The sequence below is a fragment of the Ovis aries genome, chromosome 13, assembly GCF_016772045.2.
Source record: "Ovis aries strain OAR_USU_Benz2616 breed Rambouillet chromosome 13, ARS-UI_Ramb_v3.0, whole genome shotgun sequence".
Taxonomy (NCBI): Eukaryota; Metazoa; Chordata; class Mammalia; order Artiodactyla; family Bovidae; genus Ovis; species Ovis aries.
In genome coordinates this window covers 41,556,939-41,839,182 of record NC_056066.1, presented here as the reverse complement: position 1 = coordinate 41,839,182, position 282,244 = coordinate 41,556,939, and the positions used below count along the sequence as shown (strand labels likewise).

At 49.9% G+C, this 282,244-nt stretch overlaps 12 protein-coding genes and 1 long non-coding RNA gene across 19 annotated transcripts; 4 read left to right on the top strand and 9 right to left on the bottom strand.

Annotated features, from left to right (window-relative positions):
- The first annotated feature begins 87,580 nt into the window (after positions 1-87,580).
- Positions 87,581-91,487, top strand: CST3 (cystatin C). Its single transcript, NM_001280713.1, is given in 3 exon segments — positions 87,581-87,881; positions 90,277-90,390; positions 91,179-91,487. Coding segments are annotated over 3 exon segments (441 nt in total). The 5' UTR covers positions 87,581-87,635; the 3' UTR covers positions 91,260-91,487.
- Positions 91,488-93,162: 1,675 nt separating this feature from the next.
- LOC101105269 (14-3-3 protein zeta/delta-like) lies at positions 93,163-94,345 on the bottom strand. Its single transcript, XM_042229646.2, has one exon. It carries the CDS (start codon positions 94,301-94,303, stop codon positions 93,566-93,568), a length of 738 nt encoding a protein of 245 aa, XP_042085580.1. The 5' UTR covers positions 94,304-94,345; the 3' UTR covers positions 93,163-93,565.
- A 6,548-nt stretch (positions 94,346-100,893) lies between these two features.
- Positions 100,894-120,922, top strand: LOC114117505 (uncharacterized). Of its 5 annotated transcripts, none has more exons than XR_006055604.2 (5): positions 100,894-101,033; positions 117,851-118,069; positions 118,374-119,897; positions 120,110-120,348; positions 120,668-120,922. It is a non-coding gene; the product is annotated as an uncharacterized LOC114117505 (long non-coding RNA). The 5 variants fall into 5 exon arrangements; XR_009595933.1 differs by lacking the exon at positions 100,894-101,033 and adding an exon at positions 114,417-117,018; XR_009595932.1 differs by lacking the exon at positions 100,894-101,033 and having other exon boundaries at positions 114,423-118,069; positions 118,374-118,552; positions 119,784-119,897.
- Positions 111,371-114,060, bottom strand: LOC101105017 (cystatin-9-like). The gene is made up of 3 exons (XM_015099678.4): positions 113,769-114,060; positions 112,350-112,466; positions 111,371-111,644 (listed from the first exon to the last, which is right to left on the bottom strand). The coding sequence occupies exons 1-3, from the start codon at positions 114,012-114,014 to the stop codon at positions 111,552-111,554; spliced, it is 456 nt and encodes a 151-aa protein (XP_014955164.1). The 5' UTR covers positions 114,015-114,060; the 3' UTR covers positions 111,371-111,551.
- Positions 120,923-125,377: 4,455 nt separating the features above from the next.
- On the bottom strand, positions 125,378-132,618 carry LOC101104772 (cystatin-13-like). Its single transcript, XM_027976371.1, has 3 exons — positions 132,430-132,618; positions 127,359-127,472; positions 125,378-125,461 (listed from the first exon to the last, which is right to left on the bottom strand). The coding sequence occupies exons 1-3, from the start codon at positions 132,616-132,618 to the stop codon at positions 125,378-125,380; spliced, it is 387 nt and encodes a 128-aa protein (XP_027832172.1).
- Positions 132,619-145,378: 12,760 nt separating this feature from the next.
- Positions 145,379-158,232, bottom strand: CST8 (cystatin 8). Its single transcript, XM_027976370.3, has 3 exons — positions 157,602-158,232; positions 153,659-153,772; positions 145,379-149,911 (listed from the first exon to the last, which is right to left on the bottom strand). The coding sequence occupies exons 1-3, from the start codon at positions 157,839-157,841 to the stop codon at positions 149,828-149,830; spliced, it is 438 nt and encodes a 145-aa protein (XP_027832171.1). The 5' UTR covers positions 157,842-158,232; the 3' UTR covers positions 145,379-149,827.
- Positions 158,233-165,128: 6,896 nt separating this feature from the next.
- On the bottom strand, positions 165,129-169,425 carry LOC114117504 (probable cystatin-15). Its single transcript, XM_027976426.3, has 3 exons — positions 169,202-169,425; positions 166,214-166,324; positions 165,129-165,315 (listed from the first exon to the last, which is right to left on the bottom strand). Exons 1-3 carry the CDS (start codon positions 169,394-169,396, stop codon positions 165,235-165,237), a joined length of 387 nt encoding a protein of 128 aa, XP_027832227.1. The 5' UTR covers positions 169,397-169,425; the 3' UTR covers positions 165,129-165,234.
- A 2,917-nt stretch (positions 169,426-172,342) lies between these two features.
- LOC101103584 (probable cystatin-16) lies at positions 172,343-176,593 on the bottom strand. 2 transcript variants are annotated; one of them, XM_042229645.2, is made up of 3 exons: positions 176,069-176,593; positions 174,865-174,978; positions 172,343-172,529 (listed from the first exon to the last, which is right to left on the bottom strand). In XM_042229645.2, exons 1-3 carry the CDS (start codon positions 176,453-176,455, stop codon positions 172,449-172,451), a joined length of 582 nt encoding a protein of 193 aa, XP_042085579.1. In that variant the 5' UTR covers positions 176,456-176,593; the 3' UTR covers positions 172,343-172,448. The 2 variants fall into 2 exon arrangements, with proteins under 2 accessions (XP_042085579.1, XP_027832225.2); XM_027976424.3 differs by having other exon boundaries at positions 174,865-174,975.
- Positions 176,594-182,945: 6,352 nt separating this feature from the next.
- Positions 182,946-185,497, top strand: CST11 (cystatin 11). Its single transcript, XM_004014705.3, has 3 exons — positions 182,946-183,170; positions 183,735-183,839; positions 185,414-185,497. Exons 1-3 carry the CDS (start codon positions 182,946-182,948, stop codon positions 185,495-185,497), a joined length of 414 nt encoding a protein of 137 aa, XP_004014754.1.
- Positions 185,498-187,941: 2,444 nt separating this feature from the next.
- On the bottom strand, positions 187,942-198,198 carry CSTL1 (cystatin like 1). The gene is made up of 3 exons (XM_027976423.3): positions 193,505-198,198; positions 191,104-191,217; positions 187,942-190,435 (listed from the first exon to the last, which is right to left on the bottom strand). The coding sequence occupies exons 1-3, from the start codon at positions 193,712-193,714 to the stop codon at positions 190,352-190,354; spliced, it is 408 nt and encodes a 135-aa protein (XP_027832224.1). The 5' UTR covers positions 193,715-198,198; the 3' UTR covers positions 187,942-190,351.
- A 5,845-nt stretch (positions 198,199-204,043) lies between these two features.
- On the top strand, positions 204,044-239,759 carry NAPB (NSF attachment protein beta). Its single transcript, XM_004014303.5, has 11 exons — positions 204,044-204,174; positions 219,693-219,772; positions 223,653-223,769; positions 225,482-225,528; positions 225,620-225,697; positions 230,478-230,533; positions 231,120-231,204; positions 234,683-234,787; positions 235,461-235,529; positions 235,843-235,893; positions 236,777-239,759. Exons 1-11 carry the CDS (start codon positions 204,077-204,079, stop codon positions 236,885-236,887), a joined length of 897 nt encoding a protein of 298 aa, XP_004014352.1. The 5' UTR covers positions 204,044-204,076; the 3' UTR covers positions 236,888-239,759.
- Positions 239,760-241,059: 1,300 nt separating this feature from the next.
- On the bottom strand, positions 241,060-249,652 carry GZF1 (GDNF inducible zinc finger protein 1). 2 transcript variants are annotated; one of them, XM_027976775.3, is made up of 6 exons: positions 249,211-249,652; positions 246,679-248,075; positions 245,533-245,627; positions 243,940-244,107; positions 243,304-243,461; positions 241,060-243,045 (listed from the first exon to the last, which is right to left on the bottom strand). In XM_027976775.3, exons 1-6 carry the CDS (start codon positions 249,514-249,516, stop codon positions 242,710-242,712), a joined length of 2,460 nt encoding a protein of 819 aa, XP_027832576.2. In that variant the 5' UTR covers positions 249,517-249,652; the 3' UTR covers positions 241,060-242,709. The 2 variants fall into 2 exon arrangements, with proteins under 2 accessions (XP_027832576.2, XP_042085578.1); XM_042229644.1 differs by having other exon boundaries at positions 249,119-249,266.
- A 6,155-nt stretch (positions 249,653-255,807) lies between these two features.
- Positions 255,808-258,708, bottom strand: NXT1 (nuclear transport factor 2 like export factor 1). The gene is made up of 2 exons (XM_027976774.2): positions 258,404-258,708; positions 255,808-256,456 (listed from the first exon to the last, which is right to left on the bottom strand). Exon 2 carries the CDS (start codon positions 256,415-256,417, stop codon positions 255,995-255,997), a length of 423 nt encoding a protein of 140 aa, XP_027832575.1. The 5' UTR covers positions 256,418-256,456; positions 258,404-258,708; the 3' UTR covers positions 255,808-255,994.
- Between the last annotated feature and the right edge of the window lie 23,536 nt (positions 258,709-282,244).

Here is a 282,244-nt window from a genome sequence, read left to right as displayed (position 1 = left end):
AGTTCCATGGACAGAAGAGCCTGGTGGGCTATAGTCCATGGGGCCACAAAGAGTCAGACACAACTGAGCGACTGAACAACAGCTGCTCCTGGTTGTCAAGAACTCATCAGTCTACTTGGGGAAACAGATCATTAAACAGCCTTGATAAGGGTATTTATGCCATAGAAGGTGCAATGGAAATGCTTCGCAGAGGCAAGAAAATGTCCTGCTGGGAGGTCAGGCAAGGGCTTCCTGAGGAATTATGGGTAAATGCAGCCATTGACTCCCAGGAGACTATTTTGGGGTAAAAGCATTGTAGGTAAAAGACAGGAAAAGGAACTTCCTGGTGGTCCAATGGCTAAGACCCCGTGCTCCCAAAGCAGGGGGGCCGGGTTCCATCCTGGGTCAGGGAACTAGATCCCACATGCCACAGCTAAGATCATGCATGCTGCAAGTAAGACCTGACACAGCTGAGTAAATAATAAACATTAAAACAAGAGCAAAAACAGGAAAGAACAAAGAAGGGGACTGGAGAGAAAAAGGAATCGAATAAGGAGGGTTAGAAGTGGCTCTGCATTCAGAATCTAGGGGTTCAGGTGCTCCTTGGCCAGAGTGGAGTCAGGGGTTGGAGGGGGGAAACGACCTCTGATGCTCCAATAGCAAGTTTACGGCATGTTCTAAAGGCAGTTAGAGCTCCCAAAAGCCTGATCCGCTAAGTGGCCACGTCTAATACTCATATCAGGAGGCTGACTCAGCACAGGGCGTGTGACTGCAGGCCAGATGGGCTGATGGACAGCAAAGGCCTTGAACTCTCACGCGACCATGGGGGTGGGCAGAAGGAACCCAGCCTGAGATGTGCTGGAGCTAGACTGCCTGGCACCTGGTGACTGGAAGGAGGATTCAAGGAGCTCAGCCCTACCAGCCTGGCGTGGCTACAGCCAAAGTGTCCCAGTCTGAGACGTCCACCTTCAGAGACAGTGGGGATGGCCCTCCCCGGCCATGTGCTCATCTTGTGACAGCCATATGGTGGCCTTGCTTCCTTTACTGGAGTCACGTCTTAGGGTCTCTGCCCACACAGACAAGTCTTGCAAACACAGCTGATGGTGGGTTCAGAGATTCAGGAACTGTTCTCCTATCTGTGTTAATTTAGGCATTTCCACCAATGTGTTGTCACAACATGCATCAGAGGTCATGAGATTCGTGAATTAGATAACAGGATTTGCTCAGCCTTGACTGGGACTGGCTCTAACCTGTTTAGGGTCTGGGACCGAAGCTGAATGAGAGCAAGGAAAGGTGCTTCCTGGGCTTCTGTTCACCCTTGAGATGCCCTTGTTGTTATTTGTTGCTATCCCTCCAGTGTCGCTGGTGACACATCTCACAAACACCAAGGTGATGAAAGACTCCGATAGCTGTGGAACATGTGAATTCAAGGACAAAGGAGGAGGCTTTCAGGTTTGTTTGCTTCGGAAGTAGTTAAACCAATCTCTAAATTTTAATTTGCAATAGCTAAGCACACAAGTCTAAAGTACTTTATTGTTGAAATTCCTTCAGGAATGCATCATTCTAACCTTAGAACTTTAGTCCCTTGTGCTATTTTCCCTTTGACATATTTTTTGTTAGAGACAGTCTTTTGGTAATATAAGGACACTCAGTGATGCAATGATGCCATGGTTGCTAGGTCCTCCCAATGGCCTCTACAATGAGGCTGGATCAGCAAAGTTAATTTTCTTCCAAGCCTGGCACACGTGTGCTGACTAAGTGGAACCACAGACCACTGGTTTCTTCAACAAGCGCCCCCCTCCTGCCCAGCACCTCCTCCATGCAGTCTCTGATTTCCCACAGGCCTTTGCCGAGCACTAGTGAGACATCGCACAAGTTTCCCACGTGACTGTGTCCATGTTTCATGGCCTGCCAGAGTTTTAACTCATGTCAGGTGGGTTAGCAATGACACAACTTTTTGCTTGCAAAGTTCATGTTAATTTTACTTAATTGACACATTTATGATTTGAAAGTTCACAGTGACATTCCACAGAAAACTCAACAATAGAGGGAACCAACGAGTGATGCATTTGGATGAGGCTCAAGGAAATTATGTTGGGTGGAAAAAAGCTAATATCAGAAGAACATATACTGCATGATTCTATTTATGTTGTTGTTGTTGTTTAGTAGCTCAGTCATGTCTGACTCTTTTGTGACCCTATGGACTGTAGCCTGCTAGGCTCCTCTGTCCATGGGATTATCCAGTCAAGAATACTAGAGTGGGTTGCCATGCCCTTCTCCAGGGGATCTTCCCGACCCAGGGATTGGACCCAGGTCTCCTGCACTGCAACTGGATTCTTTACCATCTGAGCCACCAGGGAAGCCCCAGGGATAGGTGGTCGTGATTACTAAAATTATAACCTGAGCTGGCAAAGATAGCAACGAGTTGGCATCAACACTGACCTGGTTACTCAACGCATAGTTTTCTTTTCCCCTTCCTTTTTCTGTCATAAAAGTTCTACTTTCATCTGTGAACTCCCCAGAGTTTATGTTTACCTTATGAACCCCACTGCACAACACCTAAGAATAAACTTAAAACTCTTCCCTTGTATTCCCCAGACCCCCTGACTCAGCAGCCCTGGGACGTGTGTCTTCGTTTCTTCCCAGCATCCCTGCAGCCAGGATGGAAACATCCACGTTCTTGCTAATCTGCATTTGAATCCTTTGGGAAGGACCTTGGAGGCACCAGGAAAGTGTGTTGATGTATCTCAAGGAGGTAAATTATTCAACAAATCATTGAACAAAACACTGTCATAAAAATGAATCAAAGAAGTTATTGGTGATGTGCATTTTAAAATCCTTTTTTTTTCTCAATACTTTCATTTCATAAAAGGAGAACCTAAGAGTCAATCAAACACAGGGGCTGGGGAGAAGGGGGTCAAAGTAAAGAACCAGTGGCAGCAGCCAGACCACTGGCAACGACAGAGTCCAGGTCAGGAGTGGAATTAAACGAGGGGCGTGAAGGAGGAGAGGAAATGGAGCGTCAGTGGCCGGGCAAGGAAAGGTCTTCCTGCTGACTTTTCGTAGCACCAGTAGGCACTGGTGGTTCCCACTGGGAACATTAAAGGTGATCCTGTGATGGGCGGTACCAGCCAGGTAGTTTGCTGCCTACCTCTGATTTTCTTGAAACACTTCTATTCTGCAAGTGGGCTTCCCTGATAGCTCAGTTGGTAAAGAATCCGCCTGCAATGCAGGAGATCCTGGTTCTATCCCTGGGTCGGGAAGATCACCTGGAGAAGGGACAGGCTACCCACTCCAGTATTCTGGCCTGGAGAACTCCATGGACTATATAGTCTATGGGGTGACAGAGAGTTAGACATGTCTGAGCAGCTTTCACTTTCACTCTGCAAATACCCTTGCCCTTTTATTTCTTATAATCTGTGAAATATGGTCTCAGAAATATTTTCTACTCTATTGAACAACATGAATTCGATTTGGCTCTTACTGGAGCCTGAAAACATGCCCAGCACACCTTTAAGCAGGTAATGGGTATGAGGTCCTCAGATGCTCACGGTGAAAAGGTATTCTCCCTCCCGGGGGAAAACTGGGCATAGGGCTGGTTTGTGACTTACTGCCTCCCGTCACCCTGATATCTTCATGGCCCCTCTGGCCTCTTGCATAATTCCCAACGTATAGAGACCCAGGACGGGAGCTGCCTTTGTGGCTGGAGTAGGTATCTCCCCACCGCCACACACTGGTTCCCTCAGGCTGCTGCTCCCGCCCCACTGATCTAAGAATCCCCAGGCTCAGCCCCCGCTGGCTGGGAGCAGACTTCTCAGAATCTTCATTACAGTCCTGGTAGAATCACTTTTATCTCAATTACCTGGGCTTCTTCAGGTCCTTAGGGGCCTGCATGTGCTTTGAGGATTCTTGCTATGAGTGATCAGTTTCCTTCCAGGCGGGTGACACTTTCTGATAGGCGTAAATTGATAGGGGTGCATTCCATCAATCCTGACCTCACTTTCACCCCATGCCACATTTTCAGTCTGAACTGGAGGTTCTCGTTAAATGACAGCTCATTTAAAAAACTGATTTATGAGACTTCCTTGGTGGTTCAGTGGTTGGGACTTCGCTTTCCAAGGTGGGGGTGGTTTTAATCCCTGGTCTCAGAGATAGATAGGATCCAACAGGCTTCAAGGCCAAAAGGCCAGAGTGTGAATGGCAGAAACAGTAATGTAACAAATTCAATGAAAACTTTAAAAATGATCGCCATCAAAAAAAATCTTAAAAAAAAAAAAAAAACGATTTAAGAATTAAAACAGGGGCTGGGAAAGGTAGAGGGAGGCAAAGCAGGAAGAAATTCAATGGAAATGAATGGGACAGATGACTTTTCAGAGGTAGTAACTGGCTGTATCCCCGTCTAAGAGGGGATTTGGGGTTGCTTGTCTTCTTAACCAAAAGCACAGAATTTCACCCCGCATACTCAGACAGTGCCTTTCGATGAGTCACCAGGCTTCACTTCTCAGTTTGATGCAGCAACAGTGAACCAACAAGCCTACTGATTATCAGTCCTAAATCAGGGAGAACATTTGAGCAGCCATCAACTGTCATGGCCTGTCTTAAAGACACACTTATTTCAGCAGGATCAATGGAAAGGGGAGGGCATTTCAGTTACTGCCTTGCAGAATGTCCAGGCTGAAAGGGAACTCAGTCATCATTTTTCTACCCTGTTTGAAAATTATCCTCACCAAGGGTTTGAATGATGAAGAATCCTCATCAAGTTACAAGGCCTTGAAATAACTTGCCACAAAATGTGCAATCATTTCAAAACCAAAATGTAGGTGAGTGCCAGTTGAGAGGAAGCAGAATAGGGGCTGGTGTCCCTTTGCGGCTTCCTGGCCACCAAAGCAGGGGTGATGCTCCGTGTCTAAAACAGAGTGTGGACTGGCCCTTCCCAGGGGCAGTGGAAGGAGTCTTCTCACTGAGTCTTTGAGCCTTTGCTTCCTGCCCATCTTCTCTGGAGGGTGGAGGATGACTCAGTGGGGTCTGGTTTTGGAGGCCCGAGTCTGAGTCTGGGTTCTCCTTGGAAACAGCTGATGGCAGCGCACAGAAGCATAGCTCAGGGAGGGAAATTTGGCAAGCACAGAAGAGAGAGCCTAATGGCCCAACCCAGTTCACACTGAGGCTTAGAATCCTTGGACTGGGCAGCTTTTAAATTGCCCTTGAAGAATGGCTTTTGAGTCAGGCTCTGCTAATGTACCATCAACCAACAATTTGAAGTTAACCTCTTGGGAAAAGAGGGACTTGCTCTGAGAGCTGGGATCTGATTCACAGGTTTTGGAAACAGGAGACAAGAGGGGAAGCCTCAGTTCCTTCATGAGAGGGACTGCTCTAGGTGGAGTATTTTTAGCATTTATTTTATTTATTTACTCATTTAGCTGTGCTGGGTCTTAGTTGCAGCACACCGGGGCTCCAGTCTTTGTTGCAGTATGCGGATCTTTAGTTGCGGCATGTGGAAACTAGTTCCCTGACCAGGGATTGAACCCGGTCTCCCTGCACACGGAATCTTAGCCACTGGACCACCTGGGATTGTTCCTGGATGAAGATTTCAAGTGACCTCAGAATGGCGGGGTGTCACAGAAAAGAGACCGTTTCCTCAAAAAGTTGTTCTCTGCTTTATTCATCTGCACACAGCATCATCAATTAAACTCCATGCAGTGGGAATGTGATTCTTATGGCCTAGAAAATTTTCAAGGTATGTATTTCCGTGTGCCAGAAAGGGAAGAACCGTACAGTGCTTCTCCTGAAGGTCTAATTTTGAGAGATGTTATTTCCTGCCAGAATGAATTCATGGCCGAACATGTACCTGCAACCAAATCAGCTTGCATTTTGGAGCCAGTGGACAAAGACCAGTTGGATTTGGGAGGAGAGTTCTGCTTCTAGTTTGGAATCTCTGGATCTGGCCTCTTTTGTGTCATGCGTTGGATGGCAGACTCTCTTACTGATAACAAGCCCGTATTTCTGACATGCAAACCCAAATGATCTTTGGGAGGGTCATCCACAGAATATTCCAGATTTTTAAGATATTCCTGATAAAAGAAGGAGGGGTCCCAGCCCCTCCTGTCTGTGTCAGGGCGTGAAAGGACCCATCGTAGCACACAGTCAGGCTGCCCTGAATCCTGAGTCAGTCTTTGTAGAAGCAGCAATTTCCAGGAAACTCTAATTGTTCAGTTTAACCCAGACTCAGAATCAAAGGGCACAGGAGGGTCAAGTAAAGCTACAAAAAAATGTGTCCTCAGTAGTAACAGATTTTACAGGAAGGTGTTGGGGAACCCAACACCCACCAAACTTGGCAGGTCTCTGCTGGGTCTCATACCTGAGACCAGCCAACTGCACAGGGTTGAACTGGGAGGACTCTCGATGGGATGAGCGCCACTGACTGTAGAAGAGGAATCAGCCCCTTCAGGAAAGGGGAAGGCTCAGGAATTTTCGGGTTGATACCCCAAGGTTAGGACAGGTGCTAAGGTTATAATGATGAAGGTTAGACCAGTGTGATTTGGGATGAGGCCGGGACCAGCTGAGGATGCAGGGTTGGCACAGTAGTGACTGGTAATGTTCTAATTCAGACTGGCCCCTCGGCATAAGGAATCTCCCTGGAGACCAGAGGGAGAGGAGACCCATCATGGATGATCCCTGCAGGAAACATGTTCCAGACACAGGAAGGCTAGACCCGAAGCAGCCAGGAACTTGGAGTGCAGCACAGGGGATGTTGGACTGGCTGGAGCTTGGTGAGAGGGCTAGGGGAAGAGGAGGCCAGCAGATCCTGGACCTTGGAGACCAGCAAGGGATGAGCATCTCCTCTAAGGACAGTGGGAACCTGCAGAGGATTTCAAGTGGGCAAACAACTGTTCACATATTTTTAAAAAAGAGTGTCTTGCTGCTGGTGAAGAATGGATAAGGAGAGGGTTGGGTCTTCAGAGTGTTTGTTTTGAGCATTTTTTTTTTCTCAAACAAATTACACAGGAGTTGCCCTCAGGTCCCAGAATGACAGGTATTTAGGTTTTTATAAAATTCAAGGCTGCTTTATTAAGATGAAGATGGGGGAAGTATCCCAGGGGTCGCTTAGGGATAAGAATATATCAGAGTCATCGTATCAGTGACTTTCCTCCCAAAGACTTCCTCCTTCTGGATCAGCAGGCTCCTTTCTGGGGTTCAGCTGGATGCTGAGGGCTGAGCCACATTCACTGGAGAGGGGAGAGAGGAGGCTGGTGGTCAGAGTAGAGAAGTGACCACCAAACCTACCGGGACTAGGGGTGGAGAGGGAGCAGGGCTGAGGGCCAAATACCAGAGAAAAGCTTGCTATCACAGAGCATGGATGGGTCCCTGCCAAACCCATGGACTAGGTTCTTACTCCCAGCTGAAACCATAGGGTGCCTGGAATGCCTACAGAGTTCCAGGCCAGAGCATAAATGGAGAAACTCAGTCCAGGTACTAAAACGTTTAAAAGTCATAAATCCAAATATCAATAATCTGCTCAAAAATAGGCTCCATTTCACCTCTAACCTCATCAGACACATCACAGTCTCTGGGATAAAGAAAATCCCCAAGGTGGCCCTCAAACACCCAAATTCCCGAGGAAACAAACAAGGAAAACAAACACCCAAGGAAAATGCAGATGTTCTTATTCGGAGAACTGTGTTTACGAATAGGACATGTTTGTCTATAACAAACAATAGAGAGCAGTTCCTCCAGCTCATCCCATCACATATTGATTGTATCGATGCTTTGGCTTCTCTTAAAGAGTTCTCAGGCGGGAAAGTAAACTTTAATACTTTCCCACAGTTGTGATCTTTCCACTATTTCTGCTTCTTTCCAGCAAAACCACTATTAAACTATGATCATCAAGGCCCTCACCCCTCGACCCAGAAGATGGAGGTTTTTTGTGCTGCGGTTGGGATGTACCCACAAGGCACCCTGACCCCACACTCTCCCTCACAGGACTTACCTCACAGCAGTTATGACGCAGCATGAAGTCATTCCTTGCCAGCCTCATGTTTTACAAGAAAAATATTCGGCAGCGGGATGTATTTCCTGAATAAACACTAATGTAGAACATTCTCTAGTCAAGCTGCTCTAATCATTAAAAAAGATTAAGTTATTTGTGGTCTTCCCTGTGTCTCAGCTGGTAAAGAATCTGCCTGCAATGTGGGAGACCTGGGTTTGATCCCTGGGTTGGGAAGATCCCCTGGAGAAGGGAAAGGCTACCCACTCCAGTATTCTAGTCCAGTATTCCATGGACTATACAGTCCATGGAATTGGTTACTTCCGACCACCTTCTGAGACTCAGAGAGGCTAATCAATTCACCCAAAGTCAAGGCTGCTGGAGAGAGTGGCCCTGAGTCTGCACCCTTTAACACCATGTCATCGACGCTCTGTGTCATAAATACTCTGATGGTGATGGATGCACCAGGTGGCTTTTCTATCCACGAGGAGGGGGAGACACCAAAAGAGGGAAAGCAAAGGGGAAAGGGATCTAAGAGCAGGGCAGTGTGCTCCCCCGAAGTCTGCTGTGAAGGGTGGATGAGATCCCCTTAAAGAAGGGGATCCCCTTAAAGAAGGGGATCCACTCATGGATCCCCTTAAAGAAGGGGCTGGAAGCCAGAGGTTCAAAACTTGACCTATTTTCTAAAAAACCATGCCGGTCATGAACCTCACTTTCCTTTTCTGTAAAATTACATTAAATTCTTTCTAAAGTCCTCCCATTCTAAAGCCTCGACTCTCATGATTAACCTAATCTTTGTTTCCTAAGAATTCTTTCCATTTATCTTTATCCTCGCCTTTGTGCTGTTCTATAAAAAATGAATTGCAGGCACATTTCAGGAATATTAATCTCTCTTTGATAATTCAGAAGGCACTTCAGAGTTTCACCGTCCTCAGGGTTATCATTTAAACATCCATTACCTTTGCTTGGTTGCTAAGCAGAAGACTTCATTAATAGAAACCTCTGCTTAATAGATGCCAGACAACAGTGAGTTTCCTATAATTGGATGGGCCACAGTTAGCAGTTTCTGAAACTCTGTGCTTCTTGTGTTGATTTAGCTAATACCTTGTGGTCAGGGCCTGGGAAGGCCAGGAAGGAGTGCCAGGGAGATGGACAGAGAGGATCAAGTCACGGGTTTTGGGGGGGAGGCAATGTTGCTCCCTCCCCCTGGAGGAGGGCATGGCAACCCGCTCCAGTATTCTTGTCTGAAGAATCCCCTGGACAGAGGAGCCTGACGGGTTGCAGTCCATGGGGTCGCACAGAGTCAGAAGCGATTAAGCATGTGTGCACACAGGCTGCACCCACAGAAGTCTTGCTCATCCCTAGACACAGAGTGCGCGCAATGTCCAAGGTCTTCCCAACCTCACCCATGGGTCAGGAGAGCACACAGCAGTGCCTGGCGTCCCCCAGGGTGAGCCGCGTCTCTTGGTATGGGCAACGAAGTTTTGCGAGTACAAACGTGCACATTTGGTAGTCGAGGGAGGTGGAGGCAGGGTCAACAGGCTGAAGAAATGTGTGTGTTTCACCTACAAATCAAGTCGAGCAGGTCCCTTGGCTGAGGGAAGGTTGTTTCTATAGCGGGCGCTTTGGGCCAAGTGTCAGGAGCCCTGGGCATGTGCAGCGGAGCCGAAGCTGGAAAAGGACACTAGTTGCCAAGCACCCTGGTGCACACGACTGGCCAGGATTCAAGCACCATGCAGCCCAGGTCCTAACGCCAGTGCAGAGGAAGCTAGACACAATGCTCTGGATGGAGAGACGAAGCAGCGAGGGAAACAGGTGATCTTGGACATGGGAGTGGTGTTACTCCTTGTCCTGCTTAATAGGAATACCTTAACTTACCAAGAGCAGGAATATTCGCAGACCTGAAGTCTCTGGGGAAAATTACCAAGTATGTGCTGCAATCCCTTTCAATTGAGAGGAAGAAGCATCAGGCAGGAGTCCTGATGCGAGTCCTTCCCCGAGCCCTGGAAAGAGATAGCTCTCTGCCTGAGAGCCTGTTGAAAGCTCCGCCTAGCAGCCCCTCACCTGTCTGAGAGCGACCTGATGGGACCTCGGGCTGACAATGCTCATGGCCTAGACGACTCTGAGTACTTTTTCTTCCTCCAACCCGAAGAAAGGCCTTGCTGAGGTTCATTGTTTTCATTTCATGTGGCTTATTAATCAAGTCTTCCTCCCTGTTATGCAGGCATTTCATAGATAATGATAATATATTCTCTAGAGCAGGAATCACAGAAAGAAGCCATCAATATTTCTGCAGGCGTCTCTTCTCTCTGAGGAGCCAGGTCGCCTGCTCCTGGGGGTCCACGTTTGCAAATCCGTCACCTGCCCGTTTGGTCGGCCATAGTGATGCGCCAGCTTCACATGTGTACCTGGGGCTACACTGGTCATAAAGGTGGGGACTTAGCAAAGATGTAAAATAATATTAAGGAAAAAAGAATGGTGTATATATGTGTGTGAGTGTGTGTGTGTGTGTGTAACGGAATCACTCTGCTGTACAGTAGAAATTAATACAACATTGTAAACCAACTATACTTCAATTAAAAACATACTGTTTAAAAAGAAAGAAGCAGATTCATGGGTATGTGTGTTACCAGCGGGCACTGCACTGGATGTACCTGCACAGCCTGGTTCTCCAAGGCGTGAGAAGCCCAATGAGGGGGAGATGGAAAAATATAAACAGTGTCCCCAACCCCAGCCAAGGAAAGGACCTCAGTAAACAGACAAACTTACATCCAGGGAAAAACTCAGGGGCAAGTGCAGAACACTGTCAGGGGCTGCAGAAGAATTAGCATTTGGAGTGGACGACTCGGTTCAGCTGTGAGAGGGGAGGGGTTTGAATGCCTTGCTGGGCTTGCAGGACCCCCAGTTGTCGGTCTGTGAAGGCTGGGACCTGCTGCCGGGAGTGCCAGCGGCCGATGGCCTTCCGGGGCTGCCCTTCAGGAAGGACCCGGCCAGCCTGGGGCCACAGCTGATGATGAGAGCCTGGTTGCTCAGGCTTGACCCCACATGACCCTGAAGGACTGACGGCCTTTCTGGCTCCGGGGCCCCCATGGGGTCAGCCCACGTCACCAGCACACTTCTGCCCTGCCCAGCTGGTCTCTCTTCCAGCTTTTCCATAGTAGCCAACGCTCAGGGTCCATCCCAGAGTCCGTCCACCTGAAAACCCCATCTGCAGCAAAGGCAGTGGGGAGGGGTTGGGGTAGAACCTTGGTCTCCCCCATCAGATCCACCATTGGCATAACCTAGGGTGGCTTCTGTGATGGTGTGACCTGCTGCAAACACACGTCTCTCTCTTCCTTCCAGCGTAGCTGTGGCCCGGTTTGCAGGGCACTTCTATGGGACCCACTCTTCTCCCCCAAGGGCAGCCCCCATAACGGGCCCACTATGATCTGCCATTTCTCTCTACTTGGGTTCTGCCTGTGGTCTCCACCCAGCGTTCTGAGAGCCAGTGTGGTTTCCCAAAGCTGCAGCCCTCACGGCCAACTTGGTTGCAGCTAACACTTTCATAAGCCAGTTTCTTCCTACTGTTTAGACCTGTCACGATGAGGCTGCCCTGGAAACACTGGCGAGGAAAACCCATGTGATGCAGAGGCTCGACAGGTATTATCTCCATGGGGTCTAGGGGCTCCATGCAACTTTGAGTCCCATTCTTGCTGGCTGATTCCAAACTTTTCTCAGAATTTTAATAACCTGCTATCTGGTTGATTGAATTACACCTGCCATCAGTCTCAAAATATTTCTCTGGACAAATGTAACTTAAAAAAAATCGTAGAGAAAATTAAATTAATATTCACCTAAAATGTTAATGACACTCCCTTAGACAAATTAGTATGGCCTCTGTTTCCTGACCCAAGATTGAAAATTGTTGGTGAAGACCTCATTTAAAAGAAAATATGTTACATCTGTGGGCTTTAGCCTCCTTGCCTCCCTCTCCTTTGACAACGGCTCACACCAACAAACTCACACAAACCATGCAGCTGTGTCCCCGCATCCCTGGGGACACAGACCGCTACCTATGAGACAGAATCAGAACCACAGATGTGGAGAACAGACTGGCGGCTGTCGAGGAGGAGGGGGTGAAGGCTGGGGTAGGAAATTGGAGTTAGCACATGTAGGCTTTGGATATCCATCCACATGGAACAGATAAGCAGCAAGGTCCTACTCCATGGCACAGATACTGATGTTCAATCAGTTCAGTTCAGTCGCTCAGTTGTGTCCGACTCTTTGTGACCCCATGAATTGCAGCATGCCAGGCCTCCCTGTCCATCACCAACTCTCAGAGTTCACTCAGATTCACGTCCATCGAGTCCGTGATGCCATCCAGCCATCTCATCCTCTGTCGTCCCCTTCTCCTCCTGCCCCCAATCCCTCCCAGCATCAGAGTCTTTCCCAATGAGTCAACTCTTCACATGAGATGGCCAAAGTACTGGAGTTTCAGCTTTAGCATCATTCCTTCCAAAGAAATCCCAGGGCTGATCTCCTTCAGAATGGACTGGTTGGATCTCCTTGCAGTCCAAGGGACTGTCAAGAGTCTTCTCCAACACCACAGTTTAAAAGCATCGATTCTTCAGTGCTCTGCCTTCTTCACAGTCCAACTCTCACTTCCATACATGACTACTGGAATCCTCTAATAAATCAAAATGGAAAAAATGTGTATCTATCTATCTATATACACATATACATCCTGTGCTTAGTTGCTCAGCCGTGTCCAACTCTTTGTGACCTCATGGACTGCACCCTGCCAGGACCCCGCCAGGCTCCTCTGTCCATGGGATTCTCCAGGCAAGAATACTAGAGCGGGTTGCCATGCCCTCCTCTAGGGGATCTTCCCAACCCAGGGATTAAACCCAGGTCTCCCACATCATGGGCAGGTTCTTTACCATCTGAGCCACTAGGGAAGCATGTGTATATATATATATATATATATATATACCACATACCAAGCTAATGGCAGAAAGTGAAGAGGAACTAAAGAACCTCTTGATGACGGTGACGGAGGAGAGTGAAACAGTCAGCTTAAAACTAAATATTAGAAAAACTAAGATCATGGCATTGTTCTTAGTGGATCCCAGAAAAGTGCCCTGCAAACTGGGCCACATCGCTTCATGGCAAATAGATGGAGAAACAATGGAAATGGTGACTGATTTCCTCTTTTTGAGTTCTTAAATCACTGCAGATGGTGACAGCCACATGAAATTAAATGATTTCTTCTTGGCAGGAAAGCTCTAACAAACATAGATAGTGTGTTAAAAAGCAGAGATATCATTTTGCCAACAAAGATCCAAAAAGTCACAGCTATAGGAGATCCAACCAGTCCATCCTAAAGGAAATCAATGCTGAATATTCATTGGAAGGACTGATGCTGAAGCTGAAACTCCAATACTTTGGCCACCTGATGTGAAGAACTGACTCATTTGAAAAGACCCTGATTCTGGGAAAGATTGAAAGCAGGAGGAGAAGGGGACAATAGAGGATGAGATGGTTGGATAGCATCACTGACTCAATGGACATGAGTTTGAGTAAACTCAGAGAGTTGGTGACGGACAGGGAAGCCTGGTGTGCTGCAGTCCATGGGGTCGCAAAAAGTTAGACACGACTGAGTGACGGAGCTGAACTGAACTGATAGTCTTTCCAGTAGTCACATGCAGTTGTGAGAGCTGGACCATAAAGAAAGCTGAGCACAGAAGAATTGATGCTTTTGAACTGTGGTGATGGAGAAGACTCTTGAGAGTCCCTAGGACAACAATGAGACCAAACCAGTCAGTCTTAAAGGAAACCAATCCTGAATTCTCATTGGAAAGACTGATGCTGAAGCTGAAGCTCCAATACTTTGGCCACCTGATGCAAACAGCCCACTCACTGGAAAATACCCTGATGCTGGGAAGGACTGAAGGCAGAAGGAGAAGAGGGTGACAGAGGATGAGATGGATGGATGGCATCACTGACTCAATGGACATGAACTTGGGCAAACTCCAGGAGATGCTGTAGGACAGAGAAGCCTGGCGTGCTGCAGTCTATGGGGTCACAAAGAGTTGGACACAACTGAGCGACTGAACAACAGCTACAAATACATATATAGAACAGCATCACTTTTCCATAGAGCAGTAATTAGCACAACACTGTAAATCAACTATACTCCAATTAAAAATAGCATGTAGAAAAAATAAAATGACCTACAAAAGACACCTATTGTCTCTTCTCACATATATGTAAAGTATGTTATATACACATACATATATATTCTAAGTATTTGATGCTCCTATTCAATGACATGGCCGAGTGTATTCCTACTGGGGAGAATAGACAAGAGAGTCTTCTTTAAGTTCTTGAGAAATTTTATTGTCATAAAGAGTGATATTAATTAGCCACCAATTTTTCTTTCTTATGTTGTCAAACAGGATGACCTCAGATCAATTGTACTAAAACTAAAATCAATGATTTTGAAACATGACCCTCAAAATTTACTTTATAATCAATAATGACATAGAAAGGTAATTTCTTTAGTTTCTTTGAATACATTTTACAACTGATCCATCCTGGCATTTCACCAGGAAGCTACATGGTTCAAAACAAGACCACCTGGAGGATTTTAAAACATTGAGAATTTTTGTTGGCTGGTGTAAGGGACTGGAATCCCTGCTTTGAAACATTTCCCAGTCCTAACCAGTTTCAGGCCTGCTCTGTGTTTATGAATTAACTTCTCATTTGTTCACATGGTGAATGTGTCAGATTAAAATATTTGCAACATTGCATAGAGGGGTTTCCCCTCTATTGTACAGAGCTGAGAGAACCATGACTCGGAAGAGTTTCAGTTGGGCTGTTCATTTTCCAAAAGAAAAACACAGACCCAGCAAGATGGGTTTTACCTTAAAGACCACAGAGCTCTTCCTGCAGCCCAGAGCCCCGCCTCCTATTCCACCAGGTAGAGAGGCTAGGACCCGACAGGTGATGTCTGGTGATGATGCCAGGCAAGATGCTGGTGAAGCAATGCAGAGGTCATGTCCTTGGGAGAGAGGTGAGAAACATCACCTCATTCTGAAGGTGAGAGATGTCTCTATCTGCCAGCCCCCAATTGCTGGGTTGAATGGACCCATGGCAGAGGAGAACTCACAGTGCTGTTTTAACACTGAATTCATTTCCCCTGCTCTGAGTGATGAGTGGCCCTGCCCAGCACAAAGATCCCTAAAGCCAGTCTCCTCTACCATCTGTCAGAGGTGGGATGGATGAAGACTTTCCACCTATTGTCCTTGAAGCTGTGGTTCTGGGCCCAGACCTAAGCCACAGACTTCCAAGTCAGAGCAATTAAGTGCCCTGTTGCAGTCCTTCTTACTCTAAGCACACTGTCTCTAACGGGAAAAGACCATTCTTGGCATTTGCTAAAACCAAAGGTTGTAGAGTGCACATTCTTTTGCAATCCAACCCCCAAAGGAGGCTCAAAACAGAAAGACAAAGTTAGGAATGCACATGTCCACCCCCGACACATGTCCTGTCTTGTTCAGTACCAAGGCCAGCACCCCTCCTGCATTGCCTTGGCAACAAGACAATGGCCAAGCCCTCTAGCTGCTGCTGCTGCTGTCACTTCAGTCGTATCCAACTCTGTGCGACCCCATAGACGGCAGCCCACCAGGTTCCCCGTCCCTGGGATTCTCAAGGCAAGAATATTGGAGTGGGTTGCCATTTCCTTCTCCAGTGCATGAAAGTGAAAAGTGAAAGTGAAGTCGCTCAGTCGTGTCTGACTCTCTCTCTCTAGAAGCAAGAGTAAATCAGGACTAGCCCCTGTGCCTTGGCTGGGCCCAGACATGGGGGTAGCAGCCTCCTGGGTCTCACATGGGAAAGTGAGAGTCGCTCAGTTGTGTCCGACTCTTTGCGACACCAAAGACTATACAGTCCATGGAATTCTCCTGGCCAGAATACTGGAATGAGTAGTCATTCCCTTCTTCAGGGGATCTTCCCAACCCAGGGATCAACCCCACGTCTCCTGCATTGCAGACAGATTCTTTACCAGCTGAGCCACAAGGCCTTGCACAGGCTTGGCCAAAAACACAGACCCTGCACATCATGGTAAGCAAACTGCTCTTTACTGGGGGGATTGTAAGTGCCATGAAAGAAGTCAGGAAGATCTTGAGGATTTCCCAAACAGACTCAGTTGAGTTTAAAGAACTTTAATACATAAGAATTTACAGTGGAGCTTTCCTGAGAATTTTCCCATATTCTATTTTCTCCAGAAACAGGACATGATTTTCTCCAGGTCACATTCAGGCGAGGGATGAGGTGGCAGTTCCATTGCTGAAATTTTGCTTTGTCACTAGCTGTTTTCTCTGGTTGAAATTTCTCCTTCTGCCGAAAGATTCTGGCCAAAGAACTGACTTTATAACTTTCTGTTTGAATAATGCTCACTGGTAAGAGTTGTTTAAGTAACTCATGAATCACACTGGGCTTCCCTGGTGGCTCAGCAGTAAAGAATCTGCCTGCAATGCGGGAGACTTGGGTTCAGTCGCTGGGGTGGGAAGATCTTCTGGAGGAGGGCATGACAACTCACTCCCGTATTCTTGCCTGGAGAATCCCATGGACAGAGGAGCCTGGTGGGCTACAGTGCACGGGGTTGCAAAGAATTGGACACGACTGAAGTGACTGAGCACGAATCACACAAACTTTCTAAATAATTAAAATATTTCAACCACAGGATGAATTTGATTCAGATCAAGGATTCATAAACGTGAAACAAAACCACTAGGAATACACAGAATAATCAGGCTTCATGGACCTGCATCAAAAGTGATTATAGCAGTGCCCACATGAGGGAGAATGGATCTCAATGTACCAGATACCAAATTGTGCCAAAAGCACGTGTTTAGATTAGTAGAATTTAGCAAACTAGGATTATCCTCACTGGGTTTTACAAGGGGCACCAGGTGCTTGCTTGAGCAACCTCAGAACCTTATCGTTGCAGATGGCTCAAGGAGACAGAAAACATGGGCCAGGGGAAGAGGAAGGTGGCCAATCACAGAGGCTTCTGCTCATGTGGAAACTGTCTAATCTGTCTTCCTTTATTAGAAACACACTATCATCACCATAATCTAATATCGTTCTTTCAGGGGAGAGGGAAATATAGAATGTAAATGCACAATAATTCCTGCAAGAAAAAAGGCATATGAGTGAACTCACAAATCCTGCCTCAACCGACAGGGAGAGAGACGGAGAGATGGACAGAGAGATAGACAAGAGGGAGAGAGAGGGGCTGAGAGGGTCCCTCTGTGTGAGACCTGGACACTCTCATCTACCCTGGTGGACACTCTGGTTCTCATGAAATTCATGCACGTCCTTCCACATCCCAGGTCTTTTCTCGTCATTGAATGGCATGCAGCTGTTCTATCAAGCTGACCCCCAGATGCCCGCAGGGACTAGTAAAGCTGTTGTGCTCCATCCTTTCTGCCCTAACAGCGCAGGGCACTATCCTGTTGGGAGCTGCTGCCCCAGGCTGGGGCTGCAAGCAGATGCTGATAGAATGGGATGCGAGTGCAGGCTGTGAGCTAGGAGCCACTGACACACCGGGTAAGGGACCAGGATGAGATGCGTCCACACTGAGTGGGGCCCTGGGAGATGGTGTGGGCTTCCATGCCACCCTAGCTGAAGGTCAGGAGAAGCATCTTTATCCACTAAATCATGGACTGATGGCTGCTCCCAGGACACTGGCTCCTTGCCATCCTAGCCTGCCCCTACTGGGACCAGGAGTCCTGTACCTGCCCTCAACTGAACAGTAGCAGGGTATGAACAGCAAAGGCCAGAGGCTGATGGCTGCAACAGGGAATCCATCAGTTGATGTCCACAGTAAGCATTCCTCTGGTGCATAGAACAATATTTTGGAAGCCTAGCTGGAGTCCATAGAACATCCATCAGCCTGGACAGGGCCTTTGGAAATACTGCCCTATTGGCTGCATTTTTATCCTGCTAATATTTCTTTGCAATAGATACTACCAACCAGGTATAGGGTCAGGGAAGGAAAACATCAGAAATACTTGGGCTGACATAGGTGATGGGGCCAAGCAGCTCTGGCATAGGGACCTGACTCAACTCCTTGCCAGCCGTGACTTTGGGCAAGTCAAGGCCTTCATGTTCGTATCTAAGTGTCACACATTTTACAGGGTTAATTTGATGATTAATCAAGGTACCACATGTAACCAGCACTGAACATGTTACGTCCCATTAGATATCAGTGCATTCGCTCCCCAGGGTATCCATGGAAACAGAAAGGAGGGGACCAGACTGTGCAAAGACATGAGTGTCCACGGGGACATTTTCTCCATCCCCAAAGTCCCTGATGGATGTTACAGAACTCCTTAGGGTCTGTCCAGAGCTGAGGGGCGTGCAGGAGGGCAGGACCCCAGGACCAGGTGTCACCAGGGGACATCCGAGGTGACACCTGAGTGTCATTGTCCTAGGAGGAGAGGCAGATAATCAGGGGAGGTGTCAAGAAAGATAGAAGATGAGAGGGGTTTGGGTTGAAATCTCAGAATGTGCCTCAACACCTCAGTCAGCAGAGAGTGAGTGTGTTGGGGGCGGGGTGCAGGGGTTTGCGTGTCCGTGTGTCCGTCTGTGGCAGCACAGGGAGCAGGAGGAGCCCTGGGTGGACGACGCTGGAGGAAACGCTTGATGTCATCACTAAGTGGCTGCATGTGGAAGGAGGTTCCTTTCAAGGAAAAGGGTCAACCAGCCTGTCGCTTTCCAATCACAGTGATGGTGCAAATAGCAACGGGGCAGTCCGGGGTGGGGGTGGGGATGGGGTAGGGGAGGTGGGAGGAAGCAACAGGACCAGGAACCTGCTTTTCAGTGGAGCTGAAACAGGCAGAATTCAGTTAATCCAGACTCCTTGAGATTAGAGTATAAAGGGTCCCAGCGAGGGTAGCCCCAGACGAGGATCCACCCCCAAGCCCGTGGAGCCCCGAGTGGCTGCCAAACACCAGCGATCACAGGTTCCTCCATGAAGTGCTCGCCTGCTGGCCCTGTCTTACTGGGATCCTTGCCTTCAGGTGTTGGGGCATTTCTTTCTCAATCTGCTCGGTGTTTACAGTGCTTCAGAGAAAAAAAGCTATCATGTGTAAGTGTTTAAATTGCTTGGGAATGTGTTCCAAAATGAAATCTAAAATCCTCAGGCTAAGTTAGAAATAGACAAAGCACCAACTTCAGCAAGGAAACAGTCTGAAAAAGTGACGTGAGGACTCCATTTGGGTCCGTGTTTGTTGGTCTGTGAAGAATGTGAAACCACAGGGACCAGGACGGAGACCTGGTGTTTGTGCTATTCTCCTGACCGGAGGGGAGTGCCTCCTGGGAGCCAGGGCGTAGGGACAGTGGGCAGGGGGCGGGGGACAGGAGGTAGGGGACAGGGGATGGGGGGCAGGGGACAGGGGATGGGGGCAAGGGACAGGGGATGGGGGCAGGGGACAGGGGATGGGGAACAGGGGCCAAGGGACGGGGGATGGGGTACAGGGGGCAAGGGACAGGGGACAGGGTGAAAGGGACAGGGGGCAGGGTGGAGTCACGGAAGAGACAGCCCCAAATAGCCTGTGAAACACACACAGCTCACGACGGGGCTGCTGATGGTGAGGTCAGGGGGCAGCAGGACTAGGCGGCCGCTGTGATTCTGATGGAAGCCATTCCCTTCTCTAGGGGATCTTCCCAACCCAGGGATCGAACCCAGGTCTCCCACATTGCAGGCAGATTCTTTACCTGCTGAGCCACCAGGGAAGCCCAATGTTTTACAAGGTTCTTGGTTTTCCCAGGACTTCAGAGACAGTGCTTCTAAGGGTCTAGTGTTCAAACTATGGGATCTGCACCACTGGGGTTTTGACCTGAAGTCTAACTGTGAAGAAAAAGCTCTTGGCATAATTATTCAGCAGAACTGAAGATTGTGGATGGTTTAGCTGACAGGCGGAAGCGTTGGGCCCCAGGAGGAAGCTGCTTCACTTTCCTCTAACTTCCACCTCCGAGCACACTTGGTCAGATTCCCTTCTTATTCCTGGACTAACATTCAGAGAAATTTTCCATGAGTTTCCTGTTACTTTCAGTTACTGCCTCAGGCTCGTTTTTAGGTACCAGAAAGTTCATACTTGCGTGTGTGTGCTAAGGCGCTTCAGGCGTGTCTGACTGTGCAGCCCCAAGGGCTGTATGTGGCCCACCAGGCTCTTCTGTCCATGGGATTCTCCAGGCAAGAATACTGGGGTGGGTTGCCATGCCCTACTGCAGGGCATCTTCCCTACCCAGGGATCGAACCCGGGTCTCCTGCATTGGCAGGCGGGTACTTTAGCACTCGCTCCACCTGGGAAGCCCACAAGACCATTCATCCCTAACTAACACACATGCAGTCTCTCATCCAACCACGGCTCCTCTCCCTAGCTCAAGATGGGAGGGGGCACTCCCAGCCTACCCTGTCCCCAGAGGGCTTGTGGGCCTTCTGCGGCAGATGAAGCCTGGCCGTCCCACCAGCTTCCGGCACTGACGGGCTTCTGTCACTAAAAGGAACAGCTTGACGGTCACCCGGCTGTCAGCGTGTGCTCCAGGAAGATTCAACATACTCTACCCACCTCTTCAGGTGGAGCCAGTTTTCTGATGATGAGTCACAAAGAAACTGCTGCTGCTAAGTCACTTCAGTCGTGTCCGACTCTGTGCGACCCCATAGACGGCATCCCACCAGGCTCCCCCGTCCCTGGGATTCTCCAGGCAAGAACACTGGAGTGGGTTGCCATTTCCTTCAGTGAAAAGTGAAAATGAAGTTGCTCAGTCACTCTTCGTGACCCCATGGACTGCAGCCTACCAGGCTCCTCTGTCCATGGGATTCTCCAGGCAAGAGTACTGGAGTGGGTTGCCATTGCCTTCTCCACAAAGAAGCTACTTACTCCATTTTTAAAGATTTACTTTTTATTGGAGTGTAGTTGACTAACAACGTTGTGTTAGTTTCAGGCGTACAGCAAAGTGATTCGGTCATACATATACATGTATCTACTCCTTTTCAATTTCTCTTCCCACTTAGGCTCTTACAGAAGACTGAGCAAAGTTCCCTGTGCTCTCCAACAGGTCCTTGTTGGTTGTCTATTTTAAATATAGCTGAATGTATATGTCAGTTCCAAGCTCCCAATTTATCCCTCCCCTTCGGTAACTGTAAGTTTGTTCTCTAAGCTTGTGAATCCATTTCCGGTTTGTAAATAAGTCTCTTGAAGAGCACTCATCATACAGAGAGGCACTGTGAGATGAATATTGGAAAAACTGCTTTGCCATATAATTTTGTTGTTAGGAATGAAGGAAGTGTGTTACCTCAATGTCACTCTTACCTACACATTATTCAGATTTAAAAAAAAAACACTTCCAAATGAAAAGACTTCATGTGTTATGAAGTTATTCATTAAAATCAATACGAAGGAGGGTAACTTAAAAGTAGGAAGGATCAAAAATGGATTTTAAGATTGAGAGTATATAAGCAATGTTTTACACATGTGAGATATTTTTGTCTGCTCTGACAGCCTTTGAAACTAAATATAAAAATAAATCAATATAAAATATACTCTCAAATTGCTATATTACAGAAGGTTAAATTTTGCTTTCAAAATTTCTGAAGCATACTTGATTCTATTGCTCTCATTAAAATATTATCATCATTACTAAAAGATGTTGTACTGCTGGTAAATAAATTAAATGTTTTAAAGTGTTCTTCATGTCATAGTCATCACCTATTCCAGCATGTTTTAAACATAGATAAAATGTTAACATTAGTAAAGTGTACCTATACACATATGTACGTGATGTGTAAATACATATCTAGACACATACACATATTTATCACTGTTATCTGTAGGGTTAGCTGATCAGACAAGTTGAGAGACCCTAGAATTTTCAAACTGAAAGTCAGACTTGCACACCCATCAGATCCAGGCAGTGCAGTGTCTGCCTACAATGCAGGAGACCTGGGTTCAATCCCCGGGTCAGGAAGATCCTCTGGAGAAGGCAATGGCAACCCACTCCAGTACTCTTGCCTGGAAAATCCCATGGACGGAGGAGCCTGGTAGGCTACAGTCCAAGGGGTCAAAAAGAGTCGGACATGACTGAGCGACTTCACTCTACTCACTTTGGAGTCAGGACACCTGCCGTGTGAATCTGCATCTGGTCCAGATTGGCAGATGGTTTCAGACACAGCAGGGCCTCCAGGCTCCAGACCTCTGCATCCTCCACCAGCTGCCGCATCCCAGGTTTCATGGTAAAAAAGACAGGACGCTGGGATTAAGACTGTTCTTTGGGGGTTGCTTAGATAAAATGAAGCAAAACAGATGATCCTGTGCTTTGAATGAAAGCGGGGATTCTACTCCTGCAGGTAATCATCTGCTCGCCTCCTGTCTGAAGTCAGGGTTCCCCCAGAGCAGACACTAGGCAGTGATTGGTTAGTGTCAGACACTATGCATTAGGGAAGAGTCCCTGAGGATCGAGGGGGTTGGGGGGAAGCAGAATGAAGGCAGAATGCTTGCAATTCTGGGCAGAGTCTCAGGCTCAGTCTGACCCGAAGGGATGGATCCTCTCCTGGGGAAAGGGGCTGGGCTGTCTTATTTCTGCACAGCCAGGCAGCTCCACTGTGACACGGGGAGTGAAACTCAGGGCACTTGTGCCCTGCACCCTGGGGATGCCATCACCTGCTGGCTGCCCTGAAAGAAGCTGCAGGGGCAGCTGTTGGATGAGGAGATCCAGGGGGACATGGCCAAGGAGCCACCATGCTCGACTGGAGAATCATTCCTCCGCTGCATCACAGCCAGCCCCAGACCTACATTCCAAGGGTCGGGGCAGGTTCAGCATCTCTGGTCCACCTTCTTAGGAGCTTGCTCCAGTCACAGTCGGACTGAAGCATGGAGACCTGGTGTCCTCAGCACAGCTTTTGTTATTTTAATAGTGAAACCAAAGATGAAAATGTGCATCCAGCATCAGCCAGGAACTAAATGTTCTAGATGATATAAACTTACTTTAAAGCCAAAACTGCATTTAAACATTTGCATGGAAATCTTTCTAAAATATATAATTCTGTTTCCTGCCTACTTAACTGAGTTCTCTGAGTACAATCAGTGTTTTCCTAACATGCTGGGTATCGGGTATTATTCAGGAGGGTCACATTGCATGGATAACTGGCATCAGGGACACTGCATCTTGGGCTCAGAGGCCCTTTAGGGTCCTGGGGACAGTTTCTGGAGCTTCTGTCTACACATTCTGTGCTCTTTCAGCACCCCTTTGCCTGCAGCTTCTGGTGTGGGCTCTAAGATAAGGGATAAATGGGCCCCTTAGCTCCATCTCTGGACCAGAAGTGACCCTGCCCTGGGTTAGGCCCTGAGGAACATTTCTGAGCTTTAAGTACAACAGCATCAGTCACGGGATCCAGGTTACTTTTTACCTCTGCCCAGACCCTTGATGTCCTTGTTCTGGCCACTGCTTCATATTTTGAATTCTAGGTCGCTTAGTCACGTCCGACTCTTTGAGACCCCATGGACTGCAGCCCTTCAGGATCTTCTGTCCAAGGAATTCTGCAGGCAAGAATCCTGGAGTGGGTTGCTGTTCCCTTCTCAGAGAATCTTCCCGACCCAGGGATTGAACCTGGGTCTCCTGCATTGCAGGCAGATTCTTTACCATCTAAGCCACCAAGTAAGCCCTTCAGTCACTCCTGGACTGGGCTGACTACAGAGTTTCTTCTCTGAGGGGCTTTCCTGTCTCTACCTTTGCAGACTTCTTTAAATGTGCATTTTCCCCTGATTTCATATTTATCCTGTCAGGTTCCTCCCTCATACTGGCATTAAATTAGGCCCAAAGCATCTTTAAATTTAAAAAAAAAAAAAAAGTTGTTCCCTAGAGTGTAACTGCTTGGCAATGTTGTGTTAGTTTCTGCTGTACAAGGAAGTGAATCAGCTGTATGTACACACACATCCCCTCCCTCTTGGACCTTCCTCCACCATCCCCCATCGCACCCATCTAGTTCATCACGGAGCACCGAGTTAATCCTTCTGAAACAGTGGTTCTCAAGCTCATGAGACCTGTGCACCCCTTTAATATGAATACAGCACAGTGCCCATATCTCTATCCTGAAATGAAATCAATAGATGATATATCTACCCATATGTGCAGTTTTTCAAAAGCTATGCCCGTAACGATAATACAAAGATAAATAACAGTTGTCTGTATTTCAAACCAGAACTGTTTAGGCCTAAGGAATCAGTTTCTTGCACCCATGTGCAGCATTACCCATGGACACACAGAAAAAGACAAAAGCTGAGTGTTTATTCACAAAGCAAATATTAGCAGGTTTCTCACCGGTGCCATAGTTTTCCAAGCTGGTGACCAGCTTCTGAGAAAGTTTCAAAACACAGTGTCACCTCTCCTCAAGTTACCTGGTTTTCCAATTCCTGCCTCGGTGTTTGTTAAAACTGGGCTAGAATTAACTTGTGTTTCCACATGAAGTATGGTACAGTTTTAGCCTACGGGTGATTGGAAGGCTTTTCCAGGCTTTGGGTCTCAGGCAAGAGAGTGGATATCTGGAGGGATATGAACAACCCTTCTGTGGAGACATCAGCATAAGTGGGCTCCCTGAAACTTCCTGTGCCCCCTGAGTCTCCCTCTTCCCTGGCAGGCACGCTGTGGGCATGTGATTGCTTCCGGCCCCAGGACTGGAGGCAGAAGTGATCTGTGGTCATGTGTCCTGGGCATGTGATCCAGAGGGGCCTGGGAGCCAGGATGAAGGAGCCCCCAGACTCTCATGGAATTCCTGAAAGCAGGAAATAACCGTGTATTGGCTGAAGCCCCTGAGAATTTGGGGTTTTCTGATGTGACAGCTGATGTTTGTTATTCTGCTGAATGCGCACCTGTCCTGTGCATCACAAGGTATTCAGTGTCACTGAGCTGTACCCACTGAACAGTAACAGGGCTCCAGAAATCACTGGAGAATCAGAGATGCCTTCATGCGTTCTCAGAGTGCCCAGAAGAACCACATCCTTAGATTCATGATGAACTAAACATTTCAGACCACAGAGAAGGACCACAAGGATGGCTTTCCTGATGTTTTTCTTGTTAAGTTCCCCATACCCTGCTTCTCTGCCTTGAGTCAAGCTTGTTATCCAAACACGTGTGAAATGTTTCTTCCCCTTGCTGGCTCTTAGCCTCAGGTTTCCATGCACCTGGCCGGATGTCATAGGAGCACTCCCATCACAGCCTGCCCTGCCCTGCTGTGCCTGGTGGGAGGGATATTGTTGGACTGTCTTCTCCTGGTGAGTCAGGCTCTTTCTTTGAAGCCCCAAGAGTGCAGTGCTGGCCAGCCTTGCTGTTAGACTCAATCTACACCCGGGCCCCCCACCTTCTCCTGAACAGTAAACTCATGATCCCTGAAAGATCCCCAACAGTTCAACTTTTCCTTCTGGTCGAACCTGATTTTTTCTCAGGCAAAGGTGAAGAACGGGTGTATACACCACAAATTAAAATTTTCGGAAGATCTTGCCTGATTCTAAATAATTCAGCAAAACAGACTTTGTCTACAGTAAGATTGGACAGACTTTAAAAAAGCCCAAATCTAATCCCTCAGGAGCCGGTGGGGTTCTTTGCAGCAAGAGGATGAAAGTGGAAGTGTTCAGAAAGCCCATCTCGCTCCCCTGGTTCATGCAGGTGCTGTGTGAACCCTGGATTGGGACAGGTCCGAGTTCCCCTTCCAGGCGTCTCCTGGCGGCCTGGTCCGAGACAGCTATCACAGACCGAGTCCATGAGCCTCATCCTGCCCCCAGGAGCCGGAACCCCTTACTGGGCTCTGAGGGTCTCCTTGGTCACATCTCAGGGGTCAGATGTGTTTCCTGCCTCTAAAGCACATGTCTGCCCCAGTCAGTGCCCGCTTCAAGCATCCGAATGGGGTGCTCCCAACGTCTTCCTGGGTCCTCGGTGTCCTCAGCCTGGAGGGCATAGACTTGGTGCCAGAGATTGACTTTAGGGACTCAGATGTTTTCACAATAGAGAACATGAACTGGAAGAAGAGTTTCCCTTGTTAAGTCATTCGGGCCATTCAGCCTCATGGTGACTCACACCATGAGAAGATGAGGGCTTGGAACATGGGGCAGCCTGCGGGGATTCCGGTCGCTTCTAGTCAATATCCGTAGAGCTTTTTACACACACTCTTCAAAACAGGGGACAACCCTGCTATCGCCAGACCCAGAATCACTTCTAAGTAAAAATAAAGACAGTTTGACCCTTATGTTTCTCCCTTCTTCTCCTTTTCTCTCACACATAAACCCTTTGGATAAATTACTGTAGAAAAACCTAAATGAAGGATACAATTCAAAGGATGCATTTCATATATTCCAGCTTGATTACACCTGCAGATTCCAATAATGTCCACCCCAAAAGTAAATTACAGTTCTGGGGATCAGAAGTCTGTCACTGGCCTCCCTGGGCCGCATGGAGGAGCTGGAAGGGCTGGTTCCCTCCTCCACAGGCAAACCTGGTCCTTGCCTTTCCAGCTTCCAGAGGTGTCCGTGGCTCTTCATCACAAGACCCCAACCTTTGATTATATGGTCTCATCGGCCTCTCTGCCTCCGACCCTCCTGCCTCCCTCCTATGAGGAGTTTATGTTGATGTCAGGCCACCTGCCTAAGTCCAGGGTCATCTCCCAAATCAACACTTAAGCACGCCTGCTAGGTCCCCCTGTCATGGAAGGTGACATTCACGGATGCAGGATTAGGACACGGGCACCTGTGGACACATTCCTCTGCTTTTTGCAATCTTTTCCCTTTTTCGGCTACCTCGCACAGCATGTAGGGATCTCAGTTCCCCGACCAGGGCTGGAACACATGCCCCTTGCAGTACAAGTGTGATGTTTTAACGACTGGACCAGCAGGGAAGGCCCGGGAGACATTATTCTTCCCCTAGCACTCATTGCTAACTCCCCTCCTCCATCGTGGAAGGCTATGGTGGGGAAGAAACCAACCTACTCCTCGGGACACCCACTCCTCCACCAAGGCTGAGGTGATCCAAGGCGGATGTGTCTCTGGCTCATCCAGGTAAGCCTCCCTCTGAGGTGTGAGTAGGGACAGAGGTACTATCATTTGTGCAGACCTGAGCTCAACACTTGCTTGACTCAGGCTGTGGACGCTGGGGTCACAGGAAAGCACCGGTCAGCGTGTGGCAGAGGCAGTCTGCAGAGAAAGGTAAAGCAGGTGTGTTGAGACAGGAGGGCATGACCAAGAATGCCAGGCAGAGGGGATGGGTGACCTCCTGTTGCTCCCAGCCCTGTCAACTTCTCACCCACCATGTCTCAGGTCAATAGAACCAATCCTCTTAATCTGCAGATCCTTGGGACTTCCCTGGCAGTCCAATAGATAGGACTTCACCTTCCAGTAAATAAAGTGGGTGCAAGTTTGATCCCTGGTCAGGGGGCTAAGATCCCACATGCATCATCACTTAAAGAAAAAAAACAACAAAGCACAAAGCATAAAACAGAAGCAATATTGTAACGAATACAATAAAGTCTTTACGAATGGTGCACGCCCCAATTTTTGTAAGGTGTAGATCCTTCACTGGGTTTCTGTTATGCACCCCAAGGGTCACACAGCCATGACGACATTGCCAAGAAAAAGTCTGTGTATTAAACCAGAGCCCTTGTCTTGTCTCTTGATTCTATATGGCGTTTGCCACTTTTCACATCCTTTGCAAAACCATGTGATTCAAGATCATCGGCAAACTGTGCCTGTGGTTAGTAGAACTTCTGCATTAGTAGAAAGAATCTGGTCTGTGGAAAAGAGGGAAAATGAAATTACATGAGATCACATCCCCTAGACTGGGGAGCAGGAAAAGCAGGGCCTTTTATTCATTCAGAAGGAAGAAAGTTCTTTGTGTTGCCACATCTCACATTTGTGAGTGTGGGGAGCCTGGACTGGTTACATAAACTGAAAAATCTCATCAAGGCACCATCAACAACTCTGCAAAATAGTGCTCCAAACACTAAAGCTTAATAACAAACAGAAGCTTTGTGTTGGAACTGAGTCAGACTCCCCATCTCCAGGGAAATTTAATGGAATTAAGTCTCCTCTGTTCCCACTTAGAAGTTCATACATAATCATAGCAGGTTATCACACAGACAGAATGTGCAGGACTGCAAAGACAGAGCTGGCATATAATGCAATTTATTTCTGCCACTGATAAATCTCCCCTTCAGTTATGGGGAAACGATCTGATGACAGAGACCCACCAAGAGTGAAGTCCCTTCTCTTGACACTGTGGCAGCTGCACCCTCCTCGGAGGTTCTGAGAACTGACAGCATTGCCAGGTCCTCATTTCTCCAGGAGGGAAGATCTCCAGCCTCTGCTGATGTAAGGACCAGCTGCCAAACTGGCCCTTGGACATACGTTTCTGCAAAGTTATTAACTTTGTATCAGCCTAAGCAGGACCTTAAGTAGCTCAGAGGGTAAAGCGTCTGTCTGCAATGCAAGAGACCTGGGTTCAATCCCTGGGTCAGGAAGATCCCCTGGAGAAGGAAATGGCAACCCACTCCAGTATTATTGCCTGGAAAATCCCATGGACGGAGGGGCCTGGTAGGCTACAGTCCATAGAGTCACAAAGAGTCAGACACGACTGAGTGACTTCACTTTAAGCAGGACGTTATTCTAGATTTTATTTGTAATGATCATAGATGTGAAAGAAAATTTCATCCCAGAAAATGTCAGTTCATAAATCTGCAAGGAGATCAAGCCAGTCAATCCTAAAGAAATTGGATTCCTTTATTCCTTTTATTTATTCCTTTATAATCCTCTGAATATCCGTTGGAAGGACTGATGCTAATGCTCCGATACTCTGGCCACCTGACTATAAGGGCTGGCTTGTTGGAAAAGACCCTGATTCTTGGAAAGATTGAAGGCAGGAGGAGCGGGGGACGACAGAGGATGAGATGGTTGGATGGCATCACTGACTCAATGGACATGAGTTTGAGCAAACTTCAGGACATGGTGAAGGACAGGGATGGTTGAGGACCAGGGGTAGCCAAGAGTCAGACACGACTGAGCGACTGAGCAACAAAAGCTGAAAGAAGTCAGGCAATGCTTCCAAATTCAACTGGCTCATGGTAATTTATTGGATGAGTTCTGGCTTGCAGTCAGAGCGGCCTTGCAGTCCAGCTCCTGCTCTGTCGCTTTGTTCTCGTGTGAACTCTGAGAGTTTGCTAAGCATGTCTCTCCGCTGCTTTCATGGAAAACCTACCACATACTCAAAAGGGGTTTAGCAGGAATAGACCAAGGTGCCACACACATCACAGCCAACCGGGCATCAGATGGCACAGCGCAGGGACCCAGGGTTCTGTCCTCTCCCTGCCCCCTTCTCTCCCTGTGTTCTGCTTTTATGGACCTGGGTGTGCGTGTGCGTGCTCAGCTGCTTCAGTTGGGTCCAACTCTTTGCAATCCTATAGACCGTAGCCCACCAGGCTCTTCTGTCCATGGGATTCTCCAGGAAAGAATACTGGAGTGGGTTGCCATGCCCTCCTCCAAGGGATCTTCCCAACCCAGAGATTGAACCCACATGTCTTGTGTCTCCTGCATCAGCAGGGGGTGCTTTACCACCACCTGGGAAGCCTGAAAATTATTTTAAGATGCATGAAATAGCAGAATAGGCTGTGAGCATTTCGGTGGTAACCACCAGAATGCATAACAGAAGGAGTTGAAGAGTAGGGGACAGAATTGAGGTGTGCAGGGACTATGTCTCTTACTGTGTATCCATGGACCTTTCTATTTTAATTTTTTTGCTGTGTATTACTTTGATAGCTATTAACACATTATGAAAAACATGTACCTCAAACTAAAAAATATGAAATTTAAATTATATCTAAAAATGCTCGTGTTTCTACTCTACTCTCAGTTCTCAGTGCCTTAGCTTGCCGATCCCACACATGACACCATCAAGTTGCTGCACCAAGTGGGCTCCTTGCATGGCAATAATTCCAATTTCTCCTGACCTTTAACCCCTTTCTAGCTGAAAACAAGCATGCTGACCTCTCAGCTCCTGGAAAGAAGGCGAGAGCCACCACCTGTCTGTCCTTTTTTGAAATAATAATCTCTGCTCGGCTAATGGTTTCCAAAATTATCAGTGACAGCAAGAATGGCACTACCACTCATTGGGAGGCAAGAGCCAGCTCCACTGTTGGGTTAATAATGAGGTTATTTTGCTTTACTTTGGTGCGGATCAGCGTCCCTGTGGCTGAACGATATATCCTAAGTGTCTCAGGCTCATTCAAGCCATTTACACAGACCACTCTTTCACCAGCGATAATCAATTACAGCAGCATCGCCAAGGTTGTGGCTGGGTGTTTATCTGCCACAACTCAGCCTGAGTCAGAGCAATTTCCAAGCAGCTGTCAAGATGGTCAGAGCTCCTGTAAGCTAAGTCAAATTCAAAATCAGAACTTGCCACCTCCAATTATTTAAATAGACACAAGGGAGACAAAACACAGTTCATTGACTGGAATTAATTTGCACCATTATAAAAGCCTGGTCCTCTGGATGAAGAGATAGGTATGAATCGAGACATGTTTGGAGGCAGCCTTATGTCGTATATCTGAAAGTAGAAGTAATTTGAGCCAAAGAGGTCCAGATTGGGTTTCCTTGATGGCTCAGATGGTAAAGAATCTGCCTGCAATGTGGGGGACCTGCGTTTGATCCCTGGGTTGGGAAGATCCCCTGGAGAAGGGCATGGCAACCTACTCCAGGATACTTGCCTGGAGAATCCCACAGACAGAGGAGCCTGGAGGGCTACAGCCACGGGGTCGCAAAGAGTCGGACACGACTGAGCAGCTAAGCATAACACAACACAACACAGGTCCAGACTGGGGTGAATACGGTGATGACTGGTGAGTGTGAGAGGGCTGACTTGGGGGACAGTTAATTAGGCTTCCCTCTGTGCCCCCAAGGGCAGAACTGGACCAAAGGGAAAGCAACCTGGGAGTCAGTAGGAAACTACATTTGCCAATAGTTAGAGAACTTATGACAATCTTGGAGCGTCCCAAGTCCTGGTGGCTTTGAAGGAGAGAACTGGGGTGAAGCAGAGTCGGAGAACGATGCTTTGGGACCCTGGGCAGCTCCATCTGCCACCCTTCTTCACTTCTTGGGAGCTAACCAGGGCTACGGCCTGCTTGTGTTGTGGGGGAGGACCTGCCTGGAACACCAGAGGTGGCAGAACTCGGAAGAACCTTGCCCTTTCCTCCCTCTTTGGCTGCTCAGACAAAACCCCCAGCTAGTAGCTGTCTTTTTTTCGAGTCCCCTCCTCACCCCCATCTCAGCACACTAGGCAGGCATACTGAGATGCAGGCAAACTTTACAGGATTAAGCTCAGATTTCACCTTCTCGGAGAAGGCTTTCCTGAAACACTCTTCCAGGAAAAATTGGCAATTCTCAGTGGGCTCGCAGGTTTGCAGTTTGGGCTTCATTTGCTGGGCTGTGAGCCCCTTGAAGGCAGGATCTACATATTCCCACTGCTACATCACACCAGCCACATACATGCCCACTTGCAGCACTTACCTTAATAAGGAAGAATGTGAGAAGTGTACAGCTGGTTCTACAAGGACGTGCACTTGTGGCTGCCCATGCTCATCAGTGGGGCTAGGGCTGGTGTGAAGGGCTGCGCCTGGGCCACTGTCTGTGCTGGCTTCTTGGCCAGGACCAGATGCCAGCCATGCAACTTCTGTCTGAGATGAGCGTTTCCTTCTTGAGGCATGTAAGGCAGAGGAGAGGCAGTCCTGAGTCGCTCCATGTCTAGCCCTCACTTCCATGCATGCAGACACAGAATCCCTTCCCCTTCCGCTCCCCCATTCACCATCCCTGGTTTCTTCCCGCCACTCAACAGAAGATGCATTAATTAATAGTCCATGCGAGGAAGGTACCTAAATGTTAACCTACTTAAAAACACAGAGCTTCAGCCCCATGGTGGGACGTCGTGTGGTGTGTGTGTGTGTGTGCGCGCGCGCACGCGTTTTAATGTATTCATTTATATATTTGGCTGTGCTTGGTCTTAGTCGTGATGTGTGGGATCTATTTCCCTGACCAGGAATCAATCTTGGGCCCCCTGCATTGGGAGCACAGAGTCTTAGCCATTGGACCACCAGGGAAGAGCCCCCATCCTGTGTGCTTTGCTCCTCAAGATTCAGACTTTTGTAGAGCAGAGAAGTACCTGGGATCCTAGTCCTCGGACAGAACTGGCCTGGGGCCATCTCTTGGTGATTATAAAATAGAGTCCCATGTGATTGCTGCTCCTGCTATTGGGAAGTGGGGTCTGTGGAGCTCTTCCTTGAATCTGTCATGAACAGAAAGCACCGGACACTGGAGAAAGGGACTCAGCGGGGGTGGAAGAAGGGCACGCACCTACCACCTGCTCTCCTGGGATGTGTGCTCTGGGGAAGGGGGGTTCCCGATGCCCTGTAACACGTCCAACTGCCCCAGGGGTTGCTGGAGAGGCCGGGAGGGCTGTCTGCTGTGAGTCTGCAGAGGACTGCAGCTCCAGCCGGGGAGAGAATCACACAGCCCAGCCTTCCCTGAGCACCCACCCCCCAGCCCTGGGAGCAGCATTAGTGATGTTCTAAGCTGCTGAGTTTGGGGCTCCTCATCGGATACCTCTTAGCCCCTAAGAGCGTCACCCGGAGGCATTCTCTTGTTCGGATGAGGGTGGACTCCACCCTGCAGTTTTCATATAACCCAGCTTCCTGGGGGCCCACAATGTGGCTCATTCTGTACCCGAAAACAGTAAGATACCATCGCAAGTATGTCGTAGTGAATGAAGCACTGCACTGAGTCAAGCTGTCACTGTTACCATAATTATAGGATTTTTCAAAGAGCAAACTTAGAAAAGTATGCTTTGTTTGACGTCAAGGTAACAGTAAAGCTGGTAGAGAGAGAGGGGAAGTGTGCTCGTCCTGGGCAGCGTGATGAGCACAGCCTGTGTCCCTCCCCCTCCTCCTCCCTGTCCTCCTCCCCCTCCACCCTCTCTCCCCCTCCTTCTTCCCTCTCTCTCCCTCCTCCCCCTCCCCTGCCTCCTCTTTCTCCTCCCCTTCCTCCTTTTTTGTTCCTGTGTCTGGGATGGTCCTCTTTTCTCTTCTCACTCAGCTCTGCTTCTCCCACAGACAACCCATCTTCATGCCCCATTTCCTCATCCCCTTTGTCTCCCGCGGGGAAGAGAAAGTGAGCCGAGGACCTGTGCTTGGACATGACCTGAGCTGAGATGGGTGAGCAGAGAGGACTGGGAGGAACCTGGCTCTCCTTCTGAGGAGGCTTCTGTTGGGGTCATTCCCAAGTGGCCAGGGGTTATCACTCAGTTTGCAGGCTTACTGCTTATAATTCGTGTCTCAGAGCATCCGGCATGGAGGAACAATCAGGACTTAATTGCGTCGATGAATTCTAAAGACTAAGGAAGCAAGTGAAGGGAGAGCCAACCCCCTCATTATTTCAACCTTCCCTGCACTGCGGTCCATGACGCGGGAAGTCACCCTGGTACATGGCTGCTGCCGGGACACCCACGTGGGCCTTGGAGTCACCTAATTTCAAGCTACCTTTAAAATCAGCTCCTCTGAGAAACAGACATTTGCTCCATGCCACTGTGATTAAAGAAGCTGGTCTCCATTTCCAAGCACTCAGGGTGTGTGCAGGTGAACAGCTTTGCAGTGTTGGGCTTGTTGTTCTAATAACCTGTGGGACAAAGCTGAGCATGTATGGAAATTGGAAACCTTGCTCTTAACTGATGTTTTTAGGCAATCACCTCCTAATAGCTGGATGCCTGTCTCAAATCCTGCAGTGTTCAAATGCCTTTTGTTTGATCTGCATCTGGCTGGCATTTTTATTTAGGGACCATAAAGGGAAAATGCAGTAGAAAAGGCGCCCTGTGGGGCAGTCTTACGAGATGGAAACCCCATGCCCCCCAAGCACGCAGCTCTGACTGCCCTGATCCCCAGGCAGCTCTCAATGTCGGGTGCTCAGCCCCCAGCAAGCATGGGAATTCCTCTGCAGTGATTCAGTCTCTCATGATTTCCAAGTGGGCCTGCTCCTCTGGAGGGTCTTCTGAAACTCACCTTGCAAGACTGTGACATCTAATGAGGGGGCCTGAGAGCCCTGGGCACAACTTGGCCAGGTTCCCTGTGACACCCGCTCCTGACACCCGCCCAGGGCTCCATGCATCCCCAGAGAGTGACAGAGTGTCTGGGAAGACAACCCCTGCCATGGTCCTGTGGCCAATGACAGTTCTCCTTCAGCTCTGCCCCTTTATCTATTCGACCGACATGTTACCAGGGCCCTCCCTGCAAATAACCTCAACTTGGGTGGAAATGGAGTTAGCTCATGGTAGCACAAACCACTGTGGAAAAGAGCATCGGAGATGGATGCAAATCTCAGGTCCTCTCTCACCAGAAGCATGACATCGCAGCCCGGCTGACCCTTTCTCGTCAGAGGTGTGGGGTCTGCACGGCAGAGTCCTTGCTCTGCCCAACCTGCTTCTTCCCCTCATTGCTCTTTACAGCCATTGCCCCCAAGAAACTGCAGGAAGTGCTACCTTGCTCCCAGTGTCTGCTACCTGGGGGACCCTGATCATGTGCGGGAAACTGACAGAGAAGGTCACCATCATGGGCAGCTCACGTAAGATCCTAGAGGTCCCAGGGATAATGTGGCATGTGTCCCAGACCTGCCTGAAAGGCTGAAGGGAAGGGTTTTACTCTGCACCGGCATCCAGCAGCCTACCGTCCCTCCTGGCTGAAGGGTGCTCCAGGGTGTGAGGATGCGCCAGGATGTGCACCAGGTCAGGAGGGGCTCCTGACCATCGGGCAGCTTGGGGAGCAAGCTCTCTGAGGAGCCAGAGGTGTTCAGAGAAGGACTCATGGGAGAGTTTGAGGACAGCAAGTGGGCATCCAGGTATGTGGGCAGGCTTTTGAGAACATCTACAAAGGTTCACCCTTTGGTCACTCGTGCTCTGCTCCGTGTCAGAGTGGAAAAACCAGAAGGCGGTAGAGCCTAGGGTAATGCCACTTCTGAGGGAATAAAGGAGTTACCGCTTCATGGATTCAGAGCACAGTTTGGGAAGATAAAAACATTCTTGAAATGGAAATGAGTGGTTACACTACATTGGAAATGGACAATGCCTCTGTCCTTTGCACTTAAAAGTTGTTACAATGATCATTGTACAACGATATTTTACTACAATAAACAAACCAAAAAAAAAAAGGAATCACCGTCTAAATCAGAAGGAGATGTCCTGTTAAATAAGAAACAATGACTGCTAGTTCAGGAGTGAAGGGAGAGGACCAGCTGGGGAGATGGTTTCATGCACATAACAAAAGGCCATCCAAAATAACAGACACCAGCCATCGGGAAAATGAGGTGCTTTCCTGGACTCTCGCCATGTAAATGGGCCGCTTCAGCTGCCCCACTGGGGCAGGGAATGGATTTGATTTTAGTGGTTATGCTAATTTCTGTAAAATAAATCAGACTCCTGAAATAGCAAGCTTGGCCGCCCTTTGCATGAGTTTAGAATATAAATGAAACCTATTTGTCTCCAAGATGATCTAGGTTAAAAAGCAATAACCCACAGGAAATATATGAGCCCGTCATGAAATGGCATTCCGAGATCTCATACTCTAAACGTATTAACAGGACAGCCGGTCTGCAATTTTTTAAAGATATTTTTGTGGTGTGTGTGTGGACCATTTTTTAACGCATGTAAGAATTAAAGATTTTAAAATTAAAAAAATAAAAAACTAAAAAAAAAGTCTTTATTAAATTTTTAGCAATATTGCTTCTGTTTTGCAGCTTGGCTCTTTGACCACAATGCATGTGGGATCTTAGCTCCCTGACCAGAAATTGAACTGGCACCCCTTGCATTGGAAGGTAAAATCTTAATCCCTGGACTACCAGGGAAGTCCCTCTGCCCTGCATTTGAGCATCATCATGATACTCAGTGATGTGCCCAGGCAAGGCAAGTAGCCACGGCTGGTGGTGCCTCTGTGGGAGAAGCAGGAAGCATGATAACCAGGAGGGGAAGGATTTTGGAGTGTTTCTGATAACAGCTAAGGGGCCTTTAGTAAACAAGGGTTCCTTGGGGTCTTTCTTGTCTCATCAGCCCGCATCCTTGTATATTTAAAGGAGTTTCCAAAATGGAGCACATAGAAAGCATGAAAAGATCTCTTTGTTTCGCTTGCCCTTGACCCTCAGAGTTTGCAGCCTGCTGGGAACTTAGCACATTTTCTCTCTCAAGCCCACAGCAAAGCCCAAGGAAGAAGGTTCAGAGAAGAAGCCCCCTATCAAACCTGGAAAGCCTGGCTTTCCATTCCCCTAGTGAGAAGAGACTGAACTGGTTTCTCCTCTACCCAGAGAAGTGACTGAGGAATCAACGGTGACCTTAATAAAATTCCGTTAAGGAAATTTTGTTTGATGGGACCCAAAGGCAATGGTAATGAAGACGACATTCATTGCTAGATTTATTTTAAATTCTGTGCATGTATAGGTTTTAAAAAGATAGAAACTCTAGAAGTTTTTGGCTGGAGGGGAACGTGGTTTATCTACTTCAAACAGCTCACAATTTGAAAATGGATGACTTCTCCAAACTATTTTGAACTAAAGGAAGCAATTCGGAACAACCTCTGTTGATCTTGACAAGATGTGAGGCTCATAGCTGGGGCTGGGCTGTCAGTATCGTGGTGAGAGGTCGCAGGTCGTACCTCTAGCCCACAGCCCAGTGCTCCCCAGCATGGCCCTTCAGCAGCCCTGGGACGGGATCTGCAGCTTGTAGTTATTCCACAGCTGGTGATCCCACCTGAGAAAGGTGCTAAGGTGAGGCACTGGACCCACTCCTGCGTGTTGGCACTGGAGCAGCGGCTCAGACCATGGCTGAGCCTGAGGACCCCAGCCCAGCCAAGAGATGTGTTGTCACGTCAGATGAGGGGATGAACACTTCCTGCTTGAGTAGAGAGAACCTGGATGCTCTAGTTTCCCACCCGATTGAGGAAGCAGGGTTCCGATCACATGCCTGCTCTGCTGGTACCCTTGCCCAGAAGAACCCAGCCCTGCAGCATCCGAGCTGAGCCCCCTGACTGCTGCCCCTGTCCTGTAGGTGGGGCTCCCACACAGTCCCCACCCAGAGCAGGAAAGGATTTTAGGCCACCTCCGCAGAGATAGTTCTAAAGCAGGTTTGCAGGTGCTCTGCAAGGTGGAAAAGCCCAGATGCTATTGGCCTATCAGACTGTCTATGCTCCGACACCACTTCTAGAATAGTCTTCAGCCAACTGGACTGTCCAGCGGGGCCCCGTCAATGGCTTGTGTTCCCCGGTGCTTTCCTTCCAGTACGACTTGTCACCTCTCCTGTGTAGAGACCAGGGCTGTGTGGGTACCACTCCTCTGTGTCCAGTATAGATGCCGAGGGTGGGGGCTGCCGGGGTGACATCTGCTGTGTGTACCTACAGGCCACCCTGTATCCGTTGTCCACTGCTGCATGACTAGCAGCACAAAGCTTGGTCACTTAAAAACAGGAATTTATCTAACACATGACTCTGTAGGTCTGCAATTTTGTCTGAACCTACCTGGGTCATTCTGTTCATCTCGGCAGGAGGATTTTGAGGTTGCTCAGTGGTCTGGGATGGCTTCCAACATGTTTGCAAGCTGCCTGACTGTGGGCTGGAGGGGGGGTGGTGCTGGCTTGCATCTTCCACTGTTCAAGAGGTTGGTCTGGACTTGGTACCCATGAACCCTGGGGGGCCAGAGCAGTGATGCCCAGGTACTTTTTAAGCCTTGGTGAACATCACATTTGTTAAGATCTCATTGGCCAAAGCAATTCACACAGCTATCAGCTATTAGATATCAGCTATTAGAGAGATAGGCTCCATCTCTGGATGGGAGACTGTTTAACGTCACCATTCAACAGTGAGGATACATGTAGCCATGGACTCACGGTCATTAGTTCAATCTATCCTAAGGACCTAATGAAGATCCTGGATCATTCTAGCTCAGCAAAAAACTATTTTGATGTCATAAAGACCTCAGTACTCTTGAAGTAAGAGCTGAACTTCCTTGAGTGTGGGTAGGGAGCATGTTCAGTGTGGTCAGTGCTCGGTGTGGGAAGGGCGGGTGGAAGGGTGTCCCAGCAACACCAGCTCTACCAGTCAGTGCCCCGTTGTTGTGCTTAGTGACTCAGTCGTGCCCGGCTCCTTGCAACACCATGGACTGCAGCCCGCCAGGCTTCTCTGTCCATGGGGATTCTCCAGGCAAGAATACTGGAGTGGGGTGCCATGCCCTCCTCCAGGGGATCTTCCCAACCCAGGGATCGAACACAGGTCTCCCGCATTGCAGACAGATTCTTTACCAGCTGAGCCACCAGGGAAGTCCAAGAATACTGGAGTGTGTAGCTTATCCATTCTCCAGGGGATCTTCCCAATCCAGAAATTGAACCAGAGTCTCCTGCATTGCAGGCAGATTCTTTACCAGCTGAGCTGCCAGGGAAGCCCTGAGCCCGAGCATGTGGCCCGTTGGGAACTGACCAGTGATCATCAGCCCAGAAATACCCACACAGAGAGGACTCCTCCACGTGCATGAGAGACACCAGCTCCATAATGACCACCCATGGGCTAGCAGAGTGCTTTTAAACATCTCATGGCTCACTCTACTTTTTAAAATTTTATTCAACTATTGCTAGCTTACAACGTGTTAATTTCTGTTGTATAGCAAAGCGATTCAGTCATGCATATGTGTATACTTTTTCATATTCTTTTCCATTATGGTTTATCCCAGGATATTGAATATGGATCCCTGTGTCATACAGTAGGACCTTGTTGTTTTGGTTTGGTTTCTTTGTTGTTGTTGTTTTGCTTTTAATTTTATTATAAATATTTTTAGATTGGAGTATAATTGCCTTATAATGTTGTGTTAGTTTCTGCTGTACAACAAGGTGAATCAACCACATATATACTGCATATATACATGTACCCCCTCCCTCTTGTGCCTCCCTGTCCCCTAATCCACCCCTCTAAGTCATCTCAGAGCACCAAGCTAAACCTACAGTCTGTCATAGAGAGTGAAGTAAGTCAGAAACAGAACAACTATTGTATACTAAAGCATATATGAGGACTTGCTTGTCCATCCTACATGTTATATATTAGTTTGCTAATCCCAAGCTCCCGCTCCACCCTTCCCCTCCCCCTCCCCCTTGGCAACCACAAGTTTGTTTTCTGGGTCTGGAGTCTGCTTCTGTTTTGTAGACATGCTCACGGCTTGCTCTGAATCTTTCAGTATTACTTTCCTTGCACCCATTGCTTTTGGTTGGTTGGTTGTTAGTTTGCTATAGACTATCGCTCATATATTGGGTATCCGGAATTTGGCCCCCAGGCCTTTGCTCTTTCCCCCTGAGGCTTCCATACCTCTGAGTGTGCGTGTGTGTGTGTGTGTGTGTGTGTTCTCCGTGCTACAGACTGTCTCCACTGCTTGTTCTCCAGCTCTGTAATTCAATTGTCTGCTGTAATCGTCTCCCTCTCTCTCTCACTTCATCTGTTACACGTTTTAATTGAAAACTCAATTGTTTCGCCTACTTTTAGTTCCTGAGAGTAATTTGGTGCCCTGACGACATCTCCTAAAGCTTCTCATTACTGTTTCCTATTAAATTTTCTTGTCGTTCTTCTTCGAGTTCAACAGCAGCCGAGCGTTTTGTTATTCACTTTGGGCCTCCTCTCTCACAGCCTTGAATGTCCTGAGTTGAAATATTTTTTCCACTCATTCTAGAGGGCCCCCCCATCACCCAGACCTGCCAGGCTTTTGCAGCCTCTGGAGCAGGGATAAGCCCCACCGCAAGGGAAAGCACACCACTCTCTGTCCTCCGGGATGCGTGAGAAACAGGCTGGCAGAGGGTTCTCCCTCTGGGATGACCTTGGTCTTCCTTGGTCAGAAGGGCCCCAGGGAACTCCTGTGGCTCCTTTCTGGAGAGACTGACAAGCTGCCCTCCTTTGGGAAATGAGGAGAGACCTCCCATCCCCTGGCAGGGCCACAGTTGTAGACTGGATGAGTGTCTCTCGCAGAACCATGCCTTGAGGCACACACCCTCATGTATGGGTCAGGGCTGGCCCTGTGAAGCCTTATAAGCAATAAAATCAGAGGCAGCGATGTGGTACCAGTTCTAGGCTTACGCTTCCAGAAGATGGCTTGTACTTTGGGGAGCCCTGAGTTATCACATAAGATGCTTGGGTACCTGACTGGAGAGACCACATGGACATGACCTTGACACTAGCAGAAAATGACAGAGGTCATCCCAGCATCTCAGCATCCCAGTATCTCCTCAGCAGGTCTGTCGGCTTGATCAGCAGCAGGATCAGGAGAACTGGCCAGCTGGCCCAGATTTGTTTACGATTCTGTTTACTGCAAACTTGTAAACAAATCTCCAATGCCAAGATGAAGGGGCTTTCCTCTGATTCTTGCTCAGGAAGCAGATGGTCACTACTCTCATGGGATAACAGCAATATTCCTGGTCTTTCCAGACCCAGGAGGTCAGTGATGATTCCACTGATTCTCATCTCTTCAAAAAGACTTTTTTTTCTTGACCGAATTTATCAGCTATAAATGGGCTCTAGAACTCAATAATACCAACTCAAGTCATGAAACTAAATTCTTATATCTTGCTTTATATGGTTTGTTGCTGGAGAGACAAAGATGCCACGCCACCTGGAATGGCTTCCTCTTGGTAAAGGAGGGTTCTCTCTGTTACAAGCCAAATAAAGTAAGATGTACACTCTGAAAGACAAGCCACATTCTCTGGAATTTCCCAAGAGAACCTCGCTGTGCATTTCCGCCTGTATATAAGTCTGCTGTGACTCTTAACATCTCCTTAAATGATTCTCACAAGCCAGTTCTGATACATTTTTATGTATGCCCAAGTGAGATCTTTCTATATACAAAATCCAATTTGAACTTGGGAAGGAAAAATTGAAACACCTTAATTACAGAGATTTATTATTTTTTTAACCTAAGAAAGATTAACTTTTTCTATCATTTATAATTTCACTCCCTAGCAACCTCATTTACAAGCTGGATCCATGTTCCTTTATGAAACCTTGCTCAATTTTACAACAGCATGAAAAATCATCTGGGCAGAGAGTATTAGCTTGGATAAAAATGTATCTTCCATGCAGGGGTTCAGACTCAATCCTGTGATGAAGACATTACCTTTGCTCATTAATTCTTATAAGGAGAAATGAGCTGACTCTTTGTTGAAGCAGGAAAGAGTCTCATTTAATCTCAGGGTTGGCAACCACACGAATTATAGCCCCTGCTATAGATACACAAAGGTCAATCTGGGTAAGTATCCTAAAGAAGAAGGGCTGCAAAGGAGAGGCAGAAACTGGAAATACCAATGCTCTAACATGGCCACCAAGGGGTGGGATTGCTTGTGTTAATAATTCAGGAGGGAAATTTGAGAACAATGTGCAGTGATCACTTTTTAATTACATTAATTTTCCCTTTAATATTACAAACAGGGAATGAAGTTCATTTTTCAATGCTCGTGCCAGCTGAAAGTTTCAATTAAAATTAAAAGGGGAAATTGATTTTGCTTTGGGTTCAGTTAGATATTTTCTTTGGTTGGTCAGAGCCGAGGGCAGAAACTGGGCTCCTATAGAATTCTGTTGACCAAGGGAGGGTTGGAACCGGCTTCCAGCTATTCCTGGGTTCTAGGTCCTGATCTCTGGCTACACTGTGATTCTAGAAATGTTTCTTACATCAGGAAGAGTCCAGCTTCAACCTGACAAATAACACCAGACATGGTTTCTCCACTAAGGTCTTTGTCATTTTATCTGGTCTATTTTCTGAAAAATATGATAACAAAAAGGAATTAATAAAATATCTCAAAAGAGACAGCTTGTACAGTAGCACAATGTGTGGAGATCAGACAGTAACCATGTGTGCCGGGCTTCCTGGCTTGCAGTGTAGGCCCCTGCCCCTACAGGACCCCTAGCTCTGGTCCCTCCACCTGCTGCCCCAACCACTCACTGCCCCTGTCAAGCAGCTCCTGTTTTGGGAAAGTAGTCTCATCATACTCCTCCCCGACTTAGAATTGTTCTCACCTCCCATTTGCCTTCAAGACAGTTGAGAAATTGGAATGGACACATACACAATAGATAACTAATAAGGCCCTACTGTATAGCACAGGGAACTCTACTCAGTACTCTGCTGTGACCTACATGAGAAAAGAATCTAAGAAAAAAGTCAGTCAGTTCAGTGGCTCAGTCTTGTCCAACTTTTTTTGACCCCGTGGACTGCAGCACACCAGGCTTCCCTGTCCATTACCAACTCCCAGAGCTTGCTCAGACTCATGTCCATCAAGTCAGTGACGCCCTCCAACCATCTTATCCTCTGGCGTCCCCTTCTCCTCCTGCCTTCAATCTTTCCCGGCATCAGGGTCTTTTCCAATAAGTCAGTTCTTCACATCAGGTGTCCAAAGTACTGGAGCTTCAGCTTCAGCGTCAGTCCTTCCAATGAATATTCAGGACTGATCTTCAGGATGGACTGGTTGGATCTCCTTGCAGTCCAAGGGACTCTCAAGAGTCTTCTCCAACACCATAGTACAAATGCATCAATTCTTCGGTGGTCAGCTTTCTTTATGGTCCAATTCTCACATCCATACATGACCACTGGCAAAACCATAGCTTTGACTAGATGGCAAAGTCATGTCTCTGCTTTTAATGTGCTGTCTAGGTTGGTCATGACTTCCCTGGTGGCTCAGATGGTAAGGAGTCTGCCTGCAATGTGGGAGACCTGGGTTCAATCCCTGGGTTGGGAAGAACCACTGGAGAAGGAAAGGGCAAGCCACTCCAATATTCTTGCTTGGAAAATCCCATGAACAGAGGAGCATGGCAGGCTACAGTCCACGGTGTTGCAAAGAGTCAGACACAACTGAGAGACTTCACCTTCTTTTAGGTTTGTCATAGCTTTTATTCCAAGGAACAAGCGTCTTTTAATTTCATGGCTGCAGTCTCCATCTGCAATGATTTTGGAGCCCAAGAAAATGAAGTCTGTCACTGTTACCACTGTTTTCCCATCTATTTGTCATGAAGTGATGGGACCGGATGCCATGATCTTCACTTTTTGAATGCTGAGTTTTAAGCCAGCTTTTTCACTCCTGTTTCCCTTTCATTAAGAGGGTCTTTAGTTCCTCTTCACTTTCTGCCATAAGGGTGGTGTCATCTGCATATCTGAGGTTATTGATATTTTTCCTTAGAATTCTAAAAGAGAAAAAAAGAGTGAATATATGTATATGTATAACTGATTGACTATGCTGTACTGCTGAAACTTATACAGTGTTTTAAACCAATTATACTCCACTTACAGAGAAGGCAATGGCACCCCACTCTGGTACTCTTGCCAGGAAAATCCCAATGGATGGAGAAACCTGGTAGGCTGCGGTCCATGGGATCGCTAAGAGTTGGACACAACTGAGCGACTTCACTTTCACGTTTCACTTTCATGCATTGGAGTGTTCTTGCCTGGAGAATCCCCCTGGGACGGGGGAGCGTGGTGGGCTGCCGTCTATGGGGTTGCGCAGAGTAGGACACGACTGAAGCAACTTAGCAGCAGCAGCATACTCCACTGAAAATTTAAAAAAAAAAAAAAGACAGTTGAGAATCTTGGCCCTCAGGGGCCTCACCTCTCCGTCTCAGCTCCCCAAGGCCCCTGCGTGTGGACACATGCTCTGGGCACACTGCTTCCCACAGCCTCTCAGCCTCTTCTTGTCTGACTAGCTGCCATCTGTCACTCAGGCAGGGGTCTCAGCCTCAGCGCTATGGACAAGTGAGGCCAGATCATTCTTGTCACGGGCTGTCATGCCCATTGTAGGATAAGGCTGCCACACTAGCTAATGGCACCTCTGTCATGACAGATAATATGCCTCCAGGTACTGCCAAATATCCTAGGACGCAGATCGCCTGAGCTTGAAAGGCTTTCTCTTTGCTCCCCACCTGTGTGCCCTCTACCTGCAATGCTGTATCATGTGGGTCCCTACCCATCCCCACCCAGAGGAGCAGCCCAGCAGATATCATGCTGGGTCCCTACCCATCCCCACCCAGAGGAGCAGCCCAGCAGAGCTCATGGCTGCAGTAGATACACAACTATGGTCATTGGATGGGTGGATGGATGGGTGGATGGGTGGATGGATGCATGGACGGATGGGTGGGTGGATGGGTGGATGGGTGGATGGATGGGTGGGTGGGTGGATGGATGGGTGGATGGATGGGTGGATGGATGGGTGGGTGGATGGGTGGGTGGATGGATGGGTGGATGGATGGATGGATGGATGGGTGGGTGGATGGATGGGTGGATGGATGGATGGATGGATGGGTGGATGGATGGATGGGTGGGTAGATAGATGGGTGGATGGATGGGTGGATGGATGGATGGGTGGGTAGATAGATGGGTGGATGGGTGGATGGATGGGTGGATGGGTGGATGGATCCATGACTGGGTGAATAAATGAGCTCAGTTCTAGACGATTGATCTAAATTGCTACACTTCTATCAGGACCATCTTGTCTTAATTCTGTAGATTTGTAGTAAGTTTCAAAATTGGAAAGTGTTAGTCCTCCAATTTTCCCCATCTTTTTCATAGATTTGTTTTGGACATTCTAGTTCTAGTAAGGTTTTTTATAGGCTCAGACAAACATTTTAAAATCTGTATGCAATATCACAGTCCCGGGAATAAGACAATTTTGAAAAAAATATTAAAGTGAGCAAAGTCACTCTACCCAGTATGAAGGTCTAGTTTATATCTAAGGTATTAAAGGCAAGTATTAGCTGATTGACTGACTTGGATTGGAACATGGTAGAGAACCCAGAAAGAGACCCACTCCATACATCCAACCGATTTCTGACAAAGGTGCAAAAGCAACTCGATGGAGGAAAGAGATTTTCAAGAGAGTATATATAGATGGCAAAAAAGCTCATGAAAAAAATTTCAGCATTCTTAACCATAGGAAAATGCCAGTTAAAACCACAGTGAGATATTATGACACACCTATCAGAGCAATTAAAATAAAAGATAATGACAGTATCAAGTGCTGACAAGGATGCATAAAAACTGGGTCCCTGGGGCACTGCTATTGGAAATGTATGATAATGCAGCCACTCCAGCAAGCAGTGTGGCACGTCCTGTAAGACCAAACATACAACTTACATGGGATCCAACAAATGCACTCTTGGGCTTTTATCCCAGAAAGATGAAAATTTATGTTCACAGAAAAATCTGTGCAGGAATATTGATAGCAGCCTTCCTTCATTCACAGTCCCTCCAACTAGAAACAACCAGCTGTGAGTCATTCAACTTCTGAATGTTTACGCAGAGTGTGGAACCTCCACTCTGTTGCTACCTGCTCAGTAGTGAAAAGGAGCAGCTATTGATACAGTTTGGTTGAATTCTCAGGGGAATTATACAGCACAAAAATATCTAATCCCAGAAGATTACATACTACATGTAGCATCATGATTCCATTGCTGTCACCTTCTTGAAATGATAAAATTATAGAAATAGAAGAGTTTCACATTTATCAGGGATGAAGGAGGAGGTCGGGGGCATCCCAGATGGTGCTAGTGGTAAAGAACCCACCTGCCAGTGTAGGATAGATAAGAGACAGGGGTTAGATCCCGGGGTTGGGAAGATCCCCTGGAGGAGGGCATGGCAACCCACTCTAGTATTCTTTCCTGGAGAATCCCCATGGACAGAGGAGCCTCATGGGCTATAGTTATGGGTCACAGAGAGTTGGACTTTCCTGAGCAACTGAGCAACAGCAGCAGCAAGGAGGAGGTGGGGCCAGAGGGAAGTCAGTGCTGTTGTAAAAAGCCGACAAGAGGGATCTGTGTGATGGTGCAAATGCCCTGCATCCTGGCAGTACCAGGGTCAGCATCCGAGGTGGGACCATGCGCTGTAAGTTCGGTGAGGTCATGAGATACGAATGGGCTGCTTTGATGGGAGTTACGCATCAGTGCTGTCCTTGAGGTCATTACTGGCCACGTGCTGGCTTAAACCCTGCTGTGGGAAGCGTTGCCTTCCTGTTACTTTTCTGTTGTTGACACAAGCTTGAGAACACGGTGTCTTCCTTCCTGAGTTGACGTTGGTGGCAGGCCCAGCACACACGGCAGAGCCCTCCCCTCACCAGTCAAGTCCTTACTCTGTCCCTTGCTGGCACGGGTCCTTGGTTCCCATTCTTCCTCCCTGCCTTGGGATACTTCCCTTGTGAGCCAGTTTGCTGGGCTCCAAAGTGAGGAGAGTGACTATGGGATGCTATCAGGAGGGCTCATGTTTAGTGCTGAGAATGGGCCCAGAGGAGGCACCCCGGGAAGCCAGCCATGCCATCACTGTTGTCTGGCTGTCACTGGACAATGCCACAACCTGCCTCTGCTCCTGGTCTGCTCTGTCCATCCGTGCTCCATACCTAGAACATCCTCGAAACTTACTGAGGACAGAGCTGATGTCTTTCCTGCAGAGGCTGCTCACCTGCCGGGGGGCCAGCATGTACTTCTTGATGCAATTTTGTTTTAATTCCCACAGTTCCAGAAAAGCATCCATTTTACTGAGGCTATAGTTTTTGGTTCCATGTTTCATGGCCCGTGTATAATTGACTGGATGGGGAAATGCTCTATTTTTCTGAGTAAACACCATGCTGCTGTCTACTCTATGCAAATATGTATTTTAAATTGTTCAAGTGGAAAATGAACTACATGAAAGCCTGGTGCGGAACTTGACATATTACAGGCACGCAGTAAATATAAGTTGATTTGGGGGAAAAAAGAGAAATATCTTATTAAAAAGAACATAGTAAACTGTGCAGGTGGCCTTCTACAGTGTGGCAGACAGGCGTCTGTGATGTAGGGCCTCCACCACTGACAGAGGGACGTCCGTTTAAGGTGGGATGGGGTAAGTTATGATGTTTGTTGTTCTTGTTGTTCAGTAACTCCGTTGTGTCCGACTCTTTGCAACTTCATGGACTGCAGCACGGCAGGCCTTCCCGTCCCTCACTGTCTCCTGGCATTTGCCCAAGTTCATGTTCATTGTATCAATGTTTATGTTAGGTATATTAAATGCATATGCAACTGCTAATATTTTCAACTTAAGACAGATTTATGGGGAGGTATCTTCCTTGTGGGGCTTCCCAGGTGGCTCAGAGGTAAAGCATTTGCCTCCCAGTGCAGGAGACATAGATTTGATCCCTGGGTCAGGAATATTCCTTGGAGAAGGAAATGGCAACTGACTCCAGTACTCTTGCCTGGAAAATCTCATGGACAGAGGAGCCTGGCAGGGTCCAGTCCATGGGGTCCCAAGAACCAGACACATGACTTAGCGACTAAACCACCACCACCACCACCACTGGCTGGAAGTTTAAAAGTCAAACAGCTGAATCTGAGTCTAAGCCTGGACAGTCCAGGGAACGGTCTTTATGAAAAATACCACATTGGTATTACCAATACCAAACTAAGCACAAAAGCTGTCTTATTTAGAAAGAGAAAATAAATCAGAGCTTACTACAAATTCTAAAATGCTGATAAATATCCAGGCATTTACAAAATCGAGAAAAATAACATATGTCATGGTGCAGTCAGTGCTCCAAGAACAGATCTGGAGCCACCAGTCACTATTACTGGCTCCCTGCAGCCAGGGAGATGGGTGAGTCACCAAATGGAGGAAGAGGGTTATGATAGGCTTTGGGGAAGGGGTTTGAAAACCGTATTTAAATAGACTCAGAATGAAGTGGGGCCACGGGGCCAAGAGTCGCTGCAAAGTGAACCCAGTCCATATGCTTGGAAACCATGACATGCAGCCAGATTGGGGGGAGGGGGCGGTGTCCTGTCCAGAACCCCTTCTCCAAAGTCTTCTCTGCACCTCTGAGCGCACAGTGTTTTTCTGGGTCGAGGTGACCTTGGTCCTTGGGGCAGTGGAATGTTTCTTCTCTTGATGAGCGAAGTCTCTGACAGCCCTTGAATGTAGACAACAAAGTCTCTCATTGAGTGAGAAGGCCAAGGTTTGTCAAAGAAGATGGGTTTTGATCTTCCAAAGCGGAAGATAGGAGAATCTCTGTTTCCTGGTTTTGTTGCCTTAGGCTCTGTCATCTTCCCCCTATCCTTCCTGTGGATAACAGATGGCCAGTTTTTTTCTTCCATGATCCATGTTATTTTTACTTTTTCACATACTATTTTTACTAATGAATTTCTTGACACAACTTTGTCATGATATCTGCTTGTATGTTCATCTTCAGCCAATCAATGATGATTGCCTTGCCTCATTTTAGGATATTGATTTTGTAACACCATTTTCTATAAAGGAAAGATAAACCAGTCTTTCTACTAACAGTGCTGATCACTTTTAAGTTGATGGCATATAACATTTTCTTTCTGATTCAAAATTCAGAGTTGGTAATAGCATGCAAATTTTTCAAATTATTACCAAGTTTGGGCAAGCTTTGTCAGTTTTCTTTCAAAGATGAGCTCTAAGATTTTAGCAATTCCTAAGTTTCCTTGATCTGACATTGGTAAATCTGAAAGACTCTGTATTCACAATGCTCACCCACCACAGCATTTTTAAATTGTCACTATGTTGTCTTGAGCTTCAAAATTGTGTTGCCTTACAATTGTAAGCTACATTGATTAGTGTGGTGAATCCGCATATGAATTTCTTACTGAAACAATAATTTCCTCATGACATCTTGTGGCCCAGGTCATAATTTTACTTCTAGCTTGTCTGGAACTGCTGGACTTCACCCGGATCCCACACACTGGAAAAGCCATCAAGGTGAATGACCCAATTAACCTACTTTTGAAGGTATTCAAATGTATGAGAGTGTCAAAGAATTGATGCTTTCGAAATGTGGTGCTGGAGAAGACTTTTTTTTTTAATTTTTATTTTTTACTTTATTTTACTTTACAATACTGTATTGGTTTTGCCATACATTGACATGAATCCACCACGGGTGTACATGCGTTCCCAAACATGAACCCCCTCCACCTCCCTCCCCATAACATCTCTCTGGGTCATCACCGTGCAACAGCCCCAAGCATGCTGTATCCTGCGTCGGACATAGACTGGCAATTCGATTCTTACATGATAGTATACATGTTACAATGCCATTTGGAGAAGACTCTTGAGAGTCCCTTAGACAGCAAGGAGATCCAATCAGCCAATCCTTAAGGAAATCAACCCTGAATATTCATTGGAAGGGCTGAAGCTGAAGCTCCAATACTTTGGCCATGTGATGAGAAGAGCCATCTCATTGGAAAAGACCCTGATGCTGGGAAGGATTGAGGGCAAAAGAAGGAGACGACAGAGGATGAGATGGTTGGATGGCATCATCAACTCCATGAACATGAATTTGAGCAAACTCCAGGAGACAGGGCGTCCTGCAGTCCATGGGGTCACAAAGAGTCAAACATGACTTAGTGACTGAACAGCAACATATAAAAAAATAAAAAAGGATGGAAATTCTGACACAGGCTATGACATGGATGATCCTTGAATACATTGTGCTAACTGGAAATAAGTCAGGCACAAAAGGAGAAATACTGCACAGTTCCACTTACATGAGGTTACTGGAGGAGTAATGTTAAGGAAAGTAGAAGGGTGGGGCTGGTTAGCGTTTCATGGGTGTAGAGTTTCAGTTTGGGGAGATGAAAATATCTGGAAATGGATGATGGTGATTGTTGTACAACAATATGAATGTACTTAATACCATTAAACTATACACTTAAATGGCAAATTTTATGTCATGCATATTTTATAATAATATAAAAATGTTTAAGGAAACAAGTTCTTTATGAAGAATAAAAAGAATTTATTATATTCCTTATGAAGGATAAGACAAGATAAAATGACCTATCTCAAGCTTTATTATTTTATGTTCAGTTCAGTTCAGTCGCTCAGTCATGTCCGACTCTTTGCGACCCCATGAATCGCAGCACACCAGGCCTCCCTGTCCATCACCATCTCCCGGAGTTCACTCAGACTCAAGTCCATCGAGTCCGTGATGCCATCCAGCCATCTCATCCTCGGTCGTCCCCTTCTCCTCCTGCCCTCAATCCCTCCCAGCATCAGAGTCTTTTCCAATGAGTCAACTCTTCGCATGAGGTGGCCAAAGTACTGGAGTTTCAGCTTTAGCATCATTCCTTCCAAAGAAATCCCAGGGTTGATCTCCTTCAGAATGGACTGGTTGGATCTCCTTGCAGTCCAAGGGACTCTCAAGAGTCTTCTCCAACACCACAGTTCAAAAGCATCAATTCTTTGGCTCTCAGCCTTCTTCACAGTCCAACTCTCACATCCATACATGACCACAGAAAAAAACCATAGCCTTGACTAGATGGACCTTAGTCGGCAAAGTAATGTCTCTGCTTTTGAATATACTATCTAGGTTGGTCATAACTTTTCTTCCAAGGAGTAAGCGTCTTTTAATTTCATGGCTGCAGTCACCATCTGCAGTGATTTTGGAGCCCAAAATAATAAATTCTGCCACTGTTTCCACTGTTTCCCAATCTATCTGCCATGAAGTGATGGGACCGGATGCCATGATCTTCGTTTTCTGAATGTTGAGCTTTAAGCCAACATTTTCACTCTCCTCTTTCACTTTCATCAAGAGGCTTTTTAGTTCCTCTTCACTTTCTGCCATAAGGGTGGTGTCATCTGCATATCTGAGGTTATTGATATTTCTCCCGGCAGTCTTGATTCCAGCTTGTGTTTCTTCCAGTCCAGCATTTCTCATGATGTACTCTGCATATAAGTTAAAAAAGCAGGGTGACAATATACAGCCTTGACGTACTCCTTTTCCTATTTGGAACCAGTCTGTTGTTCCATTTCCAGTTCTAACTGTTGCTTCCTGACCTGCATACAGATTTCTCAAGAGGCAGGTGAGGTGGTCTGGTATTCCCATCTCTTTCAGAATTTGCCACAGTTTATTGTGATCCACACAGTCAAAGGCTTTGGCATAGCCAATAAAGCAGAAATAGATGTTTTTCTGGAAATCTCTTGCTTTTTCCATGATCCAGCGGATGTTGGCAATTTGATCTCTGGGTCCTCTGCCTTTGCTAAAACCAGCTTGAACATCAGGGAGTTCACGGTTCATGTATTGCTGAAGCCTGGCTTGGAGAATTTTGAGCATTACTTTACTAGCATGTGAGATGAGTGCAATTGTGCGGTAGTTTGAGCATTCTTTGGCATTGCCTTTCTTAGGGATTGGAATGAAAACTGACCTTTTCCAGTCCTGTGGCCACTGCTGAGTTTTCCAAATTTGCTGGCATATTGAGTGCAGCACTTTCACAGCATCATTTCTCAGGATTTGAAACAGCTCCACTGGAATTCCATCACCTCCACTAGCTTTGTTTGTAGTGATGCTTTCTAAGGCCCACTTGACTTCACATTCCAAGATGTCTGGCTCTAGATTAGTGATCACATCATCATGATTATCTGGGTCGTGAAGATCTTTTTTGTACAGTTCTTCCGTGTATTCTTGCCACCTCTTCTTAATATCTTCTGCTTCTGTTATGTCCATACCATTTCTGTCCTTTATCAAGCCCATCTTTGCATGAAAGGCAAGAGAAACCCAAGTAAGATGGTAGGTGTTGCAAGGGGGCATCAGAGGGCAGACACACTGAAACCATAGTCACAGAAAACTAGTCAATCTAATCACACTAGGACCACAGCCTTGTCTATCTCAATGAAACCAAGCCATGCCTGCGGGGTAACCCAAGACGGGTGGGTCATGGTGGAGAGATCTGACAGAATGTGGTCCACTGGAGAAGGGAATGGCAAGCCACTTCAGTATTCTTGCCTTGAGAACCCCATGAACAGTATGAAAAGGCAAAATGATAGGATACTGAAAGAGGAACTCCCCAGGTCATTAGGTGCCCAATATGCTACTGGAGATCAGTGGAGAAATAACTCCAGAAAGAGTGAAGGGATGGAGCCAAAGCAAAAACAATACCCAGTTGTGGATGTGACTGGTGATAGACACAAGATCCGACGCTATAAAGAGCAATATTGCATAGGAACCTGGAATGTTACATCCATGAATCAAGGCAAATTGGAAGTGGTCAAACAAGAGATGGCAAGGGTGAACGTCAACATTCTAGGAATCAGCAAACTAAAATGGACTCGAATGGGTGAATTTAACTCAGATGACCATTATATCTACTACTGCGGGCAGGAATCCCTTAGACGAAATGGAGTAGCCATCATGGTCAACAAGAGTCCAAAATGCAGTACTTGAATGCAGTCTCAAAAACAACAAAATGATCTCTGTTCGTCTCCAAGGCAAACCATTCAATATCACAGTAATCCAAGTCTATGCCCCAACCAGTAACAATGAAGAAACTGAAGTTGAACGGTTTTATGAAGACCTACAAGACCTTTTAGAACTAACACCCAAAAAAGATGTCCTTTTCACTATAGGGGACTGGAATGCAAAAGTAGGAAGTCAAGAAACACCTGGAGTAACAGGAAAATTTGGCCTTGGAATACAGAATGAAGCAGGGAAAAGACTAATAGAGTTTTGTCAAGAAAATGCAGTGGTTATAGCAAACACCCTCTTCCAACAACGTAAGAGAAGACTCTAAGCATGGACATCACCAGATGGTCAACACCAAAATCAGATTGATTATATTCTTTGCAGCCAAAGATGGAGAAGCTCTATACAGTCAACAAAAACAAGACCAGGAGCTAACCGTGGCTCAGATCATGAACTCCTTATTACCAAATTCAGACTCAAATGAAGAAAGTAGGGAAAACCGCTAGACCATTCAGGTATGACCTAAATCAAATCCCTTATGATTATACAGTGGAAGTGAGAAATAGATTTAAGGGCCTAGATCTGATAGATAGAGTGCCTGATGAACTATGGAATGAGGTTTGTGACATTGTACAGGAGACAGGGATCAAGACCATCCCCATAGAAAAGAAATGCAAAAAAGCAAAATGGCTGTCTGGGGAGGCTTTACAAATAGCTGTGAAAAGAAGAGAAATGAAAAGCAAAGGAGAAAAGGAAAGATATAAGCATCTGAATGCAGAGTTCCAAAGAATAGCAAGGAGAGATAAGAAAGTCTTCTTCAGCGATCAATGCAAAGAAATAGAGGAAAACAACAGAATGGGAAGACTAGAGATCTCTTTAAGAAAAATTATTTTATGTATGAGAGGATAAATATAATAAAGACATTCAGTTCAGTTCAGTCACTCAGTTGTGTTCAACTCTTTGCGACCCAATGAACTGCAGCACACCAGGCCTCCCTGTCCATCACCAACTCCCGGAGCTTACTCAGATTTATGTCCATTGAGTCAGTGATGCCATCCAACCACCTCATCCTCTGTCATCCTTTTCTCCTCCCACCTTTGATCTTTCCCAGAATCAGGGTCTTTCCCAGTGAGTCAGTTCTTCACATCAGATGGCCAAAGTATTGGAGTTTCAGCTTCAGCATCAGTTCTTCCAATGAATATTCAGGACTGATTTCCTTTAGGATGGACTGGTTGGATCTCTCCTTGCAGTCCAGGGAACTCTCAAGTGTCTTCTCCAGCACCACAGTTCAAAAGCATCAATTCTTCAGCACTCAGCTTTCTTTATAGTACAACTCTCACATTCATACATGACTACTAGAAAAACCATAGCCTTGACTAGACAGACATTTGTTGGCAAAGTAATGTCTCTGTTTTTAATATGTTGTCTAGGTTGGTCATAGATTTTCTTCCAAGGAGTAGGTGTCTTTTAATTTCATGGCCGCAATCACCATCTGCAGTGATTTTGGAGCCCCCCAAAATAAAGTCTGACACTGTTTCTACTGTTTCTCCATCTATTTGCCATGGAGTGATGGGACCAGATGCCATGATCTTACTTTTCTGAATGTTGAGTTTTAAGCCAACTTTTTCACTCTCCTCTTTCACTTTCATCAAGAGGCTTTTAGTTCCTCTTCACTTTCTGCCATAAGGATGGCATCATCTGCATATCTGAGGTTATTGATATCTCTCTCAGCAATCTTGATTCCAGCTTGTGCTTCATCCAGCCCAGTGTTTCTCATGATGTACTCTGCATATAAGTTAAATAAGCAGGGTGACAATACACAGCCTTGACGTACTCCTTTCCCGATTTGGAGGCAGTCTGTTTTTCCTTGTCCAGTTCTGACTGTTGCTTCCTGACGTGTACACAGATTTCTCAAGAGGCAGGTCAGGCGGTCTGGTATTCCCATCTCTTTCAGAATTTTCCACAGTTTGTGGTGATCCACAAGTCAAAGGCTTTGGCATAGTCAATAAAGCAGAAGTAGATGTTTTTCTGGAACTCTTTTACTTTTTCAATGATCCAACAGATGTTGGCAATTTGATCTCTGGCTCCTCTGCCTTTTCTAAATCCAGCTTGAAGATCTGGAAGTTCTCTGTTCACGTATTGTTGAAGCCTGGCTTGGAGAATTTTGAGCATACTTCACTAGTGTGTACGATGAGTGCAACTGTGGGGTAGTCTGAGCATTCTTTGGCATTGCCTTTTTTGGGATTGGAATGAAAACTGACGTTTTCCAGTCCTGTGGCCTGGAAAACACTGCTGTGTTTTCCAAATTTGCTGGCATATTGAGTGCAGCACTTTCACAGCATCATCCTTTAGGATTTGAAATAGCTCAACTGGAATTCCATCACTTCCACTAGCTTTGTTCATAGTGATGCTTCCTAAAGCCCACTTGGCTTCACATTCCAGAATGTCTGGCTCTAGGTGAGTGATCACACCATCGTGATCATCTTGGTCATGAAGATCTTTTTGTACAGTTCTTCTGTGTATTCTTGCCACCTCTTCTTAATATCTTCTGCCTCTGTTAGATCCATACCATTTCTGTCCTTTATTTTGCCCATCTTTGCATGAAATTTTCCCTTGGGATCTCTAATTTTCTTGAAGAGAGCTCTAGTCTTTCCCATTCTGTTGTTTTCCTCTATTTCTTTGCATTGATTGCTGAGGAAGGCTTTCTTATCTCTCCTTGCTATTCTTTGGAACTCTGCATTCAAATGGGTATATCTTTCCTTTTCTCCTTTGCTTTTCACTCCTATTCTTTTCACAGCTTTGTAAAGCCTCCTCAGACAGCCATTTTGCTTTTTTGCATTTCTTTTTCTTGGGGATGGTCTTGTTCCCTGTCTCCTGTACAGTATCACGAACCTCTGTCCATAGCTCATCAGGCACTTAGTCTATCAGATCTAGGCCTTTAAATCTATTTCTCACTTTCACTGTATAATTGTAAGGGATTTGATTTAGGTCATACGTGAATGGTCTAGTGGTTTTCCCTACTTTCTTCAATTTATTTCAGATTTCAATTTCAGTCTGAATTTGGCAATAAGGAGTTCATCGTCTCAGCTACAGTCAGCTCCTGGTCTTGTTTTTGCTGACTCTAAAGCTTCTCCATCTTTGGCTGCAAAGAATATAATCAATCTGATTTTGGTGTTGACCATCTGGTGATGTCCATGTGTAGAGTCTTCTCTTATGTTGTTGGAAGAGGGTGTTTGCTACGACTAGTGTGTTCTCTTGGCAAAACTCTATTAGCCTTTGCCCTGCTTCATTCTATACTCCAAGGATAAATTTGCCTGTTTCTCCAGGTATTTCTTGACTTCCTACTTTTGCATTCCAGTCCGCTATTATGAAAAGGACATCTTTTTTGGGTGTTAGTTCTAGAAGGTCTTGTAGGTCTTCACAGAACCGTTCAACTTCAGCTTCCTCAGCATTACTGGCCGGAGTGTAGACTTGGATTACTGTGATATTGAATGGTTTGCCTTGGAAATGAAAAGAGATCATTCTGTCGTTTTTGAGACTGCATTCAAGTACTGCATTTCAGACTCTTTTGTTGACCATGATGGCTACTCCATTTCTTCTAAGGGATTCTTGCCCACAGTAGTAGATATAATTGTCATTTGAATTAAATTCACCCATTCCAGTCCATTTTAGTTCGCTGATTCCTAAAATGTCGATGTTCACTCTTACCATCTCCTGTTTGACCACTTCCAATTTGCCTTGATTCATGGATGTAACATTCCAGGTTCCTATGCAATATTGCTCTTTATAGCGTCGGATCTTGTGTCTATCACCAGTCACATCCACAACTGGGTATTGTTTTTGCTTTGGCTCCATCCCTTCACTCTTTCTGGAGTTATTTCTCCACTGATCTCCAGTAGCATATTGGGCACCTACCGACCTGGGGAGTTCATCTTTCAGTGTCCTATCTTTTTGCCTTTTCATACTGTTCTTAGGGTTCATTCTTTTCAATGCAGGAATATTGAAGTGGTTTGCCATTCCCTTCTCCAGTGGACCACATTTTATCAGAATGCTCCACCCTGACCCGTCCATCTTGGGTGGCCCTACACAGCATGGCTCATAGTTTCATTGAGTTAGACAAGGCTGTGGTCCATGTGATTAGATTGGTTAGTTGTTTGTGATTGTGGTTTTCAGTCTGTCTGCCCTCTGATGGAGAAGGATAAGAGGCTTATGGAAGCTTCCTGATGGGAGAGACTGACTGAGGGGGAAACTGGGTCTTGTTCTGATGGGCAGGGCTGTGCTCTATAAATATTTAATCCAATTTTCTGTTGATGAGTGGAGCTGTGTTCCCTCCCTGCTATTTACCTGGGGCCAAACTATGGTGGCTCAGAGAGTAAAGCGTCTGCCTACAATGTAGGAGACCTGGGTTCAATCCCTGGGTTGGAAAGATCCCTTGGAGAAGGAAATGGCAACCCATTCTAGTACTCTTTCCTGGAAAATCCCATTGACTGAGAAGCCTGGCAGGCTATACAGTCCATGGGGTCACAAAGAGTCGGACACAACTAAGCGACTTCACTTTCACTTTCAAACTATGGTGGAGGTAATGAAGACAATGGCAGCCTCCTTCTAAAGATCCCATCATGTACTGCTACACTCAGTGCCCCTATCCCTGCAGCAGGCCACCACCGACCCACGCCTCCACTGGAGACTCCTGGACACTCATAGGCAAGTCTGGGTCGGTCTCTTGCTCCTTTCTCCTGGGTCCTGGTGCACACAAGGTTCTGTTTGTGCCCTCCAAGAGTCTGTTTCCCAGCGCTGGGTAAGGTCTGGCAGCTCTATGGTGGAGTTAATGGCGACCTCCTCCAAGAGGGTTAATGCCACACCCAGGTCTGCTGCACCCAGAGCCCCTGCCCCTGTGGCAGTCCACTTCTGACCCGTACCTCCACAGAAGATGCTCAAACACAGTTCTGTCTCAGTATCTGTGGGGTCCCTGGGCCCTGGTGCACATGAGGTTTGTTTGAGCCCTCTGAGCGTCTCTGGTGGGAATGGGGTTTGAGTCTAAAACATGAATTCTCCCCTCCCACCAATTTGTTTCAAATTAATCTATAGATTTGGATTTCATTCGATGAATATATTTTCAGTCATTTTTAAGCTGCTAAGAGTCATTTGAAAGAATAAACAGAAATGCCTAAGAACATTTAGTACTTGCCTGTTATGCATTATATTAAAGTATACTACAGGATTAAAGCAATGTAGTATTGATACAAAGTAAACTCTGAACACAGTCCTGTTTTTGTCCAGGATCTTGGCAGTCAGTTCATACCCTGTTCGGAAAAATCCAACATGCAGTGTTCCAGGCTTGGCTCTGGGAAGGCTGAAGACACAGGAACCATCACAAGGCCCCATGCCAGCCCTGGGGGACCACCTGCTTGCACGTGATTATACCTGTGTTGTGATGACAGGCCAGGGGAGGTGATGGGGAAGGGGAGCAGGACCAGAAAGAAGGCGGGGAGAACTGCATCTTGGAACCTTCCTTTGGGGGAAGTGGCAGGCTGGAGCTGGGCAGGTGGGCAATGCATGGTGACAGCGGGCCCAAGAGCCACATAACTGAGGTCATAGGCGGTGGCGGCCCACAAAGTTTAAGCAGAGAAGCAAATAGTTTAAAGATGAGTTGAGAGCGGTGAGCAAGAGGAGGGGCAGTGACGGATTATCAGACTCAAAGACCTCCCTTCCTGCTCAGCGCCACCAGCCACTTCCCTGAGTGTCATCACCATGGGAACATCAAAATTCATCAAAATTTCTCATGTAACAGGAGGGGGTGGGGTTCGTCCTCAGAAGAGCACCGGCCACCATGGAACCGTGTGAGTGTAGCCAGGCTGCTGGGGCCAGTGTGTGGGGCCAAAGTCCCCTCTCCTTGCAGGAGACTCCGCCTGTGAAACATACTGCTGAATTTTACAGAGGTGTCATCACCCGGGTTTGTGTGCAACAGACCCTTAGAGCTGAAGCAGATATCTCTTCCTGGCAGTCCTACTGATGAGTGTGGGCAGAGTTGGGGTGGTCCTCCGTGAGACCCTCTATCTTCGCTATGGACTTCCTTCCCTGACTCACCAGCATGGGGCAGACAGTTCTTGCACATGGTATGGAACCTCCTTAAACCAGACGCACATGACCATTGCAACCATTACAGGCAGACGGTTGACATTTCAAGGTACTATAAGAAAATTTTATTTCCTTTGTAGCCTAAAGGATCCTTTAGAAAGGGGCTCCTGCAGGTTTTCAGTGGCCATGTCATCCAAATACAACAAAGCAGGCAGGCTCTAGAAATGCTTTTTACTCTACAGCTAAATTGACCTGGCACTTTACATCATGTAACTTAGCATGAGCAATCCTTTCCTAATGAAAGGGAGAGCCCCATCCTCTCCTTATAATGGACAAAACAGGAGGACATTTCAGGGAAGGGGTTGCAAGGATCCCATGCCTTTGTTTCTTCTTCGTCGCTTTCTTCTTCCTCCCCGTCTCTCGGTTAATACAATTTTCAAAACAGAGAGAACAGCTCCTGGGGCCTGTGTGCACCTTGCCCAGGGCCAGTCAGGAGTTTCTTGCTCCCCTGAGTGCTGCGGTGGTCAGGATAGTCTGCTGCTGCTGCTGCTGCTGCTGCTGCCAAAAAAAAAAAAAAAGGAACCTCATCTACAAGACAGGAACATGACTCACAGCTATATATCCTGCTTGTTCCAAGAGGCACCGAGAGCCCAAGGGGGGCTCTGCCCTGGGCTGTGCTTACCCTGGATCCCAAATAGAGAGGCCTCAGACACCACCCCCTGAAGTGTCGACAGATGGCACATGTCATCTCTTCTGCTCTGTTGGCCAAAGCCAGTCTCATGACTATGCCTGGTGCACAAGAAGGGGCAGCATGATGCCCTCTGGTTCTCGTGGGAAGATGCAGGAGCATCCAGAGGGCAGCCCTAATAGCCAGTGGGATGCCCACCTAAATGTCCCTGGTGGTATCCCCAGCCACAAAGGCAGGGCAGGGCCTCAAAGCCACTTTGCCCTGATCATCGATCCCCCATCCCCAGTCAATATTGACATCAAAACCCCGTGCTTGGGGTCTGATGCTATTCAGGATTCTAAAAATTCCTTAAATAGAAAGAAAAGCATGCTACCCCATCTGTGTGATGATTGAGGGCAATGTGGACAGAGCACCCAGATGACTGCTCACACTTTCCCTCCAGCTCAGCCAAGCTCACCGGGAGAACCACAGGGCCGCCTGTCCAAGCCCCACCTGGTGCAGCCTTTTGCTGCATTGAGCTCTGGCCTGAATCCTTGTTTATCCAGAAAGAGAATAAGTGTCCCACCACCTGTGATTCATTTTCATTTTTTACCTTATTTTCCTTCTGGGCCTTCAGTCTGCTCATTACCTTTTCTTTCGCCTCCACTTCCCTGTTATGCATTTTAATTTTTCTGGGTGATTTTTTAAATTGCACAAAGCAATTTTGCTTTTTGTTCTTGCAGCTTCTATAAAGCATTTCTCTCTTTTAATTATTCAAGCACATTCCTCCATAAATTACAGTTTCTGAGTTTCTGGATGTTTCATGCCTGTCATAACAGGTCTGTACTAGATACACGATCGGGTGGTGGAGATATTAATCAAGGAGAAGAGTCTTCAGCCCTCCGCGAGCCTTTGGCCTTGATGGAAGATGAGTGCTGAGTGAGCAAATGGAAATCAGAGATAAGATGGGTGCTGGCAAGCAAGCGGGGGGCACTAAACCCACACAGAAGGTAGGGGAAGGACGGGTGCCATGCAGCGGTGGCAGACGCTGCCCACTCACCCTTGGTCTTCCTGCCTTAGCGCCTCCTGCGTACCTCCCAGCTGCCAGCCTCCTCTATACTTCGCCTCTGCTGGTGTCCAGGAGATTAACCAGGAGACTAACACCCCAGAGGGACCCCTCAGTACCATCTCCCAGAAATTCCTGACAGTCCACACTCTCCTCTTCCCTGACGCTTCCCCACCCTCCCAAAAAATGTTTCCTGGGATTGTTGCTCAGTTGCTAAATCATGTCTGACTCTCCATGACCCCATGGACTGCAGCACACCAGGCCTCCCTGTCCTTTACTATCTTCTGGGGTTTACTCAAATTCATGTTCATTGAGTCTGTGATGCCATCCAACCATCTCATCCTCTGTCACCCCCTTCTCCTCCTGACTTCAATCTTTCCTGAGGTTGCCCCCCCACCAGAAACCACCTACAGTTACTCATCTGCTTCTTGGCAGCCCAACCTGGATGGTCGCTTTCACAAAAAAAGGAAAACTGCTGAATCACCAAAGGTGGGGAGACATCAGTGAGGCAGCTTAAGGGGAAGGGAGCTCCCAGCAGAAGGAGGGTCTGGGCCCAGACACATTCATGGAAGGGTCTATCACCCTGGAGTTGCAAAGGGAAGCACCCACTGAGCTGCAGCTCGAAAGCAGCTTAGCTATGGCCCATGTGTGCATGTGAGCTCAGTGGCTTCAGTCCTGTCTGACTCTTTGCGACCCTGTGAACTGTAGCCCGCCAGGCTCCTCTGTCTATGGGATTCTCCAAGCAAGAATACTGGAGTGCGTTGCCATGCCCTCCTCCAGGGGATCTTCCTGACCCAGGGATTGAACCCGTGTCTCTTACGTCTTCTGCAGGGGCAGGAGGGTTCTTTACCACTGGCGCACTATGGGAAGCCCAGAATCTGTCAAACACCCAAAGGACTTCGAGACTGCAGACAGCTCCCTTCAGAGCACAAGCATGGACTTGGATTCATAAAAGTGACAGTTACCCAGTCTCGTCTGACTCTTTGCAACCCCATGGACTATATAGTCTATGGACTTCTCCAGGCCAGAACACTGGAGTGGGTAGCCTTTCCCTTCTCCAGGGCATCTTCCCAACCCAGGGATCTAACCCAGGTCTCCCACATTGCAGGTGGATTCTTTACCAACTGAGCCACAAGGGAAGCCCCTTGGATCCAGAACCCGTGGGCTAAAAATACCGGTTCTGCCGTTCACAAGCTGCGTGACCCTGAGATACTCTTCTAACCTCTCTGTGCCTCGGCTTCCTCATCCATAAGGTGGAAAGAGTCCCACTACCTACTGAATGGCTTTGGTGAGGCTAAAGGGAATTGCTGAGCGTCATGATCCCCGTTGGTGGGTGGTGGTGGTACGAGTAGCAGCTATTTTCTGTTTGTGATGATTTCAGTGGCCTCTGAGATTCAAATTGCATAGGGAAGGAGACTCAATGCCTGCTCTCCAGGAGCCCATGGCCACATGAGGCAGAAATACATGTACAGGTAGAAATGACCCACGAGGAGGATGGGGAACGCCCTAGTGACTCAGAAGGGCTGGAGGGCTAGAGAGAGGACGCACAACTCTGGCCGGTGGACCATGTGGACCCAAACTTGAAGGACAACTTACTCACCATGGCCTGCTCCCGTGAGCAGGACCCCTGGTCTGTTCGGGGTGGTTGCCCTGCAGACGTCTGCACGGGCCGCAGAGCAGGACGGTGGGGGCCTGCTGCCCCCTACTGGCAATTGCTCTGCTCAGTACAATCCACCAACCTTTCCAGATCCTGGTGGCTCAGCGAGCGCAGAACCCAGGAGGCGGGTCTCCAGAAGCCAAGGTAGCAATCTTGGGGGGTCGGGGCGGCAGGGGGCGGGGTGGAAATCAGCTTGCAAAGCTCTCCCCCAGGTCGGACCCTCAGTCACCCTGGAGACACCCTCAGAGTGTTCTGCATGCGGTGACGCTGGAATAAGAAGCAGAAGGGGAAGGATGACTCATCGGCGGGTGAAGGGCCCCCTCTAGTGGTCACTGTGGTCCAGGGGCGGATGCGATCTGAACCTCAGACTCTGCCAGCTCAGGGGTCAGCAGGACTCACGGGGTAGGTGGCCGAGGCCCTGAGCCTGCGCTGAGGTGCTCCCGGAGAAGGAGGGTCCTCTTTCTGGCGTCTCAGCAGATCATCCTCGTCACTGTGGGTGGGGTTGCCTCACCCCTCCCGCGTGCCCCCCAGGCACCCTCCCTCTCTCTGAGCCCTGAAGGGCCACCCTCCCTGGCCGCCCTCCATGAAGCCCTGAGTGCCCCCAGACTCCCTCCATGCCACGGTTCCTGTAACCAACGCCTTGGTAAATACACAGCTCCTAAGCCACCGCCTGAAGAAGGTTGGGACCAGCTAGGGATGAGGGATAAGTCCCGCCAGCTTCCAAACCCATGATGGTCTCCCGTGGAGCCGGGGGTGGGGCTGGTGGGGGCAAGGCTGTGACCGCAGAGAAGGTTCAGGGCAGGGGACTGAGAAGGGGAGGGTCCCCAGCTTCTGCCTCACCCCATCCTGCACCTCCCTCTGCCAGGGGATGGAGATGGGCTTGCTGTCTCCCATCTCTGTTCTTCTGTGTCCTCCTGGGTTTTTGCCACAAGACTCACACCCGGGATGTGGCTGACTTCCAGAGCACAGAGCTTCATGGCCCAGGGTCGACTGGGGGCAGAGCAGGAAGCTAGGTGAAGAACTTGGTAATTAATGAATCACAAAATTGAGGGTTGCAGGGACTTTCCTAGACCATGCCCTTTAGTCTCTCCATTTCTGAGAGAAGGAAGCTGGGGCCCTGGGGAGAGAAGTTGCCACCTTGGAGAGGCCCATTTAGGAGCTGTGACTTCCCAGACCCGCTGGGGTCAGGCAGAGAGGGGGGTGGGGAGGAAAACAGCCTGTTAATATTAATAGACGTTCAGCTTCTGTGAGGTCATAGCTTCTTGGGAACATGCGTGCACTGACACACCCATTCTAGGGAAAGGCTTTCTCCAGGATGCAGTGGGGGTGAATAGGATTAATGGACAGTTGCCTCCCTGGCTGAAATACACATCCACGCCCTCTGCCCAGAGTAAGCCCCTCCCTCTAGACAATGCAGACATAAGCCCCACGCCATTGCCTTTGGGCCAACTGAATGTGAGCGGCTGAGACAGGTGCATGTGTGATGTGACTGGTCCTCCTGCCTGACTCAAAGCCCCAATAAGAAGAGGCTGAACCCAACAGCTCCTGCCCCCTGTGCTCGGCCACACCATGAAAACATGAGCCCCTCAGGCTGCAAACGCAAGAGCCTGCAAGGAAGCGTGTGGCTGTAAACCCCTGAGCTGTGAGGTTGTGTACATGCTAAGTCGCTTCAGTCCTGTCCAGTTTTTTGTGACCCTGTGAACTGTAGCCCACCAGGCTTCTCTGTCCATGGGATTCTCTAGGCAAGAATACCAGAGCGGGTTGCCGTGCCCTCCTCCAAGGGATCTTACCAACCCAGGGGTCAAACCGATGTCTCCTGCATTGTAGGTGGATTCTTTACCACTGAGCCATGACGGAAACCCTGAGATGTGAGGCCTTTGCTGTGCAAAACACTATACATGATTCAGCCCACATTCTACATTGCGTCATCTATGAGCTTTTCTTTTCCTGGCCCCCATAACAACTCACATTCCACAATAAGTAATCAGGATGGTTACATTAAAGGCTGGAAACAGAGCTTTAAATGCTTCCTGACTGATGTCCTTATCTTCTTGGATCCTGGATAAAGTGATCCTAATGGTGTGTGCAAAGCACAGCAAGTGACTGCCAGGGACTACTCCCTCCAAAACAAGGCAAGCCCCAACATTGCTTTGTGACAGCACATCGGCCAGGTAAAGAGAGGAACCCCAGCTCTCACGCTGAAACGCCTTAAACCTAAAACTAAATACCGAGAAATAAAGGCCAAGGGCAGGCAGTCACTGAATGTTTCTTTTCAATATTTATTTATTTATTTGGCTGCACCGAGTCTTAGCTGCAGCATGTGGGATCTTTAGTCATGGCATGTGGGATCTAGTCCCCTGACCAGAGATCGAACCTGGGCCCCCTGCATTGGGAGGGCAGAGTCTTAGCCATTGGACCACCAGGGAAGTCCAAACAATTATTTTTTTAGGTAAGAAAACACAGAAGACTTGAAGAAGGTGTGTAGCCTGGTGCAGGGGAGACACAGGGCTGGTGAGGTTCCCAGCTGGCTCATCCCAACTCTGCTTGTCTGTCTCCTTTCCAATCCACTGGGGCTGGAGCAGTTTGACCAGATCGTGTGATGAGGAAGGGTAGACACAGGCTGCACTTAGACCCCCTGACTATTGGGTTCCACTTTTTCCTCTGCACCCTGACTCTGTGGTCAAGGACACCGTACCTATCAGGGGAATCCTGCTGCTGCTGCTGCTAAGTTGCTTCAGTTGTGTCCGACTCTGTGCGACCCCATAGACGGCAGCCCACCAGGCTCCCCCATCCCTGGGATTCTCCAGGCAAGAACACTGGAGTGGGTTGCCATTTCCTTCTCCAATGCATGAAAGTGAAAAGTCAAAGTGAAGTCCCTCAGTCATGTCCAACTCTTAGCTCCCCCATGGACTGCAGCCTATCAGGCTTCTCTGTCCATGGGATTTTCCAGGCAAGAGTATTGGAGTGGGGTGCCATTAATTTCACCCAAATAACAGCATTTAAAACGGCAACCAGAGGCTCAGGGTTCAAGACTCTGGATTCCATGTAGGGTGGCAGGTTGTTGTCACCTGCCACCTGAATGGTCCCCAAGGCATCAGGCCTGGGGGTGCGCACACCCTTAGAGCCCCGCCCACCCTGACCCTGGGCTGGGCCACATGACCTGCTTCAGCCAATGAGACATCAGGGAACATGTGCTCCGGGGCTGGAGCCAGGCTTGCCCACTGGAGCTTGTGCTCTGAGGATGCTTCCTGATGTGGAGACGAACGGTCCGTCCTCCTTGAGGATGAGAGAATTCATGGAAAGACAGGCCCAGCTATTGCTGCCAGGCCCACCCTCCACTCTACCCCCCAGCTCAGCAGTCACACCAGTGGACCCAGGGGTGTGGCAGAGGGACTGCTCCACAACTGCAGATGCAGAAAAAAGGCCTTGTGTTGTTTTAGGCCCCTAAGCCGTGGGGTGGCTCTGTATGCAGCAATAGGGAAGTGGCTGGACACTTAGGCTGTCCTGAACATCCCCTGGAGCAAAGGTCCACTCCCCCCAACCCACACTGGATCCAAAGAAGGTGAGCCCCTCAGCCCACAGGCTGTGAGCTTCCTTCTGGTGCCTGTGATGGTCACGCTGCACCTGGCTCCAGTTCTTCCCTTCTGAGTCGTCTCTGTCATGGCCCAGCAGTTTCCTCCCTCTAGCTTCCAATCTCTTTCCAAAGCACTACTATATTCAGAACCTATCAAGAGAAACCACAGGAAGTCTGCCTCCCAAAGGACCAAAAAGAGACCCAGGACAGGTACACGCAGAATGGCAACACGACTCCAGGTGGAGTGCAGCCCAGACTCTCTCCCCAGAGGCCAGGCCAGAGCCCATGACCTGCAGGGAGCATCAGGGGAAAGGCCACAGAGTTACGTGTCATGTCATCTACTAACTGGAGGCCAGTTAGGGACCAGCGAGAGCTCTACGTGGAGAATCACCATCTGCTTTGCTGCAGTGGGTTGGAGGGAAAAGGACAGGAAGCATGGAGTCTGGTCAGAGCAGAACAGTAATTCAAAGGTAATTCAGGCATTAGAAACCCAGAGGTTTCCTTATAGCTATAGCAGTGAGGTGAGGGAGACGCGTTAAAGATATTTAAGAGAATTTTGCAGGTCTTCCTTTTTTTTTCTTTACTGGTTGTAGATAGATGAAGAAAAAATGGAAATGTTAGAGATAGTTAGATAGATAGGCAATAGGAAGAAGGAGAGGAGAAACAGAAGGTAGGAAGGAAAGAAGAAAGAGAGGAGAGAGAGCAAAAGAGAAAGGCCAGGTACAGGTCTAAGCACTTTACAAATCCTGTCCCATCTAATTCTGCCAGCACCCCAGGAGGGAGGAAGCAACACTACTGTGACAATTGTTCAAGAGTATTCACCACCATAGCTACCCCACTCCTCCACCCCGGCCACTCCATGGCGGCCTGTCACTCTCCAGCACCTCACTGTGGGCTGGGCCCTGCCACTTGCTTTACACAAGGCAATGTCAGCAGGTGTGCCCTAACTAAAGGCTAAACAAGAATGCGTGGGTTCAGCACGGTTGCCTCTTTCTCAATGTAAGTAGAGTTCCAACACATACTTTCTTCATTTATTCCTGGCATTTGACAAACAGCAGCTGGGACACAACTCTTAGCTCCATGTGCCCTTGGTAAACCTGTTGATTGTGGAATCAGGCTGTACCCTGTCTTCACTGAGGCCCGCGCTATCTGCCGTCCTAGGGAGGAATTGCGGGGTGCTGTGCCCTCCCCTGCCTGGTTTACGGTGGTCTTGGATCTGGGTCTCTAGAGGTGAAGCTGAGATGGGATCCCAGGATGCTGGTTTCCTGAAAGGGGATTCCCGGGGGAAATTCACAGAGCCTGGAGGGCAGAGAAAGCCATGGACAGAATGGGTTTCAGGTGAGCTCCAGCCTTGAGGGGACCCCAGGGTCCCTGGAGCTTAAGTGGCACCACAGCTTTGTCCCTCTGGAGGCATGGCATACAGGATCCAGATGGTCACTGACCAAGAGCAGGGGGCCAGTTGCCCAGGCCTTCAGCCAAGGACATCTGTCCGGAGATAAATTTGTAGGGGATAGGGACGAATCAGCCTGGTGGGGTGCTGGGGGCGCTGCCCTGCCACAGGGGTGTCCTGGGCTCCACTCAGAAATGTCACATGTGGGGCTGGGGACCCAGTATCCTGAACATTGACACAAGGTTCCAGGTGAGGCCTGAGGAGGGAGTGTGGCTATGAGGCTGGACAGCATCCCAAAGGCAAGGAGAATGACCTCCTGGACTGATGTTGACACCACAGGTCCCCTGTCCCCTTAACCTGCAGCTGCGTTACTGACCACGTGGGCAGGGGCTTAGAAAACCCTGACAGCTTCCTCGGCCTGTGACCTCCTCCTTGAGTTCAGAGACTCGGCCCACCTGAAGACAGTATCTTATTCCCTAAGCATCTCACGGCTTGCTCATTTCAGGAGAAGAAGCCCAGGTTCCGCTTGCCTCCTGGGACTGAGTTCCGACTCCTCTGGTCCTCGTCATCTGTGTAACCCCCAGCTTTGCTGCCCTGCGCCCCAAAACAGCCCTGCTATCTCTCCTCCTTGGATGAGCTGAGCATCCAGGGAAGAGAAGTAAAAGGGAAGCAAGATGAGTTCAGAGAAATGAAACCTGGAACATAAGGTTACTTTTGCCTCGAGACCAAAGAGTGAGACAACAGCAGGGCTGTGATGAGTGTAAAGTCACCGTTTCAAACCTCATGGCATCCAGGATCCAGGTGGTCACTGACCAAGGGTAGGGGGCCAGGTCCCAGGTCCCAGGTCCCAGGCCTCACCTGCACTCCTTCCTCTAGACCCCCTGTTGCCATGGTTTCTGGAGTGGTCCCCCTGGCAACAGCAGCTTGCTGGAATGAAGGAAGAAGCGGGTGGGCCAGGAGTCTGACTGCTGGGCTCACCTTCCCATGGTATCAATATCTGACATACTCCCATGTCCCAGCGAATCTGAAGGTCTGAGTTTTCTACCTTCTGTCTCTGCTTCTACCCCTGGAGCTGTTTTCCTCACTCACCTGAGTTAGAAGGGGCTGAGCCACCCCTGGGGTCCAACTAGGGAGCAGGAAGTGTCAAGTTCAAGGTTTGGGTTAGAAATTAGAGGCAGCCGGCTATAGCAAGCCCCGAAGTACAGACACCGTGTGAAACCCAGCTTTCATCAGGGACAAATCTCAAGGCTTCTGTAATTTTTCTAAGCCTCTATCTTGTTAAGTTTCTGCTGGAGCTAACAGAAGGTGCCAGGATTGCCCAAGCCTCAAATTCACCATGTAGCCAGACGGGAAGGTAGCTACCAGGTGGGAAGCCAGATGTCAGGGAAGTAAAGTGGACAGGCCACATGGAAAAGGCCATGTAAGGTGGCACGCCTCCTGGATGGGCGCTCACCCTGTGCCAAGAAGTCCCAGCTGCCATCTGTGTGTGTGAGTGTGAGTGTGTGTTCATGTAACTTTCACTTGGTGCCTAACTGGCATTTCCTTCAGTACCCTCATCCAGGAACAGAGGAATTCAGTGATGGATTCTGGCTTTCAACACGTTAGCCTCTTAATCTTTACTTTCACTCAAGTAAGTCCCATTAGTGGAGGTTAGCCGTTCACCTTCATGGTTGGAAGAATAACCTGACATTTGTGATTCAACAGTTCTGATTCAAGGTGGTTTGTCTTGGATTCCACGCCTGAAAGCTCAAGAGAACAGGTTACATTTCCCCTTCTCAGAGGGACCAGGGAGAGCAAGGAGGAGGGGGGCCTTCCACCTGACCTTGGCACTGCAGCCAGGCTGCTCACACTGTCACTTCCACCCTTGTACCAAGGTGAGCGGCTGGAAAGAGAAGATACACGATGATTTCCTACACCCCCTTTCATTTGCTAGCGCTGATATCCCTGGACATTTTCATGGCAGCTCTTTGAGGATGTCATTGCTAATTAAGCTTCACTGGAGGGTGGCTGATCACACCTCAGAGAATATTATAGCAGTCCGAAGTCATGTGCTCACCACTGTTGACCGGTGGACTTCTGAACACCCAATGGCTAGCCTGGGGAGCTTTATCTTCTCTTAGTCAGTGTTAGATAGCAGCCCAAGGAGTGAAAGGACACTGGGACCACACCTCAAGGACGTTGGTGCAGTCCCTCCATGACACCGTCTTGGACTCAGTGCACCTGGATCTCAGCCAGGTGGAGCAATGCCCTGCCCATCGCACACTGCCAGCACATCAACACTTAGTAGCTGGAGGAGACACTTAATTTTTAAAAGATTGTTTTGATGCCGACTATTTATAAAGTCTTTATTGAATTTGTTACAAGCAAAGTGTTAGTCGCTCAGTCGTGTCCGACTCTCTGCAACCCCATGGACTGTAGCCCGTCAGGCTCCTCCTCTGTCCATGGGATTCTCCAGGCAAGAATACTGGAGTGGGTTGCCATTTCTTTCTCCAAGGGATCTTCCTGACCCAGGAATTGAACCCAGATCTCCGGCCTTGTGGGCAGGTTCTTTACCATCTGAGCCACCAGGGAAGCCCTGTATTGCTTTTGTTTTACCTTTTTTTTTTTGGCCTCGAGGCATGTGGGATCTTAGTTCCCCAACCAGGGATTGAACCCACACCTCCTACGTTGGAAGATGAGGTCTTAACCGCTGGACCTCCTGGGCAGTTCCAGAGAAGATACTTATTAAATTACTTAACACACGCTTACAAATCGTGCTCCAGAAACTACAGCCAATGACACGTTAGCTGTGTTCTAATTTATCTTAACATGGCTACACTGCCTTTTAAATGAAAAGTATGGGAAATCCCAGAAGATCCAGAATCAGCAGCTAGTGGTGGAAAAAGTGAGGAAATTAGTGAGTCTTTTATATCAATTCTCTGAAGAAAAGGAGCACAGTGCAGTGCAAGGAACTGAAACCAAGTCCAATGACTTCAGAGAGAAAAGCTCATTTGAGAGGAAATGAGATGGTTCACAAAGGTGGGGGTGGGGCTGAGGGTGGCTGGAGAGCCCGGCTTGGAAACCAGCACAGACTGAGGGGTGCTGGGTGGCCTGGTCACCGTCATGGACACACTGGTCACGGCTGCAGCTCCTGCTTTTCTCAGCAATGGATGTGGCCTTCAGCATCGTGGCCTGAAGGGCAGTGTGCAGCCCACCAGCACTGCCACAGGGGACAGGGACACTTCCTCACCAAAGGTTCCGGTCTCTCTGTACGTGTGTGTGCTAAGTTGCTCAGTCGTGTCCCACTCTGTGTGACCCTATGGAGTGTAGCCCGCCAGGCTCCTCTGTCCATGGGATTCTCCAGGCGAGAATACTGGAGTGAGCTGCCATTTCCTCCTCCAGTTTTCCCAACCTAGGGATTGAACCTGTGTCTCCTGCATTGGAGTCTTCACCACTGAGCTCAAATTGAAATCCTCAAATTAAAATCCAGAATGGCAGCATCTGATGGGCACCATGCTCCCCGGTCCAGGGGGTGGGAGGAGGGTCATGTACTGAGATTGGAACTCTGGCTTCCCCCAGGAGCCACAAAAGTGGTCACCCCAGAGACAAAGCCAGTTCAGACACTCAGCAGCACCCCCCAAAATAAAACATTAAAGCTGCAAGCGTCTAGCACAGGAACCTAAAATCTTAGATTTGACTAAGCAGCTAAATCATTAAGATGGCTTCAGCAGCATCCGTCAGCCCGAATTTCACAGGCTGCTCTGCAAAGGTTTTATCCTAAGAGCGCTTCTGAGAGAGAACCAGGGTCGCTGGAGTTACAGTGACGGGAGCCTTCAGAGTCATAAGTAATTAAAGCCATGGCTTTTACCGTGTGATATGAAACGTATGTCCATGTGCTTCATGCTGGGTGACTGCTCTTGAGGACATGGGCTCGATGCTGGACACGTGTGTTGACCTGCAGCCACGTGGTCCTGCTCACTTCTACTCCCAGCAGGAGGTTATCCAAACAAACGAGCCAGCGAATCACCTGACAGGAAGCAAGGATAGAGGGCAAGAGCTGACCCGACACCCCCAGGACCGTGCTTGCAGCTCAGCCCTGGGTCTGCACCCCCTGCTCCAAGTTTCGCTGTGTCACCCAGGAGCAGCACAGAAATGCAGGGTCTCAGGTCCATCCCAGAACAGACGAGTCAGAGCTGGCGTTTCAGGGGCACGTTCAAGTTTGGGAAGCCCTGCTCTGCAGCCCCCAGACAGGGATGATCTGCCTGGCCTCCAGACCACCTGTTCTGCCCACTTCGTTTCCAGAATCGCTGTCCTGTTGTCGGCAGGTGAACCCAGTCCAGGAATGCTTTCCCACTGGGCTCCCTGTCTCAGACCCACGCCCTGCATGGCAGATAGCCTCTGACCGAGGTCGTCTATCACCTTGTGACTCAAGCCTGTGTCCACTTGGCAGATGGTGAGTATTAGGGACTCACACCATCCCTCGTCTTCTGTCCCCAGAGGTGCAGAGGAAACAGCCATGAGGTCAGAGCAGTGCCAGCCCCACTTCCCAGCACCTTGTAGGAGACTTTCTGGTGAGTTGCAGACCCCACACAGCCGCCCACCCCCTCCACCCACCCACTTGGTAAACAACAGTAGGAGGAGGGTAGGGGGGTCGGGTGGGGCCTCAGGTCAGTCCTTTGCAGGGAGCTCAGCTCAGCAGAAGTGAAAGGGGGATGGAGAAGGACCGAGTTCCTCTTGTGCTGGGGAGAGATTCCACTCTTTATTCCAGACCTTTGGGGAGGAAGTGAAAGAGGAAGTGGGAAACAGGTCGCTGTGGCCCAAAGTGCGGGAACTAAGGAAACCCCCTCTTGAGCAGGAGCCCCTGCCCCACTCCTTTGGATCACCGGCAGAGAGAGGGCAGAGCCAGCAGGCAAACGAGTGCACTCTGTCAACTACAAATTGGCACTTGCCATTGCCGTCTTCCTCTACAAGGATTAAATTATATGTTGCTGTAGCTGCTGAATTTCAACAACAGCCTGAAAGGAGATCAGTGTCCCAGGTGGCACTAGTGGTAAAGAATCTGCCAATTCAGAAGACTTAAGAGACCTGGGTTCAGTCTCTGGGTTGGGAAGATCCCCTGGAGAAGGGCATGGCAACCCACTCCAGTATTCTTGCCTGGAGAATACCATGGACAGATGAGCCTGATGGGCTACAGTCTGTGGGGTTGCAAAGAGTCAGACATGACTGAAGTGACTTAACACACATTCACTGCAAGGAAATCAGGGTGGAGAGCAGAAATGAGGCACTCTATGCTCTGGGGGGAAAAATGGCATAACAGGTCTCCAAATAGATATATTCATGAGCCCAATTCTTGTATCTCCTCATATCTAGAAAAGCATTAAAATCCTGCATGCTGATGACTGCTCCTCATGATTACAGAAACATTTTGCAAAAAATATGTGCTTGATTGCAAGTTCTCCCCCTTCACCAAAATCACATTTATACTGACCCCTGCCTCTTTGGAGCACTTTCTTGGAGCTGAGTTGCTGTCTCCTGGGCTGTATTCCTCATTTTGCCTCAAATAAAACCTGATCACGACTCTCACATTGTGCATTTGTTAAAAGCTGACAACACAGGGAGCCCGCTCAAAGCAGCAGAGACACAACAGCCCATGTCCTGACACAGCTGGGCCAAAGGCTGTGGGTTTAGCCGGGTCCCAGCTCCCCAACACAGAAACGCTCTTTCCCACGCGGTTCAGACGCTGCTCCCACCCCATCCAGGCAAGTCGGGCCAGCCTGAGACGGTGGCCTCTCAGTCTGAGTGCAGAGCATTGGCTGACAGTAGAGTCCTTTATTCTATCCATTCTGTTCTCACCAGGGGAAATTCAAATTCCTGAAAGGACAAAGCTCACATTTATCCAGACCAGCTAATGAAGGAATGCCGGACCGAATGCTGAGAATTCACACAGCTTAGGAAGTCAGCCTTGAACCCAGAAGATCCACAATTGAGCCCGGAAAGAGCTTTTTTACCCCACCAATCACTTCTTGGTTTTTACAAACCCCTTCAGCTATGCATGCCCACCAGTGATTTTATCCTTAATAGACATATTCTTGGCACTCACTTCTCCCTTCTTAAACCATCACCACCGAGCCCCCTCTGCATGTGGCTGGTCATGTATTTAGGTCTGCAGACCTTTGGGGCTTGGCTGAATCTCACTAAGAAGCAAGGGTAAAAGCCTTGGTAACATAAGCACCAGGAGACCCTTTGGGTGCTAACCAATAACACAGCCCCATGGTGTTCAGGGAATCTGCACCCAGGTTGGCAGAGCAACCTGCCTGCCTGGCTCTCCACAGCTCGGGCCCTGGGGCTCTGCCTGTGGGGCGCCAGCCTCACCCTCCCACTCCCTTCTGGTCCCTGCTGGGCTGATCCATCGCTTTCCACACCCTGTCGTTGCACACCAGCCTGCTTCCGCGTCCATGGGGAAGAAGCACACTTGGTTCCCGTCCCCTTTCTGACCGTGTGAGTGTGAGGATGTGCTAGTCACCAATTCTTGGTGGATTTCAATATCTACAAATCACGGGAAGGGCCTCGCGGATTGGCGGAAAGTGAGGAAGCACGTAGAAAAGGACACGGCAGCACCTTCATGTCCCTGCCGCTCCCCCCTTTCCCACGCTTGCCCCTCCAGGTCGTCCCCATTTCTCATCACCATCTTCAACAGCCTCAGGGAGAGAGGGAGTGACATTCCCTAAGCACTGTGATGGGGATTTGAGGAAGAAACCCACACATGCATAGTCTGGCCCTTTCTGCCGCGGATCCTCGGCCTAGCATCACCATACACCGCCCGGACCCCTACCCAGCCAAGGGGATTGGAGTCAGCATGCCCAAGGACCAGAATGTGGACTCCAACTAGTAACATACCGAGTCCAGACTCTACTGCTTACCGTACAACAGGACGATCAATTGAGATCCGAGTGGCTGGGGACGGAATAGTGAACGGAAAGGAATAGGAAAGCCCGCAGACTGAGACGCGGGTGGACGAATGTTCCTAAGGACTACTTTGGGTCTGTATGCTGGTTTCTTCTATAGAACAAAGAAAGGGGCAGGTGAGGAGGTGAATAAAAAAGACCACGTGTCTGTGCGCTCAGTTCCTGCGGACCATAGCCTGCCAGGCTCCTCTATCCACGGAAATCTCCAGGCAAGAAACACTGGAGTGGGTTGCCATTTCCTCCTCCAGGGGAATCTTCCCCAACCTGGGATCAAATCTGCATCCCCTGCAGCTCCTGTGTTGCAGGCAGATTCTTTTACTGCCGAGTCACTGGGGAAGCCCCTAAAAAAGGCCATGTGTGTTTGTTGCTCAGTCGTGTCTGACTCTTTGTGACGCCATGGACTGTAATCTGCTAGGCTCCCAGGCAAGACTACTGGAGTGGGTTGCCATTTCCTTCTCCGAAAAAAAAGGCCATAAGTTGTTGCAAATGTTTCCTGGTCTAGCTGTTGGTCTGGTCAGGAGGTCTCCTGACAGCTAAAAAAAAATGGGTGTTTTAGCTTAATGTTCAGGCCAGTGATGCAGGGTTCCAGGAGATGGACTGTTGTGTATACTTTAAGCTATAGGCAACCTCCCTTTAGTGATTAATTTGTAGCGACCTATATTGGAAAAGAATCTAAAAAAGAGTGGATATATGTATATGTATAACTGACTCACTTTGCTGAAAGTAACACAGCATTGTAAATCAACTATACTCCACTAAAAATTTCTTAAACTAATAATAATAATAGGCCTACACAGAGCCATTCTACCTTACTCTTGCATTCTTAGGGGTAAAACATTGCAATTTTAAAATGATTTAGTAGTGACTAAAAAATTAAATGTTTTGAAACATTTCTTAGAAAATTTCAGGATTGTTTTTAATCAATTCAATTTTGGTAGTTTTATGCAATTCCATTTTTACAGTCTATTTGAAGGAAACTTGCAGTGATTCTTTGCCTAAAGAACAGAAGACTTGAAAACCTTACACCTGCTTTTCCACACGTTAACTTGCTTAGACAATCATGTTGGATTTTAGTTTCTAAGTGTGCAGTTCAGCCAAGTCTGGGAAGGTCGGAGAAGGACTCCATTTCCAGGAAGAAGGCAGGATGGGGTGGGACCAACCTCCCACTAGAAACAACAAAAACTACTGACTCAAAATCTTAATTTCTTAAAGCACCAAATTATTTGGTAAGACAACAAGAAACAAAAGTCCAAAATCGAAGAGGAGATGAAATCTCTGAAAGTTAAGTGGTGCCTTTAGAGGTGTTTTGGGACTAAGGGCATTTGCCAACTTGGACAAACTTGAACTTTTAATTTTATAGGTGTGTGTTTATGTGTGGGTACGAATCAGGCAAAAGCTCACAAGTGATACAGGTGTGTGCATTGGCAGGGCTCAGGCAGAGAAGCAGAGCCAGGAGATGGCCACAAGGTTTGAGGTGATACTCTGGCGGCTACAAGACCAGGGGAGAAAGGCCTATTGGGACGGCTGGGCTGGAGCTGTGGCCCCAGGACCCCCCACCCATCCCCAGGCAGTTCCTTTCGACTCAAGGAAGCTCAGTATTGCTCTCACGTCTTTGGACCTGTTGCAGGAAGCTCACCCAGGTCACCCAGAATACCTGCCCCTCCTTCAAGCAAACCTACCTGGACTGTTATCACATCCACAAGGAACCTTCACAACAGCTTCAAATTAGGACTTGATTAACTGGGGATGCACAGAAGGTCACACAGAAGACCCACCATCTATCTTTACAAACTTTCTCCTAATTCTGAAATCTTTCTAAATAAAAAGTCTCACGCACTGAGCTGTGAGTTCCTCACCCAGACCTAAGGGTCCAAGCGCCCAGCCTGCTGGCCTGGCTGCACAATTTCATTCCCACGTGTTCCCGAGTCCCTCGAGGACCCGACCTGCCAACCCCTGAGCAAATCAGTGTGCAGTCTCTCCGACGGGGCGCCAGGCCTCAGCCATGGAGCTTCTAACCACTGAAAAATGAATCACTCTTTCTTTGGGAAGAGGGAAAACAGTGCAGGCAGAAACTCAGGTCCACATAAAGAAGGGAAGCGAAGGAGTCATCGAGGGAAAAATTCTTTTCCCGTTTTTCTTTTTATTTTATTTCGCTCTCATCTTCCACACACTAACCTAACCAGAGGAGCACGCTGGACAGATTATGATACAGTCTCCTCCCAAAGTAAAAGCCGGTGCTTTACTTTTAGACTGCTGTTTGGTCATGTTTGGGGCCTGTATCCCAAACTTCCCAAATAGCCTGGTTTTCTCTGCATTTCTTCTGCATCTTGCAAGCTGACCTGAGTCTTTCACACACAGGCACGAGGCCACAGTGGCCATTTTTCCGGTCTTTGTGGTCATGGTGAACGAGCTGGTGCCCCACTGTACTGGCCCAGGGTGCTTGGAACCCCTGCCTCCCCGCCTCCGCCCCATGACCCTCACAGGCAGGCAGAGTCTCGTCTGGCAGGCGGCTGGCTAACTCTTGTCCGTCTTTGCAAAGACTCCCTCTCCTTGGACAAGTTGGGTGTGCTCAATCAGCGCCCCTCACCTTGGAGGCCGTGTGGGGAGGCGGGGAGGGCACCCCCTGGCCCCGCTTCATGTCACTGTCTCTGCCAGCTTCCATCCGTTGGCAGCCTCCCAGCCTGCCTCTTGCACTGACCAAGAACAGCTCAGGGAGAAGCAGCTTTATTCTGTGAAGGTCCTCGGGTGCAGAAAGCGTGCTTCTGGAGGGCCAATAAGAAGCAGAGGGGGATGGGATTATGCTTTAACCAGCAGCTGTGTTCAGATGAGTGTGTCTAGACCTGACCTCCTTGGCAGCCTTCCTTGTGCCTCAACCACAGAACCTGACCTCACTGTAGGTTTCATTTCCCCAAATTCCTGAGACATGAAAAACAAGTGATCCCAGGGACTGTTTTCAGTTTTACTTCTTTTTCCCAAGTCCCTGAAGGGTTTTCCTTTCACTGTCTTATTGAAAAGAATTAACTTCAATTCTATAAGACTTAAGCTATAGGGACTTCCCTGGTAGATCCAGTGATTAAGACTCCATGCTGATGGAGTTCACTCCTGGTCAGGGAACTAGATCCCACGTGCCACAGCTAAGAGTTGGCATGCCAAAGCAAAGACTGAAGATCCCGAATGGCACAACTAAGACGAGGCGCAGCCAAATAAATAAAAATAAACACTGGAAAAAAAGACAAACTGTAGTGGGAGGAAACGGTGACATCATTTTCACAAAAACAACAAAAATCAGTTTTTTTTTTAAGACAACTAATGCAGTTCATTCATTATTTTAGGTAGCACTCATATTATTATGGTAATGGGCCAGGCAAGGGGAAAAGCAGTGAACAAAACAGGAAAACCAAGCTTGCCTTCTGTGGGTAGAGACAGAAAAGAAGGAGACTATATACCCACACATTCAGAAGGCACGATGGGAAAAATAAAGTAGGGAAGGAAGCTAGGAGCGTGGAGAAGGGGGAGGGAGCCACAATTTTAAACTGTGTGGTCGCGGAAGGTGCCCCCGAGGGGCTGATCCTGAAGTCACAGCCCCGACCACAGTGGGGAACTCTTTGAGGGCAGGAAGGAGAGAGGCAAAGCTGCTCACAGTCTGGTGATGGGCAGTGTTGAGGGGCCTCGGGCCACCAAGAGGAAAGGCAATCAGATGGATTTGGAGGTAGGCTTCTGGTACCAGTGACTGATGCTGGTCACCAGCTCAGAGGTGCGAACCTTTCCCACAGTTATCAGTGTCCTGACACCAGCTGGGTGTCCTTTAATTCTACTCAGTCCTGACACTGTCTCCATGAAGTGTAAACTCCTACCAGCTGACTCCCCCACCCACTTCAGGAGCCAGTTCCAAGATTGATTCAGCCTCCAGCCCCTCTTCCTGCCCACCCCCAGGGTCGAGGGTGAGTGGTGGATCTGAAAGTTCCCACCCTCTAACCAGATGGTTGGATCCTCTGGAAAATAGCCCCCAGCCTTGGGTGGGGGGTCCAAACGTCCCCTCAGTTGCATAACAAAAGATACCTTTATGTTTCTTTCCTTAGGAAACTGTAAGAGTTTCAGAAGTTCTGTGCCAAGAACAGGATGGAGACCAAATATATGTTTCTTATTAGAGGTTCCCCCCAATATCCAAAAGTAGAGTGTCCTGGGAAAACTTTCATGGAAGAATCGGCCTAGGGGGAGGAAGCAGCTACCTTAAGACACATCTTGCTAACAGATGCACACAACACTTGGAGATCAGGCCCACATGCTCACAGACACAGCTCACGACTCTGATGGCTGAGGCTGAGACAATGATCGTAGTTCCAGGGAAGGAGCTGGTGGAGCCATTCCTGCTCCTGGGGTGCACTGACCCCATAAAGGCTTGATGGGAACAGAGGCTGAATGCAATTTTCACTTCTAGCCCCTTTATTTTGTAGAAATGAAAATCCTTTCAGATTCTCTTCCATTAGTGAAAGCAGGTCTTTCATAAAAGCGAGATGGCCTTAAGGAAACTTTGGAAGGTGGGGCTCGCCATGCAAATCACACCATCAGGGGGTGAGGTGGCAGGTCTGTGCAGGAGACACGGTGTGGGAGTCGTGGGCATGGAGGATATTACAGCTGCGAACGACCAGGCCTCGAGGGAAGGTGCGCTCAAGGGGGCTGCGAGTATAGGGCCCTGGCTGAGGCTGGCAAGGAGCCTGGACCATGGAATTCTCCAGACTTAGACCAGGAAAAATAGGCCACCCTCCAGCTTTCTTGGGGTTCACAAGCGAATCAAGACCACACTGCTCCTTCTGCAGCCGGGCCATGTGCCTGGCGAGAGGCCCAGGCAGAACCCAGAGCACAGCCTCTGGGCCTTCCCAAACCGTGATGGTTCGCCTCATTCAGTGTTGAAACGCCTGTTTACAAGCCTTTCTCCTTAGGCCAGGACTTCTGCAGGGCCGGAGCCGAGCTTTTCCATCTTTCAGTCAGTCTCTGACATCTTGTGTTCTACAAAGTTTCTCTAAGTCGATGAAACAGCATAAATACGGAACTGGTCACATTTTTCTTGGAAGGTAACTAGTCCAAGATGGGACCACCACAATGTGATCCAGGTAGAATTGCCAGACAGGTGGCACCACCAAGAGTCTCAACCCAGGGAAGTGGCATCAAGGCCACCTGGGCTTGTAAATAGCCCCAAACCAAGTAAAACACAGAATGCTGCTTCTGATCTGACTTGACTACCATTACTTTCTCTTTGCTCTTTGGACCCGACTGAGTCAGGCACAGCTTTCCGGAGAACTCCTTGGCAATCTGTAGCCACCCCTCCACCCCCACCCCGCCGCCGGAAAAAAAATCTTTGTAGCCTCTGACCTAATAATTCAAATTCCAGGAAGAAAATAATCCACACCAAGGAAGGGACTTCCCTGGCAGTCCAGTGGTTAAGACTTCGCCTTCCAATGCATCGGGTGCAGGTTCAATCCCTGATCAGGGAGCTAAGATTCCATGTGTCTCGTGGCCCCAAAAGCAAAACATGAAACAGAAGCAGTATTGTAAGAAAGTCATTAAAGACTTTAAACAAACAAGCAAAAAATCAAAATACACACTAAGACTTTTTCCTATCACAATCTGTATCACAGTATTTTTCATTACAGAAAAAAAAAGGGGGGGAACCTAAACATCTCGCATTAGAGAAAAATAATTAAAGTATGGAATGGCAAGTTGAATACGGAGCATAGCAGAGCTTCTGAAGATGATTAACTTCATGAAAAATAATCATGATGTAATGACAGGGAGAAACGTGCCAGGAATAAGTCATCACATGACCTCAGTGAGGCAAACAGCCACTACCTGTACACATGTCCACACAGGTACAACCACGGGTAACTTATCCCCTCTACACTTTTCTTTGTTTTTATAACAAACGTATTTTACTAATTTGATTTAAAAAAAAAAGAACAAGAAATTTTATTTTCAGATACAGGGAAGCATTAGGAACATCAACTCTTGGTCTTTTACAATCAGGTTTCCTCTAGTGATGGTGGCATCTTTTTTTTTTTTTCCAGAATTAAAGCCAGTTTTGGGGATAGGGCAAGGAAGGGAAGCAGGGAGTGAGCAGGGAGGAAAAGGGAAAGAGGTTGTCTCAGGTTGCAAAGAGAAGCTGCAGCAAACATTCTGGGTAACCAAAAGCTGGTGTCCTGGTCATTGTGGCTGTGCCTGCAATCGGGGGCCTGAGACCCTCCTGAGACTCTTCTGGAGGGTTCTGGTGGTAGTCAAGAGGTGACTTATAAATATACAACTTAAACAGCAAGTCATGATCTCAGAAACTGAGTGAAAAAAAAGCCACATTGGTAAGTCCACATATTGTAGAAGTCCAGTCAATAAACTGCCAGAATAGACAAAATTAATCTATAGTTAAGTGTTGCTCAGTCATGTCTGACTCTTTGCGATTTTATGGACTGTAGCCCACCAGGCTTCTCTGTCCATGGGATTCTCCAGTAGCAAGAATACTGGAGTGGGTAGCCATTCACTTCTCCAAGGGATCTTTCCGGCCCAGGGATTGAACCTGGACCTTTTGCATTGCAGGCAGATTCTTCACCATCTGAGCCACCAGGGAAGCCTTAATTTTTATATACTTAGTTTCTATATAAAATTAATCTATATACTTAAAAAAAATCAGTCAGTGAAGCATTGTCTCTGAGGGTGGGGGCCCAAAGTGCCTGGTAAGTGGGGTGAGGTGACTTTCTGGGGTGATGGTCATCTTTCTTAGCTGCTAGGGGTGAGGGTTACACACACCTTTCAAAATCAAGTGAATGTTCACTTTGGATTTGTACATTTCACAATCAGTAAATTTTACAACAAATGAAGAAGCTATGAGCAAACATCAAGGTCTAGTTAATGCTCTGCATGTGTAAGTATTTGGCTGTGGAATGCACTGATGCCGACAGCTCTTTCTGAAATACATTTAAAAGGATGGGCTGATGGGTGTAGAGAAAGAGGGACAGGTAGAGAGATGTGATAAAATAACTAAAGTACTGGACGAGCGGCACAGTCTAGGTGGTGAGAGTACAGGTGCTTCGATAAGATCCTTCTAACTTGGTTGCCTGTTTGAAAATTTCCACAATGAAATGTCAGGGGAAATGTATTCCCCTCCTCCTTCCTGCACCCACCCTTCTCTGCCTCTCTCTTTCATCATCTCCCTTCTCTGGTTCTCCCTCATCTCACAAGCCCCAACTTGGCAAGAGTATTTTCACCGTGTTCCAGGCAAAACCTGCGATTGGACCGAGCACCGGCCTGCCTGGCTTCTAGTGTGAAAGAAATTATTCTAACACTTGTCCTCTGGGGCAGGGAGTGCCAGGTCCAACATCCAGGGATCCAGCTTTAACAGGGCCACCCCACTGCAGATGGCTGAAGGAATGAGATTTCAAGGCAGCACAAACACCCAGAGGAAGTCAAGCAGTGATTACATTGTGGATCTGGAAAGGAAATGCTTACCCCCCAGAGGTACCAAGGGGATTGCTCAATCAGGCTTGGAGCCATGCTGTTTTCCTCGGAGCTGGACTGAGGCCCAGAGAGATGAAAGAGTAGGAGGGAGGGGGGCAGACGATATGCACAAGCTGCCGCTCCCCCATCCTTGGACCTCCTCTCCCAGCCCCTAACACCCTAGCTGTGCTGCTTCACACACACACACACACACACACACACACACACACACGCTCAGGAGCAGCCCTGGTAAATGTGCAGCTTGAAAGGATAAATGGTAACTGACAACACAAGGCAAGGAGGGCCATTTACATGTGGACCTGAGCACAAGTTTTGAAAGGACTCTCTTCTCCCACATTAAGGACAGGTCAGCCTCAGGCTGCTGGGCTTGCTCTGGCTCTTCTATGGGGGCTGTTGGCAGCCTTCAACCTGAGCATCCTGGTGCCCTATTGCTGTGGCATCAATCCCTAGCAGAGCCCTAAATACTTTGCCCACGTTGGCACATGTTTAGAAGCATCCCTGAGTCTCCCGGAGCCTGAGGGTGGAAGGGGGCACTGTGGGGAGGTGTGTGTAAGGGACGCCAGAGCTCCACCCCAGAGAACCCTGTGCCTCCCATAAGAGAGGTTCCCAATCTTTCCATGATAAGATGCCACAAAACCCAGGCCTTGCTCAGTCCACGCTACCTCTGTGGTGGTGGTGGTGGTTTTAGTTGCTAAATCATGTCTGACTCTTTGTGACCCCATGAACTGTAGCCTGCCAGGCTTCTCTGTCCATGGAATTTTTCAGGCAATTTTTCAGGAGGTTGCCGTTTCCTCCTCCAGGGGATCTTACCAACCCAGGAATCTAACCCGGGTTTTCTACTTGGAAGGCAGATTCTTTACCACTGAGCCACCTGGCAAGCCCAGGCAAGCCCACTCTTTGGACACCAAGTTTTAATTATTCAAAGCCCCAGTACTGAGAATCTCAACTCTTAGCTACTTGATGTGGTCACTTACACTTTGGGGGAAAGTTTTATGCACTTGGTCATTTATTTATTAAAGTATTACTTTGTATCCACTTATGATTTCTTACTGATTTCAGAGAATTTCTGCCACTCCCTCGCCTTAATTCCTCACTCTGCTAACTCAGATCATGAGATCAGCTGTCACACACACAGCTTTGTGGAAACACGACTGGTTTGTTCTTCACCCAGCAGAAGGACACACACTCATCTCCTGTGCAGACGTGCGCCCCTCTACGCTGCACTTGATGGTTGGGTGCCAGAATCCCCTACCTCAACTTCAGTTTTCTCTTTCTCTCTGGGTTCTTACAATGTTGTGTTAGTTTCTGCTGTACAACAAGATGAATCTTCTATATGCATACACATGTCCCCTCTCTCTTGGACTTCCCTCCACTCCTCCTATCCCACCCCTCTAGGTCATCCAGAGCACTGCTGTTTCCTCCTCCAGGGGATCTTACCAACCCAGGAATCTAACCCAGGTTTTCTACTTGGAAGGCAGATTCTTTACCACTGAGCCACCTGGCAAGCCCAGGTGGCTGCTATACAGCAGCTTCCCACTAGCTATCTAATCTACACTTGGTAGTGTATATATCTCAATGCTACTCTCTCAGTTCATCCCACCCTCCCCTTTGGCCTCTGTGCCCACAAGTCCGTTTTCTACATCTGGGTCTCTATTCCTGCCCTGGAACTAGGTTCATCTGTACCATTTTTCTAGATTCCGTAAGTATGTTGGTTGCTCAGTCATGTCTGACTCTTTGTGACCCTATGGACTGTAGCCTGCCAGGCTCTTCTGTCCATGGAATTCTCCAGGCAAGAATATTGGAGTAGGTAACCAGTCCCTTCTCGAGAGGATCTTCCTGACCCAGGGATCAAACCCAGGTCTCCTGCATTGCAGGCAGATTCTTTATCACTGAGCCACCAGGGAAGACCTAGGTTCTATATGCATGAGTTAGTATATTTGTTTTTCTCTTTCTGACTTACTTCATTCTATGTGACAGACCCTAGGTCCATCTAAGACTCTACAAATGACCCAATTTCCTTCCTTTTTATGGCTGAGTAGTATTCCACTGTATATATGTACCACATCTACTTTATCCACTGAGCTGCTGGATGCTTAGGTTGTTTCTGTGTCCCAGCTATGGTAAATAGTGCTGCAAGGAACACTGGGATTGGGATCCATGTGTCCTTTTAATTATAGTTTTCTCAGGATATATGCCCAGTAGTGGGATTGTTAGGTCATACTGCAGTTCTAATTTTAGTTTTTTATGGAAACTTCATCCTGTTTTCCACAGTTGTCATTTCAATTTACATTCCCACCAACACTGTAAGAGCGACGGGTGCTCTGTCATCTTTACCCATGCTTTCACATCCCACCCAAGCCTGCCCATGTCTGTGTTCCTGACCCCAGTCCCTACGGTTAACAAAGTGGCTGACAAAGACTTCTGACATTTTCCAAGGTCACCCTTACAGGTAGAGGAGAAGCCCAGCCTTCTCTGCCTCATCAGACTGTCCTGCAGGCCACTCTGGCAGTTCTGTGGGCATCCATTCCTGGGATAAGAGATGTCTCTGTATCAAAATGCCTATCACCAGTGTAACTGACCTCCAGCCACACAGGTCAGCATTCATGCTGCCCCAACACATCCACACCCACCACCGTGCTCCCATATTCTCTGCTGCCCTGTACCTCCTCCCTGACTACGACACAGATGGGAGGACCCTGCCCGTCTCTACCCAGCACACCTCCTGAGCTGCAGCCCCACTGCCTGCGAGGTGGGAAACCCTGGTGAGGACCAGTTCCTGCCCTTCAAAGACAGTCACGCCACTCAGAAGCGTGGGCCACAGCGGCCCACTCTTCCCTTGGTGGAGTTCCCCTCTCTTCTAGCTCACTGAGAAAGCACTTCCTCTGTCTTACTGTACTGCAGAGACAACCCTGCTTCACTTAGTGGGCGCCATAACTTTTCCAGAGCCTCCTGGGCTTCCCAGGTGGTGCAGGGATAAAGAATCTGCCTGCAATGCGGGAGATTGGGTTTGATCCCTGGGTCAGGAAGATCCCCTGGAGAAGGGAACGGCAAGCAGCTTTGGTATTCTTGCCTGGAAAATTCCATGGACAGAGGAGCCTGGCGGACTACAGTCCATGGAGTTGCAGAGTCAGACACAACTGAGCACACACACACACACACACACCCCTGAGTCAGAGCAGGGAGAGATGGGGAGGGGGCAGAAGATGCCACCCCTAAACGTGCCACCATGTCAGGTGGGGGATTTTGAACTGAAGGAATCAAGATCCAGCAGCCTCAGGAAAAGCTTTTACCTCCTCTGAATTGCCAAAAGGAATTTAGATACCAGAGAGACACTACCAGAGAGACATATTTATCTGAAAGAGCAATCTGTGCCGTAGGGCTGTCATCTGATCCCCAAGCACCTGCTCATCTCATCTTCCCATGAGTCACCCCTGCTCTGCTTGAAGTCCCAGCCCCCTATTCCTTTCCTTAGGTCAGGGTGGCTTGTAAGCTTCAACTACCTGACTGCTTTTGTGTCTTTCCTTTATGGGGTTTCTAAATGTATACAGTTAAATATATTTTTCTCAGTTAAATATATTTTAATCTGTCTTTTGGCAATTTAATTATTAGACCAGCCAAAGAACCTAGAAAGGTATAAGGAAAAATTTACCGCCCCCTACAGTTATAACTGGGCCTCAAGGCAACAGGGTCTCAGAAATACTGAACATTGTTAATATCATTCTAGATTTCATGCCAGACTCCTGCTGGTCCAGCCCTAAGGCCACAGTGGCTGTGGGCTGACGCTCACTGACCATTGCCTTGACCGCTCCCGGGAGAGTCCTCCTCTGGATGCGCACCACAGGCCCAGAGGCCACCTGGTATTTCTGCCAGCATCTCTTTGGGTCATTGGTCACTGGGTCACCTTCGGGCACACAGGATAGAGGTTAGAGAACAGCCTTTCCCTCCACTCCCAGGGCCATTCTCCAGCCTGGATCTCCACAGTCCTGGACTAAAGGATCTGGCAGCTCAATCAATACCCAACTGACCACATCCTCTCAGTCTGGGAAGAAAAAGAACCAACAACCAGGTTAACATAGTAGAGGAGGCTCAAAAATTGCTTGTATATGTTGAGATAATATTTTAGACATATTGGGTTAAATAAAAAGTATTGTTTTATAAGTCTGTATGCTCAAAACCCAGAGGAACACACTGCATGAGGCCATTTGTGGAAAGTTCAAGAACAAGCAAGGCCTCAGTCCACAGAGACAGGGGTGTGCATCATCCAAGCCCAGGGATGAGCAAGAGATTGACCACAGAGAGGAAGGAGGAAAATTTCAGGCTAATGGAAGTGTTCTAGAGCTTGGAGGGGAGGTAATACCAATGTATGTATTTGCTAAAATTCCTGTCTGGACACATAAAATAAGGCATTTATTGTGTGTGCGTCATACCTCATTAAAGTTGATTTTTTAAGAATCAAGCAAGTTTTCTAAGCAGTGGACAGAGGACCAGAGCCAGTGATGTGCCTTTCTGAGGAGAGGAGCAAGATCAGTCCCAGGCTTCCATCCATTCCCTCAGGGACTATCCCTCCCACACCCACAAGGTAGGGGTTCCCCCACCCACAGTTTAGGGTGCACCCAGCTGTCAGGGTGAAATTCCGGGTCATACCCCTTCCCTGCCTAAACACCAGCATTCTCTTGTCCCTAGAGCAGGGTGGCCCAGCCTCACCCCAGGGCCTTTGCACTGGCTCTTCCTTTGCCTGAAGTGCTCTTCCTCTGTGTCGGCAGGACTTCTTGCCCTTTAGGTAGGTTTCAGCCCAAATGTCTGTCCTCTCAGAGGCCTCCTGACCAGCATCCAGAGGCACCCATGTCTATTTCACCCTTCACTTCCAACACAAGCCCCCATCACCCCTTGATCTTAATCACTGATCACTGACCCCATCCCCACCCCACCCCTCTAAAGCTGGGCCCTACTGGCCTTGACATCTGCTCCAAGGGTAAAAGGTACACACACAGAAGAGTGTAAAAGTTGTCATTCACAATTGCTTGTATATGCTGAAATAACATTTTGGATATACTGACTTAAATAAAAAGCAATATTATACATTTTTTCTTTTTACATTTAAAAAATGTGTTCATTTATAATTGGAGGCTAATTACAATGTTGTAGTGATTTTTGCCATACACTGACATGAATCAGCCATGGAAGTACATGTGTCCCCCATCCTGAACCCCCCTCCCACCTCCCTCCCCATCCCATCCCTCACAGTTGTCCCAGTGCACCGGCTCTGAGCGCCCTGTTTCACGCATCAAACTTGGACTGGCGATCTATTTCACATATGGTAATATACCTGTTTCAATGCTATTCTCTCAAATCATCCCACCCTCTCCTTCTGCTACAGAGTCCAAAAGTCTGTTCTTCATATCTGTGTCTCTTTTGCTGTCTCGCATATAGGGTCGTCCGTTACCATCTTACACTTTTTAATGTGTCTCCTAGAAAATGTAGTTATGCACGGGTTCGCATTACCCCTCGGTCAAGCGGGGGCTCTACCGCCTCAAGAGTCCCCCGCCCCCAGCTACAGGCCCCAGACACCCTGGCCAGGGAGAAGCCCCAGAAAGGTGTGCGGTTGAATAAGTAAACGAGTTGTGAGAAAAAGAACCCGATGAGCTTCTATGGGGAAGAACTTCCCGGGACAGGGCGCAACCAAGGTCTTCCTCCCGCTGCCTCGGAAACCTCCGCCGTGCTCTCTGTGGACTCCCAGACGCGGAGCAGGCGCCCGGACGGCCAGGAGGCCGAGACGCCCTCTCAGGCCAGGAGACAGAGTTCGGGTGCATAAGCTTCGCCGGCCCGGAGCGGGGACACCCTCTGAAAGACCGCGGTGAGCCGGCTCGAGGAGCGCCGGGGAACAAGATCAGGACTCTGGGACAGACTAGGGGAGGATGGGGAGCCACGGGAGGAGGGCAGGGCTGGGGAGGAGCGGGCTCGGTCGGGCGGACCGAGAACCCGGGGCGGGGGTGGGGTGGGGGGGTAGGGCTAGGGTGGAGGCCGTGGGCGGGGCAACTGGGCGGAAGAGGTGGGCCAAGTGGGAGGGGGCAGCGCGGGTGGGGACCACGGGAGGAGGACGGGACTGGGGGAGTGGGCGGGGTCGGGCGGACCGAGCATCCCGGGGGGGGCAACGGGGCGGAAGAGGCGGGGCCAAGCGGGAGCTGGCGAGGCTGTCCCCCACAGCCCAGGCGTAAAGGCCCTGCGGCCGGCGGGGAGGCTGGGGACCAAGGGAGGAGAGTGGGACTGGGAGAGAGTGGGCGGGGTCAGGAGGACGGTGACTCCGGGAGGGGCGGGGCTAGGGCGAAGGACATGGGCCGGGCAACGGGGCGGAAGAGGCGAGGCCAAGTGGAAGGGGGCGGGGCGGTCCACCACGGCCGGGTCATAAAGGCGCCGGGGCCCGCCGGGCGATGCTAGCATCCACGGATCGCCCCTCGACTGCAGTCTGTTTGCATCTGAGAGACCATGGTGGGCTCCCCGCGCGCCCCGCTGCTCCTGCTGGCCGCCCTGATCGTCTCCCTGGCCCTGGCCTTGAGCCCTGTGGCCGCGCAGGGCCCTAGAAAGGGTCGCCTACTGGGCGGCCTGATGGAGGCGGACGTCAACGAGGAGGGCGTGCAGGAGGCGCTGTCCTTTGCGGTCAGCGAGTTCAACAAGCGAAGCAACGACGCTTACCAGAGCCGCGCGATGCGCGTGGTGCGCGCCCGCAAGCAGGTGCGTCCGACGGGGCAGGGTGCGGAGATCAGGGGCCCCAGGTCAGGCCTCAGGGTAGGGGCGCGGGGACTCTGCCCAAGCCCGGTCCCCGGAGGGCGAGGCCTGCGCGCAGTCCCCAGCCCCGCCCGAGGGCCCCCCGAGCTCGCTCGGGAGGGCAGCCCCCAGCCCCTAGAGGCCCCGGGAATCGGCAAGGATGCAATTGCGCTTCTCACCCGGGCGTGGCCCCCGGCCTTTCCCGGCGCCTGCAGCCCTTCGCGGGACTGGCCAGCTTGCTAGGTAAGCTCTGGGGTCACTGGGTCCCGAGGCTCATCGTGAGCTGTCAATTAAATGACCACAGACGAAGGAAACTCACACCTGACTGCCCACTGAGTGATTCTTTAAGCACCTTTTCCTTTTAGCTGTTTATTTTGACGCAATTTCAGACTTACAGAGCAGTTTCAGAAACAGTACCTAGCATAGAATCACTGTAGATTCTTCACCCAGATGCCCTGTTGAAAGTTGCCATATTTGCGTGATCCATCTCTTCCCTACGTACCTGTGTGTAGGGATGTACCTATATGCATTTATTTTATGAAGTTTTTGAAAGTGAACACTTCTGTGTATATTTCGTAAAAGCAAGCCTTTTCTTCCGTAACCACAATACAATTTTGAAAATCAGATATCAACCCTGACGCTTTGATACACAGGTCTTATTCAGATGTCACTGACACCCCACTATGTCCGTTACAGCCAGGGATATTCCTGGGCCCCCCACCTCAGCCTCTGTCCTGTGATCTCCTTTACTCTGGGGCAGCTGCCGGTCTGTCTCATGACCTTGGCGTTGCTTCTGGCCAGTCACGGCTCCTGGGTTTGGCTTGATGTTTCCTCGAACTGAGCCTTGAGTCACACAGAAGAGGCGAGTTCCTCTGAGCTTCCTCTCCGCAGGTGCCACTGAACACACCTGGCCTCCCGTGGTCCTCTCATCATCACGCAGTGACCTGGGGGTCAGACACACCAAACAGCCTCCTTGCAGGGGGCCTGGCTGCTCTCCAGAGAACCTGGAGGTTATCAGCAAACAGACAAGTTCATGAGTGGGCCCTGTGGTCTCAGGTGTGTCCCACGGCAGGGGGCCTGGCCTAAGGAAACAGGCTCGTGGACTGTGGTTCATCCACATGTCATGTCCATAGGAGCAGCCTCTGGGCTGTGACGTCACACCCCCACCCTGAGATGGGCACACCGTTGCTGACAGCCTGACCTCTGCCTGGCTTTCTGGCCAGAGAGGAGCCTGTTGTCAGAGTTGGGAAGAGGGCTGGAGGGAGAATCAGGAAGGGCTACAGGGCTTTGCACTGGTCCTTGAAAGAAGGCTAGAGTTGAGACCATCTGGCCTGTGTCCCCTTGGAGAGTGGGATGCAGCCACACAAGCAGCAGCAGTGTCGTCCTGCCTGCCAGCCTCAGGGCTTCCTGCTCCCTTCTCCCGAAACCACAGGAGATGAGTCAGGGCCACAGCCATCTCTCCTCCCGTGGCAGTGGGCTGGTGCCGTTCCCTTTGAATGGGACTGCTCTCCTCACTTGCCAGGTCCCTGCCCCCCAGCCTGCTCCTCTCCAGGGTGACACTAGCTCCTTGGCCATATGGGAAAGTGACAGCAGAAAGGGATTGTGGTTCCACCAGGTGGGACTTGGAGCCGGGTCCCTGCCCCTCATGCTTCTGCAAGTTCTAACCAGGCACGTCTCGAGTGCCCTTGTGAGGCTAGAGTTCACATCTCTCCTGTAACCTCAAGTGTAAAAGACCCAGAGGATGTGCCACACTGTCAGAAGTCACACTTAAGAGGAAGGCATGCCAGGCAGTCTTCTGTTGGCCTGAACATCTGTGAATGTGAAGCTCTTGGTTTCCCCTCTCCGAGAGGGAGTGAATAAACCTGGACTACATACAGGGAATGGGATGCCATGGGCTCCACGGTGGGGACTGAAGTTCCACTAAAGTGGAGTCACTGGCAGCAGCCTTCCTGTGGGTGCGGCGTGGGCTATGGCCGCGGCGTGGGCTATGGCCGCACCTTGTGCTCAGGCCCCGCCCTGGCCCGGGGCGCTGGTCGGTTGCTTGTCCGCACCCTGGCTGCCTCCTCAAAGCTGTGCCTTCTGTTCCTGGACCTGGTCAGCATATTGGCCTGTGGATTCCCCTTTCTGGGTCCCTGTGGGAGACGCCTGGTTGGAGCAGCTGGTAAAGAAGTTCCAGGGAGGGCCTGGGATACAGGGGCTGTCAAGAAGCCACTGTGCTTCCAGGGTGCGGCCCTGGCAACTTGTGACCGTGGACTTGGGGTGTGTTGGGAGGAAGGTAACCATGTGTGTGTGTGTGTACGCGTGCGTGCACATGTTCACGGTCACAGAGTGTGCTAACTGTGTCTGCTCTCTGCATGTCCAGGTTGTGTCGGGGATGAACTACTTCTTGGACGTGAAGCTTGGCCGGACTACATGTACCAAGTCCCAGACCAACTTAGACAGCTGTCCCTTCCATGACCAGCCGCACCTGAAGAGGGTATGTGCCTGCTGGTAGCAGGGTTGGGGGTACCCTTGGGGACACGTCACAGCTGTGGCTGGGGATGTGATGGGGAAGGGTGCATGTGTGCACATGACTGCTGTGTGTCTATAGGGGGTTTCCACCGGGGAATTGGGGCACCACATGCTTTAGGGGTTGTTGCCTGCCAGATGGAGGACACAGCTGGGGGTATTTGCTGGGGAGCAAGAAAGGGCCCTTTAATCCCATCCTTGTCCCCCACCCCTACCCCAGATTAGTAGGCTTTAGAGGATTGTAAGGGCCTCCCAGGTGGCACCAGTGGAAAAGAACCCACCTGCCAATGCAGGAGACATAAAAGATGGGGGTTCGGTCCATGGGTCAGGAAGATGCCCTGGAGGAGACCATGGCCACCAGTATTCTTGCCTGGAGAATCCCGGGACAGGAGAGCCTGACAGGCTATAATCCATAGGGTCACAAGGAGTTGGACACAACTGACGCAGCTTAACACGTATGCACACAGAGGCCTGAACCGTGCTGAAACCCTAAGATGCTGCCCACTCACCAAAGCCCAGGCTCTCCCGGGGGCTTGGCTGGTTCTCGGGGGTCTTGGCCTCAGGGAGGGCTGCACTCCTTGGTCACCCTTCCCAGGCCCCACCTCTGCAGGGGTTTCCTGGACCTGTATCCCGGCCCCTGGGTCCTCCCTCTGGACCTGTCTCAGTGCCAGTGCTCTGGGGAGGGGGGCTGGAGGGGCGTGCACCTCAGTCTTTAACTGTAACCCTGACCCACTGTTCCCCTCTTTCCTTTCACAGGAAAAGCTGTGCTCCTTCCAGGTTTACGTCGTCCCGTGGATGAACACCATCAACCTGGTGAAGTTTAGCTGCCAGGATTAATAGGGGACTGGGTGTCAGGCAGGCCACTGACCGCCTCTCACTCACGCCCCTGCAGAGCGCCCACACCTGCGGTGGGTGACTGCCTACTGGTCGTGCCCTCCCCATGCTGCCCCCGCAGACACAGGCTCCTTGGGCATTTTCTGATCTGCCAGGGGTCTCTAACTTGTGTCTTTCTTCTAATTGCTTTCCAAGTGCACGGTGCTCTGCTATTTTACTCAATAAAAAAGTTAACAGCAGCTACTCATTGAGTTGCTCACTGTCTCAGAAGGTTGAGAAGGAAGGGTCGATGCTGTTACTTTACTCCTCTCACTGGCTCTGAGGGCAGGCAGGGGGCGGGGAGCGGACGCGGCTGGGAGCTGGACCTTCAGCTTTGGTGACTTCTGATGGTCAGACGGGAGCGCAGAGGACCTGAGCTGCTGACCCCAGAAACTTGGCTGCTGTGTCTGCACAATGTCGGACCATCCGCCGGGGCTGGACAGGAGGGCAGGCAGTGTGATGGAGTCCGAGGCATGGGACGCCCTCTGAGGAGCTGCACGCGTGCTGAGCTGATCAGACGGCTGGGATGACTCACTGGTCATGTTCCCTGGAAGCGAAATTAGGAACGGCTTATGTCATCCTCTTTCCACAAACAACTCTGGGCACCTACCAAAAGACAAAAACTAAAAATATGTGTAACTGATGCAAACGGGGTAGGGGGAGTACCCATCAGAATCCAGGTCAGTCAAGGTCGGAATTGAGAGGGAACTAGGAGAGCTTCCAGGATACGTTTCAGGAGCTGTGGCATCTATAGGGATTTTACTCATTCACACCCCTCCCGCCCTTCTCTGGGCTTCCAGGTGAAATGAGTCTTAGCACAGCTTGCCACGGAAGGCGTACAGAACTTAAGACGCACAGTGGACTTTCTTTTCCTAAGGAGTGTTTAATCAGTAGGAGATGGCACCTGTCAGTGTCACCATCACTGGGCAGCAGAATGGATATTTAGTGCCCCCAGCTGGGAATGGCCCAGTCCTGCTCCCCGCCCCCGGCACTGCCCTCGTGTTGACCATTCACCCCAAGGGTGACGCTTCACAGGCTGCTCTCCCAGAGGCTGTTTCCAGACACTCGCCACACTCAGGGCAGCATTGACCAGCCCTCCTGTTGTGCCGTGGTGTCCACAGAAGGCAAAGTGACAAACAGGACTCACACAGGTGGCTCTGAGGCCAGCACCCTAGATGCCATGGTGCACCTGCAGAACTTGAACTGGGATGCCAGGAAAAGGGTGGGAACTGTGCCCTCCCACCTGCTGCTCCCTGACTCACAGGGCCCCGAGGGCCTCCCCTGTCTCTATCTTCATGCAGTGCATAGCAGAGCTTTCTCACCCCAGATGGGACTTAACAAAAGGGCTTTGGAATTCGAGGAGTGAGAGGTTGCCCACAGGCCTTGCACTGGCTGGATCTGGACCTGGGGCTGGCCCCTACAGGGAGCTGCGGGACTTGTGGACACAGAAGTGAAGGCTGGGGCAGCCTCCCTGCAGAGGCTCTCCTGGGTGGAAAATCTTGACTTTCCACAAGTCAGCCAGCATCCAGGCTGACTTTCCATAAAGTCATCCCTTTGTGATGCCTCCAGTGCCCTGTTCCTGTGGAAGTCAGGGCGGTCGGGTCAGGGTGTGCTTCGCTTGGCTCACCTGTCTTCACCCAGCCCCCTGTTGCGCAGCCCACACCTCAGGGTTCAGGTTAGCACCACCCCAAGTCCCCAGGGAGTAGGTGGGACTGGGGGTGGGGTGGGGTGACCCAGAAGGCTCGCTGATCAGGAGGCCACCCAGACCAGTGTGTCTAGGGAGGAAACGTAGCTCCTGCCACATTCATCTTCATGGTAGTACTTTTAGGCTTATTTATTTTATTTTATTTTATTTTATTTATTTATTTATTTATTTTTTTATTGGAACCAATTATCCCTTTTATTCCCCACCAGGACATACCAATATGCAGGCAATTTTCTTTGCTTAGACATGGAAGCAGTTTTAACACTGGCCCTCGTGAAGCCACAATGTACCAGAAGTACTATGCCAAACATTTATAACTCGTATAAAAATCCCACATCCCCATATTGGCCCCCTCAGGATGAAAACAGACAACTCCCTAAATGTTAACTGGCTCTACTCCCCTAATATTAAACATAAAAGCCACATGGGAAATACAGAAATTCAAATAGAAGTAACATAAACCTGTCATAAATCGTAAACAAAAAACTATTTGTGGGACAGCATGGATGACAAATGGTCTACTGTGTAAATTTTACAATGAGGCAGACAAAAGGTGGAAGGCAGGTTAATTTTCCCCTCCTTCTCCTGCTTCAGCTTCGTCTCCTTGGGTGTCCGATGTCCACAATGTCAAGTTATCTCTCAGTAACTGCATTATTAGCGTGCTGTCTTTGTATGACTCTTCACTTAATGTATCAAGTTCAGCAATGGCTTCATCAAATGCTGTCTTTGCAAGAGAGCAGGCTTTCTCAGGGGAGTTCAGAATGTCATAATAGAACACAGAGAAGTTAAGGGCCAGACCCAGTCTGATAGGATGCGTTGGTTGCATTTCCTTTTTGCTGATTTCAAAAGCTTCTTGGTATGCTTGCTGTGACTGATCCACAATCCCTTTCTTGTCATCACCAGCTGCAACCTCAGCCAAGTAGCGATAGTAGTCTCCTTTCATTTTCAAATAGAAGACTTTGCTCTCTGCTTGTGAAGCGTTTGGGATCAAGAACTTTTCCAAAAGAGACAGTACATTATTGCAGATATCTCTTAGCTCGGTCTCTATTTTCTCTCTGTATTCTCGAGCCATCTGCTGTTTTTTCTCAGCACCTTCCGTCTTTTGCTCAATACTGGAGACGACCCTCCAAGATGACCTACGGGCTCCTACAACATTTTTATAAGCAACTGAGAGAAGATTCCTCTCCTCATTGGATAATTCAGCTCCTTGCTCAGTTACAGACTTCATGCAGGCTGCCATGTCATCATATCGCTCAGCCTGCTCGGCCAGTTTGGCCTTCTGTACCAGCTCGTTTTTATCCATGACTGGATGTTCTGTGTCCGGAGTAGGTGGCGACGGACGGATGGGGCTCAGCAGTCTCTCAGGCTTATTTATTTTAAACAGAAATAAAAGTGTGGCTAAAAAGCAGGATTCAACTGAGTAAATTTGAAAGTCTTGATTCCACCCAAGGGCTCATGAATCTGGTAGCATTTCATAGCAGGACACGAGGGCATGCAGAGGAGTCCTAGAACATGGAAGCTTCTATAGAGAGGAGGATGGGCGAGGAAGTCAGCAAAAAATAGTGTGTGGGGGGGCATATTTTGGGCCCAGATGCCAGGAAAGGGAGCAGGGAGGACATACATTTTACCATGTGGGTTGCCTCTTCTTCCTCTGGACCTCCCACACGACAGGTGACTTCATGGTGCTGAGCAGAAAACCCCATGTGGTTGATTAAGGTGACATTTCTGAGGAAGGTGAGACTACAATTACGTGAGGCGTTAAGTCTAAATTTTGTATCCTGAGGTTTAGCACACGTGACACCATCTGGGGACTGTGGGTTTTCTCTTTGTGTGTAATTTAAGTCATCATATAAATAGATTTAGCCCAGTGCCTGGCTCTGGACAAATGCTCATTGATCTGTCTATATTTTGCAGTCGTTTGACAGGCTGACACTCTTTGCATTGACAGGTGCGTCTAGAAACCATCTCTTGACTCTGGGTGGGCTTGTGGGCTTCCTTCCACCAAAAACTGCAAAGGAAGTGGCCCCGTGACCTCTGGGCTGCAGAGAAAGCTTCCTTCTCTGAGTTCCCTTGGACACTTGCCCTGGGTGAAGCCATGAGGAGATGCTCAGAGGAGCTCACAGCCAAAGCTGACATCACCTGCTGCCAGGTGCCTGGGCCACCATGGATGTCCAGCCTGTCTGGACTCACCGGGGGCTGCAGCCCTGCTTGTCACCTGACTGCAGTCCCATGAGAGCCCCAAGCAAGAGAAAATGGCTGGACTGCACCTCCCAGTGTTTGAGGGATTTGTCACATGCAGTGGGTCTGGGGCTTGTGCCTGTGGGCACTGGCACAGAAGGGGTGATGCCCAGGGAAGCTGGGTGAATATTCCACTGGCCATGTGACCTCCCAGCTCCCTGCTGTGCTGAGCTGCAGGTGCTCGGGGTGGTGGGGAGGGACCAGGGAGCTCCTTCCTTGTGGGGTCACGGGAATCCTGTGTGTTCATGTCTGTAAACACTTAGAATGGCACACAACATATGAAGCCACTGAAGTTTGTCACATAAATGCATCTCACGTCTCCAGTCAGAATGTCAACAGGTTTTAGTTTTAGATGGTGTCTTTGAAGAGTCTAACATAACTTTTTCAAATGAGATGATTAGGCTTTTTTTTTCCACCCTGTGGATTTTCCAAGAACTTCTTCAAAAGACAAAGCTTATCATCATTCCTACAGCATCAGGGGTTGCTTTCTGCATGTCAGTGGTGACTCTAGCTGGGTTCATTTTTCTGTGCCAACTACTCCATTTGAAATATCATGTTTTCATACCTGTTAGGTAAGAGTCATCCTCTCTGTTCTTTCCTAAATTTTATTTTAAATATGTTATATTTATTCTTATGGATGAAATTCCTTTTCATGTCCGAACAGATATTCTCTCTCGTGGCTCCAGGCGGCAACTGACACTCCCCATCAGCACTCAACACAAGGGTGAACACTGACACACTCCAACTGTTCTGGACCCACACAACCACTCTGTTTCACTTTCGGTACAGTATTCAATAAATTACATGAGAAAGTCAACATCTTATTATAAAATGGGGTTTGCGTTAGATGGTTTTGCCCAACTGCAGGATAATGTAAGTGTTCTGAACACACTTGAGGTGGTTTCCCTGGTGGCTCAGATGGTAAAGAAACCGCCTGCAGTGCGGGAGACCTAGGTTCGATCCCTGGGTGGGGAAGATCCCCTGGAGAAGGGAATGGTAATCTGCTCCAGTATTCTTGCTTGGAGAATTCCACAAACAGAGTAGCCTGGTCGGCTGTAGTCCACGGGGTGACAAAGAGTCGGACACAACTGAGCGACTTTCACTTTCTTTTCAGGCTGAGTTTCTATGTTTGGTAGGTTAGGTGTATTAGATGCATGTTTGACTTATGATATTTTCAGCTTATAATGGGTTTGCCAGGCTGTAAGCACATTGTAAGTCGAGTATCTCCTTCTTGTGGATCATTTCTTGATTTATTTGAGTTTAGCTGGTTCATGGGGATGCCCACTCAGGAGTGTTCAAACCATGGACATTGTCTCGTTGTTAAAAATTGTCTTCATAACACATGCATTCTCTCAAAAGCTTTAAGTGCATGTGGGCAGCCGTTGCCTAGGCAATGGTCAGTCTCTCGTGGCCTAGGATGATGGAAGAGACCAGAGGACATAGTCAACTCCTAGAATTTGAACTTGATGTGTTCTCCTGTGAACACCACACTGGGACCCAAAGATGTAATGATAACTGACTCATACTAAGGCCAATGGTTTTCATCAAACCGCTAGAGTGGCCAAGAGGCTGACCAAAAGGGTGGACTGCGGAAATAAATGTCTAGGCCCAAGACGGGGCTGCTCTGTTGAAGGTGCCGTGTCAGCAAACTGACCTTTCACATTCTCATAAATGCTTCCTTGGACCAGAAATGCAATATCCAATCAGTCCAGCTCTAAGCACCAAACCACCTCTGGCTCCATGCTTATTTCCTTGTTCCTTGATCTTTCTAAATAAAGTTAGATACGCAAGCCCAATCAGTTATGCCCTGTCTCTACATTGCTGCTTCTAATGCTCCAGAAACTCGCTCTTGACCAAAATCCCTTGAGAGGGTGTACCACTGTAACCCCCAACCCAAGGATAGCTTCCCCTTGAGTAAAGGGTATAAACTTGCTCCTAAATTGTTTTAATTTTGTCATTTGACAATCCTGTCAAGATAGAGGGAAGACAACCCACAGAATGGAAGAAAACATCTGGGAATCATCTATCTGATATGGAACATGTAGCCAGAATTTATAAAGAACTCTTACAACCAGTAAGAAGACAACTAATCCATTTAAATAAATAAATAGGCTCCAATTTTAAAAATTTTAAAATAACCCAATTAAATTTTTAAAAAGAAAAAATAATTCAATTTAAGGATATCAAAGAATATGAACAGACATGTCTCCAGGAATGACATGCAAATGACCAATAGGCACATGAAGAGAGCTCATCATTAGCCACTAGGGAAACACAAATCAAAATCAAACTGAGGTACCACTGCACACCCACCACATGATTATAATAAGAAAGACAGACAATAAATTAGAATCTTCTTACATTGCTTGTGGGGATATAAAAAGGTACACCTGCAAAAGGTTAAAGGTAGAGTTTCATCATCCAGCAACTCTACTCCTGTGTAAATGGTGATATAAATGAAAATGTGACCATAAAAAAAAAATACATAAATTCTTATAGCAGTATTATTCATAGTATCAAAAAATAGGAAAAAAAACCCCACCCAATGTCTGTCAATTGATGAACAAGTAGACAAAATGTAGTATATCTATACAATGACATATAATCAGACAATAAAAAGAATGAAGTATTGATTTATGCTACCATGTGGGTGAACCCTGAAAACATTATGCTTTCAAAAAAGTCAGCAACAAAACCACCACATATTGTATAATTCTGTTTATGTTAAATGGCCAAAAGAGACAAATTCATGGAGACAGAATGGAGACTAGTGGTTGCCCAGGGCTGGGGGTGGCAGAGAGGCAGGAAGTGACTGTAATGGGTAGGGGATTGTCTTGGAGGATAATGAAAATGTTCTAAAAGTAGATAGCGGGAATAGTTGCGCAATTCTATGAATATACTAAGAACCAGTGAATTGTACGCATGAAATGGTTGAATCATGATGTTTGTGAATTATATCTGAATAAAGTGGTTTTTGTAAAAATTCACCCTAAAGTTACAATTTACCCAAACCAAATGTTTACTGTGTATTCTCTTTCCCATCCCAAATAACTTCCGGCCACATTTCCAAGCCTCAACAAAATTAAACAAGCACAGTCAAACAATTGTACTCTAATATGACAAGTCAGGCTAGAAATTTCCACCCTAACTGGGCCTCTATTATCTCATTCCCAGGAAAAAATCAAATTTAAGATTTCAAGGTTAACTCCTCTTACAAAATGAAGTCCTAAGAAATTGAAGTCCAAAGGAATTAAACCCCAAATAGAGTGCTCTTGTTCTCCTGTGAGTTAAAAATCCAAAGTCTTAAAGTTCACAATACTCCCTAAATTCTTATTCAGCTCAGGCTCAGTCAGAATCTCAGCACTGGATGCCTGGGTCTGACTGCTGCCTGGGTGAAGTCCAATCTCCTGCAGCAGCTGGAGGCTGTTTCCCACTGAGATTGGACGAACAGGTTTTATTTCCCACTGTGATTGGACGAAGGGGGTTTAAAAACAGCAACTCCCAAAATGTGGTCTTTGGACCAGCAGCAGCAACACCGGCCAGGAATTATTTAGGAGTGAACATTCTCTGGCTCCGGCCCTTGCCTGCTGAATGATAAAGTCTGGGTGGAGCGACATAATCCATGCTAATTAACTGGCAGGCGGCACCCTGGCTGGTCTCCCTGACCTCCATCTCCTGAGATTCTTGCCTTCATGTAATTCCTTTCCTCTGAGTATGGGCTGGACTTGGTGACTAATTTTTGTTTCTTCGGTTTAAAAAATAATTTTCTTTCATCCAGTTAGTTTTAAAAAGACATAAAATCACATTACACAGGATAATGCATTCAGTGGAACCAGAGCCCGCCTTTATAAACAAATGGAGAAATAGACAAAGAAGGCCTAAGCTTCAGAAAACAGGAAGAGCAGTCTGCAAAGTTAGGGCAAATCACTGATTTCCATCAGAACACTTACAGCAATGTACCTCGGTGGCTCAGTGGTAAAGAATCCGCCTGCTAATGCAGGAGACTCAGGGTCTATCCCTGGGTCGGGCAGATCTGCTGGAGAGGAAATGGCAAGGCACTGCAGTATTCTGACCTGGGAAATACTGCAGCCCTCCAGGCTCCTCTGTCCATGGAGTTGCAAAAGAGTCAGGCACAACTTAGTACTAATCAACAATAACAACAATATACAGGATGGCAGTGTCAGATTTTAGAGAAAACAGATCATCATTACAATTGCATCTGATTTCTTGGAGAATAAAGATGTCTTTTTAAAAAGCCATTTGGTTTTTAGAACAGAAAGTGTTTTTCTCTTATGTTTAGGTCATCTGCTACTCCAGTGAAAACACCCCACATAACAACATTTTGAATTTTAAAACTTAAATCTTGATCCCAATATTCCTGACCTGTCTCTTGTTTGTGTGAAAGAAATATTTTTTTTTGTAAGTCTCAATTCAGAATGTGTACAGTTGGTGACTAGTTTTGAATGAAAGGACGACAGCAGAAGTGATGACCATCACTACCCAATCTACCCAAAATGTTTGTGGACTGCGGCTTCCAACCTCAGACACTAGCTGGCTCAGTGTGACCACAAGGACGCTTAGGTAGCCTCTGGAGAGATGCACAGATGAGGAACCAAGGCGGGCCAGGAGGTACATGGGGCATTTGGAAGCAGTCAGTCTCCCACCAGCCAGCACCGTCAAGTTTGGCCAGCGCACTCAGTTTGGCTGTACCTGAATTCCTGGGGCACAGAAACTGTGAGATAATCAATGCTCACTGTTTGAAGTTGTTAGTTTATTTCGCGTGCCCGCAAGCTCAGTGAAGTCCAACTCTTTGCAACCCTATGGACTTCAGCCCACCAGGCTCCTCTGTCCATGGGATTCTCCAGGCAAGAATACTGGAGTGGGTTGTGATGCCCTCCTCCAGGGGATCTTCCCAACCCAGGGATAGAGCTTGTGTCTCCTGCATTGCAAGTGGATTCTTTACCACTGAGCCTCCTGGGAAGCCTAATTTGTTTCACAGCAATGGGTAACTGGGCTTCCCTGGTGGCTCAGTGATAGAAAATCTGCCTGCAGTACAGCAGATGAAGGTTCGATCCCTAGGTTGGGAAGGTTCTCTGGGGTAGGAAATGGCAACACACTCCAGTATTCCTGCCTGGAGAATTCCATGGACAGAGGAGTTTGGCGGACTACAGTCCATGGAGGGGCAAAAGGGTCGGCTATGACTGAGTTACTAAGTCCGGCACAATGGGAAAGGAATTCCCCTCCCCTTAGGGGCTTGTGCTGCACGTTAATGTTGAGAACTGTGGCTTCACTGCTGGAACGGTCAGTCTCCAACCGAATCAGGTTTCTCACTCCTCCTGTAGGGAACAAGATATAAGGAAGGTTGAGAAGTGCTTGCAAACAAGACTGTCAACCAGGGCTGAACATTCTTGCAAACGAGATGTTCAGCTAAGAATCCTCTGTTTGTTCCCGTGGGAAAAGAACATTTCTTGCACACAAGGATGTTTCTCTGATTCCGCAAAAGGAACAGACCCAGGGACAAAATGGATTCTAAGTTGATAAGGAAGTTCCCCAAAACAAAGTCTTAGCTGCAGTAAATAAGTTAAGGTAAAGCTTATCTCGCCCTGCGCCTGCGCACTGTATAGTCACTAAATCATAGTGCTTGGCAACTTGCCCTGTAGATTGTTGTGCAAAAGGATATAAAATAAAGCAGCTGTAAGAAGCAAAGAGTTAAAAGTAAAAAGATTCAAACCACTCTGCAGTGTTGGTGTTTCATTCCGTCGCCAGCACCTCCCGCTGCCCTGCATCAGGATCAGGTAAGGTTTTGATGGTCTCCTGCCCTTTCATTAAGGAGTCCTTTGGTGTCTTCTGGTTTTTTATTCAGTTGCTTGGGTTTGCTAGTGCCAGAATAAGTCAACGTTGCTGTGAATTCAGTTTTTTTCTGAAGCAAACCTTGCTATCTCTTGAAATGCAAGCTCAGAGGAGGGAGAAGCACAGAGACCCGGGGAGGTGGGGACCCTGAGGGCAGAGCAGCCTCCTTAGGATTTGAGCTCTGGGACAGGTGGTAGTGAGTAGAGCCCGGCCCCCTTGGGTATCTTAAACTTTTAGATAGAAAGTCTATAGAACAAGCGCTACAGACGACTCCTCGAGTGAGCCCTGGCTATCACCAGCACCATCCTTTCTTCCTGTCCCGCTTCTCACCTGGACACCCTGTGGAGGACACCCCCAAAGAGGAAGGCCTCCCCCATCCAGTCCTCCTGCCCATGCCCCTTCCCCCACATCACTCTGAGGGGGGCTCACAGCTTCTCTTCGCATTCACAGGGAAGCAAAAAGCTGGAAACCATTATTTCCTTTGTTCTCAAATTCGAATCAACACATGCCAAAAGTACAGAAGAGCAGCCCCTTCATGGCTCCAAGCTGCCGACCAGGCCCCAGGAGCAAGTCGCTACGTCCCAGGTCCCCCAGGGCCTCCCTGTGGCTGGTCTGGCCCTGAACTGGCTGGTGTCAGACTACCTGTGTGATCGCTGATATGGAAGGGGTGGTGGACCCACACAGGATGGCCCCCCTCCAGTGTCTGGTGGTCACGTATCGGTACTGCTATGGGTCACCTTTGACTGGAGCCTCTGTGTGTGAGCACTGTGGAGGTAGATTCAAGTCTGACTGGCCTGAGTTCATGTGGGTGGTGGGAGGCTTCAGAAAGTTTTGCTTGGGGGAGAACAGCTGAGGTGCCTGAAAAAATAAAGAAGGGAGAACATGGATGGATCAGTCTTTGGATCCCTGAAAGGGAGTGTCATCTCCACACCAAGTCTGATGTGTGATGTTTCTAAAATAAGCACCCGTGTAGGGCCTGACTCCCAGACAATGTGAATTGAAGAAGTGGAAATTTGGCCGAATTGACGGAGACTGTGGCAGGAGACCCCAAACCAACTCTGAATGAAGTCGTTTCAAGGGAAAGCAGCCAGCATCTGCGTAGGAGTAGCCGTGAAGGCGACAGGGACAAGCTTGTCAGACTGGCAGGATCTAAAGAACCGTTTTGAAAAGAGCATTGGTAAACGCTGCCCAGAGTTGTCAGAATGAAACGTCTGGAGGGCTCCACATGGCGTGAGAAAGTGGCTCTGCCAGGACAGCCCCAAAGGCACCATGGGAGGAGCTCTGGCCAGGATGGGTGGAGGGAGGCACTTGACTGGGGGGAGGTCGTGCGATCCTTGGCCTGATTTCATCCCAGGAGAGAACAAGAGTCCTACACTGCTGATTTGGGGGTGGTGTTGCAGTGAAAAGGAGGAAAAAGAGAGGAATGGGTTTTTATTTTTCCCTTTCCTGAGAATAAAGACGATAAAAAGAATAGTGAGCAGGCCTGAACATTCCTAGTTTTTTTTTACTTTAACTCTGCATGTCTGTAACTAAGTTTGGTTTTCTGCCACCTAACTCTGCAGGAGCTAGAGTTCACATTTTTCCCTTTGACTCCATGCTAAATACATCCCCTATCTGGTGTTCACCCTTACAACACCCTTCCCCTAGTAGTTACATATCAGAAAGAAGGCCGCAGCGCCACCCACCTACCAGACTCAATTACCGATTACTGACTCAAGTCAACGACTGTCTTCAAAACGATGCAAGAGGGAGAAATCAAGATCCTATCACCTCTGTTCCTCATCACCAATGACTGCGAGCCCCTTGTCTTATATAAACCCCCAGACTCCTCAAGGAAGGGGGCACAGTTCTTGAGGTCTGAGCCTACTCTGTCCCTCTCTCCCCCACCTTTCTATTTCCTCCAAACTCCGTCTCTGAAAATTCGGTTCGGTGGGCAAAGAAGGCCAAGATTTTGGCCAGCAGCACTGGGGGCAGGGACGGCAGGGTTCAGCCAGACTGAGATCCCAGCGTAGCTGCCCACGCCCGTCGTGAACTTTGTCATGGCAATCCGAGCTCGGGTTGGAGAAGAATTTCCAGACAGAGCATTTCAGAAGGGAGTGAGTTTATTAAAAGCAAACAGTAGAGATGATAAAGGCACTGCAAATGCAGCGGGTCAACCTCCTGACAGGCCGGGGAGAGCCGGCAATTTTCCAGCCAATTTTTATAGTCTCAAGACAAAGAAGCTCAGTTGGTAAAGAATCCGCCTGCGATGCAGGAGACCCCAGTTCAATTCCTGGGTTGGGAAGATCCCCTGGAGAAGGGATAGGCTCCCTGCTCCAGTTTTCTTGGGGTTCCCTGGTGGCTCAGCCACTAAAGAATAGGCCTGCCATGCTGGAGACCTGGGTTTGATCCCCGGGTTGGGGAGATACTCTGGAGCAGGGAAAAGCTACCCACTTCAGTATTCTGGCCTGGAGAATTCCATGGACTGTATAGTCCATGGGGTCACAAAGAGTTGGACACGACTGAGCAACTTGTACTTGTACTTTCAACACAAAGAAAATTCCTGCCGGCAGCCTGGCATTAGGTGACGGGGTAGGGCGCTATAGCATGAGCAGAGGGTGGGCATTTTTGCCTAGTTTGGGGTCAGGCTGATGATGATGGGGGAGGGGCGGGGCTTTTGGCAATGGTCACCAAGGGTCTCAGTCAGTTCCCGACAAGACCTTGTTTCTGGACTCCATGTCTGTGCCCTGGTGCAAGGCCTTGCACCTGTGGCCTTGGGGTAGGGCTCCACAAACTGGACCCCAGGCCATGTCCAGGAAGAAGGAAGAGGCTGGGAAGGCTGAGTACCTGCTGGGGTCACAGCTGCTGTGGGGTCAGAACACAGGGACTGACCCCCAGGCTCCCCAGCGTGTGGAATTGGAAGCTGGGCAGGCAAGTTTGGCTGTCAGAGCCTTTCACCCCACTTGATTCTCCAGGAAGAGCTTTCTGTAGCTCTGGTCCTGGCATGAATCAGACCAAGGCCAGGTAGCAAGGCCCACCCCGTGTCTGCATCTGCCCCCACCTCTGGGACCTGCCAGGCACCAATGGAGCCCACGAGGCCCTCCTTTGCTGTCCCCACTCGCCATGCTACAGAACCTGAGTCTCACTGCTGGTGCCCAGGGTGTCCGGACCAGGCCTTGCTCCTCAGAGACTATGCCCCATGATGAGGGAGGGGCATGGACGGTGGAGAATCGCTTGTCAGTGCCCAGCTGGGCCGAGGTCTCCATGATGCTGTCCATACACTGCCTCGTTCGTCTTATCACCACCCTCCAGGCAGATGCCTGTGACTCTCTTCCTGTGGTTGTGGAGACAGAAGCTGATGGAAAGTAGAAATGTGTCCCTGGAACTGCAAGTAAGAAGAACTGGAAACCAGACCCCAGCTCAGAGGCGTCCGCCCTGAGGGCCTCCCCGGTGGCCCTGGGCGTGGCCCATCAGTGGACCCCTGGAGGATGAGAAGGTGCACCTGCGTCTTTAGATGGATTAAGGCCTCACCTATTTGGTGGTAACATTTCTGTCACTTGCAGATTCTATTGTAGGGCTTCTTTTTCAGTTTAAATTTGCTGGAAACCTAAAGGGGCTTCCTGAAGTCACTGGAGACAGAAGTGAGGGGCCTCCGGTAGGAGGAGAGGTGGGGCGGCTGCAGTGGAGGCCTGCAGGGGCGCAGACCCAGCTCTGCCCCAGCTGATTCCCCCGGCCAACAAAGGTCACACAGCTCCATCCTGAGGCGTTCTCTGCCTGTTCCTTTTTCTGCCAAGCACATCCTTGTTTCCCAGCTCCTGGGAAGTCTGGGAGATCTCTGGCTATTTGGATGGGGCCCCGAGGGGAGTGTCAAGCAGGAGGTGTTCTGGAAGCCCAGTGTGCGATCCCAGCAAGGAGACTCGAGATCGGGGAGGGAGCAGCCAGTCAGGCTAGGCCGTGAGGACAGGGCACCAGGCCTTCCTGGAAGGAAGGCGTGGAGTTGTGAGGTGGGTGGCAGGGAATAGGGGGGGAGGTGCTGGGGAGGAATGTCCTCCATCCTGTGTAGAGATGATCGACTGCTCACCCCAGCTCTCCAGGGAAGGGCTGGGGGTTGGTCCTGGCCCTTGCTCTCACTCTCTGACCATTAAAATCAATGCCTCTGAGGTAGGAGGGTAGGCTTCATGGGTTCAGTCTCACTGCAGGGAGCACTTGCAGGGGGCTCCCTGTGAGACCCCTGGGGGAGCTGGGTGCCAGCAGCATGAACATGGGCATGACAGAAGCCCTGTGTCTCCCGGGAAACGGGGCCACCTGGCACCTACGATCCCACCTGGGGAGACAGAGTTCTTCCACAGGGCATCAGGGCAGCTTTGCAAAAGAGGGGACATCTAGTCCAGACAAGAAGGATGCATAGGCGTCTTGAGAGAAAAGGCAGTCAGTCCAGTCCGGGTGCAGGCGGTGTTGGGCACAGAGCTATGACCAGAGACCAAGGGACCCCTCCAGGATGGCACACCGTCTGGGTTTCCCAGGCCCCGGGCCTGTCTGTACCTACATCTCGGGTTCTTTCAGCCTAAGGTCCACATTCACCCTCTTTTTCTGGGTTCTGGTCTCGATGGTGCCTGTCACTCAGTCTATGAAGGGGGCCTCCCCCAGACCACTACGGATCCAGGGGCTCTGCACCACTTGTCAGGTCCGGCTGTGTCCACACGCCATGACCTGGGCCAGCTGTGGCCAACTCAACCTGTTCTCCCCTGGACTGCATGGTGAGGACGCACGCTGGGCATGGGGTTCCAACCCGTGTGAAGGTAAGGGTGTCTGTGGACACCCACTCCAAACGCACGTGGCTGCTTGCCTTCAGGACGTGACAAGACAGGCCCTTGTTTTTCAGGCTTCTCCGATGACAAACTCTGAGTGGCAGCTGTGGGCATTCCTGGACTCTTTACCTATCTAGGTATATCAGGACTCTATTCATACATGTCTCCACAGGCTCTTCCCCCTCAAACCCACTGAGATATCGCTAAAATTGCTGCCAAATCCATCCCAACTCCATTCCTGAACACTCATTCTTGGGCGAAAAAGCACACTGACGTTCCCTTCGCAGTTTCAGTGAACTTACAGCCATCCGAGAAAAGGGACAGCCTGTTGTGGAGTTTTTGATTTCATGACTTTGTGAAAATTTGATTGAGAGACAGAAGCCACACGCATCCAATGTCTACACTTAAGAGTTTGGAGTTTGGGATCCGTGTGAGAAAGCTTGCACATTCCAGGCCACGAACAGAAGACCGGCTCCCAAAGAGCCCTCCTGTACCTTCATTTTTAAATGCTGTTCATTTCTGGTATGGAAAGCACTCCACCTCTACCCTCTCAGCCCAGATGCACATCTGCGGCAGTGTCTCCAGGCCCTGAGTTGGACAGCACATGTCCAGAAATGATCCATCTTGTAACTGAAATGTGTGTCCTCTGACAGCCTCCTCCACTCCCCTCCTTCCAGCCCTGGGAGGCCCTGCTCCACTTTGCACCTCTGTGAGTCTGCCTACTTTGGTTTCCTCACGAAAGTAGAAGCATGCCTCATGTTGCCCTCTGTCTGCCTTCTGTCACCATAATTTCCTCTTGGTCCATCCATCTTGGTGCAACTTTCCTCTGTTTTGAGGTTGAAAGACGGCCCAGCGAGACGACCTCTTGGGAGTTTCCCCCCTAGATCTGGTTGCTTCTCATACTTGATCACATGGCCCTACTTAACTGTTGCAAATACTAAATGGCAAAAGGACATCTTCCGGGTAGGACTGAGTGCTGTGCTTGGAGATCAGGGAACAGTGACTATGGAATCTGCTTGAAAAGCGAAGTCAGAGGGAATTTCCTGCTGGCTCACTGGTTAGGACTCTGTGCTTTCATTGCCAAGGGCTCAGATTCTATCATTGGTCAGGGAGCTAGCATCCTGAAAGTCATGCAGCTGGCAAAAAGCAAAAAGAATGATCACAAGGACTCTCTTTCTTTGAAGAGGCTGAGGTGCTCAGCCTCTACAGAAACTAGGCAACGACATCTTGGGGTGAGGAGATGAGCTGTAAGCAGTCTTGTGAATGTGCACACCCTGAGGAGAGAGAGGCCCTGGGTGGAGTTCAGAGCTCCCACCCCCTGCAAAGACCCCACCTCTTCCTCTCTCCACTCAGGCGCCATCTGCTCACGGAGGCCAGGCTTCTGAAAACCCACTTTTTTCTCTGTCCCCAGGCATGTTATTCTGACTCTTCCTTGATCAGTGTGGCCCCCAGAAACCAGTCTCAAGCCCGCAGCTCCAGCCTACACAAGTGCCTGACTGCTCAATGTGACTTTGCCCCATCTACTCCCAGGGGACTCTGAACTGGGCCACCCAGAGTGTGGTCCAGAGACAAAGTCGGCACCTTCCGCTGGGAGCCGGCTAAGATGCACCTTCTCTGGGCCTGCCCAGACCTCCAGGGTCAGGATCCCAGGGATGGGCAAGGCCCAGGGTCCAGGGCGACCACAGGCCTCCATGGGTGCTGGGCCCCTCTGAAGTTCTCAAGTAGCTGTGGATGGAGCCTAAATGTCTGTTGTGGGAGCACAGGGCCAAAGTCTTGTCTGGAAAGAGTGCGCTGTGTCATGGTCCCAGGGCTACTTTGTGCCCCAGCTGGAGTCAGTGAGGATCTCTTCTGTGAAACGGCCCCTCCCTGCTCACAGGGAGTTGTGCGCCACTGAGCTAAGGTCTGGCTTCCCTGGTGTCTCAGCTACTAAAGAATCCACCTGCAGAGATTCAAGGGATTAGATCTAACAGATAGCATGCCTGAAGAGCTATGGACAGAGGTTCATAGCATTGTACAGGAGGCAGCGATCAAAACTATCTCCAAGAAGAAATGCAAAAAGGCAAAATGGTTGTCTGAGAAGGCCTTACAAATAGCTGAGAAAAGAAGAGAAGTGAAAGGCAAAGGAGAAAAGGAAAGATATGCCCATCTGAATGCAGAGTTCCAAAGAATAGCAAAGAGAGATAAGAAAGCCTTCTAAGAGATCAGTGCAAAGAAACAGAGGAAAACATCAGAATGGGAAAGACTAGAGAGTTCTTCAAGAAAATTAGAGACACCAAGGGAAAATTAGAGACACCAAGGGAAAATCTTTATTGTGCAAAGATGGGCACAATAAAGGGCAGAAATGTTATGGACCTAACAGAAGCAGAAGATACTAAGAAGAGGTGGCAACAATACACAGAACTATACAAAAAAGATATTCATGGCCCAGAAAACCACGATGGTGTGATCACTCACCTAAAGCCAGACATCCTGGAATGAGAAGTCCAGTGGGCTTTAGGAAGCATCACTACGAACAAAGCTTGGAGATAATGCAATTCCAGTTGAGCTATTTCAAGTCCTAAGAGGTGATGCTGTTAAAGTGCTGCATTCAATATGCCAGCAAATTTGGAGAACTCAGCAGAGGCCACAGGACTGGAAAAGGTCAGTTTTTACTCTAATCTCAAAGAAATGCTATGCCAAAGAATGCTTAAACTACCACACAATTGCACTCATCTCACACACTAGCAAAGTAATGCTCAAAATTCTCCAAGCTAGGCTTCAACAGCAGGTGAAATGAGAACTTCCAGATGTTCAAGCTGGTTTTAGAAAAGGCAGAGGAACCAGAGATCAAATTGCCAACATCCATTGGATCATAGAAAAGGCAAGAAAGTTCCAGGAAAACATCTACTTCTGCCTCACTGACTACGCCAAAGCCTTGGACTGTGTGGGTCACAACAAACTGTGGAAAATTCTTCAAGAGATGGGAATACCAGACCACCTTACCTGTCTCCTAAGAAATCTTATAGGCAGGTCAAGAAACAACAGTTAGACTGGATATGGAACAATGGACTAGTTCCAAATTGGGAAAGAAGTATGTCAAGGCTGTATATTGTCACCCTTCTTATTTAACTTCTATTCAGAGTATATCATTCGCTGGATGAAGCACAAACTGGAATCAAGATTGCCATGAGAAATATCATTAACCTCAGATATGCAGATGACACCACTCTTATGGCAGAAAGTGAAGAACTACAGAGCCTCTTGATGAAAGTGAGAGGAGAGTGAAAAAGATGACTTAAAACTCAACATTCAAAAAATGAAGATCATGGCATCTGGTCCCATCACTCCATGGCAAATAGATGGGGAAACAGTGGAAACAGTGACAGACTTTATTTTAGGAGCTCCAAAATCACTGCAGCCATGAAATTAAAAGATGCTTACTCCTTAGAAGAAAAGCTGTGACCAACCTAGACACCATATTAAAAAGCAGAGACATTACTTTGCCAAGAAAGGTCCATCTAGTCAAAGCTATGTTTTTCCAGTAGTCATGTATGGATGTGAGAGTTGGACTAAAAAGAAAGCTGAGCACCAAAGAATTGACGCTTTTGAACTGAGGAGTGGGAGAGGACTCTTGAGAGTCTCTTGGACTGCAAGGAGATCCAACCAGTCCATCCTAAAGGAAATCAGTCCTGAATATGTGTCGGAAGGACTGATGCTGAAGCTGATACCCCAATACTTTGGCTACCTGATGCAAAGAACTGCCTCATTGGAAAAAAATCCTGATGCTGGGAAAGATTGAAGGTAGGAGGAGAAGGGGAAGACAGAGGATGAGATGGTTGGATGGCATCATCGACTCGATGGACCTGAATTTGAGTTCGCTCCCAGAGTTGGTGATGGACAGGGAGGCCTGGCATACTGCAGTCCATGGGGTTGCAAACAGTCAGTCGATAGGACTGAACTAAACTGAGCTGTGACCGTGAGGCCCCCAGAGGGCGCCAGCGTCCCCTGAGGACACAGCTCAGCTCCTGAGCACATGGGCTTCCCTGCTCTCTGCTTCCCCTTCACCCCTCCCCCTCCTCTGGGGACAGCCCCCAACAAAGGGGACAGTGACAAAGGGGACAGCGAGGGCCCGCTGAGTGTCGTGGCCACCCCACCTAGGACACCTCTGACGGAGGGTGTCTCCATCAGCCGGCCAGGCGCCAGGCTGAGAACCCAGGAGCTGAGGGGTCCTGTCAAGGGAGACTCAGGGATTCTGCGGGAAGCTCCTGGGTCCAGGACCTGCAAACCCTGCCCCCACCCCACCCCAGCACCCGCCCAGGGGCCTGGGAGCCTGTGTTCCAGAACCAGAGGGCGCTGGGGGCCACGGGGTTGGGGGCACATCTGCACCTGAAAGACCCCAGCCCTCTGCTGCTTTCACGGTGGGAAGACACTTCACCTCCAGGCAGGCCGCCTGCCGTCACCCACAGCCTGACTCCGGGCCACTCATCCTCTTTGGTTCCGTCCCTCCTTGTGTCTCCGACCCTCACCAACTGCTGCGTCCGGGACCTCCTTCCACTCACTCTCCTTGCAACTGTGCCCTTGATTCAGCATCCAAGTCTGGGGCACTCCATAAGTCTCTGATCCCCCTGAGATGCCAAGGGGGGCATGTGGCTGGGCTTCCTCCATGGTTGGTCCTTCCCAACCCACCCTGCCTGGGTCTCGCTCTCTCTCCTGGACAGGAGGCAATGATATCAGCTCGGGATGGAGGAGGCAGGGTCATGAGAGGGAAGGGACAGGGTGTCAGACCAGAGGGGCGGACCAGGGGAGGAGTATGTCCTGGAGCAGATAGATGGGACCCGTGCCCAGGGAGGCCGGGTGGGAACTGGAGATGGGAAGGGTGAAGCCTGGGTGCCTGGGGGCAGCAGCCATGATGGGCCGACAGCAGAGATGCAGGTGGGCTCAGCCCTGGACCCTGCTCCTGCTTCTTCCCTGACAGAGGGGCCTGCTTAGTCCTGTTCTGGGAGACCCTTCCAGAGTCTCCACAGCATCAGCAGCCATTCTCAGCTCTGAGTGTCCCAGGGGCCCTGGGCATAGAGGAGACGCACCTGCTGCTCCAAAGGTCCAGAGACCCTGGGAAGCTGCATATTTTTAAGAGGCTCCAGGAGCCGCTACAGCTTGTGGTAGGTGGGCCCATCTGAGTGGAGGCTGGAGCCCCTCCTACATTCCCCCCTCCTGTAGCTTCCCAGATCAGTGGATGTGTGTGAGCAAGCCCCTGGGATGTGCTGAGGGGCCCAAGACCCTGTCTGGTCCACCCTGCCCTGAGGGTTGCCTGTCTGGCCATGCCAACATCCCTCTAAGGATCATGCTCATCCCATGAGACCGAGACACAGCTCAGACGCACCTGTGCTCCTAGGTTGTGCCACCGGCAGCTGGCTCTAAGGGGGAGACACGCATCCCCAGGGCTCAGCCAGTTGCCCTGCTGGGAGGACGGCCCCAGTTGCCCAGCCCCCACCCTCTGGAACCAGGCTGCACAAGGCTGCTTGCAATGCTGACGTTTAATGGCCAGTTCTATGGGGTGACATGAACAGGGAGGCGTGTCCGTATGGCCCGGGTGCGACACCCACACAGGTGCTCATCCAGAGAACAGAACCAGAGCCGCTTGGACACTGAAGGGACACGACAGGGCGGCAGGGGTGCCCCCCAGGCTGGGGTGTGGTCTCACACAGCGGAGCCCTCCAAGCAGGTGTCGTTCAGAAGTTGGAACTCTGTCTTCCAGGGTTCAGCGTCAACAGTGAAGAAGCAGGTGACGGTCTGTGGGAACAAGCACAGGGACAGAGTAGGGGGGAGGGACTTGTGATACTAGCGTCTCCAGCCCTAAAGCTGGCATCCAGCAAACCCTACCTTCTCGGGTGGGCAGGTCACTCTGCCCTGCGAGACCTGTGATCTCCAGGGACTCCTCCCCATGACACCAGAATGTCCCACATGACCCATGCCCCCAGTGTCCCAGCAGGGCCTCTGACCTGTATCAGTCTTATCCAGGGGTGGGGCTCACCCCTTTGTCACCTGGGGCAGGAGCAGCAGGGTAGGGCCTGAGAGGGAGGGCAGGGGGGCTCAGCTTCTATCCATCCAGCTCTGGGCAGGAGGACCACTCGGCCACAGAGATGCTGCTCCTCCCTCACACACTCCTTCTCCCGAAGGCGGGGTGGGGTGGGGGTGACGACCAGGGAGGGGACATCTCGCCTTCCACCCAGGGGCCTGGACCACGTGGACCACGTGGTCAGGAACAGTCTAACCCCAGGGGGACCTGGGATGCAGCAGCAGAAATGGGACCAGTGAGCAGACAGGCCAGGGGCGTACGAGTGACCAGTGACCCCTGGGCTGGCCTGCCTGGCTGGCCTCCATCCTGCAGACGACCCCTCAGTGTCCTTTGGAATGTCGTCACCATCACTGCCCACGCTGCCTGCCCTGATGCAGTGTCCGTGGCCCTGTAACCTGAGGGCGGCTGGTGTGTCTTACATTGTTCATGTCTGGAGTTGCTTGAAAAGGACAGTTGTCGATGTCTTCATCAAATTTTCCACACCTGGTTCGGGCAAACTGCAGCTCCATGGAGAACACCAGGCCTTTTTCTTCTCTCTGTTCAGAATGTGAAGTGGATGCTTTCTCCTCCCATACACACGTATCCACACACACAGGCACACACACATCCATACTCACACATCCACACACAGACACATGCATATCCATACACACAGCCACACACATCCACGCATACATACACACAGACACACACTCACACACACATCCACATCCACACACACAGAAACACATCCACACACTCACACACACACACATGCAAACACACATCCACACACATGCACACATACAAACACACGCACATATCAACACACACAGACACAAGGACACAAGCATGCAGGCACATTCACAGGACTGGGACAATGACTTCAAGAAGCATCCTCCCTCTCACAAAGTGATCTGTCTTCTCCACTGCCTGGACTTTAGGCCTCGCAGTGCCCCCCGACTCTAGCCTGGCCTTTATTCTCAACACTGAGTCAGTCTTGCGTTCCAGGCCAGAGACTGCAGGCAGAGACCCAGCTGGGGGCAGCAGGGCAGCAGGGCCAGGCGGGACCCGCTCCTGTCCCTGGAGGGAAGCTGGGGCCGTGTAGAGAGCCCTCTGCCTTCCTTCTGTCACTCAGTCCAGAGGTGCAGAGGGGGTGTTGCCCCAGCATGTTCCCCCCACCCAGGCACTCACACAAAGCACAGGTACACATCCGCACGTGGCCACACACAGGACCGGAAGTGTTCCTTCTGCAGAATGCTCTTGGCCTTTCTGTCTGCAGTGCATGTGAAAATCGCACCCCTGGTCGTGTTCTGCAGATTCCATTGCCATGAGAACATTTTAGGATTCAGAACTTGGTCTGGGAAGAGTGTAAATCATGCTCGATCCACGGAGGAGCCCGGAGCACATGGGGTCAGAGGAGAGGCTGAACGCCCAGAGGCTCCTCAGGACGAGGGGCCTCCAGCTGCTTTCCCTTCTCTCTCTCTCTCTCTCTGATTTTCCTAAATGAGCCTAGTTTAATGTTATTTCCATGAAGTCGATTCTAAATCTCTAATCCAGGGTTTTCTGTCTGGCTCTTTTAAAAAAAAAAATAAATAGTTTCATCCCCTCATACTTCATATTTTGCTTATTCTTCATAAAACAAGGTGAAAAATGACAAAACTGAAAACACACCTCCCAGAGTTTGAAAAATTCCCATTATTATTATCTTTTTTCAATAAAAACTGAAACTAACCCAATAGGCTGTATTTCCCTCTATTTTATGGTTGTCAAATGATGATTGAAATCCTCTGATGACACCCTCTCCCGACCCGAGTCACAGCGGACGAGGCCAGCAGTGGGGAAAATATGGTACCTACCCACTCCCGCCACGACCGCAGTACACGCAGCACTTTGTAGGCATTCCTATCCTGGCTCTTCAGGTTGTACATATGTGAGGCGTACTCCACGACGGCAGGAAAGTAAAGCTTCAAGGTATCTCTGTTTTCACTATTCTCGTTCCCTTGGGGACGCCAGCCATGAGTCACCAGCAGCTGTGGACCTAAGAGAAGCAGGAGCAGGGTCCAGGGCTGAGCCCACCTGCACCTCCGCTGTCGGCCCATCATGACTGCTGCGCCCAGGCTTCACCCTTCCCGTCTCCGGCTCCCACCCGGCCTCCCTGGGCACGGGTCCCATCTATCTGCTCCAGGACATACTCCTCCCCTGGTCCGCCCCTCTGGTCTGACACCCTGTCCCTTCCCTCTCATGACCCTGCCTCCTCCATCCTGAGCTGATATCATTGCCTCCTGTCTAGGAGAGAGAGTGAGACCCAGGCAGGGTGGGTTGGGAAGGACCAACCATGGAGGAAGCCCACGCCCCCCTTGGCATCTCAGGGGGATCAGAGACTTATGGAGTGCCCCAGACTTGGATGCTGAATCAAGGGCACAGTTGCAAGGAGAGTGAGTGGAAGGAGGTCCCGGACGCAGCAGTTGGTGAGGGTTGGAGACACAAGGAGGGACGGAACCAAAGAGGATGAGTGGCCCGGAGTCAGGCTGTGGGTGACGGCAGGCGGCCTGCCTGGAGGTGAAGTGTCTTTCCACCGAGAAAGCAGCAGAGGGCTGGGGTCTTTCAGGTGCAGATGTGCCCCCATCCCCGTGGCCCCCAGCGCCCTCGGGTTCTGGAACACAGGCTCCCAGGCCCCTGGGCGGGTGCTGGGGTGGGGTGGGGGCAGGGTTTGCAGGTCCTGGACCCAGGAGCTTCCCGCAGAATCCCTGAGTCTCCCTTGACAGGACCCCTCAGCTCCTGGGTTCTCAGCCTGGCGCCTGGCCAGCTGATGGAGACACCCTCCGTCAGAGGTGTCCCAGGTGGGGTGGCCACGACACTCAGCGGGCCCTCGCTGTCCCCTTTGTCACTGTCCCCTTTGTTGGGGGCTGTCCCCAGAGGAGGGGGAGGGGTGAAGGGGAAGCAGAGAGCAGGGAAGCCCATGTGCTCAGGAGCTGAGCTGTGTCCTCAGGGGACGCTGGCGCCCTCTGGGGGCCTCGCGGTCACAGCTCAGGGACACACAACTCCCTGTGAGCAGGGAGGGGCCATTTCACAGAAGAGACCCTCACTGCCTCCAGCTGGGGCACAAAGCAGCCCTGGGACCACAACACAGCGCACTCTTTCCAGACAAGACTTCGGCCCTGTGCCTCTGCAACAGACATTTAGGCTCCGTCCACAGCTACTTGAGAATTCCAGAGGGGCCCAGCACCCGTGGAGGTCTGTGGACGCCCCAGACCCTGGGCCTTGTCCATCCCTGGGATCCTGACCCTTGAGGATCTTAGCTGGCTCCCAGGGGATAGTGCTCACCTGACTAGGTAGCCCCGTTCAAAGTCCCCCAGGAGTGGTTGGGGCAGAGTCACATTGAGCAGTCAGGCACTTGTGTGGGCTGGGGGCTGCGGGCTTGAGACTGGCTTCTGGGGGCCACGCTGATCAGGGAAGGGTCAAACTACCTTGCCTAGGGACAGAGAAAAAAGTGGGTTTCCACAAGCCCAGCCTCCATGAGTAGGTGGTACCTGTGTGAGGAGAGGAGGGGCTTTGATCCTGCCAGCCTGTCCCCTTCCTGCCCCTGGCACAGACAGTCTCAGAGCTGGTGTCTTCCTAACACTCAAAACTCATTCTCTTATTTAGTCAATGCCTAAGAATTGAAAAGTTTCTAATTACAGCTATTACAAGGAATTTTAGGGTGACAATTTTTCTATACATTTTTTATTGAATCATAGTTGATTTAATATTAGCAGTGGGACAGGACTGAGCAACTAACACACACACACAGAGGTGTATATACATTGTTGCTATTGTTGTTGTTCAGTCACTAAGTCATGTCCAGCTCTTTGCAACCCTATGGAGTCCAACCAGCCAGGCTTACCTGTTCTTCACATTTGTTCAAACTCATGTCCAATGAGTTGGTGATGCCATCCAATCATCTCATCCTCTGTCTCCCCTTTCTCGTCCTGCCCTCAGTCTTTCCTAGCATCAGGGTCTTTTCCAATGGTGGCCAAAGTATTGGAGCTTCAGCTTCAGCATCAGTCCTTCCAATGAATATTCAGGGTTGATTTCCCTTAGGTTGGACTGGTTTGATCTCCTTACTGTCCAAGGGACTCTCAAGATTCTTCTCCAGCACTACAGTTTGAAAGCATCAGTTCTCTGGTGCTCAGCCTTCTTTATGATCCAACTCTCACATCTGTACATGACTACTGAAAAAACCATAGCTTTGTTCATATGGAACATTTGTCAGCAAAGCGAGGTCTCTGCTTTTTAGTATGCTGTCTGGATTTGTCAAAGCTCTCCTTCCAAGAAGCAAGCATCTTTTAATTTCATGGTTGTAGTTTTTGTCTGCAATGATTTTGGAGCTCACGAAAATAAAATTGGACACTATTTCCACTTTTTACCCGTCTATTTGCCAGAAAGTGATGGGACTAGATGCCATGATCTTAGTTTTTTTGAATGTTGAATTTTAAGCCAGCTTTTTCACTCTCCTCGTTCACCCTCATCAAGAGTACTCCACTCAAAGTTATTACAAGAGAACGGATGTACTTCCCTGTGTTATTCCATACGTCTTTGTAGCTTATCTGTTGTATAATGTGTGTGCTTCGTCTGTCTTAATCCCTTACCTCTAATTTGCCCCTCCTCCTTCTTCTCTGCACTGGTAACCACTAGTTTCTTCCCGTATCAGTGAATCTGCTTCTGTTTTTCATACAGATTTGTTTGAATTAATACTGGGGCTTCCACATGTAGGTTGGCACAGAGCATGTTTCTTTTTCTCTCACTTATGTCTCTCAGCATAATATTCTCCATGTCCGTTGACATTGCTGTGTTAGAAGAACCGTGTCCTTTTTCACGGCTGAGTAATATTCCATGTGTATTCATACCACATTATCTTTATCCTTTGGAGCATTACAGCTTGTGATGGACAAGGTCTCTTTTGCCCATCCCAAGGCTCAGTTGCTATGGCGGCCACAGCACTCCATCCTGTCGTGAGCTGGACCAGTGCCGTGGATTTCTTCAAGATGCCATTTGACTAGTGATGGAAGTGGGGAAATTGGTCCGCAGGAAGAGGCTTCTGTGGATTTCTACACTTAGTGGGGACAGGTTTGCATGCGTGTCCTAACGTGAGCAGGAACCTGGCTTGGCTACCCCCATGGTTCTGAGGTCCAGAAGAGACAGTGGCAGCAGCTCCCGCATGGGGGGAGCCCACTCCGTGTGGGGTGGGGAGGGGGATCCATCTGGTCCCCAGGGAGTGAGGGGAGGGCGTTGGGGTGACCCAGGTGGACAGGCTGGAGGAGGGGGGATCTGTCCTTCATTTCCATCCGGGGCTCCCAGCAACCCCCTGTGCGAGTCTTGTGCCCCACCCTCTCTTGCTGGCCTTCTCCCCGGACGACACTCGGGGATCCTTGATAATTATGGGGCTGAAATCACTGCTGGGGTCTGCACGTGGCTGTCCTGATGAGCCCATGGGGGTGTCACGGACCTGGACGTGGCTTCTTCACACCCCTCCTCACCCCTTTGTCAGAGCTCCGTCACTGGTAGCACTCGTACCTGGCTGTGTTCATGATAAAATGACCAGGCACTGATGATGTGATGTCTTTCGGATCCCCTAGCTCCCTCCTCTGTCACTGACTCCCCTGGCATTTGATTCCCAGTCCGATGCCCAGTTTTGCCAACCCCCACTCCTCTTCGAGGCTGCTACCACGGGCGCCCTTCCCTGGCCTGTGGCCGACGGCCGCTGTCATCACCTCCTTTCTTCCTCGTGTCTCTGTCACAAGGCCAGTCTGCCTGCAGCGGGGAGAAGCACCAAGAAAGTAGAAGCCCAGGGAAGCCTGTTCCCACAGAGCCAAAGCCCCCACGTTCCAGGCCAGTGATTCTCAGGCAGGCCTTTTAGAGTCCTTCCCAGCCATTGCAGACCACCTTCTGTCACCCACAGAGCTGACTCCGGGCCACTCATCCTCTTTGGCTCTGTCCGTCCTGGTCTCTCCGACCCTCACCTGCTGCTGCGTCCCAGGACCGCCTTCTACTCACACCCCTTGCAACTGTGCCCTTGATTCAGCATCCAAGTCTGGGGTACCCCATAAGCCTCTGACCCTCATGAGATGCCAAGATGGGCGTGCGGCTAGAGTTCAGCAGCAGCAGACCTTTCTCCACGGTTGGTCCTTCCCAATCCACCCTGCCTGGGTCTCGCTCTCTCTCCTGGACAGGAGGCAATGTTATCAGCTCGGGATGGAGGAGGCAGGGTCACGAGAGGGAAGGGACAGGGTGTCAGACCAGAGGGGCGGACCAGGGGAGGAGTATGTCCTGGAGCAGGTAGACGGGACCCGCGCCCAGGGAGGCCGGGTGGGAGCCGGAGATGGGAAGGGTGAAGCCTGGGTGCCTGGGGGCAGCAGCCATGATGGGCCGGCAGTGGAGGTGCAGGTGGGCTCAGCCCTGGACCCTGCTCCTGCTTCTCTTAGGTCCCCAGCCCCTGGGGAGTCACATCTGGGGTCCCGCAGAGAAAGAGGGAGATGATGAAGAGAGACTCTTGAACTACCTCCCTGCCACCGTGGAGTACGCCTTGCACATGTACAACCTGACGAACCAGGGCAGGAACGCCTACAAAGTGGTGCGTGTACTGCGATCGTGGAAGGATCCTGTAGGTACCCTCCCCTGCTGCTGGTGCACACCTGCTGTTAATGAGTGTCTGGCAGGGGTGGGCGGGTGCTTAACAAGGGGTCTCGATCATCATCTGAAGCCCATAAAATAGAGGGAAATACAACCTGTTGGGTTAGTTTCAGTTTTTAGAAAAGAAATAACGGGAGTGTTTTAAATCTCCATCAGTCTATCCACATGTAAAATGTATTTTCAGTTTTCATTATATTTGAGCTTGTTTAAAGAAGAATGACCAAAATATAGACTGTAAGGGGATAAAGCTACTTACATTTTTGTTTTTTTTTTTTTAAAGAGGCAGACAGAAAATACTAAAGAGATTCAGAAAAGATTTCAAGGAAATAACATTAAAAAAGGTTAATTTACAAAACACACAGAGAGAGACAGAGACGTAGGAATAGCAGGAGGGGGAAAGCGCCTGGAGCGACAGGAGCCATGGCCCCCTGGTTCTGAGGGGCCTCTGGGAGCTCACAGCCTCTCCTCGGAGTCCATGTGCTGTGGGCTCCTTCTGGGCCTCCATCTATATGGATCCAGTGTGATTTTTTAAAGTTAATGTATTTATTTTAATTGAAGGATAGTTGCTTTATAATATCGCGATGGTCTTTATCATACATCAACATGAATCAGCCACGGGTATACATGTATCCCCCTCATCGTGACCTCCCCACCTCGCTCCCCACCCCCTCCCTCTGGGTTGTCCCAGAGCCCCAGCTATGGGCGCCCTGCTGCATACAGCGAACATGCCCTGGTCATCTAATTTACATACGGTGACGTCCATGTTTCAGTGATCCAGTGTGATTTATACTCATCCCAGATGGCATTCTTCATCCTAAAACGTTCTCCTAGCAATGGAATCTGTACAGAATGTAACCAGGGGTGTGTGGTTTTCACGTGGGCTGCAGACGAAAACGCCAAGAACATTCTTCAGAAGGAGCAATCCCGGTCCTGTGTGTGTTTGTGTGTGCCTGAGTGTGCATGTGTGTGTGAGAGCATACTGCAGCTCCATGGGGCTCCTTCCTCACTGTAGGACAGGTGAAAGTAGTGACAACAGGGTGCAAAAGGGAATATCCATTTCTCAGCCCAGATTTATCCAGTAAACTGGCAGTCAAGCCCCTCCTGCAAAGACCCCTGTCCTGCCTCCACTGTGTCGATCTACCTGCCAGGTATGTAAGGGGGGCAGGAGGGCTATGTCCACTTCAGTGTCTGTCCAAACGCAGGTGGACGTTGGCCTGGTGTTCTCCATGGAGCTGGAGTTCACCTGAACCAGGTGCGGGAAATTTGACGAAGACATCAACAACTGTCCTTTTCAAGCAACTCCAGACGTGAACAATGTAAGACATACCAGCCACCCTCAGGTTACAGGGCCACGGACACTGCATCAGGGCAGGCGGTGTGGGGAGTGATGACGACGGCATTCCAAAGGACACTGTGGGGTTGTCTGAAGGATGGAGGCCAGCCAGGCAGGCCAGCCCAGGGGTCACTGGTCACTCGTACGCCCCTGGCCTGTCTGCTCACTGGTCCCATTTCTGCTGCTGCATTCCAGGTCCCCCTGGGGTTAGACTGTTCCTGACCACGTGGTCCAGGTCCCTGGGTGGAAGGCGAGATGTCCCCTCCCTGGTCGTCACCCCTGCCCCGCCCCACCTTCAGGAGAAGGAGTGTGTGAGGGAGCGGCAGCATCTCCGTGGCTGAGTGGTCCTCCTGCCCAGAGCTGGACGGATGGAGGCTGAGTCCCCTGCTCTCCCTCCTAGGCCTTACCCTGCTGCTCCTGCTCCAGGTGACAAGGTGGGTGAGCCTCGCCCCTGAACAAGCCTGGGTCGGGTCAGAGGATCCGGTGGGACACTGGGGGCATGGGTCGTGTGGGACATCCTAGTTAGTGTTGGGGGGAGGAGTCCCTGGAGATTACAGGCCTGGCAGGGCAGAGTGGCCCAGGTGCCTCTGGGGTCAGCAGAGGGTCCCAGGTCGGGAACATCTAGGATGAGCTTGGGGCTGCTCCCAGGGGCCACCTGGGGCAGGCAGGTAGGGTGGATGCAGCTTTAGAGCTGGAGATACCAGCTTCCCGAGGCCGCCTCCCCACACTCTGTCCCTGTGCTTGTTCCCACAGACGGACACTGTATGATCGCCGCTGACCCATGGAGAACAAAGTTTAAAGTCCTGAATGACACCTGCTTGGAGGGCTCCGCTGAGTGAGACCACACCCCCAACTGGGGGTCATCCTTGCCACCGTGTTGTGTCCCTTCGGTGTCCGAGCAGCTCTGGTTCTGTTCTCTGGTCTGGGTGTCACACCCAGGCCATGTGAACACGCCTCTTGTCCATGTCACCCCATAGAACTGGCCATTAAACATCAGCATTGCAAACATCCTTGTGCAGCCTGGTTCCAGAGGATGAGGGCTGGGCAGCTGGGGCTGTCCTTCCAGCAGAGCAGCCGGCTGGGCCTGAGGATGGGTCTCTCCCCTTCACACACCCGAGCCACCACAGGTGGAACAGCCTGCACAGGTGCATCTGGGCTGTGCCTCTGGCTTCAGCATCCCAGCCCCAGGCAGCCCTTCAGAGGTAGGTTTGCTGGAGAAGCCTGTGGTTGCCTTGGGACTCTAGGTAGCAGTCGTGTGGTCCTTCTCCCTCCCTCCCTTCCTCCCTATGTGGCCTGAGTGGACATGCGTGCTCAGTCACTTCAATTGTGTCTAACTGTGTGTGACCCCATGGACTGTAGCCCACCAGGCTCCTCTGTCCTTGGGATTCACCAGGTAAGAATCCTGGAGTGGGTTGCCATGCCCTCCTTCAGGGAATCTTCCTGACCCAGGGATCAAACCCGTGTCACCCGTGGCTCCTGGCATGGCAGACAGAATCTTTCCCGCTGAGCCCCAGGGAAAGCCCCATGTTACCTGCTCCCGTGTGTGTGGCAGACTTTCCTGGGGAAGGGGCCAGTCTTGCTGTGTGAGAACTCTTCAGCATGTAAGGGTCCTCCACCCAGGGCTGGCTGGCTTTCCAGCCCGGGACTCAGGCAGGGCCGAGGGGAGCCCGGCTGCAGGCATCCTCACTGTTGGCGGGCACTGCTCAGCGTAGGCACAGCTGTGTGCTTGTCCCCCTGCTACCTGGTCACAGACCCCGCTGGTTCTTCTCCACGACCCGCCCTGACCGCTCCTTCTGCTCCTTCCAAGGCCTTTCCTGACTCCTGGCTCTTCCATCAAAGGAAGCTTTCAGGGTCCTTTAGGCACTGTGATCCCCATCATGTTTCCAAGGAATCGACCTCACTGTTCCCCTCAAGCAGCTCCTGGGAAGGGTCTCCCTGGGGTTGCTCCAAAGTGGGGAAGCTGCCGGCCCTGCATGAGCTCACCCCCTGGGGCAGTGGCAGGGGGTACCTGTTGCCCTAAAGGTCTGGGAGCGAGCAACGAGATGGGAACCAGAGCATGAAATCTGTCGCAGTGTCAGGGGACCTGCTGCCTCTATGGGACTGAGGTGCAGAGTCCACTCGGAGTCCAGCTTTTATTCCCAATTGCTGACTACAGACTTTCTTTGATCTCTCTTTCCTAAGACACTACATTGACATAGTCCATATCTCCTTGTTTTTACCCTGGGCCTTTCCCTTCTGGGAAATTTTTGGAAACAATTAGCAAGTGCATAGGCAGTGTTCATGCCTGACGCTGACCCAGTGTTCCAAGGTCCATGCTTTCATGATCCCAGTCATACTCCCTTCTGCATCTGCCCTTGGGGCCTGTAACAAGGCTATTATTTTAAGAAAAACATGGAAAATAATCATCAACACAGTTTCTTGATATATGCTGTTTTTCCAGGTGCTATTTCTATGAAATTTCTCAAGGCTGTGAAAGTACATTATTAGAAATTCCCACTATAAGTACTGAGGGCTTCGGTGTTTCCACCTGGATGACACTGCTGCTGTCAGCCCATGGGAGTGGGGCTGTGTCAGTTGTCCTGCCTCCACAGGTGGCTGCAAGGCCTGGCTTTGCCTGGCCCCACTGGGCCCACTTGTCCAGAAGGGAGGACCTCTGCGGGTGCTTAGCTTCGTGAGCCCAGGTGTGGGTGGAGGGACCCGTCGTGGCGGGAGGAGCTCCCTCCCTGGCCCTGTGCACCTCGCCTGGGATGGCACGACCTGGCCCCTTCCTCTCTCTGGAATCTGTGTGCTGAGGAATCATGGGAGTGGGGCCCAGCTGTCCCTCCCTGGGCAACAACCCCATCCCCCCAGTAGAGGCGAGGTCGCTGGGCCCCAAGCCTCACCCACAGCTCAGATACAAGACTATAGCGTGGTCTCTGCCTTCCCAGCTGCTAACCTGCTGGCCCGAGGCACCATCACCAAGGCTGACGGCTGGGCCCTGAGAGGGCCATGGAGGGAAATACAGCATCAGTGGCCAACGCGCTACCTCCGGATCCTGTGCTTTGCTCTGTGGCCACTTTCTCATCTGCCAGGAAACATTTCGACACTTTCCTCAGCTTTCCCAGGTGTCAGGGTCCAGCCAGAGCCCTTGCTGTAGTTCAGTCGCTCAGTGTCATGTCCGAATCTTTGTCACCCCATGGACTGCAGCATGCCACGCTTCCTTGACCTGTCTCCCGGAGTTTGCTCAAACTCATCTCCACTGAATCGGTGATGCCATCCAACCATCTCATCGTCTGTTGCCTCTCTTCTCTTCCTGCCCTCAATCTTCCCCAGCATCAGGGTCTTTTCCAATGAGTCAGCTCTCTGCATCAGGTGGCCAAAATATTGGAGCATCAGGCTCAGCACCAGTCCTTCCAATGAATATTCAGGATAGAATAAATAAGGATTGAACACAAAGGAACAAGCAAGTGGAGACCTTACCTCTGCAGATTCTCTGGACCTCACCCATGGAAACAGAGGTGGGGGCGGGGCTGTCAAGTGATGGGCAGGACCAGCTGTGGGGCCTCCTTGGCCTCAGTCTGCTCCCCAGGCTGCATCTCCCCTTCTGGTCCCCAGACCCCCAGGGGCCTAGAGTCACCCTGGGATTTGGACTCTGGGTTCCTCTTGCTGTAGTCAGCCCTGGAAAGCAACATGTTCTGCTGGGAAATGCGTTTGTGAGTCTTTCTCCCCCCTCCACCCCCAAATCCTAATGACATATGCTGACGAGCAGTGAAATGGGTATGACAGATGAAGAGGGACAACCTTCTAGGTATGAATGAGTCACGAAGCTGAACCGTCCAGCATGGAAACACAGTCAATAATGTTGTTAACACCTTTGGAGGATAACAGATGGTAACTAGAGTTATGGTGGCTATCACTTTGCAACATAGAGAAATATTATATCACTATAAGTTCTACACTTGGAACTAACAGTGTTGTATGTCAGTTACACTGTACTTTACTAAAAAAAGAACTAAGGTGTTTCTCTCCCAAGCCCTGCAATGGCTGCAGGCTCCTCTCAGGAGCTTCAGATCCCCCACCGGCCAGTCTGCCCCACACAAGTGCCCACCACGGGTTCTGCAGGAGAAGTCCCAGGAGATTCATCCGGCAGTCAGGTAGGTACCCGCTTGCTCCTGTGTGCTTGCTCACACTTACCTGGCTGGCCCTGACCTGCCCTCCAGGGCTGTCGTGTCCACCACTATGTTCTGGAAAGTGCTTCTTTTTCATTTGTTAATTCACTTCACCACCTCAGCCCAGCCCTATGCACAGATACACAGACACAGAGACAGACAAACACACACACACACACACACACACACACACACATACGGCGGGAGCCTCCCCTGATTGGCGTCTCCCGGTGGCCACACCTTGCAGCCCTCTCTCCCACACTGAACTGAAGTTAATCAAGGTGGCCAACAACCCAGAGAGGTGATGGTGTATTGCCTCCGACGCTGGGCCACCGAGAGTGCCATGGCTTCCAACCCGGACTTTCGGACACTCTGTCTGGGGGAAGATGTCCGCCTCACCCAGCACACAGCGGCTGTGCAGACAGACCCCCACAGAGGACAGCAGAGACCACGTGCCCACAGCCAACACCAGCCAGTAGCCACAAGGGCAAGCCGTCTGGGGAGCGGGCTCCCTGGAGCCAGGCTCACCTTCAGACCAGGGCAGTGCCATGAGAGCCTGAGAGTGACCTCAGGAGCGGTGATACCAACCAAACCACCCCAGACCCCTGACCCACAGACGCCACAGCGAAACAGATGAGCTGCTTGAAGCACCGAGGGTAGGTGATCAGTCATAAGGCATTAGATCATAGCCCCACTCTGAGAGCCCACACACGAGCACGCACGCACATGCGCAGGCACATGCCCGAACGCAGCTTTCTCTTCCTGCACCATCACTCGCATTTCCCTGCCTCGATTCAGAACCGAAAGCAAAACACAAGTCTCCCAATCACCCAACTACCTCCCAGGCTGGATCGGGAGGGGTTAAAACTGCATCTGAAGCCAAGACGCTGTGCCTTCTGCATCCCTGGGAGGGGGCTTTCCGTGGAAATCCGTGGACAGACATTCTCAATGCATCCTCAGGGCCTTGCAGAAAGTCCCCACCTGAAGCAATGGAGGAGTGGGGCTTCCTGTTAGTTCCACACAAAGAGCTGTCAGTGGAAAGTAATTTGTGCCCAGAGCTCGGTGAAATATGGTAACAGGTTCACATTCTCTTCCATTCACTGGGAGCAGACTGTCCCTGCAGGTAAATGCACTGACTAAGCGGAAGATACTACCCTACCAGAACCGCGTCCATAGCCTTCGTGCCTGGAGAATGCACAAAAAGAAAGCAGACTACAAAAGGGAAGTCGAGAGGTCAGATGTCTTATTAAAGTGTTTTACAAGTATCTTCACTTCTTGAAATGCACACGAGAGCAGCAGAGTGGCTAGCTGACCATTAGATAGGACTGCATTCTTTCTTTAGCATCTTGAGTTCAAATTTCCAGGGTTTGGATGCCACAATAAAGGTGCAATAAAATGCCTGGAAGAGATAAAAAGAATAATAACTCATAAGCAAGAAAAAAAAAAAAAAAAGAAAACCAGAAGCTCCTATTTCCGGGTGTCAAGATTTGGCTCAAGAAGGGGCCAGTCATGCCCCTACAGGCCCCTGAACAGTTGACCTGATGGCTGAGGAGACAGGTTTGCAACTGAGATGAGTGCCACTTCAGTTCATGTCCCTGTGATATGAGGGCATCATAGTCAGGGCTCCATTTGCTCCAAGAGAGCAAGTGTTGGAGCCCAGGATGAATTAGCCTGGAGAAATCCTCCTGTCCAGCTCTAGACTCCCCCTCACCACCACCCACGCAGACTTCCTGCAGGCCCTGGAGACCCAGCAGGTCCTTCCCATGGGAGGCAGAACCAATACTCGGGGTCCTACAGGCTTTGGAAAGGGGATCAGAATCTGGCCAGGTCCCACCAGGAAAAGCTTGCAGCTGGGGAGCTGGGAGGAGACACAGGGCCTGCAGAAGGAGCGGTGCTCCCAGCTTCTGACCTGGGTGAGATCACTCTGTCCCTCTTCTTGCCTAAAATCTTTATTCAATCAGAATAAAAATATGAAGTGAGAAAACCTCCATTACATCAACGTGGCACTCAGTAGAACTGAAGTTGTGTAAGATACAAAGACTAAGGGGCCAGGTTGAGGGGGACAAAGGACCAAGCAACCAGGAACCCAAACTGGCCATGGAGGAACTGAGTCCAGACTGGCGGGGCATCCAGGTTGCGGGGGATCAGGATGAATTGAGCTGGTTTCTGGCAGTGTTGGGGAACATGTTAGTTGTTCCAGTTGTTTAGTCTCTAATTTGTGCCCGACTCTTTGTGACCCCATAGACTGCAACGTCCTAGGCTTCTCTGTCCTTCACTATCTCCCAGAGCTTGCTCAGACTCATGTCCTTTGAGTCAGTGATGCCATCCAACCATCTCATCCTCTGTCATCCCCTTCTCCTCCCCCCTTCAATCTTTCCCAGTGTCAAGGTCTTTTCCAATAAGTCAGCTCTTCACTTCAGGCAGTCAAAGTATTGGATCTTCAGCTTCAGCATCAGTCCTTCCAATGAATAGTCAGAATTGATTTCCTTTAGGATGGACTGGTTGGATCTCCTTGCAGTTCAAGGGACTCTCAAGAGTCTTCTGCAGTACCACAGTTAGAAAGCATCATTTTTTTCAGCCTTCTTTATGGTCCAGCTCTCAAATCTGTACATGACTACTGGGAAAACCATAGCTCTGACTAGACGGACCTTTGTCAGCAGAGTGATCTGCTTTTTAATACGCTAAGTTTGTCATCGCTTTTCTCCCAAGAAGAAAGCATCTTTTAATTTCATGGCTGCAGTCTCTGTCTGCGGTGATACTGCCCTCAAATAACTATACAGTTTCAGAAATTCTTAGACTTTATTATTAAGTAAAAATCTAAATTATGGAACAGTATGCAGTGCAATTCCCTACTACACAAAAACACAAATATAAAATATAGAAAAAACTAGGAAATATAACAATAAGTTGACAGCAGTTAATTTTCCATAAGGGTAGTTGTAGCTGATTTTCTTTTTTTCTTCTGTAGTTGATTTTCAGCTACTTAATACTTTGGAAAATTTTTAAATTTCCTACCTCCCGTGAACCAGGCCTATAACTATTTAAGATAATATCAGGTTTTAAAACTTTTCCCCGAGGAGATCAGATAGTTACCCTTTCTTCCTTTCTAAGACTCAATAAAGAAAACAGATAAGTTCAAAACCTATAGGAGATCTGAAATGGGGAATCTCTAAGAGCTGCATGAGCCCTGTAAGGGCAGAGATAAGAAGAAGATAAGAGATAAGAAGAATCTGGAGGCTAATGAGTGATTTCAAGCAAGATAATTCAAGATTGCTGAAGGCTGTCTCAGCACCTACCTTCTGCATTTGGGGATCCTCTTGTGCTAAACAGTTTTCAGTTGTCCCTGAAGTTTTCTTGCACTTTGTCCGTTCAATTTCGACTTCAAGAAGGTAATCCAAACTATCTGTGATCTGTCCGTGAATCATTTCAAGTTAGAGATCATCAAAGAATATGTGGTATCAGTTGTCATTTCTGACAAACAAACATGTCATTGACTGCTTGGGGCAAAGGATGTCTCCCCACATCCCTCCCTCCTATAGTTTCTTTTGACAGAGTTTTGGGGTAACACAGAAGTGGTCCTTACTCTGTCTCTCTGTTTCTCAATTTTTTTCATTATGATTTTTAATCTTAAAGCAATGACAGCTCTCATTGAGATAAATCAAGGAATCTATTTCCTAAAGACCATTTTCCTGGGAAAACTAATGGTTTGTTCACTGGAGCTTGGGAAAGAATCAACATTTTCAGTGAAATCCACTTAGAATATATTGCTTCCCTTTGGCAGTTTTAGTTATCTACACATTATTCCATGTCATACACCCTCCCAAATCCCTGACTTTCCAGGCATCTCCCCTCACTGCCCCCACCCTGTCCAGAGCCCACCATAGCCCTGTACTCAAGGAGGCCTAACAAAGAAACCCAGATGAGCAACGGTAAATGTCCACTCCCATGATTGAAGAATGAAAATATGCTCGACCTTACTATTCATTAGAGAAATGCAAATCAAAACTACAATGAAGTATCATCTCACACAGGTCAGAACAGCCATCATCAAAAAATCTACAAACAAAAGTCCTAGAAAGGGTGTGGAGAAAAGGGAACCCCTCTACACTATTGGTGAGAATGTAAGTTGATACAACCACTATGGAGATTAGTATGGAGATGCCTTTAAAAAAACTAAGCATAGAGTTCCCACATGATCCAGAAATCCTACTCCTGGGCAAAACCCTGAGAAAACCATCATTCAGAAAGACACATGTACCCCAATGTTCCATTGCAGCGCTATGTAAGATAGCCAGAACATAGAAACAATCTGAAAAGGAAAACAAAGTTTATAAGACGTTAAGGAAAGAATATTTAAAGAGAATGATCAGGTTAGTTAGATTCTGTACCTGAGCGCACAAGAATAAGAGATAATTCAGAAAACAGAGTAAACATTTTGGAAATTCTGGAAAAGTCACCTGGGCATTGAACAAAATGGGTGTAGGCAGAAATCTAAGTACGGTTTCACGAGTATAAAACATACTTTAAAATTTTCGGCTATGCACTAAGTGTCTGAAAGGACACCTGCAGGGGTGCCCACCAGGACTGATGTCTGTGGGGGATGTAAAGAAATCAGTGGTCACTTTCAAAACTACTTCCAAATGTACCCCAAGCACATTTTCCAGGACTGGATATCAAGTTTTCCAGTACTGTTGGCATTTGGGGCTGTTGGCATTTGAATTTCTTGGCTGTGGGGGCCCTGCTATGCCTGAGGCATGATGACCCACATTACTGGACTCCATTCCTCAAATCTCAGTAGCAGCCCCTTCAGTTGTGATGATCAGAAACATCTCAGGCTATGGCCAAAAATGCCCTGAAGAGCAAAATCTATGCTCAGTTGAGAATGAGTGCTTTGTATTTGAGTAAATTTCCAAGTGAAAATTACCAAAAAAACAGACTTCCCTAAGTCATCCTCAACAACCACTGACAGACCCCTGGCCCCACCTTTGCCCCTGATTGCCCAGGAAAGGGAGGCAAGTGAGGGTCCAGCTGTGGATTCAGCCCCTCACTCCTGCCATAGCCAGGCCTCTCGGACTCCGCTGGCCTCCTGTGACACCGTGCCCTCCTGGCTGGCTGCACTGTCGTATCTTTGGCCCAGCTGGCGTCATTCAGAGGCAGTAGCATCAGTGGATTAAGAGAAGACAGCCTGGGTTTAAATCTTGGCTCTTCTCTTAGTAGCTGTGTGACCCTGGGCAGGTTTCTAAATTTCTCTCTGCCTGTTGCCTCCTCTGTGAACCGGAGCATGTAGCTACACGCTTTTTCTTTAAGGGCCAGAGAGGAAATATTCCAGGCTTTGCGGCACAGACACAGCCCAGACGGCATTCAAAGAGTGTGCCTGGCAGTGTCCTAATAAAATTGTATTTATGGACATAAGTTTCAGTATAATTTTCATATGTCACAAAATAGTCTCCTTTTGTTTCTTATATTCATTCATATCTCATGGGATGTACTAAGAAGGGTCATGGGCCAGATTTGGCTGCAGGCTGTGAGTGACAACTGCTGATAAATATCTTCATAGTTTTAACTTAAGTCACTCAGTGGAAAAGAGCAATTTTCCATCTACAGGGCCTGTGGGTATTTTGTTAAGTTTCATCTGAATTGTCACCCAGTATTTTTCTGTTCGCTTTTGTTTGGGGATAGTATATTCTTCCTTACTCCTTTCTTCAATATGTTTTCAAGTGAATTTAAAACACCTCTCTCCTAGCCTCTTTTTTAACCTGTTTCCACTTGATATTTTTGTATCCTTACCTGAATTCTAGAGCTGACTGAACTAAGAAATAAAATGGACATTCATGAAAAGAACCAGTGAACAGTATGAAATGATATGTAAGTCTTGAGATATGTGGGTCTTTGGTTTATTTTATTATTAAATGGTGATTTAGTCTCTAAGTTGTGTCTGACTCTTTGCGACCCTATGGACTGTAGCCCACCAGGCTCCACTGTTCATGGGGATTCTCCAGACGAGAATACTGGAGTGGGTTGCCATGCCCTCCTCCAGGGAACCCCAACCTAGGGATCTAACCCTGGCCTCTTGCATTGCAGGAGGATTCTTACTGACTGAGCTACCAGAGAAGCCCAGGAGATTAAATATCAGCCTATAAAGCAGAGCCATCTATTTCTATTTATATAAACAGAGAGCACAGATTAAGAAAAATGGACTAGTCTCAGGAAAGGCAGGAACTTCGTTAAGAGCAGCTATTAAATCTGAGCCCCCAGGGATGTGGGGTTTTAATTCAGCCACCCATTGGTGAATGCACATCCTGGCCCAGGTGTTGCTTCCTAAAAACACAAAGCACACAACTGGGGCCACAGAGAGAACCAGAGGGAGCCCAGGACCCACAGCCTGTGCAGATGGACAAGGTGCCAGATATTCCAACCTCTTAGGGGGTCAGGACACTGAGTGAAACTTCTGCCCATGTAAGGAAGCTGGAAAAGGAGGCAGGTTGGCGGTGGCTGGAAGGTGGGTAGTACAGGTTGGAGGGAAGATGGGGTGAGTGGAGGAGAGGTGTGGGTCAGGCCAGCGTCATCCATGGCACATCACCTTCTGTGCCCGTGACTACTGCTTCCTGCACCCCAACAACCCCATCTTGGGCTCCTGCATAGACAGCAGGACAACACTCTTTCTTAGGAAACACAGTGCTGGTTCCTCCAAGACACAGTCCATATTCCAACCTCCAGCTGCCCTAAGAGCATCCTTTATGGCCTTATTTTACTGTTTGTTTGTTTATTTAGCTGTACCAGGTCTTGGTTGTGGCATGTGAAATCTAGTACCCCGACCAGGATATGAACCCAGGTTCCCTGCAGTGGGAGTATGGAGTCTTAGCCACTGAACCACCAGGGAAGTCCCTGGTATTATTTTAAATCCAAGAGACAACACAGAAACACATCTTGCCTTTATCATCATGCTTCCTAAATTTCCTTTCATGAGAACCATTTCCTGCTCTACCCCATTTTTCACAGCACTGATATTTAAATTTTTATCAATTTTTAAATTGGAGTATAATTGCTTTGCAATGTTGTGTTAGGTTCTGCTGTACAACAAGATGCACAGCAGCGTAAACTGGCTATATGTGTACATATATCCCCTCCCTCTTGAACCTCCCTCTGACCCCATCCCACCCCTCTGTTGTCACAGAGCTCCAAGCTGAGCTCCCTGTGCCATATAGCGCCTTCCCACTAGCGACCTACGTTTCACATGGCAGTGTGTATACATCAGCGCCACTCTCTCAATCTGTCCCACCCTCTCCTTCCCTCTCTTTGTCCACAAGTGCATTCTTGACGTCTGTGTCTTTATTCCTGCCCTGCAAATAGGTTCCTCAGTATTATTTTCCTTGAAATCTACAGCACTGATATTTTGAAGTGGTCTTAGAGAATGCCCCGTAATATGCTTGTGTGTGTGCTCAGCCAGTTCAGTTGTGTCCGACTCTTTGTGACCCCATGGACTGTAGCCCGCCAGGCTCCTCTGTCCATGCGGGTTCTCCAGGCAAGAATACTGGAATGGGTTGCCATGCCCTCCTCCAGGGGATCTTCCTGACTCAGGGATTGAACTCTCGTCTTTTACGTCTCCTGCATTGGCAGAGGGGTTCTTTACCACGAACATCACTGGGAAGCAGCACCCCGTAACATGGACTTGTCTAACTGTCCCTCACGAACACTTCACACATTTGGGGCGGGAACACGGTGTTCAAGGGGTACCGTGTCCTTGCAGTGAGGTCGCATCAGAGGCACGTGGTGTCAGTTTGTCCCGTGTGTTCTGGTTGTAATTAATTAACAAGCAATCCCTGTAGCTATGGCCCCTTCCCCTTACTTCTCTCCATCTTGGGTGGCAGATTCATCGCTGATCTTTGCCTGAGTTTGTTATCACTATGGTGGTTGCAAAAGGCGACTTTCTAGTTTCCTATTCTTTCGCATTTCTAAGTAGCCATTTTTTTGTAAAGAGGAATCTTCCCTTCTGCCTTGGTTCCTACTTACAATGAAACTGGGTGTGGAGTTTGTTTGCTTGTTCACTGTTATAACGCATCCTCATCAACACTCGGGCGGATGATATCTGCTCACACTGTCCCAAACATGGCTCTTTTAAGAGCCCCTCTGTGCTCTTACCTATGTTTTCTGATGCAACTATAACTACTTTTAAGTTATTTGAATGGATATATTATGTTTTACCCCCAGAATTATAAAAGAGAAAACTTAATTAACTTTCTTCCCCAAAACCCTAAATTAAAGTTTATAAATTTTGGCTCCAGGTATCTCTCAGCTGCTCTCAGCTGACAACGGCCCTCCCACAAAGGTGGGCATGGGGACAAAGGATGGGGAGCGAGAGCCACTAACCTGCTCCTGGGACCTCAGAATGTTCGTCACCTTGTAGACATATGTGTCCTTGCTGGCCTTGTTGTACTCCTTCATGGCAAACCACAGTGCCTGCTGCACATACACGTAGGATGCTGAGATGTCTTGGAATTCCCTTGTCACCTTCTTCGAACCCCAGGCTTGGATACCTCTGGACGCGAGGGCCGCCATGGTCATCCAAAGCAGCAGGCCAGGGCAGATCCTGGCCATGGCTCCTCAACCGGGGGTTCAGGCCGAGTCCCTCCTGTCCTGCCGAGGCTTAGTGGGCCCTGCTGCCTCCACACCGGCCCCTCCCAGCGCTGCTGCAGGTGGAAAGTGAACAACTGTTAACATCGTCTGCCCAAAAAGAAGCCACCCGCAAGAGGTCTAATTCAGTCCATTTGCCCACCACGGATGCTTCCTTTTTGGAAGGACACACACCTCTGTGTATACACACACACACACACACACACACCCCTGATCTTCCTGATAGCTGCCTAGGACCTGTCTGTGCATGGACCTGGCTGCTGAGTGGGGGTGAGTCTCTCCAGCCCGTGGAAGGCCCTGCACATGCTGTGTCCCCATCTCTCCGAGCCCCGCGGAGATGCCCTTTACACTCAGGAGGCAAGAGTCCCAGGACTGAGAGTCTGCTTTAGCCCAGGGCTGTCCGGCTCAGTCTCGCCCACATGTACAAGGGATGGCATGCCACTTGTGAAGCGCCTTTGCTTTGGAGGAAGCCCTCCAGCTGACAAGGACCCACAGGACGTAGCTCACAAGGCTAATGCAGCGGTTCAGGTGTAGAGGGCAGACCAGGAGCTAGCAGCCTGAGCCAAAGCTGGATCCATGGGGGTGTGCTTGCCCAGAGAGGTAAGGACAGAGTGTCCGGGCTGAACAGAGGATGTGGTGTCTAAACCAAGAGACTCCTGGGGTTTAGATATAGACACCCAGTACCAAATACTCCCAGGGTCTTAGTTCAGCTGCCCATCTGGGATTGCCACGTGCCCTCTGCCAGGAATCACCAGCCAAACCTGTGCCTCCCAGAGACTGACCTGTGGGGAGGCTGACACATACGGACACTGGGTTCTCCTGCCCACCCTCCCGGCTGGCAGTAGCCTATCCCTTCCCGCCTTGCCTCTGCTCCACGGCAGCTTCGACATGACACACGATGGGGAGGAGTGACTCTCTCCTGCTCCATGTGCCTGGGCACACGGGCCAGCCACCCAGGGCCATCTCCTGCCCACCAGGGCTACCCCCAGACCCACCTGAGCACCAAGGCCCTTTCCACAATGGTGTGGCCAAGCCCTGAGCTGGCCACTGGCCGCAGGCAGCCTCTCTCCCTCCCCAAGACCTGAGCACGGTGGTTCTCGCCTGTGGCCAGCTCGTTTCTGGCCCACTCAGTTCCCAGCCATGTGCCTGCTCGGGGTGTCTGTCAGGGCCAAGGTCAGGTGCTTCTGCCCCCAGCTGCCCTCCCTACCAGTGGTCACCTCTGTGGCCCCTTTATGACCTAAGCCCTGCCCCACAGCTGCGGCCCAAGTGACCAGCCCCTCTGATGAGGGACCCTCTGCCTTCAAGCCCATAGACTCACTGGGGAGCCCACAGCATCTGCTGCCAGCACTGAGTTCCCATCCTGTCCCATGCCTCTGGACTTTCTAAATCTCTGTGCTTTGGATGGGCAGCTGGAAGTGAAGCCACCTCCAGCGAGTCTCTGTCGGAGTCCCATTGTGGGACCCCTTGGTCTTAGAGGCAGGAGGAGGCGCCAAACAGCTGGGCTCAGGGGCCCTGGGCCTCCTTGCTCAGGAGGGGAGCCCAGGGCTAGTGCTGAGGACACGAAGCCGAAGGCTGGCGATGGCCACGGGTGTGTGACCCTCTGTGGGAGGGACAGATGGCAGCCTTCTCTCCGCATCTCCAGGCCTGTCCCAGATGGGCTCCCTTGGTCCAGGTTCCTCCCCTGTGCGTGCTTCTCCTCCTGAGTCAGGCTCCCCTGACGGTCACAACTCCGTCTCGCTCAGCACAGGGGCCTGGTTCTGCCATGGTGAGGGACTTCCACGAACTCAGACACTGGGAAATCACTGTTTCTCTTTCCAGGATAACATACAGCCCAACGAGGATCACACCTGAGACCTGTAAGATGAGATCCAGACAGGGCCTGTGAGACCTGAAAGTCACCTGCTGAAGGGTCAGATGTCTGAGATGGAATCCTGGGCTGGAATTCAGGAGCCCTTACTAAGCTCATCTCACGTATTAGCAAAGTAATGCCCCAAATTCTCCAAGCCAGGCTTCAACAGCAAGTGAACAGTGCACTTCTGGATGTTCAAGCTGGATTTAAAAACGGCAGAGGAACCAGAGATCAAATTGCCAGCATCCACTGGATCATCGAAAAAGCAAGAGAGTTCCAGAAAAACACCTACTTCTGTTTTATTGATTATGCCAAAGCCTTTGACTGTCTGGATCACAACTGTAGAAAATTCTGAAAGAGATGGGAATACCAGATCACCTGACCTGCCTCCTGAGAAATCTGTATGCAGGTCAAGAAGCAAAAGTTAGAACTGGACATGGAACAACAGACTGGTTCCAAATCGGGAAAGAGTACATCAAGGCTGTATATTGTCACCTTGCTTATTTAATTTATATGCAGAGTACATATAACTTATATGCAGAAACAGTGACAGACTTAATTTGGGGGGCTCCCAAATCACTGCAGATAGTGACTGCAGCCATGAAATTAAAAGATGCTTGCTCCTTGGAAGAAAAGCTATGACCAACCTAGACAGCATATTAAAAAGCAGAGACGTTGCTTTGCCAAAAAAGGTCCGTCTAGTCAAAGCTATGGTTTTTCCAGTAGTCATGTGAGAGTTGGACTAAAAAGAAAGCTGAGCACCGAAGAACAGATGCTTTTGAACGGTGGAGTTGGAGAAGACTCTTGAGAATCCCTTGGACTGCAAGGAGATCCAACCAGTCCATCCTAAAGGAAATCAGTGCTGAATATTCACTGGAAGGACTGATGCTGAAGCTGAAACTCCAATACTTTGGCCACCTGATCTGAAGAACTGACTCATTTGAAAAGACCTTGATGCTGGGAAAGATTGAGGGCAGGAAGAGAAGGGGACAACAGAGGATGAGATGGTTGAATGACATTACCGACTCAATGGACATGAATTTGAGTAAGCTCTGGAAGTTGGTGAAGGACAGGGAAGCCTGGGATGCTGCAATCCATGGGGCCACAAACAGTCAGACACGACTGAACGGCTGAACTGAGCTGAACTTCTAAGGTTGTAGGAAACACAGAAGCCGGATGGAGAACAATCAATTGACCCACACATTTTGTACAATACACACTCACACATGCAGGCTCACACATCACGTGCTCACACAGATTCCTTGGCACAAAGTCACCAGGTGAATGGGAACACAATAAATTATTTGGAAGATAATTGGCAAAGGGCTAAGTTCTCTTTTATGGGAAAAGCTCTTTCAAAATGCAAAGCACAAAGACAATTTCCTCAGTTGTCTTAGTTCGGTGGGGCTAAGATGATTTGAGCAGATGGTATGGTCCAAAAGGAGTCCATTTCCCCAACTTGACCACACGAATTGTTTGAAAACAGTGATCTAGGCTGAAGTCTATCTCCAGATGCCCTGGTTGATCCATCTTCCCCTGGCACCTTGCTCAGCAAGGGGCAGGGGGAGCCCATAATCCTTGGGAACCTGCTGGAGCCTACCCAGGTGGCCTTGTGAAAGTCAAAGAGCAAGGGTTTGAGGTGTTGACACTGTGATGGATGTGGACCCGCAGGACTGAGTTCTTGGCTGGTCCTTGGGCTTCCAGTGACAGAGAGGGGAGGGGTTTGTATCCTCTCAGCATGGCCCCACTCCCCCTCCCCCACACCCCTGCACAGGACTCACTCATTTGCTTTGGGGTCATAGGCCATGGCAGATACTGATTGTTCCAGAAGCTATTGCCAAGTATGAAGCATCTCATTCTGCCCTGACTATGGGAATCAGGATTCTTGGACCACCCACTGGTGCTCCTCACCCTGCTTGCCTCAGGGGGTGCAGCCAGTGGGCAGCTAAGAGGCAGGCTCGCCGCTCGGGGGCAATGTGGTTTTTTAAGCGCCTTTTGTTGTTGCTGTTCTGTTGCTTGGTCATGAATGACTCTTTGTGACCCCATGGACTGTAGCCACCATAGGATTCTCCAGGCAAGAATACTAGAGTGGGTAGCATTTCCCTTCTCCAAGTGATCATCCCAACCCAAGGATGGAACCCAAGTCTCTTGCATTACCAGGCAGATTCTTTACCACTGAACCATCAGGGACGACCTTAAACAACTTTACTAAAATATAATTCTCACAGCATACAATCCAACCATTTAAGTGCGTGATTCAATGGCTTTTTGTGTCTTCAAGAGTTTTATATCCAAAACCATAATCAGCTTTCCCAGAAAGCCTAAACCAGTACCAGCCAGGTTCCCCGCCTCCTTCAACCATAGGCAGTCTCTCATCTACTTTACAGATTTGTCTCTTCTGGCATTTCCTATAAATGGATTCATACTCTGTATAGTCTTGTAGTGCATGGCTTTGTCTTAGCATATTTTCAAGTTTCATCCTTGTTATAGCAAGAATTGCTACTTCATTCCTTTTTATCACTGAATAACATTTCCCTGCATATGTGCGTACTGTGTTATATCTATCCACTCCCCAATGAGTGGACATGACGGTTGTGTCTGCTTCTTGGCTATTATGACTAGTATTGCTCCAAACATCCTTATTCAGGCTTTTGTGTGGACATATGCTTTCATTGACTCATTGGAAAAGACTCTGATGCTGGGAGGGATTGGGGGCAGGAGGAAAAGGAGACGACAGAGGATGAGGTGGCTGGATGGCATCACCGACTCGATGGACGTGAGTCTGAGTGAATTCTGGGAGTTGGTGATAGACAGGGAGGCCTGGCGTGCTGCGGTTCATGGGGTCACAAAGAGTCGGACACGACTGAGCAACTGAAGTGAACTGAACTGATGCTTTTATTTCTCTTGGGTATACACTGAGTTACTGAGTTACCTGAATGCTATATTTAACTTTCTGAGAACCTACTAGATGATTTCACAAAATGGCTACAGCATTTTGCACTCCCATGGGCAGTGTCTAGGGGTTCCAATTTTACTGCATATATGCCAGCACTGGTTATGACCTCTGTTTTTGATGATCACCATTTTAGAGTCCCTTGGACTGCAAGGAGATCCAACCAGTCCATCCTAAAGGAGATCAGTCCTGGCTGTTCATTGGAAGGACTAATGTTGAAGCTGAAACTCCAATACTTTGGCCACATGATGTGAAGAGCTGACTCATTGGAAAAGACTCTGATGCTGGGAAAGATTGAGGGCAGGTGGAGAAGGGGAGGCCAGAGGATGAAATGGTTGGATGGCATCACCGGCTCAATGGACATGGGTTTGAGTAGACTCCGGGAGTTGGTGATGGACAGGGAGGCCTGGTGTGCTGCAGTTCACGGGGTCTCAAAGAGTTGGACACGACTGAGTGACTGAACTGAACTGAAATTTTAGTGGGCATGAAGGGAAACAAGTGGTAAGAACTTGACAAGTATGATGCAGAACATCTCAATTTTCATCATATCAAGGAGTTTTGGGAAGTAATCTTTAAAAAGACAAGAATCTAATAGGAAACTTGGAGAAAACACAGAAAAAGAAATATAAATATCTCTAAAACACACTTGAAAACATGCTTAGCATCTTTAACAGAAATTCGGATTAATCCAGATCAATGAAGTATCACCATTCCCTTACTCTTTGGAAAAAGGTTGAATGCAATGACAGTGTCTAGTTGATAATAAGCCACCTTCATCAGCATTGGTACATGGGGATCCAACAGTCTTTGTTCACAGTGATTTAGCAATCTCTGTCAAACATTTAAAAGTTACACAGTCCCCAACACATCTGAATCCAGGAATTTGTCCTACAGACATTTTTGTCTATGTGCACAATAGAGCATGGGCACCCTTGTTTTTCTTGTCTGGAATAGAACAGTTATTACCTAATTCTTCTGCTTTGATAGACTGCCCCTATCCTGGACTTTTGGCTCCAAAGAGCAGGCTTGCGTTGAAATGAGAAAAAACACAACTGTTTACAAAACAGCATCTTCACCAGCATTGTCAGCACAGACCATTTTCGAGGTCCTAGGCTGGGCTTAGGGCTTCCCAGGTGGTGCTAGTGGTAAAGAGCTCACCTGCCAAAGCAGGAGACATGAGGCGCAGGTTCAGTCCCTGGGTTGGGAATATTCCCTGGAGGAGGACATGGCAACCCCTTCTAGTATTCTTGCCTGTGTGGAGAATCCCATGGGCTATAGTCCATAGGATCGAAACGAGTTGGACACGACTGAAGTGACTTAGCACAGCACAGCACAGGCTGGGCTTGGGTGGAGGGGAGGGATGCCCAGTGGGTCCTTGGTGAGGAGGGAGCTTCACAGCCTGCATCAGAGGCTGTGTTTCTGGGGCTCAAACTGACACCGGTCCCAGTCTGAGGCCTGCGGGCCGGGGGGGGGCTGGAGGGTTTCGCTGAGGGCCTCAGCCCATCTCACTCCATGTTTCCAAACATCACGACCTTCTCCACTTCTTCCTATGGATGATTGAGTCTTTCCAGCACTTGTATAAACCTGGGAGATTCTCTCCCACCTGGATCAATGTGGGTGAGCCCTCCTAAGCAGGATCTCTGGACTCACTTGGGCTATAGGGCCAGAGAACGTTACTGAAATAAGTTGTTTGGAGATTTAGTCTTTCTTTCTCTAGGCCTCTGTCCCTCCACTCTGAACCACTCCCCAAAAAGTTCTCCACCACCCACCTAAAGCCATTGGCCGCCTGCAGGACTGAGGGTCTGCTTGGAGGTGGGGAGGGTGAGCTCTCAGCCAGACAGAGGCCACCATGAAAGGCTGTGCTGCTGAGGCCCAAACTCCAAACTCAGCCTCAAAAGCAAAGAGCCTGGGAGGAAAAAGGCCGAATCACCTTCCTCCCTAGTCACATTTGCTGGCTGCTTGCCAAGGCAGAGGCTGAGCAAGACACACAGGAGACACTGCCCAGGGCTGGACAGTTCAGTTCAGTTCAGTTGCTCAGTCGTGTCCAACTCTTTGCGACCCCATGAACTGAAGCACACCAGGCCTCCCTATCCATCACCAACTCCTGGAGTTCACCCAAACTCATGTCCATTGAGCCGGTGATGCCATCCAACCATCTCATCCTCTGTCGTCCCCTTCTCCTTCTGCCCTCAATCTTTCCCAGCTGACTCTTTTCCAATGAGTCAGCTCTTCACATCAGGTGGCCAAAGTATTGGAGTTTCAGCTTCAACATCAGTCCTTCCAATGAACACCCAGGACTGATCTTTAGGATGGACTGGTTGGATCTCCTTTCAGTCCAAGAGACTCTCAAGAGTCTTCTCCAACACCACAGTTCAAAAGCATCAATTCTTTGGCACTCAGCTTTCTTTTAGTCCAACTCTCACATCCATACATGACTACTGGAAAACCATAGCCTTGACTAGATGGACCTTTGCTGAAAAAGTAATGTCTCTGCTTTTTAATATCTAGATATTAAATATTTAATATCTAGATATTTAATATCTAGATAGATATTTTTAATATCTATCTAGGTTAGTCATAGCTTTCCTTCCAAGAAGTAAGTGTCTTTTAATTTCATGGCTGCAATCACCATCTGCAGTGATTTTGGAGCCCCCCAAAAATAAAGTCAGCCACTGTTTCCACTGTTTCCCCATTTATTTGCCATGAAGTGATGGGACCGGATGCCATGATTTAGTTTTCTGAATGTTGAGCTTTAAGCCAACTTTTTCACTCTCCTCTTTCACTTTCATCAAGAGGCTCTTTAGTTCTTTACTTTCTGCCATAACGGTGGTGTCATCTGCATAGCCGAAGTTATTGATATTTCTCCCAGTAATCTTGATTCTAGCTTGTGGTTCATCCAGCCCAGTGTTTCTCTTGATGTACTCTGCATATAAGATAAATAAGCAGGGTGACAATATACAGCCTTGACGTACTCCTTTTCCTATTTGGAACCGGTCTGTTGTTTCATGTCCAGTTTTAACTGTTGCTTCCTGACCTGCATATAGGTTTCTCAAGAGGCAGGTTAGGTGGTCTGGTATTCCCATCTCTTTCAGAATTTTTCACAGTTTATTGTGATCCACACGGTCAAAGGCTTTGGCATAGTCAATAAAGCAGAAATAGATGTTTTTCTGGAAATCTCTTACTTTTTCGATGATCCGACGGATGTTGGCAATTTGATCTCTGGGTCCTCTGCCTTTTCTAAATCCAGCTTGAAGATCTGGAAGCTCATGGTTCATGTATTGCTGAAGCCTGGCTTGGAGAATTTTGAGCATTACTTTACTAGCGTGTGAGATGAGTGCAATTGTGCAGTAGTTTGAGCATTCTTTGGCATTGCCTTTCTTAGGGACTGGAATGAAAACTGACCTTTTCCAGTCCTGTGGCCACTGCTGAGATTCCCAAATTTACTGACATATTGAGTGCAGCACTTTCACAGCATCATCTTTTAGGATTTCAAATAGCTCAACTGGCATCCCATCACCCCCACTAGCTTTGTTCATAGTGATGCTTCCTAAGGCCCACTTGACTTCACATTCCAAGATGTCTGACTCTAGGTGAGTGATCACACCATCGTGATCTGGGTCGTGAAGATCTTTTTTATGCAGTTCTTCTGTGTATTCTTGCCACCTCTTCTTGACATCTGCTAGGTCGGACATCGGGCTCCAGTCCTAGTTTGGGAAGGTTGCCCATTGCCCTTCACCAGGCTGTCATACATAATTCCAGCTTGGTTCGTCTCATCTGGTGACTCTTCTTTTCAGCAATGCCTTTTGTTTAGTCTTGCCCCAAGGGTGGCCTAATTGGGCGAGATCCTACAGAAATCACCCTCACTTTATTACAAATCTCCTTTTGTCTGAAGGGAGGATGGGGTCCAGCCCCCGGCACTTTGGAGCAATCCTCTGCTCTGTAGCCTTGCCCTGGCCCTGGGCCTCTCTCGTGGGTGAAGTTTGCTGTGACACTGAGAGGGTGAGGCTAAGTCCTTCCCGCAGCAAGCTCTCCATCTTGGCAATGGGCACAGTCCCACCTTCCTGCTTTTTGCACAGACAAGCTGAAGGGGAGACAGTGATTGCAGAAGGGCTTTCTCTGTGGGGGGGCTGGGTGCTGTTCTGAGACAGAGTTCTGGAAGCAGGGCCCTGGGCATGTGTACACCTCGGGCTGAGCCCACCAAGTCAGACAGCTCAGGGGCCCGTCCCTGCAGTATCCATGGTGGGGCACCACGTGGGGCCGGAGAGCAGGTCATTGCCACTGATAATTCTTTTCCTAGGTCAGTCCCCAGAGTCACATTCCTGTTTGCGGGGGTGGAAGGCTGTACCCTGCAGGCGCCTGGTGTTCAGATAAGAGCTGGGGGCTCCTCAACCCAAGCCCTCCCACCCTCTATTCCCAGGGCTCTCTGTTCTCTGGGGAAGTGCCTTGCAGTCTGTCTTATCCCTGACCTACTTAGAAGTGGAAACAGTCAATCTGTGTCAGCTCAAGAACAAAGGTGACCTTCGAAATAATGCTTTTCAACTGTGGATGGGATGCGATTGACAGTAAGAAGTGGGAGGAACCTGCAGAGATAAGGCTCAGGCCTCTACTGCCCACTGTCCCCAAGGCCACCGTCCAACCCAGCCTCTGCAGAGACCCGCAGATCCAAGTGTCCCAGCCTGATAGCTGAGCCGGAATGGTCAGGCTCCCCGGCCGGGATGTGCAGAGCAGCTGACCCAGCCCATCCCTTGTCTCTATGGACCTGCTCACAGAGGTGGGCATGCGGTCCTCCAAGGTGAAGGCAAGCAGCCCCAGGACCCAGTTATACAGGAAGGACTGATCTAGACGGCAACAGCGTTGAGATAAGAACTTCATCTTCCGAGCTGGCCTGTGACTACACCCCAGCCCCCACAGAGGCCCTAGCTCAGGAGTGCTGGTGTCTGGGAGGTGGTCACACAGCCGACCCTGCTCCTGGCTTCACTCCCCTGACTGGGGGGCTCTGTGGGCCAGCCAGGACTTGGGACTCATTTACTTGTGCTCAGATACATTTATGTCTGAGAATGGAGGCCATTAGCTGGGACTGGTCCCCAGGTAGCCAGGCTCTGCTCGTAGGGTCAGTAAAACACTGTGGTGAGAGGGCCTCCCCTGGCCTCGCCTGATCGTGAGCTCCAGGTGCCCACTTGCCCTGGGCACCCCCACCTCTGTTTGCCGTGGCTTCCTGAGCTTCCATCCTTTCCCGTCAAAGGCTGAACCTGTGTGCAGCCAGGAGTGGGGAGGCTGTCCATCATAGGGGTCGGTCCCACCGAGGGTGGGGACATGGTGTGTGAGTGCTGAAAGCTGGGGGTGGGGAGCACCCCAGCGTGGGCATGCCACCTGTGCGGCCAAACCATGGGTGGGGAATAGCAGGAAGGAAGTTTTAAAAATGCCCTGGGCACTGTAGACAAAGTGGGCACACAAGGGCATGTCTGGTGCCCACTGGCATCATCACTGGGCTGTAGAGTGGCCATCCAGGCCCTTCAAGTCACCTGTGCTTCCACTCTGGTCAGTCCACAGAAGATGGCTCCTCGGGGAGGAGTTGAGGAGCCTCTGGCCGGCCCTGGGTGACATCGATGGCTGCATTGACCTGGTGCCACACGTCCAGGAGAAACCTGGTGATGGGGACAGAGACTGTGGGAGGAAGTGAGTGTCCCGTCCAGTCTATTTCGTGATGACTCTCATGGGGTGGCCCTGGCTGAGACTGCGGATGCCTGAAGGCAGATGGTGGCCTGCTTCTGTCCAAGGTCGCCAGGGAATCTGGGCACCCCCATGGTGGACCTGAGGGGGGTGGGCTTCACCAAGGAAAGCAGCCAGGCTGGCCAGGGACCCTCAGCCACAGAAGGGCCATCTCACTCTCTGGGCCTCCCCTCTGGCTGCAGCACCCTCCTCCTGCTTGCCCCTCCTCTGCCCTGGCCATGTCCATCCATCTCGAGAGAGGACCCAAATCTTTATCCCGTAAAACAAAATGGCCTTGTATTTTGATCCCGGGGTTGGAGTGAGGCGCCCTTGTATTTGCCAGCCTGGGTCCATCCCAGAGCTTGCATGTGGCCCTCCCACCCAGCCCCCTGCACAGGGTGGACAGTGGTGGCTGTTCCACAGGCTTCCAGTGTCTGGGTCTTCACCCTTTGTCTCTGACTCCATTGGAGACCCTAGAAATGCACCCACCAAGTCTACACGTACCAACCAAGTAGAAAGGGGGACTCTCCCAAGAGGCATATGGAAGCTGAGTCTGTGTACCCACATGGCTTCCCAGTCAAGCAGGACCCTGGAGCCAGGCAGTCCCCAGGCAGCCCGGCTCAAGGCAAGCAGACCTGCAGTGCCTCAGGGATAAAGGTGCCACAGGGGACTCGGCAGAGCTGGTGCAGCGCTCGTGTCCCTGAGACCAACACTGGGCCGCATTCTCCCCACCACCCCCCCCCAGGCCATTTCCCAGGCTGCAAGCCCAGCATCCCCTGCCACTGCACCCCAAGTGGTCCCTGGGGTGCCTACATGTCCTGAGAGCTCTGGCTCCTTCCCAGCTCCACACAGGCCTGGGTTGAATGGATTCCTTGTTCGCAGTTTGAATGGCCATGACTGGTCACTGGGTGGAAAGACCTCAACCCCCGTTGAGCTCTGGACAGGTCTTGAGAATGGGCAGCCTCCGAGTCTACGTGGGCTGCCTGGTTGGGCCCTCGTCTCCATGACTTCCTGGGACCCCATGCTCCGGGGTCCCAGAACAAAGTTCAGGATGCAGGGGGGCTTCAGCAGGATGAAGTAGAGGCTGCAGATCAGATCTTGGGGGCTCTTTCCCTCCTCTCCCCCTCAGTGGAAGTAAGTACGTGTGTGTGTGTGTGTGAGAGAGAGAGAGAGAGAGAGAGAGAGAAAGAAACTCCAGGAACATCTTACAGAAATGACATGAAACCCAGCAAGGAAAAGCGAGGCCTGCTTGGCATCATTTTTCATGTGAAGAGAGAGAAAACAAAGAGCCTTGGAGGGGCAGGTTGGAAAGAGATGAGGTTAGATTAAATTTTCTTGTTAGTTAACACACACTTAGAAATAGGCCTGTATGAGGCATCTCTCAGCAAGGCACACCTGTAGCACTCCCGTGGTGGTTGCCCTGCCCTGGAATGTCTGGCTGGCCCCACACTGTCCCCAGGCCTGCGGTGAACACTGGATTCCCGTGGTTCCCACCCAACAGGCCTGAAGGCAGGGCCATCCCAAGGGGCTGGTCCCAAAAGGCCCTTCCTAGGGCACCCACGTGTTCCTCTGGATCCGGGGGAACAGGCAGGTGGCTGTGGGCTGACCTGGGCACCCGGGCTGGGTGGGGGCTCTGCTGCTCCTCTGGGGGACGTCCCACTGGGGTGTCAGGGGGCACTTTTAGATGGAGCCCCCTGGCTGGTGAGAAAGAGTAGTTTTCAATCAGGGTATGAGTATTAGGTTGATGTAGAGCCTGTTTCAGGTCTAAATCCTGGGCCCTTGTTTGGGGGAGGCTCCTGGTGGGGAGGGGGGCAGAGCAGGGGCTGTCTGAGGAAAGGGGGGGCGCAAGGCTGGGCCTGGAAGAGAGACCGTGGGGACTGATGGGGGTCGGGGGAAGGGACAGTGGAAGGACAGGCAAGGGCTCTGCCTGGTAAGTGCCTGGTGTCACCTCGGGTAGCGTGATGGTCCCAACCGAGACCTCCATGTTCCCACTTGAGGCCTCAGTTCAGAGGAACCAGAGAGGAAAGCAATGGCCTGGGGGTCTCGTGGCCTCCTTCTATCGGGGCAGCAACGCTGCTCCCCCATCACCCACCAGACCCTGAGGAGAAACCCTGACCTTTGGGAACACAGTTGTCATCCTGATTTGTACCCAACGCCACCTTTAAAACAGGCTAGTTACTTAAAAACATTTTAATTGTGGTAAATATATCTATATACAATCTCCCGTCTTAACCATTTTCAAACGGACATTCGGTAGCACTGAGTATATCCACGCTGTTGTGCCCCTGATCTCCACAAGGTTTTCACCCTGCGAAACTAAAAACTGTATCCCTCAGAGAATCCTCCCGCTGCTGCTGCTGCTAAAACTGTATCCATCAGAGAATCCTCCCACAGACACACCGAGTTATTTATCACTGGGCTGGGTCTTCACTGGGTGCTAGTTCTAAAAGGTCTTGTAGGTCTTCATAAAACCGTTCAATTTCAGCTTCTTCAGAGTTACTGGTTGGGGCATAGACTTGGATTACTGTGATATTGAATGGTTTGCCTTGGAGATGAACAGAGATCATTCTGTCGTTTCTGAGATTGCATCCAAGTACTGTATTTCCGACTCTTTTGTTGACCATGATGGCTACTCCATTTCTTCTAAGGGATTCCTGCCCACAGTAGTAGATATAATGGCCATCTGAGTTAAATTCACCCATTCCAGTCCATTTTAGTTCGCTGATTCCTAGAATGTCGACGTTCACCCTTGCCATCTCTTGTTTGACCACTTCTAATTTGCTTGATTCATGGATGTAACATTCCAGGTTCCTATGCAATATTGCTCTTTACAGCATCGGATCTTGCTTCTATCACCAGTCACATCCACAACTGGGTATTGTTTTTGCTTTGGCTCCATCCCTTCATTCTTTCTGGAGTTATTTCTCCACTGATCGCCAGCAGCATATTGGGCACCTAATGACCTGGGGAGTTCCTTTTTTGATATCCTACCATTTTGCCTTTTCATACTGTTCATGGGGTTCTCAAGGCAAGAATACTGAAGTGGCTTGTCATTCCCTTCTTCAGTGGACCACATTCTGTCAGAACTTTTAGAACTAACACCCAAAAAAGATGTTCTTTTCATTATAGGGGACTGGAATGCAAAAGTAGGAAGTCAAGAAACACCTGGAGTAACAGGCAAATTTGGCCTTGGAATGCGGAATTAAGCAGGGCACAGACTAATAGAGTTTTGCCAAGAAAATGCACTGGTCATAGCAAACACCCTCTTCGAACAACGCAAGAGAAGACTCTACACATGGACATCACCAGATGGTCAACACCGAAATCAGATTGATTATATTCTCTGCAGCCAAAGATGAAGAAGCTCTATACAGTCAACAAAAACAAGACCAGGAGCTGACTGTGGCTCAGATCATGAACTCCTTATTACCAAATTCAGACTCAAATTGAAGAAAGTAGGGAAAACCGCTAGACCATTCAGGTATGACCTAAATCAAATCCCTTATGATTATACAGTGGAAGTGAGAAATAGATTTAAGGGCCTAGATCTGATAGATAGAGTGCCTGATGAACTATGGACTGAGGTTCGTGACATTGTACAGGAGACAGGGATCAAGATCATCCCCATGGAAAAGAAATGCAAAAAGCAAAACGGCTGTCTGGGGAGGCCTTACAAATAGCTGTGAAAAGAAGAGAGGCTAAAAGCCAAGGAGAAAAGGAAAGATATAAGCATCTGAATGCAGAGTTCCAAAGAATAGCAAGAAGAGATAAGAAAGCCTTCAGCGATCAGTGCAAAGAAACAGAGGAAAAGAAAAGAATGGGAAAGACTAGAGATCTCTTCAAGAAAATTAGAGATACCAAGGGAGAATTTCATGCAAAGATGGGCTCGATGAAGGACAGAAATGGTATGGACCTAACAGAAGCAGAAGATATTAATAAGACGTGGCAAGAATACACGGAAGAACTGTACAAAAAAGATCTTCATGACCCAGATAATCATGATGATGTGATCACTAATCTAGAGCCAGACATCTTGGAATGTGAAGTCAAGTGGGCCTTAGAAAGCATCACTACGAGCAAAGCTAGTAGAGGTGATGGAATTCCAGTTGAGCTGTTTCAAATCCTGAAAGATGATGCTGTGAGAGTGCTGCACTCAATATGCCAGCAAATTTGGAAAACTCAGCAGTGGCCACAGGACTGGAAAAGGTCAGTTTTCATTCCAATTCCAAAGAAAGGCAATGCCAAAGAATGCTCAAACTACTGCACAATTGCACTCATCTCACATGCTAGTAAAGTAAGGCTCAAAATTCTCCAAGCCAGGCTTTAGTAATATTTGAACCGTGAACTCCCTGATGTTCAAGCTGGTTTTAGAAAAGGCAGAGGACCCAGAGATCAAATTGCCAACATCCGCTGGATCATGGAAAAGCAAGAGATTTCCAGAAAAACATCTATTTCTGCTTTATTGACTATGCCAAAGCCTTTGACTGTGTGGATCACAATAAACTGTGGAAAATTCTGAAAGAGATGGGAATTACAGACCACCTGACCTGCCTCTTGAGAAACCTATATGCAGGTCAGGAAGCAACAGTTAGAACTGAACATAGAACTACAGACAGGTTCCGAATAGGAAAAGGATTACATCAAGGCTGTATATTGTCACCCTGCTTATTTATCTTATATGCAGAGTACATCATGAGAAATGCTGGACTGGAAGAAACATAAGCTGGAATCAAGACTGCCGGGAAAAATATCAATAACCTCAGATATGCAGATGACACCATCCTTATGGCAGAAAGTGAAGAGGAATTAAAAAGCCTCTTGATGAAAGTGAAAGAGGAGAGTGAAAATGTTGGCTTAAAGCTCAACATTCAGAAAACAAAGATCATGGCATCCGGTCCCAACACTTCATGGGAAATAGATGGGGAAACAGTGGAAACAGTGTCAGACTTTATTTTTTGGGGGCTCCAAAATCACTGCAGATGGTGATTGCAGCCATGAAATTAAAAGACACTTACTCCTTGGAAGAAGAGTTATGACCAACCTAGATAGCATATTCAAAAGCAGAGACATTACTTTGCCGACTAAGGTCCATCTAGTCAAGGCTATGGTTTTTCCAGTGGTCATGTATGGATGTGAGAGTTGGACTGTGAAGAAGGCTGAGTGCTGAAGAATTGATCCTTTTGAACTGTGGTGTTGGAGAAGACCCTTGGACTGCAAGGAGATCCAACCAGTCCATTCTGAAGGAGATCAACCCTGGGATTTCTTTGGAAGGAATGATGCTAAAGCTGAAGCTCCAGTATTTTGGCCACCTCATGCAAAGAGTTGACTCACTGGAAAAGACTCTGATGCTGGGAGGGATTGGGGGCAGGAGGAGAAGGGGACGACAGAGGATGAGATGGCTGGAGGGCATCACGGACTTGATGGACGTGAGTCTGAGTGAACTCCGGGAGATGGTGATGGACAGGGAGGCCTGGCGTGCTGCGATTCATGAGGTCACAAACAGTTGGACACGACTGAGTGACTGAAATGAACTGAACTGAACTGGGTCTTCATTGCTGCGCAGGCTTTCTCTAGCTGAGGCAAGCCAGGGCTACTTTCTAGCTGCTGTGCATGGCCTTCGCATGGTGGTGACTTCTCTTCTGGCGGAGCACGGGCTCTGGGGCATGCAGGCCTCAGTAGTTGAGTCACATGGACTCGGTAGTTGTAGCTCCCGGGCTCAGGAGCGCAGGCTCAGTAGCTGTGGTGCATAAGCTTAGTTGCTCCATGGCAGGTGGGATCTTCCCAGGTCAGGGATCAAACCTGTGCCTCCTGCATTGGCAGGTGGACTCTGTATCACTGAGCCACCAGCGAAGCCCAGCCGCACCTTTTTAATGACTGCTTTCTTTGAGGGAGTTTTATCTCCTACTATCATCCCTATACTTCTTTCACAGACCCCCACGTCCTCTGTGTCTCTTTGCACATACACAACTGCATACCCACACCAATACATACCTGCACACATTGTATAACCTGCACACATATGCACACTTGTGAACACATGTGTGCACACACGCACCCCAGACACACGAGAACTTCAGCTTCCCCTGAATCTTTACTGCCCTCTTTATTACCTGTCTCCATCTGTGACCGCTGTTGACATTTACATAAACAGAAGAACAAATTCTCCCAATTCTCAGAGACCCTGCAGGGGAGGACTGACGCTTCTGCCAGGGGGTTTCCCAGCCCCCTGGTGACCCACCCACTCAGGACCCAGGGAGGGAGGAGTCTGAAGCCAGATGAGGCTCCCAGAAGGAACCTGTGAGTTGGCACCCACTGTATTCAGCCCTCTGTGTGTGTATGTCTGCATGTGTGTGTGTGAGGGGTGTTATCCAATCAACAAGTGATTCCTTCCCAAGTGTGCAGTGGAAAATGGAATCAGCCCTCACTCCACCCTTTGTGCTCAGGGACAAACGTTGCCATCAGCCAAAGGCAAGTGGCCTTGCCCACCTTTTAATACCACATAGTAAGAAACTAGAAAGTAGAACAGCAAGCAGGGACACACGTGTGAGGGAAGCGTGTTGGTACCAGCTCACGGGCCATCACTTCTTCGCAAAGGGAGGGGTGGTGGCGGGGCTCCAGAGCCTCTAGACGTCCACACACTGCTTCTTCATCACGGTGAAATAGCCATGCCATGGGAGTGCGCCCACCCAGAAGGTGCACATTTTTCTCTGGAAAAGACCACCACCACAGCAAAAGTCAGCAGTGTGCCAAGAGCAAGACAAAAAGCGGTTCCATTACCGAGTGCCAGTGCAGGAGCTAGGTGCCAGCTTTGCAGCTAGGTGCCAGCGTAGGAACAGGCCCGAAGACGGGTCGTCACCTGTCAAGAAACACCCCACAGTATTTGCCGGCTGGAGGCTGCAGATCCTTATAGCCACCTGAAGTTACATGGAGGAGTGTTTGTCCCCATCCCATCCATGGATAGAGAGCAAATACTAATCATCGTATTTTTGGTGGGAGATCAGACATAAATTTGATTTTGTTTTTATAAAATAAAATATTAATATTTTCTATAATGTAAATGTGGTAGTTCTGTGCCAGGTATAAACTAATATGTGTCATCTTAATAATCAAATAATGCCTTTTGCTCTGACGACAAATATATCAGGTAAGAGCAATGTAGAGGATTCTAGGACCTAACAAATTTTATTCCAAAGCTCCTTATTCTCCCTTTCAAAATGTCATTGAAATGACAAATGAAAACTTCTATGTGTGGGTAATAGATGGACGAATGGGTGGAAAGAGGCTTAGGCAGATGGACGGGCAGGTAGACATCCTAGAAAAACAGCAATGGCCATCTTCAGTAACTGACTGGAAACACAGGGGCATTTCAGGAGTGAGGGACAAACAGTGTCAGAGAGAAAGACGTTAGGTTTTGGCTGAATTCTGACACACACAAAGGAGGATTATGGGGTCTCCATCCCCTCAAACCCACAAGATACCAAGTCAAGATGATTTATGGGCAAATTACATCAAACCTTGGGAATCCAAAGTTCTTTTGGTTTTTAAACTGATCTAATTGCATGGCACCCCACGCCAGTACTCTTGCCTGGAAAATCCCATGGGCGGAGGAGCCTGGTGGGCTGCAGTCCATGGGGTCGCTAAGGGTAGGGCACGACTGAGCGACTTCACTTTCACTTTTCACTTTCATGCACTGGAGAAGGAAATGGCAACCCACTCCAGTGTTCTTGCCTAGAGAATCCCAGGGACGGGGGAGCCTGGTGGGCTGCCGTCTATGGGGTCACACAGAGTCGGACACGACTGAAGCGACTTAGCAGTAGCAATTGCAGAAAAAAGTTGAAAAGCCCCTGTTCTCCTTACACCAGACCAGAGAAACCCTGAAGCGAAAACACAACGAAGAAATAAACTGTAACTCAGACTTACCTAGTAAAATAGAATATAATATCCTTTAAAAAGTCAGCAAATTAAAGGCAGCATATAGAACAATTGCTGGCCTTTGTGCAGTGCTTTTCAGAGTTCCCTTGACATGAAGTGTGTACAGTGTCTGTACCTGGACATTCTGATTCAGTAGGTTTGGGAATGGAAGCTCTGTGTGTGTGTGTGTGTGCGCGTGTGTGTGTGTGTGTGTGTGTGTGTGTACCCCACACTCCAAGTCATTCTTTGGGGAGTTTGAATGTACTTAATACTGATATATAGAAAAGCAAAATTCATAATCAAAAAGTGGCACACTAAGTCACCAGGCTTCCCTGGTGGCTCAGACGGTAAAGTGTCTGCCTGGAATTAGGGAGACCTGGGTTTGATCCCTGGGTCGGGAAGATCCCCAGGAGAAGGGAACGGCAACCCACTTCAGTACTCTTGCCTGGAAAATCCCATGGACAGAGGAACCATGGTAGACCACAGTCCACGGGGTCACAAAGAATCGGACAAGACTGAGTGACTTCATTTCACTAAGCCCTCTATATTCTAGGAGATGAGGGCAGACCCACCCACGCTACTGCTCCTTCCAGCCTGGACCCGGCAGGATGGCTCCCACAAAGGGAGTGATAAGAAAAAGAGGCCGTCCTGTCAACGACAAAGCAGTGGCCGGAGACTAGCCACCCACATGCACAAGCACCTCCACGGGGTGACCTTCAGGAATTGCACCCTTGCAGTCAGACAGAACTAGAAATTTGCCATAAAGGAGAGGAGGATGCCAGATGTGTGTGTCCACAGCAAGCTCCACAAAGCTGATCGGGTCAGCTGACCATCCACAAGGACGGTCATCCCCTGCCATGTCCAGGTCCAGTTGTCCAGAAACCCTGCCAAAGATGCGGCTTTGCCCAGAAAGTCTGCACACCCTGACCTGTGTGCCTGCCACCATTCTCAGTGCAGATGAGCCAACCACAACACTCAGTTATGGAACAACCGAGAAAGACACGTACTTCCTATTCCAGACACATAAGGATGACTCAATATTAGGGGATCTATTATTTGAATTTATTTTAGTAATGGGTCAAAGAAGAAAAATTATTCGATATACTTGGTAGATGTTGAAAGAATAATTAATAGAAGAAAACATCCTTAATTAAAAAAAATTACTCTTGGTAAAGAGGGAGTTGGAAGAACTTTGGAAATCAGCACCTGATATAGTATTTACTAATAAGGCATAAATACTGAAAAGAATCCCATTAAATCCTCCAGGAATGAGACACCACCCAGCATGACTCCTCTTCAGCATTATTCCAAACACTTGGAAAAAAAGGAACAAAGGTTTCTTTGTTCTAAAACCGAGATGGGCCATGGAAACTTTACAAAGAATAAAAGAGCTTCCTGGAGACAAGTTTCCTAATTAATTTTTATTAATTCTTTAATATTTTCTACAAACAGGTAAAAAGTAACAACTCTCCTTTATGCTCAATGCACACAGCAGAAAATATTGCCCATGATATTTCTACTACCAGGAAAAGATACACAAAACTAAAATAAAAGATCAGATGGTATCCCACATGCTCCCTGCTTGAATATTTGTCCTGAGGAGCCTCTGCTCTACTGGAAGTGATGGATTTGTTCACAGTAAGCCCACAGAGGAAGTTTTAGGTTCTGGTCAACGGACTTTTGTGTTTCCCACTGTGACTGCATGCCACAGCAGTTCTGAGCACAGTCCCAAGGACCCCCCACTGCAGGAGCTCATTAGCCATGCCAGTTCTTAGATTCCTCTCCAGACCTACTGTCTGATTCTGCAGGGAGAACCCTGCCATCCAGGTGTGTCAAGGCTGCTAGGTGATTCTGACATCTCATGTGAAGGACCATGGGTGTGAAGGAAGGGGCTCACCACCTCTTCAGAGAGGTGAGAGGGGGAGAGAGCCCAGGGGGCTTCACCAACATCAGAGGAAGCCCTCAGGTCAACCCTGGATACTCCCACCCCAGTCAGAAATACAGGCTTGAGGCCAAAAGCCCCTGGGCCACATCAGCCCTCTGCTTTGAGCCTGGGGCTCTTCCCATGGCTGAGCCTGGGAGGCTGGGGACACGCCTGACCTGGTCATTGCTTAATTTCCAGCACTCAGCATAGCACCTGGGGCCAGGTAAGCTTTGATGAGCAGCTGAGTGAATGAATGGACTTCCCTTTGTGCTTTCACAAGGATGGGCAACCTCGGGTCAGGCCACAGCAGAGTGGTACCTCCAGGTCCAAGAGGGTGAATTCCCAGTGAATGTCTGTGAACAAGTTTCCCTGCACCAGGAACCCAGAGGGATGGAGTCCTTACACTGAGAGTGATCTTGACAGCACCCTGTCCCGAGGATGAGGTTTCCTCCGCAGTCTGCTGTCCTGCACCGTCTGCTACGAGGGCCGCAGGACTGACCACTTGGGGCTCTGCCCCGGGAGTGGTGCCGACCACTCAAAGACAAGGTCTGGGTACCACAAGTTCTGCCTGGGGCTCAGAGTAGCCAAGACCACCACAGACAGTTGGTGTGTCCCCTACCTTTTCCAGTTTGGAGGTGTTCTTAACCACACAATTCTTGTTACCGTTTGGAAGCTTTCTGCAGTTGGTGCGGGAGATTTCAGCGTCAATAAAGTATTCCAGACGATCCGTGACCTGTTGATTAGCAGTCATGCAATTTTGTTCAAAAAAGCCTTCTTCTCCTTTTTAATGTTTTTAACAAACCCTGAAAAAACTGCTCTTCCTTTCATTCCCTCTCCTTGTCTCCTCCTCCTCCCCGCTCCAAACGTATCTTTAGGAGGGGGCCTGTGGAGCCACCACACAAAGATACCCCTACCTGGAGCCGGATTCCCTGGGGCGGAGGCTCCATCCAGTGTGGGGCCTTCCTGAAGGCAAGACCTTCTACTTAAGAACAACCGGCTTCTGCGCCCGGAGTGTTACCAGTTCACCTGGGCCCCATGGGAACAGGACCCTCAGCCACATGGGATCCCCTCCTTGAGCCCCTTCCCATTACACACACAAACACACACCCACACCCTTCAGGTTTTGTCACCTGAGATCCCCTGCCCATTGAGGTTCCCCTACCCAAGACCCATAACCCCACCCCAGGGCCCCGTGTAGCCAGGTTTGTCTTCCTGTTCTCTGAGCACTTAGGAAGCAGAAGAGGAGCGGTTGACAGAATTCATGAATGAGTGAGGTGAAGGCTGCTCTATGTCAATTCATTAATAAATCTGCTCCCATCTGGTTTTAAAAGATTACAGCAGGGTTTAGAGACGGCCAAGCCCGCCATGCAGAAAATACTTCTCCCATCAGCTCTTAGAGTGAGAGCAGGAGTAGATAAGGGCTGTCCTTCAACAGAGGTGCCCCAGACCTTTGTAGGTGGGGTCCCCGGATCAACAGCATCAGCATCACCAGGGAAGTGGATGGAAATGCAGGTTTTGAACCACTGAATCAGAAACTGCTGAGGGGGTGGGGTATGCACATTCAGTGTCTGAACAAGCCTCCTGGTGATTCTGATGACCAGGGGAAGCAAAATTAAGCAAAGCGGAAGAAGACAGCAAGAGACAGGAGTGTGTCTGCAGCTTGGGTCCACGTTCCCCTGGATTCAACTTTCGATACCAGGCTTTCCCACACTGCCTCTCCAGCCTTAAGCAAGGAGATCCTACCAGTCCATCCTAAAGGAAATCAACCCTGAATATTCACTGGAAGGACTGATGCTGAAGCTGAAACTCCAATATTTTGGCCACCTAATGCAAAGAGCAGACTCATTGGAAAATACCCTGAGGCTGGGAAAGATTGAAGGCGGGAGGAGAAAGGGATGACAGAAGATAAGATGGTTGGATGGCACCACTGACTCAATGGACATGCATTTGAGCAGACTCTGGGAGATAGTGAAGGACAGGGAAGCCTGGCATGCTGCAGTCCATGGGGTTGCAAAGAATCAGACGTGACTTAGCGACTGAACAACAATGACAACAAGTGACGTCTTAGTTTTGTTCCATAGAGCTAACAGGGAGACTGGGCTGTCGTGGGAGAAGCCGGTTGGCCAGCTGGCGGCCGACCCAGGACTGAGACAGAGGCATCGGACGTGGAACACACTCTCCCCCTGCGGTCCTGGCCTCAGCTCCTCCGGCCACAGGAAGGCAGAGGACGACCTGATTCCAAGGAAGTGGGGACCTGAATGCACACGCCCCTTTCCGGAAGTGAGGAAACCAGAATGGCAGATTGAAAGACCACATCTGGTCATGGGGATCCCACGAACTCCCTGACCTGATGCCCCTCTGGCTTTCAGTCTTCCTAAGACAGCCTGAACATCTCACCCACAGTCTGGGAGGCCCGGCCTGGCCTGGTCACAGCCCACCCATCTGGCCGCTCACACAGTTCCTTAGGGCTAGGAGTAAAACTTCTTCTCTCCCCGCCCCCGCACCCCTAAACTCTCCCTGTTCACCTCCTGTAGCAGAGACCGTTGGCGGGGGCCCAGGCACCCACCTACTCTGCTGCTTCCCGGGGCTTCCTGCCGCCAGACGGAGCCAAGGGCCCTGGGAACAGCTCCCAGCCAGTGACTGGCGAGCGCTGGTGGGAGAAGAGCCCAGCTGCCCTCCTGCAGGCGGCCCAGCCCTGCTCAGGTGTTGCACCATCTCCTTAGGGCCCAAGGGACACGGAGTCCAGACGCCCTCAACAGTCAATGTGCTCAGTGACTCCCCTGCACTGGCCACTTCCCTGCCCCCTCTCAATCCCCTCTGACCACCAGGTGCTTCCTGAATGGCCTCTCAAATAAACCACTTCACTGAAACACTAGTGCTAGAAGCTGCTTCTGAGAAACCCGCAAAAATACCCACCGCCCACCAGCCTCCTTTCCCTGTAGCCCGTCTGCCCTTGGGCGTCACCTTCATCTTTTCTTGGGAAGGCAGGGCTCAGTCATGACTACTATGCAGGGGATGCAGGTCCCACCCAGAGATCCTCACTTAATTGGTGAGGATGTGGCTGGTGCAGGAGGGGACTCACCAACTCTCTAAGAAAGCCCCATAAGCAACGTGCCATAGGCGGCGTCCCAGCTCTCCAGCTAGGCTCAGGATTTTGTTTTCTTTTTAATTTTTTTTCATCGTCTTTGGCTTCCCTGGTGGCTCAGATAGTAAAGAGTCTGCCTGTAATGCAGGAAACCTTGGTTTAATCCCTGAGTCGGGAAGATCCCCTCGAGGAGGAAATGGCAACCCACTCCAGTATTCTTGCCTGGAGAATCCCATGGTCAGAGGAGCCTGGAGGGCTAGAGTCCATGGGGTCACAGAGAGTCAGAAACGAATGAGCCACTAACTCTCTTTGATCAACATGTCTTGGCTGAGAGTAGAACCTGATTTCCAGTGAAAGACAGCTCTTTATTTAATTAATTAATTTATTTTTGTTCACACTGTGCGGCATGTGGGGTCCTAGTTCCCCAACCAGAGATCGAACCTATGCCCCCTAAAGCAGGGAAGCTCAGTCTTAACCACTGGACGGCCAGGGAAGTCTTGCAAATTGTCTTCTAATTGGTCCCCTGGCTTCCTAAAGGCCGTGATCATTTGTTTCCATTTCAGCCTCATCTACAGCGTCTGGTACTGCTTGTTGCCCAAGCTACTTGGGTCTCAAAGGAGAAAACCGTGAAGGGCTTTTCTTCCTGTGCGGAAGTCACAGGACTCAGGAGCCTTTACTTTGAAGGGTGATGGCGGTGCCCCTGAGGGAGCGTGCAGTCATCAGCACCGTGTGTTGGGGACACCGGGCTGATGGCACACGTGTTCCTGGAGACAGGGTCACATGTAGACTGGCCCTGCTCCTGCCACCAGAGAGCCTGGAGTCCAACACCTGGGGTAAGCCTGTCACAACGGCCTGTCTGCTGAATGTCTTTGCAACACATCCTTGCAAATCTCCTGTGCACTTACACTCCAACCACACCCCAAACACCCGACTGAGGCTAGAAGTCAGCCGAATTCCAACACCAAGGACCCCTGCTTGGGCAGCAGGTGGGGATGGAGCGTCCCCCACGTGGATATCAGGTGATCGACGACTCCCAGCACTGGGTCACCTGAGGCCCTGTAGGGAGGGATTCCATGGACAGAACCACTGCTGCTAGAAAGATGTAGGACTGAGAGAATGAAGGCATCTGGGAGGAGGCACTTGATGAGCCTTCCTATGCCATGTCAACCCACATTCCACGGGATATGGGGAGACTGAATGTCACTCAGGGTAGCATTGTTGTAAAAATATTCATGGTGCTCAGTTGTTTCCCAACCTTACCAAACACGGATCACAGATGTGTGATTTGCCATTTGGGGTCCATAGATTGGGGCCCCTAGGACAGCCGTCATGGCACTTAAGAAAGGGAGCTGGCCGTGGGGCTCAGCACCACTGGGTCCCAGTGCTGCTCACGCACCCTCCCTCTCATTCTGGTTTCAGTCTGTGCTGCCAGGGGCAAGCAGGAGCAAGAATGCAAACTGGGAGGAAGCGCCCTTACCTGCATCTGCACCTGCCACACCTTGACCACCTGGAAGAGGAATTTGTCCCTGCTGTCCTTGTTGTACTCCTGCATGGCGAACCACAGGCACTGCTTCATGTTGCCGCTTGAGCCGCTGATGTTCCTTAATGCCCACAAGACCTTGTCCGTGTCCTTGTATACAAGCGTGCTGCCCCCCAGGGCCACCAGGGCCACCAGGAGGGCAAGCCGGAGCTGGTAGGTCCCCCAGAGTCTCGTCATGGTCCCTTCTTCTGGGGACACAGGTGAACGTCTCTGTCCTCCCAGGGATGGAGCTGCGAGTGGTATGGGGTGGCCGCTGCTGGCACGACAGTTTCCAGAGATCTTACCCAGAGACAATCAGCTTGGATCAAGACAGAAGCATCAGGGTCAGCTGGTGGGACTAGCCCTGTCCTCCAAGGAGCCCCACCCATGAGAAGCCAGGTCAGAGTCCCCACCGGCCTGCTGCCCTGCTCCTCCTGGGTGGCTCCTCCAGGGAGCTCACTTAGAGCCCCGGGTCCACACCTACCCTGTGCGCCTCACGGCCCACTCCTGTTTCTGCGTCTCTGGCTTGTAAGAGGTGGCTGTAAAGGGTGTGGCAGCCCTGAGATTTCCTACTCTGGCTCCCTTTCCGGCCGGCTCCCCGTCCTAGGGAGTTGGACTCTGACCTAGTTCCAGCCCAGAGTTCTCCTATGAACCCAGCACTCTCAGCTGTATCAGCGCCCTAGTCTGGGGCCTCCTTGCTCCTGCTCTCTGGTCTGTGGTCACCTGCGACCTCCATGCCCCAGAGGGCAGTCCCACTTTGTGATGTAATTCCACACCTGTGACCCTGTCTCAGAGGGCGCCTCGCCCCTGCTGGCCCCTGGTCCCTGGTCCTGGCGGTTCACATGGCCTGCGAGCCGCTCCTGCTTTTGCCCTCAGAGTGGAAGCCAGAGCACGCTATGACCTCGGCTTCCTAAGCGACTGGCCTCTGACCCCCTCTGCTGGGCACCTTTCCAACATCTTTGTGAAATTATGCAAGTATTTCTGCATAATAAAAGACCAGAGAGAGAATCAATGCAAAGCGTTACATGAATTTAAATTTAGTGAAAGTAAGTGAAAGGTACTCAGTCATGTCTGACTCTTTGCAAACCCATGGACTATACAGGTCCATGGAATTCTCCAGGCCAGAATACTGGAATGGGTAGTGATTCTCTTCTCCAGGGTGTCTTCCCAACCCAGGGATTGAACCCAGGTCTTCTACATTGCAGGCAGATTCTTTACCAGCTGAGTCACCAGGGAAAGGCCTATTGCTGGTCACTTATTGGTACAGTTGACTCTTGAGCAATGCAGAGGTGAGGGGCACCTACCCCCAGTACAGTCAAAAATCCACATAGACCATCTGATTGCCCAAAACTTAACTACTAATAGCCTATGGTTGAAATTTGTTTACAGTCCACATATGCATTTTTTTAAAAATTTCCATTTATAAGTGTACCTACCTACTTTAAGCCGGTGTTGTTCTGAGGTCAACTCTAATGCATCCATGATTTTTAAATTTTGCTACATACTAAAAGTACCAGGGGTATTTTAAGAGTTCCCTGCCTTTAGTAAATATATATGTTAGTCGCTCAGTTGTGTCCAACTTTTTGAGCCCATGAACTGTAGCCCAAGAGGCTCCTCTGTCCATGGGATTCTCCAGGCAAGAATACTGGAGTGGGTTGCCATTTCCTTCTCCAGGGGATCTTCCCAACATAGGGACCAAACCTGGGTCTCCTTCATTGCAGGCAGATTCTTTACCATCTGAGCCACCAGGGATACAAATGCATTATGATTTGAATGAAAGGAGCCTCTTCAGTTCAGTTCAGTCTCTCAGTCATGTCCAACTCTTTGTGATCCCATGGACTGCAGCATGCCAGGCTTCCCTGTCCTTCACCAACTGTGTGAGCACGTGATGCGTGTGCATGTGTGAATGTGTACTGTACAAAATGTGTGGGCCAGTTGATTGTCGTTCCCCATCTGGCTTCCGTGTTTCCTACGACCTTAGAAGTTCAGTTCAGTTGCTCAGTCATGTTCGACTCTTTGTGACCCCATGGATTGCAGCATCCCAGGCTTCCCTGTCCTTCACCAACTTCCAGAGCTTACTCAAATTCATGGCCATTGAGTCGGTGATGCCATCCAACCATCTCATCCTCTGTTGTCCCCTTTTCTTCCTGCCCTCAATCTTTCCCAGCATCAGGGTCTTTTCAAATGAGTCAGTTCTTTGCACTAGGTGGCCAAAGTATTGGAGTTTCAGCTTCAGCATCAGTCCTTCCAATGAATATTCAGCACTGATTTCCTTTAGTATGGACTGGTTGGATCTCCTTGCAGTCCAAGGGACTCAAGAGTCTTCTCCAGCTCCACAGTTCAAAAGCATAGTCCAACTCTCACATCCATACATGACTATTGGAAAAACCATAGTTTTGACTAGACGGACCTTTGTTGGCAAAGTAATGTCTCTGCTTTTTAATATGCTGTTTAGGTTGGTCATAGCTTTTCTTCCAAGGAGCAAGTATCTTTTAATTTCATGGCTGCAGTCACCATCTGCAGTGATTTTGGAGCCCCCCACAATAAAGTCTGTCACTGTTTCCATTGTTTCCCCATCTATTTGCCATGAAGTAATGAGATTGGATGCCATGATCTTAGTTTTCTGAATGCTGAGTTTTAAGCCAACTTTTTCACTCTCTGTTACAGTAACTTAAAAAATGTATTTAAAGAATTGTCGACAGTGCTGGAAAATGCTTATTGAAAAAGTGGTGCACAAGGTGCAGAACACTAAATATGATTCACTTCTTCATAAATAAAAAATATGTTGTTTAAAAAAAGCAGAGAATCTTGTTATTAACCTTTTAGGAGAGTCTTGATCACTCTTCAGTTGTGGGTGCCGCCTCTTCACCCTTGACCCTGGGAGGCTCTCCCATTACACCAAGCCTGAGGCCAGCGCCTTGCCTGCCCCACGGGGCACAGCCCCCTCTCGGGGTCCGGGGGTCCCTCCCTCACCTCCACTAGCCCCTCATCCCGGCTTATCCCCCTGCCAGTCTCCATACAGACTCCCCCCAAGTCTCATGTGCCTCTCCTGGCTCCTGTTTTCATTTTCACCACCCTCTTTCTTCTTCCATGTCATCCATCATAACCTACAGTTAGTTACCCGTGAATATCTTGATGGCCCGTCTCTCCCCATGAGAAATAAAATGGACTTTCTAACAGCAGGGAATCCTTCCTGTCACCCAACACGTCTCCACCAGAGCCAGGCTAGGCGTGGAGAATGTGTGAATATTTGAGGAGTCGGTGAGCAATGCTTTTGCTTTGGTGGAAAAACACTCATTTCTGATTTTTCTTTATAATGTTTCAAGTGTTCTATATTATAGATGAATCAATTATATACTATATATTATAAAATTGTATTATATTTATATATTATATAAGTATATAATATAATTATAATAAATATATAATAGAAATATAATTATATAATATAATTATAATAAATACAATTATATAAATATGCATATAATTTATATAATGTTATATATAATTAAAATTATGTTGAATTATAATTTAATAATTATAATCATCAAAGAATATATTTTTATGTATTCTTCAATAATTAGGAAGAAAAAGAGAGTAGATAAGCTTAGCAGGGGTATGATGGTTAGACCAGAGTGCAATTCCTGTGCTCACAGCAGAAGACCAAGGAGGAGCAGGACTTGAGGGCTGACAATCTGTCACCCTGAGGGAGTCAGCCACACCTGCCCCTCCGCCCCTGGGCTCAGGAGGCCTCAGGCACCATAGCTCAAGGTCTGAGCCTGGGAAGACCCCACTCTGGGGGCAGATTAAGCACCAGAGACCACAAAGCCTCTTCCTTGGGCCTCCGCGTCCCTCCCTCCTGGGACACCTGGGCCCCCTCCCAGTTCTGTCATGGCCAAGAGTATAAAGGAGACAGGTCTTCTCCTGTGCGCGACAGTTCCCACAACCCAGGGACTCGGGTGAGCAAGGGCCCTCGGGAGGGAAGCCCAAGCAGGTTGGGAGGCACCCAAGGCCCGGCTGAGCCCCTCAGGCTGGGGGGTGGGTCATAAAGGGCAAAACCCAAGGCCCAGCCCAGCAAATGTGGAGCCCACGTCAAGGGTCTTCAGTGGATGGGGGTGGAGTCCCCCCACCCCTAGGTCCTCAGAGGCTGGGCTGATGGAGTAACCCCAACCCTCAGCCCTTGTCCAATCAACTACCAAGTTCTAAGCACATGCTGGACTTTTCTCTGACACCAGGGTGCATTTGAGGTTTCTCTTGGCTTGTCTTTCTTATGAACCCTAGCTGCCCAGAGCCAGCTTAAACGTCATCTGTCTCAGTTCACGGCACTCCTGACATTGGTACAACACGCTGGACACCCATGCACCCATCACCCAGACCGGGAGCTGGAGTGTCATAGGTCTCTCCCACGTGCTCCTCAGCTGTCCTGTGACCTCACCCTGGACACTGTGTTTCTCATCCCTACCTCTCCTCAGCACTTAGTCACTGATGTCTGTGCCCCTGCCATGCCCATTTCTGCTGGATTTCCTACTTTGGGGAAGGACAGATGTCTATCACCACACATGCAACCCTGGGACCTGGGTTGTCTGATCCAGGTAATGGTACCAAGACTTGCGCAGAGAAGCATCGCTGTGGTCCTTGTCCCTTCACCAAGATTAAGACCAGCTCATTTGCGCCCTTCGCCCCGACCACTCAGCCTCCTGCAGTGGTGGGCTGGCACGTGGCTGCTGTCTGCTTATGCAATGGAGGCAGGGTTGACAACATCAGGATGAGATGTGAAGACTCCTCCTGCTCTCTGGTGGTCTCCCAAGGTGAGGGGGCCCTGGGAGACCCTAGTCTTCTAGGGTGAGGCACCTGGTCTGGACCCCAGAATATGTAGACTCCACCCCAGGGTGAGCCCAGCTGTGCTGACCTAAAGGAAAGCCACACAGGCGTGACTCTCGGCCAGTCTCAGACCCTGACCTAATTATGGACTCCTGCTACAACTCACTGCTGAGGTCAAGGTGAGGTCAAGGTGAGGGGAAGGGGCGGGTTGTCAGGCAGTATTCCTGTGCCAAGACCTGACCAGCACACTAAAATTCACCCAACTGAAGCAATGTTTCCGGGGTTCAGATATTTTGTAGAAAGAAGTGGTTACTGTTGTCTACTTTGTAAAAGAACCAAATCCTATGCCCCCTAACACTCTCATAATCCTTTGAATTTCATAAGCACGTGCATATACACACATACACCATCAGCATGTTAATATTACCTAGAAGAGTTTGCTTCCCAGGTGGCTCAGTGATAAAGGATCCACCTGGCAAGCAGGAGACATAAGCTTGATCCCTGGGTCGGGAATCCCCTGGAGAAGGAAATGGCAACCTACTTTAGCATTCTTTCCTTTTACTCCAATATTTTGACTTGGGAAATCCCATGGACAGGGGAGCCTGGTGGGCTACAATTCATGGGGTTGCAAAGAATAAGACACAGAAAAGTTTAATCCTGGGTGGCCCTGAATGTAATCAGAGACGGTCCCCCTATTTGGCATACTTGTCAGGAAGGATGAATGCTTCCTACTATGTGTGATAGTTTGAGGGTGCTTCTTTTGCAGCTAGAGCTAACTGATAAAAAAATCTTTTCATTGTGTCTTCCTTTAATTCTGGAAAATATATCTTCATTATTTCTTATAATATTTCTCTCTTTTTACTTTTCTCTTCTAGGGTTTGTAGGTTGGCAGTTCTACAGATAATTGTACTCTGTCCTTAAAGCATCCAAGTTTCTCTTCTCATCCTTTCCTGCTGCCTCTGCATCCCTTCCCCCATGATGAGATGGATTAACAAGGAGCTCAGCACATATAACCCAAAGGGCCCTGCTTCTCCAAACCAGATAATCTGAGAGAACATTCTGGGTTTCATGGAAATCAAGGATTTTTAACGCATCCATTTTTCTACTGTGTGCTTGTACTCTGTATATTTTCCCTCCCTATTGATTTCAGACTGGGCTGAATCTGGAGAGGTCCCTCCAGGACACAGTGACATGGGACAGGCCATGGTTGTGACTGACCCAAGGAAGTAAGTCATCACCCACACCCTGCTAATGTGGTTTCACTGATGACAACGGCGGTGGGCGTGAAATTTACCAGTCCCCTCCGCAGGCCCTCTCAGAGCCTGTGACCATGAGCTTCAGCTCAGCGGATGGGCCACAGTTTTGGGCCCATCCCAAGGGCTCTGAGCCAAGGGTGGGCAACAGGCTGGCTTAGCTGACCACAGACTTACCCTGTCAATGTGTGCATGCCCCTGCCAGCCCGTGAGGAGGCTACAGGACCTACACACAGGCTGGACAAGGAGCCAAAGCAGAGCAGGCCACTGTCTTTGTGATGTGGCTGGTAGAGTTGTCCTCGGTAGTCTTGGGAAAAGCAGTCTCACCAGGGCTGATGACCCTTCAGGGGAACCAATTGGCCAGGAAAGAGACAAGCTAATGACCACGGACAAGAAAATCAGATCCCCAAACACAAAAGGCAGAGGGAAGACCCCTCAGCCCCTCCTAAAGTCGTCCTCCAGACAGCGTCCCATGACCTCTCTGTCCCAGTTGGGCCCCCACACCCTCGGACCCTCCAGGGCAGCCCCCACCAGGACCCAGGGAGAGAGACGTGCTTGTGAGGAGTTCTGTCACCCCAGGGACGTCCCAGGGCTAGTGATCTACGTTGACAGCCTTGGAAGACAGGCTGAGCTCCAAAGGGGAAACACAAGGGTCAGGGAGTGGGAGGGGACGGGGGGACTGGAGCTGCCGTCTTCTGAGCCGTCCCCAGAGACCCTGAGAAGACATTCTCATCCATCACTGAGCTCTGGGGCAGGTGCCCTATGGGGCTCCACAGGGGACAGAGCCTTCCATCGTTTCAGTCACCCACTTCCCACCCCTGTGCCTGGGCACCCTCCCCCCACCCCACCCCAGAAGGACCATCCACTGTGAGTCTGGCCCCAGAGATGGACAGGGAAAGGACACAACTGGCTGTCACCTGCAGAACTGTCTGGATTCTTTTCGAGTGGAATGGATGGAGGGTGGAGAGATTGGAACATGAATAGAAAAAAGAATGGAAGAATGGATAATGGAAGGAAGGAAGGATGGATGGATGGATGAAAACATGGATGATGCAAGGCTGGATGAGTGCATGACTGGATAGATGCACGGAAGGATGGCTGGGTGAGTGAACAGATGAGTGGGTAGGTGAATGGAAGGATGAATAAATGGGTGGATGGAAGCGTGCATGAAGGGACAGGTGATAGGCAAGTGAAGCATATATGAATCAATGAATATACAACACCAATCCCCAGGGCCCTGTAGGACCCATGAAGGACAGCCTTCCATGAGTAGAGGAGTTTGATTAACTCAGTACCTGCTCCTGCAACCAAGGTGAAACCAGTGATAAATTCTCCATCGCTCAACATTGGCAATAACATCCATGGAAATAAATCATCAGAGAGAAGGAAAAACTGACAGGGACCCAGAACGTGCTCTGAGATGCCTTTAATTGCCCTGGTGCCATGCAGACCTAGGACTCCAGACCCTCACTCTTCAGGGGAAGAGGACCTGCCATGGGAGTCCGGAGCTCATTCCCCTATATCTGCTGGCAGGTGCTGCTCAGGAGGGTGAACTGGGTAAATGAGGGCCGTGAGTCCACAGTGAAAGTGCAGTTCACCTGAAAAAAAAAATTCTATGTAAGACATAAAATAAGAACAATATAACAATGAGGGTGCAGGAAGGACTTAACAGGAGCTCAAGGTACATTAAAAACTAAAGAGAAAAGAAAAGCAGAATCAAACAGTAGCCTGGGGCTGGGCTCTGGAGCTCAGCTCTCCATGATCAAGGCTGGGAGCTCCTGAGAGGGTGCCAGGCGGTACCATGACCTGCCCCTCAGGGTCCTCTCCCCCAGGGCATGTGATGCCTGAAGGGCTCTGCCCAGTGAGCTCCTGGGGAGCCCGCAGCCTGCCCAGGAGATGGTTCAGGTGACACCCACTCATCCAGCAGTGGCTGCAAACCCACCCAGGGGAGGCAGTTCCAAGGCTGGGTCCAGAGAGACTGCAGCCCCACTGAGGCCCATATCCAAGGTCTCAGTCCAACCGACCAGATGCCAGCCCATGGGGTGAGGACACAAGGACTGGTTGACCGAGTCTTGTCCTTGCTGCCCAGGAGACCAGGAGGAGGGTGGAAGCGACCAGCAAACGAATCAATCCTCCCATCCAGAAGGATCGGAGCAGAGGAAGGGGAGGCCCACAGGGAGAACTGCATCTGCCTAGACCCAAGTTCATAGGAAGCTGGAGGCTGGGGCGCCTCCATCCTGGAGGTGAGGGCCCAAGGCGGTCTGTGGGGGTCTCTGGTGGGCCAGCCAGGCTGTGAGCACAGGGCCCAGCTTGCTGCTGAGCTGGGAGCATCTCTGTGCAGGGGGAGCCCTGGGACCTGGCGGGGAAGGGCCTGGACCCTGCATTCTGTCCCAGGGTCAACACTGATGCCTTCTAAGCCTCCTCACACACCCTCCTTGACATTCTTTTTCATTCTCTGAAGATTTGTGATGCTTTGGGTTGATTTTACTCTCAAACCTTTTTCCCTTCAGGGCCTTCTTGCAAGGGGCAGTTGTCGATGTCTTCGTCGTGTTTTTTGCAGATTGTGCGGCCCAGGTCCAGGTCCATTAAGTATGTCAAAGAGTACTTCTGTCAAAGGGAGATTGTAGAAACTTCTGTGAGTACATACTTTGCAGTAATGAGAAAAGCACAGAGATTCAGACAGAAAATGGGCAAACGGTGTGAATGTGCACATATGTATCAACTGGGACAAACCTAGGTGCATTTTCTTATTTTTTTATTATCAGTTTATATATTATTTTTCTTTTTCATCCTAAATCTCCACTTTATTACAAAAAGATGCCACAGCCCTGGAATTTCCCCTGCCTTACACCTCCTGATGGTTGGCACCCAGGAGCTGCATCACCAGCACATGGCATTGGGGAGGGGGGGTTGGTTCCAGGACGAAGGGCCCTGGCATTGACAGTACACGCACAGCACAGCTGGCATCACCCAGCTCTCAATCACATTATCCAGACACCCGGAGGGCATCACACGGCTCCTTCTAGGGAGGGGGCCAAAAATGCTCATCCGCTGAGCCTCTGTCAAAGCCATGCTGTCCCTTTAGGGGCAACATCCAGACCAGGATGGGGGCCTGGGGGGCTGGACGTTCCTTCTCTCCTGGGGCAGCTGTGACACCCAGGGCTCACCTGGCAAACCTTCATCCAGATGGATGTTTGCGACCCGGGTGCTGCTCTGTGTATTCATCGTCTTCTCTAAGAAGGCATCATGAGTCAGAATCTCATCTCTTATGGAGAGGTGGTGAGAACTCAGAAGAACTCAAACATGGAGAGGGATGTAGCCAGAAACCTCCCCAGGGAGGAATATGCCTCTGGGGCACTGACCTGGAAATGCCTAGAAAACTGGCTTCCTTAGAGGTACAGGAATGCCTGCAGCTGATGCAGCCCACCCCCCAACACACACACACACACACACACACACACACACACACACACACACACACACACACACACACATACCCAGTCTCTTGCACTGCGGCTGGACCCCGGGCAAGGACAGGTTTAGGATGGATCGGGGGCAGCGGCGGCCACACGGATGCTTGAGGGGCTCTTGACCTTGCCAAGTCCAGGGCTGGGACTCAAGCCAGGGAAGGACCAGCTGGTCAGGAAAGGAGGGCATGTGAGGGAAGCCAGGGCTGTCTGTGTAGGAGAAGACCCTCCCATCAGAGCCCTGCTGACTCAGGCCGACTCGGGGCTGGCCATCCAGCATCAGGCTTGGGTCTGGGCTCAGAATGGCTGGACAACAGTTAATCCAGACAAAGCGTATGGGCGGGGGAGCAATGCGCATCAGTGGGAAAGTGCTGCCTGGCCAAGTGCTCAGGACAACACGCTCCCCTCTTTCCCACCACGATGCTCTGTAATCACAGCCTTCCTGACCTTCCCAGGCTGCCTCGGGGATACCCGACCTTCTTCCTGTTTCCCCCGCCCCTCTCTATGCTGTCTGCCCATCTGCTGAGCCCAAGGACCCGGGGTCCACGCCTGACAACCCACCCATATCCCACATCAATTTCCAAGCAGACTCAGAAGCCAGCTCTTCTCTGCTACCCGGAGACCAGTGAAGGGCTCCTGTACCCTGGTCTCAGCTTGCACCCAGGCTGAGACACCCACTGCTCCTACAGCGTCCAGAGAGATGCTGGACAAAGCTGAACAACCTCGTCTCCTGAGTCCCTGATACTCTGAGGGGAATATCCTGACCGGCCACCAACACACCCACACCCTGCATGCCACCGCCTCTCCCCACCCTGCACCCCTTCTCTGCAACACAGACCCACAGACTGCAGCCTGGCCCTGCAGGCACTCACAACTCCTCCTGGTCCAAGGCCCTCTCTGGGCTTCCCCATCCTTCTTATCCCCAAACCTTCATGTGGGTCCTCCCAGGAGTGCCAGTCTTCAGAAAGGCTCTTCTGCCCCTGACACCACCCTCCCCACAGCCCTGTGGTCCTGCAATGACTGCTCTTGTCCGCCTTTCAACTGTCTCATCCAAGAACTTGGGGCTTGATTGCTCTCATCACCAGGGTAACAGCCCTAGGAGAGCAGGCCCTGCTATCTCCACTGCCTCCTTCAGGCCTGGAGGGGGCTTAGGGAGGGGGAGAGACTCCCTATGGCCCCCCCTTTACCCTGAAGTCAGGCCTCGGGGTGAGGGTGACGGATCTGTGGTCTGGATGAAAGGACAAGAGATCCTTCATTTGGTCAGTGCTAGTGGCTCACTTGTGCCCGGCTCTTTGCAACCCCATGGACTATAGTCCGCCAGGCTCCTCTGTCCATGGGATTCTCCAGGCAAGAGCACTGGAGTGGGTCACCATGCCCTCCTCCAGGGGATCTTCCTGACCCAGGACCCATGGTGGTCTGCTCTACAAGGCGCCTTAGCCCAGCAGCTGGGCCATGAGCCCAGAGACGTAGGCCCGCTGTTGACTCTGCAAAGCTGCTCCATCCTGGACTTTGAAATTGGGGTGCTGCCCCCCATTCATCTCCCTCCTCGCCTAGCCTTCTGCTTCCCTCTCCTTCTCTCCCCTGCTCCAAGCATTCAGCAAATGTACTGGAACCTTGGAGCCCTTCTAGTGGAAGTTTGTATTTTCACACATCCTTGACCAAATGAGGGCTTCCCTGGTGGCTCAGACGGTAAAGAATCTGCCTGCAACATGGGAGACCTGGGTCAGGAAGATCCCCTGGAGGAGGGCATGGCAACCCACTCCAGTATTCTTGCCTGGAGAATCCCCTGAACAGGAGACCCTAGTGGGCTACATTCCATGGGATCACAAAGAATCGGACACAGCTGAGTGACTAACACTGACCAAACACTTACCCTTTCATGCAGACCACGGACCCGCCACCCCCACCCCGGGGCCTGACTTCAGGGAAAAGGTGGGGCCACAGGGAGGGTCTCTCCCCCTCCCCAAACCTCCTCCCCTCCCACCTCCATGCCTTCCACTACTCCCCTCGCCCTCACCTTGCGCTGACTCCGTCTGACCCACAGCAGCTTGTATGCATTCTCGTCTGGTTGGTGCTCATTGAAGTGGTGCAAGGCAAACTCCACACACAAGCTGAACTCTTTCCCTGTCTTCCCGACGTCCTCAAACATCCAGCTGCAGACGTGAGGCCCCAAAGCAAGAAGCCCCAGGAGCAGAGGCAGCTTCCAGAACATGTTGTCCAGCGTTGTCCTGGAGGCCGAGTGCTCGGCAAGCTGTCCTCCTCAGCTCCCCACCCAGCACCGCCCTGCCCCGCACAGCGCTTTGCTGCCCACCGGGCCCTCTGCCCAGTTCCTCCTCTCTGACCCTCCCATCGTCACCAGAGGGAAATAGAGCTGGGGGTAGGGCGGGGGGATGTCCCAGTTTCCATCCCTTGTCAAATAAGCCTTGGGCACTAGGGACCCGCAAGCTCTGTTCCCCCTTATCTCTAGCGCAGCTTCAGACCAACCTCAGTAGGGTCTGGGTGAGGGCCTCGAGCCCTCTGGGATTCCCCTCATGGTATTGCCCCCCAGGACGGGCAGAGTCATAGGAGCGCTTACAGATACTGGTGGGTCCTGAGCCCTGGGCAGCTGAGGGTCAAACCGGATCTTGGCTGCAGCCCACGACCTAAGGAAGCGTCTGGAATGTACAGTGATGGGCAGTGTGTGGGCTGGGGTAGCGTCCTCTCCACCTCCCACATCTGCGGACCTCCTTGCCCTGGGGCCTAGCCGTGCTGGGCACTGGGGAGAGGGCTTCTAATGTCTGTGAGCAACGGGGAAGCCAGCCAAGGCAGGGGCCCTCCTGGAAAGGACGTGAATGGCAGCCGGAGGGGGTCAGGGGGTGCGAAACATCAAGATTAGGATACGCTGAATTTGGATAAATGTCTTATCAGCTCAAAAAGAGCATGTGCTCTGCAGCCACTGGTGGATAGTCTGTGCAACTGTTATTCATTTGTCAAATCAACACTGAGGTGCAGCCCAGGGTGCTTGGCAGCCACCCATGACTCCGAAGAGACCACAGAGAAACTGAAACAGAGATGTTTCCTGCTCTCAAGCTCTGGACGAGGTACCAGCAGGGCCCACGCTGTTGGTCGGGGGGAAGGGTCATGACTGGGGGCACACACACAGAGCAAGATGTGCACGCCTTCACTGGAGGCCCTGGACTCCCGGCTCAGGCCGGATTGGTCATCTCAAACCAAGAGAGCAGGTTCCGGAAAGCTCTGCAGGGATCTTGTCTAAGGCAGCTACAGGGGAAGAGAAGCCTTCGGGGGAAGTTGCACTGGGTCTTTCATTTGTCCTCTTGGGCCTGTGCTCGTATTGGGGGCTCATGTCAGGGCAAGGTCCCCGCAGGCTGCCTGGCCACACAAACTGGATGGCCCATGTTGTAGCTTCAAGTCTCCACAATACTCCAAATCAAATTTGTTAAATGATTTCTTACACTTTTGTAAATATCATCTGGCTTTCACCTTGTGGGCTGTCTGTCAACCATTGAGACAGTGCTTTCACTCTTCCCTGTACCAGGAATCTGGCTGTTCTCCCTCTGGTTCTGTCCCTTGTGGCTTCTCCAGAGACTGGGAGAAGGAATGACCCCTACACCGGGGAGACCTCTTGTAACTTCCCTAACCAAGCAAAGCTGTGACATTGGTTTCCCAAAGGCTGTGTTTCTGATCCCATATGTGTTGAGAGCTACAACCAGCAGACGGAGGCTGCAGTTGACATTAGTCACCTTCACTGAACCCTGGTGTACCCCCCAGAGGCTCGAGGTGGGCTTACAGTCACCTTGCAGCTGGGTCTGAATGCTAAGCGCCATGACACAAAGACAGGGACAAGTGCAAAGCCCCCTGGTGTAGTCAGGTGTATCTGAGCTCAGACCACAGCACAGCTGAAAAGAGCAGGACAAAGAACCTCTGATGGGAAACGGGAGGTAAGGCTAGACTTGTCCAGCCCCGGGCCCGCAAACAATGGCTCCATCCCTCTGAGCCCAAGTGCTCTCAAAGGAAGCTTGGATGACCACATCCCCACTCCTATCAGTTTGTACTTGCCCTTATCAAATTGTGGGGAGATGTAGAAATCCCAAACACAGGTACCAAAGGACCAAGGCTGACTCTGGCCAGCTGTGCTCATGGAGTTGCCCAGAGCTGGGGGACAGGGCAGAGGGGGATCTGTCTCACCAGTGCTTACAGCCTCATCATGGGTATCGGCCAGCCAGGAAAGGGACCAACGACCATGGACATGCAAACCAGATCCCCAAACTCAACAGGCAGAGGGAAGACCCCTGGAGCCTCTTCCTCTGAAGTCCTCCTCCAGATGGCATCCCATGGCCTCTCTGTCCCAGTCGGGCCCCCACGCCCCCATCCCTTGGAGCCTCCAGGCCTGTCTCAGGGGTAGTGACTCTGTGTTGATAGGCTTGGATGACAGCCTGGGCTCCAATGGGGGAACACAAGGGTCAGGCAGTGGGAGGGGAGGGGGGACTGGAGCTGCCATCTTCTGAGCAGTCCCCAGAGACCCTGAGAAGACTTTCTCATCTGTCAGTGAGCTCCAGGGCAGATGCCCTGATGGGGGTTCACTAAGAGCCCCACTTCCCACCCCTGTGCCTGGGCATCCTCGCCGACTCCACCCCAGAAGGACCATCCACTGTAAGTCTGGCCTCAGAGATGGACATAGAAGGGACACAGGTGGCTGTCACCTGGAAAAACTGTCTGCTGGCAAAACTGTCTGGATTCCTTTTGAGTGGAGTGGATAGAAGCTGGAGGGATTGGAGGGTGAATGGACAGAAGAGTGGATGATGGGAGGATGGATGTATGCCTGGATGGATGGATAGATGGATGCATGGATGATGGAAAGATGAATGGATGCCTGACTATATGGATGAGTGAAGGGATAGATGCATAGATACATGGATGGACAGATGATAGACAAACAAGGAATATATGAATTAATGAGTGGATATACACACTAACCATGAGGGCACTGGAGGAACCAGGAAGGGCAACCTCTCATGATCAGAGAAGTTTGGTTAACTCAGTACCTGCTCCTGCAACCAAGGTGAGACCAGTGATAAATTCTCCATCGCTCAACATTGGCAACAACATCCATGGAAATAAATCATCAGAGAGAAGGAAAAACTGACAGGGACCCAGAATGTGCTCTGAGATGCCTTTAATTGCCCTGGTGCCATGCAGACCTAGGACTCCAGACCCTCACTCTTCAGGGGAAGAGGACCTGCCATGGGAGTCCGGAGCTCATTCCCCTATATCTGCTGGCAGGTGCTGCTCAGGAGGGTGAACTGGGTAAACCAGGGCCGTGAGTCCACAATGAAAGTGCAGTTCAGCTGAAAAAAAAAATTCTATGTAAGACATAAAATAAGAACAATATAACAATGAGGGTGCAGGAAGGACTTAACAGGAGCTCAAGGTACATTAAAAACTAAAGAGAAAAGAAAAGCAGAATCAAACAGTAGCCTGGGGCTGGGCTCTGGAGCTCAGCTCTCCATGGTCAAGGCTGGGAGCTCCTGAGATGGTGCCTGGCAGTACCATGACCTGCCCCTCAGGGTCCTCTCCCCCAGGGCATGTGATGCCTGAAGGGCTCTGCCCAGTGAGCTCCTGGGGAGCCCGCAGCCTGCCCAGGAGATGGTTCAGGTGACACCCACTCATCCAGCAGTGGCTGCAAACCCACCCAGGGGAGGCAGTTCCAAGGCTGGGTCCAGAGAGACTGCAGCCCCACTGAGGCCCATATCCAAGGTCTCAGTCCAACCGACCAGACGCCAGCCCATGGGGTGAGGACATGAGGACTGGTTGACCGAGTCTTGTCCTTGCCGCCCAGGAGACCAGGAGGAGGGTGGGAGTGACCAGCAAACTAATTGGTCCTCCCGTCCAGAAGAATCGGAGCAGAGGAAGGAGAGGCCCACAGGGAGAACTGCATCTGCCTGGACCCAAGTTCGTAGGAAGCTTGAGGCTGGGGAGGCTCCATCCTGGAGGTGAGGGCCCAAGGCGGTCTGTGGGGGTCTCTGGTGGGCCAGCCAGGCTGTGAGCACAGGGCCCAGCTTGCTGCTGAACTGGAAGCATCTCTGTGCAGGGGAAGCCCTAGGACCAGGAGAGGAGGGGTCTGGACTCATCGTTCTGTCCCTGGGTCAACCCTGATGACTTTCTTAAGCTCCCTCCTTGAAGCCTTCTGTGAGGTAAAGAAAACAGATATAGTGGTCTCTGTCCAGATTCTTGGCACACAGCATCTGAATCCCTTGTAAATTTCTAAATGATAAGAACTCCAGGAGCATGTTCAGTTCTACTGAGGTGCCTCTGGTGGGCTCCTGGATGGGGACTGGTCACTAGAAAAACCCACCGATGGAGCTGGAGATAGTCATGCCTACGGAGGAAGTCTCCTTCCAAATCCTGAATTGAGATTCAGAGCACCCATGTGGGTGACCACGTTCTTGTACTGGGGGGTGACGCACCTCAATCCTCCAAAGCCCCTGTGCTCAGGACCCTCCCTCACCTCGTCCTGGGTATCCGTGTGTCTGGCTGCTCACCTGTGTCCTTTCACTGTATCTTTCAATAAGACAGGAAAGCTAATTATTCCCTGAGTTCTTTAGGTCACTCCAGCAAATTAGTCAGGGCTCAGAGGTTAAAAGAATCTGCCTCTAATGCGGGAGACCTGAGTTTGATCCCCGTGTCAGGAAGATCCTCTGGAGAAGGAAACAGCAACCCACTCCAGTGTTCATGCCTGGAGAATCCCAAGGATGGAGGAGCCTGGTGGGCTACAGTCCATGGGGTCGCAAAGAGTCAGACAAAACTGAGCGACTTAACTTTAACTTTCAAAGAGGGGGAGATGGGAACCCCTGATGTGTGGTCAAATTGGACAGAACCTGTGAGCAGCTGGCATCTGAATGGGGGACAGGTGTCTCAGGGGCTTCAATCTTTAACTTGTGAGACCTGATGCCACCTTCAGGTAGGTGGCTGGTGTCCTAGAAGGATTTCTTGGTCACCAGAAGGATCAGTAGCAAGGTGCTCTGTGTGGGGAATAAAGGAGTTGCGAAAGGCAGTGAAAGTGTTAGCTGCTCAGTCGTGTCTGACTCTGCTACCCCATGGACTAGCCCACCAGGTTCTTCTGTCCATGGGATTCTCCAGGCAAGAATACTGGAGTGGGTAGCTATTCCCTTCTCTAGGGGATCTTTCTGTCTTGGGGATCAAATCCAGGTCTCTGGCATTGCAGGCACATTCTTTACCATCTGAGCCACCGGGGAAGCCTGAAGGGCAGGACTGTTGCTAATCAAAAGAGAGGCAGCACCGAAACCCCCCGAGGCAGAGGCTCATGGAGGTTAGGAGATGACCGCCTGGGATGCTGCACACACCCTGACCTTGACAGCAAGCCCTCCCTTTGGAAACTGCAGAAGAAAGAATACAAGACTGTCACTTCCTTCATCCTCATCACGCAGTCCTGCTTGACTGTATAACCTTTCCCTACTCACCAGGGAGAGGGCGCACAGTTTTTGAGGTGCTAGCCTTCTGTGTTCCCCCATTGCCTGGCAAGGTAATAAAGCCACTCTTTCTTTCTCCATAATTCTGCTTGGCACTGGGGCACAGAAAGCCAGGATTTTGGCAGTACACCCTCCTTGATGTGATTTTTCTGTCTCAGGTTTGTGACACTTTGGGTTGTTTTCATTCTCAAACCTTTCTCTCTCCTGGGCTTTCTTGCAGGGGGCATTTGTCAATGTCTTCGTCGTGCTTCTTACAAACTGTGCGGCCCAGGTCCAGTTCCATTAAATATATCATTGTCCAGCTCTGCTGAGGAGAAATTAGAAAACAGAAACGTAGAGAATCCAGTAGATAAGTGGGCAAAAGACTAGACTATGCATATGAATAGGACACGTACCTCTGTGCAGTTTCTCTACAAGCACATACCAACCAAAAGATGCCCCGGAGTGTGGCTCCAGCAGCCCTGGACACTTCCCTGTCTTGCTCCTCCTGACGACTGGGACCTGGGAGGCATGTCACCAGTCCATAGCAGTGGCGGGGGGTGGGGGGTGTCGTGGGACAGAGGACCTGGGGCTGACAGTACACGCACAGCAACCTGACATCCCTTAGCTCTCAGTCGTATCAGCCACACACACGGAGGGCATTGCACGCCTCCTTCTAGGGAGGGGGCCGGAAATGCACGTCCACGGAGCCTTTGTCAGAGCCATGCTGTCCCTCGGGGGAAACATCCAGACCAGGACAGAGGCCTGGGGGCTGGACCCTTCATCTCTCCTGGGGCACCCAGGGGCTCAGCACCCAAGGGCAAACCTTCATCCAGGTGGATGTTTTTGACCTGGGTGCTGCTCTGTGTGTCCATCAACTTCTCTAAGAAGTCATCATGAGATAGAATCTTGTCCCCTACAGAGAGGTAGTGAGAACTTGAAAGAATTCAAACACAAAGAGGGATGTAGCCAGCAATCTCACCAGGGAGGAACACACCTCCAGGGCACTGACCTGGAATTGTCTAGAAAGCTGACTTCCTTAAGGGTTCAGAAATGCCTATAGCTGAAGCCACCAGCCAGAAACACACACACACACACACACATGCCCAGCACCTTGCACCTCAGCTAGACCCCAGGCGAGGACAGGATTAGGAGAGATCAGGGCCAGCAGTGGCCACAGTGATGCTCAAGGGGCCCTTGGCCTCCCCGAGTCCAGGCCTTGGACTCAACCCAGGGAAGGGCTGGCCAGTCAGGAAATGAAGGCACATGAAGGAAGCCAGGGTCATCTGTGCAGGAAGGGGGCCCCTCCAGTCCCTTCAGGAGTGTGTGCGGCAGGGGACCCTCCGATCAGAGCCCTGCTCACCCAGGCCAGCTTGGGGTGAGCCATTCCACAGCCCAGGCCCATGACGGCCACTCACCTTTTGTTGGGCTCGCCTCACCTCTAGCAGCTTGTAGGCTTGCTCCTCGGTATTGCCACTGTTGAACCAAGCCACAGCGAACTCCACAGACACCGCAAAATATTCGAGGTCCTTACTAATGTCTACGAATTCCATTTCAATGGCCCAGACATGAATGCCCAGGACAGCAAGCCCCAGAAGCAGAGTTGCCTTCAGAAACATGCTGCTCGACCTCAGCCCAAAAGACAGCTGACAGGGGCGTGGGAGTGGTCTCCGGCCAGGGATGCCCCCCTGCAGCCCTGAGCTGCTGGCCTTCTGCTTTGAGGGGGCCTCTGCCCAGCCCTTCCGCAGCATCCCTGGCCAGTCTCTCCTGTGGGCACCAAACAGAGGCCAAGTGGGGAGTCGCATTCCCTCTTCGGTCACATAAACCTCGAAGGTAGGGACTTGTACCCAGCAGGCTCTGTCTCCCTCATTTCCAAGGCTTCATCCTGTGAGTGTCCCATTCTTGCTGGGTCCTGAGTCTCCCGTTTGCCCTCAGGGCCGTATAAGCAGGGACTGCCGGAGTCACGTGAAGTCCTGGGAGCACCAGGAAGCCCATTCCTGGGCAGCGGCCAAGGCTGCCTATGACCTTGGCTGGAAGCAACAGCCCCCAGACGAGCCCAGGGGAGTATGGGGTATGCAGCCAGCCGCAGGGGTGTCTAAGTGACGCTGTCCTCCCCACTGCCCTGATAGCAGCTCCTAACCATAGCTGATCTCCTAGCCATCTTCTCTCATTGACTATCAGCTCACGTCCACTACAGTCAGAGAACAGCTTTCCTATTATGTCTCTTCTTGAAACTTGCTGAGGTTTGTTTTACAACCAATATTCCACAGGTTCTTGAAACGACTGTATGCTCTGCATTTTTCAGGTGCAGCGTTAGGTATTGACGCATCCACCGCCAGCAGGCTCTAGCAGATATTGATGCATCTCAGGTCACCTGTGTGACCAAACTTTTCTCATATGGACTCTCTTTACTTTATTTTTTTGTTTGGTTTAGGTTTGTGTCTGGGTCTGTTTTTCTGCCCGTTACTGAGAGCGGTGTTAAAATCTCTCACTGTGATGATAATTGTGGGTGTGTCTAGTCTCCTTTTCTCATAACTGTGTACATTTGAGACTGTCATTAACTGCTTGTACAAACAGAGCTGTGGGGCCATTTCAATCTCATCAATGATCCCTTTACATCCCAGTGATGCTCTCGCTGTGGAGTCAGCCTTGTCTGACATCAGAGTAGCCACCCCAGCAATGCTTTCACTAGCATTTCCATGATGTATCTTTATCCATCTTTTTACTTGCAGATAGTGCCTTAATAATTAAGTATGTGTCTTGGTAAACAGCATGGAGGTTTTAAAATCAGTTTAACATTCTTTTATTTAGAGGATTTATCCCATTTGTGATGACTCCTATTACTTATGTTGCGTATCACTTGGCTGTATGTTCATGACTTCCCAGGTGGTGCTACTGGTAAAGAATCTGCCTCCCAGTGCAGGAGACACAAGAGATATGGGTTCGATCCTTGGGTGGGGAAGATCCCCTAGAGTAGGATATGGCAACCCACGCCAGTCTTCTTGCCTGGAAAATTCCATGGACAGAGGAGCCTGGCAGGTTACAGTCCATGGAGTCTCAGAGCCAGACACGACTGAGTGACTAAGCACAGCACAACATGGAGGTTGTCACGTTAAGCTTTTATTGCAGTTTACTATGAACAGAAAACGTACTCTGAACCGTGTCAATCTTTTGAAATTTTTGAGATTTCTTTTCTCTTTGGCTGGCTGAAATGTTTTTATTTTGTCTTCATTTTTGAGCAATATTTTTGCTGACTGTAGAATTCTAGGTTGTCACCTTTTTGATCTCTTTACACTTTCAAAGTAGGGCTTCTGAGAACGATGTATTTCCAGTTGACTTTCACTCTTAGGATGCAGTTCTTCATGGTCTCCACTGAAATCCTGGGATATTCATCACAGTCCTCTTTGGCAGATACCGCACTCTAGGTTTTTGTTCCCCGAGTGGAGACAGAGAAGATGCCTTTTCTTCAGGGGCATTTCTCCCCAGCATCTGGCAAAAATACCACTGTGGGTGTCATAGGGAACCTTGATGAAAGGGAACCTGGAGACTGGAGAAGACAGGGATTCTGGTGAAGGCCATATGAAAGTCCAAGGAGCAGACCAAGGTCAGCAGGCCTCCTCCTCACCCACACCTCTGACCTTGACCCTGGGATGATAGATCCATAGCTAAACATGCACCTACAGGACATGACTACTCCTTAACCCTTAGCAGGTCTGACTGTTGCTATTCCAGAAGTAGAGAGGGATCAGGATGGCTGGCCTGGCACCTGCTGGGAGAACAGAACTGCCATTTCTCAGGGCAGTGGGGTGGGGTGGGGGGGCCTACAGCAATGTTGGGGGTGGTGGGCACAGGCAGGAGGGAGGCCCAGACTGCCCTCTGCCCCCAGAAGGACACGTGCCATGTGGCCAGGCTGCCGTGCATGTCAGGCAAACACAAATTTAAGGAAGCTCTGCAAAATAGTTACCCTGCAGAAAGGTCATGGTCATGAGGTCAGTGAGAGTCTGAGGAGTGGCCCCGAAGGAAGGAGTGAAGACGCCCCTTTCTCCAGGAGCTCCTGGCAGGACAGGTACTTCCATGTCCTGGTGCCCAGTTACTGGCGAAGCGGGGTGTGTGCCTGTCCCTGACCCCTGATGGGTCTGAGCACCAACAGGGGACACCTCTGCATTCTATCCCGGACTCCTTGGTTGCACCGTGGTTGGAGAGGAGGACCCACCTGCGTGTGGGGGTCGCTCACTCACACGCTGAGGGTGATGGGCATCACATTGGCAAACTCCTCTCCAATGCCTCAGGGGAAACACTTCTTTGCATTGTAATTACAGCATTTCCCTAAATTGGAGATTCTTTGAGATGAAAACTACTTTTGAAAACACAATAAAATTGGGGCACAGCAGCCTCAGCAAGTGAAGACGGGTCTGAAGAGGGGAGGTGAGCCCAGCATGGTGGGCCTGGTGCAGCACCAGGGGACCCCAACTGCACCGGGGGAGGGTGGGGTGTACCCTGGAAGTCCTGGGCCAGCGCTCCCAATCCGGCAATAGGAACAAGCCTTGGTGACTGTGACACGGAATCGCACGTTGTCGCGGCTGGAGATGGCTTAAATGCTGCCTAGCAGCACCACCTGGAAAGAGGGGCAGAGCTCCACGTGGGCATTTCTGGCTGAAATGCCCAGGCCATCAGAGGGAGCCCCACAGTGCTGGTGGTGTCCAGGGCACGCAGCGCTGTGGGGAAGGGTAGGCAGTCCAGGGATGCTGGTGAGCAGGTGATACTGACCAACGGGGCTCCATTTCACTGGGATGCCTGGAAGACAGTGTGGAGCTTGTGCCTTGGGGTGAGGGGTCCCCTGAGCAGGGCATCAAGTCCCCAGCTCCCATCTATCTTGTGTGGGAATTTCTCCCTCTCCCCACTGCTTCGGCCTGTCCCAGTGGTGGCCAAATGTGCCTGTGGCCAGGGAAGTGCAGGCCAGCTCAGGGCTCCATGGTGGGAGGCCTGGGGAGCAGGTTGAGCCCCTCTGCTGCTCTGTCCCCCGGGGGGGTGGGCCCTGTCCCTCACCTGGCAGTGCCTTGGGGCAGGATGGCTGCACTGGCCCGGTCTCATGCCCTGGCTCCAGCCCCTGCGAGTGGAGAGTGGGGAGGATGGGGGCTTTCTGGGAGGGTTCTGGGGAGGGCTGCCAGCACACACCTCCCACTCCCCCATCGCTGCCGGGAGCCGGGCAGGGGTGCCCATCCCTGTGTATGTAGCCGGGTCTGAACTGACAGCTCTGGGAGAAGCCCTCCAGGGGCAAGACAGGGAACTTGAAAGCCAGGGGTCTGGGGAGTGGGAGGGTTGGAGGCACAAATCCTGTCTCTTCCTTCCTCGGTCCTCTTCTGGTCCAGCTCCCAGATGGTCTATGGCAGCAGAATGGACAGCAGAGCAGGGATGGCTGATCTTCAGCCACATAAATATTGAGGGAGTGGAGCGTTCCCGTCCTATCAGAGCTGCTGTGGGTCTAAGGTGGTGAGACAGACCTCCATTAATTTTTCCTGTCTCTGTCCTCCTGCTCCGTGACCCCAGCATTGGGTGTAGATGTGGGTTTGCAAAGCCGAGCAAGAAAGGGAAGATCCAGGGAACCAGAAAGGACCAGATGGATCATAGGAGCTCAAGAAAGTGGACCTGAATGGGACGAGTGTGGTTCTAACCCTAATGGCACAAGGAAGATGTGAATGGAAGAAAGGGACAGACCACCACCCAGCCAGCCTGGCTCCTGCAAAACACACATGCACAGACCCACAGCCCTGCAGGACTGACACAGAGCTGACCTGATCCTGAAACCACAACCCACAGAACGCTGGTCAGAATTTGTGCCCTGAATGCAGCTGGGTGAATCGCCCACTGAAACAAAAATACCAACATTCCCCAGAGAGCGCAAATAAGATACAGACTCTCATAATACAACTTTCAGAACATCCAGGATATGACCCAAGATTACTCAGTATACAGAGAACCAAGAAAATTACAGCTCTCCTGGGGGGTGGGGGGGACCAGTCAGCAGATGCCAGTGCTGAGATAACTCAGGTATTGGAAATATCTGACAGACTTTAAAGAAGGTATTACCCAAAAATTCCAGGCACTTCCTTGGCAGTCCAATGGTTAAGACTCTGTGCTTCCAATGCAGGGGGACCAGGTTCAATCCCTGATTGGGAAACTAAGATCCCACATGCTCTGTGGCCAAAAGGAAAAATGAAAGTTCCAAGTGGGAGTAAGCACTTTTCAAAGATTGGAAAGGTAGAAACTATTAGTAAGAAATAGAAGATAGCCTTAAAAACCAAAAGGGAATTTTACTGATATCCTGGAAAATTAAAAAAAAAAAAACAAAATAAAAATCTCATTAGTGAACTCAAGAGCAGACTGAAGATGTCGGCAAAAAGGGCTTATGAACTTGAGGACAGATTAACAGAAGTTATCCATTACAAACACTAAAGAGGAAGAAAATGTTTAAAAGCATGAATAGAGCTTCAGCAGTCTATGGGACAATTTAAAAAGGTCTTTCATGTCATTGGACTCTCAGAGGGAAATGAAAAGTGTTACAGAAAAAGAAGAAGAAAGGGGGAGCCGAAGGAAGAAAGAGAAGCGATAACGGCTGAGACTTTCCCAAATTTGTCAAAGACTCAGGTTTATGAAACTTACTGAACCCCAAAACAAGTAAATTTTAAGAAATCCACATCAAGGTACTGCTAAAAAAACTAAAGACAAAGGAAAAAAACCCTGAGAGCCTTTAGACAAAAGACATAATTTACAGAAGAACAAAAATTTGAACAACTGCAAATTTCTCATCAGGAACAGAGAAGCTAGAAGGGAGTAGAATAAGACTTTGAATTCTGAGAGATAAGAACTGCCAAACCAGAACCCCATAATCAGGGGAAATATATTTAGGGATAATCATGATATGAAGATGTAATCAGCTGAGGACAGGTTTAAGATATCTCATTGCCAGGAGATTTGCTCTGGAAGAAGGGCTAAGAGAATTCTTCAACAAGGAGAAATTTTCTGAGTTCTTCATGGGCTGAGTAACCTTGGATTGCATTCTGGGCATATGAAAATTGTATAATGAGACTGTGTCTTACTTATCTCTATGGGAATGTTGGTATTTTTGTTTGGGAGGATGGAGGAAAGTGTTGCATGTGAGTGAGGCAGGAGCTTCTGGAAGGACAGCAGCCCAGCCCACACCTCCGATGTCCAGAGCTGTGAGATAATAAATGTGTGTCGTCTTAAGCCGTTGTTGGTGTTAGCTTGTCACCGCAGCCCCCAGAAGCTAACCAGCTGCCCAGAGAGGAGAGGTCACTGCCGTGGAGGATGAGGGAGAGCCTGAAGGGACCTGCTGGGGCTGGAGCCCTGCAGCGGGGGCTTCTTGGTCTCTCCCCTTACTCTCTTCCTCCAGACCAGGAAAGTCCAGGACATGTGATGAGACAGGAGGCAGGGCAGACTGAGGGCCATGGGAGAAAGAAGACATCTCTCCCTCCCACAGGCAGGCCTCTGCGTTGGAGAACCGCATCTCCAAACACCTTCTAAGCTCTGGGCATCTGAAGACCCTGCCCAGATGCTGGTACCGGATGGAGGCTATGTGTGTACTGTCCGAGTGCCACAGAGGGTCGCAGGGACAGGAAACATCACTGGTTCATCCACAGGGATAGCAGGACATGAACACAGAGCCACGTCAAGGCCACACCTGCAAGTTTCCTTATGGGGCACAGCCTCCATTTTCTGGGGAACCTCAGCTTTTCCGGGGAGTCCCAGACACCTCTCACAGCTAATAAATAGCAGGAGGAAGATGCCAAGGTTTGGGCTCATGGGCAAACTTGCATCCCGGCCAGCCTGGGAAGTGGAGAGGGGACCAACCGGGAGAAAGTCTAAGGATGATCACAGAGACAGAACATGGTGTTCAGGGCTCCACCTCACTCCACTGCCCTGGGACCCAGCGCCCCCGTGTCCCTATCGCTTCCTGCCCCTCCAGGCCTCCCATGGCCTGGCTGGGCTGAACTCAGTGGACGGCAACCACAGGCTGGCTCCCACTCAGAGACACTAGGCTAGCAGGAGGGTCTAGCCTGCCCAGAGAGCAGCCCCCTAGAGAAGGGGGGTGGGGGGGGGTTTGGTGGGTGTGTGTATTTCAGATGAGGAGGCCTGGGAGGAGGACGCAAGTCTGCCCAGCTCCCCCAGCGGGCCCTCACCTGCAAGATCAAGAGGAGAAGAGCGGCCGTGGGTGTGGGTGGCACCCAGCTGCCTTGAGGCCACTGGGCAGAGCAGCCCCAGGCAGGGCAAGCCACAATGACCAGACCCTGGCAGGGCCCCCGGCTGCTGCTGGCCGTTGTGGGGGCTCTGGTGGCCCTCAGCTGTCAGTCAAAGCGGAGGACCTTCATTCTTGTCTACGAGGTGCCTGTGTCAGACCCCGTGGTGGTGACCACCATGGAATTTTTGACTGAGGACTTCAACAAGAAGAACGAGGACCTGTACAACTTCAGGATCGTGCGTGTCCTGAAGGCCATGAAGAGGGTCTGTGTGCCTCCCCTCCCCTCGTGCCCTTCTCTGGGGATCTGTGGGTTCAGGGCAGCCATGCAAGTGAACTCAGTCTCGTTTAGTCCAAAGTGGGTGTTTCAAGAGACGCAGAAATCTCCTGGAGCGGATGAAGTGGAGTCGCTTAAATGATACCCAAGACCAGGGCGGTACATCCTGGTTCAAGGGCCTGAGCTGTGGGAAGGGGACTCCTGGGCACTGGGAGACCATGTGTGTGCACGTCGGGGGCTGTCTCCATGAGGGCAGCAGCACCCAGCACCCATGGCTGAGGCGGGCTGGCCCTCAGAGTCTAGCCTGCTGCTCTCTGCCCTTTACATCAGCAACACATGGGTCACCAAGGGTGACTTTGCCCATGGAGTGGCTTCTGGGGAATTCTGCTCAAATGGCAGAGGGGCCAGGGGAGGCAACCAGGAAGGGGAGAGGGGAACCCATGGGTATGTCCAAGGAGGGCCTTCAACCTGGGTGCCCCATGAGGAGCTCCCACCCCCGGAAGTGACAGAGATGGGAGAGGGGTCCTTTATCCTTCGTCTTTGCCTCCCACAGCTGACTGACCACCTGGAGTATCAGGTCAACCTGGAGATGCGGCGGACTACCTGCCTCAAGTCGGAGCTGACCAACTGCTCCTTCCAGGAAGGGAAACTCTACAAGGTACTGGGCATGTCACCAAGAAAGGGCTCACCTCCCGGGGCTCTGCTTCTCAGCTGTTGGAAGAACGATGGGGAGACAGGGGGCCCAGGTGGAGGAGCAGAAGTGGCTGAACTGCAGGGTTGGGGCGGAGCGCTCTGGCCCCAGGCAAATAGCTGGTTGTAATAATATTTTAGCGGCTGCAGGACTTTGCTGGCGCACCCACTGAATATCTGAACATCAGCCTGTTGTGAACGCGCAATCACTGGGCTGTAGGCTCTGTTCCTTTACCAGCAGTGTTGAAGCGAACAGGAGGAAGCGATAGGAAAATGGGTCAGGAATAGTTCAATCAGGGGTGGAGTGGGTCAGGGTGGGGAGAAGCCTGCAGGCACGTGACCTGGTGAGGAGCCACCTCCCCAAAAATGGCTTCATCCCCACCCAGTGTTCTCATACTGGGAAGGTCAGCTGGGCCATCATCACTCAGGAGGTGTACCATCACACACACACACACACACACACACACACACACACGTCAGAAGGGCCCATGTGCTCAGGGGCCTTGAAGATTTCAAGTCCTACAGGCCCTGCAAACCACAGCTCTTTACCCAAAGGGACTATGTGAGGGTGATCACATAGTAATCTTGCCTAGGGCAGTCCTGTTTGCTGTCTGACTTCCTAGTGTCATTGTTAACACCATCCTTATTTGCTTACAACATGTCCTGGTTTGGTTCCTAGATTTCTGGCCATCCTAGTTCTAGTGGCCTGTGTGATAAACGTGTCCATCCACAGGCTCCTCCTTCCATGGAAAAGTCTTCAAAATCTAGCAAGTTAGACTTGTTGGTGGAGAAGATCATGAAGTCTATGAAAAGAGTAATTGATGATTACAGTAAACTTAGTCTTGTCACTGTGAGAGACTGAATTGTCAGTGAATTCTATCTTAGGAGAAATGTCAATGTTTAAGCCTCCAACCCCACCGTGTCCTTGCCCTGGGATTTCTAAGAGAGCAGGAAAGCAAAATCACACTATGAAATGCTAATAATGTACAAAATCTGTTGATTGAGCTTTCACTGTTGGAAAAGAAATGGGATCTTGGGAGAGAACCAGGAAGGAAGGCGAAGGTGTGGTGACAGGCGGATGGACAGATGGAAGGAAGGAAGGAGAGAAGGAGAGGGAATGGGTCGCATGGGAGGAAGGTGAAGGGAGGCGTGAAGGGGTGAGGTAGGAGAGCAGGTGGAGGGAGAGAGGGCGGGGAGCAAGCAAGGGCAAGTGTGACAGGAACAGTACATGCATAGAAAGGAAGAGGGAGAAAGTCAGTTGTTCCCACAGTGATGTGGGTGGGAAGACACTTTATCTCCAGTCTCCAATTCCAACCAGGGGCAGAAGGCGGTTTTGTGGGGGTGGTTTCAGCAGAGACACTATCAAATCCTTAAAATCAAAATAAAGACAGACCCACACGTTGCCCGGAGGTGGATTGGGGTGGGGCAGGGTTGGGGGGAGCCTGTCATTTCCCCATCCACATGTCTAACACCTTCTTTCCCCTTTAAAATGTTTACCTTGTGTGTTGATCTTTTCTACATTTTGTTTTGTGTTTATTTTAGAAAATCGATTGCTACTTCTCAGTATTTGTTATTCCCTGGTTTGAAAAGTATAAAGTTCTGGCTCAAAACTGCACAAATGTCTAGGTGTCTCAGAGTGCAGACGACAGATACTGTGCATCAAGTTACCCTGCACCCAACAGGAACTCTCAGTGGAGAAAATAAATGTTGGTCAACCTGTGCTCTTCATGCTCTGAATGTTTATGATTCCACTCTTTTCCCCCCAGATTCTTTAACTTATAATAAAATGATCTGAAGTTCTTCTGGGCTAGGGCAGTTTGGGGGTCTAAGTGAGATGACATGTATAATTCTTGTCCTTATAGTTTATACACCTTCATGATAGCAGAACTTCAACCTCATCTTTATATCAAGTAGGATTGTTTAGATTTTAAAATAAGTTGAGAAAAGGGGGAAGGATAACAAAGGAAGATGCTCTAATTACTTAATTAAACACTAAGATACTGGCAAGAATGCCTGTGATGACATCTCTGAGATGCCCAGTCTTTCTTGTCTAAAGTGTGAAACAAGAAGAAACAAGGACAAACAATGCAAGTAATTGAAAAGAGGAGGGCACATGCCTTATTTTTGCAGGCACGAGCACTTTCTGATACCAGACTTCAGAATTAGACTCATACCCCAGCATCAGCTGCATTGGACCAGAGCAGGTCTCTTTTTGGAAGGATTTCTCTCCCACAATTTGCAAACCAACCACAATGATGTTTGGTTTCTTGTTTTCCTTCCTGTGAGAGGAGGAGGATGTGGGCTATCATGCCCCATTTATTCTTCCCAACAAACCCATCAGATGAATTCCTCCGGGAAGGCAGTGTTTGAGGGCAGAGAGAAACCAGGAATGCTGCATTAAAGGGGGTGCCCTTTCACGGATGTCACATTAGCAGTGAGAAATAAGCACCCCCACCCACCAGCTTGATTCAGGATGTCAAGTAATGTCACCAGGCTTAGCTCCCCACTCAACTTCCCCTGTGTGGTCTCAAGATGGCACCTGTGGTTCACAGAGTCACATTCACCCTGGTTCGCACAAGGTAGGGAAAGGATGAGCCTCCCCAAGAGTTTGAGCAAAAGCCTTGAGGTTTAATGTCTCCGGGGGATTCTAGGGACTCTGTGGGAGACTCACAGGCCCACACAGCAGCCATCGGCTGGCAGAGAGGTAGCTGGGGCGTTTATCTCCTTTTGCAGGGTGCCGGGCATTACTTCCCTGGAACCTCTAGCTCATGATGGCTCAAGGGCAGAGCAAGCAGCCAGAGGTGATGGGAACAGGTGTTGGCATTTGGAGTCTGTGTGCACAGAAGGATGAGAAGTGAGAGACACGGCAGACACTGAGGGGACAGGGCATGGGTGATCTGTGAGCTGGCAGCAGCCACCGCGTCCCCAACAGCTAGCGAAGGCTGCAGCTTTCAAAGAACAATTTGTTTTTTTCAACTTCTACTCTCCCATCAAAAGTTCTGGAGTCCTCAGGACTCCATTTCAGGTGGGGCCCAAGTGAGAGTCCCCTCTACCAACCGTCTGGGAAAATGTTAACCTATAGTCTCCTTATCCTTAAACAAGAATGACAGTACCTACTTCTCGGAATCGTTGTAAAGATTAATGATGATAAATGCATCTAAGTCACTCAATACAATGCCTAACACAAAGCCAATATTCAAACAAACAGCCATTTGTAAGAACACCGGCAGTAGCAGCGTAATCTAATTAATCAGCTGTCAACTGTCTTCTGGCATTTTGACTGCTTTGTCTGGAGCTGGGGGCTGGGATGGGGGTGGGTTGGAGAATAAAGGAAAGGCAGGACATGTGTGCTCATTGACCTTGGACTTCCCAGCCCAGTGGATTTTTGAAATTTCTTATTTTGAAATCACTGTAGATTCAGAGGAAGTTACAAAGAATGCAGAATGGTCCCTTTACCTTTCATTTAGTTCCTCCCCCAACCATGGTTACATCTTTGGTAATTATGGAAAACTATCACAGGCAGGAAACTGACACCATACAGTGTGTGTGTGTCCTTTCATCACATATGTAGATTTGTGTGGCCACCTCCACGAAGACCTTCTGCCCGAACGCCACGGCAATCACACCCTTCCTTCACCCTCTCATGCTTCCAGAAATCACTAATTTCTTCATCTCTATCACTGTACCAATTAACACATATTATATAAATGGAATCATACAGGGCTCTTTGGGGACTGGTAACAATGCCCTTGGGATCCATCCAAATCATTTCATGCATCAGCAGTAAGTGCCTTTTAACTCCTGAGTGGCATTCCATGGCGTACTCAGTACCAGAGTTAACTACTTACTTGTTGCGGGTGTGTTAGTTGTTCAAGCTTTGGGCTATTACAAAAGAAGCTTTTATGGACAATCATGTGAGACAGTGGTCCCCAATCTTTTTGGCTCCAGGAACCAGTTTCATGGAAAACAATTTTTCCATGGGCTGAGGAGGGGTGGGGGATATTTCAGGATGATTCAAGGGCATTACAGTTATTGTACACTTTATTTTTATTTTATTACATCAGCTCCACCTCAGATCATCAGGCATTAGATCCCGGAGGTTAGGGACCGTTGATGTAAGATTTATGTGTGGAACTAAATTTTCATTTCTCTAAGTTAAATGTCCAGGAGCGCAATTGCTGAGTTATGTGGCAAAGCATATTTTAAGATTAAAAAAGAAAAAAACTGCCAAGCTTTTCCAGAGTGGATGTATTATAATGTTCCTCTGTCTCTGGACACGGGCTTCTCTGTGGCCCAGTGGTAAATACTTTCCCCGCCAGTGCAGAAGACACAGGAGACGCGGGTTCGATCCTTGGGTTGAGAAGATCCCCTGGAGGAGGAAATGGCAACCCACTCCAGTATTCCTGCCTGGGAAATCCCATGGGCAGAGGAGCCTGGTGGGCTACAGATCACAGGGGTGCAAAAGAGTCAGATACAACTTAGAGGCTATATAGCAATATCTTCTCTGGTGACGATCCATGCTCTGAGGTCATCTTCATCTGATACTAATGTAGGCTCTCATGCTTTCAATGAATGCTTGCATAATAAAACTTTTTTCACCCTTTTATTTTCAACCTACCTATATCATTATGTTTAAGGAAAGCTTCTTGTAGACAGCCTACAGTGGGGTCATTTTCTAAATCCACTCTATCAATCTCTGTCTTTTGATTGGCTTATTGAGACAATTTACACATGACTTGTATGTACCATGCATATAATTATTAATATGTCAGTGACTATGTCTATTTTGCTATTTGTTCTCTGTTCTCTCTGCTTTTTATTTGTTTTATTTTTCCTGTGAGTTTCTTGAACATTTTTAAAAAGAATTCCACTTGTATGTATCTATACTGTTTTTGTTTTTTTCCATGTATTTTTATACTGTTTTTGCTATGTTTCTCCACATACACTTTTTAGTGGTTACTCTAGGTATTATATTACGTATATATAATTTGGTTTACTCGCATCAATATTCTACCAGTTTGAGAGATGTGTAGACAGTTTATCTCCATTTATATTCCATTTCTAGAAGTCAGCCACTAGGCCGAACTCGGCTGGGATGTTAGGATCTGGACAGAGAGGTTTCCTGGAGGCTCTTGGCCTGTGGCAGGGTGATAAGATGCCATTTCATAAGACTCTCACTCTGATCAATGAGGGAGCAAGGGTAGCAGGCAGTGCCAGGTCCCCAGGCAGCCCTCTAGGACATCAGATTTGCAAAACTGGACATCCCTCTTTTTTTGCACAACAATTTCCCCACCTTTAACCCTTTACCTCCATTCTCTCTTCTGACTTAGGACCTTCTGGCAAATGTGAGGTTCTTGCTCGTGTGTTTACTTTTCCCCTTTGGAAACACTCTCTCCTGCTACCATTATGACTGCTGGTGAGACCCAGTCCCCAGGGAAGAGGCCAGCTGGTCTTGGGGCAGCGCTCAGCCCACAGCCGATCCACTAGTGGTTAAGGGCGCATCTTTTCTGCTCGACTTGTGAGTTGCATGAGGGAAGACACCATGGGTCTCACTCCCCCAGCCGTGAGCCCGAGAGAGGCTCAAAAACCCTCTGTCAAGAAAAGCTCCCACAGCCAGCCCAAGATAGGGTCCTTGGAAAGGCCTGCTGGCAAGCCTGGCCTTGGCTGGAGCCTGGGAACTTGGATGACAAACCATTCCGATGCTGATATAAAACTTTCTTTCAGCGATAAGAGGGCCTCACTATGTCTACAATGTTTATACAAACAATGGGGTTTATGCTGAGCACCTGTTTTCTTTCCGCAAATCCGCGATTTCGGTACATACTGGGCAGAGGCTGCCCATGTGAACAGCACCAAGTCCCCAGGGAGATTCCCTGGCACATGTCCCATTGAATTCCTAGAGGAATGAGGGGTGTCCCATGTGGTGGCCCTGAGAAGGGATGCTGGAATCCTGAGCCTGATGTCTGTGATGTCTCCCCCAGAGCTTCTTCCCTGTGCTGATTTTGTCCTGTATCCATCACTGCAATAATCACATCCCTGAGCACACTGAGAGTCCTCCCAGTGAATTCCTGAGCCTGGAGGTGGGCATTGGGACCCCTGACGTACTCACAGAGACTAGTGTCAGTCATAGAGTTATCAATGCATGGGGCAGAAACTGGGCCCTCCAAGCTCAGGCCAGAGTCAGAAGGTACCTGAACTAAAAAAGCTCAGAGATGTGACTGAGGGTGGGAACTAAGTTAGTTATAACTAAGGCAGTTATTAACCGCCTTCTGCTCAAATGGCATCAGCTGCCTAAAGACCACTGACTCCGTGCATGAGTGTGAGTGCACATGGGAGAGCTTTGGGTGGCCATGAGTGTGCACGTGTATGTGAGTGTGGACGAGATCTCGATGAGGGATATGAGGATCTGGCGGATTCTACAGCACAAAGCACCCAGCACAGCGGACCCAGCGTCCATCAAGGATCTTTGCACACATGCATCTATACATCCAGGCATGAGTTGTTCCAGAGCTGGTAATGATTCATCCAAGGTAGAGTGTACACCAAAAAGTCGCAAATGAAACTCTGTGAGAGAAGAGAGAAAACAGTCAGCTTTCAGGAAAATGGTTCTTAAAGATGACAAGAAGTTTCTGCCCCTGACCTCTGCCCCTGCTTGGGGAGTCTGGACCCTGCGCTGAGGCCTGACCACATGGGCGAGGTGGGTTTTGCTCGCTGGCACATGCTGGGGGTGAAGGGGGTGTCCATGTCAGCAGAGGAATGTCATCCTGGGCTCCCCCACCCAGTCCTCCTGCACTTCCCTCCCGGGCATAGAGAGACCCTCAGGCCTGCCAACTTGCAGGAGGGACCAGGAGGAGGTCAGAGGTAGGGAGACAAGGAGGTGACTGGACAATCCAGAGGGACCCGGGGATGCGGACCAAGACAGAACAAGGTCCCCAAGGAAAGTAAAGCCACTTCAACCTGAGGTCCAGGGAGTGGACCAGGTGGGCAAGGGGTCCGGCAGCCCAGAGACCTGGGGCTGGGGCAGTGCCAGCCCAGGGTGCAGAGATGCCCAGTTACAGCGCTTCCCTTTTCTCCTCCCCGCCCCGGGTGCCACCCGTGGCATCAGGCAGCCCTGCGGCCGAGTCCTGGCTCTGCCCCAGCCACAGGGCCCCTGACACGGATCCACGTTTCCTTGTGCAATGTTTACTGCCCCCTTGACTGGAGCCCCTCGTCAGCTGCTTGTCAGCACACACCTTCTTCAGATTCTTCTTGGTCTGAATGGGGCACGAGCGGTTTTTCGTGCTGTTCCTCTTGCACTTGGTCCGGCTAATCTTCACAGTAATCAGGTACTCCAAGCCCGTTGTCAGCTACCAAGAAGCAAAGGCTGTTAGCTTTGACTCCCAGCATGGCTGGTGCTCTCCCGGAGGAGCTGGCACAGGAGAAGAGCTTCAGGAGCCTCCGTCCCTGGTCCAATCCTGGGGCTCAGCCTCCTCCCTACCTGCCAGAGGATGCCCAGTGCCCCCTGATCACCACCTGGGATGTGCGATGCCCAGTCCTTGCTCTGTACCCGCTCTACTATTGCAGCCACAGGTGGCTTCTTACCTGTCTCCCTCACATCCTTGGGACCAGGGAGGCAACCTGGCTACAGTCCCATCATGCACCCAAGTCTGCACTGTGGTCCTCAGAACACGTGGATGGAGCCATATGGGCTAGTCTAGTTCCTGGGCTCTGCCCCTGTCCTCATCTTCCCTCCCTGCTGCCTTGTCTCAAAGTTAGTGGTCAAAGCGGTGAGAAGGCTGGGCACTCTGTGGGGTGGCTCCTGGGAGGACAGGCCCCAGAAAACCTCAGGGCAGAGAGGCGGGGGAAGGGAACTGGGATAGGACCACCATCCTGATCCCGGAGACCCCTGGAAGGATGTCAGGACATGGGCCCGGTCCGACATCAGGATTCAGGGCTCCTGGCTGTTCATCTAAGGATCGCTCCAACCAGCTAGCGAGACTGGTGCCAAGAGTTTTGTCACTGACAATTCAGCACACCCTGCATGTGTGAAGAATCTAGAAGGCTAGCTTAAAGTTAACCAACCTTTTAGTGTGCTTGGGCTCGCCTGCTCAGTCGCTCAGTCGTGTCCAACTCTTTGTGACCCCATGGACTATAACCCCTCGGGCTCCTCTGGCCACAGATTCTCCAGGCAAGAGTACTGGAGTGCATTGCCATTTCCTTCTCCAGGGTATCTTCTTGACCCAAGGATCGAAGTCAGGTCTCCTGTATTGCAGGCAGATTCTCTTTTTGTGTGTGCAAGCAGATTCTTTGCCATCTGAGCCACCAGGGAAGCTTGAGTGTGCTCCATGTTTTCTCATTGTTAGACTTATTTGTGAAATCGTAATAGGAATGATTGTGATGATACAAATGTTTTCACAGGTGCTACTTCACTCTTATTCAGCCCACTTCGAAGGTCAGGAAGCTGAGGCCTGGAGAGTCTGGATGGTGCTTGACCAAGACCCCACAATTAGGAGGAGCATGGTGTCAAAACCAGAAGGGGCACTGGGAGCCCAGCAAAGACGGCCACTGTGTCCCGTCCCTGCCCACTGTGAGGCACAGATGGAAGCAGTCAATGGGCAGCGCACAGGCCTGCCCAGGGGCCTGGCCCCAGGTCACGCAGCCCCTCAGGGGCACACTCTCTGTCCACTAACCTGGCTGAGTGATATCAGAAGTTCGCTTGTAAACAATTACTTGAGTTAACTGTTAGTGATAGAGGACCAACAGTCCATGGGGTCGCAAAGAGTCGGACACGACTGAGCGACTTTCGCTTTCACTTCACTTTCACCAACTCTGTTACTGGCCTCCTGGAGTTCCACTTTATCCCAGGGACCAACAGGGGGAAGAAAAGGCCCCCTTGAGCAGAATGTGGTGAGTGGCCGCCACCTAGTGGCCACATCAGCTCAGTGTCCTCGGGCCTGTATGCTGCCGTCGCGCAGCAGGAGTGATTCAGGTGGACCGGCTGCTGTCCACGCCCGGGAGGCCCTTTGGGTCATACCAGCACTTCCTGATGGCCCGCCCCACCCTGGGCTCCATTCCTGCCGCCCCTCTCTCTAACTGGAGCCTTGATCTCCAAGTCAGTCATTCCCCAAATCCAGCAAATTGAACCAAGGTGTATTACTGTCGCCATCCTAATTCATAGAATTTACTCTCTAACCTTGAGGGCAGGCTGGACCAACAGAAGTGTTTTTTAAAACAGCTTTGCTTTCCTCTATTATCCTTCAACTGATGTATTTCAGAGAAACTTTATATGTTAAACAAAATGAGAGAGGATGGGTAATTCCAGGCTCGGAAAGGGACCCAACTAGAGGCCCTCTGTATCATTCTGGGTTTCTCAAGGACACAGCTACAATCTCCAGATCTAGATTTTCAAGCTGCGGACATGAATGCTTATATTTTGCCAAAAGAGAGGAATAATAAAGGCAATGAAACCATCCTCGGTTGCTGTCCCTCTGGCCAATTTCTGAATGAAACCAATTCTTCCCCCCAGAAGAGTAGCTAAGAAGCTCAGAGGATACTCAAGGGGCTCGGGGTCTGAAGGACCCTGCAGGGCCGGCTCCCAGGAAGCCGCCGCCCACCCCAGCCCTCTCTGAAGCCACACATGTGCCGCTGTCTCACCTGCACCTGGCTGCGGAGCAGCTTGTCTACGCCGAACAGGTAGGAGTCATTGCTCTTGTTGTTGTAGTTCTCCAAGAAGAAGGTGAGCGTGGCGTTCACGTTCTTTGGGCTCTCGGAATCCTGGAAGCCCAGCCACTGCTGATGCCGACCCAGCACGAGGGCCAGGGCCGCCAGCAGCAGCAGTGGGTTCCCCCAGCGTCCGGCTCCCATCTCTGTGGTCTCTTCTCCACGGGGCTTTGCAGGTAGGAGGGTGCAGCCACGTCCACTCACTTGCTCTCCCTGCTGCCCTCACCAATGCAGGTTTCCACGGGAGATGCCTGCCTGCGTGAAACCAAGGACCGAGACCTTGACCCCTTCTTTCCAGGGCTTGCCCATGACTTGACCGGAGGACCCGCCAGGGACCTGCAGAGGGTCATTCACTTTTCTCACCCCCTGGGTTTCTCAGTAACTGAGGCAAGTATGATTTCTAAATGCCTCTCTCCCCCTTCATACCCTACTAGGAGGAAAGCCCCCAGGATAGACCCCGCAGGCAAGAAGAGGTGATGTATCAGACAGAGAAGGGGTTTCCCTGGTGGCTCAGACGGTAAAGAATGCGCCTGCAATGCAGGAGACCTGGGTTGGATCCATGGCTTGGGAAGAGCCCCTGGAGAAGGGAGTAGCTACTCACTCCAGTATTCTTGCCTAGAGAATTCTATGGACAGAGGAGCCTGGCAGGCTATAGTCCACGGGGTCACAAAGACTCAGACGTGACCAATTCCTTTCACTTTCTTTCATCAGATGGAAAAGAGTCTGTCTGTGGGACTGGGGGAAGGTTACAGAGAAGGTGATGCTTGAACTGGGATGCAAGGGATGAGGGCCTGATACCTTCCAATTACCTACAGTGAGTTCCAGCCGTCCAGGCCAGCGATCCACTATTTCCTGTGCTTCCCTTTTGGCGCTGGCTCTCTGCCATCCACTGACCACAGAGTTCTGCTGCTGGATCCAAGTGTGCCTGCAGGCCCCAGTGCTAGCCCTTACCATCTTGGTGTGACCCCAGCAGAGCTTTGTGAGGTAACTGTGGCCTTTCTATGAGGGAGCAATGAGCTGTGAGCCTTGTTTAGAAATTAAATCCTGCAGTCCCCCGGAGGTTAGGTGTTACCTGTGCAGGAGGGGAAATTTCCTCTCCACTCTTTGGGTTTCTGTCTGGGCCTAAGAATTAAATTGACAGAAGCCAGATTAACAGGAGAAAGGCAACCAACTTTCTGGGCCTTCATGAGTACCTGGGAGCCTCCACAAGAAAGCGAAGATCCAGAGAAGTGACCAGAGCAGGGAGCTTTCACTTGTAGACACAGTAAAACTGTGAAGTAACCAAGATGAAGGGGTTGAGTTCAGGGTACCCTATGGTGCAGGGGTAACAGGTTAGTTTATGCAGACTCCTTGGCTCTGTGTTCCGGTCTCCAGCTACAGACAACCTCTGTCCTCATGTGCAGGGAGGGGATGGTTTCACTTGGTACATTTATCTCCTGCTTCAGGAAGGAAGGACTAGTGGAGAGGTCAGAGTGACCTTCCTGCTTCTGCCATTTTTTCAGACTCCTCTGGCTTAAGACCATCTTTGGGCCAAGGTGCCATATTTGGGGATAGCTTGTCCTAAACCCCATCACCAGCACCCATAAGCCCATAAGAGCTCCCTGTGCTTAAAACACTCACCAAAGTGGGATCCTGAATGGCATTCTGCCCCAGACAAAGAACTCTAGTGGGACAATTATGAAATGTGGATAAGGTCTGTAGATTAATAGCGTAAAACTGTTGACATGAATAACCAATAACCCATCTATAATGGGGATAGAAAAGGGCTCTGTTTGAGATAAACTGAGGAGTATATCCAGAGACACAACACCTCACATGACTCTGAGGAACTTCTGGGAAGAAGCATGGCTGTCAGTAGTTCTGTGTCGTATTAGAACAAAGAACATCAAACCAGTCAGGGATACATGCCTGCAGGGTTTCAAAAAAACTGGATCAGCAAGTATACAGAGAGTCAGTTCAGCTGCGGCCCTGGGAGGAGTCTTATCATCAAGGAGTCTCAACATCAGTATCCTAGGAAGGCAGGCATTTATCTCTTATCTTCAGATGTTATAAACTTCTGGACAGTCTGCCCTTTTCTTTAGCGATTAAAGCAGATATACAGTGTATGTCTGATGGGTCACAAACAGGCTGTTTTAATTAGCATAAAATTCAACACAACTCATATATAAGCCTGGGGATTCCCTGGTGGCTCAGACAGTAAAGCGTCTGCCTACAATGCAGGAGACCTGGGTTTGATCCCTGGGTTGGGACGATCCCCTGGAGAAGGCAGTACTCCAGTACTCTTGCCTAGAAAATTCCATGGATGGAGAAGCCTGGTGGGTTACAGTCCATGGGGTCGCAAAGAGTCGGACACAACTGAGCGATGTCACTTCACTTCACTTCATATATAAGCCAGAATGACTAACACCTACTTAAATATGTGAACATTTCTTCTGTGAATACAAATGTTAACTCTTTGGTTTCCACCATCGTCCTAGAATTAACACAGGATATTAGCATGCAGGGATGGGAGAACTTGATGCTATTGTTGTAACCTTTTTGTAAGTCTAAACTGACTTCAAAATAAAGATTAAAATGTTCAAAAATAAATACATAGGATCTTAGTCACTGAGAAGCAGCTTGATATGGTGAGGGAGACCCAGGTTTGTAATTGGCTGTGCTGGGGTCTTTGCTGGGTTCTAGGGGAGCTGGTTCATCTCCTTAGCTTCAGATTCTTCATCTATAAGATGAAAACGGGGAAAAAGACTCATCTCAGATTACGGTGGAGACAATGAAGGGAGGAACCTGTTCTCAAGCCAGAACACCCTCCCCCATGATTCTGCCATGACTCTGAACACACACACCCATGGCCCGTTGGACCCCAAGTGTCCTGGAACCTAGACCACTCTCCAGTGTGAAAGTCTTACTATACTTGGCAGGGTGTCCTCCCAGACCCCATGGCTTCATGATTTGTCCAGCTCAGGGAGGCGGCAACCTCAACAATACTTGAGCCCGGATGGCAGGTGTGCAATCATGAAGCAGATACAGAAGGATTCTGAGTGATGTACGAGAGTGCTTGGGTCTGGACCAGCTCAGCCCGCCCCAGACGTCTAGATGTACAGCCACCCTGGATACACCACCAGTCTGTGGACCTGGGAAGGGGAAGGTGATATCCAAGGGCCGTGTTAGGAAACCCACAAACATACCAAATAGTTTTGCTTAAGAAATGTGGGCTGATTATATGCATGGAATAAGGGGAGAACAGGGGCCCTGGTCAAATGGCAGGAAAAGGAAAAGGAGAATGAACATATCCAAGGAAAAGGAGGAAGTGGGAAGAAGTAGGAGGCCTCATCAAGTCTATGCCTAAGGGGAAAAAAAAGAGCCTTGGTCACATCTGTGAAATGAGGAAGTAGCAGTGCTCTAGTCCTTTCCAAGAGTAAGGATGAAACAGGGCAAGATCGTGGACCAATGGGAACACAGCATCCTGGTCCTGTCCACGGAAAGTGAGGAACAGGGACTGGACGACATCCCTGGGGCAAGACGAGTCAGGCAGCAGTGTTCCATTCACAAATCAGAGGGCTGAGATGGGTTGTTTCCACAGTTAAGGGAGAAGTTGAGGGCTTAGTCATGTCCATGTGATAAGTGGAAAGCAGAGGTGGTCCTGTCCATGGTAAAAGGGGGAACCAGGGCTTGGTGAAGACCATGGAATGGGGGGAAGGTGGAACATGCTGCCGGGAAAAGCAACAACTTACTGTCCGTAAAATAAGGGCAAATGGGGGCTCATCATGTCCATGAAACATGGTACAACTAGCAGAAGAAGAACACTCATAAAACTCACAGAAAGGGAAAGCCTGAGGCCCAGTTGCTGTGTGTGGTTATGGGACAGTTGGGTGAAAACTGGAAAGATACGGCGTGGCAGGGGAGTAAGGGGGATCTGAAGCCTGGGCAAGTCTACAAGGTCAGAGGAAGGGGCCTGATCACATCCAGTGACAGAGCCTGAATAGACCACGCTGGGCAAAACCACTGCTCATCGCGCTATGGTCTGACTGGACATCTGAAGTGGGGGTGCCTTTGGTCCCCGAAGTGGAGCAGGTCCTGGGGCAGGGGGAGTCACATGGCTGGTGAGAGCCGAAGCGCTAGGGTGTCCGGCAGGTTCCAGGACAGGCTGTTCGGGAGCAGGCAGCCAGGTAGAGAGCACTCCCGCCTGGCCAGGCTGGGTGCAGACATCCTATGGGGTGGCTGTTGGTCTGATCTCACCATGGGGCCTGGGCCACTGTGAGGGGGACACCGCCCAGCAGGAGCTGAGTGTTGAGGTGGGGAGGCCTCGCCACTGTTGCTTGGCTGAGCTTCACCTTCTGAGTATGTAAAGTCAGTGTCACAGTAAAACAGCCTGTGCATGTTGAATCATAAAAGGTACAGAAGTGCCGGCCCAGTGCCTGGGGCTGTTTGCACAAGAAGGAGCAGGCAGGTGGAACGGCCCTGGGCTGCCGGCCATTCCTTTCCTCCATTGCTCTGGAACGACTGGCCTGGGGCTGGGACATGGGTCAAGGTGTTGCACTCTCCTAGCGACCTGCTTGCTCCTGAGCCTCCCCTCCTCACTTTGGGGGAACAAATGAGCCCCTCCAAGCAACAGGCTGGCCCCTCTGGGTTCTGCTTTCCACCATCTTCTTGTTTGGTTTGTGTTTGACAAGCTCCTCCTTGTCCTCTGAACAGTCCTGCTCTGGCCTGGCTGCTGACCTGGATAGAATCCAGGCAGGAAGCCAATCGATTTGTGGTTCATCCTACTGCCAGAAGCCCTTCAAAGCAAGCCCAGCAGGGAGCAGCCTGAGCTGGATGAATGCCTGCCCAGAACGCTCCCAATGGAGGCTATAGAAGGCACTGCCGGCCGCCAGCGGATGCCCTGGTCCCTGGGCTGAGGCAGAAGGATGTGGCTGACCCTGGCCAGAGGCTTGCTGGTCCCCCATGTGCAGGCCAGCAGCAGACTGCCAGCGGTGGCAAGGCACCACCCTGAAAGCCCCAGGGGACGTTTGCTCTTTCCAGACTAAGACACCTAAGAAACCACGGGGCTCAGGAGGTCAGAGGTCACAGGGCCAGGCATTTTGTCTCCATGGGACTTCTGCCTGGGGTGGTGGGTTTTTCACATGCCTTTGTCCTCATGCAAGCCTTCTACAGATGGTGTTCATAATCCTGTGATGTTGGTTTATCAGCTCCTAAGCAGGCAGGCTATAGTGAAGGATAAGGACGCGTGCTGCAGTTCACGGAAGTCATTTGTAAAAGAATGAAACTAGAACACTTTCTAACACCATACACAAAAATAAACTCAAAATGGATTAAAGATCTAAACGTAAGACCAGAAACTATAAAACTCCTAGAGGAGAACATAGGTAAAACACTCTCCAACATAAATCACAGCAGGGTCCTCTATGACCCACCTCCCAAAATACTGGAAATAAAAGCAAAAATAAACAAATGGGACCTAATTAAAATTAAAAGCTTCTGCACAACAAAGGAAACTAGAAGCAAGGTGAAAAGACAGCCTTCAGAATGGGAGAAAATAATAGCAAATGAAGCAACTGACAAACAACTAATCTCAAAAATATACAAGCAACTCCTGCAGCTCAATTCCAGAAAAATAAACAACCCAATCTAAAAATGGGCCAAAGAACTAAATAGACATTTCTCCAAAAAAGACATACAGATGGCTAACAAACATATGAAAAGATTTTCAACATCACTCATTATCAGAGAAATGCAAATCAAAACCACAATGAGGTACCATTTCACGCCAGTCAGAATGGCTGCGATCCAAAAGTCTACAAGCAATAAATGCTGGAAAGGGTGTGGAGAAAAGGGAACCTTCTTACACTGTTGGTGGGAATGCAAACTAGTACAGCCACTATGGAGAACAGTGTGGAGATTCCTTAAAAAAACTGAAAGTAGAACTGCCTTATGACACAGCAATCCCACTGCTGGGCATACACACTGAGGAAACCAGAATTGAAAGAGACACGTGTACCCCAATGTTCATCGCAGCACTATTTATAATAGCCAGGACATGGAAGCAACCTAGATGTCCATCAGCAGATGAATGGATAAGAAAGCTGTGGCACATATACACAATGGAGTATTACTCAGCCATCAAAAAGAATACATTTGAAAGTTCTAATGAGGTGGATGAAACTGGAGCCTATTATACAGAGTGAAGACTCTGGCATTGAAACATGTAGAATATCATATAAGAATCGAATTGCCAGTCCAGGTTTGATGCAGGATACAGGATGCTAGGGGCTGGTGCACTGGGATTACCCAGAGGAATGGTACAGGGAGGGAGGTGGGAGGGGGGTTGAGGATGGGAAACACATGTACACCCGTGGTGGATTCATGTTGATGTATGGCAAAACCAATACAATATTGTAAAGTAATTAGCCTCCAATTAAAATAAATTTAAATTAAAAAAAAGAGTAGGACATGACTTAGCGACTGAACACCACCAACAAAGCAGGCTATGTGACTTAAATAGTGGTCAAGACCCATCCTGAAAACAAAGAAAGGGGACCCAGGCCCTAAAGGCCACTGGTGGCCATTGACTGGTTTCCTGTGAACATACCTCCATTCTCTCCAGGCAAACAGCAGCAAAAGCTGAAGAGGATCCAGACTTTGCTGCTGTAACCTTCAAGTCTTCAAGTTCTTTGCTCGTGTTTTCTATTTGGTTGTCAGTGTTCCACTGATTTGTAATTTCTTTATCCTTAATAATAATGATTTGCGGGTAGGTGTGCTGCAAATATCCTTTCCTGGGTTGTGGTTTCTTCTTTCTGTTTGAGCTATGCTAAGTTGGTAAAAATACATCTTTACTGTTAATGATGTGTGTGTGTGTGTGTGTGTGTGTGTGTGTGTGTGTGTGTGTGTTAGTCGCTCAGTCTTGTCCGACTCTTTGTGACCCCATGGAATGTAGCCAGCCATGCTTCTCTGTCCATGGGAATCTCCAGTAAAGAATACTGGAATGGATTGCCATTCCCTTCTCCAGAGGGTCTTCCCGTCCCAGGGATCGAACCCTGGTCTCCTGCATTGCAGGCAGATTCTTTCCTGTTTGAGCTATAGAGGTCCTTAATGGAGTGAATGTATCAATTTTTTCTCTTACAGTTTGCAGTTCTGATGTCTATTTGGGAAATTAAGGTCATAAAGCTATTTTCCTGTATTTTCACTTAAAACTTCTTTAAGTTTTAAAGTTTAGCATTTCATATTTATGTTCATAACTATCAAGATTTTCTTTTTTTTTGCATGGTGTGTTTACTAATGTTTGTTTAGAATTTTTGTATCCATGTTCATAAGTGAGACTGGCTCCAAATTGTCCTTTCTCACACTGACCTTTTGTGTTCTGGGTTTTAAGGTTATATGGGCTTCAGACAACGACCCGGGGAGCATGTCTATCTGGGTCCCTGCAGGACACACTAGCAAAAGGAGGGCTTACTTATGGGGGTACCTGCAATGCTGTGGGCGAAGGAACCCAGGGCACAGGACTGTCATTTCCTGCAGGATGAAGGGAGCCTTAAATGGTCACCTGACCAGGAGACCAAGGAAAACTGCCATGTTGTTTCTTACCTTCTGCCCTCCACCTCTGGCTGGGCATCTTTTGGCCAAACACAACAGGAAGTCAGAGGTCATGGCCCCATGGATGCAGTCCGTACAGGTCAGAACCACAGAGCAGACAGCACCACGAGGCGGCTGGTGAGTGGGGCTGGGGGTAAGGTGGTCTGACATGGAGAGATTTCCCTGCTTTCATTCTCGGGAAGAGTTGATAGATTATTATTTTTTTTTTTTTGTCCATTTCTTTTGGGGAATGGGAAGAGAGATTCCCTGATTTGACTTCATTGTCAACCAGACGCCCTCCCAAAGTGGTCGAGTTTCACCATTAGAGGTAGTTCTGTAAAGTCAGTAGAGATCCTGAATTAACAAAGATTGAACCATCATCCTGCCCCACCTTTCAACCCCCAGGGAAATACAGGTTTGCTTCCCGTGTTGGTCACCCATCACTATGTAACCTTCTTGCACACAACATATTTCATTTGATTTGACATCTCAGTGACTTGTTAACATGGACTCACAGCCCACAGCCCCACAACTCATGCCTGAATGAAGCTCATCCAACACATGTGTTTTCTCTGGAGGGCACAGTCCAGCCTTCTCCCCTGAAGACACTAGACAGCACTTCAGCGTGGTGCTTGGGGGACAGTTTAAATAGTGAAATCACCAACAGGAAGTACAAAGTGGGGAAAACATGGCACTAAATAGACGACGAGAAGTACATTGATTTGTAATGAGAGCAGCATGGTCTTGTCCTCATGAGCATCAGGCATGCCAAGGTCTCCTGCTCTGCCCAGGTCCACAAATGACCGCAAAAGTACCCTGGAATTGATTTGGTTACAAAGAGACGTTAAGGAGTAGGCACAGCGGCAAGTATGGAATCCGTGGGCAACAGGCATCACGCGTTTCCTGATCCTGTCTCCTGTGCAGAGCGTGGAGGGGAAGAGACTCCACACCCTAGAGCAGTCAGGTCCACGTGACTGCTTCTGGGAAAGCCTTTCTTGTATCTTGGGATGGACTTGAGTATTTTGGTAACAGCCAAATGTGACAAAACTCAAATATGCCACAATGGTGAACTGATATGTTACACTCGGTACATGAACTGGATGCTCTAGAATAGTAGTGTTCTTTCTTCTTTGATAGGCATATAGTTGTTCTAACAATGTTGTGTCAGTTTCTGCTGTACAACAAAGTGAATGAGCTAGCTGTATACATATATGCCCTCCCTCGTGGGCCTCCCTCCCAGCCTCTGCCTCCCATCCATCTAGGCCGTCATAGAGCCCCAAGCTGAGCTCCTTGTGTTACACACAGCCGTGCACATACATCAGTCCCACTCTCACAGTTCATCCCACTCCTCACCATTCCATGTCTACCAGTCAATTTCCTACGTGTTTCTTGAACACATACTTCCTAGTCTCCAGCTTCAGGAGATGCCGACACAGAGAGCTAGGGGGTTAGGGACTGGTATTTCTTGAACATCCTTTGGGAACTGCTTTAATCAACACGCTGATGCTGCCCTTGGAGCTTCTGGGTTGGTCCCGCCACCAAATCCACAGAGGCTGCTCTGCTTCTCAGATGCTCATGCCCACTTTTTGCAGTTTTTCTCTTTATTCCACATTGAGTATTGCCTCTAATTTCCTGCCTCCTCCTTTCCCAATCCTGCTCCAAATTAGTTTTTTGAAGTCAAAATAAATAAACTCCACCTGAGAATCTAAGGCTTCCTTCTGCCTCTGAAGTGCCTGCACTGTAGGAACTCTGTGACATATACTTTAGTGTCCTTTCTTTCTAGGAGTTTGACCCCATTTGCCTTGCTCTGTCAAGACAGGCTTCATTTTCTTAGATGTATTTTGTGTGCCAATGCCCACAGTGTATGTATTAATAGTTTGAAGCTGTCACAAGTTCTCCTTTGGTAGTGACTTTCATAATCGCATCACTACCTTTGCTTTAGTATTCCCAAATATAAACGGTCTAGACTTTGCATTACAGAATAACTCCCTCTGGGACAGGCCGGGAAATCACTGGCACAGGAGAGCGTCTGTCTATGAATACTTCTCCTAGGAGAATAGACGTCGTCCTGGCAGGCAGAACTGTGTCCTAAGAAATCCACTGCACACTGTGGCCAGCATTATGTCAAGAATAAGAGAGCTCAATGGCTCGCGTCCATTGAAAAGAATTCAGTCAATAGAGGATTATGCACAGATCCTATATATGGAAGTCTTTGGTAACCAGGGAAGAAGACAGACATTCACATGGAGACCGAAAACCAACTGTGAATTTGTCTTGGGGCAAATGCTTCCTTCTTAACTGCCTGGCTCTTCAGATAAACTAGGTCCTCCCTGGAGCTGAGCGGTGGGCGCGTGACCCTCGCAGGGTTAGGGCCGGTTTCCCGTGGCCGCCCTGCATCGCTCGCGGAGTTCGCGTGCGGTTGAGGTTTCCTGCGGGCACCGGGCACCCGCCGTGTCCTCGCCCTCTCCGTTATCCCGCGCCCCCGGACCAACCCCTGGCCACGGTCGGTCGTCCTGGGCAAGAACTCCTGATGCAACGGGATGCTGCCGTTTCAGGCCGTCTTCCCTAGAAGCCGCGGGCCCTTTTCCATCTCCCGCATCTTTAAAGGCCAAACGCTCTCCTGGTCCGAAGGTCCTACAGAGAAAGTCAGGCACCCGTCTCCAGGCTCCAGCTGTCGGCCGGCTCTGCACCCTTCAAGAAACGAGTGGGGACGTCTCGCAGGCTCCCGCGGACCGAACGTGGACTACAACTCCCGATAGGCCGCGCGCCGCGCCTCTGCGCCCGGCCTCTGCGAGAGGACGGCCGTGGCACCGCCTGGACTACAACTCCCGAGAGGCCGCGCGCCGCGCCTCTGCGCCAGGCCGCTGAGAGAGGACTGGGAGGTGCGGACGGCGCGTCCGGCCTGTTGAGGAGGTTGTGGCGGGGAGTGAGGCTGGCGACATGGACAACGCGGGGAAGGAGAGAGAGGCAGTGCAGCTGATGGCCGAGGCCGAGAAGCGAGTCAAGGCCTCCCACTCCTTCCTCCGAGGGCTGTTTGGGTGAGCGCCGGACCGCGCGTGCCCCGGGGAGGGTTTCCGTCCCTGTCCGGCGGCCCCCAGAGCGCCCCGGGGGCCCTCTAATCCCCACACACCCTCCAGAAATTCCCCTAGGTCTCCTCGGCGCCCCCTGGGGTCCCCATGACGCCGCAGGGCCCCCACGCCCTCCAGGGATACCCCAAAGTCTCCCACCTTGCCTCCAGGGACTCCCTGGAATCCCCGGAGCACCCCCACGCCCTCCAGGAATCCTCTAGGATCCCCGAAGCCCCCACACCCTTCCAGGGATGGCCCTAGGACCCTCGGAGCCCCCTACCTTGCCTCCAGGGACCCCTTAGAATCCCTGGAGCCCCCACCTTGCTTCCAGGGAACCCTAGAATCCCCGGAATCTCCCACCTTGCCTCCAGGGACCCCCCCCCCCCCCCCCCCTAGAATCTCCGGAGCCCCACGCGCCCACTAGAACCCTTCAGGACGACCCCAGGGCCCCCTACATGCCCTTCCGAGATCTTCTAGGCCCCTCGGAGGGGGCCCACCCCGCACGGGTGGCGGGTCCCAGGCCCCACTGGCCGAGCACGAGTGTGCGTGACGCCGCGGCGGCCACACAGGTTTGTTCTTTCGCCTGGAGTCGGCCCGCCCCTCTCTGGAGTCCCGCGTGGGCGTGAAGCTCAGGGGAGAGGCGGGCCCCAGACCCCTGCTCCGGCGCCCGGCCTGCAGTCCGCCGCCCTGTGCCCGCGCGCCTTGCGCCAAGCACACGGGTAATAGCCGTGGCTTGAGTGAGGACGTGCTCTCAACCCGGTGCCATTGCTTCGCCAGAGATTGATGTGATAGCCAGGGTCTCCGGTTGGCTTAGGGATAACGCAGCTCCTCGAAGTCTGCGTCTCTTGGAAATCCCGTTCAATTCCTGTAATTCTTCTGCCCCGTCCTAGAGAAGGTCTTAAATTCGGACTTGCCAAAAAGCAGAGCCTGCACTGACGTTTCTTGGAAGAATTCTGGCTGGTTGAGTAGATGAATGATTCAGCTGTTTAGGATGAGGGAGGCAGAAAATTCCTCGTGGTTTTCCGTATTTTCTTATGAAAGCGAAAGACCCTTGGCCAACACCCAGAGCATTTGCAAATTCAGTTTGGAATCTCCTTGTTTTGCCACCTTCGTTGTTTGAGTTGTGATATTTTACCAGTGTTGATAATCTCCAGGAAGCTTAAAAGCAGGTTTCATGCAGTGCGCGTAATATAGGATGCAAAGATGCAGGAAGGTAACGGTTCCTGCCTCAAGAACCCCTCTAGTCATTTATCCCTGCTGCTGCTAAGTCGCTTCAGTCGTGTCCGACTCTGAGCGACACCATAGACGGCAGCCCACCAGGCCCCCCCGTCCCTGGGATTCTCCAGGCAAGAACACTGGAGTGGGTTGCCATTTCCTTCTCCAATGCATGAAAGTGAAAAGTGAAAGTGAAGTCACTCAGTCGTGCTCCACTCTTAGTGACTCCATGGACTGCAGCCTACCAGGCTCCTCCATCCATGGGATTTTCCAGGCAGGAGTATAGGAGTGGGTTGCCATTGCCTTCTCCAAGGCATTTATCCCTGGTGGTTTCTAAATTTATCATATGATGTGTGGTTTAGAGTATAGCCATGAATCACAAATTTGTACTCCTTTAAAAGTTATGACAGTACTATAAGGAACCCTGTCTTACACCTGACCTTAACACCAAGCAGTAACTCCTTTCTCTGGTTCACAAAACAATTACAGTTTATTCCAGTAAAAGTTAATGTCCTAGCACCTCGAGCTGGGAGGTGATCTTAATGGCACAGCATTTCCAGTCTGGGTTCGCATCCCTGGAAGAGAATCTGTAATCGGCAGAGGAAAAAGCACCTGACAGCACTTGATGATTCTCAGAGGGATGCTCGTCTGGCTCCTTTCGATGAAGAAGTGTTGGTTGTGCTTCTTGTGAAATCTGACCACATCTTGAACCAGTAATCCTAAAAGGATTTTAGAAATGTGTTTTGTCTTTAGAGAAACGTCTTTTTTTTTTTCTTCTTGACTGTTGATCATCTGTTTCGTTGTGGAGCATTGTAGGAAGACTTCATCCTCAGCATTCAGCCTCAGTTTTCACGGAAGTCATTGCGTCTTAGGACTGACGTAGATCCAGCAGGTCGGTGTACTGTCCTTGCTCTGGGACCAGGGGCAAGTTCCTTAGCCTCTCCGTGCCTTAGTTTTCTGTGCTGTAAGATGAGTGTAAGAGAAGTGAGTGAAGGTTCCAAGAATATATGCTTGTAAAATGTTTAGTCTTAAAGATGAGGATTATTAATTAGCATCTTCATCAGAATGATCAGGCCCTGTTATTTATCAGGGAAACAGAGAACCAAACAGATGAAGTTGACTTTGCCAGGATTTCAGAGTCAGAGACATTTTGGAACTGCATCCTTGTGCTTTTAATGAAGTAAAATATCAATATTTGAAAGAGCTTTGCACCACATAAGGGTTATTTATACTGTGGAGTACTGTGGTTTTAGTAATGCTTATCTCTGGAAAAGCTTGGGGAAGAAGGGTACTCAGAGTTCTTTGAGCTTTAATAGCGTTACATAATTCTTTGAAGCCAACAGCTAGATTCTGTGTCAGTGACAGTGGGAAGACAGATTCTGTGTCAGTTTTAGGTGTTCAGAATCTTACTTTACGCTGGGCATCACTTGCACCTGTCTTCAGCTTTCTGGGCTGGGATACTTGTGTTAATCCTCTCTGCCCTAGCTCCCTTAGCCAGAGAATTTTTCCTGGCTTTAAACCACAGTGCAGTCCATCTGCATGTCTGATTCCTAAGTTAACAGCACATACCCACATATTGGTGTCACTGAGCCCACCTGTGTAAGAGCTGACAGCACTTTACTGGGGGCAGGTGATGCTGTTTGGGGCACTGGAGGCCGTTACAGGCACTCAACCTACTTTACTGCAAATGTTTCATGCCTGGGGCTGGTTAACCCAACTGCAGATTAAACCCTGTGTAAGAGTGGATCCCCTTTGCTCAGTGTCGACCCACACACTGTGCTAGTTTCGTGGCAATGCAGCCTTCTCACTGCTCTTCTGTGGCTCTTCCTTTTTTGTTGCTTTCAGTAAAATTAGCTGAAAATATGAAGAAGTCAGTCGTGCATTCTTCTGTACGTAAGGCACAAGTTCAGGCTCACCCGTGAGATGTCTGTGTTCCTTGCTGGTCTTTCCCACATTCCCCTGCAGGAAAGGACCTGCTGAGCCGTCACAAGAAACTGCTGTCATGATGGTCAGTCTTTCTGCTTGTCTGACAGATCAACAGTGATGTGTTCTTGGAGTCGTGGAATTCAATTAAAACTTAACTCCTTCGCTGGCTTAGCTTAGTGTAGCAAAGTTGCCACTGAAAGGGCTGTGCTTTGATTTTGTTTCCAGAGATGAGCTATTGAATTTTGTAGTTAACATCAAATTTTAGTTTACCATCTTAATGAACTGATGATCAGCCGACCTAGATCTGACAGCAAGATGGCTTCGCATTTCTACAGCCTGTACTGTATCTGCCATCCTGTTACAGGAGACCACAGTGGGGAACACTGCCTGCGGAAGAGAGTGGCTTAAGATTGACTGTGGGAGCAGGTTCTGGGTAGTTAACCCTATCTTCCCATGCTCTTGAATGTTCCCCAGGCTCAAAGCTTGTAAAGAACTATAAATCTGGCCATGTCAAAGTAAATTTAATGAAAGGCCATATAGGGTTGTGTGCATCCTCAGTCATGTCTGACTCTGTGATCTCCTGGACTGTAGCCCACCAGGCTCCCACAGAATTTTCCAGGCAAGAATATGGGAATGAGTTGCCATTTCCTGCTCCAGGGGATCTTCCCCACCCAAGGATCAGACCCATGTCTCATGCATTGGCAGGCAGATTCTTTACCACTGCGCCATCTGCTGCTGCTGCTACTGCTGCTAAGTCACTTCAGTCGTGTCCGACTCTGAGGGACCCCGTAGACGGCAGCCCACCAAGCTCCCCCGTCCCTGGAATTCTCCAGGCAAGAATACTGGAGTGGGTTGCCATTTCCTTCTCCAATGCATGAAAGTGAAAAGTGAAAGTGAAGTTGCTCAGTCGTGTCTGACTCTTAGCGACCCCATGGACTGCAGCCTACCAGGCTCCTCCGTCCATGGGATTTTCCAGGCAAGAGTACTGGAGTGGGGTGCCATTGCCTTCTCCGCTGCGCCATCTGGGAAGCCTCTTATAGGTTCGCTCAGAAATAACTGAATCTGTATTTCTTAGCTACTTGTGAAAATTGGGAGTATTTCTTAAGCATTGTGGGTCATTAATTATCAGTATTTTTCACTCAGCTTTATTTTGGCAAAGACTGTGTTTAAATTTTGCCAAATTATGATGGGGACATATGATGGCAGTTGTAAAGCGTTTAGGTCCACCCCAGTTACAGTAGATATTCAGATGCAGATTGAACTTAAGAAAAAAAAATTATTATTAAGCTCAGATTTAGAGACAGGTGGTATAGTGTAAGAAATATATATATTTAATATATTTTAATGTAATGATAGAATAACCTGTTATGTATTATGTAATGTATATGTGAGCCATAGTAATATGTACACACACTCTGTGTGTGTATGTGTGTATATATATGTAAGAAGGCCAAATACAGATTCTAGTTTACTGGCTTGGTGACCCTGGCCAAGCAAATCGTACTCAGAGCTTCTGTTTTTTTTTAGCTTTCGCATGGGCAGAGGGAAAGAATTTACTTGTCAGAGCCGTAAGGATTGAATGAGGTGCTGCACAGAGCTGTATTATAATCATTTGGTTTTTTGATTTTTAATGTCAAGTTATTTCATACATCAAATGATAATCATGACTGGCCTTTTTCTGTTTGCATTTTTGCAGTGTTCACCATATTCTTTCGTTCCTGTGAGCCCTGTGAGGTGCAGAGTCCTTTACCAGTGGTAGGGAGGACCAGAACTGTGGTGGCCTGCGGCTCATGGGTGTAGGGCCTGGAGGTCTACCTTGTTTGCTGGCTGTGGCCCAGCACCTCCCTGGGCCTTCAGGGGACTCCAGTGAATGCCTTACACATGCTGATTTGTTTTCTTGTGCTCTTTTGTTTAGTTTGAAGAGCAAAGGTAACAAAATGAAGGGGAGTCCATGTTTCTTTCTTCTGTGTTTCCTTCAATACCTGTTAGTTGTAAATGTAGCAACTACATATGGTAGGAAATGGCAAGGAGTTCAGAACAGTTTCAGTTGAAAAGTAGAGTTTTCCCTGAATCCTCATGCTCCTGAATCTTAATCAGCAGAGGTAATTGTTTTTAACTTTCCTTTTGATTCTTCTGATGGTTGCTACCATGATTCTAAATAATTTGAGAATACTTCTGCTACCTTACTAATTTTAGATACTGTTCGTTGGTTGTGCTGAAAGTGAAGAAGGTAGTATGGCTTACATGACAGTGCGTCTTCACCTCCTGATTTTCATGACTTCTCAGTCTCTAAATACTATCTTTTATATGTAAATAGCATTTAAACTTTATATAATTCTACTTTAGACTTTTTTCAGATATTTCCCTGTATCTGTGAGTTATAGAGTGACCGTGAAGGTAGTGCTCAAACTGGGATATTTTTGAGATGCCAAGAAGATGAGTATAAACCAGGAGTGTCCCTGCAACCAGGACAGAGGATCATCCTAGTTATAGGAGACTTTATAACTCATTTTTATGCTTTCAGTTTGAGTTCATTTGATTAGCGTATAAAATCAGCAAGACTTTTGTATCTTAAGAATTTTTGGTGAGTGATACGTAGGAGTTCACAGTAAGGAGATTTTGTAAGCAGAATTTCAGAATGTTAATCATGTCTGTATTTGAATATTAATAGAACTTATCTTAGGAATGTTAATTAAAATCTAACAAGTTAATAGATCAGTACTTTATTGGATTAAAATACATGTTTTTCACAGTAAGGAGGTATCTGCTAATTCTTGTTTTAATGGGTGTTTTCATTATGGATTGAATGAAGGACTTATATTTTAAGGCCTTTTCAATAACTGTGAGGTAAGCATGACTTTTTTCCTTTAGTTATTAGTACATTAACCAAGGAATATCCTCATATTGAACTGTCCTGGCATCCCTTGAATAACCCCCTGAATTATAATGTATGAATTTTATAATGGACAGTTGGATACTGTTTTAAATTATTTTATTTCAAGTTCTTTTATTTGCAGTGTGTGTATGTGTATAGTCTTTTCCAGATTGAAGCACTGATGTCACAGGGGCCTCATAAAAACAATTTGTAAGTTTTTCTTTTTTTTTTCCCCATGCTCTGGTCTCTGCATTTTTAAATTGAATCCTCTTAAGTGAAGTCATGTTGGGCTTTTTGGTGTTAATGTCCGTGATACTTTTCTTTTTTCCCCTGGAAATGTTTAAATGTTTAAACTTCCTATCTCTACTGAGGTCAGTTTTGGTAAATTGTATTTTTAAGGAAATTATTTGTTTCACCCATGAACATGATTGTACAGGTATCTCTTCGAGAGCCTGCTTTTCATTCTCTCGTGTATATGCCCCAAAATGAAATTGCTGGATTATGTAGTAATCCCATTTTTAATTTTTTGAGGAACTGCCATACTGGTGTCCGTGGCAGTTGTACCATTTTACATTCCTGCCAACAATGCACACAGATTCTAATTTCTTTACATGCTTCCTTCCAGCACTTGGTACTTTATAAATAATGCCCATTCTAACAGGTCTGAGGTTATATATCATTGTAGCTTGATTTGCATTTCCCTAATTATTAATGATGTTGAGCATCTTTTCATATGCCTATTGGCCATTCATATATGTTCTTTGGAGAAATGGCTATTCAAGTCCTTTGTCCTTTTTTTAAATTATTTTTTTATTGAAGGATAATTACTTTACAGAATTTTGCTGTTTTCTGTCAAACTTCAACATGAATCAGCCATAGGTATACATATATCCCCTCCCTTTTGAAACTCCCTCCCATCTTCCTTCCCATCCCACCCCTCTAGGTTGATACAGAGCCCCTGTTTGAATTTCCTGAGCTATACAGCAAATTCTCTTTGGCTATCCATTTTTGAATTGACTTTTTTTTTTGTTATTGAGTTTTAGGAGTTTGCTATATATTCTTGATGTTAATCCCTTATCGGGTATGTGATTTGAGGATATTTTCTCCCATTCTGTATGTTGCCTTTCTACTCTCTGAATAGTGTCTGTGATGCACAGTTGTTGTTTTTTTTTTTAATTTTCATGAAGTTCAGTTTGTCTGTTTTTTTTTTAACCTGTGCCTTTAGTGTCATATCCAAGATACTATTGGCAAATGTAGTGTCATGAAGCTTTTGCTCTGTTTTCTTTTAAGAGTTTTTGCTGTTTTAAGTGTCACATTTAGGTCCTTGATCCATTTTTGAGTTAATTTTCACATAAGGCTATGCATAAGGCTGGAGCTTCCCTCATAGCTCAGTCAGTAAAGAATCTGCCTGCATAGTGGGAGATCTGGGTTTGATTCCTGAGTGGGGAATGTCCCCTGGAAAAGAAAATGGTAACCCACTACAGCACTCTTGCCTGGGAAATCCCATGAACAGAGGTGCCTAGCGGGCTGCATACAGTCCATGCGGTGGCAAGAGTCAGACACGACTTAGCGACTACACCACCACCACCACCATACGTAAGGCTCCAGCTTCATCCTTTGGCAAATCAGTATTCGATTTTCCCAGCACAGTTTGTTGAAAAGACTGTCTCTTCCTTGTCGAATATTCTGATACCTTTGTTGAAAATCATTTGACCGTAAATGCAAAGATTTGTTCACGGGCTTTCTAGTCTAGTCCACTGGTCTGGGTGTCTGTCTGTATTGCCAGTACCGCATTGTTTTGATTGCTATAGCTTTGCATAAGTTTTGAAATCAGAAACTGTGAGCCCTGCAGTTTGTTCTTTTTTTTGGCTTTCAGGATTCCTGTGATTTTTGCTTTATAAAGATGGCTGCCATGTTTGGGTGCCTAGATGTTCACAACCAGTATACTTTCATTTGAATTGTATTTAGTATTATGAAGTGAATTTCTCTATTTCATTTGATACTTTTGAGCCCAAATTCTACCTCCTCTGATGACAGGGTAGCAGTCTTTGCTTTCTTGTTATTTGTGATTGCCTGTTTTAGGGCGTGTTAGTTAAGAGGATTATCTGATGCCTGTGGCCACGTGGCCTGTGCTGCCCGGCCCCAGGGAGAGGGCAGCTCCCCTCCCTCATCCAGTCCTGCACAGTGGCCAGGGCTGACTGGGGTGGGGGGGAGTGGGAGCAGAAGCTGCGTGGGTCGTCTGTGCTTCTGTCACCAGAGGAGTATGCTGTTGCCCTGTGAATCTTCTTTAGTACCTTCTGCCTGATTTCCTTACTTGGGAATCTAGTGTTTTGTCTGCCCTGGGAAGCATGCATTACCTACCTGTATGCTAGTCAGTGAATGTGCTCTACTTACCCCTCTATTCAGGGTGTGTGTGTGTCAGGGGGATTCAGGTATTTGTATAGGTCTCTCTCTGCTTACAGTAGGGTTATGTCCCCATAAACCCATTGTAAGTCGAAAATGTGTTTAACACACCTACCTGGCCTGCCAGAGCACTTCCATTAGCCTACAGCTGGGCGAAACAATCTAGCACAGAGCCTGTTTTATAGTAGCGGGTTGACTGTCTCATATAATTCATTGAATACAGTATTGAACGTGAAGGCAGAGTGGGTGTCTGGTCCAGAGTGATTGTGAGTGTGTCAAGGAGCACATGCCTGACTGCGAGCTCAGATGGTGCCCTTGCGAGGCCTGTCATGAGTGAGGGTCACTGCAGACCACTCACCTGGGGAAGGGCCAACACTGGGAGTGTTCTTTTTCTTAAATTCATGTTACCTTCACAGCACCTTCTGTCCATACATTGGTGTGGTTTCCTTGATGCCTAGAATTTGGGGGCTGGGTTGGGGCTTGCTGCCACTCCAGCTCTGCCTCCCCTGTTTCCCAAAACCCTGAGTTTATTTCCAGCTCTGCTTTCTTTCACTAACTGCCAAGCCTCCTCTCTCCTTCCCTCCCCTAGAAGCACATCTTCTGGAGCCTGACACTCTAGCCAGGCCCCCCTTCCAGGCCCCCATGCCCTCCAGGTCTCATACTTGCCTCCTGGATCCCACACTGAAGCCCCTCTCTGAAGGGGTGTTGCTGCCTGTGAACTGCGCTTGTGGGACCCTCCTGCACCCCCTCTTGTGTCCAGGTGTCCCCTCCTGATTGCTAGCAGGGGCTGTCTCCCTACCTCTGTTGTGTGCATGCTAAGTCCCTTTAGTTGTGTCTGATTCTGAGCGACCCTATGGACTGTCGCCTGCCAGGCTCCTCTGTCCATGAGATTTTTCAGGCAACAGTACTGGAGTGGGTTGCCATGCTCTCCTCCAAGGGATCTTCCTGACCCAGGGATCGAACCTGTGTCTCTTGTGTCTCCTGCATCAGCAGGGTGTTCTCTACCACTAGCACCACCTGGGAAGCCCCTAGCTCTGCTGGTTCAGGGTTTTTACTGCCCCAGCTTTCTTAAATGAAATCTTATTGACTTCTGACTCAATGGTCTCCAATTCATTGAGTGGATCCAATCAGTTGGTTACATCCACTCCTTGTTGATCTGTGTGGTTCCAGAAGATACAAGGACGTGTTTTTGTATTTAGGCAGCTACAATTGTCCTATAGGAATCTCAGGTCTCAATGATTAAATTCTGTTTAAAAAAATTAAAGTTTTATGAAGACTGAAATTAAATATAAAAGTTTCTCTTGACAAGTCACGTTGTGTGTGAGTCATTTCTGAGTTTATCCAGTAATTCCTATTCTTAGCTTCCTTGTAATGTTTAAGTATCTCGGTTTGTTTTATTAAAAGATCCAGTCTATACATATCTCCCCTCTACAGGAGACGTGACCCCTTGTCATGCTTGACCCCTCGTCTGGAGCTATTACCAGATAAAAGTCCCATCAGCTTTATGTGCTGTACCTGTTCTTGTAACTTTATTTCAAGAAGTTATGCTTAAATGCAAATACTTTGGTCAGACACGTCTTAAACGTCTCAGATTGTTTCCTGCATTCTAGAATCTGATTCTTTTTTTGTTAAATAGAAATAAAGTGAGACTTTCTCAGAAGATGGAATCGCAGGGTCCAAGGCAGAGCACATGGTGGTCGAGGCTGAACCCCTGCTCGGCTTCTGCCGGCTGCTCTGGGAGTGCTGTGGATCTGGGGCAAAGGGTCGGGAGCTGATGGATACTCGCATGTTTGTCGGCAGTCCGACTCCAAAGCCTACCTCCTTGCAGCCACACCTCTTGTTACTGGTTTGTGAAAAAGCAAAGGATTTGAGTCAAGCAGTTACAGGCACCATGAGCTGTTGGTGCCCACGGCTCTTGCCTTGGTGTCTCCCCACCCTCACCGCCCATGTGCTCAGTTACAGTTTCCTGGGGCTTCCAGATAGCTTTCACTCATCATGAGGAAAATGCAAGATTTTGGATGAGTGAGGGGTTAATAGTCTTTTGCTTGTAGATGTCATCTGAGCTCTCTGGATGAATAGGGTATGATTTTCCCAGGCTGAGTTTTTCCCTCCTAAACAGGAAGGGGCAGGGAGGAGAGTCAGGGGCTTGGACCCAGCTCTGCTGTTCTGGGCTCCTGGACGATGGGGGCCGGGGTTGGGGGGGTGTGTGCCGCTCTCACCTCATCTCCTCTGCGGAACCTGGGGTAGGGGTGTCAGGCAATCAGATTTTTCCAGCCTGCAGTTAAATATTCTTTTCTCAGCATTTTGACCTCCTTGGTAAGAACGTTATTTTCTTCGTGTTTTCTGGCAGGTTAGTGCCATGTGCTGTTGTTGTTTAGTTGCTAAGTCGTGTCCCACTCTTCTGCGACCTTATGAACTATAGCCCCGCTAGGCTTCTTTGTCCATGGGATTTCCCAGGCAAGAATACTGGAGTGGGTTGCTATTTTCTTCTCCAGACCATCTTCCTGACCCAGAGATCGAACCCGAATCTTCTGGGTCTCTTGCACTGGCAGACGGATTCTTTACCACTGAGCCACGCAGAAAGCCCCCCACGTGCTGTACTGTATCACTTATAGTGTAGACTCCTCACTGAAACTTGTTTCTGTTTTCATGAATCTTCTACCTCAGTTCTAAGGGCTCTGGATAAGAGTCAGTCAAAACTGTTTTTCTTTAAAACTCACAAAAATCAAATTTCACAGGTATAGAACACAGTAGGCATTTGGAGTGACTTAAAAGTAAATTTTTTTAGTTCAAGTTCAGTTTAATCACTCAGTCATGTTTGACTGTTTGCGACCCCATGAGCTGCAGCACGCCAGGCCTCCCTGTCCAATACCAACTCCCAGAGCTTACCCAAACTCATATCCATTGTGTCAGTGATGCCATCCAACCATCTCATCCTCGGTCGTCCCCTTCTCCTCCTGCCCTCAATCATTCCCAGCATCAGGGTCTTTTCAAATGAGTCAGCTGTTCACATCAGGTGGCCAAAGTATTGGAGTTTCAGCTTCAGCATCAGTCCTTCCAGTGAACACCCAGGACTGATCTCCTTTAGGATGGACTGGTTGGATCTTCTTGCAGGCCAAGGGACTCTCAAGAGTCTTCTCCAACACCACAGTTCAAAAGCATCAATTCTTTGTTGCTCAGCTTTCTTTAGAGTCCAACTCTCACATCCATACATGACCACTGGAAAAACCATAGCCTTGACTAGTCGGATCTTTGTTGGTAAAGTAACATCTCTGCTTTTTAATATGCTGTCTAGGTTGGTCATAAGTTTCCTTCCAAGGAGTAAGCGTCTTTTAATCTCATGGCTGCATGGAGCCCCAAAAAATAAAGTCTCTCACTGTTTCCCCATTTATTTGCCATGAAGTGATGGGGCCAGATGCCATGATCTTAGTTTTCTGAATGTTGAGCTTTAAGCCAACTTTTTCACTCTCCGCTTTCACTTTCATCAGGAGGCTCTTTAGTTCTTCTTCACTTTCTGCCATAAGGGTGATGTCATCTGTATATCTAAAGTTATTGATATTTCTCCCGGCAATCTTGATTCTAGCTTGTGCTTCTTCCAGCCCAGCATTTCTCAGGATGTACTCTGTATATAAGTTAAATAAGCAGGGTGACAATTTTTTCATGAATTCTTTAAGTTGTGTCTGTTTATGACAAGTGAGTTCTCTGGTTCTGTTAATGTCAGCATTTTTCTGGTGATTCTGTTAAGTGAGAGGTGAGGGTCTTGAGTCTCACAGAGTTCACTCATTAGTTTTGTAAAGATCGCTGAACCTGATATCAGGTGTCTGCTCCACCACTGACCTTGGCTGGATGACAAGCCGTTGATCTCCAGGTACAGTGTTTTCCCTTCTGTAATATGGAGACTGCATTCTTCAGTCCATAGGGTCACAAAAAGTCAGACATGACTTCGTGACTGGACGACAACATGGAGATGTCATCTTTTGTGGTCGTTGTAATACTGAAGGTGGCATAAAGCACATGGAAACGTGCAGCATAAGACAGCGTGCTGTAGGCGTTCTATTACTCTTAGCTGAACCTGCTTCTGAAAATAATAGGATAAAGTACATTTTAATTAAGCTAGTTTTATTTGGAAACCTTTAATAAGAATGATTGCACTGTAATTACAGTTCAAGATTCCTGGTACACTTTAGAAAAATAAGACACAGACAGTGGCAAGCCCTTTGTTAGCTCCAAGGAGCTGTGGCTAAGATTGAAAGCTTTCTTGAGTTAGGAATGTCCATCACAATAAGTAGCTTTTTAAAAATGTAGCTTTGAAGTGAAGAATAAGGAGCGTGAAGGTGTGAGCGAAAAGTCTGCTCCTTCTGCTGCTTTATTGTTGGTGTGGTTTGTTGCCATCCTGTCCCTGGCTGTATGACATACCCACCCAAAGGGGATTTTTTTAGAGGAGAGGGAGACGGCTTTATTGAGGTGTAATTCACATGCCGTACTATTCACCCGTCCAGAGTGTCCAGTTGAGTAGTTTTTAAGCATATTCGCGAAACGATGCGGTTAGCACAGCAAGTGGTTTTAGCACGTTTTCATCACCCCAGAAAGAAGCTCTGCCCACCCCCTCCATTTCTCTCCAGCACTCCCAGCTCTAGAACCAGCCTGCTGCAGCCCTTTCCAGTACATGGTGGGCTCCCCCGTGACTGGCCCTTCACTCCACATGATGTCGTGAAGGTCATCTGCTTTGTAGCACAATCAGTGCGTCCTTCCGTACATCATTCCTTTTTATTGTCTGATCTGCTCCACTGTGTGTATACCACCTTCATTTATCATTTGTCAGTTGATGGACATTTGGGTTGTGTCTGCTTTTGTCTATCATGAGCTATGCTTCTGTTAACATTTGTGTACAAATTTTTGAGTGGACCGATGTCTTCATCTCTCTTAGGTATGTGCCTTGGTGCAGAATTTGGGGTCATGCAGCAACTATGTGTAACCTTTTGCGCAGCTGCCAGACCTACCCAGGGTAGCTTTTTATACCGTTTGCCACTTGTGCTGGCAGTAAACGAGAGCGCCAGTTTCCTGCATCCTCCCTATCATTTCTTAGTCCTCTCTTTTGATTCTAACCAGCCTGGTGGGAGTAAAGTGCTATCTTATTTGTGCTTTTGATTTGCATTTCTCTGATGTTTAATGATGTTGAGTATCTTTTCAAGGGCTTATTGGCTATGTCTTTTTTAAGCTTTGGAGAAGTGTCTATTCAGATCTTTTTTTACTTGAATCATTAGTCTTTTTGTTACGGAGTTGTAAGGGTTCTTTATATATTCTAGATACAGATCACTTATGAGGTATACAAATAGTCCAGAGTTTGTATGCCTTCAGTACACGAATCTAGTTACAGTGATCATCCTGACCGACTCTGGGTCCAGCCCTGCAGTGACAACTCCACATGGATTATTTCTTCTGATCTTCATAATAACCCAGAAAAGTTGACTTAAAGCTCAACATTCAGAAAACGAAGATCATGGCATCCGGTCTCATCACTTCATGGGAAATAGATGGAGAAACAGTGTCAGACTTTATTTTTGGGGGCTCCAAAATCACTGCAGATGGTGATTGGAGCCATGAAATTAAAAGACGCTTACTCCTTGGAAGGAAAGTTATGACCAACCTAGGTAGCATATTCAAAAGCAGAGACATTACTTTGCCAAGATCCGTCTAGTCAAGGCTATGGTTTTTCCTGTGGTCATGTATGGATGTGAGAGTTGGACTGTGAAGAAGGCTGAGCGCCAAAGAATTGATGCTTTTGAACTGTGGTGTTGGAGAAGACTCTTGAGAGTCCCTTGGACTGCAAGGAGATCCAACCAGTCCATTCTGAAGGAGATCAAGCCTGGGATTTCTTTGGAAGGAATGATGCTAAAGCTGAAACTCCAGTACTTTGGCCACCTCATGCGAAGAGTTGACTCATTGGAGAAGACTTTGACGCTGGGAGGGATTGAGGGCAGGAGGAGAAGGGGACGACCGAGGATGAGATGGCTGGATGGCATCATGGACTCGATGGACGTGAATTTGAGTGAACTCCAGGAGTTGGTGATGGACAGGGAGGCCTGGCGTGCTGTGAGTCATGGGGTTGCAAAGAGTCAGACACGACTGAGCGACTGAACTGAACTGAACTGAACTGATAGACTGTGTATTACTGTCAGTTTACACATGCAAGATTGGAGACCCAAAGAAATTAAAGTACTAGTCTGGAGTCAGACGCTCGGTGGTGATTGCCCCAGGTAGAGTCACACGTGATCCGTGCCTGCCCTCTGCAAGCTTCATGGCTGTCCCCCCTCCGGACTGCAGTCAGCCTTGGCCTCGCCCTTGCTTAGTCCTTCCATCCATTTCCTGCTGGGAGTTCCCCTTGGCGTGTGATGTGTGTTGTGCTGAGCCCATCTTGTTCTGGTTCTCTCTCATTCTTTCTTGTTTATAGAGTAGACACACGAGACAGAGGAGCAGTGGGCGTAGAGGCCTCAGCTTGGTGCAGTGGAAACTGAAAGCGATGAGGTTCCCCCACAGGATGTTGTAGAGTGCATTTCCACAGCGTGGGGGCTGGACCCCCGGCCCCTTTCACACCAGGCATTGCGGCCCTTGAGCAGCCTGGTGCATTGCTGCTCCTGCGTCGGGTTTTGTTTTTAAGTCTGAACACAAACAGTGCTCTTGGATGTTAAAAGCATCAACATGTCTTTATCCTTCAAAATTCAGTCTCCTTTGAAAAATATACTTCTCATTCCTCGGGACAAGTAAAACTTCTGTTCACATGCATGGAAAGGACGCTCTTGAGGGTGTAGGCCCTGGGTCCTGCCACAGCGGTATTTGCGTCTCAGTGCTCTGGCATCCTCGCAGGGTGGCGTTTACTCTCTTAGACCTCGGTTTCCTCACCTGGGGCAGCAGGGGTGATCAGAGTGTCCCGTCCGAGCTGCTGGCAAGGTTCTCTAGCACTGGTCTGGCACGTCGTAAGTGCTTGGTAGATGTCCATTACTTGAGGGATATTTAGGGACATGGATGGTTGTTACTGTAAAACTTAACCTCATCTTTACATTTTTCTCAGAGGAAACACAAGAATAGAAGAGGCTTGTGAAATGTATACCAGAGCTGCGAACATGTTCAAGATGGCCAAGAACTGGAGTGGTATGTACGAAGGTGTTGTTTGTTTGCTTTCCAGGCAAATAACTTTAAAATCACTTTGAAGAAGGGCATGACTCTCCGCCTTCCCCTTAGAAAAACTGCTGGCTGTGTGGGTGGGGTGGGGGAGAGGGGCTGTTGATCCAAGGGAGCAAAGCTTGAAATACTGATTCAAGTTTAGGCATAAAGGCGTGTCTGCTTTAGTGTCTGCAAAACACTTACTACAGTGGGCATGTGGTGATTAAAAAGACTTACTATTACTTGGAGTTAAGAAGGGTAACCTTTGCTGTTTACTCATGTGCTTAAATAAATTTAGTACAAGGAATGAAAGTTGAAGTAAAAGTTACTGAAAAAGATGTCAGATAAATAGAAATGCCTGCTTTTCTTTGCCTAAACCTTGGTGGAGACTTTCTAACCTACCTTACCCTGATAACTGATTGTGGTCCCCTGATAAATGAGGCAGTGGGAGTGTTACTTCTAAACCCCGAGAGACTCCTCATTTTCTAACATAATACTTCTTTGCAGGGAAGGTACACAAAATGAAATCAGAATTCTTTTCGAGAAGGGGTGGCTCTTTTCCAACACTGATTCAAGAAGCAGAATCTTTCCTCTACCCCTGGAAAAAAAAAGAGGTTACATGAAGGGGTTTTTCTGTAGTGAAGGTGGACATGGCTTTTGACCAGGCAGGATGTGGGTCTCTGGCCTCGTTGAGCCTGCAGATGACCTGAGGTGGGGGACCTTTCCCTCCCAAAGCACGTTTGTTTCCCCAGGGGCTCTCCTATCTTGACTGAGGTGTCCGAGCCACGCCGAGTCACGTGAACCTAAGGTGTGCAGCCTCTCCACTTGTTTCTAAGGCGGACGCTTCCAAGTCAGTTCCATGAAGTAGATGCTGTTGGCTTAGATGGCCCTGAAAGATCCTGTCTGGCTGTAAAATTCTTTTTAAAACATTTAGATAAGAAAGATATGTTCTGTTTTCAAAGTGCCTTTGCCCCTGAATTATAATGTATTTTAAAAGAGAGGAGAAAAGAGGATTAGTGGTCACCTCTTTTTTTTGGTTCGGGTCCTGTTAGCGTTGTTGTTCAGTCACTCAGTCGTGTCTTAACTTCTTGTGACCCTACGGACTACAGCACACCAGGCTTCCCTGTCCTTCCCCATCTCCTGGAGGTTGCTCGAACTCATGTCCATTGAGTCGGTGATGCCATCCAGCCATCTCATCCTCTGTTGTCCCCTTCTCCTCCTGTCCTCAATCTTTCCCAGCATCAGTGTCTTTCCTAATGAGTCGGCTCTTCGCTTCAGGTGGCCAAAGTATTCAAGCTTCAGGTTCAGCATCGGTCTTTCCAGTGAGTATTCAGGGTTGATTTCCTTTAGGATGGAATGGTTGGATCTCCTTGCTGTCCAAGGGACTCTCAATAGTCTTCTCCAACACCACAGTTCAAAAGCATCTGTTCTTCAGGGCTCAGCCACCTTTATGGTCCATGGTCCAACTTTCACATCCATACATGACTGTTGGAAAAACCAGGATCAGATCCAGTAATAATATGTAAAAAGTGATCTTATCTAAAAAGACCTTTTCCTTTGTTTATCTGGGGACCAGATGTTCTAACCTTTGAAAGTTCCTTTCAGAGGAGTGTTACTGTTTATGTGACTGAAGGGGATATATGTATACCCTCACCCCTACCCTTGTGATCTCTTGCCTGGGCTGACATCTCCCTGCCTCTTGACTTTACCTGTTTGTTTTAATGAAGAAACCAAAGTAGCCCTGTTAAGTCTCTGGTCAGGCCATGTAATCTCAGGGCAGAGCCATAATCCCTCAAGGTGGCCTTCAGAGTCTAGCTGCTCTCCCATCCTCTCCTCACTCTGGACGCTTCTCCTACCTGCCCACTTCTTCCCTGGCTCCCCCTCTGACTCTCTGCCTGTGCTGTCCTCTGACACTGTCTTCCCCACCGTAGGGTGTGGCTAGTCCCTATTTTCCTCCAGGCCCTTCTACAAATGTCATCATCCTCTTAGTGAGGTCTCTCCTGGCCATCCCTGGCGGTCCACTCTCCTGGGAAGCCCCTTCCCCTCTTCCCTGATGCCCTTACCACCATCTAGCAAAAATAAGTGAAGTCCATTTGTTTGTTTGTATTGTCTGTGCTTTTAGTATGTGCTATCCCTCCCTGGAACATAAACCTTGGATGACCAGCGTGTTTCTGGAAGCTTTCTCTCTGCCCTGCCTGCAGGGCCTGGACCCATATGTGCAGCACAGTAGACAGGTGCTCAGTGTATTTTACAGAGTATTAGGTTCCTTGAATTTGGGACTAACAGATACCACAGTTTATAAAATAAACAACAAGGACCTACCGTATGTCACAAGAAACTAAACTAGGTATTTTATAATAGCCTATAAAGGAAAAGAGTCTGAAAATGAATATATATATACACACACACACACACACATATAACTGAAACCGTTTGCTGTACATCAAACTAACACAACATTGTGAATCTACTATACCTCAATTTTAAAAGTGGTTAAAAAAGGAAATAATAAACTGAAAGAAAATTAGGTTCTTTGAAATTGTTTCCATGTTGTGGTGGTAGTGATCATGATACCACTGCATCTCATCTCTTTATAGTTTTAGAAGTTATTTTATGAGGATAAAAGAATTTGTCTGATTTGTCTGCTACTCTGCTCTTGAGAGGTCATCCTGGCAGGAATTAGATGTTTACAGTTGAGGAAACTGGGTCTGAGAATGTGTGTAACTTTATTTTAATAATATGCTCCTTTAAAGATACTTCCACATTGGTAGAGACAGAGGTTAGTGGTGTTTGGACTGAGTGCTCAGATTGAAAAGGTGAGTCAGCAGCTTGTTTTGGAAGGTGGGAGCGTGAAATTGTCAAAGCAGTGCTTTCAATACTGTCCGGGGAAGTGGAGCCAGCCCAGGAGAGCCTGCGTGCTGTGCTGTTACCCCCAGCCAGGAAGGGATGGAACACCATTGGTTCTGGGATGGCCAGCATAGATAAACTGTCAAAAAATGAAATTACTGGTGGGAGGAGGAGAATTAAGTTGTAAAATAAATGATGACATTTCAACCTGGCAAAGCACAGGTGTGCTCTGAGGGCAGATATACATGTAGTTATGGAAATGGCCAGCACGTGAATGTGTTTCTGGGGCCACGCTGTCCTGAGCACTTTGCCTAGGAGGTCCGAGTGATGCTACACACTTCTGAGACCCAGCTCATCAGAGCTGCTCTTGGGCTGTTGCATTCCTGAGCTGTGGTGGGAAGTTTCCAGCTACCCGGAGGTCCTAGGTACCTGCCCACCACTTGGCAGCAGCTTGGACCCTCCTCTGGGCTGCCAGGTTCATGATCCACAAAGGTAGGGGTCAAGGCCTGGTGGGCAGGCTTCTCCAGTCCCCCCTCCAATCTTGGGCCAGCGTTGGCTCAGACTGCCAGGGCCCAGGCTACACTGGTGGGTCCATATCTTCAGAAGTGCCCGGAAGTCCTCTTGTCCTGTGCAGAGCAAGACTTGAAGCGGGGTGGTCTGATCTGGGGGCTTGTGATGCTGCTGCTGCTTGTGTTGCCATTTCTCCGGCTATGCCGGCCGAGTCAGTAGAAATGGATCCTCCCAGCCTCATGCCTCCTCAGAGACGCCCATCAGTGTGGGGCCTGCACTGGGGACGGAGCTGAGTGCTAAGTGCGCAGTCAGTGTGGACGGAGGCCTGAGGCTGAGAGCAGCGCTTGTTGCTGGCCCATTGGGTCCCAGGCATCTTTGTGGCCACCGGCAGTGACCGGGTCACATGCACGTGTGCCACTGTCAGGACGGGGCCTTCCCCAGGCGTGGGCTGGAGTGGGGCTGCCCCGGGGGTGGCTGCTCCTGTGTTGACTCACTCATGTGTCGTCTTCAGCTGCAGGAAATGCATTCTGTCAAGCCGCCAAGCTCCACATGCAGCTGCAGAGCAAACACGACTCAGCCACCAGCTTTGTGGACGCCGGGAACGCCTACAAGAAGGCGGACCCCCAAGGTGAGCCTCGCACCCCCAGACCTCCCACGAGTTCTGCTGCTGGAGGGAGACGCACTCCCCAACTGTGGAGATTTGGAGATTTTTAACCCTGATCATCTGAAGTTTCTGTGGAGAAACTCTGTTAAATTTATCCTGTTGTCAGTACCGTCTTCTGAAACACCATCTATGCTGCATTGTGGACAGTTTTTTGGAAATTAACTTTATCTAAGTCTTCTAATGTTAATTTCATGAGTGTGTACCTTGCCCACTAAGGGAAACAAAGGTTCGTTCCCTTACTTCTGAATAGTTTATGTGGAGATGCAGTGAACGGGAGGTCGTAAAATCCAATAATTACGAACAGTTTATACACACAGCATTCATCTGACTTTTTTAGTATGTGTGCTGCCAAAGCAAGTACTATCTGACTGTATTAAAAAGCATTTTTCCAAGTGTTGGTTTTGAGGAAAGAATGATCTTGGGTATTTGAAGTGGTGAAGTTTTTCAGATGTCCTTTGTTTTTGAGGTGGAGAAGCGTACACTCTGCAGTTGAAGGCCTGACCTCGCTCCACACATGCCCTGTGGTTGTGGGATCGCCCTCCTGTTTCAGCAGCCCATTTAACACAGAAATCCCGAGTTTCCTGACAATCTCACACTGAAATAAGGGCTGTGGTATAAGGATTAGCTGTAGTTTATTTCCAAAGGGGAAAACTGGGCACAGCCCGCATGCACAGTAGAGTCCTTGCACATCAGCATTTAGTGCCACGCCCGCGTGGTGCAGGCACTCAAGCCCTGACGTTCGGGATGCCCTGTGACCTGGGACGTCTGCACGGCAACTGAAGGACCACTGGGAGCCGAAATCTCAGATTCACAAAAAGCGTGTGCTCATGGAAATAGGTCCAGAAAACAGAGGAAAAGGGCATCAGATTCCTAGCTGGGGGATTGAGTGGGATTTTGTGGATAGCTCTTCAATTTTCCTGTATTTTTAAAGGCACAACTATCCATATTTCTTACACAGGTTAGGGGGAAATCGCTTTCATTGTCACTAATCTATTTACTTTCCTGATTCTTCCATTGGGTCTTTTTGCTTTGCTGCCTCTCCAGAGCAGAAGCGGTGCCCTGGGCGCTGCCAGCTGTGTGCCCGCGTTGTAAACATCTCTGCCCTGTGAGGTGGGCGCTCATTGGCCCTGTGTGCCCGAGTTGTAAATGCCTCTGCTCTGTGAGGTTCACTGTTCTGGGAAATCGGTGTTATTCATGAGCTGTCTCTTTTATTAGACTTTTTCTTCCTGTTGATATTTGTTAGTACACCAAAAGTTAGGACCTGTACAAAAAGTAATTGTCTTCCAAAATCACTGCATACACATGATGTCAGTGAGGAAGGAGCTGCCCTCAGGTTTTAGTGGATAGATGCACGGGTGTTGATGCTGGCTTTGGCTCCATTGTCCTGTCTTCTTGATGCAGACTTCCCCGTGAGGTCCTCAGGGTCAGAGTAGGCGTCCCTGAGCCAGCCTCCCCTCCCCACCCTGCCCTCCTCTCTGATGCTGCAGCCGCTGTGTACTGGCTCGTGGAGGGGCCGGGCGTGTGCAGACGTGTGTTTGCTTCTTACCAACCACCCTGCCTCCCATTCGCCCCAGCGGGGCCCCCTTAGCGGTCTAGAAGCCCCCAGGAAGACAGGCTTAGCAAACCCTCTGACTGAATGGATTTTTCATTGTTTCCCTTGAATGCCTTCGCTTCAGAGGCTATCAACTGCTTAAATGCAGCCATCGACATTTACACAGACATGGTAAGACCTGCCTTGCTTGAGCGGCTGTGGGGTGGAGCCCTCGAGACGGCTCACAGTTAACCGGGATGTGACCACTCTGTTTCCTCCCCAGGGACGGTTCACGATTGCGGCCAAGCACCACATCACCATCGCAGAGATCTACGAGACAGAGCTGGTGGACATTGAGAAGGTGCGCAGATGGGGGGGGCTGGTGGGCGGGGACCCCAGGCGCCCCTGCGGTGGGGATGCGAGGGCAGAGGGAAGCACGCGCAGGTGAGGTCCCCTGGGGACCTCGGGTGGTGGCAGGAAGGCAACCCCTTGCCAGGGCCCCAGGCTGCCTTTGCTCAGATTTGGGACCGCATTTATGTAAAACCGAGCACTGTGGGCAGCAGGCACGCCTCAGGGAGGAATGGCTGGTTCTGTTGGTGGTGGATGCTGAGCTCAGAGATCACCCTCATCCCATGCCTGCGTCCCCCCTGGACTGTTGTCACCCTCCTCGCTTCCTGTCTCACCTCTCCCTTGGCCAGTGGGCATGGTGCTGCCTGGTGCTCTCACCCCTGCCCGTGGCTGCTTCCTCCCCTTCTCGGGGGGCTGGGCTCTCATCCCCTCCCTGCCCTCGCTCCAGCGGTCCTCGGCGCTCACACAGCTTCACGGCCTGCAGTGCTCTGTGTCTGGCAGCAGCCCATCCGCGTCAGCAGTGGTCAGGTGGTCCCTCCACTACTCACAGCCTCGGGGCCCGCCCCCTCCCCCAGCAGCTCTCCCCTGTTCCTCGTGTGGTGGCCACCTGACCTCTCCGGAGCCTCTCGTGTGTCAGGCGTCTTCTGCCTCAGGGCCTGTGGCTGCTGTTCCCTCTGCTCTGAGCTCTTCTACCACACGCCAGTTCTACAGAGCTTTGCCTGTTTGATACTGTGATAGGAACTGTCCCAGTGGCCTCATGAAAACTGGGACTTCTGCCCTCTCCAGGACACACCCATCGCCCCCCACCTCGGGGCCCCCTTACAGGCACTCTGATGGCCCGCTCACCACCCCTGTCTCGCTCTCTCCCCCCATTGCAGTGGGTGCCCCACACCAGCCCGAGCCTGCCTCTGGTATACCAGTGTGTCTGAGACCCTGGCTCTGCTGAGTGAGCCGAGGGTGCCTTCCCCACCAGAGCAGATGGGATCCCCGGTGGGGTGGCCCCTCGGGACTGCCGTGGGACAGGCGGCTTCCCACTCTGACTTCACAGGGATGTCCCTGGTGGTCAGGCAGCCCAGAACTCACTGGCTTGTGTCATGGACGGTCTCTGGGCCATCCCTGTCTGCTGTGCCCTGCTCTTCTGAGGCCACCCTCAGACCTTGACCACATCAGGGCTGTGTGCCGTGTCTCCTGGGGAGGTTTTCGCTGACCCAGGAGCAGGTGGTGAACCCTGGCTCTGAGCCTGTCTTTGCGACTCTGAGTCTGCAGAGTTGATGGCAGAGCAGGGGTCGTGGGGCCAAGATGCTTGTCTGGTCAGGGTGTCTGGAGCGGGCTTGGTCTTTACTGAGTCTGAGCTGTCCTGAGAAGGGTGAGTGCTGATGGGCAGAGTGTCCAGCCAGCCGAGGCTGCTGTGTCCTCTCCTGACCTCAGCATTCAGTTTTCGGTCTGAAGGGCGAGGTCTCAGGCAGCCTCTTCACCACATGTGTCTCTGTGAGATTCAGGTTGGCTAAAATGATCTGTGGTGAATTCCTGGTTTTCTTTTTGTTTAACAGTGTTGACAGTTTGTTGCGGGAGTTTCTGTAGCCCGTCATGTCTCTCCTAGTGCTGCTGCTGCTCTGCCGGTTGCTCACGGGCCCTGACGGGGTGGGGGGTGTCAGGGTCAGGGGTGTCAACAGTGTGGGGTGAAGGCACGTGGAGCAGCTCACCTCTCCTTTGGGCTCCTGTATCTAGAAAACATCCTTGTCCTCACCTCTCTGGTGGGACTCTCCAGATTGGGTTGGTGGCACATGACATTTGTTTGAAAAATCAGTTACACTAAGGCACCTTGTGTCTGATTCATTTCATGAGTGAGTTTCTTCCCTGTTAATGTGGCCACAGTGTGTCCCTGGTTCACTCGGATTTTAGCCGGCGAACAGGGACATGTGAAGTTCTGTAAACTTATTTCTTCTTTGACTTCAAGTAAAACATTAGTGTGGTAACAGTCTGTGATCATCAGTGGCCCAGAGGAGCCCTGGTTCAGGTCCCTGGAGAACGGGGTTTTCTCTTGTCTGTGTTAGCATAGAGTAAGTGTCTGTAGGGTAGGGTAGGCTTCTCAGGGTGTAGGGTCTAGAAGAATGATCCATCTGAAGGCTGTTTTACCTACACAGTGGGCTCTAGAGCTTGACTCTCAGCCACTGTGTTGTCTGTAAGGCCTTGGTGGGGACTGCAGTCCTGGAGCCCCGTCTCTGCCTTCAGGGCCCAGTGCTCTCCAGCATGCTGTGGCTTATCAGGCTCCCCAGGGAGGAGTATAGTGATCGCTTTATCCAAATTAGAGGGTAATAATTTTGTCTGGATTTATTGTTACATACGCTGTGTGTTCTTGATAGTTGATATTTATTATCATCCTTGAGGGCTTCTCAGGTGGTACTAGTGGTAAAGAATCCTGCCGATGTAGGAGACGCAAGAGATGCAGGTTCAATCCCTGAGTCGGGAAGATCCCCTGGAGAAGGGCATGGCAACCCATTCCAGTATTCTTGCCTGGGAAATTCCATGGACAGAAGTGCTTGGTGGGCTACAGTCGATGGGGTTGCAAAGAGTCAGACATGGCTGAAGCCACTGAACACACAGGCACACCCTCCAGAACAGCAGTCCCATTGTTCCAGGCCAGCCCCGCTCCTCAGATTTTAGGTGGTGAGAGCAGAAAGGTGAGTAGTTTGCTGCCTCCTTGGAGAGCGGGCACACAGCCTGGTTCCCTGCACGGTGACTTGGTCTTGTTTCCCATACTTATCCCATCATTACAGTGGGAAGGAGTGCCAAGTACTTTAGAGGATGCGGACAATTCAGAGACGATGTTTGACTAGTTAGAAATTCACGGAAAACCTGGTGGTATTGTGAGCAGGACGCCTGTGCAGTATAGCTGCCTTTGTCCGCTCAGCACCTGTTTGCTGAGCACTGACTGTGACGGGCACCGCACTGGGTCTTCACCCTCGGTGTTCACAGGGTGGTGGGGAGGAAGTCCCTGGCAGTGTGTGTGCCATGGCTCTGCCCCTGCTCCAAAGGAGTCGATGCCAGGTGCTTCTTTCAGGTATATGTTTTTTATGGCTGTTTTTAAATATGCTATTTCATAAAGAACTTTTCTTATTGAAACTTCCTGTCATTATTCTTATCTTAGCACAGTAGCCCATTATATTAAATCACTTAAATTGTTCCCAGTTTTTCTGCTATTATCAGTTATACTCAGAAAACTTGTATGGGAGTGTGTTAGTGAGGGAGGGCTGCATGGCTGACCCGTAGACCCCACGTGTCGTGACTCCACACAGAAGTGTCTGCTTCACAAATGGGCTCCAGTGCCCTGCAGTCCAGTAGAGGCTGACGTGGCTCCAGAGGTGGCTTTGCTCCCTGGTCATTCCGCCCACGGGAGAGGGCCCAAGGCCCTGCAGTCAGTTCTGTGGGGTTCCCAGTGACCCCAGCCTGAGGGCTCTTCTGATGGGGTTCCCCTGCATCCCCACGGCCCCCTCTCAGATCCTTGGGACTGCCCTGCAGACACTGCTGGCCTGAGTCCATGTCAGGCCTTGCCTCCTCTCTACTCCTTGGGTGAACTGGATGTTTAAGGCAGAAGTGTGCACATCTACTGCCTGTTTTACGCCCACAAACTAAGGACAGTCCTTACATTTTGTGATCACTGGTGGGAAGAATATTGCATGGCACATAAAGTGTGTGGGGTTGAAATTCCACCATCCACAGTCAGGTCTCCAGGCACAGTCCTGCCCGTTCACGCCTGTGTCCTTGGTGGCGGCCTCTGTGCTGCTGTGGGAGAGCCACGGGGCAACGGATGGAATGGCTCACGAAGCCATTGTGTGTGTCATGAGGCCTGCTACAGACCCGCTTGGCCCACCCCTGCTGAAAACGCCATCTGACTACTCTTGCCAGTTGGGGTATAGAAGACGTTGGCCTTTTCAATCTTATGAGGTTCTGTCCTCGTATAATTGCCTACAAACTAGCTGATCTTTCCAGAGTTCTCTCTTACAAAGCCTTGCTGAAAACCAGGTGCTGTTGTCTGTCTCTTCCCTTAGAATTCCTGCTCCAGCAGCACGGGTTCTGCTTGGAGTCATCGGGTGCTTTATTTCACTGTGTCTTATGCCACAGCATGACCAGGGCTTCTAGCTCTCCAGACTGCAGCCTGTTTCCTCTCCACCTGACAGTTCACAGCACCCCCATCTAGATGGAAGGCAACACCCTGATTCTACAGGATCCCTAGGTCTCGTAGGAATGTCTATGCTGCTGCAGCAAGCCATAGAGCTGAGTGGAATAGCTCAACTCTGTCACCACTTAGGGTTTGGCAGTGGTGGGGACACCACTTGGGAACCGGGCTGACAGAAAGGCTGCCATCTTCAGCTTATGGCTTCCAGCGTCACTAGACGTGGTCATTGCCTTCAGCTCATAGGAAGGGGACAGGCCTGGAGCAGGCTACAGAGTCAACTGTATGGACCACGCCTGGAGGTGGGCCACAGCATGTCTGTTGACATCCCCTTGGAGAGGATGGGTCACGTGGCTGCCCCTGACTGTCACAGACCTGGGGAAATGGGGTGGTGGGCATTTGTCTGGGTCAGGGGTCAGGAAGAAGAGAGTCTGGTGGATGGCAAGCCACCTGCCACCAGGTTTCTGGAAGCACATGCTTTCTTGTGTTCCCAAAATAAAGCAAGCCGGATTATGAAAGTTGTGCTGTTGAAAAGGGTTTTTATAGGAAAAAAATACCTGTGCAAATGTAAATGCAACTCTTCAAACAAGTAGTTTGAATAAAACATGTGTGTTTTCAGGCTATCGCCCATTACGAACAATCAGCCGATTATTACAAGGGGGAGGAATCCAACAGGCAAGTATTGTTTTTCTTACAATTTTGTGATATGTGATGAAAGGTTCTGATAGTTTTGTGATGTGTGAGGAAAGTTTCTGATAGATTTATGACGTGTGATGAAAGGGTCTGATAGATTTGTGTCATGTGATGAAAGGGTCTGATTTGTGATGTTTGATGAAAGGTTCTGACAGTTGTGTGACGTGTGATGAAAGGTTCTGACAGTTGTGTGACATGTGATGAAAGGGTCTGACAGTTGTGTGACGTGTGATGAAAGGGTCTGACAGTTGTGTGACGTGTGATGAAAGGGTCTGACAGTTGTGTGACATGTGATGAAAGGTTCTGACAGTTGTGTGACGTGTGATGAAAGGGTCTGACAGTTGTGTGACGTGTGATGAAAGGGTCTGACAGTTGTGTGACATGTGATGAAAGGGTCTGACAGTTGTGTGACGTGTGATGAAAGGGTCTGACAGTTGTGTGATGTGTGATGAAAGGCAAGCCTCTGCTTTTTCTCTGGGGTCTCTTGCACTGGACCTGGGGAAGGTGCGTTGAGGTGTCTTGTCATTTTTCCCTGGGACTGTTACCCTGCCCTGGTTCTTGGTTTCAGCTCGGCTAACAAATGTTTGCTGAAAGTGGCTGCATACGCCGCCCAGTTGGAGCAGTACCAGAAGGCCATCGAGATCTTCGAGCAGGTGAGGCTGCTGTCTGCGCAGCTTTGAGCAGAAGGCCCGCTAGAGTTCACGTGCTGGTGTTTTGTTCAGGATTCTGCATCATGTGTTCACACGGGCTGTTGATCTTTAATTTCCTCTTGTGATGTCTTTGGTAGCAAGGTCATACTGGCCTCACAATGAGTTAGGAAGAGTCCTCTCCTCTTCTATTTTTTAGAAGAGTTTGTAGAGGATTGGTGTTAATTCTTTAGATATTTGGTAGAATTCAGTGGTTTTCTGTACTGTTTTTCTATTTTCATCGATTCCTTCTGTTATCTTGACTTCTGTCCTCTACTTTCTTTGGGTTTATTCTGCTCTTCTCTTGTAGGGCATTGATGGTGGAAGCTTAACTTGCGGATTTTCCTCTTTGCTGTGTGGGCATTTTTAGTGCCGTCAGTTTCCCTCGAAGTGCTGCTTTGTCTGTCACGATTCTGTGACATTGTTTTATCTTTATTTATTTTTATAATAGCAATAAATTATTGATTTCCCTGGGTTTTTTAATAAGTGTCTTGTTTAGTTTCCAAGTGTTTGGAGATGTCCCTGTTATCTTTGTTTTTGGTTTCTAGTTTGATCCTGTTGTGGCTGGAAAGTGCAGTCTGTGGTTTCAGTCCTTGTAAGTTTGTTTTATGTTCTGTGGTGCTGCTGTTGCTGGGTGACGTGTTCTACAGATGTTGGTAAGCTGCTCGTGGTTGATGGTGTTGGGTTCCTCTGTATACTTGCCGATTTTCTGTTTCTGTTGTTAAGAGTGGAGTGCTGCAGTCTCTGTCACTGTGGATTTGTCTAGCTTGCATTTCCGTCAGTCTTTGCTTCATGCTGTTCTGCAGCTCTGTTTGTCGCATGCTTATTTAGGGTTGCTGTGTCTTGCTGCTTTGGCCCTTTTATCATATAATGCCCCCTTCTGTCTCTGGTAATTCTCTTTGCTCTGAAGTCTTTGATACTAAATATAGCCTCTCCTGCTTTCTTTTGATTAACGTGTATGTGACGTATCTTTATGCATTCTTTTTTCTTTCACTCTGCCTATGTTGTTACAGTTGAAGTGAGTTTGTTGTAGACAGCGTAGAGTTAGGTCTTGTTTTTAAGTCTACTCTGCCAGTTTCTTTTAATTGGTGTATTTGGACCATTCACATTTAATGTAATTATTGACATATTACAATTGAAGTCAGCCATTTTATTTTTTTTGTTTTCTGTTTATCTGGTTTTTGTTTTGCTGTTTCTTTTTTCCTGCCTTAGAGGGGGTTGCTTGATTATCTAAAGTATTTTTGAGTATCTCTCTCTAAATAGCCTTTGTAGTGTTTTGCTCTAGGTGTTACATTTACATACTGTATCACAGGGTAATGATGTCATTTTTTTCAGTTCCAATGAAATACAGAAACCTTACTTACTTTCTGTTCCTTTATCCTCCCCCATTCAATATATAATTGTCTTTAGTATTTCCTCTACACACTTTTAGAAACACATCAGTCACTATTACAGTTTTTACCTCAGTCACCCAATTTAATTTACAAAACTGAGGAGGGGAGGGAAGGCCCATCGTATTTTCCCATATCTTGCTTGCTGTGTTCTTTCTTCGTGATGTTTCAGGATCTCTTCCCGCATTTTGCTCTACTTGAGGGCAACGTTTGCCATTCTTTTAGGGGAGGCCTGCTTGTGACACATTCTTCTGGTGTCTCTTCGCCTGTGAATGTTTTGATTTCCCCTTCATTCCTGAAGCTGGGTATACAGTTTTCCCTGGGCATACAATTCTGGGTTGACAGCTCTTTTTCAGCACTTAAGAAATGTGCCCTTATGGCTGGCTTAGTTTCTGATGAGAGGTTTACTGTCATCCAGGCTGTTTTCCCTGTAGGTGTGGTGGCGTTTCTCTCTGTCACTTTCAAAATGTTTTCCTTTGTCTTCAATTTTCAGAAGTTTGTATGGCTTAGCAAGGGTGTTTTTGTTGTGATTTTGTTTGGAGTCACTAAACTCCTGGAATCTGTAGGTTTACATTTCTTGGCAAATTTAGGAAATTTTCAGCTACTATATTTTCAAGTGATTTTTAGCCACTCCCTTCTCTCCCCTCTGGGACTCAGACGGCCCAGATGCCAGGCCTTGCTTTATCGTCACACACATCCCAGTGCTCTGCTCCTCTTTTCTCAGTCTGTCTTCCCTCTACTGCTCAGACCGAGTAATTTCTAATGTTCTGCCATCAGTTCTCTGAGTCCTCCCTCTCTTCCATGGGTTCTGCTGTTGAACCCATCCATTTTTTATGTCAGCTATTATGTATTTCAGTTCTGAAGTTTCTGCTCATTTCTTCTTTGTATCTTTTAGGGCTTTTTGCTGAAATTTTTTTTTCTTTCTTTACTGATGCTTTGGTTTTCCCTCTGGTCCCAAGCACTTTTGTAATGGCCAGTGGAAACATTTTAGGAGGATTCCTTTAACATCTGTTAGATAATTCTAACATCTCTTCTATGTGAGAACTATTGTTTATTAGTTACCCTTTTTTTCATTCAACCTGAGTTGTTCCCTTTTCTTGGTATTATAAGTCAGTTTTACTTGAAAACTGGGTATTTTCACATTTTGTTATAGGACAGGGTCTTGTTTAAACTTCCTCTCTCAGCTGGTCTTCTTTGACACTGAAGGGGTATGACTTGTTCCTGCCAGGTGGAGGTATAGGACCAGGCTCTCTACCCGGCCTCCTGGTTCTTAGCAGGTGATGGTAAAGCCAGGTGCGCTGGGAGGCGAGGATGCCTCATTCCCTCTAGGAGAAATGGTGCAAACCCCACATGGGCTTCAAAGGCCTCTGTGGTGGGGCCACAGGCTGGCTTCTAGTTGGCTCCCTTGGCAGGAGAGTTGAGCTCTCCGGCCAGTCCCAGGAGGACAGGCGTCCCATCTCTCTCTGGCATTTGCTGCTGTGGGTGGGGTGGGCCAGAGCAGGTGTCATCTGAGCCTTCCCTGTCTTGTGCACTGCTCCTGTCCTGGCCCTCTGGCTGGAGAAAGCAGACGTCCGTCTGTTCCCTCACTCTTATTTTTTTTCTTTGCCTCACCCACTGGCATTTATGGGTTGTTGGCTTTTTCTGTTCCAAGTCAGGGGTTTATGCAAGAAAAAGCAGGCAACTCCCTGCCGTTTGCCCTGTGCCCCATGCTGGTCTGCTCCTCGCTCTGCGTTTTAGTCTCCTGATGTTAATTTTCTATAAAAGGATCAAGGCTTTTAGTTGTACTTAGTGGGAGGGACAGAAGACAGCGAGTCTATTCCATCCTCCTGGAAATGGAATTCTGAGTCGCTTTTAACAGGTTCAGCACTTTCTGTCTCAAATACTGTTTCCTGTCTAGTCACATTTCTGGTACATGACTTTGGATTAAAAGAATGGATTTCATAGCTTCTCTAACATAAGACGCAGAGAGAGCACTTGCTAAAGAGCAGGTGAGGGTCAGCGTGCTTTTTGTAGGAGAGCCAACCTTTTCACTCTGATCCCACTTTCTTGCCTAGATTGGGGCCAACACCATGGATAACCCTCTGTTGAAGTACAGTGCAAAGGATTACTTCTTTAAAGCTGCCCTCTGCCACTTCATAGTGGATGAGCTGAACGCCAAGGTGAGGCGCCCTGAGGCCCAGCTTCTGATGTGCTTCATTCATCCTGAACGCGGGTGCTCAGCCGTCATCCAGAGCAAAACTGCGCTGTATCCATGAAAAACAAGACAGGGATGAATCCCTGACCCCATCCTGGCTGTCCTGCGGCCGCTGGAATCCCAGCTGTCAAGGCTCTTAAGTTAAAGCAACCCAGGGGCCACACCTCGTTCAGTAGTTTGGTTTAAAGAAATCAGGGGGCTGAGGGGAGATAGGAAAAGTAGAATCATGTCTTTTTTAAAACTCAGAAGTGGAGTTGGAGTGAGAATTGGGAGAAGTGAAAAGCAGAGTGAAGGCTGGAGGCAGAGGCGAGGACAGGGTTGGGGTTTGGGCCCTGGCGCCTGGGCACAGCATCCGTCCAGTGCATGAGAGCAGACGCCTGCCCTGGGAGGTTTGACGATGACATCTGTCTCGTGTGGTCTTCTCCACAGCAGCCTCTTTCAGAAAAACTGGTTTAGAAGTTTATTTTTAACTGAAATTGAAATTAAAAATAAGTAGATTTGATCAGTTCAGGTTGCTTTTGATGTTGAGTGTAACAGTTAAACAGGATGTAAATAAATTGTGTTGATGTTAATAGAACGTCAAAGCTTCATTTTCTGGTTCAGTGACTCAGATGTTAACAAGTCGTTTTCTTCCTCAGCTTGCTCTTGAGAAATACGAGGAAATGTTTCCAGCATTCACTGACTCTAGAGAATGCAAATTACTGAAAGTGAGTAAGTGGGATTGGAATCTAGCAACATTTTAACCCTGTGAAGTCGTGAGTCCTGCTCTCGCACGCTAGGCCTCAGATGCCGTTAGGGTTGGGTGCACACCATGCTCTGAATTGGGCGGATCAGAAATGTTAGCACAAGCCTGGATCCCTGACCTGGGTGCCTCTTGTATTGGATAACTTCCCCATTTTTGTAAGTCATTTGGCAGCATCAGTTAGTGTAGTATGAAGGCTGTTTCTCTGTTTAAAGTATTCACTCATAGATGGAACTTTTTAGCCAACCAAGATAATTTTTCTGTATTTATATTCCCAGAAACTTCTAGAAGCTCATGAAGAACAGAACAGTGAAGCTTACACAGAAGCAGTAAGTTCCCCTTTGGGATTTAGTGTGTTCTCTGAAAGTTGACATTGTAGATACAACTTCTCTTTTTCATTGTGTAAATGCTAAACACCTATTTGGACATTATTGTGCTATATCTGTGTTGTTTTCCAAAAGAAATGTTTTTAGATTCCACCAACCTTCAAAATTAAGACAGTCTATGAGCTCTGCTGACTTTAGCTGCAAGGCAAATATATATCACATACAGTTATGATTTATTTGGGTATTTTCTATGGAAAATCTGATCCATAAATAAGTGTGAAGTAATATCAGTTAAATCAGTTAAATTTAAAACATAAAAATAAAGCAGTGAGAGTTTGTTATTTCTTGGCATAAAATGGAAAAAAATTTTTTAACATTCACCAATTTCCTGTTTTCCCATATTTTTCCATCTTACGTTTAGAATCAAAGTGAATTTCTTAGTGCCTTTCAGTAATTCATTCAACCTGGCTTTGAAGCCATGGTGGGAGGGCGAGTTTCCCCCTTTAACTTTTGCTACAAAACCATTTTCACCCTGTGAAAGTCCATTCTTTAATGACTCATGGAAGTGAGTTGAAGGAATTTTTCCTTTTGGTCTCTCTCTGCAACTGTGTTTTGTGTTCATTGGAGACTGGAGCCACATTAATTTTCCACATCCCTTTGTCCTTATACAAAGTCTTACGTCCTTTGTCATGTTAAACGTGCTCTTTGTCCAGTTACAAAGGCTGCTGTGGATTTTTGCCACAGCATGTTAGCATAAGAGCAATGTAAAAAGCTCTTAATGAAGAAAGTTGTAAACTAGAATGAATGATTTTAGAGTTAGTATGGTGTAATTCTGTGTTTGACTGTGTTTCTGTGGACCATTTTCTGCTTCTCTTCCCTTCACCAGGTGAAGGAGTTTGACTCCATCTCCCGCCTGGACCAGTGGCTCACGACCATGCTGCTGCGCATCAAGAAATCCATCCAGGGGGACGGGGAGGGGGACGGAGACCTCAAGTGAGGCACAGTGTCCCTGCGGCATGCTGCCGAGTCCTTGTTCATTTTGCGTTAGGGCCAGTGATCATTGTGGGATGCCCATTCAACGGCTTCATTTCGTTGCACATGAGCCTGACGATGTGTGTGTGTGTGTGTTTAAGCCGCCGCGTGTGTCACCGTGCTGTGGGCGGGTGGGCCGCTCTTATGCGTATTGTGCGTGTGTGACGGGCTGCCTCCCGCTTGTCAGAGTCCCCAGAGTTTTCCAAGAACTGCTCCAGAATCTTCCTCCTTGGTATTTCAGTATGTGCAGAGCTTGTGTTTCATTTTGCCATGTTTTTATGTCCCTTTCCCTGGACTTGGTACCCAACCCAGTTGTTGTAATAGATGCTTTGCATGTTCTCTGTGAACCTGCACCTTGGTGGATTCTCTAAACGTGTTTGTTTAGTGTAGGATGGTTGTTCGGAATGCATTTATGACTTTCCTCATTAGAATTATTTATCCTTTTTGTTATCTCGTGATTCTTTTGATGGTGCCAGTGACCCGTTTCCCTGCTCTTGTGTATTGTTCTGTAGCTGATGTGCACGTGAGAATTCAGGTCAGCCAGGCCTGCTGGGTGCTTGCAGTGGGGATGAGGGAGCTTCCTGACACAGCCTGCTCATGTGTGTGGCCGTGTGGAGGTGAACCTGAGCTCATAAGTGCACTGTGCGTGAGATCTAGGAGAGACAGGTGTCTTCCTTTCCTGGAGGGAGTGTCCACTTCTAGTTGGGGCAGGACCCTTGCTTCACCTTCACAGAAAGGTGTTTGAACTGGCATATCCCTTTCCTTTCATGTTCACACACTTTGAGAGGGCACCCCGTGTGCCCCCTTGTGTACATCCTCACCAGAGCTGGGAGGTTAGCTCAGTCGAAGCTTGTATGTTACTCATTTTCATTTTTAATTGTCTGCCATTCATTTTATCTGTTAATTGGACACGATGGGCTTGGTGGGCTGAGTACAGTATAGTTTACTGCACCATCAGGAAAGAGCCCCAGTGAGCTTCTGAGGGGACCTGTCCTTAGCTGATGGATTGTTTTATCTGGTGTATTTGAATTCTATCCTATTGTTTTGACTTATATATGTGTGCTATTGACCTGTGAACTTAATCCCTGCCCTTGATGTTACGTGCTAATAACCTTGTGCTTTAGACGTGCTCTTGTTTCCTGAATCTCTTCTAAGTGATTTGTTTGATGTGCATTTATTGCTAGGTAATGGCAGTGTTGACAGATAAATGGGATTTCCTATGTCCTGTCAGATGTTAACTGGTATTTGAAAGGTGTTGAATTTTTGGATGGCCAGCAACTGGGATTCAAAGGTGCTGTTGGGCAGAAATAGAGAGTGGGTCTAGGTTGAGGGCTGAGCTGGGAGGAAGGTTTGGGGATGGGGAACAAGTCCGACTAGGAGGGAGGAGAAAGTGGCAGAAAGGAGGCTGAGAAGGACCAGCGGAGGCCTGATCATGGAGCAGCCCTGTGGGCAGCTGTGAGGATTCGGTGGCTGTAGTTGTGGAGTCATCTATGTGGCCTGGGCTGGTGGAGAGGAGGGGCAGTGGTGGCTCTATCCCAGCCCACAGGGCAGTCGCAGTGGACCAGGAGACATGGGGTACTCTGACCTTGGACCCTGGTATCCAGTGAGGATTCCTTCTTTCCTTCAAAGGTCTGGGATCCTTAAAAGAAAGCTGGCTGTTGGTTATGGTCCATTTTGGAACAGAGCCTGCTTAGTACTTCTTCACTTTCTATCAGAACCTTTTAAGAAAAACACACTTAGAGAAGTGGGGTTTTGTTGCTCTACGTGATTCAGTGCCCAGCCTGTCAGAAGCACACGGGTGAGATGAGCGTGTGTCTGCCGGCTGCAGGCCTGCCTACCCAGGGGTCGGTAACCCTCCCTGCCAGTCATGCACTTTTGTCGCCGGTCTGGAAAGTCTGCTTCCACTTGTTAAGGAAACTTGTGGTCTGACCACGTAAAGGAAAAACCAAATGACGTTTGTTTATTAGCTTTTTATCCTGATCCCCTGACAGACCCCTGTCTGAAGATCTGTGGTTTTGAGAAATACTGTTGGCACCATTTTCAGTCCCTGGGATGGGAAGATCCCCTGGAGAAAGGACAGCCACCTACTGCAGTATTCTGGCCTGGAGAATCCTATGGACTGTATCGTCCACGGGGTCGAAGGGTTGGGACACGCCTGAGCCACCCTCACTTTTATCACATCAGAGTTGGTATGTTGAACACTAGGACCAGTGCCTGAGTTAAGATGCTTTTGTTTTTAATATTTCACATGAAAAAGTAAAAAATAATTGTAATGGCTAGAACAGACCACTAGAACATAAAAGTGAGAAGAAAAACATCCCAGGAACAGCTCCAGGCTTCCTCCCTAGAAACATTCCATCAGAGTGGGCAGTGCTGTGACTCATAGCGGTGACTTCCAGCATTTATAAATCGTTATTTATGAACAAAATATAATGACTATGTTACAGTCTTCATATTTTAGCAAGTCACGTTTAGTTCATTGTTAAGAGTTAAAATTTCTTATGGGAAAGCTTTGCTTTTTGTGGCAACGTTTTTCTAGCTTGTGTGAACTTCTTTTTTACTGAATGATTTGGAAGCAGTGTCCTTGCACAGCCGTGACCGCGTGCGACAGTGCCCCTGTAACCACAGCGTGTGCGTTTCTTGTTTCCTCTGACACCATGTGTTTCAGATGCCCAGAGTCAACCCCCAGGGCTTCTGCGGCGGGCCTGGGCCTCTCTTCCCTGGGGCTGTCGGGGAGGGTGTATTATGAAAACTCACCCTGGATGATAAATCCACCTTCACAGAGTCTGTGTATTTTGTGTGAACCTGTACAGTAAATAAAGTCCCAGTTATGAGCACCGTGGTGTGTCTTTCCTGGCTGGTTTGCACAGGTCAGGGCTGGCTTCTCATTCTGGAAGGTGTCCCCGGGCAGTGGGCATGGCTGTCCGGGCTCTGTGAAGACCCATCCTGTCTGTTGGTGCCACTGCTGGTCTGCCGAGGGCTCTGCAGTCTCCACATTCCCATCCTTGCTGCTGCCAGGTCAGGGAGCTCCGACAAGGTTCAGGGAGGGGCGGCGCCTTGGTGGCAGAGGCCAACATTCAGTCTGTCTTGGCGGAGCCACGTTGACTTGGTGCTCAGTGCCTTGGTCAGGTCCCTCAAAGATCATTCGAGGCAAACTCACAATGAATAGACTAACACGTGATCCCATGTAGGAGCTCTGCCCCGTCGTTGATCCTCAAGGTAAGTTTCTTATTCAGATGCCTCTCTTAGAATCTTTGTTTCCTAACAGAAGCCCTTGTGGTGGGTTTGGCCAGCCTCGGGGAGGGTCCCATAGCCCCTTGCCGGTGGAGGGAAGTGGGCAGTTGCTAGGCGTCAGCTGGGTCTGACTGATATGCCACCTGGCCCTGTGCCTGTACCCTCCTGCCTGCCTTGGTGCTTGTGGACAAATCGCCTTTCACCTTAAGCAACAGGAACACCATCAAGTTAAGGGGACAGGCACTCTTTTGGTCTCAAAAAATGTCCTTGCTGTGGCAAGGTACGTGACATGCCAGTTAAGAGTTTAAATTACAACTCACACTCACATTGGTCAGTTTAGGTGACTGTCTTCAGTAAAACCACGTATCTGTGAAGGTCATCTTTAAGAAAGGTCTTTCCTTACCACCTGGTCAAATTTATTTTCAAAGTCTGTACAACAAATTTTGGGTAAAAGCAGAGGCAGGGGAGCTCTGGAGTTTGGGCTGACTGCATCTTCCACATGAAGGCTAGGTGCAAAATGGCCCCTTTGGGTAGCATGTCCAGAGGGTCTGGGGCTGACACTGACCTGGCAACACAGCACCTACATGGGGAGAAACGGAGATGTCCCCAGATCCTGAGATGCACCTTCAGCAGTTTAGGAAGCAGCCCTCCCCTCCCTTCCGCTCCCCAGAAGCAGACAGACAAGTGACTGTAGACAGAGGAGGCTTTGTGGAGCAGACTCACCATGGCCGTGACGAGGCTGGGCCTGTGCACAGGGCCGGGCTGGTCACATCTCAGAACAAGTGCAGCAGACGGTTGGTGAGACTCTCGAAGGACCAGAAAATGCAAATACCTGTTTCAGTCAGGAATCTGATTTCTACAGAACATGAATTCTAATCATGGAAATAAACAGCCTTGCAAAACTATTTTTACAAAACAAACATTTATTAACACATAAAACTTTTGTAGAATCTCTAAAACAAATTCAAGACAAAAATTAATTCCAGTAGGTAACAAAATAATCTATTATTTAAATTCCTTCTCGTTAAGATGACTTTATCCCATAAAACAGTTCATCAGCGGGCAGGTTCGTTCTGTTGAGAGAAAACGTGTGTGAAAATAACTTCTGTTCTGTAAATACAAGAGGGTGTTGCTGTCACAGCAGGAGACGCGTGGGACTCAGTACCCCAGGAGCAGGCGTGTGGCCTGTCAGCCCCCAGGGCACCGTCCGCGTTTTATGGGGAAGAAAGCATCTTGGGTCTTCTTTCTGGCGTTTCGTGCACCTGTGTCTCCATCTTGGACTTAAACATACAGTACCTTTCTCTTAGAAAATGAGTGTTTTCACAGCAAGTTTAATAAATTAAAATTTAAGAAAAAGAGCGACTAGTGACAGAGGAATTCTTTGCTTTTGATCTGGGTCACCTGTGAGTCAAAGCACTGTGCACACGGTGAACCGCCCTTGCCAGTGGGTCAAGAACCAGGCTGGGGCGGGATACAAATGCCACTTGGGCAAGAGTGGCCAGCGTGAGACAGGCACATTTAAGACAAGGCTGGCCATTCCATGGTCCACTGTTAAGGCTAATCAGAGAGGAAGGAGCGTGTGGAGGCGCTTGGTCCCTGCTGCCCAATCTGCTCATGCTCCCAGGGGAACGTGTGTCAGTGACTTGCCTGTGTCAGGCTCCTCACGCATTAATGAAAACACTGGGTTTCTGAAAATCACAGAAATGAAGTAAAAGTCTAGCAAAACTACCAATACTCTTGTGTTCTTAGATTTGCCACAACCACTGCATTGCTGCTTATGGATAAAATAACTACACTATGTTTCAAGTGTTCTCAGCCCCTGGCTTTTTTCACACCTCTTTGCGAAAACTACTCCACTGTTTTCTGCTAGTCTTTGGTAGGACAGCTTTTACCTAATTGGGTTTTTAGGAAGGAAACCTGATGGCCACATTTCACTTCAAGTCATTTTAATGACCAACTTCCTAGTTGCATGTGTGCTATGAGCAGCTACCTGGCAAGCGTTCGGTTTAGTGCCTACAAGCAGGGTGGGGGCCAAGTGCTGTCGTTCATCTCCAGCCCAGAGCATCTCTGATGGGCTTCAGTTTGACAGGAAAGAAACAGCTGAAAATAAATATGTGTTCCCAGTTTTCTTTCACCTTGGTAGAAAAATAGCTTTAAAGTATCAGAAACAAACCTACACAAAGCCTAAGGCAGCAAGCTGGTACACAGTTCCAGGAGCAGGGTTGGTGCTCTGCCCCATGACTAAGCTGAGCAGTAACCGCGGCCTTGTGAGTGTCAGGGTTGCTGGGCATCAGGGCGCTGCCACCAGAGGTCTGTGAGGCGACGCTAACTGCCTTGTTTGCTGATGAAGTGTGGCTGAGGTCATGCGGGTCAGGATTTCTAAGGGAAAGCTTGAGAAGTGACTTGATAGCGACGTGCAAGTAGCAGTTCAGAAAACTGTGGAAGCCATCCTTGCCTGCTTCTTGGCCCCTGACGAAAGCTCACATCCAGCCCTCCCGTGCAAGTGCAGGCTGGAACCCTCCAGGCAGGTGACCCCGCTCCAGTCCACGTGGGTCAGAGAGCAGAGCTATGTGGGCCTGGCTCTGTCTGTGGTGTCAGCTCGCTAAGCTCACTGATGGCAGTGGCCAGCAGCGTGTCCTGGGACCCCACGGGGCCGTCGGACTTGCAGGCTGGGTCTGCGGGGCTGTCCTCATGCATGGCAGGCATGCTGCCTTGGACGGTGGCCAGGTTGTGAAAATGGCCATTTTCTGCAAAAGACAGCAATTTATCGGAGAGTTTGGACGGCACGTACTCGTCATCAGGCTGCTCAGTCTTGTGGCCGTCGCCGTTCTTCGGAGAGCCGTCCACGATGACCAGGAAGGACTTCCACGGAGTCGTCTTATCATGGATCTGCGGAGCAAGCACACAACAGCGGTCACCCACGTGTCCCTGCCCAGGGTCTACAGACCCCTGGTTCACAGCCACTTGTCACTGGGCCTGACAGCCTTCACCCATCAGACCCGTCTTCACCGCGGTCCCCGTCAGAATGGACTCGGCCAGCACCAGGCCCCCCCCTCCCGGACGGAGGGCCCCAGGGCAGGAGGACGGGCACTCCGCCATCCAGGGCTGCGCAGCTGGAAGCAGCACCCCGGGGCCAGCCTGGCTCACCGAGGTGTGCCGCCGCAACGTGGACTTGTCGGTGAATGCCCGCCCGCACGCGTTGCACATGAACGGCTTCTCCCCTGTGTGGATCCGGTGGTGGCGCTGGAGGGCGTTGAGCTGCGTGAACTGCTTGCCGCACTGGTCACAGCAGTATGGCCGCTCCCCTGAGGGGAAGGGATGGAGGGAGGGGGAAGGGAGGGGAAGGGGCTGCCTATTGCTCTGTGGCAGTACGGTGGCACCCCCCGCCCCCCCCACCCCCACCACAGCAGGGCCACAGGAGCACACGCCCCCCCGCCACAAGGGGTCCCGGGGGCCGTGGCCTCACCCACAGCTGGTGCAGTGGCTGCAGGCAGCTCACCTACTTTCTAGTCACACCTGACCATGCACACGTGTGGTGTCCCAAAAAGACATGCACACCGTCACCCCTAGTTCTAATCTGAAGGTTTGAAAATGTTCACATGTCCACATCTGTGTACACGTTAGACCTTTCCAGTTTGTCAGAGAAACTAGAAACTCAGGAAAGTTTTAAATGCTATTAAAGCATATAATGTAAAGTTAAAATTGCAAATAATTTTTCAATAAAACCTTCAGGATGTTTTCTTGCACACTGACCTCCCATCTCTGGCGACACTCCAGCCATACCTGTGTGGACTTTGATATGCTGGTAAAGTGAATTCCGCTGAGCAAAAGTCCTGAAACAAACTTCACATTTAAAGGGTTTGGACCCAGTATGGATCCTATTGTGATGTTTTAAATACTCCTTGGAAGCAAAACTCTTGCCACACGTTTCACACATGAAAGGCCTCTCACCTACACAGAGAGAGGAGACAGGGAGTTAGATGTGACACAGGCGGGAGGACCAGGTCCACCCTCCGAAGTGCCCCGACAGGCTGCGGGCTACCTTCTCTTGTGAAAACTACTCGGAAACATCTACTCAGGTACAGTGCTTGCTACCCAAAGTTGGTGGAATTGCCCACTGGAAATCCCCAGAAAGATTCCAGTAGATTAGGATGAAAGAGCACGTCCAGCCAGCTCACATTTTGGAAATGCAGTCATTCCCAAACAAGAACAGTCTGCTGGAAAAGTTGGACTTTTCCACAGGGCTGTGGTGGGTCTCTAGCAGACGCCCTTCCGGAAGGGAGCGGAGTCTGTGGTGAGCACACGTGGCTGTCGTGGAGCAGCGACCGCCCACCTGGGCAGGTGAGAAGCAGGAGGGCGTCCACCCTCCAACGCTGTGCAGTCTGCACCCCAGACTCCTCTGTTAGGTTTGCCCTGATTTCTCAAACGCCAAAACTGGCTTCAATAAAATCTGAACATATTAGCAAGTCCATCAAATGACCAGTTCTAACTGAATGCTTCAGTGTGACCTGACTCCCTCCTCCACTCTGATCAGACACCACTTCTGCTTTTTCAGTCTAGTAGTTCACATCATTTAGTGGCTCACCTGTCTCACCATCGGAACTTGAGGCTCACAGGACAGTGCAGAGAAGTAAACACTTTTAAATGCAGGCAGGAAAAAACTGGGCTTGTGTGATAAGCACAATACCCAACAGCTGGACTCCCCGGGGCTCTGACCCCAGGAGCACTGCGCAGAATCAGAATGGAGAGCTTAAACGTTCTCCCTTGCATGATGAAATTATACCACAAAACTTCTGACAACCCCATAATTCCACCACTTCAACACCTCATAACTCTTAAGTCTGCAGGTTCTCAGGAAAGCTGGGATTCACTGTATGCTTCATTGTGAATCTCAAGTTGACAACCAAGCACAGGCATTTTTCGTAATCATTCAGAGACCTTAGGCCGAAAGGCTTGGTCCTGGGTGGGACGGGGTGGATTTACCCGATTATTGAACCACTTTCTTGGGGCTGGACGGTCCATTTGTTCCTGATGCTGTGTTACTAGAAACAGCAAGAATGGAGATAACAGCATATGGCTTTCCCCACATTCTGAGCAGTTTCTTTGAGAAAGATTCTTGGAAAGGGAACTTGGGGCTGAAACACCAGGCTACCTCTGGATGCCTCGGACACAGGACCAGCAGTACACAAAGGTCATGGCCATGGGCACATGGTACTGGAGGCAGTGGGCATATTTTATTCATTTACTTGTGCTCACTTACTAGATGAGGAAGCAAATCCCGGCTTTAACCTGAACCCCAGGCAGACAGCAACATCTAAACTAATAAACTGCAGTTTCCCTCCTACAGGAAAGATATTCAATCAGCAGCATATTTACCTGTGTGACACCTTTTATGATAAATCAGCATGTGGTTCTGAGTGAATCTTGCACCACATTCATCACAGACAAAAGGTTTTTCCCCCGTGTGAATTCTGAAACCATAAGAGTAATTCAGATTGTGTTCCAAAGCTCACTCTGCATCACCAAGCTCCTCCCTCCCCTGCAGAAACCCTTTGCTCCACAAGCCCAAATGTGAAGGAATTAAAGGTAGTGAGGCCCAGGACTCTCAGCCCCAAGTCAGTCTCTGCCTGAGGCAAGACTGCCAAGTCCTGCCGGACACAGAGCCCGCCAAATAGGCCGTGTGGTTAGTGGTGCCCCACATGCAGGCAGAGGCCGAACCTCCACAGATTAAGACACTCAATAGCACCACATGGTATTTATAAAACTGCCTCATTAAGAACAGTCACCTAGACTGACAAAGAACCATGTGGTCAAAACCTTTACTGTTAACACATGAAGCCAGCTGGTCCCCAGGGCACACATGTCAGCCCTGCACGTCGGGGCAAGAACGGAGTGACCATCACCACGTTTCCTGAGCCCTTCCTGAGCCAGGCTGGGGCAGGAAAAGGACAATGAACACCCACCTACCACCCCCAGACTGGCCCAGGGAGAGGGCAGATCTCGGGGAGAGTGGAAAACTGCTTTGTCTGAATTTCAAGTATAAGTACTGAACATCAGAAGGGAATTTATTTAAAAACTGAATGTCACCTACCTGTACTTCAGAATCAATACATGGAATCTCTAACTGTCCTAACCCTGGAGCTTATCAGACTGACAGGTGGCAGGCACTCTCCACACCCAGAGAAGTGTCCCTCCGCTTAAGTCTCCAGGGAGACTGTGCCACCTGACTGGTCTCAGGCCAGGGTCCCAAAGTAAGGCAGTCTGGGGTCTCTGGCCCGACTCAGCAGAGGTGATGGGGGGCTGTAAGGGATGGAGAGGGGCCCCTGAGCCTGAACGGGGGGCTGGGGTCCCCATCAGCCCAGGCCCCACCCAGAGAGCGCCATCCCCGCATCTCTGTCTCCAGGGAGAACCCAGACAATGGAAGCAGCCCCCGACTTCGAGAAGGAGCAACCGAACAGTGACCCCTCCAGGGAGAGGGGACCACGCCGGCCGCCCACGCCTCCACGCCCACCCCAGGCCTACCTCAGGTGGGTCTTGAGGGCTGACGGCTGCGAGAAGGTGGCCGGGCACTCGGAGCAGCCGTAGGGCTTGTGGCCGGTGTGCGTGCGCTCGTGCAACCGCAGCGCCGTCTTGGAGCTCAGGCCCTTGCCGCACTGCTGGCACTGGTGCCGCTCGCCGCCGCCCTCGTGCACCTGCACCACGTGCCGCTTCACGTCCTTCTTCCTCTTGAACTTCTTGCCGCACAGCTCGCACGGGAAGTGGCGCTCGCTGCTGTGCACGTGCCGCTGGTGGCCCTTCAGGTTGCAGCGGTTGGCAAAGGTCTGGCCGCAGGTGTCGCAGCGGTGCACCACCTCGGTGGCCACGCCGTGGTGGAGCCGCACGTGCTTCAGGAAGCTCTTCTCGTACAAGAAGGCCTTCTCACAGCGCGTACACTGGAAGTTGCTCCTCCGCCGACCCGGGCCCTCTTCTCCCTCCTCCTCCTCGTCCCCCTCCTCACCTCGCCCCACTTTGGGCGGCGCGGCCTCCGCCCCTGCCCCAGCCTCGCTGTCCTCCTCGTCCTTCGTGATTGCTTCTTTCTCGGTTTCCAGGGCTTCTGGGCTGGGCTCCCGGGGGCCCCCGCAGCCCCCCACGTCCTGCTCAGCACTCTTCTGCTGCTCCCGGAGTCGGCGCGTGTACTTCTTTTTAGGGATTTCCACGAACACCTTCCTCCCGGCCAGCCGCCCACTGGCCCTTCTGAGCTTGGGGTAGGGGGGCTTAGCCACCTCTTTCCTCTTGTCTGGTTTCTCCCTGGACTTCCTCGGGGTCAGATCTGGCAACAGACCATTGCTGATTCTCTCTGCTGGGGGATCCAAAGAACTGGCAACCCCATTGGCCAGAGGGCCATCAGTGGCCACCCCTGCCCAGGCCTCAGGGGCGAGAGCAGCTGTAACCTGGGCGCCGCTGCTCCCTTCTGCCTCCTGAGACTCTGAGAAATTCTGCAACTCCAAAAGTACCGACTCTAACATCTGCTTCTTCAGCTGAAAACAAGTTTCGGATAAGTCCAAACACTTCAGCTTTTCCGCCATTTCCAGCATGCGCTGTACCCGGTCTTCCTCGACCTGTACCTTGGCCGTGTAGACAAACTCAAGAAAGGAAGCAAAGTCGGCTACCTGCACTTCGTCTAAGTAGACGTTAGTCCTGGCACCATCCACAGTCTTCTCGTTAAGGAACACTTCCTTAAAAAACTTGCTGGTGGCTGCCAGCACTGCCTTGTGGGCCATGAATTCCTCCCGGACGCCCTGGTATTCCACGCTGACGGTCACGTCACACAGGTGACCCAGCAGGCGGAGCTGGTGCATCTCATGCAGGAGGTTGATTGGGGAGGACTTGGATTCTAGCAGGACCGCACCACTCTCCATGTTTCTTCTTCCCAGAAACACCTTTGAACACAAACCAAGAATTATTCATGCACAGCAACCTCCGAAGCAGAAGGAATAAGAACTGTGAGGATTACATATCAGTTCTTTAGAGGATATAAACTGATGAACGACCTAAAAAACCTAACTTTTCTCCCGTACACTTTCAAGTCACACATCACATCTTAGCATTTTTTCTGAAGTCCCAGTGTACCTCCAGAGACATTTGTATGAAAAAAGACTAAGGCTGCCCTAAAGATATTATTAATGAAGTATGTTAAAGCAACAATTTGCTTCTTGAGGTGATTCTGTTATTTGCCTGCAGACCCAGACCTTGTAAACAGAATTTAAAGCAACAATAAATAAGCTGTGCTGCGTTGATCAGGAGGAGGAAATGGCAACTCACTCCAGTATTCTCGCCTGGGAAATCCCATGGACTAGGGAGCCTGGCCGGCTAGAGTCCCCGGGGTTGCAAGAGTCGGACACACGACTTAGCGACCAAAACACAAACGCTTTGATCTGGAAACCAGATAAAATACATGGCCACCACGGTTAGGAAAGCAAACCCTGTCTGACTTTGGAAACAACCGATTGAAGAAAATATCTACTTTCTACGAAGAAAACTTCCTGGAAAGTAGCGGACAATCCATGGCATCTCCACCCCCGGACGCCCGTCCTACTGCACTGGGGCGACCGGGGGCATAGCGCTGGGGTCCAGTTGCGCTACCTGGAGCAGGGCCCTCAGTCCCTCCAGCCACAGAGGCTCCTGGGCTGGAGGCTGGACAGGCCGCCGTTGGAGTGGCAGCCACGCCGGCGGCCCGGCAACCCCGGGGCAGCCTTCGCGGGGGCGCCCCCTGACACGGTCACGGAGCGGCCGGGTCTGACTTGCGCCTCCCCCAGAGCACACCGCCTTCCAGTCGGGCCCGTCCTCCCAGACCCGGCCTCCGTCCCGCCGGTGCGGTCGGGTCCCTAGGTCGGCCTCACCGGTCCCGGTCCAGCCCCTCAGCGCCCTCCGGACGCAGGGGCCGTGGCCGCCTCTCCCCTAGCCCGCCGCCCGCTGAACCGACCCCGACTCCTCGGCGGCTTCCCAGCCCGCGGGTGGCCACTGAGCGCGAGGCGGGGGCCAGGCCTGCCGCCCACCACCCCGCTGGCCGCGTACCCGCCACCTCGCCGCAGCCGCAGACACGCTTCCGAGGACTAGGCCTGGGAACAGACAGACAGACAGACAGGCGGCCCGACGGACGGGGGGCGGGGCACGGGGGTGGGGTCTGCGAGGGCGACACCGATTGGCCGCGTCGGGCCCGGCCCCGCCCCCAGCTGGTAGAGGGGAGGGCCTGCGCAAGCACTGGGGGCGGCGGAAGCCGTTCGGAAAAGTTACGTGATCCGACGCACGCTGCCGCCGCACGCCCTGCCGGCTGCGCAGGATTGCGTCACCCGCCGCGAAGTAGGGTCTGCGCCTGCGCATAACACTGTGCCGGCGGCTCTGAGCTTCTCGCGACGCGGTATGGGGGCGGGGGCAGGGCCGAGAAAGTCACATGCCCCGTGGGGGAGACCTGCGCCTGACGCGCAGGTCCCTCCTCCGAGGCCCCAGCCGGGTGGGCGGACAGTAGGAGGGCGGGGCACCAGATGGGGCGGAGCGTCTGGTGGGTGGGGTCATATGGGCGGGGCGGTGGGAGGGGCAAGGAGGGGCGTGGCGCAGGAAGGGCGGGGCGGTGGGGAGGGGCTTGGCACCTGGAGGGGGCGGGGCGCCGTCACGTGCAGCGGAAATCTGTAGGTCTAGCCCCGCAGCACCGGGCGGAGTCGGGGCTGGGGTCGATGTGGGCTGCAGGCACGCGGGCGGCAGGCGCGCGGGCGGCCAGGAGGTGAGCCGGAGCCTCGTGTGCTCTGAGAGCCCGCGAGCTTCGCGCTCCGGCCACCGCTTCCCGGGGTGTGCGAGCCTTCGGCTGTCCGTAGGCGATCTCGGGGCCTGGGCCGCCCCCGCCCCGTTCCGGAGGCTTCACGTCGCCGCTCCGAACCTCCCTTTGTCTTCATTTGTCCCAGAGGCCCAACATATCCTGGGCCGACCTCTCATCCTGTGTCTTCTGGTTCAGTTTGCACAGTGTAGACAACGTCCAGAAACGAGGCAGATCCTCTGCACGGTCCTCGTCTAGAACAAGCACTCTCTTACTGTCTCTGTACCCGTCTGGAAAACATCTGCCTGAAGCGGCTGGGACGTAGTGTGGACCCGGGTAGCAGGGCCCGGGTGCCAGGGTCCAGGCAAGGGCGCCTTAGGCAGCAGCCTCTTTTCCATGTAGTTAGGGCAGGAGGAATGGAAGCCATTGAAAATAACTATCATCCTTCAGTTTCCATGTTTAGGACTATAAGTGCTCAAGTCCATCCCAGAGCGGGAGGCCTCGCCCTGATGATCACAGTGTCACTAGTGGAAGGAGCCCAGGACCAGGAAGACTGGAGGCCGTGTGGCAGAAGACTGAGCTCGGCTTTCCATGGCCCGACGCTTCCTCCACACGGGGCACATGTCACACGCCCTCCCTGCCCCCTGGCACTGTGCCCACCTGCCCTGCCTGGGTGCAGTCAGCGCAGAAGCCTGTGACCTTGGGGAAATGGGTCAGCCGCTATTCACAGTGAAGCCCAAACAAGATAAGCAGTTCCACCATCTGTTCCGCCCTACTTTCTAGCTTCTGATTTCTAGCTTCCTAGCTACCGTACAATCTCTGCTTTCTACTGCAGCTAAAAAAAACATGAGACTCTGCCGGTTCCCTGCCCTCCTCACACACTCGTGGGCTCTTCCTCCCTCCAGGTGCACTAGGAAGTGTATCCCACAGTTGTTCTTCTCAGGAGGATTTCCAGAAGTCATCCCAGTTTCTGGAGGTTGGCCTCAGGGCCAGGTGCATGCCTTGAGAGTTTAGTCTCTCTCCAGACTGGGAGTCTCTTCCCCTCCCTCACCAGGGGCCCTGACTTCCTCCTGCAAACAGATCTCCTCCCAGCAACTCCACCCAAACTGGTCTCAAGTCTCAGGATAATAACAACAGAGCGTGCTACATGGTTACAGAAGGTGGGCCACTACTACACCATTCCCCCATTACTGATGTTAGTCACTACTCACAAAACTCTGAGGGGGTAGTAGTATTACCCCATTATATGAATGAGGAGACTGAGGCAGAGGGAGGTTGGCTAGCTTACCCAAGATCACACAGGGAGAACAAGACAGCTAGGATTGAACCTCCATAACTTAGCTCTGTGCTGGCCACACGCCTCCGCCACTACAGAACAGAGCTGTCTCCTGTCAGATCAGGTAAACATCAAATGGGAACTAGGGAGGGTATGATTAAGTATCAGTAGCATCCTAGATGTTCCATGTCTTGTTTTGTGTGAATCCAAAAGTGAATACTGAGAAGTGTGGTTTCTAAGGTGCTGGGGGGACATAAGGGGGGGGGGCTTCCTATTAAAGTCCAGCATTCCAGCCCTACTACCTGGCCACATCCCTACCATCTCTCACCTCTGTGCTCTCCTGGTATCGGTCTGCCAGTGACTGCTATGAATACTGGTGTACGAGAATCTGAGTCCGTGCTTTCATTTCTTTGGGGTATGTATCTAGAAGTAGAATTGCTAGACCATATGGTAATTCTGTGTTTAACTTTTTGAGGAACCCCCAACTTACTTTCCATGACAACCACACCATTTTCCATTCCCACCAGCAGTGCATGGGGATTCCAACTTCACATGTTCATTGATGGATGAAAACAACTTTAAGCAAGGGATTTTTACACATACAGTGTATTCAGCATGATGTTCTGTTTATCAAAACTCTCAATAGTTTCAAAAAACAGTCCTCAGTCTTCAAGATGTGTGCCCAAATAAAATGTTTTCAAGAAAAGTGTATATGCTAATGATAGGAGATAGGAAACATATGAACAAATAGCACCTTATTTGTGGAAAGAGTTCAGATTCCATTAAGCCATGTATGTTTTAAAAATACATATATCCTCTTATCATGAGCACCACATTTGGATAAATTTAATTTGGCCACGCACATTTTGAAATCAACTTTGCTTCAACACAAGATGTCAAATAGACGGCGCACCACTTTTTATAGGACAATTTCATATAAAATGTAACACCACTGCAATCTTACTTTGTCATTAACAAAGAGCCTAAGTGTTTAAAAGAGCATATTAAGTATTTAGAATTGTTAAAAGTCCAAGCAGACACAGAACCAGGATATGTGGAAAAAGCAGCCAAAATTCTGTGTTCTACCCAAGTTGGTTAGTGTTCAGTGCTGAAAGGACTTCTTTATTCAGGGTCATAATAGCTTTAATGATTAAAGTGAAGAAACTGGATGTGATTATTATAAGTTTTATATTCAGTTTCCTTTAGAAATGCTACCTGATCAGGTTCCAAGGTAGAAATTACAGCAGGCTATTCAAAGAAGCTTTAGAAAATGAAGAAACACCAACAGCCTAATACAAAACAAAGAATACAAATGGACAACTCACATACATGTACGCATGGCAGAGACATCACTATAAAAAGCAATGATAATGAATAGGACAAAGTTTAACCCGAAGTTAAACACAATCTGTGATGCAGCAAATGTTTGCATGGGAAATGCAGTCTCAGGGGAATAGATATTTATCTCCATGTAACCCCCTGTAGTCATTCTGAGGAAGTGGAGTGAACAACTTTCAGGTAATTATTATGTTAGTGAAAATTTGGAAACAACCTACTTGCCCAAAAGGAGACAACTGAATATACCCATGCATTGGTTTATTATGCAGTCATTAAAACAACGTTTTAAAAAGTGTTTAATGGAACTCGTCGTAATAATTCCATAATGTATATGTTTATCAAATCATCATTGGAAAGATGTTTGCGGAAACCTTCACTATACTGAAATGAATAAAGGAGGTATGCTGTTGTACCCAGGAAATGATCTGATTTAAAAGCGAATCTTTGGAACCAGACCGTAAGCAACTCCCCACATCAAATTCTAACCTGCCCAGGGAGGGTAGCCGGAGCTGCCCGCCCCGCCCACCGGAGGCCGCCCGCTCCGCCCACCGGGCGCTGACGAAGGGCGGGGCTGGAGCCTCGGTTTCCATTGGGTCCTCTGACGTCGCCCGGGATGCTGTTGGCCTCCCTGCGTGCGCCGGGATGCGCGGCTTAGTGGGACTTGAATGGGCGGAGGCGGATCGAGCGTCCGTGCCTGGGGCTCGTGGCCTCGCGGTTTGGGTTCAGGGTGGGGGCCCGGCCCTGGGGCCGGGCAGGGGTTTTCTAGCGCTGTCCGGCTGTACGATCTGGTTCAAGTGGGCCAGACCAAGCCGTAGTGGGTCAGCTGGGGCTGTATCAATGAGATCAGGCACGTCTTTACCTGCCTTAAATTTGGGCAGCGTTTCCAGACTTTAACGTCTCACAGGGCCAGGTGGTGATCTGTAATAAAACACGCCCCCCCCCACCCCCGCCTTTTTTTCTTTTCCCGGAGAACCCAGGATGTTTCAAAGCGGTATCTACTTGGATACTTCACTGGTAGGGTCTGGCTCAGGTCGGGACGCTCTGGGGCGGGAAGTCACTCTTCGAGGTGTCCGCAACTTGAATGCCCCTATTTCTTGCTGTGAAAACAGCCTTGATTATTAAATGAGATTTTAATTTAAAAAAACATGATGCGCACACTGTATGAATATCTACAAGGACATTCGGCATCAAGTGCCTTGTCTCCGCGTTAAAACTCTAGAACCCAGATCCTAAGGACAGCCGTACTTAACGTTTTTGCCAGTCCTTCTAGTGGTCCGTGCATACAGGGCAAGCCTATATGGAATCTTTTTTTTAAAACACAAAGCGAGTTTTCTCATTTGTAAAACGGGGCTGAAAATAGTGCAAAGTATCTTGAGCTGTTCTTGGGATGTTGTTCTTCCTGCCTGTAACAACTGTTAATACTCTACCAAGTATTTGAACTTCAGAGACTCTCAAAGATTTTTCATATTTGTATCACAGACAGGTCTACCTCTTCAAGCCCCCTTCAGAGGGGCTGTGAGCCCCTGCTACACTGAAGTGCAGGCCTGCGTGCTAGCTGCACTAGCGAAGACCCACAGAGCAAGTGATGTCTGACCTAGCTCTCAGTGGACTCTCAGTGGTCAGAGAGCAGCTGATGTCCTTCAGTGGGGCACCCTGGTGACATGTGGCACTCACTTGTAGATGAGACAGTTCTGCATTCACCTAAAGCCCCTCAAAGCCTCAAGGATTAGAAGGCTCTGTGTCTGGACCCTCCCTCAGCAAGTTGGTGCACCTCTAGTCTCCTGAACCAACCTCCGTCATCAGAGTTTGTCATGAGCCTTTGGAGGGGAGCATTCTGTAAGAGGAGCTGGCTATCTCTGAACCTGGATCTTTTTTTTCTTGGGGCACTGCAGTGGGTTTTCTGAGGCCTCAGCACTGCTTAGTTCATGTGTGCTAAGTTGCTTCAGTCCTGTCTGACTCTTTGCGACCCTACGGGTTATAGCCCTCCAGGCTCCTCTTCCATGGGATTCTCCAGGCAAGAATACTGGAGTGGGTTGTCATGCCCTCCTCCAGGGAAATCTTCCCAACCCAGGAATCAAATCGCCTTTCTTACATCTCCTGCATTGGCAGGTGGGTTCTTACCACTAGCGCCACCTGGGGAGCCCAAGACTGCTTAGATCTAGACTTAGAAAACAGACCTCCTGCAGTGGGAGGTTCTTGCTCCCCTAGCAACTCTGAGCCCTAAGGACCCTGTCCACTCTCTGCTTGGCTTCTCCCAGAGGCCCAGTGATCCGGCACCTGAGACACTACCCCCCACCCCTGCACCGACCCCACCAGCCCCCCACACACACACCAGGCTCTGTGTTCAGGCCTGCATCTCAGCCTGGGGCACTGACCAGGGCTTGCCCTTTAGTACAGGCTGCCACTGCCCCCCACCCTCTGTACACAGCCACCATACAGCCTCCTGCCCTGTCCCTCTGTCCTGCCAGCTCCCAGTCCAGTCCCCAAGGTCAGGCCCCTTTTCCTCTATCAGAGGGGAGGGAGATCCTTCCTGACATGGCAGCAATGCCCACCTTGCCTAGCCATCCCTGGTGGATGCCATAGCCCAGGGCTAGAGGTCCCTACCATCTGTGCAGCCTACACAAGTCCCCCATTCCTAATCCTAACCCACACCTCCCAGCCTGACCTTTGATCACAGATTTACCTGGGGAAGGCACATGTCCACAAGAGCTCATCTATTAATCAAAGGATGATGGAAATGGCTCATTTTTTCTTTACTTTGGAGAAATGGGGTGAGCTGGTCCTCAGGGTCAGTAAAACCAGCATCTAATTCTGATGCCCCCCAGCCCCACCTCAGTACTTCTTCCTCTTAAAAGCAGTTCTCTTTGTAAGGGAGTAGTCAATGGAGCTTCCTTGTTTACAAGCAGTTATTAGCTAACTCCAGGTATCTTACCTGTTTTCATCCATGTAACTCCCAGCACAGGTGCAAAGTCCCAGTGTGGTCCAGCCACCTAGTCAGGGGGTTCTCTAAAGTGTTTTAATAGACAGCTAGGGGGCTTTTGTAAAATGCCAAAAACGCTCAGGCCCACCCTCTGAGATTCAGTAGTTCAACCAGGATGTGCGCCTGGTGATTTTCGAAGAGTCCCAAGGGTGTCCTCTGTGTGTGCGGCAGCCCTGGATCTCAGTCTTTGCAGTGCCTTCTGCTGGCCTTGCAGCTTTAACCCTCCTTCTCCTGGGCCCCTCTCCCCAGTATCGCCCAAACACATCCAGCAAGGGGAAAAGAAGCAACATTTTATTCATCAAAATTTCCAGAACCAGAGTCTCTCCTGGGCAAATAGAAAAATAGAGAATTTTACTACTTCAAAAAGGCAACTGTGACAAACAAGTGTATGCCCAGACAGGGGCCCCTCAGACTTGAGCGAGCCCAGGGTTCAGGCTTGGGGTGTCCCACCACCCCACTAGCAGGCCCAGTCCTGGAACCGGAAGCAGTCGCTGGCAATCTTCCACACTGTGTTGCTGGGTGAGGCCTGGGCCGTCAGGATGAAGTTCTGGTTGAAGTCTCGCTGTTTGTTGCCCTCAAACTTCACTGTCCCACAGATCACCACAAGGACCGTGGTCTGGCTCGGGGTGGCTTCGTCATGGACAGGCTGGCAGTCTACCACGTTGATCTGGAACTCACTGGAAGGCAGCATCTCAAAAAACTCACTCAGGGACTCTTGCCCGGAGACAGCGTTGCCGTTCCACACCAGGGTGGCTGTGCCCATGTACAGGCGGGACAGCAGCCGCCGCCGCTTGTCCATGGTGCTGTAGTACACGTTCACGAACTCCTCAGCTGCGCGGCACGCCTGGTCCACATAGGTCTTGAAGTCCACGGACGCCATCAGTGGCCTCGCCAAGGGAGGCCTTGGCCCAGGTGCCTCCTGTACCCGAGGGGGCGGAAGGTGGAAGAGACCTTGTGTGAATGCTGATGACCGTCACGCCCCACAAAGGACCAGTCCTCCGACTGAGGCGAAATTCTGGGCGCCCCCTGCTGCCGACGCCTGGTCCGGCTGGGCCCCAGTTTGCTCATTGGAGACAGGAACATCCCTACCTGTGCATGACTATGACTGCAGTGCAGGATGAAGGGAAGCAGGGGACACCGCACACTCAGTTAAAAAGCCTGAGACCCATACGGCCAGCAATGACAGCTTATTACTATGAATTTTAACAATGAATTTCTTAACAACTGACTGTGGGAGGCTGCTTTTTCCTGGAAGCATGGAACAGCTGTGACTGCCCTCGTGTGTCTGGTGCAGACACCACACTCTGGAGAAAGGAACAGTGGCCCAACGAAGGCTGATCCATCTATCATGAGCTCACCTACTGGGCCTGGGAAGGTGAAGAGAAGGCAGGTTCCGTAAGAGGGCAAGAGAACAAATGTCGTTGAGGACAGGACAGGACCAGTACTGGTGGCCACAGTTCTCACTATGGGCTCTATTTGAGGAGCAAGGCTGGAGCTGACTGGAATGAGTGACGACTCAAGAGCTCCAGGGAGCACAGGGGAGTCCTGTGAGCCAAGAAAGGACAGGCCAGACAGAAGAAATTCTGTGGGGTGAGGGGGTGGTGACAGCAAGGAAGAATTTTAGCTGTAGCCAAAATGAAACATTTCCTTAAAAAAAAAAAGAGTCCAAAAGCATAAGGAAAAATTATTTGCTTTTTTTCCCCAAGGTATACAATAACTATTGTAGTTGTATTCTTTTTTGCCTGATTAAAATATTTCACTACACAAAAATCCAACAGAAGACAACATTACTAAAATATTGGATGCATTTAGATTTACAAACTTAAGTATTTTTTTATTTCAACGTTGTGCATGCATGCTCCGTAGTGTTCCTTTGACTCTTTGCGACCGCATGGACTGTAGCCCGCCAGGCTCCTCTGTCCATGGGATTCTCCAGGCAAGAATACTGGAGTGGGTTGCCATTTCCTTCTCTAGGGGATCGTCCTGGCCCAGGGATGGAAGCCGCCTCTCTTATTTCCTGCACTGCAGGCGGATTCTTTATGGGGATGAGACATGGGGAGAGTTTAACTTAAAAAAAAAAAAAAATCAGCTTTTGAAAGAGAGAAAAGATCCCACGCAAGGTTAGGAGGGAGTCAGGGAGAGGAAGGTGGAGGAGGCCAGAGCCTCCAGGAGAGAACTGGCCAGGGGTAGGAGCGGGTAGGCGGGGAGAGCTCCAGCCTTGAAAAGAGCGCTGAGGGCCAGGCACCCACGCGGGTCCTGCCACCCCCTCGGGGCGGGGGTGGGGCCTCAAGTCCAGCCGCGCACACACTCACTCCAAACTATACTTCCCAGCGCTTCATATACACCCCGTCCTTCAATAGTCACCGCAAACTGATGAGGCGTTATGGTAACAACTTCGCAACGAGGAAAGAAAACCCAGGTGTGGACTAGGTCGAGGGTGGACACGGCCCTGATCTGTCCTCTACTAGAATACGCTGCCTGCCCGGACGGCGCGATTGTCTCACCGGCTCCTGCCTCTCTGGGTCCAGTCTGGGGGCGCAGGGTTCCAGGATGGCCAGTTTGTAACCTCCCCCTCCGGGCCCATCGCCCTCGCTGGACACCACCCCCTGCACCCAGCCGAGCCCCCATCTGCTGGCGTCCACGCCGATCACCGGCATCTCGGGCCGCCGCGGCTCAACCAGCTGCCAGCCTGGGGGTCCTTAGGGAGCGGTCGTTTCTGCGGGGCTGCAACCGCCCCAGACTCGCGGCGAGACCAAGTGGCATCCTCGCCACTCCGGGGCCACTGACGGGGGGGGGGGGGCACCTCCTACGTACGCGGGGGTCATCTACCAGACCCGGGAGCGCAGACCTGCGCAGGGGCACCTACCTGCACGGGAGTGACCGCCCTGCTCAGTGCGGGAGATGACCGCGTCAGCGAGGGGCTCAGTTGGGCGGGCAGGTGAGGGGAAAATCACCGCACGGGTCGGCGTGGGCGGCTCCGTTCACGCGGCTACGCGGAGCCCCCCGTGACCGTAGGCCAGGCCAGCCGAGGCTCCGCGGTCCTCTGCAGCCTGCCCAGGCGGGCCGGGGAAGAGCCGCCTCCGCCTCACCACTACCTCCCAGGACCTGCCGGGTCCAGCCAGCGCCTCTGCGGGTTCCCGCGCGCGCGGCCAGCCAGCAACGCGCAGACTCAAGCGCCCGGCCCCTTCCCGCCCCGTGACGGACAGCCGTTTCAGCCAGTGGGGCTGCCGACCGTAAGGCTAGCCCCGCCTAAGTGTGGCACGGGTAGGGCAGCTTCCGGGAAAGGCAAGTTCCCAGAAGACCGCTCGCTCGAGTCTTCATTGGTCTATAGACGTAGGCCCGAGGTTAGGTACGGCCTCTGATTGGACGAAGCCTCGCAGATCCCCTGCTCTGGGGCGGGGTTGGGCGGGGGCTCTGGGGCCGTCTCGCGGCTGCGCTGAAACCTCCTGGCACGGGTTAACTGACGCTGCCGCCTGTTCTGGGTGTGTTCCCCTTGGCAATGCCAGGGCGGTTCTTTGCCTGCTTTCCTAGGGGAACGCTTGCTCTCAGAGTTCAGGGCCAGTTTAGAAAGTGGATGGGCTCTTCAATATAGGCTACCACCCCCGCCATGAAAAATGTGGTTTATAAACAAATAAATTGCAGGTTGAGTAGAACGTTTGAATTGAACTAGCGTCTTTGGAACCTTATGCACAAGACAATGTCTTTACAAAGCCCAATCCAGTGAAATGGGAATTTAATCTACAAAACTCCGAATCCCAGCATCACTAGCATGAAAACGAGAGTTGACCTCCTGCATGCCCACTGGGTTGGATGTCGCTTTTAAGTTTCCGTATGTTTCCCATGTAAACCCGTTTCATTTCATTCTCATAACTTCAGGAAGGCATCATTATTCCTGATATAGACTAGGAGGTCGAGAGACAGAAATTAAGTGACAGTCTGGAGTCACAGAGCCTCTTCAGTCCTAGAAACACTGGTCGGGAGGATATTTAACCAGCCCTAGGTTCTGATGAAAACAAGAATTTAACCCTGAGAGGCAGCCCAGCCAGCAACAGGAAGATGGGAGGTCCGGAACTTTCAGATTAGTCTCTACCATCTAAACTGTGCCTGATCCACAGCAAGGGGTCGGTAAATACTGTTTGAATGAGCAGACAGGGTTCAAATCATTGCTCCACAACATTCTAGTAAGCTTCCAAGCAAGCCTGTTTTATACTTTCCGGTGCTGCTTGAGTTTAGAAAGTTAGACACACTGCTGGCTCTAAGGCAGCAATTCTAGGGTGGTGGGCTGCCTAATTAGGGCCGCTGAAGCTAGAGAAGGAGTTTGCCAGGGGATTTTGGAAAAGATGCTATTTCTCTTTTTCCTTCTGGACATGTGATGTGCGGTGGTGCTGCTCCAGCCATCTTGCTCTGCTGAGGTGGGCACCCTTGTACCATGAGGCAGACAAGAAAGAGGGGGAGAAAGCAGACTTTGATGACTGTTGGGAACCAAATCAACCCTGAAGTTTAGCCTTTCTAGTTTCAAGAGTCAGTATATTCCCTTTATTATCAGTACTGCTAAAAATTGGGCATAAACAAACACAGTGTTAGTTGTTCAGCCGTGTCTTACTCTTTGCAACCCCATGGACTGTAGCCCACCAGGTTCCTCTGTCCATGGAATTCTTCAGGCAAGAATACTGGAGTGGGTAGCCATTCCCTTCTCCAGGCGATTTTCCCAACCCAGGGATCGAATCTGGGTCTCCTGCATTGCAGGTGAATTCTTCAGCAACTAAGCTATCAGAGAAGCCTATAAAAAAACCTACTTGTAAGTTAATTAGTGTGGCTTCCTGCACTAGCAGAGTGATTCTGCAAGTAAGTTAACCTTCTTGAGGTTCAGTGCCTCATGTGTAGAAGAGGGACAGTAATGCCCTCATTTCCTTGGGTCACGAGTGACTGGAAGAGGGTGTCGTCAGTGCTTAGCCCAGGGCCAGGCACAAAGCAAGCATCCAGGAATCATCGGTGTGCTTTGACATTTTGCATTGACAACAGCTTCCTTATTTGCCAATGATCCTTCCAACAAAGAAGGCTTTTAAACTTGGAACAAGTGTACCAGCAAATTGGTGGGATTTGTCACCAAACCACATGGGTGCCTTCTGGAAGATGATCCTGGCTTGAGCAGCCATGGCGCCAGTGGCCTATTTGCCTCATGGAGTCTGTCCAGGGAGGAAGGACGCAGCTGGTCAGACGTGCTAAGCTGCTGGCATCTCTGAAGACAGGCTGGTATCCTTGGGTCTCTAAACCTGGTACCGAGCTTCTCCCCTTATTGGCATGGTTCTCTGCTGCAGTATCTGATGGTGTTTGCTTGATAAGGCTGCGTGACTTGGAGCTGATCTCCTAGTGGTCCACGACGCTGTGGGCAGTTGTGCCTGCGGAACAGGATGACCAGCACCATCATGTGCTGTTCTCTCCCTGCTACTGCCACCCCCACCCCCTCACCACCACCCCCCACTAGAGGAACTATTAAAAATTGAGCATAAACAAACATAATGTTAGTTGTTCAGTCATGTCTTACTCTTTGCGACCCGATGGACTGTAGCCCACTAGGATCCTCTGTCCATGGAATTCTTCAGGCAAGAATACTAGAGTGGCTAGCTATCCCCTTCTCCCACACGCCCCCCACCCACACCACTGGAGGAATCATCCGAACTGCCGCTGGCCCAGAGTGAGCCGGGACTGCATTTCTGGAAGGTCACTTGGGACCTGTCTTTTCTGGGGGTCCTAGGAATGCAGGGATAACAGGAGTCCATTAGTTTAGGAGCTGAGCTGTGGCCAGGGGCCCAGAGGGGAGGTGTGAGCAAGAGAGAGGTAGGGACGGAGAAGGGGAGCAGGCGTGAAGTGTGTGTGCACACAGCTACACATTCACCTACACAAACACACACCAGAGAGGAAGCAGCAGAACTACAGAGGAAGCAGTCCTGGGAGTGGGCTGCCTTAGGAATGGATCCTCCAGTTCTGGTCGGGCTTCTGGGGCTGGTGTGGCTCAGGACAGACATGTGCCTCCCTGCCAAGCCCTACCCTGGTAGGTGGCAGACTCCTGAACAAATAAATGGCTGGTCCCCTGTGATGCACCGAGGATCATGTGGTCTATTGTGCAGCACTCTCGGAGGCCCACTGAAGCCCCGTCCTGAGGCCCAAGGAAAGCCTCTGGAATAGCACCTCACAACTGTGTGACCTGGTGGGCCACTTGCCGCTAAAGGGACCCTGAAGACAGGGCCCCTCCAGGCCTTCCACAGTGACACCGCCTCAAGGAGCTACCCACAGTCCGAATTGGCTCCCTCCTCATCTCTGAAATTGCACCCAGGTGGAAGTTTGTTCATCTGCAGCCCGAACCTGTGTCCTGGGGACTAGAGCACCCCGTGAGACCAGCAGGGGCTCTGAGGGAGCAGGGGAGGTGGGAGCCATGGATGGGGCCAGGGGTCTGGAGCCGCGACCAGGACCAGGGGTGATGGTGGATGATGTGATCTGAAGGGTCTGCGTTCCCATGAGAAAATGTCACTGGGGGGACCAGACATGGCCCGTTGAGCACAGCTCCCTCCAGCAGCACTGCCCATGTTTGTCCCATAAGCTTTCCACGTGCTTCGGTGTCGCCCACTGGGCTGCTGGATCATAACCAGGCTGGCCTGGAGCTTCCTTTTTCTTACGGATGACATTGTACAGGAGGCAGGGATCAAGATCATCCCCAAGGAAAAGAAATGCAAAAAGGCAAAATGGTTGTCTGAGGAGGCCTTACAAATAGCTGTGAATAGAAGAGAAGTGAAAGGCAAAGAAAAAAAGAAAAGATATACCTATTTGAATGCAGAGTTTCAAAGAATAGCAAGGAGAGATAAGAAAGCCTTCCTCAGTGATCAATGCAAAGAAATAGAGGAAAACAATAGAATGGGAAAGTCTAGAGACCTCTTCAAGAAAATTAGAGATACCAAGGGAAAATTTCATGCAACGATGGGCACAGAAAGGACAGAAATGGTATGGACCTAACAGAAGCAGAAGATAATAAAAAAAAAAGTGGCAAGAATACACAGAAGAACTATACAAAAAAGATCTTCACGACTCAGATAATCATGATGGTGTGATCACCAACCTAGAGCCAGACATCCTGGAATGAGAAGTCAAGTGGGCTTAGGAAGCATCACTATGAACAAAGGTAGTGGAGGTGATGGAATTCCAGTTGAGCTATTTCAAATCCTAAAAGATGATGCTCTGAAAGTGCTGCACTCAATATGCCAGCAAATTTGGAAAACTCAGCAGTGGCCACAGGACTGGAAAAGGTCAGTTTTCATTCCAATCTCAAAGAAAGGCAATGCCAAAGATTGCTCAAACTGCCACATAGTCGCACTCATCTCACCTGCTAGTAAAGTAATGCTCAAAATTCTCCAAGCCAGGCTTCAACAGTATGTGAACTGTGAACTTCCAGATGTTCAGGCTGGATTTAGAAAAGGCAAAGGAACCAGAGATCAAATTGCCAACATCTGTTGGATCATTGAAAAAGCAAGAGAGTTCTAGAAAATCATCTACTTCTGCTTTATTGACTATGCCAAAGCCTTTGACTGTGTGGATCGCAACAAGCTCTGGAAAATTCTGAAAGAGATGGGAATACCAGGTCACCTGACCTGCCTCTTCAGAAATCTGTATGCGGGTCAGGAAGCAACAGTTAGAACTGGACATGGAACAACAGACTGGTTCCAAATAGGAAAAAGGTGTATGTCAAGGCTGTATATTGTCACCTTGCTTATTTAACTTTATGCAGAGTACATCATGAGAAATGTTGGGCTGGAAGAAACACAAGCTGGAATCAAGATTGCTGGGAGAAATATCAATAACCTCAGATATGCAGATGACACTACCCTAATGGCAGAAAGTGAAGAACTAAAGAACCTCTTGATGAAAGTGAAAGAAGAGAGTGAAAAATTGGCTTAAAACTCAACATTCAGAAAACGAAGATCATGGCATCTGGTCCCATCACTTCATGACAAATAGATGGGGAAACAGTGGAAACAGTGTCAGACTTTATTCTTTTGGGCTCCAAAATCACTGCAGATGGTGACTGCAGCCATGAAATTAAAAGACGCTTACTCCTTGGAAGAAAAGTTATGACCAACTTGCTGCTGCTGCTGCTAAGTCGCTTTAGTTGTGTCTGACTCTGTGTGACCCCATAGATGGCAGCTCACCAGGCTCCCCTGTCCCTGGGATTCTCCAGGCAAGAACACTGGAGTAGGTAGCCATTTCCTTCTCCAATGCATGAAAGTGAAAAGTGAATGACCAACCTAGACAGCATATTGAAAAACAGAGACGTTACTTTGCCAACAAAAGTCCATCTAGTCAAGAAAAAGTGAAAGTCGCTCAGTTGTGTCTGATTCTTTGTGACTCCATGGACTATACAGTCCATCGAATTCTCTAGGTCAGAATACTGGAATGGGTAGTCTTTCCCTTCTCCAAGAGATCTTCCCAACCCAGGGATTGAATCCAGGTGTCCTGCATTGCAGGCGGATTTTTTTTACCAGCTGAGCCACAAGGGAAGCCCCCAGGTATACTGGAGTGGATAGCCTATCCCTGCTCTAGCAGATCTTCCCGACCTAGGAATCGAACTGGAGTCTCTTGCATTGCAGGCAGATTCTTTACCAACTGAGCTATGAGGGAAGCTCCTGTCTAGTCAAAGCTATGGTATTTCCATTAGTCATGTATGGATGTGAGAGTTGGACTATAAAGAAAACTGAGCACCGAAGAATTGATGCTTTTGAACTGTGGTGCTGGAGAAGACTCTTGAGAGTTGCTTGGACTGCATGGATATCCAACCAGTCCATCCTAAAGGAAATCAGTCCTGAATATTCATTGGAAGGACTGATCCTCAAGCTGAAGCTCCAATCCTTTGGCCACCTGATGTGAAGAATAAACTCATTAGAAAAGACTCTGATGCTGGGAAAGATTGGAGGCTGGAGGAGAAGGGGATAACAGAGGATGAGATGGTTGGATGGCATCACCGACTCAATGGACATGAGTTTGAGTAAACTCTGGGACTTGGTGATGGACAGGAAGTCCTGGGATACTTCAGTCCACGGGGTGGAGAAGAGTTGGACACGATTGAGCAACTGAACTGAACTGAACTGATGGGGCCGTAACATGTGTCCGCTCCAGTCAGAACTCTCAGGACTATCTGATTCCTCTGCGTCTTAGCAGCTTCTTTTAGAGTGTAAGAAGTGCTGGTCCGTGGCTAGTGTCCTGATCTGGAAGTGGATACAGAGCAGCGACGCAGTGCAGGTGGTAGGTGTGGGAGGTGCGGGAACAGAGGGGAGGGAGAGTTGAGACAGGGCAGGTATGATACCAAGATTTAAATAAAAGGTACAGATTTCCTCTTCATCCTGTTCCTGGCACAGAGCTCCTAAATCCCTTGGAATTTCCTAAGTGGAACAGTAAAGCTGTATTTTGTTATGTTGAAAAGCTGACTTTGGGGACCACTTTCTGCTTTATTGACTATGCCAAAGCCTGTGACTGTGTGGATCACAATAAACTGTGGAAAATTCTGAAAGAGATGGGAATACCAGACCACCCGACCTGCCTCTTGAGAGACCTATATGCAGGTCAGGAAGCAACAGTTAGAACTGGACATGGAACAACAGACTGGTTCCAAATAGGAAAAGGATTACGTCAAGGCTGTATATTGTCATCCTGCTTATTAAACTTCTATGCAGAGTACATCATGAGAAATGCTGGGCTGGAAGAAGTACAAGCTGGAATCAAGATTGCCAGGAGAAATATCAATAACCTCAGATATGCAGATGACACCACCCTTATGGCAGAAAGTGAAGAGGAACTACAAAGCCTCTTGATGCAAGTAAAAGAGGAGAGTGAAAAAGTTGGCTTAAAGCTCAACATTCAGAAAACGAAGATCATGGCATCCGGTCCCATCACTTCATAGCAAATAGATGGAAACAGTGTCAGTGTTTGCATGAGGTGGCCAAAGTATTGGAGTTGCATGCAAACACCTATTTGGAAACAGTGTCAGACTTTATTTTTTTGGGCTCCAAAATCACTGCAGATGGTGACTGCACCCATGAAATTAAAAGACGCTTACTCCTTGGAAGGAAAGTTATGACCAACCTAGATAACATATTAAAAAGCCAACTTTGCCAACAAAGGTCCGTCTAGCCAAGGCAATGGTTTTTCCAGTGATCATGTCTGGATGTGAGAGTTGGACTGTGAAGAAAGCTGAGCACCGAAGTATTGATGCTTTTGAACTATGGTGTTGCAGAAGACTCTTGAGAGTCCCTTGGACTGCAAGGAGATCCAATCAGTCCATTCTGAAGGAGATCAGTCCTGGGTGTTCATTGGAAGGAATGATGCTAAAGCTGAAACTCCAATACTTTGGCCACCTCATGTGAAGAGCTGACTCATTGGAAAAGACTCTGATGCTGGGAAGGATTGGGGGCAGGAGGAGAAGGGGACGACAGAGGATGAGATGGCTGGATGGCATCACGGACTCGATGGACGTGAGTTTGAGTGAACTCCAGGAGTTGGTGATGGACAGGGAGGCCTGGCGTGCTGCAATTCATGGGGTCACAAAGAGTTGGACATGACTGAGCAACTGAACTGACTGACCTAAGGGTGGAGCTGATTTCCAGAAGAATAATCTGGTGATGAGAGGATTAGAAGGTAGAACTTTCAGCCCCAGGTCTGGACCTCTGAGAGGGGGAGAAGCCTGGAGGTTGAGTTCAATCACCAATGACCAAAGATTGAACCAATCATGCCTCTGTGCATAATAACAGACTGGTTCCAAATAGGAAAAGGAGTACGTCAAGGTTGTATATTGTCACCCTGCTTATTTAACTTATATGCAGAGTACATCATTTGAAATGCTGGACTGGATTAAGCACAAGCTGGAATCAAGATTGCCAGGAGAAATAGCAATAACCTCAGATATGCAGATGACACCACCCTTATGGCAGAAAGTGAAGAAGAGCTAAAGAGCCTCTTGACGAAAGTGAAAGTGAAAAAGCTGGTTTCAAGCTCGATATTCAGAAAACTTTGACTGATGCTGAAGCTGAAGCTTCAATCCTTTGGCCACCTGATGCGGAAAAGAACTGACTCATTAGAAAAGACCCTGATGCCGGGAAAGACTGAAGGCAGGAGAAAGGGACAACAGAGGATGAGAAGGTTGGATGGCATCACCGACTCAATGGACATGAGTTTGAGTAAACTTCGGGACTCGGTGACGGACAGAGAAGCTTGGTGTGCTGCAGTCCATGGGGTCACAAAGAGTCGGATACGAGGGAGCAACTGAACTGAACTGAACTGAATTGAAGAACCTAAAAGGATGGGGTCCTGAGCCCATCTGGGTTGATGAACACCCAGAAGAAGGAGGCTGGTGAGCTTGGAGGGGGCAGGGAAGCTCTGCCCTTTCTCCACACCCTGCCCTGAGCATCTCTTCCAGCTGACTTCCTGAGTTACATTCTTTTATAATGCATTGTCCCCTTTCCGGCCCCTGTAATGTATTATGAAGAATGTAACTCAGGAAGTGGGGACAGTTACATTCTTTCATAAAGCAGTGGTCTAGTAAGGACTGATTTCTGTGAGTCACTATAGCAAGTCAGCCTGGGGGCATGCGGGAGCGGGGGGCGGAGGAGCCTCTGATCTACAACCAGTCTGTCAGAAGCACAGGTGACCGGCTGGACTTGTGTCTGGCATCTGGGGAATTTTGCCTGACTGAGCCCTTAGCCTGACACCAGCTCCTGGCAGAAAGAATTGTGTGGAGTTGTTGGACACCAGTTGTGAAGACTCCCACTCCGGTGAACCTCAAGGATGGCGATGTTGCCTTTTCTGACTTGTGACTGCAGTCGACTAAAACTTGGGTTCTGTCGACCTTTGCCCTAATGCTGTGCTGAATTCTCCTGCCTGAGCCCCTTCACAAGCACACATGTACCCAGTCAAACACTGCCAGGCAAACACTCTTTTGGGGAAGATCCCCAGTGTTCTCTTTATTTCCTGCAAGTAATACATTCCTCCTTCTCCCGCTGTTTGGCTTGACTGTGTCTTTTGGCCCAACACCCACCAAGAGGAGGACCCAGTTTTTCAGGCAACAGTCCCACCTTGGAGGCTAGAGAGGGGACAGAGCTGGGGTATCTGCATCCAACTTCTGAGGATCCTGGGCTGCGGGAGGGTGTTGTTTCCTGGCACCAAGTTCTGGGAAAGCCCTCGGGTACTTGGAAGTTAGTTGGAACCTCTGATGGGGGGGAACCCTGGCTGTGGTGGGGACAGTGGCGTTGAGGAGACAGGCATTGTAAGAGGATGGTGACCCTCATACTCAGTGTCCTTCACAGGCCACCCTTTGGTGGTGGGCCTGTGAGGTGACTGGTGCCAGTATTACCACTCCTAGATGCCCAGCAGGGTAGGCTGGCTGTGTCCTTCCTTAAGCCACAGCTGCTCCGAGCTGACCACCCCGGGAAGAGTGGAGTGCTTCCTGGTCCCCGCCCTCTGTGAGCTGACCATCTGCATGAGAGGTGGTCTGGTAAAACTGCCTGTCCCTGGGGCCCCACTTCACTCCCTCTAAGGTGTTTTTATACAGCATCTGGTCACCTGTGGAGGGACCCTTCTGGTCCAAGAACCAGAAGGGCCCAGAATCAGCGGAAATGTGTGTCTGAAGCAGCAGTGCCCCACTGGGAGATGACAAGGTGTCCCGGGAAGAAGGGACTCGAGACACCTCGGCCAATGTGGGGAAACTGAATAAGGAACCAGAGTCTCTGAACCTCCCTTCTCCCTGGCAGCCTGGGGAAGCTTGGCAGAGCTGGCGATGGGGGCTCCCATGCTGTCCTTTCTGGATATGGGTCCTCCGGCCACAGACTCCAGCCTCATCCAGGGTGCAGCAGGACACCGGGGGGTCAACACCCCAGGGTCGCCCTCAACTATGACAGATGGGGGCTGGAGGACCGATGGCCCAGCTCCTGAGCCCTGGGAGGGACGTCTCTGAGGCTGCCTGCACCATCTCCAGCACCCCCAGTGCTGGCCTGCTCACCATACCCCGTGTGCTGACTCCTCCCCATGCCCAGCAATGTGTCCTGGGGTCACCTCCCCAGGGCTCCGCTCACACTGGAATGATTGTCGGGGTTGCTGCTGGGGGAACCCAGCCCCAGCAGTGAGTGAGAAGACAGGAGTCCTTCAGGGGGTCCTCCTGACTCTTGCAGGGTCAGTACCTTGGTGTCCAGGTGTGTTGCGGCAGTAGCAATAGACAGCAATAAACCCAAACACACCTAACAGAGCACGGGCATCGGGACCCTCTGGAGGGCTTCATAACTCACAGATGCTGGAGCCTTGGCCTCGTTTTCTGCTTAGGAGGATGGGTGAGGCCTGGGTTAAGTCACATGTCTTGCTGGAGCAGCGAGTGCTGGTCTGGGACCACGCAGACAACTGCCTTTCTGACCAGAGGACGTGCTGGGTGATGGGTCTCCGAGGGGCTGCAGGGTGAAGGCTGGGGGAGAAGTCCCCAGAAGTGGAGGTCTATTAGATTCTGCTGATGGCAATGACTCCCCAGCCCATACCCAGGATTCTTTTGTCCCTTGTGATCTCAGCACCTTGAACTGGGCATTGCTTTCCACCCCACTTCTCTGCCCCACGGCAGTTAGTTCAGACCTGACTGCACTCCTGATTTCCATACCACACAGATGGACTTTCCAGCCCTTAAATTCTGAGCTGCTATTCAAGCAACGGCCACACGAGTGTGGTCCAGACTTTGGAAAGAGCCTCTGCCCACACATCTGCTCAGTTCTATAGCTTCAGGCCTGTGATGACAAAGCGGCTCTAGGGCAAACCCAAGAAAATGTGGAGAAGTCCAAGAATATTTCTTGTGCCTCAGCAGTGGGTCACTGAGGGGCTTTGGGTTTTTCTTTACTGGAAGGAAGTGTTGGAAGCCTTTGGGAAAGCAGATGCCCTGTGCCCTCTTGCAGCGACAGAGCCGTCCTGGAATGTGAGATCAAGGAAATAGTCCACCAGCGTCAGATCTGCTGCCTCCCAGAAAAAGGGGAAAAGGTGACCCCAGAGAAGATGGCTTGATGGTGACTGTGGTGGGCATGCTGCACCACAGATGACCCTTACTGGCACAACCCTTGCCAACAGTCCAAGATCTTCCCAAAGCTCTGGATTCTCTCAGTTGTTCTTCCAGTCCACGCTCATTGCTTAGGAACGAACTTTGTGACTTGCAAGTCAGGTCAGATGATGCTTTATTTCAAAGAACTGTGTAGAAGAATTGAAGACTTACCACTCACCGTCAGGATCATGTCTTGTGGCAGCTCCCAAATAGCAGAGATTTTTTTGGAGGGAGGGAAGGCAAATGGATGTTCCAAACCAAAAACTGTTTTTCAAGATTCTGGGTGAGAAGCAATTTTTACTTTCTCAGAGAATAACTGCTTCCATCTGTGTATGGCTTTATCCAAAAACCCCCACAACACTACTGTGAGAGGGGTTTTGTGAGTATTGCCATTATACAGAGGAGGAGACTCAGGCTGGGAGGGTGAGGTATTAGTCAGCTCAACTGCTGTAACAAAGCATTGGGTTGGCCAAAAGTTCACTGGAGTTTTCCATAACATTGTGCAGAAAAACCTGAATTAAACTTTTGACCAACTCAGAAGAGTGGAGTGGGTCACCCTGCTTATTTTGTCACTTATATGCAGAGTACATCATGTGAAATGCCAGGCTGGAAGAAGCACAAGCTGGAATCAAGATTGCCAGGAGAAATAACCTCAGACATGCAGATGACACCACACTAATGGCAGAAAGTGAAGAGGAACTACAAAGCCTCTTGATGAAAGAAAAAGAGGAGAGTGGAAAAGTTGGCTTAAAACTCAACATTCAGAAAACGAAGATCATGGCATCCGGTCCCATCTTTTCATGGCAAATAGATGGGGAAACCATGAAAACAGTGACAGACTTTATTTTTGGGGGCTCCAAAATCACTGCAGATGGTGACAGCAGCCATGAAATTAAAAGATGCTTGCTCCTTGGAAGAAAAGCTATGACCAACCTAAACAGCATATTAAAAAGCAGAGGCATTACTTTGCCAACAAAGGTCCATCTAGTCAAAGCTATGGTTTTTCCAGTAATCGTATATGGATGTGAGAGTTGAACTCTAAAGAAAGCTGAGCACCAAAGAATTGATGCTTTTGAGCTGTGGTGTTGGAGAAGACTCTTGAGAGTCCCTTGGACTGCAAGGAAATCCAGCCAGTCAGTCCTAAAGGAAATCAGTCCTGAATATTCATTGGAAGGACTGATGTTGAAGCTGAAACTCCAGCACTTTGGATGAGAAGAACTGACTCATTTGAAAAGATCCTGATGCTGGGAAAGATTGAAGGCAGGAGGAGAAGGGGATGACAGAGAATGAAATGGTTGGATGGCATCACTGACTCAATGGACATGAGTTTGCTCAAGCTTCAGGAGTTGGTGATGGACAGGGAAGCCTGGCATGCTGCAGTCCATGGGGTTGCAAAGAATAGGACATGACTGAGCCACTGAACTGAACTCCCAGACCTCAGTGTGCCCGAGTGTCATCTGTGTATCTGAAATTATTGATATTTCTCCTGGCAATTTTGATTCCAGCTTGTGCTTCATCCAGCCCAGCACTTTGTGTGATGTACTCTGCATGTAAGTTAAAACAGCAGGGTGACAGTATACAGCCTTGGCGTACTCCTTTCCTGATTTGGAACTAGTCTGTTGTTCCATGTCCAGTTCTAACTGTTGTTTCTTGACCTGCATACAGATTTCTTGGGAAACAGGTAAAGTGGTCTGGTATTCCCGTATCTTGAAGAATTTTCAAAAGTGTGTTGTGATCCACACAGTCAAAGGCTTTTGACTTTTTGAGGTCTTGGAACCTGAAGCCATTCACAGAATACTTTCAGAAGGTCAGTTGAGAGGGTGGGGCCCAGCCCCTGGCAAGGTTAGGAGAGGAGGGTGCCTCCAACCTCTATATATGGTAAACACAGAGCCTTTTCCACAAGATGGCTCTGTGTTGAGAAGAGTGGGAAAGTGAAGGAGCCAGCAACACCCAGCCCCACTTCTGATTCCCTGTCTCTCAACTCCTCTCTCACCCCCTCCTTCAGCTGTTGGGTCCACTTGCTGAGCTCTCTTGAGGGGTGAGTGGAGGAAGGTGGGCAGGCGCACAGGTCACACAGATGTGGCCTCGGTTCCCCCTCAGCATGGCACTCAATGCTGTTCCTGGGGCCTTTCCTGTGGCAGTGGATGCCTGTCCACAGTCAGCTTCCCAGCATGTGACCTGGCCGTCACACAGGGCCCTGCATTTGGAAGGTATCAAGCTTGCTTCTGAGCTTTGTGTCTTGGAATCCTAACAACTTCTGAGCAGGGGACCCCAGGTTTTCAGCCTGCCCTGGACCCAGCAGATCCTGTAACCCTTCTTCCTGGGGCTTTGATTTTCTACCAGAGGAGGAAGGATGGATTGGATTGGGCCCAGGGACCCTGAGAGAAGTGGGCATGACATCTGAACTCAGCACGGTGGACAGGCTTGAGCAAGGCCAGAGGCCAAGATGCTCCTAAGACAAGGACTCGTGTGGATCAGGGAAAGGCCCAGCTGCTTTGGGGACCAAGCGACTGAGTATGAGATAGGGTTGGAAAGAGGGGACGCTCACCGCACAAGAGCTCAGGCCTGCTCCAGCATCCAAACAGTGTGGGAGGCCAGGAGTAGATTGTGGGGTGCCTGCAGGGCTCTTCCAGAGTGGCAGTGGTTTGTGAATAGCAGGAGACAAAAAATAGCTAGAGGAGACGAGGGGAGTAGTGGACAGACGCTGTGTACCAAGGCCTGTGGGCCCAGGTGTGTGTGTGTGTGTGTGTGTGTTTGGGGGTATCTGAGCCCTTCTACTGGCACATGGCTATGCTGGTCCCCTGAGAGCTTTCTGAAGCCAGGTTAATGGGAGTCCAGGGCCGCTGGCTAACGGTCATTGGCAGACTCAGAGCCTCAGTGTTGAGATCACGAGGCAGGAGCCAAGCTCCACAGGTGCTCAGGAAATAGGCGCTGCTGTGACGAAGGCTCTGCAAACCTGGCCGCGATCCTACAAAGCTGACATCAGAGGCTGGAGAGCCTGGATCCCCTGCGGCTGAATAGGGAGTGAAATGAGACAGCCTGAGAGTCATTGGGAACAGCTGTTCCCTGACTGTGAGGGAACCAGGGCCCAGAGCTGCTAGGTGTCATTCCCAGGGTCTCAGACCAAAAAATCCCCACCTCCTGGCCCCAAAGGGTGCTCTTCCCCTCTCCATCCCCCTCCAAGATCAGACAAGACAAGGCCACCCAAGTCACCTTCAGGCCTGCATGGCTGGTTTTCTTTTGTTACAAAGTCCAGCTCAGGGGCAATAGTGGGCAGGACAAGTGGGCAGGCCACTCTGGTTCGTCCTCAGGTCTCAGTTCAGGCATCATTAACTGGGAAGGCTTCCTGGAGCCTCTCAGCCGCCAGGGGTCCTGAGAGTAGCAAGCACGTGAAATAGCAGTTCTCAGCTTCCTGTCTGGTTCTTGAACTCTGGTAGTCTTCCAGGAAATTTCCCTTTTGGCCTAAGTTGTTCGACTTCACGTTCTGTTGCTTGCACACCAAACCCCTGACTGTTTCTGGTGGAAGGTACGGCCTGGGAGGAGGAGAGGAGGTGCACAGGGCAGGACGTGGGGACGTGCAGCAGTGGGCTTGGCCGGCATGGGGCCCGGGGCTGGCAACTCACATAATGCTGTGTGCTTTGGGAAGCCTGCTGAGGAAGCAGGGCAAGGTCCCTGATTCCATAGGATGGTCAGGAGGTGGCAACTGGCGCTGTTTTTCACCTTTGTCGCCAGGTGGCTCAAATTGAAGTTGTTGGTGGGTGGGTGGGTGGGGGCGATCTGTCCCTGTCAGACCTCTGGCTGTTCTGCAAGTTTGCTCAAGAGTGTTGAGCAATTTCTCCTGGGGACTGAGCCTGGAACAGGAGCGTGAAAAGCCTTGCTCCAGAGAGCAGTCTGCAGAGGCAGGAGTTTTGGATTCTCCAAGAACAGCGCGTTTGTGTGGGTCAGCCAGGGTCCACAGGCGCCTCAGGTAGTCCTGTTCTCCCCCTAACTAGCAGGGGACATCGGACCTCTACCCCAAAGCCAGGCCAGGAAAGTGTGCTTTCTCTAAGACCTGTCTGCTGAGCCGACAGTCTGGCTGGGCTGTCTTCTGGGCCAACAGGTTTACAAGCGCACTTCTGAGTGATGGAGCCTCAGGCAATGCCACAGAAAGTACCCCCGGGCCCTTTATTTCAGAGTTTGAAGGAGCTGCTAACAGGCCCCTGAGAGAAGGGGCAAAGTTGTGGCCTTGTGGCTCCCCTCCCAGGTGTAGCCACCCATCCCCTGGGCAATCGAGGTCCTCTCTGGGGTCATCTGCCTTCCTACAAACCTTCGGCAGAGCTCCACACACGTTCTGCTCGACACGCAAGAGGTGGTGGCCATGGGACCCCAGTGAATCTCAGTGAGTCACCGTCTTGCATCCACACCCCTTCATGACATTTAGGGGTGATGTATCATGACATCTGGGGGTTGCTTTTTTTAAAGTTGAAGTGAGGATTAACAAACTACTGATTTTTGCCATAAATCATGGAGTACTTTTGTTGTTGTGCTGGGTCTGTGTTGCTGTACGCAGGCTCTTTGTTGTGGTGCACGGGTTTTCTCCAGTTGTGGTGGGTGGGTTCTCTAGTTGCGCACAGGCCTAATTCCTGAGCAGGAATAGAATCCACGTCCCCTGGCTTGGAAGGCAAGTTCTTAATCACTGGACTGCTGGGGAAGTTCTTGGGGTTGCTTTATATATTTAGCAATTATTAAAAAAAAGACTTCACTGCATATTCTAAAGCTATCACATTATGATTGTGGAGGGAAGAATGGGGGAAGGGATAGTTAGGGAGTTTGGGATGGACATGTACACACTACTATATTTAAAATGGATGATCAACCAGGACCTACTATACAGCACAGGGAACTCTGCTTAGTGTTATGTGGTCGCCTGGATGGGATGGGAGTTTGAGGGGGGAATGGATACACGGTAAGTATGGCTGAGTCCCTTTGCTGTCCACCTGAAACTATCACACCATTGTTAACCAGCTACACCCCAATAGAAAAAGCTTAAAATAAGTAAATAAAGTTATCACAGTCATTAAAATATTTTTTCAAGAGTTTATGGACATCTACTAAACATGATGATGTTGAGAAGTTATTGTGATTTGGGGTCACACTTCCCGGAGCCCTCTCCATCTCCTGGGGGTGTGTTCCCCCTGAAGGTGCCATAGGCTGGAGTTTAGGAGGAAAGACAAAGGTGGAGAAGAAACTCCCCCAATAACCACTCTGGTGCTCCTGCTATACTCGGCCTGAAGGTGGGCTTGGCCTCCAGGGCTGCTCAGTTGTTGCACTGGTTGCTGACAACTTCCTCACCCTCACACCTCACACCTATCCTGGATCCCAGCTGGAATTCTCCTCACAAATGTTTGGGGGACTGTGCAAAGGAAACAGCTTCCCAAGTCCTCTGGGGAGATAACAAGAAATGAGACCAAGTCTCCGCTGAGTGCTCTGCAGAGAGAAGGTGAGAGACCCTGACAGACAAGGGTTCCTACAGATGCCAGTCCTAGAGCCAAGAGGCTAGGTGGTCTGCTTAACTCCATTCCTGCCTAACCCGAAGTCACGAACCTCCTCTTCCTCCCAGATGGAGTTTTCTGGAGCCTTCCCTCCACCTCCACCTCTGCCCTTGCAGTCTTCACCAACCCTGAGGGTGATGCCAGTTCCAGGTACAGACAAGTTCTTGGAGGGCAGCGGGTGTCTTGGACACACCTGTTTCTCAGGCTGGAGCTTAGTGCTGGACCCAAGGCAGGTGCCCGACTTAGAGACATTTGAAGTAGTTGAGGAAAGAGGTCGTGGTGGCTGGAGGAGATCCTGGCAGAGAAACAGGAAAAAGGGGCCTTGGGGAAGGCGCATGTGGGGCCCATGCAGACAGGACTGCCTGATGGGCTAGGAGAGGGAGGGCTTGGGGTCTCTGTCTTGGAGGAAGTGGGAGCCCCATCTGCACCAGTTTGGGGTGTGAGGTCCACAGGGCACCTGAGTGGGTGATCACAAGGCAGCTGGACAATGACAACTGGAGGCTGGGGAAGAAATCGGCCCCGAGTTCTCATGGTTAACTGGGTCATTCCCACTCACAGGAGTAGTCAAGCTTGTCCGCAGTGGGAATTTCAAGCGGTAAGAGTGTTTTGGGCGAGGAACAGTGGGAGGGTGGCTGGCATCTGGCTGAAGCTCCACAGGGCGGTGGGGCACTGATGGAATAAGCTGGAGGATGAGAGGGGTGGGCGTCAGGCTGGAGCAGCTGAATGATATGCTGTGGTATGGACAGCCTCCCAGGGGGTGACTTTTTCTACAAGTCACTTCTTTGTCATCGTAATTCCCCCTGGCGAGATGGGCGCAGAGACAGAGCCCCCTCTCAGACCTTCCATCAGAGATGCCACCTCTGATTGGGGCCCTGAACCACACCCGGTGGTGGGACCATGGCCGCAGGGATGCTGAGGCAGGAAATGGCATAACTGGCTGCAGACAGACCGGCAGACTGAGGGGGACTGGAACATTGGGCCTTTAGGCAGAGGAGATGGAATACGGGGAGAGCGGCAGGTCGGTGAGGGCCACTAGGAGGAGGTTAGAGGCACGGAGGGGCCAGCTAAAGCTCGGAGATGCTTGTTGACCATCTCCCCTCTGCCCAGGCAGTTGTCTGTGAGGGAAAGAGATTCTCCTGAGGTCACCCACCCTCAAGCCCCCAGGGGCTGCTGGCTCTCAGTTCTGGGGGGAGGTCCCACTAGGCCTCCACGTGGAAGGGCGAGCCTGGGGGTGGGGGAGGGGTTGGGAAGGAGAGACTGAGGGACAGAGCGAGACACGCGCGTCTCCAGGGTCCAGGGGCAGCTGCGGTTTGAGTTGCTCAGTTGGTGGGCACTTCTGCTTTCACTCACTGGTCCTTGGCTCCTGGAAAACCCACGTCACCCACTGGGCTGGTCTGGGGCGTTCTTTCTTTCTGTAGCAAATGTGTGTCTGGAAAAGAACTGTCAGAGACTTCCACTAAAAATCAAAGCCTTTCTTATTTTTCAATACTGTCTGTAATGTTGTCACACAGTTTACAGAATAAAAAGCGTAAAGCTGTACTTTTAAGCCCTGATTCTGCAGTAGGAGAGTCACACAGCCTGGGATGTTGTGCTTATTAAGAGGGTCCTTTTTTTCCAATCCTGTATTCACGGCTCCTCAGCTTTTGTGTGACAGAGCTAGGGCATTGTGTTTGGATCAGTGCATCAGTGGACCTGCCACTGCCCAATAGATTCAGCCGTGATGGATCTCATGGCCACCCCACATCAACTACAATAGTTAAGCAACCGACTCCCTTGAGATATGTGGAGCAAATTTGGATTTTTGTATGTTTCAGATATTTTGCATATTTTTCATATATTTTGCAGTGATGGTGAAATCGCCTTGGCCTCTGGTTCTGGTCTCAAGACGTTGAGTGGATACGCAAGCTTGGCATGGGGAGGGCTGGGCTGTGGTCAACTGGAAAACAAGTTTTAACCACAAGCAGTCGATGGAATGAGGCAGGCTCGGGCGGTCCCTGACTTGTGGAATCAGCAACTGTCAAGAGGAGTCCACAGGGTGCTGTGGTTAGTAGACATGTTCAGGCAGCCAAGGGTTCCACCCCAGGCCCAGTGTGTTTGCAGGAAGACGAGCTCAGGGTCCCGGTCTGTGTTACACCCTCTGTCTGACTTCAGCTGATGGCACGAGGGGCCCTGGTGGAGAGTGGGGTGTGTTGGATGGGGACCCCTGTGCTTCATCATAAGGCCTGGAGCGTGAACCCAGAGCTGGTGGAGAAAGTGAGAAAGTGAGTCTTAGGCTGAAATCTAAGAGTAACTATTGGGGGAATCATGGGTCAATGCAAAATGAGGACCGCAGCAAGGGAGATGCCCAGGAACCCGTAGTGGGCACCAAGGAAGAGACGCAGCAGTTTGCTGCGTGAATGCTGCTCTCTGCTCTCCACTCCCATCCGTCCCAGTCCTGGCTGGTGCCCTGCAGATTGCATCCTTAACCCCTGGCTGGTACCACATCTCATAGTGGGTCTGTCCTTGAGGCTCCGGTCCCATGGGGCTGCAGGAACACAGCCCCTGTTCAGCCTTGGGGTGTCAACAGCCTCAGGTGTGTTTTCTCACACCCATCTGCATCTCTCTGCATGAAAGGTTCTGCTCTAAATGTCTGAGTGGAAATCTATTTTCTGCCAGCACCACGATCAAAGGGTGAGAAAGCACTTTGCATCACATCAAAGTGGAACGGGCTTCCTGATGCGCTCTTGCAGCTAGAGATGCTCAAGGCTGACGTCGGCAGTGTGTCAGCTCAGGAAGCCCATGCCAAGATGGGAGATTTAGAGGAGAGCCACTTGTCTGTGGAGGAGATGGGGTTGAGGGGCCTGTGCAACATGGCTGTGACACTCGTGAAAGAAGGGAGGCTTGGGGACAGGCGCCCCTTCCCCTGCCTCACATTGTAGCCTTGATTCTGCAAACCTGCTTCTTAGCTGAGCAGTAAACACGGCTCCTTCACCTGTTGGACTGGAGAAGTGGCCCCTGGGAAATGGTCTTTGCAGAGACCCTCTGGTCTTAGCTGCAACTTACTGTTGTGAAAACTATCCTTCTCTCTTCAAGCTTGCCATCACCAGCCATGTGCTTTGTGCTATTTTGTTCTTTTAAGGTAAAAATCTGTAGGGTGACAAAGTAGAGGTCCTCCAGGCATTTTGTCCAAACATGGTTCTGCTGCCCGGGAGAAGGGGTCATCTCCCTGGAGTGCAGACTCCCCAGCCCTCATTTCAGGAGGAAGAACCTTAGCATCCTCTGGAAGACAAGCCCCAGTGTCATGTCGGTCTCAGCACACTGCAAAGGCTCTGGCCAGCGCATCGTCATACTGGCACCTTGGCTCCTAGACAAGCAGGCTCCAGAGCCATAGCCCCACCCACCTGAGGATGGGCTGGTTCAGGCAAGGCTGGTGGGTGAGCACCCACCTCCCATGGCCTGTCATGAAGCTGAGAGTGTGCAAGTTGCAAGGACTGAGCGAGACCCCAGAATCCCTGACTACACCTGGAGGAGGTTCTTGTTAGGGGGAGCCCCTGGTCGTGGCCGTGTTGTTGGGCTTTCCGGCTCTGGCCATTTCTGTGGCCTGTTCTTGTTTGGTGGTGTTTCCGTGAGGCTACATTTTGGCCCATTAAGTTTCTTCCTCTCCAGTTCACGTCCTTGGAACTTACCCTTAAGATAGCTGTCCCTCGGTGCCCCAGGGGCCGGCCCCTTTTAGATCCTGAGTGCGGAGAGCCTGTCCTCGCGATGGGAGTGGATTCTTTCAGTCTCCTCTGACCTTGCTGTCCCTCTGCCAACAGCCGCACTGGCGACGCGGCACAGATGCACAGGCCATGCAAAGCTTGTGTGGCCGACTGGAGACAGCTGGACGCTCTGCTGCTCTTTCCAGCGACAGGTGGGGCCTGGCTCCCCGCCCTCCGCTCCAGGCCACTGGGCCCACAGATGGCAGCGGGTGCTGAAGCACGCTTTAATCACGTGTTAGGTGTGTTAGGTGCACTCTACACACTTTGCATTATTCAAACGAGAGGCAGCTGACGTCCAGGGCAGGCGTCTTGCTGTGGAAATGTATCAGAGAAAAGCGACAGAAGCTGCTTGAATTTAGAAAAATAGGGCTTGCATGCTGCTGCTGCTGCTGCTAAGTCATTTCAGTCGGGTCTGACTCTGTGCGACCCCAGAGACGGCAGCCCGCCAGGCTCCCCCGTCCCTGGGATTCTCCAGGCAAGAACACTGGAGTGGGTTGCCATTTCCTTCTCCAATGCATGAAAGTGAAAAGTGAAAGTGAAGTCGCTCAGTCGTGTCCGACTCTTTGAGACCCCATGGACTGCAGCCTTCCAGGCTCCTCCGTCCATGGGATAGCCTCCCTCAAAGTGAAGCACAATGGAGGGCCTAGCCCCCACCCTCCCAGGGGTCCTCAGGGACTCAGATGTCATTTGCGGGGACAGACATTGGGATCCTTTTCCAGGGGAGAGAGTGGGGACTCTGGAAGATTCCTGCTCAGATGCGACCTGTCCTGGGAAGAAGCTCAAGTCTCCCGCACACCGGGACTACCAGGTATGAGTGGTCCAGAGGTAATGCCCTCCGTGTCTGGCTGAGGGCTGCATTAGCTGAAACACACCTCATCTCAGGGGCGTATAAGGTGGGTTTCATCACAGAACCCACCCCCACCATAACCCCTGCCAAAAGACCTGCTTCTAAAGGAAGAAATCATTTCTCCCCCAGAAACTGGCTGGTCTCTAAACTCCATCATCACCGTGTCCCTTCACCAAGAGCACTCTCTCTGCACCGGTGCCCTGACACCAGGATCCCTCTGCAGGCTCAGGGATCACCCCTTCCTCCCTGCCCCCACTGCACTGCAGCCAGGGCGGAAGGGCTGGGCTGGGGCCCGGGTGCGGCCGCCTCCCAGCACCAAGTGCCTTTCCCCTGGCAGCCATCACAGCCCAGGGTCATCGTCCACCAGGCTCACACCTGCCCCAGCGCTGACCCCTCTGATCCTTTGCTGGGGAGTTTCTCTGAGGGATGACAGGAAGGGAGGGGATGGAGGTGACCCTGTGAGGAGGCCAGTCCCAACAAAACAGCGACCTAGGCTTGGGGTAGAGCTGCCGGAGGAGTCGAGCCAAGTGTCCCAGGGCAGCCTTGGGGGGGATGGGCACGCAGGCTGGGGTCGGTCTCTGGACTGCGTGTTCCATCTGAAAAGATGTTCAGGGGCTGGAAGCCAAGTCCCTCCCAGCCCCCCTCGCTGCCTCTCCTCTGACAATACCGCACGGCTGACCTGGCTCCTCTGCTGCTGCTGCTGAGTCGCTTCAGTCGTGTTTGACTCCGTGCGACCCCAGAGATGGCAGCCCACCAGGCTCCTCCTGGCTCCTCTAGTAGGGCCCTAATAAGGGCGATCCCAGTCCTAGGAGGGCCCCTCCTGCCCAGAATGGCACCTGGGCTGCCCGTGAAGACCAGCCCTGGTGGCGTCTCCTCACCTGGTCCAGGCTCCTTTCACTGTGTGGGCGAATCATCACCAGAAACTCCAGAACCAACAATGGAGCAAAACCCTGAGTCTGCTGATGCGCTGGGAGGGAGGTTGGGGGAGAAGGATTGAAAGCCATGGGGGGAGGGGGGCAGTTCTCATCTTCTAGAGCAGCTTCTGGGGTGCTGTCCAGGAGTAGAGCCTTAGCGAGGAAGCTGTTCTACCTCCCTTGCCACTGGGATTGGGCCAAGCTAGAGTCCGAGGCCAAAGGGAGCACTCAGAAAGGGACCAGATGGGGGGTGGGAGTCAGGGACTGGATGGATGCACAAACCAGGAAGAAAGACTGGTTGAGAACAGGCTCAGCCCTAACCTGTCCCAGAAACAGGGAACCTTGCCTTGTCCTTGGGGGTCTGCTGAGAGTGGGCCCCTGGACCCTGAGATCGCATTTCACCGGGTTTGTGGGGGTGAGAGAGCTGCGGTTTGTGGGAACCTACTGCATGCCTCGGGCAGTTCATGTGTAACACACGTGACACAGTGGCCAAGCGGATCCTCATGTTGCCACCAGGGTCCCTGTAGGGAGAGTGTTCTGTTGAGGAAGTGCTTGGATCAAGGCTGAAATCACCTCTTTTTCTGTGCTGCTGTGATTTATTAGAAATACACGCTTGGTCTTCATCCCCCTCCTGGCCCAGGGCTCCTAACCCCTGGTATTTCCCAAGAGACAAGAGTGATAAAGGTGTCATGTTAATGAGGTGACTTTTGGAAATGTCTAAGGATGGGGACCCAACCACGTGATTGGGTCCCAGCCTCTCACCAGAGGGTTGAACTTTCAGTCCTGAACTCCTGTCTCTGACTTCAGGGAGGGAAGAGGCGCTGGAGGTTGAATCCATCAACAGATGCCCAATGACTTAACAGATCATGACTGTGAAATGAATCTTCCATAGAAACCCCAGCTTCCCTGTTGGCTAAGTGGTAAAGAACCCGCCTGCCAATGCAGGAGATGAGAGTTTGACCTTTGCTTTGGGAAGATCCAGATGTGATGCGGACATCACACCCCACTCCAGTATTCTTGCCTGGAGAATCCTTAGGACAGAGGAGCCTGGTGGGCTACGGTCCATGGGGCTGCAAAGAGTCGGACACAACTGAGCAACTGGGCACACAGCACCGTAAAAACCAGGACTCAGAGAGTTTCTGGGTTGGTGAGCACATGGAGATTTGGGGACAGTGCTGAGCCTGGAGAGGGCTTGGTATACCCCTTCACCACACCCCACCCTGGGCATTTTGTCCATCTGGCTGTTCCTGAGTTACATCCTTTCATAACACACTGATCATCTAATGGGTCAAATTCTGCCTCGACTTCTGTAAGCCACTCTAACAAAGTAATCAGACACAAAGAGCGGGTCGTGGGAATCTCTGATCTAGAGCTAGTTGGTGAAAAGCACAGTTGATGACCTGGTCTTGAGATTGGCATCTGAAGTTGGGTGGGGGGTGAGAAGTGGAGGGTGGAGTCCAGGGGGACTGAGCCCATATCTGTGAGAATCGAACTGAATGTGGGACACCCAGCTGGGGTCAGAAAATCAACCGGATGTGTGGGGAAGACGCTGAAATTGGGCACAGGACGTTAGCCCC

Coding starts and splice junctions, on each gene's coding strand:
- LOC101105269 (XM_042229646.2), bottom strand. CDS start 94,303: ATGGATAAAAACGAGCTGGTACAGAAGGCCAAACTGGCCGAGCAGGCT.
- LOC101105017 (XM_015099678.4), bottom strand. CDS start 114,014: ATGATGGGCCGACAGCGGAGGTGCAGGTGGGCTCAGCCCTGGACCCTG. Junction 112,467..113,768: donor TGCGGTCGTGGCGGGAGTGG/GTAGGTACCATA, acceptor CATTCTGAACAG/AGAGAAGAAAAAGGCCTGGT. Junction 111,645..112,349: donor CAACTCCAGACATGAACAAT/GTAAGACACACC, acceptor TTGTTCCCACAG/ACCGTCACCTGCTTCTTCAC.
- LOC101104772 (XM_027976371.1), bottom strand. CDS start 132,618: ATGGCGGCCCTCGCGTCCAGAGGTATCCAAGCCTGGGGTTCGAAGAAG. Junction 127,473..132,429: donor TTCTGAGGTCCCAGGAGCAG/GTTAGTGGCTCT, acceptor ATTCACGGACAG/ATCACAGATAGTTTGGATTA. Junction 125,462..127,358: donor AGGATCCCCAAATGCAGAAG/GTAGGTGCTGAG, acceptor TATCTCTTCCAG/GCATTTTATTGCACCTTTAT.
- CST8 (XM_027976370.3), bottom strand. CDS start 157,841: ATGACGAGACTCTGGGGGACCTACCAGCTCCGGCTTGCCCTCCTGGTG. Junction 153,773..157,601: donor TGTGGCAGGTGCAGATGCAG/GTAAGGGCGCTT, acceptor GCTAATCAACAG/GTCACGGATCGTCTGGAATA. Junction 149,912..153,658: donor ACACCTCCAAACTGGAAAAG/GTAGGGGACACA, acceptor GGTCTTTTCCAG/AGAAAAATGTGCACCTTCTG.
- LOC114117504 (XM_027976426.3), bottom strand. CDS start 169,396: ATGTTCTGGAAGCTGCCTCTGCTCCTGGGGCTTCTTGCTTTGGGGCCT. Junction 166,325..169,201: donor TCAGACGGAGTCAGCGCAAG/GTGAGGGCGAGG, acceptor TCCCTTTGACAG/AAGTACTCTTTGACATACTT. Junction 165,316..166,213: donor AAGGCCCTGAAGGGAAAAAG/GTTTGAGAGTAA, acceptor TTTTTTTTTCAG/GTGAACTGCACTTTCACTGT.
- LOC101103584 (XM_042229645.2), bottom strand. CDS start 176,455: ATGCGACTCCCCACTTGGCCTCTGTTTGGTGCCCACAGGAGAGACTGG. Junction 174,979..176,068: donor TGAGGCGAGCCCAACAAAAG/GTGAGTGGCCGT, acceptor ATTTCTCCTCAG/CAGAGCTGGACAATGATATA. Junction 172,530..174,864: donor AAAGCCCAGGAGAGAGAAAG/GTTTGAGAATGA, acceptor TTTTTTTTTCAG/CTGAACTGCACTTTCATTGT.
- CST11 (XM_004014705.3), top strand. CDS start 182,946: ATGACCAGACCCTGGCAGGGCCCCCGGCTGCTGCTGGCCGTTGTGGGG. Junction 183,171..183,734: donor TCCTGAAGGCCATGAAGAGG/GTCTGTGTGCCT, acceptor TGCCTCCCACAG/CTGACTGACCACCTGGAGTA. Junction 183,840..185,413: donor AGGAAGGGAAACTCTACAAG/GTACTGGGCATG, acceptor TGTTTATTTTAG/AAAATCGATTGCTACTTCTC.
- CSTL1 (XM_027976423.3), bottom strand. CDS start 193,714: ATGGGAGCCGGACGCTGGGGGAACCCACTGCTGCTGCTGGCGGCCCTG. Junction 191,218..193,504: donor TGCTCCGCAGCCAGGTGCAG/GTGAGACAGCGG, acceptor GCTTCTTGGTAG/CTGACAACGGGCTTGGAGTA. Junction 190,436..191,103: donor CCAAGAAGAATCTGAAGAAG/GTGTGTGCTGAC, acceptor CTTCTCTCACAG/AGTTTCATTTGCGACTTTTT.
- NAPB (XM_004014303.5), top strand. CDS start 204,077: ATGGACAACGCGGGGAAGGAGAGAGAGGCAGTGCAGCTGATGGCCGAG. Junction 204,175..219,692: donor TTCCTCCGAGGGCTGTTTGG/GTGAGCGCCGGA, acceptor CATTTTTCTCAG/AGGAAACACAAGAATAGAAG. Junction 235,894..236,776: donor GTGAAGCTTACACAGAAGCA/GTAAGTTCCCCT, acceptor TCCCTTCACCAG/GTGAAGGAGTTTGACTCCAT.
- GZF1 (XM_027976775.3), bottom strand. CDS start 249,516: ATGCGCAGGCGCAGACCCTACTTCGCGGCGGGTGACGCAATCCTGCGC. Junction 243,462..243,939: donor GCATATCAAAGTCCACACAG/GTATGGCTGGAG, acceptor CCTTCCCCTCAG/GGGAGCGGCCATACTGCTGT. Junction 243,046..243,303: donor CGTTGCGGCGGCACACCTCG/GTGAGCCAGGCT, acceptor CTTGCTCCGCAG/ATCCATGATAAGACGACTCC.
- NXT1 (XM_027976774.2), bottom strand. CDS start 256,417: ATGGCGTCCGTGGACTTCAAGACCTATGTGGACCAGGCGTGCCGCGCA.